The 243,793-nt window shown below is 40.0% G+C and overlaps 4 protein-coding genes across 13 annotated transcripts; all 4 read right to left on the bottom strand.

Moving 5' to 3' along the window:
* Window positions 1–353: 353 nt before the first annotated feature.
* Window positions 354–20,193, bottom strand: ARPP19 (cAMP regulated phosphoprotein 19). 3 transcript variants are annotated; one of them, XM_047766317.1, is made up of 4 exons: window positions 20,068–20,193; window positions 19,748–19,802; window positions 4,273–4,395; window positions 354–1,274 (listed from the first exon to the last, which is right to left on the bottom strand). In XM_047766317.1, exons 2-4 carry the CDS (start codon window positions 19,790–19,792, stop codon window positions 1,104–1,106), a joined length of 339 nt encoding a protein of 112 aa, XP_047622273.1. In that variant the 5' UTR covers window positions 19,793–19,802; window positions 20,068–20,193; the 3' UTR covers window positions 354–1,103. The 3 variants fall into 3 exon arrangements, with proteins under 3 accessions (XP_047622273.1, XP_047622271.1, XP_047622272.1); XM_047766315.1 differs by having other exon boundaries at window positions 20,063–20,142; XM_047766316.1 differs by lacking the exon at window positions 20,068–20,193 and having other exon boundaries at window positions 19,748–19,952.
* LOC125119403 (TP53-regulated inhibitor of apoptosis 1-like) lies at window positions 4,402–6,207 on the bottom strand. Its single transcript, XM_047766318.1, has one exon. It carries the CDS (start codon window positions 6,119–6,121, stop codon window positions 5,921–5,923), a length of 201 nt encoding a protein of 66 aa, XP_047622274.1. The 5' UTR covers window positions 6,122–6,207; the 3' UTR covers window positions 4,402–5,920.
* A 9,826-nt stretch (window positions 20,194–30,019) lies between the features above and the next one.
* Window positions 30,020–133,533, bottom strand: ATOSA (atos homolog A). Of its 8 annotated transcripts, none has more exons than XM_047766312.1 (13): window positions 133,347–133,533; window positions 131,895–132,010; window positions 73,257–73,441; window positions 72,017–72,219; window positions 71,614–71,739; window positions 69,011–70,844; window positions 66,160–66,279; window positions 62,743–62,822; window positions 61,618–61,726; window positions 50,234–50,392; window positions 34,786–34,854; window positions 32,352–32,551; window positions 30,020–30,603 (listed from the first exon to the last, which is right to left on the bottom strand). In XM_047766312.1, exons 2-13 carry the CDS (start codon window positions 131,908–131,910, stop codon window positions 30,450–30,452), a joined length of 3,255 nt encoding a protein of 1,084 aa, XP_047622268.1. In that variant the 5' UTR covers window positions 131,911–132,010; window positions 133,347–133,533; the 3' UTR covers window positions 30,020–30,449. The 8 variants fall into 8 exon arrangements, 5 of the variants coding, with proteins under 5 accessions (XP_047622268.1, XP_047622267.1, XP_047622266.1 ...); XM_047766311.1 differs by lacking the exon at window positions 133,347–133,533 and adding an exon at window positions 132,335–133,048; XM_047766310.1 differs by lacking the exons at window positions 131,895–132,010; window positions 133,347–133,533 and having other exon boundaries at window positions 66,160–66,276.
* A 70,545-nt stretch (window positions 133,534–204,078) lies between these two features.
* Window positions 204,079–240,791, bottom strand: ONECUT1 (one cut homeobox 1). The gene is made up of 2 exons (XM_047769441.1): window positions 239,425–240,791; window positions 204,079–204,414 (listed from the first exon to the last, which is right to left on the bottom strand). The coding sequence occupies exons 1-2, from the start codon at window positions 240,527–240,529 to the stop codon at window positions 204,122–204,124; spliced, it is 1,398 nt and encodes a 465-aa protein (XP_047625397.1). The 5' UTR covers window positions 240,530–240,791; the 3' UTR covers window positions 204,079–204,121.
* Between the last annotated feature and the right edge of the window lie 3,002 nt (window positions 240,792–243,793).

The raw sequence follows: 243,793 nt of genomic DNA, 5'->3' as shown, positions 1-243,793 counted from the left end.
ACAAGGCCACCGAATGTGATGGATATTAATAATGAATCAAAAAGCTAAAGTCTATGGCAGAATGAGCAAAGATTTCAGTTTGGTAGTCCATAGCCCAAAGATTGCAAACTATTCTTACTATACAAAAGCTCTAATGACATACAGTTTTGTGTAGGAACTCTTGTGCTTCTGGTTGGCACATCATCTACTTTTTTTTTTTTTTTTTTTTTTTGGCTGTGCCCATGGCAGCTGGAAATTCCAAGACCAGGAACTGAACCCGAGCCACTGCAGTGACAATGCCGGATCCTTAACCTGCTGCACCACAGAACTCCCTTCATCTACTTTTTAATATGTAAAATTAATACAGACATTTGTGAGAGGTTGTGCAAAATATTGTATTTACAAAAATGGCACACAAGTGAATTCAACAGTCGATGCACATGCACACTTCATTCACATCTTCAACAACAAAAGGTCTTCTAACACTACAGAACTGAGTAAGAATGCTCACTTCGACAGCAGCTGTTAAGCTTGAGAATCACGTAAGTTACACCAGAATGGGCAAATATTGCCCAAGTAAAATTCTATTGTTAAAGCTGTAACAGATTTAAGGCCATTCAAGTTCAAGCAAAGGATACAAAACTTTTGGAGCCCCATCTATTTGTGTTTGAAATATGTGACCTTCTTCTAACTTGTGGTCTTAAACGTCTGTTTTACAAAATCCAAAAGGAAAATACAGAAGAAATCATACTACAGAGGTTATATTAAATAGAGTAACATACAAAGCTATACTTCAGATGAATTAAAGCCAAAACACTAAAACTGTAAAACTTGCTTGTTACTTGTTGGAACCAGCCTTACACTAAGAGTTAAGTAATATATACAATTATTTTCAAGTAGATTACTTTATGTTGCTCTAACACGTTCTTCTCATCAGTGCACTGTTAAACTAATCAAAACTCTACACATGTATATTCCTTTACAATAGTAGCACACACTACCGCTACCTGCAAAGCCATCACTCTAAAATGACTTAGTGAATGAAAAGAAATGAAAAGCAGAGAAGTAACATATTAAGGAGAAGTAATGGGAATTAGAAGATTCATGCAGTTCAGCTCTTTTAATCAGCCAGCTAGCTTGCTAGCAACAAGAGATGGTTTCCGTTGAGGAAGGTCCTGTGGAGTGGGAATGTGGTCACCAGTGACCTCTGTCTTATCCGGGGCTGCAGTAGGAAGTTGCTTGTTCTTCATTTTTGCTTTAGCCATGTTATAATCCCCAGAATCAAAATATTTTTGCTACAGGAAAGGAAAAAAAAAAACAAAAACAACACACACAAGTTAGACTAGAGTTTAAAAGCTTTCATATGCAATTACACTCATTTAAGATGTAGATGTGGGAGTTCCCGTCGTGGCGCAGTGGTTAATGAATCTGACTAGGAACCTTGAGGTTTCGGGTTCGGTCCCTGCCCTTGCTCAGTGGGTTAACGATCCGGCGTTGCTGTGAGCTGTGGTGTAGGTTGCAGACGCGGCTCGGATCCCGGCTCGGATCCCACGTTGCTGTGGCTCTGGCATGGGCCAGTGGCTACAGCTCCGATTAGACCCCTAGCCTGGGAACCTCCATATGCTGTGGGAGCAGCCCAAGAAATAGCTAAAAAGGCCAAAAAAAAAAAAAAGATGTAGATGTGACCCTGTAATGTCAGTAAGTCTTTTATTAGAAATTAAATTACCACTAAAATACACATCCCTACCCTGCACCACCATTTTTCACCTAAGACACATTTTTAAGTACAATTGCTTTTTTAGTTGGAAAGATTAACAAGGTAACAACCACATACTTTATCACTAAAACAAATTGTGGAGCTAAAGATCAACCTTACATAGATATCTACACGAGCTAATCTGTTTCAGAGTAAAAACAGATGAATTTGCCTGAGTTCCACTTCCACCTCTCATGTCTAGTCTACCTTTACTGAGTTGCAGGCTCTACTACACATGAGGCACTGTGTTAATTATAGAGGTACAGATAGACAACATCCAAGTAAATCCATTATTATACTATTTTAAGTATACAAAATGCTATAGTTACTCAAAGAAGGGGAACCTAACCTCTGCCTATAGTGCAGGCCAAAGAGAACAATCCAGATATAAGATGAGAGGCTGGACAAAGGACGAAAGGGAAAAAAATGTATTTTCTTCAGGGATACTTCAAGTGGTTCAATCAAGTAGCCAGGAATTCACAACTTAGTTTAAGATTGTTGAGTGGCCTGGGAAAAGGTCTGATTGGCTGCCTCCCTTCAGGGACTATTCTTTGATAAGCATCTGGCCTAAAGCCAAAAGGTCTAGTTAGAAAGTGCTTTTAATGTGTCATTATACATGTAACACATTGAGTAGGAAACTTGGACCAGGACTTTCTCCCTGTTTTGTTTTGTTTTTTAGGAGCTCAGCTTTTCATTATTGAATGTGTTATAGAAGTTCCTTTCTCCACATTTTAAAATCAGTGTAGTGAAAAAAATCTCAGAACCTTCTGACGTACTGTATTATATTAGAGAGCTACTGCTGAAGCTTAGTAGCCTCTAAAAGAGAAAGCAGCCTGCCAAATTTTTTAGAGTCAAAAGCACTAAATGAGAAATTCAACACAGTGCAAATTTTAGGCAGATTTTGCCCAACGTAATAAAGTCAGTTTCTAATGATACCTATTTTATAGCAACCAAAGGTTCATCATAAGGGGATCTGACTTAACTACAGATTAGGCTACTCTAATTGCAGAAAGGAATTAAATTTAGTTAGTGGGACTAGAGAAAAACCAATGCTTAATAATTACAACTGCTCTAGGGAGAGGAATGAACTAGATTAATGTTTCTCGTATTAGAAAAGAAACAGTTCAAAAAGGCAATATTATGTGTCGTTTAATAACTCTTAAATTGTGGGGTTTTAAGCGAAAAAAATTTAAAAACTAACAAACACATTCTGCATCATCTAGATGACTCTCTTGTAAAGTGCTTCTCCCACCTCAATTTAAGGGCCACACTTACATCAGTATTCATAATTGCACTGACACTAATTGATCATCAAAGTGACAGTATTTAATTTTAAGGTCATGTTTCTTGAAACTGGGCCCTCAGTTTTCTTGGGACTTCACAAATATGAAAAAACATGGGCCAGACTGCAGCTTGATATCCCACCACATATTATATTGTTAAAAGCCTAAAAATAGGTATCCAAATAAATAACAAGTGCAACCAAACAGAAAGGGATCTAATATAAAAGGATATCTAACCAACCCTCCCAAATAAAGAAGAAACTGTTTAAAGATACTAACAAAATTTGCCAGTTTTTGGAAAACTAAACCCCGAGATGCAGAAATTTTTAAAAAATCAAACTCTTTCAACATTGTAAGAAATTATATAGCTGAATATAAGACTTCATTTCCCCAATATAGAAGTGCTTTATCATTGACATTTGGGTAGAACAGAGTTCTTCAAGAGTTCCTTTCTCAAATTCTATGTAATTATTTCTTGATTCGAGTGACAATTTTTTTAAATTTCTTTTTTTCTTCTCTTTTTTCAAGTGGTATTTTTCTTATTGACAGCTATTTACATCTATAAGACCAACTCTAAGATACAATGTATATAAATTCTAACTTGAAGATACTAAAAAGTCATAAATAGTTGAAGCTAAAGAAAAATGAGACAACAGCCCAAATATTGAATTAGCAAAGGAAAAAAATTTTCCTAAACACTAATAACCAGTCAAATCCCAAATCCAAGTAATTAAAGATTATGTAATTTATTTCATAGTAAAACCACTCCTGATGGGACCATTTAGAAATGAGATTTGGTACAACATGGTAATTACAGTTTAGAATACTGGATTGTATATTTGAAAACCGCTATGAGAATAGAGTCTTAAAGTACTCACCATAACAAGAAAATGGCAATCATGTAAGGTAAAAGATGTGCTAGCTAACCTTATTATGGTAAACATTTAGCAATGTGTACATGTAACAAATCATCACACCCAACACTCTTAAACTTACATAAAATGTCAATTTTAACTCAATAAAGCTAGAAAAAAAATCCTTTTGCAATTTGATTTGAGAAAATAATCTATGTAACTATAGCCAATATATACACATATAAATATGCACACATAAGCACACACACACACACACATACACATCTGGTGATAAGGCACAGAACTATATACAGAGACACTCATTCCATCCACTTCAACCTCTATAGGCACACTGAGTTCTTAGGGCTTAAGCATTTGAAGATTATACATAAGAACTTACCCCTTTCTGCAATCGTTTTCTTAAGAAATCTGAACCTCCAGGCTTTTGTCCCAGATGAGGATACCTCGCTTTTAATTTTGCTTCTTCAGCTTTCTCTGGACTAGTCACTTTATCTTCCATTTCCTAAAATAATTTTATATTAATCACTTTAAAATTATGATTCAGTTATTTTAGATAATTCCACCTTTTAAATATCTGGACTCTGACTTTAGTTGTCGAATGCCAAAAAATGCAGCATCTGACTAAGAAATCAAGCACAGAGGCTTTTAAGACATCTCTGCCTTGTTTTTCAAATGATCCATGTGATAGCTCTATTATAGCTATGATGCATGTGTAACACCCCACACACTGGATAAAAATATCAAGAGAGCTCAGCTCTGAAGTCTTGCTTGCCATTACTTTCCAGTCATGTATGATACATTTATAGTTAGTCACCTTCTATGGAACGCATCAGCTCTTTGCCTATATTTAGAGAACCATCATAAATTAATACTGTTAAAAATAAGAAAGATCTTTCTGACCTCCTGTTAACTTACCATCATATTTTCCTTGAATAACTAAATGAAGACCTTTTTATTTTTAAAGGAGAGGAATATTATCTTCATCCATCTTTACATCTGTATTTTACTGCCTAATTTCTCCCTATATTTAATAACGAACACTGTTCGTGCCAAAGATTCCATTCTTTAAAGTATCAAAAACATGCTTTCTGACCAAGGCCTGTCACTATCCTAAGCCCATTTACTTTTATTTTTTTATTTTGTTTTGTTTTGTTTTTGTTTTTTGGTAGAAATGAATATTACAATTTACTACATCTTCATGATTACAGGTATTACAGGGCAGGGTGGGTAAACAAGGCAAATAAAGCAAACTTTTCTTCCTCCATTTAACCAGAAGCAGCATTTTGGCATTTTTGATACACAGGTTGACTTAATACACAGATTTACAGATTTAAGTTGAAAGCTGTCAAGAGCAAAGCTTTGCAATTTAGATCTCCCTCCATAGCTTCTTCAAGCATCTTAATTCCTGAACCATACCTTGGGCTCTGAAATGGTGTTCACAGCAGCATTCTTGAAGCTTTCACATCTTAATAGATCTGACACCTCTTATTAAGGCAGGGAGCTGTTAAAAGCTGGCTTCTTTGATAACCCAGCCCACCAGCAATCTTCAGTTAAATTACTATACCAAAAATAAAACTGCTGAGAACCCTTTCCAGAGCATCAGCTCCCTGAGAGAAAGGAGATTATAACCAATTGCTTCCATGAAAAATTACCCCAGTACGGTGTACATATATAAAGTCCTTTACAGCCTAACTCAAGAGATAAGGCAACCATGATCGTCCAGACAATCTTAACTACATTTACATACAAGATATATTTAAAACTGATCCCAGACAGGTATCGCAACCATAATCCCAAATAATCCCATCATTTAGCACATGAGTTCCTGGTGAGATGCCAAAGCCAGAAATCTAAGCAAAGAGTAGATGGTTCATCATCTTTTACAAGTGAAAGAAAAATATCAGGAAGGAAACTCCTCCCTCCTAAACTCATCAAATAGATCCGCTATCTTCACCACTTTAATTGACACAATCCAGGGTCTTCAATTTCCTGATTTGAGGAGTCCATTTTCAAGGTGACTGTCAAGGTCAAGAAGAGCTTTCAGGCTTTTCTTTGCCATGGCCCATGAACTCCAGTCCTTCAATGGGAATTTCCTTCTCCTTTATTGCTTTCTGAACACATTGCTGGTAGCATTTGAAGAGGTCAGTGCATGGGTCCCTGGAGCCCTCCCCCTTGAGGAACTTCTCGGCAAACCAAGGACTGAAGCACTGGTCGTACTCGCACTTCATGTCAGTGCAACTCTCCCCTACGTTGTTCAGGGCGCCGGGCAACAGCGGCGATCTACTTTTAAAACCAGTCTTGATGGCGTCTACTTTCTTCCCAAGAGTGCTATTTTTATAAGGAAGCAGTGTTTATCACTTCATGCAAAGTAGTGCAGAATCAAGAAAAACAGAGCTGCCTAAAGAGGGGAGGCTTGGAAATGGCAAGGCATATTTTCTACCTAATGGACTCATTTCTGCACAGAGCTCAGCAAAAATCACATACCTCTGCATAACTAAATTCTTTCTGATTACTTATGATAGGCAAAAAGCAGAAATGTTATCTATAAATGCCAAGTCTACTGCTATTATACAGCACCAAGTAATAACTGGAACTGAAGACACAACTTCAAATAATTTTTGCGTATATCTTCTTCAAAAGTGTGTTCATATATGTTTTATAATTAACTTTATTTACCTTATGGATTGTTAACCTTTTATCTTGAACATCTTCCTTTTGTGTTATAATGTCTTCTCATTTTTTGCCTTGGAGGATTTTGAGAATAAAGCTGCTTCTGTCAAATACACTTTTCTATGGGGCTTCTTTTATGTGTATTCTCCCTTCTACTTCAGATGTCCTACTATCCTCTTTTTATGCTGCATTTTCATGTCTCTACATATTTCAATTTTCATCTTTTTTTTTTTTGGACTATTTTGGCATTTCTTGGGCCGCTCCTGCAGCATATGGAGGTTCCCAGGCTAGGGGTTGAATCGGAGCTGTAGCCACCGGCCTACACCACAGCCACAGCAATGCGGGATCCGAGCTGTGTCTACAACCTACACCACAGCTCACGGCAACGCCAGATCCTTAACCCACTGAGCAAGGCCAGGGATTGAACCCGCAACCTCATGGTTCTTAGTCACATTTCGTTAACCACTGCGCCACGATGGGAACTCCTCAATTTTCACCTTTTTTACAGTGGTCACATCATTTTCTCACTTGATGTATAAGAAATTCAACTATGTATGCTCAGCCAAAGAGAGATGCTAAATAGTATCAGTGATTCTGCCAGTCATTCCATTCAAAAAGTGTATGCCCTGAGGAGGGCTCAAATGTCAGGTGTGTGCTGCAAATTCATCACATGGTGGTCTCAATCCCTGACTGTGTACCTTTCAGAGTGTAAGTATAAACAGTATGATAAACATACTACTTATCATTCCAGTGTTTAAAAACTCAGCCCCGGGAGTTCTCGTCGTGGCGCAGTGGTTAACGAGTCCGACTAGGAACCATGAGGTTGCGGGTTCGATCCCTGCCCTTGCTCAGTGGGTTAACGATCCGGCGTTGCCGTGAGCTGTGGTGTAGGTCGCAGACGTGGCTCGGATCCCGCATTGCTGTGGCTGTGGTGTAGGCCGGTGGCTACAGCTCCGATTGGACCCCTAGCCTGGGAACCTCCATATGCCAAGGGTAGGAGCCCTAGAAAAGGCAAAAAGACAAAAAAGAAAAAAGAAAAAAAAATAACTCAGCCCCTACAACACAAGTCAACTATCTTAGCTGGTAATCAACTGCAGATTAGCCCAGCCATCTATTCTAACTAGACAAAAAAGTGACTACCACCTCACCTGCCAAGAATTGATAGAACAATCTCCATAGGAATCATGACTTCAGTGGGATTTTTCAAGTGTGATTTTAGTTATATGTGATTTTTGCCTTACTAATTTTAGAAGCTAACCACTTTATAAGATATGACTACAGTGTAGAAAAGCTAAAAAAATAATGTAAATTTTCCAGTTGTCTAAGTGGGCTGGGTCACCACAGCAGCTGTTCTTCCCTACCATACCCCCAGGGTATCTGTAATGCTATAAGTGAAAAGTGGAATTGGGAGGGGTCTACTCTTGGGTTCCCCTGTACAGCTATTTTTTAAATTTGCTGATGTTAAACTTGGACATTGGTTGAAAAGGAATCCAATCTGATTACAGCCTCTCAGCTCCAGTACCTTCAAATTAAAGGATCTTAACAGAGTCCTACATTTTTCCACTAAGACCATCCAGCTTTCTTGGGTCTGGGAAGAGAGTCCTCCATTTCTTTGTTTGACTTGAATGATCAGTTCTTTGTATATAAGATTCACTCCTTAAAATCTCTAGTATGGGTTAGTAACTTTCACTAGTTCTACTATTTCTGCAGGTTTCCCCTATTTTTATTATTTATCTATTTCTTTATTTAGGGCCACACCCACAGCATATGGAGGTTCCCAGGCCAGGGGGAAAATCAGAGCTGCAGCTGCCAGCCTACACCACAGCCATGGCAACTCGGGATCAGAGCTGCGTCTGCGACCTACACCACAGCTGACAGCAATGCCAGATCCTTAACCCACTGAGCAAGGCCAGGGATCAAACCCTCGTCTTCACAGGTGCTAGTTGGGTTCACTAACTGCTGAGCCAGGATAGGAACTCCATCCCCTATATTATGTATTTTATATATGAGGGGAAAAGTTGTACACAACACACCATCTTATCTTATTCCCTTATTTTCTTAATAAGGAATGTATTCATGCTTATATTTATATATAATATCCAATTAAATCAAACAGTTCATTTTTTTTTGGTCATACTTGTGGCATGCATAATTTCCAGGGCCAGGGATCAAGCCTGTGCTACAGTGGGAACAAGAACAACAAGCAGTGACACCAGAACCTTAACCTGTTAGGCCGTCAGGGAACTGTGAATTGAAACTCAATTAATTGAACTCAATTAAATTGAAACAGTTTACTATGGAAAAATATTTTAGGCAAAGAAGCACCTACAGCTGAAAATATCATTTAGATTTACAATAAATTTATAATGTGTCCTAGAAAGACAAATTAATTCTTTAACTTTCTTGCCAAATACATAGCACAATGGCAAGTTCCTGTTAGTTGCAACTTTTAACTGGATTTAGAATTTCAGCTGCATTTAACATCAAAAGGGGAAAAAATATAACTAAGGCTGCATTTTTAAAATGTAGTCAATACCATTAAGACATCTACTATACTTTTAATGGATCATAAAAAACATTCTTAGGGTGAATTAATCTTCAACAAAGGAAGCAAGAATATAAAATGTGAAAAAGACAGTCTCTTCAGCAAGTGGTGCTGGGAAAACTGGATAGCTGCATGTAGATCAATGAAACTAGAACACACCCTCATACTACATAAAAATAAACTCAAGATGGCTTAAAGACTTAAACTTATTAAGACAAACACCATCAAACTCCTAGAAGAGAACATAGGCAAAACATTCTCTGATATCAACCATACAAATGTTTTCTTAGGTCAGTCTTCCAAAGCAGAAGATAAAAACAAATCAATGGCACCTAATCAAACTAGCACAGCAAAGGAAACCATAAAAAAAAAAAAAAAGACAATTTAAGGAATGGGAGAAAAGAGTTGCAAATGATGCAACTGACAAGAGCTTAATCTCCAAAATACACAAACAACCCACACAACTCAACAGAAACACACACACTATTGAAAAAGAGGCAGAAGACTTAAATAGACATTTCTCCAAAGACATACAGATGACCAACAGGCACATGAAAAGATGCTCAATATCACTAATTATTAGAGAAATGCAAATCAAGGTACCACTCACACCAGTCAGACTGTCTACAAATAACAACGCTGGAGAGGGTGTGGAGAAAACGGAATCCTCCTACAATACTGTTGGTGGGAACGTAAATTGGTACAACCACTATGGAAAAAACAGTATGGAGGTACCTCAGAAAACTAAATATAGAACTAATATACAATCCAGCAATCCCACTCCTGGGCTTATATACAGACAAAGCATTCAATGAAAAAGATACATGCATCCCTCTGTTCATATTGCAGCACTGTTCACAATAGCCAAGACATGGAAACAACCTAAATGTCCAATGACAGATGAATGGATTAAGATATGGTACATATACACAATGGAATACTACTCAGCCAAAAAAAGAACAAAATAATGCCATCTGCAGCAACATGGATACGACGAGAGACTGTCATAGTAAGTGAAGTAACTCAGAAGGAGAAGCCAAATACCATATGATATCACTTATACCTAGAATCTAAAAATACACAACAGGAGTTCCTGTCGTGGCGCAGCAGAAACAAATCAGATAGGAACCATGAGGTTGCAGCTTCTATCCCTGGCCTCATTCAGTGGGTTAAGGATCCGGCATTGCTGTGAGCTGTGGTGCAGGTCGCAGACGAGGTTCAGATCCTGTGTTGCTTGTGGCTGTGGTGTCAGCCAGCAGCTGTAGCTCCAATTCAACCCCCAGCCTGGGAACCTCCAGATGCCTTGGGTGCAGCCCTAAAAAGCTAAATAAATAAATAAATACATAAAAATACAGTACAAATGAACCTATCTACAGAAAAGAAACAAATTCATGGACTCGGAGAACAGAACTGTGGTTGCCAAGAGGTGCTGGGAAGGACTGGGAGTTTAGAGTTAGTAGATGCAACTGCATTTGAGATTCTGCTGTATAGCACAGGGAACTATATCTGATCACTTGTGATGGACCATGATGTAGAGTAATGTGAAAAAAAAAAAGAGATTGTGTGTGTGTGTGTATATGTGGGTCACTTTGCTGTAGAGCAGAAATTGACATAACACTGTAAATAAACTATAATAAAAAAATTAAAAATAAGGGAGAGAGTGGGAGGGATCGGGAGCTTGGGGTTATCAGGTACATCTTAGAATAGATTTACAAGGAGATCCTGTGAGTAGCATTGAGAACTACGTCTAGATACTCATATTGCAACAGAACAAAGGGTGGGGGGAAAAAAGTATACATGTAAGGATAACTTGATCCCCATGCTGTACAGCAGAAAAAATAGATATAAAATTAAAAAATAAAAATAAAAAAATTAAAATAAAAAAAAAAATCACAAAAACATTCTTTTTCGTTTTGTTTTTTCTAGGGCCGCTCCCGCAGCATATGGAGGTTCCCAGGCTAGGGGTTTAATCAGAGCCGTAGCTACCAGCCTACGCCAGAGCCACAGCAACTCAGAATCCGAGCCGTGTCTGCAACCTACACCACAGCTCATGGCAACGCCAGATACTTAACCCACTGAGCAAGGGCAGGGATCGAACCCACAACCTCATGGTTCCTAGTTGGATTCGTTAACCACTGCGCCACGACGGGAACTCCTACAGTCAGATTCTTAACAGAATCTGATGACAATGCCAGAACTCCCACACAAAAACATTCTTAAACCTCCAACAGACGTAGACAGTTCTAGGATCTTACTGACGAGCAAGCTCAAAAGCCTGGATGTCCACCAACGTTTTAATACCAGTACAAATTTGCTTGTGGAGTATTAACAACGCATTGGGTGGTAGACTGTGTTCCATAGACATTCAGGTCACATTTATCCTTCTCTAAACATTTCTCGGAATCACTACAGTTAGAAGCCTAAAAGTACATTTCCCAGAGTGAATTCCTATAAGGTTCTGCCAATGGCGCTGACACCAGATTAAAAAATATGGAAGAAAGAATCCACTGTTTCTGGTGATGCCACCAATAATGTGCAGACAAAAGTAGCTCCTGTGAGCTCCTGCAGAAGGGTATTAAACACATGATCAAGGGTTACTGTAGCAGCTACATGAGAGGATGCTGGGCTCAGAATAGTGCTCATTCTTATAGGGGCAAAGGCCTTTTGCAATTTCTCACCTCTGGAAACAAAATTGCCCCCTTTTGCTATCTATCCTTTTTAATAATTTATAACCTAGTCCCCCAAATCCTACCCCTTTCTGTTTGAAATTATCCAAAGTGCTGATTCTCCAGAACAGGACGCTAACTAATAAAATCAGATAAAATAAGGAGTTCCCATGGTGGCGCAGTGGTTAACGAATCCGACTAGGAACCGTAAGGTTGCGGGTTCGGTCCCGGCCCTTGCTCAGTGGGTTAACGATCCGGCGTTGCTGTGAGCTGTGGTGTAGGTTGCAGACACGGCTCGGATCCTGCGTTGCTGTGGCTCTGGCATAGGCCAGTGGCTACAGCTCCGATTCCACCCCTAGCCTGGGAACCTCCATATGCCGTGGGTGCGGCCCAAAGAAATAGCAAAAAAAAAAAAAAAGACAAAAAAAAATCAGATAAAATAAGCAATTTACCCCTATAGTCAATTAAAAAATGCAAAGGAAGACACAAAATTTGGTGTGACTACACATTTCTGATCATCCTTCAAAGGACTTCTTTTTTTTTTTTTTGTCTTTTTGCCATTTCTTGGGCTGCTCCCATGGCATATGGAGGTTACCAGGCTAGGGGTCAAATCAGAGCTGCAGCCACCGGCCCACGCCAGAGCCACAGCAATGCAGGATCCAAGCCGCGTCTGCAACCTACACCACAGCTCACAACGCCGGATCCTTAACCCACTGAGCAAGGCCAGGGATCAAACCCGCAACCTCATGGTTCCTAGTCGGATTCGTTAACCACTGTGCCACGACGGGAACTCCTCAAAGGACTTCTTAAACATTTACTTCAGCTAGAATGAAAATACATCTCTCAAAAGATGGGAGTTTTTCTGGCACAATGGGTTAAGGATCTGGCATTGCCACTGCAGCAGCAGCTGAGGTCACTACCATGATGGAGTTTGGATACCTGGCCTGGAAACTTGCACATGTCAAAGATGCAGCCAAAAAAATAAGGAAAAACAAAAACAAAAACAAAACAACCAGAGTTCCCACTGTCACTCAGCAGAAACAAATCTGACTAGTATCCATGAGGACGGAGGTTCAATCCCTGGCCTCACTCAGTGGGCTAAGGATCCGTCGTTGCTGTGAGGTGTGGTGGAGGTCATAGACTCAGCTCAGATCCCATGTTGCTGTGGCTGTGGGACAGGCCAGCAGCTGTAGCTCCAAATCGACCCCTAGCCTGGGAAGCTCCATATGCTGCGGATGCAGCCCTGAAAAGATTAAAAAAAAAAAACCCTCAAATCTAGTTTCAAAACTTAACTCTCCAAGAAGCTTTTGTGTTATATAGAAATTTTATTTACTTTTTAGATATAGATGCTGGCTTCATTTAGCTAAATGGTTTCTAGGCTGATAATACCTTTGGGAAGAGGGGAGAAGTATCATTAGAATTTTGGACCTTTTACTCTAGGTTACCCATTAGGAAAGCAGAAACCCAGGATATCACAACAGAGACATATGCTTATGACGTACAACCCCCCGCCACGAAACCCAAAAACTTAAAAACAATATTTTAAATGATATTCTCTTGACAAGTAACATATGCCCCCAAATAATCTTTGTTGTATAATCTACAATCAGCAAATGGCCTAATATTTATTAATGTGAGGCACTTGCATTTTTGAGAACTATTCTATTTAAATATATTAGCTATCCTTACTGTAAGTAGGTGGGATATAAGGTATAAAAACATATATACACATACACACACACATAGATGATATGCAAATAATTAAGGATTATTTCATAGTCTGTCATAGACTTGATAGTAAGTCTGAATGATTGCTACCACTTTTTGGCCTTCAGTAGGGAAGTTACACAGCAATACCAGCAATACAAAAATCTGACTACTCTAAGAAACCTCCTCTATTTGCTTAGCAACACGTTCACTGATGCAATGATTGATGAATATATAGAAAAGAGTAACAAAAGCCAACAAATCCTTTGGGATATTGTCAGGAAGGTACTACTATCAACCTCTATGGAAAAATTCTATAGTACTATTAAGTCCTTGTTGTTTGCCCAGCATCTGGCATTTAATGTATATTCAATAAAAGTCTGCTGAATGAACAAATATATTCCAACTGTTTTTTAAAAAGTTCAGAAAAAACATTTGATAGCTTCACCATCAGCTGATCCTTGAAGTATTTTTTGTTACAGCAGACGCAAGTACAGGAATAGAAGTTGTTAAGTATTAGAGTATTGCTCAATGAGAGGCAACTCTAAAACACTATAGTACAGCAAACTGCTGAGACAGCAAAAAGAGACACTTTAAAACTTTTCTGAAGTTTATCTCTAGATTCCTAAGAATCAATAGCTGCACAGAAACTAGACTACTAAATTGTACTCCAAAATGAAAATATCATGAGCTTTTTGGTTACCAAAGGTACTGTTAAAACAATCCTAGGAAATGCCAATATTAACTGCAATTTTTTTAAAAACTGGGAAAATGGGAAACCATTTTTTATTCACTTTTTTTTCTTTTGTCTTTTTTAGGGCCACACCAGCAGCATATGGAGGTTCCCTGGCTATGGTCAAATCCCAAGCTGTAGGTGCTGGCCTACACCACAGCCATAATGCAGGATCCCAGTGGAGTCTTCAACCTACACCACAGCTTACTGGCAACGGGGGATCCTCAACCCGCTGAGGAAGGCCAGGGATAGAATCTGCATCCTCAAGGATACTAGTCAGATAGGTTTCCTCTGAGCCTTGATGAGAACTCCCCTACTCATTCTTTACTGATGACATAATGAAGTAATTTAAATAACAGTTCTCTTCCTCTTCTACTACTCACAAAAGCACCAAGCCTATCTTCTAAACTGACAAAAATATTTACATTGAGAGCTCTACTTGAGTTAGCCTCTCCCAAGACAACTTACTAACTTAATTTGATGAATCTTATAATAAAATCTCTAGAAAACCTTTTTCTGGCAGAGAAAAAATGCCTGTCCGCTTATGTCTCTCACTAGTGTCTTATCTTAATAAATCTATTTCTTGCCTATCACTTTATCTCTTGCTAAATTCCTTCTGTGTGGAGAAATGAAGAACCTGAACCTCAGTGAGTCCAGACACAAGATGAGCCTCTCTTTCCAGTACGGCGCCACGTTATGGAGGCCTGATGGAAACCAGGTCTGATGAATTTAGCAGGGTTGGCTGGTATCTTCAAGAAAGCTCTCAGGGAGTTCCCTCGTAGCTCCTGTTAAGAGTCTCTCCTTGTTAATGCTTTGGCTGAGAACTAGAAGCCTCAACAATTGGAAGGTGTTAAAGAAACATTCTTTATTCCAGAAAGAAGATCATTAGACCACTGAACACCAGCTTTGAAAACAATGCAAGCTTGCTTCTACCTTGATCCTTATCTTCAGCCCCATTTTTCACTCCCAAAAATATAAAACCACCTCCCAATCTCTCCTAAGGGGAGCAGTCTTTAAGAGGTTAGCCTGCTCTAACCCTCCTTTGCCTGGCAAAGCAATAAAGCTATTTTTTTCTCCTTCACGCCCCCCCAAAAGAAAACCTGTTTCTAAGATCTTTTTTAAAAAAAAAACTAAGACACTATACATACAAAACTAAATATATATAACTATATATGAGTGTGTGTTTATACACACACACACACAAACACACACACATATATAAACATCCCATACTTTTATTCAGACTTAATAAGGGTCTAAGCTAAGGTTTTTAAGTTATTATCATGGACCACCTTTCTCTTTTTAAAAAGTTCAGTACTAGGAGTTCCCATCGTGGCGCAGTGGTTAACAAATCCAACTAGGACTAGGAACCATGAGGTTTCGGGTTCAATCCCTGGCCTTGCTCAGTGCGTTGAGGATCCGGCGTTGCTGTGAGCTGTGGTGTAGGTTGCAGATGCGGCTCGGATCCCGCGTTGCTGTGGCTCTGGCGTCTACGTTTCCAATAAGACCCCTACCTGGGAACCTCCATGTGCCGCGGGAGCAGCCCTAGAAAAGGCAAAAAGACAAAAAATAAATAAAAACAAAAATAAAAAGTTCCGTACTAGCATTGCCATTTTTATCAAAATAGTGCTTTGGGAGTTCCCACTGTGGCTCAACAGTTAACGAACCCGACTAGCATCCACGAGGACACAGGTTCAATCCCTGGCCTTCTTCAGTGGGTTAAGCGTTGCCGTGAGCTGTGGTTTAGGTCACAGATGTTGCTCATATCTGGCATTGCTGTGGCTCTGGTGAAGGCTGGCAGCTGTAGCTCCGAATGGACCCCTAGCCTGGAAACCTCCATATGCTAAAAAAAATCAGTGCTTTGGCAATGGATTCAACCTACAAGTTTGGAGTAAAATTCACTCAACCAACATTTTCTGAATAATGCCACGTACTATGTTAGATGCCACGAGAGAAAACATAAACAAAGGAGGTTTGTTGCTTAAGATGCTCACAGTGAAAACAGAACTATGTGTTTTGAGTCTTCCCAGGATCAGAATGCATGCCTTTCTCAGCTTAGTGTTATTCAAAGTGGATGATGGATCCATGAGGTCTCTGTTAAAATGCTGTCTTTAATTCAGTGATAGTTTAAAAGAAAAACATAAGTATATTCTAGGGCATCTGAATTGCCATGTTATATCTAAACAGTGCTGTGGTACTTCTGCGTCTCTGAGCTTTCATTCATGACGACTAAGACAGGAGCACGACTCTGTTTATCCAGGATAAAAAGAAAAGAACAGAGCTGAATTTCAAATGTAAATGATGTACCTAAGACACTAGAGTTAAATGACCAGAGGGTTCACTCTTAAAATGGGAGAACCAGGAGTTCCCGTGGTGGCTCAGTGATAAAGAACCCAACCAAGATCCATAAGGACACAAGTTCAATCCCTGGCTTTGCTCAGTAGGTTAAGGATCCAGCACTGCTGTGAGCTGCGGTGAAGGTTGCAGGCACCGCTTAGACCTGGCGTTGCTGTGGCGTAGCCTGGAAGCCACAGCTCTGATTAAATCCATAGCCTGGAACTTCCACATGCCCTGGGTGTGGCCCTAAAAGGACAAAAAAAAGTAAAAATTAAAAAATTAAAAAATAAAAGGGAGAACTGAGTCATCATATGGCCTAGGGGAGTGTTAACTTGCTATACTCAAAAAGCTCTTGCACTTTAAAAGTTGCTACTGTATTCTCAATACATTGGAAATCTAGTTTCAGCAAAATACCATGCTATAGTTTGTTTTTTTGCTTTTTAGGGTGGCACTGCCGCACATGGAAGTTCCCAGGATAGGGATCGAGTCAGAGCCATAGCTGCTGGCCAATGTCACAGCCCAAGCCACAACAACTCCAGATCCAGGCGGTGTCTGCGACCTATACAGCAGCTCATGGATCCTGAACCCACTGAGCAAGGCTAGGGATCAAACCCACACCCTCATGGATAATAGTCAGATCTGCTGCACCACAATGGGAACTCCCAAATTAAAAATTTAGACTGTTTTTTGTTTCTATTTAGTTTGATTTAGTTTTATGAGTTTAGGGTTTTGTTTTGTTTTGTTTGGCCATGCCTGCAGGAAGTTCCCAGAAGGGATCAAACCAGTGCCACGGCACTGACAATGCCAGATCCTTAATCTACTAATCCACTAGGGAACTCCAGTTTGTTTTAATTTTAGAGTGGCCTAAGAGATAGGAGTTCATACTTATTTTTACATTGGCAATATCTAATAAAAAATTGTGGGCCTATACAGTTTTAAGGGTGCACACTAGGTAAATATAAACAGTGACTTAGCTCTTACTCCATTCTGGGCTCATCTCTTAACCTTACCTTTTCAGAGGCAATAGGCTAATGCACCATAAAACTATAAAAGTATTTTAGCTGAATATTATGGCTTTAACTGAAAGGTCAATTGGGTACAGAGACAATAATCTAATTTTTTTTAGGTCATCTAACTATTCTTCCAAACAGAAGAAAACAGGTGATTTGGCCCACAGGAACAGAGAAGTGACTGTGCACATTTTCCTCATGTTTAGGGATGGGTATCTATGCTACAGGCATTTAACACCTACAGCCAATCCTTAATTCAAGAAGGGACATAATATTACTAACTCACTTTGGTATTAATGACAGCAGCCTTAAAATCAAAGTACTTGAAATAAATTTTTAATGTAGACACTCAGAGAAAACACTCCAGATAGCCTTCATCTTGAGAAACAAAATATTAGGCTGTCCCTAAAAAAGTATTTACAATGCAGAAGTCAAGACTCTATGCTTTGGCAACATACTAACAAACCTTGTAAGAAAAAGTTACATAGCACATTATTGTACATCAGAAGTGAAAAATTGAGATCCATTTTAGTGTTTAGGACAAGACATCACAGACCTGGATTTGTTGTTTTTCCTGGGTTCCTAAATCCTAAGGTATAATGAACCCTATGATAAATACTTTATAATACATAATACTTATTAGTTATGCCTGTAATCCTTAAATTACACACACACACACACACACACACACACTGCCCCCAAAGTTCGCTTTTCAGCAAAGTGCAAAAGATATCCAACATAGCTTCTATGGAATATTTCCAAATAATGTAGTGACTTGGCCTACTATTTATGCTATTGCTTTTTTCTCCAGAAACTTTACAAGTAATATCCTAATAGAACCATCCAATTCAGGAAAAGTTAACATGGTAAAGAACACATGGAGTGGATTTAGACCACTAACCAAATTTCCAGCCTAGTTAAGAACATGGGTGTAACCTTAACCAGAAACCCTTACAAAATCCAAGTATCAGAACAAATCTTATTTATGATAATAATTCTGATTCTTTAAGAAAGTGGACTACTACATATAAAGTGAATAACAAGGACCTATTGTATAACACAGGTAACTCTACTCAATATTCTATAATAACCTATACGGGTAAAGAATCTGAAAAATAATGGACATATAGATATGTATAACCGATTCACTTTGCTGTACACCTGAAACACAACATTGTAAATCAACTACACCCCCAGTAAAATTTCATTAAAAATTTTTTTTAAAGTGTTGGTGGTGAGTTCACCATAAACAATTTAGGAGAGAAGACACAATGGACCTTTGGAGACCAGCCCCAAGTACCCAGGAGGGCAGGGCAGCAGAAATAATTACGGTGGAAGAGAACACTAGCCTAGACAATTATAAAGCCTTTATATTCGTAATATGACTCATGCTGATCCGTGGCCTATCTCCTTACATCAGCAAGTTGTTATAAGTGAGTTTACAGTATGTTCCTCTGTCTCCACGAAAGACATGAACAGTTAGTAAAAAAATTTTTAATTCCAACCTTTCGATTTTTTTTCCAAGTACCATAATGAGAACAGCTGTGGCTCACATTTCTGAGCACACGCTGCTCCAAAGCTCTAAGTTACTCACCTCATTCAAGCCTCAAAACGACCCTATCAAACAAGGGCTATTTTTCTTACTTTACAAACGAAAGGGCTGAGGCCAGAAGAGCTTAGCAGCTGACCAGGGCTACACCGCCAACAATGAAAGACTGGACCTGAAATTCCAACCCAGGTCTAACTCAGCGCCCAAACACGAGGTACCGCCTTAAGAGTTAAGAGCACGAAGACAATACAAGTAGTTGGAGAGTTAGTTCTTGGAGTAAAAAATAAGGTTCCTGACCCAAGTGCAGGCCGGAAAAACCTGGGCGCAGCGTTAAGGACCGAGTCCCGGGTGCTCACATACAGTGGAGGAATTAAGGAAAAATGGGACACACCCCAGGAGAAAGGCACATTTCAGCCAGGACAAGGAGAACATTCCAACTCGCACCACGCCGGCGCTAACTACCAAAGCTCCTGCGGGCGCCGGGGCCGGGCGTGTCTGACCTTCCCAGACACGGGGGGTGGGCACACCGGCCGCGCCCCTCCGCTCATGGTCGAAGCAGGCCGCCGCCAGACCCGCCCTGGACATCGACCGCCTTGGGCCTTCTGGGCCCCAGGGCCCGCTCCCCGCGCACACTCACCTTCTGCTCCTCCGCGGAGGCTGCCTCGGGGACTTCCGCGGACATACTGCTCCCTCTGCGGACGAGACACCGGGAAAAGAAGCGATTACCGGGTGGCCGAGGCCGCCCGACCGCTGCGCCGCCTCAGGCCGCCTCAGGCCCGCCGGCCCCGTTCCCCAAGCGCCCACCCGGGCAGCCTCCGCCCGCGAAAATGGCCGCCACCTTATGACGACACGCAGCCCCGCTGCGCCTGCCGGGCAGCCACTGCGGCCCGCCACCCCGCCGCCCCGCCGCCCCTCCGCCCCTCCGCCCCTCCCGCACCGCTCCGGTGCCTACCTTACCCTACTTCTCCGGCTCTGCGACTCCCAAGCACTTCCTTCTTTCCTTCAAAGGTCGCGGCTCGCGCCTCACCTCACTTCCGCCCGCCAACTGCTTCCTGGGAATTGTAGTTCTTAAGTGGAGCCGCAGCTCTGTCTTTGGACTCCAGTTTTCCCGGACTAGCCTAGTCCCGTTCTCCTCCTCGCTTTCCCGTTGCGACTACACAGACTTTCTTTTGGGCGGCCCAAAGCTTTGTGCTCCCCAAATCTCTCCCCACTCCGCTTCGCTTATTTAACCTTCTTTATCTTTCACATCCCCAGTCCTACGTCATCGTCTCAGGCGGTTCCTGAGCCCCTTTTCTAAGTAATACCCATATTTTAAGTGCTCTCACATCTCTGTATAGTTCCTCAACAATCCACAGTGTTATCTATCATTAGACAGTATTTGTTGTGCCTACTTTATTAATGTCACTTTTCCTGTCCGATAAGCCACCTTGGAGCAGGGACCTCGTCCATATTTACTTATATTTTGTTCCAAGAGCCCAGGAATTCCTAACCAGTCAATAAATATCTGATGAAGGAATTCAGCTTCCATTCATTTGTCAACTCTCCGGGGTCCACTCCCACAACGTTACTGAAATGGCTGGCACCAGACTCTTCCAATGACTTTCTCAATTGCCAAATCCGTTGGCTTCACATTTAATCGTTATTCTGTTTGTCCTATGAATAGCTACTGGCAATACATGGTGGTTCCAATTAAGTATATCTCAGAAACTTGGAGATAAGATTGCCCTCTAAGAGTTAAACTAGTAAAAAGCAACAGATAGTGTGGATGCAATTCTGGGGAAATTTGGAAACCATCAAAATTCAACCATGGTGTCCTGGGTAGAATCTCAGGCAGGAAGAATTGCAACTTAGAAAACAAAAAGTGCACTCCTTTTGGAGAAGGAAAAGAAGGCATTTGTCAGGCAACAAAATATTTAAAATACAAGGGTTCAAGAGACTGAGACTCTTTGGCCAGGATATCCTTTCAGAGTGACTTAGGCTGGGAAGCAGAGAAATTTTTATAAGACCAATTAAATACTTGTTCTCATTTCATACAAAGTAACCTACTGAAAATTTGCCTTTCCTTTATGCAAACCTGCAGGGAGAAAGGAGAATGCCCTAGATAGACTAACTGAAGCATCTAACACGTTTTTTTGGTTTTTTGTTTTGTCTTTTCTTGTCTTTTTTAGGGCCGCACCCAAAGCATATGGAGGTTCCCAGGCTGGGGTTGAATCGGAGCTGCAGCTGCTGGCCTATGCCACAGCAACATGGGATCCAGGCCTCATCTGCAACCTATATCACAGCTCACGGCAACTCCCAATCCATAACCCACTGAGCAAGGGCAGGGATCGATCCTGTGTCCTCATGGATGCTAGTCAGATTCGTTTCCGCTGTGCCACAACAGGAACGCCCTAACAGTTTTATTTTTATTAATGAACTGACGTTCTGGCTTAAATCCTGTATCATATATCTGTGAACTAAAATCTGATAGACACACATACAGTATATGTAACCTTAAAGAAGATCTATTCTTAAAAGATAGTCACACTCAGGAGTTCCCATTGTGGCTCAGTGGGTTAAGAACCTAACTAGTATCCACGAGGATTCGGGTTCGATCCCTGGCCTCGCTCAGTGGGTTAAGGATCTGGCTTTGCCATGAGCTGTGGTGTGGGTCACAGACACATCTTGGATATGACATTGCTGTAGCTGTGGCATAGGCCGGCAGCTACAGCTCTGATTCCACCCCAGCCTGGGAACCTCAATATGCCGCAGGTATGGCCCTAAAAAGCAAAATAAAATAAATAAATAATAAAAGATAGTCACTCAAATGAGGGCATGTTTGAATTTCTGGGAGAAAGATTTTGATCAGTGGAGAACTCATAAAGACCAATGCCCCATTCTGGGGACTGTCTGAGAAGCCTTCTTTCTCAAGTAACATCAACCATGTACCTTAATGCTTGAAATTACGCAGTGATCACAAATGCTCTATTTCTCAAAACTTTCTTCCTTTGATGTCTAGGATACTACTCTGTTACTCTCTCCTGCTTCTCTGATCATTCCTTCTTAGTCTCCTTTGAGTCTTTACTTGCCTCTTAATGGGAGGATTCTAACACTTCTTCAGATCCCCCTCCCCTCTGGTTTTATCCTCTCTTGAGAAATCATTTCTACTCTCATAGCTTCAGCTGCCATTTATGTATTCTAGAACAGTGCTGTCCAATAGAACTTTCTGTGAGGATGGAAATATTCTCTATCAGTGCTTTCCAATGCAGTAGCCACTAGCCATATACAAATAATGAGCAATTGAAATGTTACTAGCACAACTGAGGAAGTGAATTTTAAAATTTATTTAATTTTAATTAATTAAATTAGCTACAGGGATTAGAATCACTGAGAAGAAACTCTAATGACAGATTCTCATTAAGACTGGGGCAAATTCTAGGAACTGATGTTTAACCAAAGCTCCCCCTGGTGATTCTAATGCATGTATGCACAAAATAGTTTTCAGATTTGGAACTTGGTAGGTATATAAAAGTTTTTCAAATAGCAGTGGTCTTTCTGAGGTTTAGGTTCCCTAGCTCAAGAGATTGTAGGAGAGAATAAAGGAAATGAGATGTCACCCATTCCTCAAAGAGCTGAGAGGAAATCTGCTTCCATCCTTGCTTATACTGCAGGAAATACCAAGAACAGAATACATTCTGTTTTGTTTTATTTCAAGTATCATATTTTAGGTAGGTAAAAAGCTCTCATTTTAACAGATCATACAAATGGGAACACAAAACTTAAAATATCAGCTTGTAGAGGCACTTCCACTAACTACAAATATTATTTAGCACCAAGTTTTAGAACATAAATCACAACCAGACTGCAACATACACACCAAGTAAAACCGTGTGTTCCCATGCCTTTGCTAGTTTTTGCTTCATAGGTGGGATCATAAAGAAGTTTTCTTTGGAGTTCCCGTTGTGGCGCAGTGGTTAACAAATCTGACTAGGAACCATGAGGTTGCAGGTTCGATCCCTGGCCTTGCTCAGTGGGTTAGGGATCCAGAGTGGCCGTGAGCTGTGGTGTAGGTTGCAGACATGGCTCGGATCCTGCATTACTATGGCTCTGGCACAGGCCGGTGGCTACAGCTCTGATTAGACCCCTAGCCTGGGAAACTCCATTTGCGGCGGGAGCGGCCCAAGAAATGGCAAAAAGACACACACAAAAAAAGTTTTCTTGGACAAACACAGAAGAATTCAAAGATGAAAATGCACATTGTCCCTTCAAAGGCATCACCTCAGTTATCTTCTGTCAGATGTTCCTGCAGAATACACTTTTAAAAATTGAAATATAGTTGATTTACAATGTTATGTTAGTCTCAGGTGTAGAGCAAAGTGATTCAGATTCATAATATACATATATATATATTCTTTTTCAAATTCTTTTCCATTATAGGTTATTACGAGATAATGAATATAGTTCCCTGTGCCATTCAGTAGATCCTTGTTGTTTATTTTATATATGGTAGTGTGTGTGTTGTTGTTTTTCTTTTTCTTTTTTTTTTTTGGCTTTTTAGGGCCATACCCATGGCATATGAAGTTCCCAGGCTATGGGTCCAATTGGAGCTGCAGCTGCCGCTCGACACCACAGCCACAGCAGTGCCAGATCTGAGCCGCATTTGCGGCCTACACTGCAGCTCACGGCATGCTGAGTGACACCAAAGATCGAACCCGAATCCTTGCAGACACTATGTTGGGTTCTTAATACACTGAGCCACAATGGCAATTCCATTAGTGTGTATTTTCTATATTTTTTAAATTAATTTATTTTTTTCTGGGGCTATACCCGAGGCACATGGAGGTTCCCAGGCTAGTGGTGTAATCGGAGATGTAGCCGCCAGCTTACACCAGAGCCACAGCAAAGATGGATCTGAGCCGTGTCTGCAATGCACAGTACAGTTCACGGTAACGCCACCGTATCCCTAACCTACTAGGCAAGGCCAGGGATAGAACCTGCAACCTCATGGTTCCTAGTCAGATTCGTTAACCACCAAGCCATGACGGAAACTCCCAGGTAGTGTGTATCTTTTAACCCCAAGCTCCTAATTTATCCCTCCTCCCCTTCCCCTTTGGCAAACATAAATTTGTTTTCTATGTCTGTGATTCTGTTAGTTTTGTAAATAAGTTCATTTATTGTATCATTTTTTTTTAGATTCCACGTATTAGTGAAAGACATATTTGTCTTTCTGAGAAGAGAAAGCATTTTTAATGAAAAGCAGAAACTGGACGATCAACTCAGGGAAACCAAGTGAGATACAGTATGCCAAAAACTCTGAGTAAAAATGATGTCTGTGAACAAAATTCAGGGAATATTACCTGAATAAGGAGGTCAGATAACTGTAAAAAGTTTCAACAACTTGAGTGTTGGAAGTGGAACTTAGAAAGTGGAGGAATTCTCTAGGGATTAAGTGAGACAAGAGAATTTTTTATGAACTGGAAAGTTTTGAATAGAATTGTTTGTTTGTTTTTTGTTTTTTTGGGGGGGCCTCATGCGTGGCATATGGAGGTTCCCAGGTTAGGGGTCAAATCGGAGCTGTAGCCTCTGGCTTATGCCACAGCCTCAGCAATGTGAGATCCAAGCCGCATGTGTGACCTACACCACAGCTCACAGCAACGCTGGATCCTTAACCCAGGGAGCAAGGTCAGGGATCGAAACTGCATCCTCATGGATGCGAGTCAGATTCGTTTCTGCTGAGTCATGACCAGAACTCCTGAATAGGAAATTTTTGAATGAATTAAAAAGAATGATAAACAGTGGGGTCTGAAAGAGATTTTCAATCCTTGAAACATTTAATCTCATCAAATATTTGCCACAACATATTTCTAAAACTCACCATAACTGTATTTACATGCCTCCTGACAGTATTTTAAGTCAAATGGCCTCTGAGTTGCTTAAGCACATTCCTTCCTAAATGTTTTTATTTTAATCGAAATCTTCCCCTCCCCACCCCAATGATGAATAGACATTGTGCTTATATCTCATCACAAAACTTTTTTGCCAAGAATATTGATGAAAAGTATATTTTAATGCCAGACCACAATTACTAGTAGAAGAAAAAAATGAAAAAAAGGGGCAAAATGCCAGTGTAGTAGAGTGGAAAAGACAGAAATTTTGAGATTTGAATCTTTAATTCTAGCTCTTCAATTTACTGACCATGTGACCTTGGGCAAGTACTTCAAGCTTCCTTTTTCTTTCATTGTAGACTATACTTTGAGTTATGACTTTAGGTGTTAAATAACATAAATTGCTTCCAGTGCCTAGCACACCGTAGGCATTCACATGTTCCCTGCCTCCTCCTGGTGTTTAAGATGAAGATATACATCTCTTACAGACAATCCATGATGGAGTAGAATGGGCTAGTTCCAGTGCCACATAGAGATAGTCTTAGGGATTGAGAGTGATTTCCTACCATGATGAAAAACCTACTTCTTGGAGTTCCTGTCATGGCTCAGCAGAAACGAATCTGACTAGTATCCATAAGGACCCAGATTTGATCCCTGGCCTCGCTCAGTGGGTTGAGGATCTGGCATTGCCGTGAGCTGAGGTATAATTCACAGATGCAACTCAGATCTCACGTTGCTGTGGTGCAGGCCAGCAGCTACAGCTCTGATTTGACCCCTAGCCTGGGAACCACCATAAGCCATGGGTGCGGCCCTAAAAAGACAAAGCAAAACAAAAAACAACCTAACTCCCAACTAGACTGATGCTGTGTTCCTAGGTCTTAGAAACCATATGGGGTGTCACATACTAAAATTTTATCTAAAAAAAGGACACAATGAACTTCTTTGCAGAATAGATACTAACTCACAGACTTTGAAAAACTTATGGCTACCAAAGGAGATGGGTTGGGAGGTGGGGGGATGTACTAGGAGGGTTGGGGATAGAAATGCTATAAAATTTGGTTGTGATGATTGTTGTAAAACTATAAATGTAATAAAAGTCATTGAGTAATAAAAAAAAAATTGAAGGTAAACTGTAATCATCATTGTCCTAGATTTTGAAGTCTTTTCTTTCCCTACCCACATCCCTAAACAACAAACAGCAACAACATTAGTCTGTATTAATATTGGCTATTTTTGAATGGGATCTTGCTTTTTTGTTTTTTAAGGCCGCACCCTTGGCATATGGAGGTTCCCAGGCTAGGGGTCAAGTCGGAGCTGTAGCCGCCAGCCTATACCACAGCCACAGCAATGCAGGATCCCAGCCACATCTGTGACCTACAACACAGCTCACAGCAACGCCGGATCCTTAACCCACTGAGCTAGGCCAGGGATAGAACCTGCATCCTAGTCGGATTCGCTTCCACTGTGCCACAACAGGAACTCCCGGGATCTTGCTTTTATGCTGTGAAGTAAAATTGCTTCTGAAGAAAAAAAAATTTAAAAAATAAAAAAAAAATAGAATTTTAACAGTCACCACCCCTGTAAAGTGAAAGCTAGAAGGACAGACAGAGGAAGGGACTTTCACATTTACTTTATATTATTATGTAGTATAAAATTTTTTTATAGTAAACATGTAGTGCATAAATTAAAATTAAAAGCAAATCACTGCTGTAGTTGCAAAATTGACTAGAGAAAAGTGGAGATCACAAGGATGACATTTTTGAAGGAGAAAATGCTTCCTTTCTTGAACCTCTGGAAATGAGAGAGACCAGATGGGGTAAAATGTCAGAAGTAGGGAACTTTTTGTTGGGTGCCTTCCAGCCAGTCCCCACTGTTATCGCTTATAATATTTTTCATTCTCATCTGATAAGAAAATCTCCAAAGACTTTCTGCAGATTATTTGTGTCCTAGAGTTCTTTTTTAAAGGAAGTCATCACTCATTTTGCTAGTCTGCAAAATTGCCAAGTAAGCCTGCAGAACATGAGGAGATCTCTATTATCTACCACGGGGAGCAGTGTTGGTTGTCTGCTGGATCTTTACCTGTATGCCAACTCTCAAAGTAATGACATAATCTGTGAGTACAAAGAGAAGCCACAAAGGAAGTGGTAATGTCTCGACCTATGACAAAAGAAGGAAAAAGAACCATTATGATAGAGATAGTGCCAGGCCAAGTGAGAGCAGACAGGTGATGAGTGACCATACCTCACGGGGAAAAACAGCACCAACCAAAAAGGCCCTAAGAAGTAGAGGGACAAAATGTCAGCACTTGTTTCTCTTATACAAACTTGCTAAGAAGAGCACAAGATGCATCCAGATGCTTCAATCATTTTCTTGACATTTTCTTTAAAATGCCTAGAAAGGTAGGAAACCAGGTACTAGAAAAAAATCTGGAAAGACTGCAGTGTGGTATCCTTATAAAAAGACACCTGCGTACACGTACATCACTAATTTTGGGGTCACTAGAAAGGTTTAAACAGCAAAAACAATTTTTTTTTTCTTTTTAGGGCCACACTTGTGGCATATGGAAGTTCCTGGGCTAGGGGTTGAATAGGAGATATAGCTGCTGGCCTACACCACAGTCACAGTCATGAGCAAAGCCAGGAATTGAACCCGCATCCTCATGGATAATATCAGGTTCTTCACCTGCTGAGCCACAATGGGAACTCCCTATTTTTTTTTTAACTAAAAAAAAGTGTATTTTGCTGTTTTAACTACTTGGTATTTTCCAAGTTTTATATAAAATTATCAATGTTGGGAGTTCCCGTCGTGGCGCAGTGGTTAACGAATCCGACTAGAAACCATGAGGTTGCGGGTTCGGTCCCTGCCCTTGCTCAGTGGGTTAACGATCCGGCGTTGCCGTGAGCTGTGGTGTAGGTTGCAGACGCGGCTCGGATCCCACGTTGCTGTGGCTCTGGCGTAGGCCGGTGGCTACAGCTCCGATTCAACCCCTAGCCTGGGAACCTCCATATGCCGCGGGAGCGGCCCAAGAAATAGCAACAACAACAACAACAAAAAAAGACAAAAAAAAATCAATGTTGGGAGTTCCTGTCATGGCTCAGTGGTTAACGAACCCAACTGGCATCCATGAGGACACAGGTTTGATCCTTGGCCTCGATCAGTGGGTTAAGGATCTGGTGTCGTGAGCTGTGGTGTAGGTTGCAGACGTGGCTTGGATCGTATGTGGCTGTGGCATAGGCCAGTGGCTGCAGCTCTGATTCAACCCCTAGCCTGGGAACCTCCATTTGCTGCAGGTGGCCCTAAAGAGATAAAAAGAAAAAAAAAAAAAAATATATATATATCAATGTAGACATTTGTCAAATGTATAAAAAGTCTGGATACATGTATTGAAATACTTTTCCCAATAATTAGATGATAGCATTTAAGAAGGGAAGTCACATTAACGGTACACCCCATTTTCTCTTTTTTGGTCTTTTTTAGGGCCATACCTGTGGCACATGGAAGTTCCCAGGCTAGGGGTCGAATTGGAGCCATAGCTGCTGGCCTCTACCACAGTCACAGCAAAACAGGATCCGAGCTGCATCTGTGAGCTACACCACAGCTCACAGCAATGCCAGATCCTTAACCTACAGTGATGGATCCCGTGTCCTCATGGATACTAGTCAGATTCATTTCCGCTGAGCTATGATGGGAACTGCTCTCACCCCATTTTCTCAATCACACAGATGCAGAAAGGACTTCTAGAGTCAGTACCATCATATGTCATTAGATCTAGGACTATAATCCAAACCACTTGGGTCCTAATCCCATGTTGTTTCCACACACCTGAAGATTTAGAACAAACCTTTATAAATTTGTGCCACTGAAAATTTTTATATTTTTTAGTTTTATGGAGGATAAATAGCTCTTTAAGCTGATATTTTAAAATGAAATTTATAATAGGCTTCTTACTGATCATCCCACAGCCTACAGCCACATAGTCATGTCCAGTCCAGATTCTCGTGTATAGGCTTATTCATTAGCTGAGTCCCCACATAAAGACCTTCTTATCTCCCAAATTCCAGACTGCTCGGCTGCTTCTAAACTCACAGGTCTCTGGGTCTGGCCTACTTGAATGTACATATTTTCTAACCTCCATTCCCAGCTTTGTCTGTGAAAGTACTTGTGCCTTGTTATCTGATCTGCTTTTGCCTACTGTCCCTGTACAAAGATCTAAAACTACTCTTGGAGTTCCCTGGTGCCTCAGCAGGTTAAGGATCCAGTGCTGTAACTAGCTAATGTGGTGCAGGTTTGATCCTGGCCTGGGAACTTCTGCATGCCACAGGGGTGGCCAATAAAATACAATACAATAAAATAACAAAACAAAACAAAACACTCTTCTTTCTGAGAGGGATAGGTGGAAGACTTTTGATGCACACAAGTTCCCTTACTCGATGGTTTCCCCAGTTGCCAAATGCCTTCCATGTGACCTTGAATGAGAAAGGGATAAATTGGAACAAAGCTCAAGACATCTTCTCTTTCCTCTTGTCAGCTGTAAAGCCAGAACAGAAACTATCTGATGGGTACCAGATATTCACTCAATCACATATATATCTCATCTAAAAATAAAAGTCAAATACACATTTCTTTGTTTTTTTCATATATTTACAATATAAATACTAATTTGTTTTCAAATACATATTCTTTTAACAATTTGCAAAAATTATCTAGCATGAGACAGTAATTTAATGTAAAGCCTCTGTAGTAGTGACTAAGGAAAAAATAGAGCTGTTCTGGGGATAAGGGATTCTAGAAGGAATATGAATCACATGATGATCTGAACTTGCAAAGGGAGTGTGAAGCAGCCTCGTCCGCACTGCACTGCCAATACAGCATGTGAAAGGATTACTGTGTGAGACAGCAACCTAGATGGGGTATTGTAAAAACTAAACCTGGGAGATATAAAAAGTACACATGCTTGCATAGTGCGTTAATCTTAAAGAAGCTCAACATTTCATTCTCATTTTCAATAACTTAAATGAATAGCACTTAAAACCCATCACACAAAATTAAAAGACTTGTGCATATATTTCCAATTTCAACATTAATGTCAAAAATACATAGTATGATTTTACACAGGATTTGTGCTACATTAGAACACTAGAGACAAACATCACTTGAGTATTAAAGAAAACATTAAATATTAAATAACTGAGAAATAAAACGTGTAAACACTAACCTAACTGGTGGGGTAGGGGCTTTGCTATTGCAACATGTCCAATGAAGTGGTTTCAACAGTACAAAAAGGATTCGGACATGAGTGTTTCCAGTCTGCTTGGAATATGTGGATCTCATTCCAGAAATCCTTTAATAAAAACTGGTCCAGGATAACAGGAAAGGATCTACTCTCCTGCTCGTTAATTTGATACACTCCTTTCTAGGCTAATTTTTACTTTCAAATTTGGGTACTGAGCAAATACTTTAAATTGTCACGCCTTATTAACATCTTGGTGAAAACTGAGGGTTTGTTGGCGATTCAGTGTACGATTTGAGTTCATATGCAGCACCACTATCAACTTCCATTGACTTTCTAGAGAACAGGAGCCGTACATCTCTATGGAGGTAGATCTTTCCAGATTTAGAACTCTGGAACCTAAACAAAGAAACAACAAAAGAATCCATCATTTCAGAGAATTAGTGTTTAAATCAAACAAACCTAAGTAATTAAATACTGGAAGCAGAAAGAATTACTCTTGCTACAATATTAATAGTTCCTCTTTAAAGTCTTATAATTGCCAAAGCACATGCTGCTATTTAAGGACCTCTCCCCCACTATTCCCTAAACATTCCATACTCCTTCTCCTCCTACAATGACAGAAGTGCTTCTTTCCGTAAGTCTGGGTTTCACATACAATCTCACCCTACACCCCTCGCACCACAGCACATGCACCTTTCTCTACAGCATTCAGTTTTAGTTTACATCAGTCAATTATACCACTTTTGGGCACCTTTTAGCTAAACAGAATGACCAAATTCACACAACTTGCTCTCCTACAATTTTGAGTACATTAGAATGATTTCCACACTTGGAAAGTTAGCACAGAAAATTATCAAATTTTGAGGACAAGCATAGGATGAGAGAAGACTTGTTATCATCAGTAGTGGCTAGCTAACTAAAGCCTAATCATCATTAAAAATTAAAAATTAGCAGTGAAATGAAAATGGTTTTCAAAGCTGTATATGGAACCGTTTCTATCCTCTGCTAATATCTACAGCATAATAAGGGAGGGGTGGAAGCTTTATCATATACACTTATCTGGCAGATAGTCAAACATACCCTTTAGGGCTAATTTCTCTAGTTTTCCCCTTGTGTAGCAGAAACACTCTGGGCTTGTAGATTTTATTCCTAAATTTGCTGAAAAATCTGGTGGTCAGTTGTATATATTAAAGCCCTCCTCTGACATGTTCACTCATTCTCTCTGAAGTTTTTCTTTCTTTCTTTCTTCTTTTTTTCATTTTTCTTTTTTGCTTTTTAGGGCCACAATGGCAGCATATAGAAGTTCCCAGGCTAGGGGTCCAACTGGAGCTGCAGCTGCCAACCTACACCACAGCTATAGCAATGGCAGGATCCAAGCTGCATCTGCAGTCTATGCCACAGCTTGTGGTAATGCCAGATCCTTAACCTACTGAGTGAGGGCAGGGATCTAACCCACACCCTCATGGATACCAGTCAGGTACTTAACCCACTGAGCCACAACAGGAACTCCAATCCTTTGTTTCTTATTACTTTTTTTTAATGTGGCCACTAGAAAATACAGAACTACATATATGGCTCATATTACGATTTTACTGGACAACACTAGTTTAGAAAACTGTGTTTCACCGCCCCAAGATACATCATCTGTTTTGCTATAAAATATTTCACATTACACAGCTATAAATGAAAACTCCCCTAACTCAACAAATAATACTGACTGCAAAAAGATATGCCATGTATTTTCTGCATCTTGGCATTTCACAAACACTGTCCAAGGTAAGTAAATTCCAAGGAGCACTAGTTAGAGTGACAGGTTTTTTGTCTGTTTTTGTCTTTTGGAGCCAAACCCACGGCATATGGAGGTTCCCAGCCTAGAGGTATAATCTGAGCTACAGCTGCTGGCCTATGCCACCAAGGATCTGAGCCACATCCGCAACCTATACCACAGCTCACAGCAATGCCAGATCCTTAACCCACTTAGCAAGGCCAGGGATCAAACCCGCACCCTCATGATGAATACTAGTTGGATTCGTTAACCACTGAGCCTCGACGGGAACTCCTAGAGTGACAGTTATTAAAAACTAAAATAAAAATTTGAGTTTTCTTCTAAAGTAATATACTTTCACATTCATTTGAAACATTACCTCAGATGTATGAGGTAGCGTAATAACCGTTCTTCTGTATGCCGGATATTCTCGTTATTAACACTTCTCTTCATCTCTTGTTTAACAGGTACAGAAAAAGTTCTTTGTCGGAGGAATGTCTGATGATTGGCTGGCATATCTCGTAGGTCATATATCACAACAAACATCTTCACCACAGTCTTATTAGGATTAAATAAGGTCTGAAGAAACAATATAGAAATTATTCTTTAAAAACAGTGATTTATTGATTTGACTCAAAATGATTGTGTCAGTAATAAAATAGGCTTTTTAATAATAAATTAATCCTAGTGGATATAATTCAGTTTGGGGGAATAAAGTTGATAAAATTTAAAAGTTTATGAAATTATATTCAATATTTTTAAAAAGTTCCAATTTGTTATCCTGTAACAAATCAAAATCTTTAGTTACAAATCTCATATTAATAATTGAAAATATATAACTTTCAATCTTGTTCATATTTTAAGAAATAGTTCTACTAGATTAAGCAAAATGTACCTTCATTGGATTAAAACATTCCAGTTCAATTATTTTAAACACTAACTTCATTAAAATATATCCAATGTAAAATACTCAAAATAGAATTTTAGTTTTCCTCACATTTTAACAGTGAATAAATAGAAATTTTTTTAAAATAGAAGCTTGGTAAAATTAGACTTTGGTGTTTTGGGTACATAGGGTAATTATAAAATTTAAAACATGTTCTCGAAAAAGAGACATTTTCCTTTTTGGAAATTTTTCCAAATTTAGAAAATAAAGTTCATTGTTATTAGCTACAAAGTAGGCTAAGTAATAAACACTTCATGTTCTCACAGTTGGATTCATTCCAAAAACTGCAGTGACACTAGATTTTTTTTTTTATTATCATCAGTATCATAACAGACCAAAATTAAATTCAACTGATACTTGGCCATTAATAACTGAAGGAGTATTATTTTTTAAAGTACTAATTTTTAAACAAAATTCCAAGCTGGTGATTTGACTTTAACCAAATTACCAACACATCAATAGGTAACTTGGTGCCCATGCTTTCAGAAGCTCATCCGTGGCACTGGACATCACTCACTGAATCAAAATGAGAAATATATCAATATTATGATCCAATTTTTGAAATCTAGTGAGTCTTAAGATTAAGGCTAAAACATTTAACAACTACAACAATTAGCAAGAGAGGAGTTCAAGCCATGTTTATACATAATTAAACTTATATAAGGAATGAAAGACATACCCAAATTTCAGATTTAAAATAGCCAGTAGAGTTGGCAGTCTTCAAACAAGGGTAAATGTGCTGCCTCTGGGTTTATGCCTCATTATTATGACAAATGACAGCTAGCTTTCCAGTGACTCACACTTTCACAAGAGCTACATAGCCAGAGGCAAGAGATCAGAAGATGATCACTCTTTTAGTTTAAGAAATCCATTCAACATAAAATCTTACTCAAAATGCAGTGATTTTTCCTCAATAAAATTTATACATGTATTGCAATATATATATACACATAAATATTGCTCAGTACTACATTTCATTCCTGTGTGATATGAAATAAACAAATGTATAGACTCTTTGCTGTACTAGAACAATGGTGTTGAGAAGAAGTGCTCTCTTGAAGCACTTATCACATTGAAGCCAAAGGATGTAAAAAGGCTTGCTGAATTAGATCAGATCCTGAGTATGAGGCACTCAGTTACACTTAAAAAAAATTCTGCTTTATTGAGGTACTGTTGGCAAATATCAGCTAGACTCATTGCAAGGAGCCAACACTGTAACAGACTTCTGGGCTTACAGGATTATTGTGAGTCTGACTTGTAGATGAATTCAGTCACAAACTGGCCTTGATGTAAAATTACTCTTTTGAGAACCCTAGACCCAGGATGAAGAAAAATTATTGCTCTAGGCTAGTAAAGTTTACCTGAGCCAAAACTAGATCAACACCTAGACCAAAAGGAAAGGTACATTTTTCACCCTGACATCTGTCAGACTGGACTTCTGCTTTGTGTAACTGTCTCATTAAGTCAATTTTGGAAATGATTACACTAGGGATAATTGCTTCCCAAGTTTTCCTGCCAAAGCAATACTAATATTTGGGGGTCTCCTTTTATATAGGTCAATCTCAAGCTAGTTTATTAAATAGAAGGCATGAGTAATGCTAAATTATAATTATATTAAAAATAGTACTATTTAACTGTTATATACTACTTTTCTAAAGCATTCACCTTGATTAGCTTTATTAATGTTTTCCTTTTATGGAGGTCCCCAAATGGTCATTCCTGAGGCAGAGCAGGTAAACTCCAAACAAAGCTGCAGCCCCACTGTTACTTACCAAAGTTGTTGCAGCAGCAGTAGCAGGAGAAAGGGCTAAGTTCTATATGTATGTGAGAGAATGATTATTGCAATTGTAGGCTATAAAACACATACCACTTGTATTGTTCCTGAAGGAGGTACTCGATAACCCCTTTTACCAAGGGACTCTAAAGTAATCACACCCTTGAAATAAAAGAAGACAAATTGAGTACAAACTGATGCATATATTCATACACACAGACACACTAATAATTAAAACAAGAATAATAAATCATATAATTACTAATATTTCGGAATTGTATTTGTATGGAAAAACATTCACATTGACTCTAATAGAGGCACACTCTACAAATATGAAATAGTGAGGATCCCACCAGTAAGAAAAAAATTCACTGTTCTTCCTGGAGATGTTGCAATAAACAATACATAACATCAATGACCATACTTGTTGAAATTTCTATTAATACGTAAGATATAAAAGTGAGGAGTTCCTTAAAACTAAAAAGGAAATAAAGGAGATGACAGGATTATTCTCTTCTATCATGTAGGAGGAAAGAAATGAAAAAACAAAATAATTTATTATCTTTGGACATATAAAAAGTCAAGAATGAAGAATGATCCTGATTAGGTCTTGCTTAAAAATGAGGTCAGTTTTTCAGTAAGTTGAGTTGTTATATACATGTATGGATTTCTGACTAGACAACATTATCAGCATCACCTGTGAACTCGTTGGAAAGGCAGAATTCAAATCAAATCTACACTTTAACAAGATCCCCTAGATGTACCTTAAAGTTTGAGAGGTACTGTTGTATTATACAAAGTAGTTTTCTGAGACAGATGTACTAATCATTCCTGAGATTGAATGTGTGAGCATGACCAAATGACTACAAATGGTGACTGTGATACTTAATTCATAGATTAATTTTTTTTTTCTGTCTTTTGAGGGCCGCACCCATGGTATATGGAGGTTCCCAGGCTAGGGGTCTAATCAGAGCTGTTGCCGATGGCCTATGTCATGGCCACAGCAACGCCAGATCTGAGCCATGTGTGCGACCTACACCACAGCTCACGGCAACGCCATATCCTTAACCCACTGAGCAAGGCCAGGGATTGAACCCACAACCTCATGGTTCCTAGTCAGATTCATTTCCACTGCCACACGACGGGAACTCTGTTAATTTATAGATTAACTTTAAGAAACAAATGCTGATTCATTTGTTTTAACTGGGTGAATAGTTTTCTTTTGAGTAGTTAAAATAACTTGCAAGCTCTACAATTCTTTTTTTTTTTTTTCTTTTTAGGGCCACACCCACAACATATGGAGGTTTCCAGGCTAGTGGTCAAATTGAAGCTACAGCTGCTGGCCTATACCACAGCCACAGCAACAGCAATACGGGATCCAAGCCGCGTCTACAAACTATACCACAGCTCATGGATCCTTAACTCACTGAGTGAGGCCAGGGATGGAACCAGCATCCTTGTGGATTCTAGTTGGATTCGCTTCCACTGTGCTATGAAAGAAACTCCCCAAGCTCTACAATTCTTAGTCTGTCATTTTATTCCTTACCTGACAAAACTGTCAACCTTATGTAAAATTCAATATAAAACAGGACTATCTCATCAGGTAACATCTCTGTTGGGTTTGAAAGACAGACCAGGGGTAAGGGATGGGATGAGGGGTAAAGAGTAGCAGAAAAAAAGGTAAAATAGCGAGCCAGACTCCAATACATGAATACCTAATCTCGAAGTGAGCAGCACTTGAAAATCAGATTATTAAATTAACATATTAATAGGAAATGTTCATGGAAACAGGCACTGAAAAGACATATGGGGTTCTTAACAAATCTGATTTATAACATGGCATTTAAAGCATAAAAACAGCATATCAACAAACTGCATCCCTAATCAAAGTAGCAATGAACCTTTAACAATTTCTCTCTTACAATCTTCACTACATGAAAAAAATGCTATGGTATATAATGCTCCTTTTCTTCCTAGTTCCATAAAGAAAAAGCAAAATATATCTAAATAATAGCTACCTTTGAAAAAAATCTTATTGAACTATAGCTGATTTACAATGCTGCATTAGTTTCAGGTGTACAGCAAAGTGATTCAGAGATACATACACATATATGTGTGTGTATACACACACACACACACACACACTCACATATACACTCTTTTTCATATTCTTTTCCATTATGTTTATCACAGGATACTGAATATAGTTCCCTGTGTAACAGCTGTCCTTCTAATCACATTGCTACCGGCAATACATTACTGTTCTTCCTTGCCATCTTCCTTTAGATACATACAGGAAAACTGAAGAGGCAAAAATATACTAACAAGCCTATACTTATTTCCTTTAATACATAAAATTCTAATAGTTTTTAAAAAATGGCAAGAGTAACTAAATCAATTTATAAATAAAAAAATGTAGATTAAAAAAAAAAACCTCCAAGTTTAAGGCAACACTTTATTTTTGTCTTTTTAGGGCCACACCCATGGCATATGGAAGTTCCCAGGCTAGGGGTCCAACTGGAGCTGCAGCTGCCAACCTACACCACAGCCATAGCAACACCAGATCTGAGCCACAACTGCAACCTACACTGCAGCTCATGGCAATGCCAGATCCTTTAACCCACAGAGCAAGGCCAGTGATAAAACCTGCAACCTTATGGAAACTAGCCAGATTCTTAACCTGCTGAGCCACAAAGGGAACTCCCAGGGCAACACTTCACAACAATAATTTACATAAGACCAGTATTGCCAGTGTCAAATTACAAAATTTTTTTTTGTCTTTTATCTATTTAGGGCCACACCCACAGCATATGGGGATTCCCAGGCTAGGGGTCAAATCGGAGATGCAGCTGCTGGCCTACACCACAGCCACAGCAACATAGGATCTGAGTCCGTGTCTGCTACCTACACCACAGCTCACAGTAATGGCAGACCTTTAACCCACTGAATCAGGCCAGGGGTAGAACCCACAACCTCATGGTTCCTAGTTGGATTCAGTTCTGGTGTTCAGTTCCTGTAAAAATATTAGTTCTAGTTTATTAAAACATCCACTCCCTCTCCATCCCCCTTGGCAACCACAAGTCTGTTCTCCAAGTCCATGATTTTCTTTTCAGTGGAAAGGTTAATATGTGTCATATATAAGATTCCAGATAAAAGTGATATCATAATTGAAAACAAAACTGCTTACCTATCAAAGCAAATTATCCCGAAAACTGCTTACCTAACAATTCAAATTATCCCATTAATTTTTTTAAATTATTCAATGAATTTTATTACATTTATAGTTGTACAATAATCCTCACAAATCAATTATACATCATTTCTATCCCAAACCCCCATTGCATCCCCTGACTCCCAACCTATAACTCATTTGGAAAACTTAAGTTTTTCGAAGTCTATGAGTTAGTACCTATTCTGCAAAGAAGTTCATTTGTCCTTTCTTTAGATTCTACATGTAAGTGATAGCATATGATATTGGTGTCTCACTGTATGACTTACTTCACATAGCATAATAATTTCTAGTCCATCCATGTTGCTGCAAATGCCTTTATTTCTTCCCTTTTAATGACTGAGTAATATTCCATTGTGTATGTGTACCACATCTTCTTTATCCACTTCTCCGTCAATGGGCATTTAGGTTGTTTCCATGTCTTGGCTACTGTACACAATGCTGCAATGAACACTGGAGTACATGCATCTTTTTGAATCATGGTTTTCTCTGGGTAAGTGCCCAGGAGTGGGATGGTTGGATCAAATGGTAATTCTATTTTTATTTTTCTGAGGAATCTCCATGCTGTTTTCCACAGTGGTTGAACCAATTTACATTCCCACCAACAGTGTAATAGGGTTCCCTTTTCCCAACACCCTCTCCAGCACTTACTGCTTGTGGACTTTTTGATGATGGCCATTCTGGCCAGTGTAGGATGGTACCTCATAGTGGTTTTGATTTGCATTTCTCTAATAATGAGTGATACTGAACATCTTTTCGTGTGTTTTTTGGCCATTGGTATGTCTTCTTTGGAGAACGGTCTGTTTAGATCTTCTGCCCATTTATTGGTGAGGTTGTTTGTTTTTTTGGTATTGAGTTCCAGAAGGTGTTCATAAATTTTGGAGATTATGCCCTTGTTAGTCGTTTCATTTGCAAAGATTTTCTCCTATTCTGTGGGTTGTCTTTTCAGTTTGTTTAGAGTTTCCTTTGCTGTGCAGAAACTTTTAAGTTTGATTAGGTCACATTTGTTTATTTTTGTTTTTATTGTCATTACTTCGGGAAGTGAATCTGAGAAGATATTGCTGTAGTTAAGGTCAGAGAGTGTTTGACTATGTTTTCCTCTAAGAGTTTTATAGCATCTGGTCTGATATTTAGGTCTTTAATCCATTTTGAGTTTGTGTATAGTGTTAGGAAGTGTTCCAATTTCATTCTTTTTCATGTGACTGTCCAGCTTTTCCGGCACCACTTATTGAAGAGGCTGTCTTTTCTTTGTATATTCTTGCCTCTGTTGTCATAGCTTAGTTGGCTGTAGGTGCGTGGGTTCAATTCTGGGCTTTCTATCCTGTTCCACTGATCTCTATGTCTGTCTTTGTGCCAGTACCCCACAGTTTTGATGACTGTAGCTTAGTAGTATAGTCTGAAGCCAGGGAGCCTGATTCTTCCAGCTCCATTTTTCTTCCTCAGGATGGCTTTGGCTATTCTGGGTCTTTTATGCTTCCAAACAAACTTTAAAATATTTTGTTCGAGTTCTGTGAAAATGTCCTTGGTAATTTAACAGGGACTGCATGGAATCTGTAGATTGCCTTAGGTAGTATAGTCATTTTGATAATATTGACTCTTCCAGTCCAAGAGCATGGCATGTCTTCCCATCTGTTTGTGTCATCTTTCTTTCATCAGCATCTTATAGTTTCCAGAGTATAGGACTTTTGTCTCTTTAGGTAGGTTTATTCCTAGGGATTTTATTCTTTTGGATGTGATGGTAAATGGGATTGTTTCCCTAATTTGTCTTTCTGCTCTTTGTTAGTATATAGAAATGCTGTCAATTTCTGTGCATTAATTTTGTATCCTGTGACTTGGCCGAATTCATGGATGAACAGTTTTCTGGTAGTCTTTAGGATTCTCTAGGTAGAGTATCACATCATCTGCAAACAGTGATAGCTTTACTTCTTCCTTTCCAATTTGGATTCCTTTTATTTCTTTTTCGTCTCTGATTGGCATAGCTACCACTTCTAAAACTATGTTTAATAGTAGTGGCAAGAGCAGACATCCTTGTCTTGTTCCTGATCTCAGTGGGAATTCTTTCAGCTTTTCACCACTGAGAATGATGTTAGCTGTGGGTTTGTCATAGATGGCCTTTATTATGTTGAGGTAGGTTCCCTCTATGCCCAGTTTCTGAAGGGTTTTTATCAGAAATGGTGTTGGATTTTGTCAAAGGCTTTTTCTGCATCTATTGAGAGGATCATAGGGTTTTTGTTCTTCAGTTTGTTAATGTGGTGTATTACATTGATTGATTTGTGGATATTGAAGAATCCTTGCATCCCTGGGATAAATCCCACTTGATCATGATGTACAATCCTTTTAATGTATTGTTGGATTCGGTCTGCTAGTATTTTGTTGAGGATTTCTGCATCGATGTTCACCAGTGAAATTGGACTATAGTTTTCTTTCTTTTTTGTGGAGCCTTTGTCTGGTTTTGGTATGAGGGTGATGGTGGCCTCACAGAATGAGTTTGGGAGTGTTCTTTCCTCTGCAATTTTTTGGAATAGTTTCAGAAGGATAGGTATTAGCTCTTCTCTAAATGTGTGATAGAATTTGCCTGTGAAGCCATCTGGTCCTGGACTTTGGTTTGCTGGAAGTTTTTAAATCACAGTTTCAATTTCAGTACTTGTGACTGGTCTGTTGATCTTTTCTATTTTGTCTTGGTTTAATCTCATGAGTGTACTTTTCTAATAATTTGTCAATTTCTTCTAGTTTTTTCCATTTTATTGGCATACAGTTGCATGTAGTAATCTCTTATGATCCTTTGTATTTCTGTGATGTCCATTGTAACTTCTCCTTTTTCATTTCTAATTTTATTGATTTGAGCCCTCTCTCTTTTTTTTCTTGATAAGTCTGGCTAAGGGTTTATCAATTTTGTTGGTCTTTTCAAAGAACCAGTTTTTAGTTTCATTGATCTTTTCTACGGTTTTCTTCACTTGCATTTCATTTATTTCTGCTCTGATCTTCTTTTTTCTTTTTCCTTTTTAGGGCCACAACCAGGGCATATGGAGGTTCCCAGGATAGGGGTCAAATCGGAGCTACAGCTGCTGGCCTACACCAGAGCCACAGCAACGCTGGATCCGAGCCGCATCTGCAACCTACACCACAGCTCACGGCAACACCAGATCCTTAACCCACTGATCAAGGCCAGGGATCGAACCCACAACATCATGGTTTCTAGTTGGATTCATTTCCACTGTGCCACAACAGGAACTCCTCTGCTCTGATCTTTATGATTTCTTTCCTTCTGCTAACTTTGGTTCTTGTCTGTTCTTCACTTTCTAGGTGCTTTACATGTAAAGTTAGGTTGTTTATTTGAGCTTTTTCATTTTTCCTGAGGTAGGCTTGTATTGCTATAAACTTCCCTCTTAGAACTGCTTTTGCTGCATCCCATAGGTTTTGGAGTGTTGTATCTGTGTTGTTATTTGCTTCTAGGTATTTTTAAATTTCCTCTTTGATTTCTTCAGTGATCCATTGGTTGTTTAGTAGCATATTGTTTTTCTCCATGTGTTTGTACTTTTTTTGCCCTTTTTTTCTTGTAGTTGATTTCTTTCTTTTCTTTTTTTTTGTTTTTTTTGTCTTTTTGCCATTTCATGGGCCGCTCCCATGGCATATGGAGGTTCCCAGGCTAGGGGTCGAATCAGAGCTGTAGCTGCCAGCCTACGCCAGAGCCACAGCAATGCAGGATCCAAGCCGCGTCTGCAACCTATGCCACAGCTCATGGCAACGCCAGATCGTTAACCCACTGAGCAAGGCCAGGGATCGAATCTGCAACCTCATGGTTCCCAGTCAGATTCGTTAACCGCTGTGCCAAAATGGGAACTCCATCTTGTAGTATATTTCTAGTCTTATAGTATTGAGGTCGGAAAAGATGCTTGATATGATTTCAATCTTCTTAAAGTTACCAATGCTTGATTTGTGGCCCAGGATGTGATCTATCCTAGAGAATGTTCTATGTGCACTTGAGAAGAATGTGTATGTTGCTTTTGGATGGAATGTCCTATAAATATCTATTAAGTCCATCTGGTCTAGTGCATCATTTAGGGCCTATGTTTCCTTGCTAATTTTCTGTCTGGATGATCTGTCCACTGCTGTGAGTGGGGTGTTATTAAAGTCGATTTCTGTGTTTTTGTCTATTTCTCCTTTTAAGGTTGTTAGCATTTGCCTTATATATTGGGATGACCCTATGTTGGGTGCATATATATTTACAATTGTTCTATCTTCTTCTTGGATTGATCTTTTGATAATTATGTAATGTCCTTTCTTGTCTCTTAAAATATTCTTTATTTTGGGAGTTCCCATTGTGGCTCAGTGGTTAACGAATCCGACTAATAACCATGAGGTTGTGGTTCGATCCCTGGCCTTGCTCAGTGGGTTAAGGATCCAGCGTTGCTGTGAGCTGTGGTGTAGGTTGCAGATGCGGCTTGGATCCCGTGTTGCTGTGGCTCTGGTTTAGGCCGACAGCTATGGCTCCAATTTGACCCCTAGCCTGGGAACCTCCAATATGCCATGGGAGCAGCCCAAGAAATGGCAAAAAGACAAAAAAAAAAATTCTTTACTTTAAGGTCTATTTTGTGTGATATGTGTATTGCTTTTGATTCCTATTTGTTTTGATTCTTGTTTCCTGTTTTGATTCCTAATTTCTGTTTCTTTTGATTCCTGTTTGCATAGAATATTTTCTTCCATCCTCTCACTTTCGATTTGTGTGTGTCCCTATAAGTGAAGCAGGTCTCTTGAAGACAGCATATACATGGATCTTGTTTTTTGTTTCCATTCAGCCAGTCTGTGTCTTTTGGTTGGGGCATTTAATCCATTTACATTTATGGTAATTATTGACATGTATGTTCTTATTGCCATTTTATTAACTATTTTGGGTTTGTTTTTGTTGCTCTTTTTTCTTACCTTCTTCTCCTGTTCTCTCCTCTTCTGGTTTGATGACTATCTTTAGTGTTGTATTTCAGTTGATTTTTCCTATTTGTTTGTGTATCAGTCGCAGATTTTTAGTTTGCAGTTACTCTGAAGTTTTGATATAGGAGTCTATATATATGTATGAGATTGTTTTAAGTTGTTGGTCTCTTAATTGCAAGTGCATCTCCAGTGTCCTGCATTTGTACCTTCCTCTTCTCACGATTCCTGATTTTGGTGGCCTATTTGCGTGTGGATGATTTCCTACCTTTACTGTATATATACCTTTACTGGTGAGCCTTGTCATTTGTGGTATTCTTGTTTCCAGTTGCTGCCTTTTCTTTTCTGCCTACAGAAATTCTTTTAGTATTTGCTGTAGAGCTGGTTTAATGTTGCTGAATTCTCTTAGCTTTTGCTTATCTGTGAAGCTTTTGATTTCTCCTTCAAATCTGATTGAGAACCTTGCTGGGTAAAGGAATCTTGGTTGAAGGTTTTTTTCCTTTCATCATGTTAAGTATATAATGCCACTCCCTTCTGGCCTGCAGAGTTTCTGCTGAAAAATTTGCCAATAACCTTATCGGGGTTCCCTTGTATGTCATTTGTTTCTTTTCCCTAGCTGCTTTCAGTATTTTCCCTTTTTCTTTAACTTTGGTCAGTTTGATTAATACGTGTCTCAGGGTGTTCGTCCCTGGGTTTATTTTATATAGTACTCATTGTGCTTCCTGGATTTGAGTGAGTGGTTCCCTTCCCATGTTAGGGAAGTTTTTGGCTATTATCTCTTTGAATATTTTTTCTGTCCCCTTCTCTCTCTTTTCTCCTTCTGACACCCCTATAGTATGGATGTAGTTGCGTTTAACACTGTCTCAGAGTTCTCTGAGACTGTCTTCTTTCTTTTCAATTTTTTTTCTCTTTTCTGTTTCGCATCCATGATTTCACTAGTCTGTCCTCCACCTCGCTTATTTGTTCTTCTGCCTCCTGTATTCTGCTATTGGTTGCTTCTAATGAAGTTTTTATTTCAGTTATTGTACTTTGCATCTCTGCTTGCTTGAGTTTTAAATCTTGTATTTCTTTGCTCAATGTTTGCTGTAAATTATCTATCTTTGCCTCCAGTTTATTTTCAGTGTCTTGCATCATCTTCAGCATCATTAGTTTGAAGTCTTTTTCCTGGAGGCTGATAATCTCTAGATAACTTAGCTGTTTCTCTGTGGTTTTTCTTTCTCCCTTATCTGAGTTATAGTTCTCTGTCTTTTCATTTTTATAGGGTTTTGGTGTGGTATCCTTTTTGCAGACAATATAGCTGCACCCTCTCTTACCTCTGGTGTCTTGCCCCCTTGTGGCTGAGGTTGGTAGGAAAGCTTGCTATAAGCTTCCTGATGGGAGGGACTGGTGCCTGGTCACTGGTAAGTGGGGCTGATTCCTCTTCCTCTGGTGGATGGGGCTTTGGGTCTGGGTGAGATTAGAGGTGGCTGTGTGCCTGGGGGTTCTTTAGGTAGCCTGTTTACTGATAGGTGGGGCTGTGATCCCATCAGGTTTATTGTTTGGCCTGGGGCTTCTCAGTGCTGATGGGTGGGGCCAGGTTTTCCCACAATGGCCACCTCTAGAGGAACATACACTGATAAGTATTCCCAAGACCTTTGCCTACAATGTCTTTCCCCCACAATGAGTCACAGTCACCCAGTGTTTTCCTAGGAGATCATCCAAGAACTGCAGTCAGTTCCAATCCAAATTCCTATGGAAGGCCCCACTGGCCTTCAATGCCAGATGCTTCGGGGCCTCTTCCTCCCAATGGCAGATCCCTAGGCATGGGCACCCAATGTGGAGCTCAGGTCTCTCACTCCTATAGGTGAGTCCCTGTGACACAGTCACTTTTCAGTCTGTGGGCTGCCCACCCAGCAGGTATGGGGTTGCCTACATCGTGTAATTGCCCCTCCTACCTCTTGATGTGGCTTCCTCTATGTCTTCTGGAGCAGGATCTTTTTGAAAGTTTCCAGTCCATTTGGCTGAAGGCTGTTCAGCATTTGGTTGTAATTTTGTTTTTTTTTATGAGAGAAGGTGAGCTCCCTCCAGTTCTTCTATTCTTGGCCATCTTAATTCCATCTCCAGATGACTGGTTTATTATGGACAGATATTAAAAGGATTTGAACCAAGAGCCAGATGAAAAGATACACAAGGCAAGGTCCTGAACAAAGGAACTTCTGTCAGGGATTTGGAGTCTGGAACCCAGGACAGTGGCACATGGAGGCATTCTGCTTCACCCACCTGGAAGCTCTATAAAACCCTTTCCTTTGGAATTTTATGAAGGCTTCATGACACAGGTATAGTTGATTAAATCCTAGGCATTGGCAAGTCCTGAATTTTTTAATTAAAAAAATTTTTTGTTTTCGGCTATGTTTGTGGCATGTGGAAGTTCCTGGGCCAGTGACTGAACTCTCGCCAAAGCTGTAACCAGAGCCATAGCAATGACAATGCCAGATCCTTAACCCACTGAGCCACAAGGGAATGTTCAAGTTAGGAATTTTAAAAAGAGGTTGGGAATATATTTAGAGTTTTATTAGTATTAATGAACTTATTGTTATTTTAATAATTTCATCATTTTAATTGGTTGGCATATTAATATTTCTACTGAGAAAGTTATTATATTTAACATAAAGAAGAAAAACACATTTCCTTCTGGCATTTTAGGATGGAATAGGAGGATTAAGATGAACTAAATTTGGCCAAACTCTTATACAAAAACTTCTCAAATATGCATATAGCTAAGTAAAACTGAAGGAGGTATATCTTTTTTTTTTTGGCTGCACTTGTGACATGCCTAAGTTCTGGGGCCAGGGATTGAACCTCCACCATGGCTGTGATCCAAGCTACAGCAGCAACACCACCACCAGATTCTTTAACACATTGTACCACTAAGGGGATTCTGAAAGAGGTTTATCTTAATTTGATCAATTACACACAGGAGAAAATATACGGTGTTGTTAATATGATCATAACACAAGACATACCATGAATTTGCCACCAGCAAATTTGCTTTTGACCTTTTTGCCTGGTTCCACCATGCGACAGTTTCTAAACTGTGAAATGTTGTCATATATAACATTTGGACAACATTTTTACCTTTGACATCTGATTGGATAGAGCTATTATATGGCTTTGAGCTAATCTTAAAGGAATTATTTAATGAAAAGCCCTTTACTATCTCTGTACCATAAAAACAGAATTCTCTGTGCTAAAATTTTACATTTGTGTGTCATTTGTAAAATTTGTTTTGAGAGATCCCAAAGTTATTAGAGTAACATATGGGAGTTTGGTGTGTCTCAGCTCCAGTGGTCTGTATTATCAAAATATCAAGTCCTTTCTTTTTATCGGGGCGGGGGGGGGGGGTCACATGCCTATGGAAGTTCCCGGGCCAAGGATTGAACTCATGCCACAGCAGTGTCCTGGGCTGTTACAGTGACAATGCTGGATCCTTACCCCACTGCACCACACGGGAACTCCATTCAGTCCTTTGAAAATAGACAAAACTACCAAAATATAAGTAAGATTCCCTAAAAAACAAGATTAGTTTTATTAATTTACAGTAGGAAAGATATATGGTCTAAAATTTGTACTGGGTCATCTGCAAAGGGAATCCATTCCTAATGAGTAAAAATAAATTACATATTTTTTATGCATGGAAAATTTATTAAAGAATGTTAGAAAAAAGTAAGTAAGATATTCTTAAGGGGTTGATGACCTGATTTAAACTCCTCAGTTTTTATTCAAAATCTGTGACCATTTGTGTGTATATTCTGGAGACAGAGTGGTAAATCCTTTATTTCTTAATCCTTCATTTTTTAGATTCACCGAACCTTAAGGATTAATGTTATTTGCTATTTTAAATCATAGTTCAAATTACCTCTTGTGGAGTTCCTATGTGGCTTAGCAGAAACAAATCTGACTAGCATCCATGAGGATTCAGGTTTGATCCCTGGCCTCACTCAGTGGGTTAAGGATCCAGCATTGCCATGAGCTGTGGTGTAGGTCGCAGACATGGCTCTGACCTGGCACTGCTGTGGCTGTGGTGTAGGCCAGCAGCTACAGCTACTGATTCGACCCCTAGCCTGAGAAACTCCATATGCTGCGGGTATGGCCCTAAAAAGAAAAAAAAAAAGAAAAAAAAATTACCTCTTGCTCATGAATTTCATTCAAACATATTTTTTGAGCTGACTTTCAACCAATTCACTCTTTTATCTTATTTCTAACTTAAATTACTGGTCATCAGGGACTCTGGTATACCAATGACAGATTACATTATTTTAGACCTTATCTTCCCATTCCTGTGTCAACAGAATGTGTGAAACTGATGAGAATTCTTGATGTCCTAGTAAAGCAAAATGTGCATTTTCATAGCTATATTCTAATATTGTAAGCATTCTAGTATGACACACATTTTTTTTCTGACAATGAGCTTATCTCAATGATATTTTCCATTTTATTAATTATCCAAAATATCAGTTATTTTTTTCAAAATTATTCTGAATCAAAAAGTCTACAAATAATAACTCACACAACTCAACAGGAAAAAAACAAACAACCCAATTGGAAAATGGGCAAAAGACTTAAATATACATTTCTCCAAAGAAGTACAAATGGCCAATAGGCACAAGAAAAAATGTTTACCATCATTAATTATTAGAGAAATGCAAATCAGAAGTATAATTAGGTATCGTCTCACATCAGTCAGAATGGCCATTATTAAAAAGTCTACAAATAAAAAATGCCAGAGAGGATGTGGAGGAAAGGAAACCCTCCTACACTACTAGTGGGAATGTAACTTGGTGCAACAACTATGGAGAATAGTATGGATATTCCTTAAAAACTTAAATTTGGAACTGCCATATGATCTAGCAATCCCCCCCACTCTGGGCAATATATGTGGAGAAAACCATAATCTGAAAAGATACATGCATCCCAATATTCACTGTAGCACCATTTCCAATAGCCAAGACATGGAAGCGACCTAAATGTCCATCAACAGAGGAATGGACGAAGAAGATGTGGTACATGTATACAATGGTTATAACCATAAAAAAGGAAATAACCCCATTTGGAGCAACATGGATGGACCTAGAAATTATCATACTAAGTGAAGTAAGTCAGATAAAGAAAGACAAATATCATATAATATCACTTATATGTGGGATCTAACTTTTTAAAATGATACAAAAGAACTTATTTATAAAACAGAAACAAACTCACAGATTTCAAAATCAAACTTATGGTTACCAAAGGGGAGACTGTGGGGCAAGAGAGAGGGATAAATTGGGAGGATAGGATTAAAACATACAAACTACTATATATAAAATAGATAACTAAAAGGGACCTACTGTATAGCACAGGGAGGTTTAGTCAATGTTCTGTAACAACCTATATGTAAAAAAAGAATGAATATACGTATATGTGTAACTGATTCACTTTGCTGTATATCTGATACTAATACAATGCTGTACATCAACTATATTCCAGTAAAATTAAAAAGAAAGAAAGAAAGAAAGAAACTAGGGCAAAGTAACTTGTAGTTTTACCATCCAGAGAAAAATGATGTTAACAATCTTGTATATTTTTTCTCTCTCTCTTCCTTATAAATTCATATATATAGCCATACCTATATCTGTACACATATTACCACAATATGTCACATTTAGGTATAATTTCAATAAGTAAAAATATTTGTTGCTTTGTTCCCTTGGCAATAAATATTTTTCTATATTCTGGAGGCACTAAAAAATTTTTACTGGAAAGCGGTAAATGAATACCAAATGGTACATATGATAACTGGGCAGATTTATAAGAATTGGGTCTCTTTTTTATAATAACCATTGTTATGCATCTTATGATTATGACTCACAAATGTAAATATTATTGAGAAAACCGAATAAATGATTACACACTACTATACTTTTGCTTTCAAAGTATGAAACACTGATGCTTGACTAAAATTTTCACTTTTTTTTCCTGTTTAGGGTCGCACCCATGGCATACAGAGGTTCCCAGGCTAGGGGATGAATCAGAGCTACAGCTGCCAGCCTACACCAAAGCCACAGCAATGTGGGATCTGAGCCGCGTCTGCGACCTACACCACAGCTCATGGCAACACCGGATTCTTAACCCACTGAATGAGGCCAGGGATCAAACCCATATCCTCATGGATACTAGTTGGGTTTGTTAACCACTGATCCATGACAGGAACTCCAAATTTTCACTCTTAGAATAAAGTAAGTCTAAATAACCTTCCTTGAACAAATTAGGCCAATAATGAGTGGTCTATATTTAGGTCCCTAAAAAACTATAACTACTCTGTTGTTTCTCAGTTACACAGAATTCATGCAGCACTGGTGGTATAGTGGTGAGCATAGCTGCCTTCTAATTATGTAGAATTCCCTTTTCATAGCTATTATAAATAACCACAATAACAAAAAAATGTTACTAATGCCCTTGAAAACCTAGACAGTAGGAAAGGGATATCAGAAAAGGATTGGGCAGGTGATAAGCTAGGAAATTCAAGTAGCAAGACCACAGCTGTACATTTCTATGCTTACTGCAATTTGTATTTCTCAAAGTAAGAAGTAACATAAAAACCCAGATCTGACTCCATATCTGATAGCATCACTGCAAACTTCTTCCAGACTTGCACTGCTAGCCACTTGACTTTCAGAAAAGGGCTGATGGTAATCATATACCAGAACTTGGTGTCATTTTTGCAGCTGTAGGCTTAATTTACCCTCAAATCCACTGAGATAAAAAATGGAAAAGGTAAAATTATAGGATCTTAAGGCTCAAAACTGTGCTGTTATTCCCCTTTGCTATTTTACTCTCTACTAAAACATTAGCATGGAGTCAGAAATAGTGAGTATTCTAAAGAAACCAAGGATTGGAAAAAGAATGGTCCAAAGATAAGCCAAACAGGAGAAAGGGGGTGAAAGGGCCTCACAGATGCCTTAGATCACCATATCTTTACTTGAACTCTACTGAGAGGACGACCATAGTGAAGGCAACACAGGTACACTAGAGTATATACTAAGCACTTGAGAACTGTGTCAACTCAGCAAGATATGGAATTACAGTGTCACTAACCAAACTTTTATCGTTTTTTAAAATTACACAAAATAGGTAAATTCTCAAAATCATCTTCAAATGAGATAGGGGACGTGTGTCATTACAGCTTTCTCAGAAAAAGTTGTGAGGTGATCTTTTGCTATTTTAGTCTCTTAATCAGCCTTCAATTCTCTTAGGAAATGCTTTGTGTTTTCAATCATTGCACCAGAGCAGTACTAAATCTCTTTAAATGTGAAGGCATTTGTCATTTAGTTGGTTGATTTCAGCAGAAAAAGACAATTTAAAAATACTTGCCATATAAGGAGAGGGAGCATTATCATCAGAAACACTGTAGAATGACACTTCAACTGGAAGAGTCAAATGAGTGGGGCAGAAAACACCACTTGCCCCTACCTCGGCAGTAAAACCATCAACAATGCCGAGAGGATCTAAACGATAGTTCAAGACAGATTCCTGGAAGACAAAATAAAAGAATTTTTAAGAAATAAAATTTGAAAGAGAACATAATTCTTCCTATTTAAAGAAATATATTACTGTGCTTTCTGGACTAGAAAAGTGGTTGTGCCCTTGCCATGCTCTCACATTCTGAATGTTTATTTGACCTGAAATTAACCCCCTCCCACCTCAATCATTTATCACCCTAAAAAATTTGGCCTCCTCACTATAAACACTGACAGTAAACTATCCTTGAACTTCACCATTACTTAGGCCTAATTGTTTAATTTGTTTTTCTTTCTTTTTCTTTTCTTTTTTTTTTTAGGGCTGCACCTGTGGCAAATGGAAGTTCTCAGGCTAGGGATCAAATTGCAGCTACAGCCTTTGCCACAGCCACAGCAACATGGGATCCAAGCCATGTCTACAACCTACACCACAGGTCATGGCATGGTGGATCCTTAATCCACTGAGTAAGGCCAGGGATCAAACCTGAAACCTCTTGGATATTAGCTGGATTCATTAACCCCAAGCCACAACAGGAACTCTTAATTTGCCATTCTTATCTCTGTAAAGAAAAATATGCTTGACCAAAGCAATAATTTTCTTTTTTCTTACAGAGTATATTCCTGGTGCTAGCCACAGAGAAGCAGCTGAAAACTTGATAACATGGCATCTAAAGAAATTCCATCAAAAGAGAATGCCAAGTACTTACAAAGCAGAGGGCCCCAAATAAGTTGAAACCAAACAGGCCCACACCAAGACATATTATAATAAAAATGGTAAAAGTTAAAGAGAAGATTCTAAAGGCAGCAAGAGAAAGGCAAAGTGTTAATTATAAGGGAACCCCAATGAGGCTATCAGCTGATTTCTCTAAAATGACACTATAGGCCAGAAGGGAGTCGGCAAGATATATTTAAACCGCTGAAAAGAAAAAATCTGCAACCTAGAATATTCTATCCAGCAAGAATATCATTTAAAGTAGAAGGGGAAAGAAAGAATTTCTCTAACAAACAAAAGCTGAAAGAGTACAGCAATACAAAACCCATTCTAAAAGAAATACTGAAAAGGCTTCTCTAAGGTTAAAAAAAAAAAAAAAAAAAAAAAGGAAGAACTAGGATGGAGGAAATCACAGCTGGAAAGCAGTCATTTAAATAAGCCAGCATACAGATCCAAACATGAAGATGTTAATTAAAAAAAAAAAAGACATCAAAATCATACAATGTGGGTAAGGAAATAAGAAAAAATAGATGCTTTTTTTTATCTTAATGATGCGTTTGAGCCTATGTGATTATCAGGCTAAAGTAGGCAGATATAGGAAGGTATGAATATACTTAGAAAACAGGGCAACCACAAATAAAAACTGAACATTACATTCACAAAAACTGAAAGGAAAAATACTCAAGTATAAAATAAATGGAAACCATCCAACCAAAAAAAGAAAAGAGAAACATAAGTCAACTGGAAAACAAGGCTTAAAATGGCAATAAATAAATATCTATCAATAATCACCTTAAATGTCAGTGGACTGAATGCTCCAATCCAAAGACACAGAGTGGCAGATTGGATAAAAAAGCAAAAACCTTCAATCTGCTGCCTACAAGAAACTCAAGATCAAAGGATACATATAGATTGAAAGTGAGAGGATAGGAAAAGATATTTCCTGCCAATGGACCAGACAGGAAAGCAGGAGTAGCAATACTCATATCAGACAAAAAAGATGTTAAAATGAAGGCCATAAAGAAAGACAAAGAAGGACACTATTTCATGGTTAAAGGATCCATTCAAGAAGAGGATATTACAAAAGTCAATATCTATGCCCCTAATATAGGAGCACCCAGATACCTGCAACAAATACTAACAGACATAAAAGGAGAAATTGATGGGAACACAATCATAGTAGGAGACGACATCAACGGACAGATCCTCTAGACAGAAAATTAATAAAGCAACAGAGATCCTAAAGGAAACAACAGAAAAGTTGGACTTAATAGACATTTTCAGGACATTACAACCAAAAAAATCAGAATACACATTCTTCTCAAGTGCACATGGAACATTCTCAAGAATTGATTACATATTGGGGCACAAAGCTAACCTCAACAAATTTAAGTATAGAAATTATCTCAAGTGGAGTTCCCATCATGGCGCAGTGGTTAACGAATCCGACTAGGAACCACGAGGTTGCGGGTTCAATCCCTGGCCTTGCTCAGTGGGTTAAGGATCCGGCGTTGCCATGAGCTGTGGTGTAGGTTACAGAAGTGGCTCGGATCCCATGTTGCTGTGGCTCTGGTGCAGGCCAGTGGCTACATCTCCGATTCGACCCCTAGCCTGGAAACCTCCATATGCTGCGGGAGCAGCCAGCCCAAGAAATGGCAAAAAGACAAAAAAAAAACAAAAACAAAAAACAACAAAAAAAAACAAAGACGGAGTTCCCGTCATGGCGCAGTGGTTGACGAATCTGACTAGGAACCATGAGGTTGCGGGTTCCGTCCCTGCACTTGCTCAGTGGGTTAATGATCCGGCGTTGCCGTGAGCTGTGGTGTAAGTTGCAGACGCGGCTCGGATCCCACGTTGCTGTGGCTGTGGCTCTGGCGTAGGCCAGAGGCTACAGCTCCGATCTGACCCCTAGCCTGGGAACCTCCATATGCCGCAGGAGTGGCCCAAGAAATAGCAAAAAGACAAAAAATTAAAAAAAAAAAAACAAAGAAATTATCTCTAGTATCTTCTATGACCACAATGGCATAAAACTAGAAATCAACCACAGGAAAAGAAATGAGAAAAAACCTACTACATGGAGACTAAACAACATGCTACTAAAAAACCAATGGGTCAATGAGGAAATCAAAAGGGAAATTTAAAAATACCTGGAGACAAATGATAATGAAGACACAAAGACTCAAAATCCATGGGATGCCGCAAAAACAGTGCTCAGAAGGAAGTTCACAGCAATACAGGCCTTTCTCAAAAAAGAAGAAAAATCTAAAATCAACAACTTAACCCACCACCTAAATGAATTAGAAAAAGAAAAACAAAAAAACCCTAAAGTCAGCAGAAGGAAGGAAATCATAAAGGTCAAAGAGGAAATCAATGAAATAGAAAGTCAAAAAAGAAGAGAAAAAAAATCAATAAAACCAAGAGCTGGTTCTTTGAAAAGGTAAACAAAATTGACAAACGTCTGGCTAGATTCACCAAGTAGAGGAGAGAAAAAACCCAAATAAACAAAATAAGAAATGAAAAAGGAGAAATCACAATGGATACTACAGAAACACAAAAAACCATATGAGAATACTATAAACAATTATATGCCAATAAATTTGACAACCTAGAAGAAATGGACAAATAACTTTCTAGAGACTTACAGCCTGCCAAAACTGAATCAAGAACAAACAGATCAACTGAACAGACCCATCACTAGAAATGAAATTGAACATGTCATAAAAACACTCCCTACAAATAAAAGTCCAGGGCCAGCTGGCTTCACAGTGAATTCTACCAAACATACAAAGAGGAAATTATACCCGTCTTCCTTAAACTTTTCCAAAAGGTTGAAGGAGGAATACTCCCAAAAAACATTCTATGATGTCACCATCACCCTAATTCCAAAACCAGACAAAGATACCACCAAAAAAGAAAACTATAGGCCAATATCTTTGATGAATCTATATTCATCACAAAAATTCTCAGCAAAATTTTAGCCATCTGAATCCAACAACATATCAAAAAGATCACACACCACAATCAGGTGGGATTCATCCCAGGTGCACAAGGATGGTTCAACATACGCAAATCAATCAATGTCATACACCATTTACAAAAGTCAAAAACCACATGATCATGTCAAAAGATGCAGAAAAAGCATTTGACAAAGTCCAACATCCATTCATGATCAAAACACTTACCAAAGTGGGTATAGAAAGAACATTCCTTAACATAATTAAAGCCATTTATGACAAACTCACAGCAAATACAATATTCAATAGAGAAAAGCTGAAAGCCTTCCCACTAAAATCTGGAACAAGACAGGGATGCCCACTCTCACCACTGTTATTCAACGTAACAGTGTAGTCCTAGCCACAGCAATTAGATAAACAAAAGAAATAAAAGGCATCCAAATAGGAAGAGGTAAAACTGTCACTGTATGCAGATGACATGATACTATATATAGAAAACCCTAAAGACTCAACCCCAAAATTACTTCATCTGATCAACAAATTCAGCAAAGTAGCAGGATATAAGATTAACATTCAGAAATCAGTCACATTTCTGTATACTGACAATGAAATATTAGAAAACGAATAAAAAAATACAATACCTTTTAAAATTGCACCCCCAAAAATCAAATACCTGGGAATACATCTGACCAAGGAAGTAAAGGACTTATATGCTGAGAACTAATAAGGAAATTAAAGAAGATGTAAAGAAATGGAAAGATACTCCATGCTCCTGGGGTGGAAAAATTAATATTGTAAAAACGGCCATACTACCCAAAGCAATCTACACATTCAATGCAATCCCTATCAAATTACCCATAACATTTTTCACAGAACTAGAACAAACAATCCAAAAACTTATATGGAACTACAAAAGACCCAAAATTGCCAAAGCAATTCTGAGGAACAAAAACCAAGCAGGAGACATAATTCTCCCAGACTTCAGGCAATATTACAAAGCCACAGTCATCAAGACAGTGTGGTACTGGTACCAAAACAGACAGACAGACCAATGGAACAGAAGAGAGAACCCAGAAATAAACCCAGACACCTATGGTCAATTAATCTTGGACAAAGGAGGCAAGAACATAAAATGTGAAAAAGACAGTCTTTTCAGCAAATACCTCTAGGAAACCTGGACAGCTGCGTGTAAATCAATGAAACTAGAACACACCCTCACACCATGCACAAAAATAAACTCAAAATGGCTGAAAGACTTAAATATAAGACAAGACATCATCAAACTCCTGGAAGAGAACATAGGCAAATCATTCTATGACATCAACCTTATGAATATTTTCTCAGGTCAGTCTCCCAAAGCAATAGCAATAAAAGCCAAAATAAACCCATGGGACCTAATCAAACTGAAAAGATTTTGCACAACGAAGGAAACTAAAAAGAAAACAAAAAGACATCTTACAGAATTGGAAAATATAGTTTCAACTGACAAGGGCTTAATCTCTAGAATATGTAAGCAACTTAGACAACTCAACAGCAAAAAAGCCAACAACCCAATTGAAAAACAGGCAAAAGACCTGAACAGACATTTTTCCAAGGAAGATGTACAGATGGCTGTTTACAAGCACATGAAAAAATGCTCAACATTCCTGATTATTAGAGAAATGTAAATCAAAACTACCACAAGATACCACCTCACACCAGTCAGAATGGCCATTATTAGTAAGTCCACAAATAACAAATGCTGGAGGGGGTGTGGAGGAAAGGGAAGCCTCCTGCACTGTTGGTAGGCATGCAAGCTGGTGCAACCACTATGGAGAACAGTATGGTGATACCTTAGAAATCTATACATAGAACTACCATGTGACCCAGCAATCCCACTCTTGGGCATATATCCGGACAAAACTTTCCTTGAAAAAGACACATGCACCCGCATGTTCATTGCAGCACTCTTCACAATAGCCAAGACATGGAAACAACCCAAATGTCCATCAACAGATGACTGGATTCGGCAGATGTGGTATATATACACAATGGAATACTACTCAGCCATAAAAAATAATGCCATCTGCAGCAACATGGATGGAACTAGAGATTTTCATACTGAGTGAAGTAAGTCAGAAAGAGAAAGACAAATACCACATGATATCACTTATATCTGGAATCTAATATAGGGCACAAATGAACCTTTCCACAGAAAAGAAAATCATGGACTTGGAGAACAGACTTGTGGTTGCCAAGGGGGAAGGGGAGAGAGTGGGGTAGATTGGGAGCTTGGGGTTAATGGATGCAAACTATTGCCTTTGGAATGGATTAGCAATGAGATCCTGCTGTATAGCACTGGGAACTATGTCTAGTCACTTATGATGGAGCATGATAATGTGAGAAAATAGAATGTATACATATATGTGTAACTGGGTCACCATGCTGTACAGTCAAAAAAAATTGTATTGGGGAAATAATTTAAAAAATAATATTAAAAAAATGAAAAACAATTGCTTCTTAAAAATTGTTATGTGACATGTTTTGCTATTCAGTGTAATTTAAAAACAATACATACACATTGGGAAAAAGCTTAAAATACATAAATAGAAGCTGTTTATCCATCTCTCCCATGCTCACTTGCTGAGATGATCACGTTTAATAATTTAGTGTTTATCTGTTCAGGTATGAGAAATATGTTAAACCTTTCACAAGCTCTTTTTTATGTACATATATCAGCACATATATGCCTATATCATAAAATGTGAGTAGCATTCCTTTGATTCAGTAATTCTTTGAAAAGGAACACTCTAAGTCTTCATAAACCTAAATTTGAAAGTGACATAGGCAATTCTCAAACCCCATTGTCTAAAAGATAAGATCAAGAAACCTATGTCACAACCAACCTTCTGTATCTCTCTCCTACCCTGCAATCAATCCAGCCTATATCCTGCTGATGTGCCCCCTCTGTTTCACAGCCTCAGCTCTCTAGCCCAATACCACTATCCCGGTTCACATTCCTACAAGCTTTTCTCTGAACAAATGCAACACCTTCTAATTAGTTATTTCATCTCTAATGGTACTGAATAAATAAGAAAAATATCCTAAATATGTATGAAATTTTTATAGAAAGAGCACATACAAAAATGCTTATGGGGGGAGTTCCCGTCGTGGCGCAGTGGTTAACAAATCCGACCAGGAACCATGAGGTTGCGGGTTCGGTCCCTGCCCTTGCTCAGTGGGTTAGTGATCCGGCGTTGCCATGAGCTGTGGTGTAGGTTGCAGACGCGGCTTGGATCCTGCATTGCTGTGGCTCTGGCGTAGGCCGGTGGCTACAGCTCCGATTCAACCCCTAGCCTGGGAACCTCCATATGCCGCGGGAGTGGCCCGAGAAATAGCAACAACAACAATAACAACAACAACAACAAAAAGACCAAAAAAAAAATGCTTATGGGTAAGGCCAATGACCCATATTAGTGTCTGACATTATTCAGATTTTTATGACTTTAAAATAATATACTAGCATGCATGCTAGGCCTTATTCAGTGCAAAAATGATAAAGGAAATAAAAGGCATACAAATTACAAAGGAATAAAACTGTCCCAATTTGTAGATAATATGGCAATCTACGTACAAAATCCCCCCTGCCAAATCAATAAAATTAATAAGCAAGTTCAGCAAGGTCATAAGTGATTACATATGTTTATACACATATTTACACATGTACATATGTGTGTGTGTGTATATACACACATACACATTCATATAAAATCACTTATATTTTAATATGTACAAATGAAGAACTGGGAATTAAATTTTTTAAGTATAATTTATATTATCAGAAAACATGAAATAGTTAGATATAAATCTACATAAATACGCCCAATATCTGTATTCTAGAAAATATGAAACACTGATGAAAGAAATCAAAGAACAGCTAAATAAATAGCTAAATATGATGTTCATATATCAAAAGATTTAATATTCTTAGGATGTAATTTTTTGACAAATTGATCTATATCAGTGCAATCCAAACAAAATTTCAGCAGGCTGTTTTGTAGAAACAGACAAGCTAATTCTAAAATTTATATAAGGAAGAAAGGCACTAGAATAGTTAAAGCAATTCTGAGAAACAACAATATGTTAGAGGACTCACATTACCTGATGTTAAGACTAAAATAACTGGACATTCATATAAAAATGAACTTGACTGTACACTTCATATCATATATAAAAATTAACTCAAAATATATTATAGATCTAAATTTTAAAGCTAAAACAACAAAACTTCTAGAAGAAATACAGACAAAAATTTTTGCGACCTTAGGTTAGGCCACTGGTTCTCAACAATGGGAATATGTCAAAATTAAAGACATTTCTGGTTGCTACAACTTGGGGGGTTGCTACTAGAGTGGGTGGGGGCAAAGATTTTGTTAAACATATTTCAATTTACAAGACATATTCCATAACAAAGTATTATCCTTATCAAATGTCAAGAGTGCCAAGGTTGAGAAGCCTTGGGTTAGGCAAAGATTTTTTAGATATAACATCAAAATCAAGGTTAATAAAATAATTTGGATATCAACAAAGTTAAAATCTTTTGTTCTTCAAGGAGTACTGTAATAGGAGTTCTCATGTGGCTCAGTGGGTTAAGAATCTGAGTAGTATCCATGAGGATGCAACTTTGATCCCTGGCCTCACTCAGTGAGTAAAGGATCTGGTGTTGCCATAAGCTGTGGTGTAGGTCACAGATGTGGCTCAGATTCAGAGTTGCTGCGGCTGTGGTGAAGTATGGCAGCTGCAGCTCCAATTAGACCCGTAGCCTGGGAACTTCCATATGCCACAGGTGCAGCCCTAAAAAGAAAAAAAGAAAAGAAAAAGAAAAAAAAGTACTGTAATAAAATTGTAAATCTAAGTTCAGATTTGGAAAAAATATTTGGAAAATATATGTGCTTATTTGGGAATGCAAAGCTAAAAGAAAAAATACAGAAAAGAGGCTCTTGAGTATTAGTATTTTAGTATTAGTTATCTAGAAAAACTCAAATTAAAGCCACAATACGATAACACTGCAAACCAACTAGAACATCTGAAATTTAAAAGATGGATCATTGCAAACACTGGAAAAGATCTGGGGGGACTAGAACTCTCAAACCACTACTAATAGAAATTAAAAATAGCATAACTACTTTGGACAGCAGTTTAGCAGCTTCTTAAAAAAGTTAAACATACACCTACCATGCTACCCCAGCAAAATGAAAACTTATGTCCACACAAAAATTCATACAGAGATATTCATGGCAGCTTTATTTGTAATAGCCAAAACCTGGAAATGACCAAGTTTTCTAGAATCAGGTCAATGAGTAAACAAACTGAATAGCCATATAATGACAATAAAGAGAAATGAATTTTTGATGAACAGAACAACATGGATAATCTCGAAATAATGATGGTGATTGAATGAAATCCCAAACCCTAAAGAGTCAATACCAAGTGACTCTATCTATATAAAATTCTAGAAAGTTGGAGCTATTTTATTATAGTGATAGTAATCACTCGGATTCCCTCATGTGGTAAAAATAACCCATTTTGAATGGTTGTGAGTATTGTGCTGGACTGAACTGATAGAAGAAAAATCACAGGTCAGGTGAGATAAATGGATGAGGACAAGGTTTATGTAGTAGAAAACTCTAAATGGTAGCAAGAAAAGTTAATAACTAGCCACAGAAATCAGATAGACAGCCTTCTACTTGGGTGTTACTCAGGGTCAATGTGTTTTTATACTAAAGCCCCACCTGAAGCCCCACAAATAATGCCAAAACATTACAATTCTCATTAACAGCATTACATGATAAAGGCTTTGCCCTGTTTCATAAAACAAAACCAAAGGGTCAGTTTAGTAATTCAAGTCTATCATCTTTCCCTTTTTTTATTGCCATGGAGGGTCAAATTCACTTAGTAGAATAAATATATTTTGCCATTTACTGTTGAAAGATCAGATTTATTATAAATTAAAGAGGATCTGTGGGTTAAACAGTCTCAACTTTATTGAATTTTTCTACTTAAATCACCTAACAATGTATGCATATCTGCACAAACAGAATCCTGTGAAAAGAACAGTGTACTGATCTTTTAAGCGTCTTTCCTTTCTTGAAGTTTTCACATATCAGCCATTCAAACACCTCTTTTACTTGCTGTAAATTTTCTTGTAATACAAAAGCAGCAGAGCACCTGACCCTCATAATGGTCTTATGCAATTTTAAAATCAATGACAAAGAATAGAGTTCAACATCTCTAAACCTTGAAAGTGACCTGGAGAAGAGATCAAACTTACCATAAAATATTTTTATTTCCACTAAAACTTTGAAAGATAAGCCTCAAAATTAAAATACTGTTTTAAATAAAACATACTGTTAATATATCAAACCACCACAAGACCAGTAAAGCTATTTAAATTAAAAATACAAATTTTTAGGAGTTCCCATTGTGGCTCAGTGGAAATGATGAATAGCATCCATGAGGATACAGGTTCTATCCCTGGCCTCGATCAGTGGGTTAGGATCCAGTGTTGCCATGAGCTGTGGTATAGGTTGCAGACATGGCTCGAATCTTGCATTGCTACAGCTGTGGTGTAGGCCAGGGGTGACAGCTGATTTGACTCCTACCCTGGGAACCTCCATATGCTGCAAGTGCAACCCTAAAAAGACAAAAAACAAACAAAAAAACCCCACAGATTTTTAATTATTTTCCTTTAAAAAACTCACCCATTAGAATAACTTCTAAAATGTTATTTACAGGAGTTCCTATAGTGGTTCAGCAAGTTAAGAACACAAGTAGTATCCATGAGGGTGTGGGTTTGATCACTGGCCTCACTCAGTGGGTTAAGGATACAGCATTGCTGTGAGCTGTAGAGCAGGTTGAAAATGCAGCTGGGATCTAGTGTTATTATAGCTGTGGCATAGGCCAGTGGCTACGGCTCCTCCAATTCAACCCCTAGCTTGAGAACTTCCATATGCTGTGGGTGTGGCCCTAAAAAGACAAAACAAAACAAAGTCATTTACAGGCTCATGCTTAAAATGATTATTTTCTAATTAAAGACATCTAAACCCCCGATATACTTGATCCTAAGTAGAATATTCATATTAAATAAAGCAGAACATGTTTCAGAGACCTTTAATCACTTTATTTTTTACAAAATAATCTTATTAAATTTAGATTTACAGAGAAGTTGCAAATACAGCACTCCATCATCCTTCCTGGGCCCCAAAGTCAGTTTTACCAGTTAAGGAGGTATGGCCAAGTCTATCTTCCAGCTAGAGTAATGGATAGCTCCATTACCTGATTTCACCTAAGTCCTCCATCTTCTCCTCCAGCTACCCAATTCAAAGATGTCACTGCCAACAATACTCCCAATTTCACTTCTCATGAAAAGGAAAGGGAAAGGGAAAGGAAAGGAAAGGAAAGAAAAGAAGGTGATTTCAAGGCTTTAGAAAAATACAGTCCATTTATTTCCTTTTCACAAGCAAATGACATATATGACACCATGGGTCTGGGTTAAGAAACTTCAACTCTTAAAATAGTTTCAAAAAACATTACCTCAAAATTTCCTAAGAGACTAAGACTTGTTATAGGTGGAGCACTAGAACTCAGAAGTGGTTTTTCATGAATATCTGGATCATCTTCAATGTTTAAACATGGTCGAGAACTGTTTTTAAAAAAAGAACAAATCAGCAAATAGAAACATTAACTATAATATTTTTTAGTTTACTTTTGTACAAAATTAAATTAAGAGGATCTGATCAATTTAACTTAAACTACCATAATAAAAAATTAATGTAACCAAATTTCAAGACATGAAATATCTAGCTTTAAATTCCTGATTAGATTTTGTAAACTTTGTTATACTTAATAAAGAATATATCAGGGTTTCCTTTCACGGTGCAGTAGAAATGAATCCAACTAGGAACCATGAGGTTTCAGGTTCGATCCCTGGCTTTGCTCAGTGAGTTAAGGATTCGGTGTTGCCGTGAACTGTGGTGTAAATCGCAGATGCGGCTCGGATCTGGTGTGGCTGTGGCTGTGGCTGTGGCTGTGGCGTAGGCCAGAAGCTACAGCTCTGAATGGACCCCTAGCGTGGGAACCTCCATAGGCCACGAGTGCAGCCCTAGAAAGACAAAAAGACAAAAAAAAAATCTATGTATATATATAGATATATATACATATCTGTATATATATATCTATATCTCCTAGGTTTCAAGGTGGGATTTATAACATATTACATAGTGGCATCCACCGGAAATACATAATACTATAGCGCAGTCTTCTATATCAATCTTCGCTTTCAGTTAAAAATTACAATACAAAGGCAAAATTATGTGACTAAAGACCATAATGAGAGTATTATTTGTCAACCTGGAACAAATTGCCAAAGCCTTTTTGCAAAGGAGGAGGTGAATGACCAGAAATATACAAACCCACTTAAATATTAAAAACCATTGTAAATGTTTGCCTATCATCATGACCATTATATAGTAGCTACTCATCATTTTAATTTCTCATTACTCATCCTTAGTAACTATGCTTGTGAAATCACATTAAAATGATAAACTGAAAAATTAGATTCCTAAAAAATTTTAATTTTCAGAGTCAGTATCATTTATTGTGAAAGGCCAGAATTTGGTATAATACTTTCTTATACACAAATGAATTTTAAGAAAATACCTTTTAGATGATAAGCTTTTCAGATGTAGTAATGAAGAATCCAGATCAAAGCAACCTGACTGTGTCTTTCTTTGAGGAACCTAGGGTTAAAATAATTTTTTCTCTTGAAAAAAAATTTTAAAAACAATAAATTCTTTCTTGAATTGATAGAACAATTTTCAAATGAAAGCATATCTTAAAAAAATAAAATTTCTCCCCTAACAGCTGCTTAAAATCATGCTCTTTATTACATATTGTCCCATGTGCTCATTTTATTAACTGGTTTGGAAAAAAGAATGTTTAATTAAACCACCTTTACTTGGTTTATTTTTTAAGAACCAGAACCAGTTTTTTTCCTAAATCTTACATGGACTCATAATAAATAATATAAGACTTTTACTTTGTTACCTTAAGTACTTCTGTATGGGGGGTAGGAATGAATGATTTAGTTTTACAATAAAAAGGGGAAAAAAGAATTAAATGGTAATGGGAACATGGGGTCCTGACAATTCTGCTGTTCCTTTACCCATCCCTACCCCCAGTGCAGATTTTTAAGAACCCTGGCTGGGGCTTCATAGAGAACAGGCTTGAAAAATACCACTCTGGATTTTCAACCACTATTGTATATCAGATTACACTTAAAACAAACCACAAACTAGCTCAAAATATCCTAAAAATGAAAGACCTAAGTCTAAATTAAAGGTCAAATCATACAAAACACACAAGTGAGACAGATTTGTTTATAAAATTATCATTACATTTGGTCTAATTTGTGACTAAGAAACATATGATATTGAAAGTCTAAACAATCGCAATAATTTTTGAGAGTTGTACAAATACACCACACTATATTTTGTAGTCAGAATTTAGTATGAAATTTTCAATCCAATTTCTCATGTCTTCACTTCTACAAAGTTTTCCTTCCTTCCTTCCTCCCTCTCTTTCTTTGCCACAGAAAAGAAATATAGAACTTCTGGAATATAGAAGTTCTCAGGCCAGGGATCAGATCAGAGCTGGGGCTGCAAGCTAGACCTCAGGTGCAGCAACACTGGATCCCTTAAAATACTGCAGTGGGCTGAGGATTGAACTTGAGCCCCTACAGTGACCTGAGCCACTGCAGTTAATTCTTAACTCACTGTGCCAGCAGGAACTCCAACTTTCATTTCTTCTAGTATTACATTTTCCTTATTCTGTTCAGTCTTCCTTTTGGAATTTCTACAAAGCTTATATTGAACATCTTATTTTATCCTTCAGGGTTCTTTCATATTTTACCATCTATCTTCCCTTCTGTACTTTAGGTGCTTTCTTTTCCTTTTTTGTTTTTTTTTTTTTTTGTTGTTGTTTTCGTTTTAGGGCCACACCTGCAGCATATGGAAGTTCCCAGGCCAGGGGTCAAATTGGAGCTACAGCTACCAGCCTACACCACAGCCACAGCAATGCAGGCTCTGAGCTGCATCTGCGGCCTACACCAGAGTTCACTGGCAACGCTGGATTCTCCACCCACAGAGCGAGGCCAGGGATCAAACCCACATCCTCATGGATACTAGTCAGATTCGTTTCCAATGAGCCACAACAGGAACGGCTAGGTCCTTTCTTAGTATGTGGCTATCCATTGATTAGTTCTCTCTTCAGCTGACTCCAGCCCACCATTTAATCTATCTGTATGTGTATGTGCATGTGCATGTACACTTCATTACATTTTTTACAATTATAATTTCTACTTTTCCAATTCACGTAGTCTCTCATCTTAATTCCCTATCTTTATCTTCATTTATCTCTTGGAACATTTTAAACAGAATTATTTTTTATTTTTCTTTGAAATTGTTCTGATAACAGGATTCCTAAATATGAATTCTCCCACTTGCTCTTGCTGATTCTTTTAAGGTGCTTTGTAATTTTAATTCCTCTGAGATCATCTTTGGTAAGGGTTATCTTGCTTGAAAATAAATCCTTGGTGCCATGGGTTATAGAGTGGTATAGTTTTCATGTTTCCTTATCGACAGCACAAATGCAGAACCCCTACCCATGGGTGGCTTTGAGGTTTCTTTTCCCACCTACTCTGTACCTCCCAGTTGCACCCTTAAGTAAATAGGTGATTTTTTCCCCTCCTCTTTCATTTCTAGAATGGCAGTCCTCCCCTATTTCTGGCTTTATGGAGTTTGGTTTTAGGTCCCAGCTATGATCAGTGTAGCCCTGACTCCTGTTCCAGTGGGGGCATTAAACCCTAGCATTATATTAGGTTTAGATATCCTAGAAGGCTGTAATTTGCCCCAAGTTAGTATTTGGAGATTTATCTTTCTTGCTTTTACACTACATTATGTATTTAGAAGTTGTGTTATGTTTTATCCAAGACTCCCATTTTTGGGAAGGAAGAAGGGTCTTCTTGTATCAATTCAGTCCACCATACTGAACAGAAAAGTCTGTAGGGCTTTTTATATCAGCCTGATGCTGATTAGTTTTTTCCTGATCACTTGGGCATTTTGAAAGCACCTCATAGATAGGTCAAATATTGAGGGTTATTTTATTTTAGTTTATTTGATGGGGGGAGTAGTATTTTAAGCTGTTTAGAATTCAACTTTTCTAAAATAAACACTTAAGGTCCAAGTTACAAATTTAAATCTAGATCTCTTATTTAAGAATAATTTTTTGAACATATGCCAGATATTGTATGTTTCGAATTTACTTTAAAAACATATATAGAACAACAAAAATTATCTTATGTCAGTAACAAATGTGTTTTTAGTTTGCTGAGATATTGACTGCTTACCTTTGGTTTAACTGAAATGGTAGCTCTAGCGACTAACTACCAAATGCTTACCACATGTCAGGAATGATACTAATCATCCTCCCAACACTAGGGAGACATGACTACTCTCCTTTTATAGATGAGGAAACTGAGGCTCAGAGAGATAATATTACTCACCTAATGCCACACAGTGAGGGTGAAGACAATGTGACTCTAAAAACAAGGCTTTTAGCCATCACACTCAGATCTATAAATCTATTTGTAAATCTATTTGTAAATAAGACAATTTGTAAATAAGACAATTAACTACATGGATCCCAAGTCAAAGACAGCCACAAATTTGATTCCCAGATGATCCAGCTGATGGTGTCAACCAGCCCAGCACTATGATGCAATCTATTTATAGAAAATCCACTTGACACCAAGTATTTCCTTATATTTAGTGAGAATAAATATGCTAGACAAAAGAATTTCAGAGAAATTTTATAATCCTAACAAAATAAAGCTCATTTTTATTCATTTTTCTGCCTTTTTCCACATTAACACCTACCTAGTAAATGTATGAAAAAATAAAATGTTTTCCAATTAGAAATCTATTTTGAAGGTGTTAAAATATTTTTCAGTTAAAATTTGGACAAAATGATCTAAATCACTGAATGATCTTATTCTAAACATGAAATAAAAGTACTTACAGGACTTGAAAGAAGAGGCAATCCAGTTCGAGGATGAAAGGCTCTGGTTGAGGTTCCATCCAAAGAATGAAAATTATGTTTCTGCCAGACACTTGAATGTTTAAATGGTACCGTTCTCTGCTAGGAATATAATTAGATTTTAGTGGTAATATTTAACTTTTTTGTTTAAGATTTATTCTTAATATCTACTGAAGTACTATATCATTGGTGGTAAGGTTAATGACCTGTATATCTATCTATACAGACATAAATACACTTTAATCAGAAATCAGTGTTTTAAGAGTTTTTCTTAAGATGCTGAATAAATTCAAATATTCTAAATAAAGTATGTCCAAAAACAACTGCCTTATCAACATACAGTCATAGTTATAAATACTCAGCACCTAGTAAGCTAATACTCAATTCTTCTAATTTGTGGGGGAAAAAAACATATTGTAAAATAGAAAACTATGCCAACAGCAAGAGTCATTCTCAGAGGACATAATTTGGTAGAGAATGATACAAAAATGTAATAAATGTGAATTTAAAAATATACTTAACACAGTCATAATATCAAGCTTTTGAAGTGATATAGGACATAAACTAATTCTTAAGAATTTAGGCAAGCTTATACCCAGAAATCAGAAATTCACAAAAACACATGAATAAAAATCAGAAAAGACTAATTGGGGTCCTGGCTCTTCCATTTACTAGTTTTATGACCTTGGGCAAGTTACTTAACCTCTCCAGACCTGGAGTACTCATTTGTAAACTAGAGTTTGTAGCAGCACCTAACTTCATAGCGTAGTGAAAGGATTAAGTAAGCTAACATGTATAAAACATTCAGAAGAGTGCCAAGGCAGATAGTAAATGTTGCATAATTATATTTTAAATAAGTGCACCAGGGGTTTTCTTGTGGCTCAGTGGTTAAGAATGTGGCACTGTCACTGCTGTGGCTCTGGTTACAGCTGTGGCAGGAGTTCAACCCCTGGCCCAGGAACTTCTACATGCCATGGATGTAGCCAAAATAATAATAATAAAATAAGAACAAGAAAAAGTAAATCTTAGTGGCTTGAAAAATACCACGGTCAATATAGGCCTCCCAGTTAGGTGCCAGAAAGGAACATGAAAGGTTAATATTCTTAAGGTAAGGGGAGGTAGATTCTTGAGACAATTATAGTTTTAGGAAATTGGAAACTGCCATTTAATTAAACTCATGTGTTAGAAAGATGAGATCTTCTGTTGAAAAATATAAGTTGTTGGAAACATGGCATAATTTTAAGACTCTAAATGCCCAGCAAAACTAATTTGTATGATAAAGATGAATCGAGGTCATTCAGATTTGGATCAAGGCAGTTATATAGTTTTCTATTTAATGGAGATATGAGTTTATGATATTTCTTGGAGAAATAAAGGAAATTTAAGCCTAATAAAAATTTTCTAAAGTGGTCTGGTGGAAATAAATAAAAATAAATTAAATATCTTAGATATATATAGTGCATTAAAAGCTTACAAAATATTTTAAAATCTATTATTTGATTGTCACAACAGTAAGCAAATGAGATTCATCTTTCTTATTTTAAAATCAAGGCAAATGAGAACTTTAGAAGTTGTTATTTATTCAGCTTCACTCAAGGAAAAAATTGTCAGGACTAGAACCTAGGTATTTTGACAGCCCAGTGATTTCACCGTATATATTCCTAAAATCCATAGCTGAGCAGTAGCATAACACAGTGGGCACACTGCTTATACTAGGTCAAAGCTGCTAACAAACAATACATTAAACTAATGATACAGGAGTTCCCGTCGTGGCTCAGTGGTTAACGAGTCCGACTAGGAACCATGAGGTTGCGGGTTTGATCCCTGGCCTCTATCAGTGGGTTAAGGATCCAGTGTTGCCATGAGCTGTGGTGTAGTTCACAGACATGGCTCAGATCCTGCATTGTTGAGGGTCTGGCGAAGGCCCTCGGATACAGCTCCGACTAGACCCCTAGCCTGGAAACTTTCATATGCCGAGAGTGCGGCCCTAGAAAAGACAAAAAAATAAAAAATAAATTAATTATACAAGTTCCATTTCTGACTCTTATCTACTCTCCAGAAACTGTTCATTGCAATGAAATTTTAAAAGGGGGCAACAGGAAGAATTTACCTAGCATTTGCTCTTAAGTGGTGGGGTTATTTAAAAGAATTTTTTCCCCAGCCATATGGAAGTTCCCAGGCCAGGGACTGAATCTTAGCCACAGCTGTGCTGCATCAATCACAGCTTTAAGCAATGTTAATCCTTAACCCACTGAGGGAAGCCAGGGACCAAAGTTCCATCCTCATGGATAATAGCTGGGTTTGTTACCACTGAGTCACAATGGGAACTCCAAATTTACATACACACATACATACATACATATATATATACATACATTCATTCATTCATTCATTTATTGGCTGCTCCACAGCATATGGAGGTTCCGGGCCAGGAATGAGATCCAAGCTGCAGTTGCTACCTATGCTGCAGCTGTGGCAATGCCAGATCCTTCAACCCACTGTGCCAGGTGGGGGATTGAATCTACATCCCAGCTTTCCCAAGAGGCTGCCGATCCCATTATGCCACAGCAGGAACTCCATTTCTCTCTTTTTTAGATGCACTTGTGGTCTAGAGAAGTTCCCAGGCCAGAGATCAAACCTGTGCCAAAGCAGTAACCCAAGGTGCTGCAGTGACAATGCTGCATCCTTAGCCCAATACACCACAAGAGAACTCCCCAGATTGTGGGTTCTAAAGATAAAATGGGCACATTTGGCCTTTATAACTAGATCTCCTGAAAAGGAAATTGATAACAAATGTTTGAGAACTATATTTGAAATAATAGATACTACCTACCAACATCTCTGTATTTTTCAGTCGTTCACACGTAGACAAACAGTCTTTTATATTCTTTCTCTGACAGTTTTGAGATTTTTCATCAATTGGATCTTCTTTCTTATTCTGTTCATTTTTTAACTGGTCTGGCTTTTTGCATTTGAAACCTTCACTATCTTTATGGAGATAATTTTCTATACTATTGAGTTGTGTACTTTGTTCACATGGTTTAGGCTTTTTTGAGTCTTTATTTGAGCACTCTTTTTCATGTTTGTTCAAGTATCCAGACACAGTAACTTTTACTTTCGAGTCATTATTTTTTGAATTATCAAGTTGGTGATTATTAATAGACTCTGGATCACAATTTTCATTTGTTATTATTTTGTCCTCATACTTATTTGTGCAAATCTGTTTATCAACAGTGTTACAATTTGAATACTGTTTATCAATTTCACCATTAATTTCTTGCTCCTTAAATTGACAGTCAGAAAATGTGTTTTCCAATCTGATTGTCAAATCTAAATTATTTTCTTTGCAATGAGACATATCTGAGGGAGTTATTAAACAAGTGGCTTTGTTCTGTGTCTCTTGAAATGTACTTTGGATTTCCCTAGGATTTTCCTGACACAAATTTCTTCCTGTTTGAGGTTTCAAAGAAGTCTTGACCTTACTATTGCATTTTAAAAAGCTAAAATATTTATTAGGTATTAAGTTTTTCCCTTCACTGATGTCATCTAACAAAGAAAATTTTGTATTAGAAATGGAAATAGAGGCATCATCCTTGTTTTTCTTCAACAAATTTTTGTCTTCGTAAGAACTCCTAAACACTTTAGAAGGAAGCAAGCTAGAGTCCTGCGTATTGAATGACTGCCGGGGCACATGAGATGCCGTTGGATCAATATGCTCCAAGTGCTGAGCAATCCTTGCAATAACATCTTGCCGCTCCTGGAGTAAAGAGCTTATCAAAGGATTAGTCTCACCAACAGAGTGACGAGTATGAAGACCGTTAGAAATGCACCCATCACTTCGAGGAGTTTCTGGTTTTACTCGAATTTTCCCCTCATTGGTGTCTTCTGAGGAGGTAAGCTCTGGACTACCAAAAGAAATGGAGAAAGTATCTTTACATTTTCTCACATTTTCATTTTCTTGTGAAACCTGGAAAAGTTTTGAATTAAGTGAACTAGATTCTTGTGTATTAAGGGGATGTCCTGAAATATGTGAAGTGCTTGAGTCACAATGAATCAAATGCTGAGCTATTCTTGCAATAACTTCTTGTCGCTCCTGAATTAAAGAACCTATTAAGGGATTAGTTTCACCAACTGACTGCCAGGAACTCTGGTGGCTAGAGACACTGGAATCAATCACTGAAAATGATTTTAAAGTTCTCATTGATGTTTCATGTGACTTTTTATCTCCCATACCCCTGAAGCCCAGAATATTGCCTTGAGATGTTTCATAGTCAGATTTATTGCCAGTGCCTGGATATAACTTGACATTTTTGACAGCTGTAGTATATTCTGAAGTTGTCCCATTTTTTGCATGTAATAATACACTTTTAGGTGCCATGGTCCAAGTTTGTTTGCTACACAGATGATATGAACTGTTTATACTACATTGTTCTTCAGTAGAACTTCGGTGCTGATGGGTTTTAAGTTCATTTTCTTGAATTCTTTTCTCATAAAGGCCAATATTAGTGTGAATACTACAGGTCAAAACCGGATAATTAGATTGTCTGGGCAAGGACTGAACGCTGACTTTCAAGGCCACATTGTGAGAAACATTGGGAACAGGAAACACGTGTTCAATTGGAGTCTGTGAAAAATTCCACTGCAAGTCTACATCGGCAGCACTGATTCTAGAATCACACAGAAAAAAAAAAATGGCATCAATGAGTTATAAAACTTCTATCATTATTATATACTGTTTTCAAAAATTTTAAGTCACATACTTACTGTTTACATTAACTACTACTGAGATTCTACTTTTACCTACTTACCATGCATGTCATTCTGATAAAACCAACAAAAACTAAACAAAAGATTATGTTTAAAATAAAGATGATCTTTTTCAGAACAGTATTCTACTAAAGCACAAAGCTCAAGAATATTTTAACTTAAAATTAGTTGTCCAAATAGAAAAAAAAAGGATTTTGCATTTACTACTAAATAAATAGATTGTGCTAATTCTACTGTGCAAGGTGATTAAAATGTATTCTTTATCTCAGGGCCTCCTGCCTAAAAAGACAATTAAGCAGTTGTTCAGGAGCCTGTGTGTTTATAGATTTCAAGATCCAAAAATTAAGTAAGTCTATCATTATGGAAATTCAGCAGCCCAAAAAGTTTTTCTACTTTATTTATAATGGTGGAACTTATTCACTGTGGGTTCTCTATAGTAAGGTTAAAAGTTCTCTGTAAACTATTCTGTATCAAATTTAACCCAAGAAGCAAAATTCGTATTGATTCACACCTAAATGTCTCTAACTTGTTTTGAGGAAAAACTTCGGTAAATTTTGTTCACTTACATTTAGAAATGAAGGAAATAAACTGCTTAAATGGTAAAGTATCATTCAGTACCTAACCTCTGCAGCTAAATACACAGTGTCCTTTTTTATGCCCTAGACCTACCTGTAAAGAATATTTCGTGGAATAGCACCATGAGAAACACTCAGCCAAGCACTTAATTGAGAAAAAAACACAAATGAGCGGACAGCCAATAGAAGAGTCTTTTCTTCAATAAATCGATCACCACTCCTAAGGGAAGTAAAAAAGCATCATCTAAATATCAGCAAGTACAAAGTGACTGAATTTTAGAAAGACAGAAACTGAAATAAACATGTCACTCAGGATATGTGCTTTCAAGAGTACAGGAGTGCATTTACCAGTGTCACCTGAAGTCACATAAGTACTAAATATGCAAATTTTACTACATAGAGGGATTCAAAGATATCCTATACTCTTAAATAATTTATAGAAAGTAATGGAAAACTGGATTTACCAAGGACAACTTCAACTCAGTTTAACAACTTACTGTCGAGGAACTGGCTCCAATATCCATCTTTCTAATAATAATGCATCTTGCTTAATTGCCGGATCATTTAGGTCAATTCCTTCTGTAGTGGGTCCATCGTCACTGTAGCAGCAGTCTGGTAGTAGCATCACTTCCACCATGATTGGAAGGTTATTCTTCCACAACAATGCCACCTCAGACCTAGTTCGTCTGGCTTGACGACACTTAAAGAGAAGATGCAGATAAGAAAAATGGTTTAATAGACCATTCAATTTTGTGTTTAAATTTGAAAAGCATAATTGTAAAGCAGACATCAGTATGAAAATGAGTCACTTATTAAATCAACTGCACTTCAATAAAAAAAAAATTCTAAGTAAAAATGCTAAGTGGGGAGGGGAGAAAAATGAGCCACCTACTGCAGGGCTTTGCTCAGGTCTTTCTGTTTAGGTTTCCTCATTAAATAATGCATCAGCACCAGGAGCTCTAGAGTGCAGGGATTAGTGGTGAACAACAATTATGATGCAAATTTTCTTGGGGGCGGATTCCTTGCTCTCTTTTTTATGGAAAAAAAAAAAAACTGCCATGCACAATGTCTGACAGGCCTCAAGATGGTCCAGCCTTTCCTAGTTTGTTAATTACACCATCATTACTTACAGAAGAAAGATTCACTCTAAGAGCAAAATATTATAAATTCATCTTAATTAAACACTCAAAGAGACAAGATTTTAGAAGTTTAAAATTTTGGACTATATTTAAAAAACTAACTGGGAAAGAAATCCTTACAGTAAATTATATATACCAAAAAATATTTTTGTAAAGTATACAAAAACACTAATGACAGCAAAAAGAATCCTCCCATTAAAAAGGGGAGGGATATAAGAGGAAAGCTGATAAATGTGGCAAAAATAACTATGAACATCACTCTACCAAATAAACAAGAAGACAAAGTCAATGAACCAGAGCTGAGACTAAAAATAAAGAAAGCTAATTCACAATACCAAAGACAATCTTAAATCTGGTGTGTGTGGAGGCAGATATAAAACTGGCTGCCCACCTGCCTACTGATGGAAAAGCTACTTACTGTGTCTTTAAGAGCCTTGCTGACAACAAAGTTATTAGCTGTGGTTCAGGATTAGCAATGCTGTAACCAATTTTACACTTAAATGTGAACATTATAATTGTGATATAACAAAGGCAATGACAGAATTTAAACTAGTTTATATAAAAGATAGATAAAAAGCATTCAACACACACTACTCACCTGAGCCAGCTTGTCACTACATTCATGTTTAGCAGTTACTGGGTAACAGGACTGTGCTGGAGGGCAATGGAAACTTTCTGTCCGACCTTTAACGGAACATTCAGGTGTTCGTCCTTCTGTTATTAACAAGGCCAAAGAGACCAAGAACTCCTCTGCATCATATTCAAAATATTCATCTAGAGTATCTAGTATAAAAAAAAAAAGAAACATGGGTCTTTGCTTTAATGTACTCTTGATAATTCATTTTTTATGCCTAAAATAACTAATGTCATAGCCCATATTCAAGCATACTCACTAACCAAGAATGAAAAGAGTATAAAAATGAGGCAATTAAAATACAATAAACTCTTAATTCACAAGGTACACAGAAGTCAGGTAATGATAGATAATTCCAAATTTTTTTTTTTTTAATTTCTTGGGCCGCTCCCATGGAATATGGAGGTTCCCAGGCTAGGGGTTGAATCGGAGCTGTAGCCACCAGCCTACACCAGAGCCACAGCAACTCAGGATCCGAGCCGCGTCTGCAACCTACACCATAGCTCACGGCAACAAGGCCGGGGATTGAACCCGCAGCCTCATGGTTCCTAGTCGAATTCGTTAACCACTGAGCCATGACTGGAACTCCAGATAATTCCAAATTTTAATTAAGACAAAACTGATTAAAATTATGGCATAAAACTGTTTTTATACAAACTTTAAAATATTTAAGATTTAGGAATACATTTATAATGCTTCAGATAATTATATTTTTGGATATCAAATACAATAGTTTCCCCAAACAAAACTTCACCAATAGCCAAAATGTAAAAATGTCTCATTAGGTTGCATATTTTTAGGTAAGATGTTTTAATACTGTTATTAAAAATTAGAAAAAGTAGCAGATCCAAATGCATGTGTCTCCCTTTCTCGGACTTTCTCCCTTCTTTAATCAGTTCCTTATTCTTACAGCCCTAATTCTATGATGTGGACACTCACAGCCACAGATTCCTTCTCTGACTTTGCTACACAGCAGTAGTTGTTTGAGAGGAAGACATTTTATAATTATCCAGCAGGAGGTACAGGCCAGTATTGCAATGATTTCATTGCACTGATGTGATTCAGAGATGATTTTAAAAACAAATAGAACACTAAAGCATAAAATAATTTCCAAAGAAGTTCAGATAACTGTGGTAAAATTTTGCAAAAGTGGTAGGTGAGAGACAAAGTTCAACTTAAGTGGAGTATTCAATTGAAGAAAGTGTAGAAAAGGCAGGACTGGAGCCAAATTGTGAATAGCCCTGAAGGGGATGATGAGGAGTACCTATTTCTAGCCTCAGGAAGGCTTATCAGGAAAAGGAGCCTTGAGGGCCATCTTGATTGAGCTGGTATTTTAAGACCATTCAGAAAAACTTCCCTAAAATAACTATTTGCAACATATGAGGTAACAGCCAACACTTAGAAACACTGTCAGGCATTGCCACTTCTCACAGCTTCCCATACATTAACTCATTTAATCCTCAAAGCAGTTCTAGAAGGTGGAAACTATTATCACCATTCTTTTTGTATGGCTGTACCAGAGGCATATGGAAGTTCCTCAGCTATGACCTGACTGGCTGCTTTTTCAGTGGCACAATCTTCCGGCTCTGGAGTTCAGCCATCTTAATAAAGTTCTTCATCTGTTCTGTCCAACAGAAGAGGTAAATAATTTGGCTACTGGGAAAACTCTGAACAATCAGAATGACTTAGAGGTGAAATGGACCAACCTGGTTAAGTACATTCTTTATCACCAGGGATTCAGGGACAGACAGATAATTGTCAGGGATGTGGTTGAAGGGATTTAGCTGTCAAGTGGCAGCTGAATTAGACTTGCAGTGGTTCTTTCAACCTTGAGTATCTATGAATCTCTGCTCTTCAGAAGGAGTTCAGAGAAAACCTAGGGGAGACACCAGAACCACTATTTCCTTCTCCTAACCAGGAGCCCCTCTGAACTGGTACTCAACGTAAACATTTCATGATGGTGTCTCTGGATCCTTGATTTAAAACAAAAACCTAGGATACTTCAAAGTTCTGTCTAAAGGAAATGGAATAATGTCTTTCTAATCACTGTGCTACTGTATATGCTACTCAATTTACTTCTAAACTTGCCAAGGCAAATTTCATATCCCTCATATATGGAATGAAATGGGAAGAGAAGCATAAGAGTAATTTGGAGGATTGATAAAATTTCTCTAAAAATCATGTCTTTTCAACCTTATGGTTGATAATCTGGTAATATGATTTAAAATTCTCCTACTATGAATTTATCCCAACAAAATAGTAGAACAAGTACACAGAGCTGAATGTTGAAAGGTATTTATATAAATGTTTATACTAATCAAAAAATTGTAATCTAAATGCCCAACAAAGAGGGACTGGTTAAATATACTTTGGTACAGTTTTAACTAAAATAATGACATAGATCTACTTTTGACAAGGAAAGATTATTTACAACCTAAGTGAAAACACAACTTTGAAGAGAATGTTATAATCATTTGTTTGTGGAGTCACATGTGCACAGTGCACATATGCATAGAAATATATACATATGTGCAACGAAGTATTAAGTCCTATAAAGAAAACACATAAACTAAATTTTAAATAAATTACTGTTCTCTGACCGGCATTTGATAAACGATAAAGCCTACTAACTGAAAAATAACATGTAAACAAAAGCATTACATAGTGTCATATATTTTAGTTAATTAGAGTTATTGTTTTGTAAAACTCCTGCTACGTAGGTCATAGTCCAGTTACTTAGCAGAAAAATTTGTGAAGACATACATGGGTAACAGAATACTAGTTCTGATGTTGAAAAATTAGAAACACTTATCTGCTTTGCTTTGCTTTCTTTTTTCTCTTTAAAAATTAACTTTAAAAATAATTAGGCAAGGAATTCCTGTCATGGCTCAGTGGTTAACGAATCCGACTAGGAACCATGAGGTTGCTGGTTTGATCCCTGGTCTTGCTCAGCGGGTTAAGGACCTAGCGTTGCCGTGAGCTGTGGTGTAGGTCACAGGTGGCTCGGATCCTGTGTTTCTGTGGCTGTGGTGTAGGCCGCCACTACAGCTCCGATTAGACCCCTAGCCTGGGAACCTCCATATGCTGCATGTGCAGCCATAAAACAACAACAACAACAACAATAATAATAATAATAATAATAATTAGGTAAGAACTAGTATCTCAAACTGATAATATGAGAAATTAATGGATGAATCTGAAAAAATAGGTGTTAAGAACTAGTGCAAGAGACTATGCTCAGAGAAATGGACTCTCAGTTGATACAACCAGTATGGAGGTATTAAGATGGTGCTAAGTGCTATACCATATTTACGAAAAAACTTTATTTTTTGTTTTTTAGGGCCGCATCTGAGGCATATGGAAGTTCCCAGACTAGAAGTCAAATTGGAGCTGTAGCTGCTGGCCTATGCAACAGCCACAGCAACATGGGATCCTAGCCGTATCTGCAACCTACACCACAGCTCATGGCAACACCATATCCCTGACCCACTAAGCGAGGCTAAGGATCGATACCTCATCCTCATGGATACTAGTCAGATTTGTTTCTGCTGAACCACAACAGAACTTCCATAACTGCAAAAACTGAGAGTAACTACATGAATGCTTTATACTGACTGTTCACGGAAGGCTTTTCTGGACAGATGACATTGAACTTGAGATATGAACAAGGAACAAGCCATTCAAAAATTAGGGGGATGAGCGTTCTGAGCACAGGGTCTAAAGTAAGAATAGAGGGGTAATGTCACAGGAACTAAAAGAAGGTAAGTGATGCTGGAAAGGCAATAGCACAGAGGGAAAGTAGTAGGAAATAAAGTTTACTTATTTATTTAGATTTTTATTTTTTCTATTATAGTTGATTTGCAATGTTCTGTCAATTTCTGCTGTATAGCAAAGTGATCCAGTCATCACATGTGGAAGTTCCCAAGCCAGGGATCAAATAAGAGCTGCAGCTGTCAGCCTACACCATAGCCATGGCCACAGCAATGCCAGATCTGAGCAGTGTCTGTGACCTACAGCGCAGCTTGCAGCAACACTACATCCTTTAACCCACTGAGCAAGGCCAGCGGTTGAACCTGCAACCTCAAGGGTATTAGTTGGGTTCTTAACCCACTGAGCCACATTGGGAACTCCCCGATTTACATTTTTAAATGATTGCCCTGACTGCTATGTTGATAACAAAATAGAGGATAAAGAATCAGAGTAGGTATACTAGTGGTTAGCAGGTTGGGTTTTCCAAGGATGGGGGTATAGTCTAGGGAATCACTGGCATTTGGATAGTATTTAGAGGCAAGAATTACCTAGAAACATATAGAGGGTATTCAAGATAAGGGCTCTGGGGCATTCTAACAAGCAGAGATCTGGTAGAAGATAATGAACCAACAAAAGGAGCTGTCAAGTATGATATCATGGAAGCTGAGAGGAAAAAAAAATGTTTCATGGAGGGCGTGGACAATGGTCTGAAATACTAGTGAGGTTTAATAAAATATGAACAAAAAAATGACCATTGCATTTGACAATAAGGAAGTCTTCGGTGACTTTGACAAAAGCGGTCTCAGTAGATGGTGATGATGGAAGATTAGACAGATGTGACACACATTGTCAATTATTCTGAAGAGTACAGATAATAAATACAAAAGCCTACTTTCCAAGTCCTCTCTTAACACAATGGTAATTCATGTATCACAATATAAGTATTAAACACACAAGGTCATCACTCCCACAAGATTATCTCCAAGACCCAAGAGAAAATAAAAAAAGTTCCCTTCTAAGACTATGGTATAGGGGCAGGAGATTCTCCTGCTTTACAGTCCTAAAATCCAGTCACTGAATTTTACTAATTTGTTTTCAAATTTCTCTTGAAATTAAACCTTCCTTTTTAACCTCAAAACAGTTACCAAGTTAGGTTCTTACCACTTTACACGTAAATTATGACACCAGTCTCCTAGCTGTGGTCTAGAACTCAGGCCCTTTCTTATTCATCATGCACCCTGATGCAGATTAATCTTCCTAAAAAGTCATTCCATTACATTCCTTTCAGCTCAAAGTATTTTCTGTTTGTTTATTTTACCAGCTCACTAACCACCTACTGAACCCAGTGTAAATTCCTAAGCCTGACCTTAGGGCCAGGGCCACCATACAGAGCCAGCTACTCTGGCTGCGCATTGCCACATTCTGATGTGAACAACTACCTCTTGAAGTTACACACTGAGGTGCAACTTCACCACCTCTGGCTCCTATTCTCATTTTTCACTGCTCCCTACCTGGTCTCTCTGTTCTACCCAACTGATCTCTATAGTATGCTCTATCCATTTCCCGCCTAGTGCCACTATTCTTTTTTACCTATTAAGTTCTTCTCTCCTCTCTTGTCTACCAATCCCAAGCTTTCTGAAGAGATTTTCTGGCTCCATTTTTCCTACAAAAGAGTCCTTTCCTATCTCATTTCCACAATTACCTTTCACTTACTTTGTACTCTTCCCCAGAACTTACATAAGCCACATATGCTGTGAATGGTTACTTCAGGGTACTGGCACACAACGCTAAGGTCATAAATTTCATATCCAACTGGTTAAGTTTCACTCTGTTCCACGGACGGACTGTACCAGTAACTTTAGTCAACCTTCTCTCAAACCGAAGACACTTCCCATTACACCAACTCATCCATTTATTAAAAATACTCATAATATTTCATGGATATTTGTCTCCTAATGGGTTAAGTTCTACATACACTGAAATTTTTTGTTGGTGGTGGTTTTTTCAGGGCTGTACCTGCGGTACATATAAGTTCCAAGGCTATGGGGTTGAACTGGAGCTAGAGCCGCCGGCCTATGCCTCAGCCACAGCCATGTGGGATCCAAGCCATGTCTTCGACCTACACCACAGCTCATGGCAAGGCCGGATCCTTAACCCACTGAGCAAGGCCAGGGAGCAAACCCTCAACCTCATGGATACAAGTCAGGCTCATTACCACAGAACCACAACAGGAACTTTCTTCTTCTTCTTTTTTTTTTTTTTTTTTTAAACAATCCTCAGCACTCTACTATGAAAAAGGCAAGGTATCTGTAAACAAACTTACCATGGACTAACTTTTAAAAGCAACTTTCTGGACTTTTGTGTGGTTTGTTTAAATTCAACCACATATTTCTGCTGTACATCTACATTGTACAGTAACCATCAAAATTCAAAATTATGATTAAAGCAATGAATATTCTGAGGTTCCCTCTGAAAAACTAAGTCATGTGTTTTTATAATAAGCTAGCTCTTTGAAAATTGGCTATAAATTTTAATAGTCACATAATCCAAACATTCACTTCAACAAAGATGATCACTATCATCTTCAATTGTGGAGTGTTTTATCAAGTGCTTCCTCATTTTAATTCTCATGATGTAGCATAAAATAATAGTTAAGAATATGAAAACACTGAGGTCAGGCAACCAGCTCTGCTACTTGCTAGTTGTTCGGCTTCTTACAAGTGATACAAACTCTTTTTGCTATAGTTTGTGTGTTTTTTTAAATCTACTAAGTGGGGATAATAATAATATTGGCCTTCTATTAATAGTATTGACCTGAGTTGTTATTTGCAAAATTTTTAGAATACTGTCTGGCACATAGTGAGCACCATACTGTTTCTTAAATTTAAAATAAAAATAAATGCAGTGACATAGGTCTTTTTCTTATCTTACAAATGAAAAACTAAATTTGTAAAATCATTTGCCCAAGGTCACACACATTATCGATAAGCAGAGACACATCCTCCTTCCACTAGCAATAGTTCTTAGTAATTTTCAATTATGGAAGTTTATCCTTATTTTGCATTTCACACAAAAAATGACATTTTTAGGGTAGAGGCTACCCTTCCAACTCAGAGCATAGATTCTAGAAAGTTCCTCAGACAGACGTATCTTTAATGACTCCTGATATTAAAGGAATGTGGACACCTATTACTTTATTTCCTTATGTCTCCCTTGTTTAAAACTCTCTCAATGTAGATATCATGGAAAAAGCCTAGACTATGTGGTTCCAGAAAAAGCCAAGAGGATATCCCACTTAGAAATATTACCCTTATAATGCCTGGCAAAAGTGTTCATCTGTTTATCATCAAAGAAAAGTAAGTAGCTTTTGTGGGCAAAAGGGATAAGGGGATAAGTTACGGAGGGGCGGGGGGAGTACATCTTGGTTTCTGTATAGAAACTCAGGAATTAAACTCCTCAAAAGAACCATCAAGAACATGTATTTCATTAATCTATGAACGAAGAAACTGGGCTTGAGAGAAGTAAAGTGACAGCTCAGACACACAGAGCAACATAATGGTAAAGTGAGGCCTTAAACCAAGATCTCCTGTGTACGTAAAATGTTAAAAATTTGAGGACTTATGTCCATGTCTCATCCACTGTGCCTATCTAAACTCTAACCCCACTTAATTCAATTCCAATTCTGACACAAGGTAAATCATGGATGGAGACTCAGCCTCAGGTATTTGTTGGGTTTAGCATCAAGGTCATTCTTATCTTATTTATTTTTATTTTTTAATTTTTTTTTGTCTTTTCTGCCTTTTCTAGGGCCTCTCCCACGGCATATGGAGGTTTCCAGGCTAGGGGTCTAATGGGAGCTGTAGTCGCTGGCCTACGCCAGAGCCATAGCAACTCGGGATCCGAGCCACGTCTGTGACCTACACCACAGCTCATGCAACGCCAGGGATCGAACCCACAACCTCATGGTTCCTAGTCAGATTTGCTAATCACTGAGCTACAACAGGAACTCCACTGTAAAACATCTTGATGTCTAATTGCCAATCTCTGTCTTCCTGTGAATTCTAACTGGATTTACCAGTTTACATAGCTACTATTCTGCAATCTTGACAGAATTTTGTTTCTCTGCCCATGCAACCACTCTGAATCTATTTTTTGCCACTGAGACATGAGGTGCTTACCTACCTCAGGATTGTTTCCTCAATACCTATTACACCTGATAGAGACTGGTATGTGCCAACTAAACCTGACACTTTGAAAGCCGTAAAGTAAGAGGTGTGAAGGAGTTGGAAAATCAAACAGGGAAGGGAAGCAGGGGCTAAAAGGCTTAACTTAAGGAGTATACTGTTACAAAATGTATATTTTCCAGTGGAGAATTTGAAAACCTGCCAAATTTTTTCTAGCCCCCAACTTCAGTTAAATTTCAAGTCAGCTGGGAAGCAGATGCAGAGAGAAATCCTCTCATCAATTCCACATGTTAGTAGTAACTCTAATGTTAGTATCTAACCAGAATATAAACTCTAGGCATGCAGGAGTCAGGTCTAATACATCCATCATTCTATTACCAGTGCCTAGGATAGTGTCTGGCATATGGGAGAAGCTCAATGAATACATAAGCAAGAAGACAGAGTTGTTAAGTGTCATTATTTAACTAACTAACAAGCTGTGGCAGTTGTAGATCAACTTGAGATCTTTGTTGAAGTATGAACAATTGTAGGATTCAGGTATGATAGGAAAAGTGAGCTCAGATTATTAGCTCTATAACAAATGTCAGATTGAAGGCAGTCAGGACATCACGCAATGCAAAAGAAGCTCTTTAACTTTTATTTCAGGGAGTTTCCTTCATGGCTCAGTGGAAACGAATCTGACTAGTAACCATGAGGACACAGGTTTGATCCCTGGCCTTGCTCAGTGGGTTAAGGATCTGGTGTTGCCGTAAGCTATGGTATAGGTCGCAGATACAGCTGGGATCTGGCATTGCTGTGGTTGTGGTACACAACAGTGGCTACAGCTCTGATTCAACCCCAAGCCTGGGAATCTACATATGTTGCGGGTATAGCCCTAAAAAGACAAAAAACAAAAAAAACTTTTATTTTACTACGCTTTTTAAAAATAGAACTTAACTTATTCACACTGACATTCTAATAAAGAGTTTTTCACACACACCACTAAAATGATTATATTCATGTATGTTTCTGGGCCTCAATTGTCAGTATGTCACGAGAATTTATTTCCTAAATAGCAACTTGATAGCCAGTTAGTGTACTCTCTAAAATGCTAAAAGTAGGTAATTTTGAGGGTCAGGTGGTGCAAATATCTTCACACTAAATCTCAAAGAAACCAAAGGAAAAGCCTTGGCTAATTCTCTAATCACTAATTCCCTATCATTAATAATCAACACAACTAGTATAACCAATGGAAATGAACAAAAGAAAGGCAGGCTTAGTGATTTTGTAGGTGGGCATTAGGACTTTCAATTATTTTCAGTGCTCTAAAATGTTTCTTCAATTTTTCTAAAGCTGCTTATATTTGTAGAATTCTATAGAGCTCAGAACTAGTGTTTTTCAATTTTTATATACATACACAAAATTTAATGATTGTGAAAAAAGTCAATATGATATTCACTCAATCATCCTACACAAAATTTAATGATTGTGAAAAAATCAATATGATATTCATTCAATCATCCTTAGTATTTTAAGATCAACAATATTTTCTAAAGCCCTTTGAGCTTCTTGAAATAAGGATCTAAATAATGCTAAAAGCCAAAGAGGGAGTTCCGTGGTAGTCTAGTAGTTAGGACTTGGCATTTTCACCACTGTGGCCCAGGTTCAATCCCTGATCTAGCAACCAAGATCCCACATCAAGTTTCAGCTGTGGCAATGCCAGATTCTTGACCCACTATGGTGGGTGGGGATCAAACCTGCATCCCAGTGCTCCCAAGATGTCGCCAATCCCATTGTGCCACAGTGAGAACTCCGAAATAGTGCTGGTTCTAAGACAAAAAGGTACCTACAAGAATTCTGTAAGCACAGAAGGTGCTCCTTTGATATGAGCTATGACAAGGCTGTGTACCCAAAAATTCAGGAATGAATTCCTATGTTCTCCAAGTTACTTATAGTCAAGTAATAAAATGAGTACCCTTTCCCCACCTTTGCAAATATTCCATAATATAAAAGAGGAATTACCCACCAATTTGAATTTGTTTACCATAACTATTAAATGGCAGTAACAAAAAATACAATGCTATGTAATTTTTAAAAACACTGTTGTAGACTACAGTAAAATTTTTCATTTTTTTTCTTCTTTTGTTTTTGTTTTTATAGGGCCACATCTGCAGCATAAGGAGGTTTCCAGGCTAGGGGTCAAATCGCAGCTACAGCTGCTAGTCTACGCCACAGCAATGCCAGATCCAAGCTAGGTCTGTGACCTACCCCATAGCTCATGACAATGCCAGATCCCAGACCTACTGAGCAAGGCCAAGGATCAAACCCACATCCTCACGGATACTAGTTGGGTTCATTTCTGCTACGCCACAACAGGTACTCCAACAAAATTTTTTAAAAGGCAGGTATTTTATGTTATTTAAACTTGTCATATGATTATACTACAGAGTAAAGGCTTGACTAATGAAGCAATGTCATTTATGATTACTATTTACATATCTTCCATTAAAATAATTTTAACTAAAAGTGTTACAAACACATAACACAAAAGAAACAACTCTTTATAGTAATAAAACAATTTGTGAGTTCACTTAAAAAACCTCAATCTAATTTATGCAACTACTTATTATTGGGTTTTTCACCCAATTTTTAATAGATATTTTCTAGGTACAAAAAGTAAACAGCGTTCATCAGAAGCCAAGGAAGGTAAAACTTTACTTCATACAATTCTGCAAGGCAACTCTCTTCCCAGAGGACTATAATGGGCTGCCATAGCAAAACATCTCCTTTTCCTCAACAATTCGAATTTCCAATTACACAAAGCCACATTCCCCTCCTGGCTCCTTACCAATTCAAGGACAGTCATTTGTGTGGAGATAAGAATATTCTTTTTTTTGTTTTTTGTTTTTTTTTTTTTTTGGTCTATTTGCCTTTTCTAGGGCTGCACCCACGGCATATGGAGGTTCCCAGGCTAGGGGTCTAATCGAAGCTGTAGGTGCTGGCCTATGCTAGAGCCACAGCAACGTGGGATCTGAGTCGTGTCTGCAACCTATACCACAGCTCATGGCAATGCCAGATCCTTAACCCACTGAGCAAGGCCAGGGATCGAACCTGCAACCTCATGGTTCTTAACCTCATTCGTTAACCACTGAGCCACAACGGGAACTCCAAGAGTATTATTTAAAGAAAACAATCAGAAAAGAATAGAAGGATAAGTAACTAAGAACTGTGCTCAAAATAAAGGGAAAAAAAGGGAAGAAAAGGACAAGGGGAAACAAGATATAGGAGTAGGAAAGAACAAACAGGAAAATAATAAGGGGAAATATAAAAGGAAAAATAAACAAAATGAGAGTAGAATTAGAAAAAGCTGAACAGATGAGGAAGAAAAAACTTTTCAGGAAAGCCAGTACTTTCCTTTCTAACTTTTCCTTAAGCTCTTTTTCTAAACTCCCATCTTTTAGACATTGCAAAGTAGGCCTCCTTGTCTTCTCACATATGTTCTACTAGCACCCTCTTATAAAAGGCACACAAAAGAGTTAGTTAGCTGCATATCCACTGATTAAAAACATTTTAAAGTAGAAGAGGCTAATTCAATCTAGATCTTAGTTCATGATACTGTTCAAAAGAACAGCGCTAGTGAGGACAAAATATTGACTGTAACCTAACTAGATTTTAGTTCATAACAGTGTTCAAAAGGAACAGTGCTTCAATTTAGTGAGCATAAAATATTGATTGTGACCTAACAAGCTCTCTTAATTATTTCTCTGGTATCTAAGAGATGATTTATTATTTGATAACCGTATTACTTATAATAATTTTTGTTTGTTTTAAATAAATCAACTTAAAAAGGCCTAACTAGGAGAAAAAACTAGCTTTATGATCACGCAGATGTAAATTCAAATACTAAATGACTCTAAACAAATTGAAATAGTAATTCTCTGAGAAATTTCTGAGAAAAATAAAGTTTACCCTTGATTTCTGGCATACCTGCTATCATAGGAATTACCAGATTATATTTCAGTTATTATTTAACCTTAAAGAGCAAACTTCATATAATTGACAAGTATTTAAAAACCCACCATAGGAGTCCGTCGTGGCACAGTGGTTAACGAATCCGACTAGGAACCATGAGGTTGGGGGTTCGGTCCCTGCCCTTGCTCAGTGGGTTAACGATCTGGCGTTGCCGTGAGCTGTGGTGTAGGTTGCAGACGCGGCTCCGATCCTGCGTTGCTGTGGCTCTGGCGTAGGCCGGTGGCTACAGCTCCGATTCAACCCCTAGCCTGGGAACCTCCATATGCCGCGGGAGCGGCCCAAGAAATAGCAACAACAACAACAACAACAAAAAAGACAAAAGACAAAAAAAATAAAAAAAATAAAAACCCACCATAAATCTCCGCTCCTTGGAATTCCCATTATGACTCAGCACTAACAAACCCAACTAGTATCCATGAGGATGTGGGTTTAATCCCCGGCCTCGCTCAGAGGGTTAAGGATCTGGCAGGTTGCCATGAGCTGTGCATATACTATGGGTGCGACCCTAAAAACACCAAAAAAAAAATAAAAAAAAAATCACTGCTCTTTATGGTCATAAGACATTCTTTTTTTCTTTCTTTCTTTTTTTTTTTTTTGTATTTTTGCCATTTCTTGGGCCGCTCCCGCAGCATATGGGAGGTTCCCAGGCTAGGGGTCAAATCAGAACTGTAACCACCGGCCTACGCCGCAGCCACAGCAACGCGGGATCCGAGGCACGTCTGCGACCTACCCACAGCTCACGGCAACGCCGGATCCTTAACCCACTGAGCAAGGGCAGGGATCGAACCGGCAACCACATGGTTCCCAGTCGGATTCGTTAACCACTGCACCACGACGGGAACTCTCCATAAGACATTCTTAATAAAGTTTTCATGCAAAGGACCAGAAACTAAATTAAGAAATTATTGATTTCATGGTATATTTCCTTCATAATATATTTGATTCAAGGAATGTCATAAATCACAAAATCCTCCCATTTTCAGAAATGAAATGATGTTATATACACTATAACTGATGGCCGAAGAAAAAATTAAAATTCATGTAAAGATTTGAAAATAAAATTGACCTTTAATATCTATTTTGTAAAGCAATAAGTAAAATATTCACTGTAGAATCAGACTTTACTTCACAAAGTAAGACAGTAAGATCCAATGAGGACAATCCAGGGCAAGGTCAGACATGTCACTTAATTTCTTCATTTATACAATTGTAATGATAAACATTAAGGGAGGAAGAAATTTTTTTTTAATGCAATTTTTTTTTTTCTTTTCAGTCACACCCATGGCATATTGAGGTTCCTGGACCTGGCATTGAACCTGCACCCTCTTCAGAGACAATACCAGATCCTTAACCCACTGTGCCACAGCAGGAACTCTGGAACTTCTCTCCTTTACTTGGATTGGGTCTCTGCACACAGGGAGAGCAGGACTTTACCACAATCCTTATCTTCCTGCCAAAGGATATACTGGAGAGAAAAGACTAATTTTTTTATTCATCCATTTTATGAATTCTTCCAAAAGGCCAGTGGGAGGGCTAATATGACTGATTTGATTTTGGTAGTCACTGGAGTCTTTCCAGTGGAAATAGAATAGTAGGGACTTGATTTACCCACACATCTAAACCACCACAACAACTTTTTCCTGACACTGACAACAGATTGTGCAACACAGAGATCTCTGGGAGGGAAATAAACAGGTGAGAGCTACAACTGCACAACCTTAATGCCTGGAGTAATTTTCCAGGCTGAAGCAAGGGAAAGGAGAAGCCAGACAGAGCTCAGAAGTCTCTGAATCTAGGACAAAAGAACTAAGGGAAAGGGAGGTTAGGTAGCTAGAGTCACAGGGCCAAGTACCAGACAGGAGAGAGCAGCACACAGAAAGAGCTCAGGAGAAAGAGAGAAGTGAAAGAAAAAAATTGTTAACCTGGAATTCTTGGGAAAAAACTAAGGCAGAATGATTTTCTAAACACAGAAAAGCTGAAAAAAAGTTTATCATCAATAGACCTACCAAAAATATTAAAGGAAATCCATCTGTCAGAAAGAAAATGATACCATTTGGAAATCTGGATCTGCAGAAAGAGAACTAGAGACCATACATATATAGGTAAATGAAAAATAATTTATTCTTTGTTTTAATTTTTTAAATTATAGTTGACTTACAATGTTATGCCAATTTCTGCTGCACATCATTATTCTTCATTTTTAAATAACCTTTTTTTTTTTTGGTCTTTTTGTCTTTTTAGGGCCGCACCCACAGCATGTGAAGGTTCCCAGGCTAGGAGTCTAATCTGAGCTACAGCTGCCGGCCTACACCACAGCCACAGCAACACCAGATCCTGAGCTGCATCTGCAGCCTAACCACAGCTCATGGCAACGCCAGATCTTTAACCCACTGAGCGAAGCCAGGGATCAAACCTGCAACCTCATGGTTCCTTTGGTTGGATTCTTTTCAGATACGCCATGACAGGAACTCCATAAATCGCTTTTAAATAGAATTGATTATTAAAAGGAAAACTTGAAGTATCTGAAGGTAAACTTTGACAAGTTAAGGATCATAACTGCATATTTTAAAGAAACTAGTGAAAAAAACAAACAAAAAGCCCCCACAAACCTGATTATAATTAACAAGTTAACTGGAGTTCCCATCATGGCTCAGCAGTAATGAACCCAACTAGTATCCATAAGGATGCGGGTTCAATCCATGAGCTGTGGTGTAGGTTGCAGACGTGGCTCAGATTCCGTGTTGCTATGGCTGTGATGTAGGCCATCAGTTACAGCTCTAATTTGACTCCTAGCCTGGGAACTTGCATGTGCCACAGGTGCGGCCCTAAAAAGACAAAATAATAAGTTAACAAAGGAGATAAAATGGAATTATTAAAAAACCCTCAATCCAAAAGAATACAGAAAAAGGATAATAGAACAAATACCAGATGGGACAAATAGAAAGCAAACAGTAAGATGAAAGACTTAATCCCATCCATATCAACAAAAACCTAAAACGTGAATGGTGTAATTAAAAAGCAGAGATTTTAAGACTGGTATAAAAAGCAAGACACAATTGTATACTACCTATAAGAAGCCCATTTTTAACATAAAGACACAAATAAGCTAAAAATTAGTGCTAACGCTAGCCAAGAGAAAGCTGGAGTGGATACAGCAATCAGATGAAATAGATTCCAGAGCAAAAGATCTTGCAAGTGATAATGGTGGCCATTTCACAGTGATAATGAGGCCAATCCATCAAGACAGTATAATAGCCCTAAATGTTTATGCACCTAAGAAAACCACTTCAAATATTATAAAGTAAAAACTGATAGAACTATAAGGAGAAACAGATACATCCACAATTATTTTTGGAGATTTCAACATCCCCTTTTACAATAATCAATTAGAACAAGTAACAGAAAATCAGTAAGAATGTAAAAAACTTGAACAGTACCATCAATTTGACCTAAGTGGCATTTATAGAACATGCCACTCAACAAAAGCAGAATACACATCTTTACTAGGTATACATAAAGACTTTTTTGTATACTTAAGATAGACCCTATTCTGGGCCACAAAACAGGTCTTAAAAATTTTAGAGTATATTCTCCAACCATGATAGAATTAAATTATAAGTCAATAAAATAAAAATATCTTCAAAATCTCTAAATATTTGGAAAGTAAGGAACTACTGTGATTTTTTTTTTTTTTGTATTTTGCTTTTTTAGGGCCTTATCTGCAGTGTATGGAAGTTCCCAGGCTAGGGGTCAAATCAGAGCTGCAGCTGATGGCCTATAGCACAGCCATAGTAACATGGGATCTGAGCTGCATCTGTAACCTATACCACAGCTCATGGCAATGCCAGATCCTTAACCCACTGAGCAAGGCCAGGGATCAAACCTTCATCCTCATGGATACTAGTTGGGTTTGTTACCACTGAGTCACAATGGGACTTCCCTAACCGGCTTGATTTTAATAGTCATTGGACCACCTCTTTACTCTGAATTGAGGTTTCCAAGTTTAGAGACTGATTTGTATCTGCCAGCCTCATAAGTTGAAGCCCTAAGCTCCAATATGACTGCATTAAGAGAGATGGCTTTTAGAAGGCAATTAAGGTTAAATGAGGTCATCAAAGTGGGGTTCTAAACCAACAGGATTGGTGACCTTACAGAAAAGACAACTCTCTCCCTCTCTTCCTGTCCCCCTACCACCACCCCTGCACATGCACCAAAGAAAACCATATAAGCACAAGCCAAGAAGTGAAGCCTTACCAGAAACCAAATCAGCTCGCACCTTGACTGTAATACTTCCCAGCCTCACTGTGAGAAAATGAATTCTGTTGATTAAGCCACCTAGTCCACGGTATTTTGTTATGGCAGCCCAATTTGGCTAATACACCAAGGCTAAAAGCCAGGAATCTGGTTCCATATTTCCTGTTATTTCCTGAAACTCAAGAGGAAGTGGTCCTGTGCTTAGCTCCAGATTTCTAGATAAGGCATGCTGGAGCCTGTGCCTAGAGCCTAGACGTTTTCAATTAATAAAAGAGGGAGTGAAAATGCCAGGCATAAAGGGGTTTCTAGAATCCTTGCACTTGAAGAACAATAGGGTGCATGCCTGGTTTAATAAAGTGACACTTTATTTCTCACTCTACTATCAATCATGTGCAAATATGTACAACTTCAACTCAGAAGGAGAAATGGTGATTAGTACTGTGACTCTATATAACAATGATAACTATCCAACCATCTTACATAATGTTGTGATGATCAGAAGTGAGGAAAGAAAGGAAAAAAAAACTCTTCTGTTTATGGCATGGCATTTAATGAAGTCAAAGTGGGGGCAAGAGAAGAAAAATAAGAGTGAAAAGAATGAGGAATAAGGGGAAAGAAAAAAATGATAAATACATGTAGAATTCAATAAGTCCAACATTATATCCTAATCATCCATACTACCTATGCACCTCCAACTCTAAATTTGCTCTTTCTCTTGAGTTCCCTATGTAGTCTAACATTATCCATCCTCAACTGCCCAAGCCAAAAATATGGCACCTGAATCCCATAAACTACACCTCCTAAATAGTTCTGGCCACTTTCTTCCTCAGTCTATGGCCCCTACCTATACTACCAAGGCCATCATCTCTTGCATGGATAATTACAATAGCTCTGTGACTGGTCTCCCTGTATATAGTTTCCCACACTTCTCCTTTGTTAGAATTCTACCTAAAATATGGATGTGACTAAGATGGCTTAAAGCTCCATACTAGTTCCTATTTCTTACAATTTAAAGTCCAAACCCTTAATTTTTAATTTTTTAAATTTTTTAATTTTTGGCTGCACCCACAGCATGCAGAAGTTTCTGGGCTGGGGATCAAACCAGAGCCACAACATTAACCTGAACCACAGCAGTGACAACTCTTGAGTCTTTAACCACTAGGCTACCCAGGGAACTCCCAAACTCTTACTTTTTCAGAACCAGTTTATAAAATTCACTCAGCAGAGGCAGAGGTGAAACCTCCCTTACTCTCTCAGGCATGTATTTCTTCTGATACTATTGCTATTAAAGCTAATATACCTTTGAGTTCCTTGAAGACTAGAGGCTAGTTCATTCATTCCTATAGCTACATATCAGGATTTTCTAAATAATCATATCACTGTAAAGAGCTTTCATTTCTTTTGTTCCAATATTTTTGCTTTTATTTCTTTTTCTTACCTTATTGCAATGGCTAGGTATACAATGTGGTATACAAGTGTCTAGAGTGAGCACCTTCTTTCTAATCTTGCAAGAAAGTGTTCAATATTTCACCACTAAGTATATTAGGTGTAGATTTTTCACTGATATTCATTATCAGGTTGAGAAGGTTTATAAAGTCATTTCAATTTTATAAGCATGTAAAATAAATCCCTCAAGGAAATGTCACCTTTTACTTAATTTACGATGCCCCATGAATGCTGAAGAAATTTTTAAAAATAAACAAAAAAAACCTCTGGGTAATAACTGTTGAAGAACATCTCATTTTTTCACCTGTTATTTATTTTTAGTTAAAAATAGCCTTCCTGTTATGACTCAGCAGCTCATGAACCTGATTAGTCTCCATGAGGATACAGGTTCAATCCCTGGACTCACTCTGTGGGCTAAGGATCAGGTGCTGCCGTGAGCTATGGTGTAGGTGGCAGATGCAGCTCAGATCTGGCATTGCTATGGCTGTGGCACAGGCCAGCAGCTGTAGCTCCAATTGGACCCCTAGCCTGGGAGCCTCCATATGCTATGAGTGCAGCCCTAAAAAGCAAAAAAAAAAGTAAACTTAAAAAGAATTTTAAAAAATTATCTATGGAGGAGTTCCTGCTGTGGCGCAATGAGATCAGTGGCATATTACGAGTGCTAGGACACAGGTTCGATCCCCAGCTGGGCAAAGTGGGTTAAGAATCCGGTGTTGACAGAACTGTGGCTTAGGTTGCAATGGGCCTCGAATCTGATCCCTGGCTGGAAACTCCATATGCCGCAGTGCAGCCAAAAAAGAAAAAAAATTATCTATGGAAAATGGTTTGAGTGATATTATGTCAACATGATGGAATATCCCCATAGCCTTTAAAATAACTGTATTATTATTATTATTGTTACTATTGTTATTGTTATTATTATTATTATTTGGCCATGCCTCTGGCATGCAGAAGTTCCTGGGCCAGGGATCAAACCCAAGACACAGCAGTGGCAACACTGAAGCCTTTAACTGCTAGGCCACCAGAGAACTCCAAAATAATTGTATTATTAAGAAAAATAGGAGTTCCCGTCGTGGCTCAGTGGTTAACGAATCCTACTAGGAACCATGAGGTTTCGGGTTTGATCCCTGGCCTTGCTCAGTGGGTTAAGGATCCGGCATTGCGGTGAACAGTGGTGTAGGTCGCAGACACAGCTCGGGATCCCAAGTTGCTGTGGCTGTGGTATAGGCTGGCGGCTGCAGCTCTGATTTGACCCCTAGCCTAGGAACCTCCATATTCGGTGGGAGTGGCCCTAGAAATGGCAAAAAGACCAAAAAAAAAAAAAAAGATAAATCCATTAAGCTAAACAGCAACATATACAATCTTATATTTATGACTTTTTACTTTTTATTTATAATGTATAAACTTATATAAAGGTCTGATCTGCATCAATGACAATATAAAAAATTAAAATAAGCTTGCAAAAGTTTGCTAAAACAAGACCTCTATAGTGTTAAATATTTCCCTTCTTAAAGAAAGCATGGAAAAAAAGGAGAAAAGAAAGTACTACCTATCTTTTAATTTTAACATCATTTCATAAAAGAAAAAGCATTTAAAAGCAAAAAATTGACAGTCATAATCACAGAAAAGGAGTCTCTCTTAAGAAAGGCTGCCGTCTTTGCCACAGACAAATGAAAAATTGAAGTTAGACTCTCACAAGTCTAAGGAACAATCTTAGGGAACCACAACTACTACCCTGAAAACTATTTGACTTCAGGCCCTGTGTGAATAGCCCAGCTACATTCTCTGCGGGTTTTCCCCCCTCTTCCCACTGATCCCACTTCAATCAGCCTGAGAAGCTTATCTATCATTTGAAGGAACAATGATGGGGAGGGTAGAGACTATGTTCCACAAAAGTGGAAAACTGCCAATTCTAAAAAAGGGGGCAATGGACCAGAAGTCAATGAGAATGATAGCTTGCCAAAAAGAAAATGAGATGATGTAATAACCAGGAAAGAATACCCACTGGTTCCTTCAGTGATCCAACCAGTTAAAGTAGGCAGACAATGCTACCCTTGTAACCATTTACTTGTTCAAGCAGATTCATTCACTAATCTTTGCACAAATGTGGGGGGATCAATTATTTAGGATGGAAATTACAGTTAAATTGTAAATGGCTATTGTAAAGACATCACCTTGCCATATACATAAGTTTGGTAGGAACAGAAGCAGTACTTTTTTTCTAATTTTTTTCCTCAAAGACAGTTTCATACTGCTCTAGTTCCCCTTTAAAATGTGTAACTCTCCCAAAGACAGTATCCTTTGATAAAGATAATGATCAAGCAGTGGGATTTAATGCTAATGTAATGCTTTAATTAATGTTTTATTGGCTGACTCTGTGGTCATTATCATCAATGTCAATCAGCCAAATATAGAATATTTCCTTGAAACCAGATTAAACTGGTTTTAGTTCAGCCAATATATACACAATTAGAACAATCATCAATTGAGCATAGCTATTATGATCAAGCAATTATTTGTTATATTATTCCAAAATCATCTGATTAGAAAATAAACTTGCCAATCTACTTTAATTTCATATTTAACTCTTTTACCTAAATTTGGAAAACTAAAACAAATCTTAATGCCAACATTTATATTTGTAATAGACCTTGAAATTGAAAGCTCTCTCAATAAAACAGAAAACAAATGAAAAAAAATTATAGTAACTTGCAAAAAGTATGAAAAATGTTATACTAGAAGCCAAAAGGTCTGGATCCTAATTTCAACTTTGTCATGACTAGCTCCAAGACTTTGGGAAAAGTCAATTAAACTCTGTGATCCTCAGTAAACTCACTTGTAAAATGAGGGAAGGTGAAACTAGATGGCTCCTTCCAATTTAAATAATATCTGATTCTACATGTGCCAATTTTTGGAGTTATAAAATACTACCATCCCATTTATTGTCAGTACCACGTTGCCCACAAGCACAGACTGATCTTGGTACTTCTAGTCTACCACAAACTAAAAATAATCATGGGAGTGCTAGTCAGAGTACAAAATTTGTCCCAACTACAGCTGTTTTTGCTTTGTGACTTGAAATCTTAGAATTATCTATGCCTCCTCCCTTTCTCCCGTCTCCAATAAGCCATCAGTGGTAAAGTCTGACTGCTTCTATAAACAACGTCCCTTATCTGACCCCTCACCATTCCCACTTTGACCAGAGCATTGGATGCATAAAAGGGAGTAAGGAGAGATGAGGTGAAAAAGCACCCTACCTATCTCTTTTTAACCTCTTCTCTCATTACTGTCCTTTATGTATCCAATGGTCTGGTCCACCTGATGTACTTATTCTGTCCTAGAGCCACCTCAAGATACCCCAGCCCTCTCTGCATTCCACTAAATTACTAGGTTTCCTTTCCAGCACTCCCCCTCCTGGCAAACCTCACAGGGACATCTCAGTTGCTTTAATCCTCTCCAACTATGCCAATATCCTTAAAGCCACGCCATGGAAAAACTCTGTGGTAAGGTGATTCATCCTTTGTGTATTAGGAGAGCACTCCAACTCTCCTAACATTCTTACTGCTTTTTCAGTCTTGATACCTCACTAATTTATCAATGAGTCCCCCAAATTATAGTTAGTGACTCAAAACTCACTTCAACTTTTTAAAAACTGCATTTTAAAGGTTCAACTCTCACCATTTATATAAGCCTTCACAAATATTCTTTGGAAAAGTTTTAAAATTTTCTTCACCAAGAGCTTTCTATTAAATTCATTCAAAATTAATTGTTGCTCTTCTGCATGGGGTTTTTTAAAATTGCATTTTCTAACAATCTCTTTAAGAAGTTAAAAAATGTGATGTTACCACTTGATCAAAGTTCTACAGATTAAAAGAACAGAGTCTGAAATAATGTGATAATCTCTATCTCAGCTTAAACACAATTCGTCATTAGGTCTTACCCCAGTTCATCTGCTTCTACTACACTCTCCATGATGTTTTATTCTTTTTAGGAGAAGAGCTCATTGTACCTTATGCTTTTTTCCTTCCTGAAACATAGGACAAATAAAAATAAGCCACTATTTGCCTCTCTTCTCTAATCTCCATGAGAACAGGGACCAACTTTCCTACAGTAGCCCATCATAGCACTTGGCATGGACAAGCTCTCAAATGCTTGTGGAGATAATGAATAGTTAATGTTCTATCATAGTTTGTTTTCTTCCTATTTCAGCTTATTTCTGGTTAAAATGATAAAGGCTTACTGTGACTCTTTCCAGATAATTATTTTATTCTTCTCTTGGACTTGGCATTTTGCACTGAAATACGGGTTTTGTGAGGTTGTGTGTGTGTGTGTGTGTGTGTGTGTGTGTTTGTCTTTTTGCCTTTTCTAGGGCCACTCCTGCAGCATATGGAGGTTCCCAGGCTAGGGGTCCAGTCGGAGCTGTAGCCACTGGCCTACGCCATAGCCACAGCAACATGGGATCCGAGCCACATCTTCGACCTACACCACAGCTCACGGCAATGCTGGATCCTTAACCCACTGAGCGAAGCCAGGGATCAAACCCGCAACCTCATTGTTCCTAGTCCGATTCATTAACCACTGAGCCACGAAGGGAACTCCTTTGTAATTTTTTTTTTAGATGCCCTTATCAAATATAATTCTCTTAAATGGGACAAGGAAATACTTGTTTTTAAAATAACAAGATTATATGACTGGGTCACTTTTCTGTACAATAGGAATTGACAGAACACTGTAAATCAACTATAATGGAAAAAATAAAAGCCATATTAAAAAATAATGAAATTGCATTAGGTAATCAGCAAATCTCTAGCCCAGGGCAAATATTTACTTTTATTTATTTATTTTTTTTAAAAGAAAGCACTTGGAGTTCCCGTCGTGGCACAGTGGTTAACAAATCTGACTAGGAACCATGAGGTTGTGGGTTCAATCTCTGGTCTTGCTCAGTGGGTTAAGGATCCGGCGTTGCCATGAGCTGTGGTGTAGGTTGCAGACACGGCTCGGATCCCGCGTTGCTGTGGCTCTGGCGTAGGCCAGCGACTACAGCTCCGACTCGACCCCTAGCCTGGGAACCTCCATATGCGGCGGGAGCGGCTCAAGAAAAGGCAAAAAAATAATAATAATAATAATAATAAATTAAAAAGACAGCATTTTGTGAGTTCTAATTTCCATATTGGTTAATGGAATTTCTAGGTCATATAAGTCTTTTAGGGATAACAGAGAATTCATCATACCAATCCAGTAACTGCTGGGCTGGAAAGTACGAATGGAAAAAGTAGCTTGAATTTTATAAAAAATTTAAGTGAAATCCAGTTCTCCAGAAGGCATGAGAGAATGAGCTGGTTCTGCCTTCAAGGGGAGGACAGTATTATTGAGTACATTCACCTAAGTCTAATTCAGGGTGATATTTGATAACAGGGGTAGATTACGGTGCTGTGGGAATGCTTAGGTGGGAACTCAATATTAGATGTTAGAGAGCTTCTGGAAAACTTGATATTTAAAATGAAAAAACTAGAACTAGACAATGTTATTGAGGAAATTTACTGGTGTCCTTTTGTTCTGCCTCCTTAAGGTTGAAACTGCCAGAATTGTGCTTTTAGCCACGCACCATAGATGCATGGGCACAAAGTTAGAGCTCTACAGATTTTATTGATTTCCTTCTTATCTGAACTAACCTTATTTAACTTGTCTGTGCACTGTGTAAACCATTAAGCCTAATTCACCACTGTTTCAGGGCCTGAAAATCCTCAAGTAGAAAACACTGTCCTTTCCACTGTACTTTGTGGGAATATTTCTGATTATATGGGTGTTATTACTCCATACCACACGCAGAAAGAACCATGGGACAAAAAATTGAGAAGACACTGTCACAAAAGGAAACAAAGCCCATCTTTCAAAACCACAAGTTCTAGATTTAATTTATACACTCAAAAGATGACTCTGTGATAAAAAAGCAGCAATCCACTACTCTGGAGCTGTTTTGTTTCATTCCAGCTTTACTAATACCAGATAACTGGCACATAACTTTCCAAAATTATCCTCAAGCTTAACCTAATTTAGTCTTTCTTACATTTTAACCTCATGGGAATATGGTAACAACATAGGCTCGTCCCAAAAAATACACTCTGTCCTTTCAACCTCCTCCCCTCTACCACATGCATGACTCCTACTTCTAAGTATTCTCAATATTCATATTTTCCACTGAGTGTGTCTTGTATGTGTGAACCCTAAAACTCCAGCAGAAGTAGAAAATGGATAGAGAGTTGTTTTTAACTACGAGTTGAGATACTCTGAACATCTACAGTAAGATCAGTTCAGCTCACTTCTCTTGCACAAGATGGAACCAGTTAACTTCCACTGCAGTAGACCTGTCATCTCTAGTGCAGACTGATTTCTGGAAGAGAGTCCAGGTCAAAGTGTAAGACCAAAGAAGGTATCTTCTAGGTCTCCTCTAATCTCAGTTTACAATTTAGAGAGTACGTAGGTCCAGGACCTAGATACTGCATTCCAGGCCTGGTCCTCTTGTACTAGGTTCTGTATCAGAAACCCATCCAGAATATAGAAGTCAGCACAGGGATACGGGTATTCCCCAGGATGAATCCATTCGCAAGAGTACTAACATATGAAGCACAAGTTAGAACATTTTCCCTCTCCTCAGAAGCTATAAAATAATGCCCCATGCTCACTACTTAACATTTTGCTTGCATACATATCCTGAAGTCCTTATATGGTATTTTTTAAGCCTCAGTTCTCTAGAATTAATGCTTTTATTTTCAGACTAAAACCAAGTTATATTTAACAAGATTTCTTTAGAGAATTTATGAACTTCTGGATATTTTTCACAAAATTATATATATATACACAGATGCATTTTTTTTTTCCTAACAAGAGGGCTGATATTTTTCAGCAGATTCTCAAAAGGGTCAGTATCCCCAAATGAGAAACAGTGATACAGAACAATCTTTTTGTTCTTTTTCTGTGTGGATATTTTTCAGAAAAGTGATTTAAGGTAAGTACGCACTACCCAAAACAAATACACCAATGAAATGCAATCAGGTAAAACCAAGATACTTATTTTTAAAAAGGTTCTCATAACTACTCTTTTATCAGATGTAAAGACGTCGATGGACCTAACGCAAAAGCCACTTGGGCAGTATCACTGAATGCACTGACAGTGAAAAAATGGAGTATAATTGCAAGAGATTGTCTTTAATTTGTTTGTTCTCTAATTCTCAATAAGCTAAGCTTTATCTTCAGCAAATTGCAAGACTAAATATGTTTATGTGAGAATCACAAAATCTTGATGAAAAAATGAAAACCACGATGGAAACAAAGATTAAGTCTCCCCCAACACAGCATAAAATTATCACTGCCCAAAGCAATAAATACTGTGGTAAGCTGAAAAGAACCTGAAATTTTGTATACTTATTAAGATGACAGAAGAACATTTTCTAAACATTTTCACTTAGAAGTTTGAGTTTTCAAAATTTAGCCCTATACCACTAGATTTTTATTCTCTAAGTTCTTATATTTCAAAAGTTACAATCATCATGTATGTGATAATATTTAATTTCTGGCTCCCAGAAAGTTGTATTGTGCCTTGTCATTAATGAGTGTAAATATAAGGTCACCCTTAGCCCAATCCTAACTGAGGAATTCAAAAGTCAGAAACAAGTTACTTCCCAGTAAACAAATCTCTGAGGATTTAGCAACTCTAGCCAGTCAAACCAGCACTTGTGGGCACTTGTATGCACACATGATGTGTGTGTACACACACATACACCAAAATAACACTACCTCAAACAGAACCACTTTTTTCTACCTCTTCTTCTTCATCTTTCCATATTCTCATTATTTCCTTACCATTATTGACTATTATCTTTCTTCACAGGTTTAGTCATGTACTTCCCTATCAGCTCTGCCCTTTCTTCAGCCCAAATCCCCAGTTTCATGACTTTCTTTGTCATGAAGTATCTTAAAGAACTGAGATATCTGTAAATGTAAAACTTAGAGGAAAAGTCTAAAAAACTATACTTAAATAATACTAAAAAATTCTCAGAATTTAAAAATGTATGATAATTTAAAAGAGAATGGCCAATATTTAGCAATAAAATGTTATATAAATAACAGGGATTATAAATAACTGGCAGTTTCCCTTTCACACTCTGGATGACAAGAACCTTACAGCAAAATCTGAGACCCAACTATGTATGCCCACTAGGGCCCGATTATTTTTTCTACCATATCTTGACTTCTTCCTGTAATTTATAATTTTAATGCCCTGTGCTTATCATATAAACCTTATAATTCAAATCCTTTGATGTTCAGAAACCTCTGAATGAGTAAAATTGAGACCAACGAAGAAAGAACAAAGCAATATTTCTAGTTTCTCAAGTAACAGCCATCATGCTACTACTTATAACTCAGACTCACCACAAAAAAATTATATAATCAGAGTCAAGCAATACTGCAAATAACTATGCTTTTTAAAACAGGGGTCTTTGATTTTAGATACAAGGACATCTGAAGATTAAAAAAAAAAAGATTTACTGTACCTTGCAAAAGCAGTATAGATTATGCAACAACACCGTGGCTACATGAAAATGCCTGATAAAAAGTTGTCAAGACTAAACTCCTCTGCCCAGCTGCCAATAATAATCAAATCTTTTTTTTTGGATTCAGAATATGAACAAGTAGTGCAATTTCTCCAAAGAAGAGTCAAAGAAACATTGTGTCATATAGCACTTAGAGCATACATGTACGAATCAAACGTTTGGGATAATACTTGCCATAGGAATGATTAAAAAAAAAAGATTTCTCAAAGGACATAAAGAAAAAGAAATACTCAGATTGTTATCCTTTCCCAGCCTGAAATTTTAAATTACAGATTTTTTTAAAAGAACTGTAAATGAGATACTATTTACAGTTTATTGCCTGGTAATTTCAAAATAAACAAAACATTTATTTAAAATAGAATCAGTTACAGCAATCAGTGCATTGAAAAATATTAGAACTTCTATTTGCTATTCTTTATCAAGTTGCTAAGACAAAAAAATTATTTTTGAGAAGTGAAGTATTTTTCTACTCACAAGTACAAAAAGTATAGCCAATTTAAAGATGTGACACAGAATAAGACAACTAAAATTCTATTATCAAATTATAGATAAATTCTAAGAGTCATAATATGCTAGCAATGTCACTAGCCTTGACCAGATTTAAAAATTCAGTTATTACCCTGAGGCTCTGTATTGAACAGGAATTTTCAGATGTATAAGACATACAAGAACGATCTTTAGGTATTGCGCTCAGGAATAAAATCTGGAATTCCACCAAAACTATTCCTCCTGCAACACAATGGTAAAGCCTTGTGTGACAATCCAAATTTGCCAATATTGTGTTCCTTTATTTTTGAAGCATATGAATGAAATCATTCTGCTCTTGAAAAATCTGTTAAATAAACCAAGGAGAAAAGGGTTTGTAAACCAAGCAAAAATTTGGTTTTCATGGTTCTGCAATTAAAAAATAAAGTGAAATGAATAATTAGAGTAATAACTCAAAATGGAAATAACTAGGATTGACTTCCATGTGATCAAATCTGTTTGATGAACTTGGGTCCTTCTCAAAATACCTCTGCCTCCTATCCCTGCCCCCCTCCCAGCTCCTCTTCTGCAAATGAGTGTTTTATATTATGAAGGCCACCAAGTCCAAAGAATATAATAGCTTTCTTCATTTTGCTGTAATTTTTATAACTCCCATCAAGATCAAGTTTGGGGCTACAGCTAACAAAGTGAAAAAACTAAGAAATGCCCGAGTCTTTTAAAGTTCAGCAGCACAGAGGTTCACAGAAAATACTTTTCTAATGTTTAAAGACAATTTATTTTGTAAATTTGCATTTACTATTTGAAGTCTTTAATGTAATATAAATACATATGTATCATTTAAAATGGTCAGTAATGGGCACAAAAGCATGAAATATATTTTGAGTTTTTTTCAAGAAAAGAAATACTTCTCACTTATCAAATAATACTAACCTTTCCTAATGACAAGTACTTCTTGAAGAGAACAGCAACAACATCAAAACCAATCCTGTTCCAAAATATATCATTTGAAGAGATAAGAAATAAGGCTTGGAATTTATACTATACTAATTTTATTCAGACATAAATCACCTAGTGAATTAAAACGGAGCCACTTACATAACCAGGTGAAAATGGACAAGCAAAAGAAGATTGTTCATAGATGGGCAATATACTGATTAGTATTCTGTTCTGCTTTAATTAATTTAAAACAATCAACAAAGTAAAGCATAATTTCATAGTATTTGAAATTATGTAGAAACTTGTTTAGGATATTTTAAAACTTTCCTATAATCAGTTAAACTGTTTTTTTCTAGATTTTATAAAAACAAACTGTAACCATTATTCTGTTCAATTATTACAAATACTGAATTAGTGAGGTTTAATTTAATAAGGTTTTACTATATTTGCAGTATTAACTATGCCAGATCTGGAATTATTACATTTAAGAGGCTTACTTTAAAAATACTATCTTAAACATTTCTAGTTTGTCTTCAAAATCCTTTATTTTTTCAATTTTCTATATGGATATTTAATAGAACACGCCACTGTCTTTGAGGTTGGGTTATACTATTTATCCTTTATCTGAACTGAGAAGAACTAGTCAACGGATCAAATAATTAAGAGGTTACACAATCTGCAGTAGCATCTTCAGAAATTCCTCACAGAAAGATAGCATGTCAAAACTATGTCAAAATTCTCACTATGCTAAATTCTGACAATCTCTGTCAAATTCTGTCAAATCAGAAAAAATGAATTTCATTTTCATAAAAATATGTAACATATTAAATACATTCTCCTTCACATTTTTCTTTAAAAAAAAAAAAAAAAAACCTCCTGTCCACAAGTACAGTTAATACTTCTGTCTAACCTTCATCCTTTTCCCAGTTTCCTCGTTTTTATCATATTTTCCCCCATTAGGTTAAGCACATTGTATTTTGGTTTCTTTTCTCCCTACTCATTGTTCAGATCAGCATTTTAATAATCTTTTAAGCAATGCTGTTCAAAGAAAACGGGCAATATGAAGCTAAAGAAAATTCCCTAAGTTCAATGTTTTTCAAAGTGAGATCATTTTCCCAGACCTATTTATTAAAAATCCACGCAAAGCAAACCCTATAACTGGTAAACAGCTACAGAAAATTGGAAGCTTAAAAATAAAGCCGTTAAAAAACACTTCATTACACACCTTCTCTGTGAAGCCCTTTGTTTCCACTGAAAACCATATTGGAATCCTTGTATAAAAGAAGTTGCCTCCTGGCTGTCAGTAGCTATACAGTCAGTAACTGAGGGATCCAGATGTCTGCAGTGGTTAAAACAAATGTTGAGCAGTGGGTGCTGATTCCGCTTCCCTCTGTGTAAGGTTTTTCACAAAGGCAGCAGAGTAAGAGCGCACATAGCAACAGCACTCACAGCTGATTGGACGGAGGGTGTGCTCTGCCGCCCCTGCTCGCTAGGTCCACTACAGCTTCCTGTCTACTTGGCAGCACTGTCTTGTTGTCTTTGCTCCTCTTACCAACTCAGCTGTGTTTAGGCAACGTGAAAGGAAAGATCAATAGAACGATAATGACAAAGTACTCCAGCATAAGCCCCTAAAATGTACGTCTCTGGGTGCTTTTAAAAGAAAAAGTCATAGGGTAAACATTTACCTCAGTGTTTCACATAAAACTGAGGACAAAGAAGGGTGGTGGAGGGAATCATTTATTACTTCTGACTGCAAGTAAATCAGCCTCTACCAAGTGAAACCCTCTGAAAACAAACGATACAAAACTTTACAACAATTAGAATAAAACATCAACCTCCATCTACCTAGAACTATGTTACTTTACAGCAATCTTCACAAATTCCAAGAAAAGCACCACCAGTTAGATAGTGAGTATTAGACAGGGCCTAAAAATAGTGCCCCCCCCCCCCCCGTTTATGTAGTGCCTTTTAAGAGGTCAAGAAAAATTGAGTTTAACAGATTGCTTAGAAAAATATTTTAAAAGGAAAACTGCTTAATAAACTCTGACAATAAAAGATTTAACTAGGTTATCTCCATTAAAATGTCTCTTCTTACATAAAACAATAATGACATTGAACCTGAATTAATTTATTTCCTCTATCATAAAATTTTCTGAGATAGGAAGGCATAGGAGTTTCTTGTTTTGTTTTCTTTTCCACTAGGTTTCAAGTACTGGACTCCGATGTACCAGTCTACACTATTTCCAGAAGCTTTAAGAGCAAAACCAAAAATCCCTCCAAACTTACAAAGATGTTTGGAGGTGTCAGTGCAGGCAGAGGAGATAAACAAACAGATACTAAGGATCAGAAAAATTCCTCATTTAGGAAGGAGTTCCCTTGAATATCATATACTAGGATAGTGTTTTTCAAACTTTTAAAGCAATGGAACCTTTTTAACCCATTTCATTCTTCCAGTAAAATGCATTATTAGTGGTTGCATTGGGATTTCTATACAGGAGGGGTTTGTGGGAGTAGGCAGAGGCTATAGCAGAAGCATACTGTTTATAATTCAGATCTCTGTTTATCTGGAGTGTCCTGAGAGTAGGGAGCAAAGGCTGATGGAAATGTTGGCACTACTGAAGCACCCCATGAGCACCATGAGGCTATTTTTAAATGAGAGGCTACAAACAACACTGCAGTTTCTTATCAGCCCTGTAATCCACCAAATTCCTACCCCTGAAAAAGCTTTCAGGATCCCTAGAGTTCTACAGAATATAACCAAGAGATACACCCTGTATGAGTATCTCTTCTTATTAACCTGGTATAAAGGAAGAATCTGAACGATGGTTCCACAATTAGCCAAAGGGAGAGCTATTAAACCCTCTGAGAAATAACAAGAGATGTGTTTGGGAGCACAGTAACCTCTGAGGGAAAGCGGCTGAGAGAAAGAATGACATAGTAAGAGAAAATAAAGATTTTAGAGTCAGGCTGACCAACCTATGTTCAAAAGATGAATCTGCCCCTTACAAACAGTAAGACCCTATACAAATTATCTACTCTGAGCCTCAGTTTTCTTATCTATTAACTCACAGGACTATAGTGAAGGCTAAAAGGTGCTCTTTGCCAGCAGACTTGTTTTTGTTTATTTGTTTTTCGGTTTCTTCAAAACTTTGAGACTTTGCAATATTACTCCCTTTGCTAGAAGTGGTTTCCTACACCCCTTCAATTGATATCTCCTTTAAATTTCTCTTTTCCAGGGCAGCTTTACCTGAGCCAAGACTAGGCTCAGGATCCTTACTTTTTTCTTAGAATTTAAGCTCATAGAAGGTTAAATAGCTGTTGACAAAATGACTAGTGTGACATTCTCCTCCACTATACTAAAAGTGCTTTAAAAGGAGGTACTATGTCTGTCTACATTACTGCTTACCTAGCACCATGCTTGATTAATATTCCACATTCTATTTTATTTGATTTCACAACCACTGGATGTAAATAGAACAATTATCGTTATCTGCATTGTTCAATGAGAAAATCAGCTCTAAATGTTGATTTACTCAAGTCATACAACTTGAAGTAAAAGCAAATACATTTTTAATAAATTCAAAATTCTTCCATATCTTTTTTTTTTTTTGTCTTTTTGCCTTTTCTGGGACCGCTCCCTCGGCATATGGAGGTTCCCAGGCTAGGGGTCTAATCAGAGCTGTAGCTGCCGGCCTACACCACAGCCACAGCAACGCAGAAACCAAGTCTCATTTGCAACCTACACCACACCTCACTGCAACGCCGGATCGTTAACCCACTGAGCGAGGCCAGGGATCAAACCGGCAACCTCATTGTTCCTAGTCGGATTCATTAACCACTGAGCCACGACAGGAACTCCTCCAAAATTCTTCCATATCTTTGAAAAAAAATATAATCTCTAAACTGTTTTAGAATACTTCCTTTCAGTTATAATTCTTAAACTTTTTAGTAAGAGGCTAATGATAGCCTATATCTATAATCTAAAACAAATGATTAACATATACAAAAAGAACTTATCGAAAACATTACATTTAGTCAGAAACATACAATTATAAGTGAATAAAATGAACTCTAAGAGACATGCCACCTTAAAAAGTAAAATCAAGCCAAGAGATTTATTTAGCTAAATGATTCCTCTGTGCTACCACTTTTCTAATAAATTTCAAAATGGCCCTTTATGTAATTCTGAAGAATACTTGCTTTTTTCCCTGGTTTACCTCGGTACCCAAAACTATAAATGATTTCAACAGTCTACAAATTAAGAATCTGAACAGGAGCTCCCGTTGTGGCGCAGTGGTTAATGAATCCGACTAGGAACCATGAGGTTGTGGGTTCAATCCCTGCCCTTGCTCAGTGGGTTAATGATCCGGCGTTGCTGTGAACTGTGGTGTAGGTTGCAGACGCGGCTCGGATCCTGCGTTGCTGTGGCTCTGGCATAGGCCGGTGGCTACAGCTCCAATTTGACCCCTAGCCTGGGAACCTCCATATGCCGCGGGAGCGGCCCAAGAAATAGCAAAAAGACAAAAAAAAAAAAAGAATCTGAACAATATAAAATACTATACTAAGTGCTAGTCTCAGGTTCTCAATTCTCAACCCTCAACTGTGAAAAAACCTCTTTTCCCTAGCACCCCAACCTAACATGGTCATAACTGTGCTCTCCAAATGGACCAGTTCAAGAAATATAAATTACTTATATTATACTAATGTAAGGAAATAGATAGGAAAGCAGGTCTTCCATAAGAGTTTTTTATTTTTTTGTTTTTTTGGCACGTGGAAATTCCTGGACCAGGGATTAAACCCATGCCACAGCATTATCCCGAGCCAGAGTAACAATGCCAGATCCTTAACCCACTGTGCCACAGTGGGAACACCTCCATAAATTTTTTTAAAGCTACATATTCCAAATATAAAATGGAAAAATTTGAAATATCAACTGTTTCAGATCATCTGTGTCCTCTGTTAGTGGAAATAATTGGGAACCATCTACTTTCAAGATACCTTAGAGATAACCATGCTAGCTTGGACACTTTTTAAACAAAAAGAAATATTCCTAGAAGAAAAAAAGAGCCCTTCAAAAATAATTATTACATAGCTACTATGCACCTAGGCCCATGGGCCAGGCATGGTGCTCTTTTCTTTAAATGCCCATCTCCTCTGACTCTGTGGTAGTTACTATTCTCGCAGATGAGGAAACCAGCTTGTAACTTGTCCAAGTAACCAGAAGTAACTGGGCAAAGCCAGGACGTAGGTTTTCCTAAATCTAATATGCATGCTCTTAGCAATTCCTTTCATAATTACATTTCCATAAGATAAACATGGCATCACATGAAAATGAAATTTAAATACAGAAATCTCAAGTTAACATTTTCTATTATTATTCATTTAATAATCACCAATACAGCCCCATTGCACCTCAGAATTATCATTTATACACTACTTTTAATACAAGCTATAGCTATAATGTGATTACTACATGAGGACACAATAAAAGATTCAATCTGTAAAACTTCATTACTTCCTGATCTGATCCAGAGAAAGTAAAGGAAGTAGAAAAGAACACTGAATCAGGAACCACAGATCTGGGTTCCAGTCTAACCTCTCTATAATCAGTTTTGTGATCTTAAGCCTTTCTTTGAAATTGCTCATTTCTAAGTCATGAATCTTTTTTTTTTTTTTTTGGCCTGCCTACTGATATGCTGTAAGGATCAAAAAGGACAAGATTCAATTATTTTGAAAACAGCAATGTGCTACACTAATAGGATATTTTCATTCCTGGTGGCCAGTCTTCTAGGGGATTACAGTGTAAACACATTTGCATAAAATTCAACCTCATTACTGAAAAGATCCCTTAAAGCAGCAAGACATAGTGGAGAAAAGCCAGTCAGTCTAGGGTTCAAGTTCTTTCCATTTAACAAGCTGTGCTATCAAATTATTTGATCTATTACTTCATCTATAAAGTGGGAATAATAATTTCTTACACTTTAGAGTTAACCATCTAGCCCAGTTCTCGGCTCTCAAACAATTTAAGTTTCCTCTTTTCTTTTGTCAACATCAGGTCTTTAAGATGTTACTAAACGGCGAATACAAATGGATATATACACAAACATACCAACAAATAAAGGGCAATACATTAGTAACATCTCATATTAATAAACAATGGGGATAAAATTTAAATCTTGAATCCCAAAGAAAGATTTTTATAACAAAGATATTTTTTAAGTTTCTTAAATAATGTCACTTTAACAACACATTTCACAGCTCACTAACTCATCTGCAAGAATAACTAAACAAAACTAAATTTAACATTATTAACAGTTTTGGAAATTAGGGAAATTTATTGTTTTTCCCATTAAATCAGACTCTTTATTCAAAAATTATGATGTTAGGTCAGTACTGGGATAAATTAAGCCATAAAAATTACATTAATTTCCACTCGCATGGAAATTTCTAGTGATCATTATTGCTGAAATGATTATCCAGTGATTTGTATTCATTATGACATGGTACAAATAAGCCAAGTGGCTAAACAATCCAAACATACTGTGTTTTTAAGAGCTAAAACACTTCCTACGATTATAATATTTAAAAGTACCTAAGAGACTTAATGGTGATTTTCATCTTTCAAAAGATTTTGGGTTATGATGACCTAGATTAGTTCCAGGAGCAGAGCCTTGTTTACAAAATCTAAGAAGTTAGAGAGAAGAAAATGTTCTGGCCTTTTTTTTGGCATCATTCATACTACATTGTTTAAAATGAGCTAGAACAGGGGTTATTTATAATCTAAGCTACTGGACACTCCAATAATATCTTATACAATTAGATTTAATAAGTATCAAGATCAAGTATAAGAATTCTTTTTTATTTTATTTATTATTTGTCTTTTTGTCTTTTCTAGGGCCGCTTCCTGTGGCATATGGAGGTTCCCAGGCTAGGGGTCTAATCAGAGCTGTAGCCACCGGCCTACACCACAGCCACAACAACATGGGATCCGAGCCGCGTTTGCGACCTACACCACTGCTCTCGGCAACACCAGATCCTTAACCCACTCTGAGCGAGGCCAGGAATCAAACCCGCAACCTCATGGTTCCTAGTCGGACTCGTTAACCACTGCGCCACAACAGGAACTCCAAGAATTCATTTTTAATGTCCTATAGTACTTGCTTTATAAAGTAATATCATCATTATTACATAAAATATTTTCCAGGATGCATATGGGTTCTCCTTCACTTACACCCGTATTTAAAGACATAGTCTGAGATGCTGTTAATATCCTGCTATCATAAAGAATGGTATGTTTGATTCAGTCTTAAAAATCCAGAACCAGGAGTTCCTGTCATGGCTCAGTGGCTAACGAATTCGACTGGGAACCATGAGGTTGTGGGTTCAATCCCTGGCCTCACTCAGTGGGTTAAAGATCTGGTGTTGCCATGAACTGAGGTGTAGGTCACAGACACAGTTTGGATCCCACGTTGCTATGGCTGTGGTGTAGGCTGGTGGCTACAGCTCGGATTCCACCCCTAGCCTGGGAACCTCCATGTGCCACAGGTGCGGCCTTAGCAAAGACAAAAAGAACCCCCCCCAAAAAAAAAATCCAGAGCCAATCAAAATTTTTTTTGATTTTTTTAAATTTTTTTATTCCGATAAAATGTATTAGTAAAAGTATTTCCATGGAGATAATGTATCTTCCACTTAGTTTTCCCTTTGACAGTCACAACTTTGAGAAACAAGAATATTTTGTAGATTAAAAAAAACAGAATTACTGAGATTAAGGCAGCTGATAGATACCTGGTTGAATTACCTAACCCAGATTTAATCCCAAATCCTGGGTTGTTTTTTTCTCACAACTAGCTATCACTGATAGATGTCATAACCTCTGCGAATTATGCCAATAGTCATACAAATGACAGATTCTACATTTTAAATTTTGGAGGAAAATCTAATAAAGAAAGACAGTTATGTGGAATATTGAAAATTAAGACACATTTAAGTTCTCAAAGCTTTAATACTCTGCTTGCATTTTAAAAATTTGCTCATTTCAGGCTATTTCATATAGTCTTGTTTCCAAATGATATGACTAAACTCTTGCAGCTACCTGTAACACTGCAATCTAATATATCTAAAACTGAATTAATTTTCTTCTGAATAGTATTCTCCATTTTTACCACTCCCCATTTCTTAAGCTAACAAACTTTGGAGAGAATAAAAATAGCCACTGCTTATATGTTTTATGATTATATTGTGCCTCACACAACTATTTTACGTAGATTATATCATTACAACAAACCTATAAAATGAGTACTATTATTATCTCAGTTTTAACCAATGAGGAAACTGAAGCTCAGGGAGCAGGTGACAAAACCAGAACTTGAACTCAGATCTTTCTAGTTCTTCGAAATGCTAAAACAATCTGCAAGATTAAATGTGTTATGAAATTAGTTTAAGGGATTGAGACTATCATTTTCTCTTGAAAGCAGGAAAAAGAAAAGATCAACCATTACTGCTTAAGCAAGGTTGAGTGATGACTTTGGTTTGGGAGGAGGGAACGCTTTGTTCAACTGTCTTTGTAATTGTGAGTCACAAAATATTTTAACCTACTGCTCTATGTGATACTGCCTCTCAGTTACCACCACCTCCTTTAATTTTCTCAAATAGGTGTTTGGTTCTACTGTATCACATTCAACCAACACGGACTTTGGAAGCACATATTAACAGCTGATATAAAGTTTTACCTTGTTTGAGAATGAAGTAGTTCCTAGAGATTTACAACCAGAATACATGAATTCTGTAACTACTGACTGCCTTTTTGTGTAGCGGGAGACAGTTTGCTTTTTCCTCACACAAACGCTACAGTGAATCTATCAAAGCTCTCCATTTTCAACACAATTTCAGTTTACACAATTATTCCTCCCAGCAAGCCAGGGCTTGTACTTTGAATACCTCAATGGTTTCCAACCTTTTAGACAAGGAAGGTTTTAGCTGCACTGCCTTAGAGGAGAAATCAATAAGGCCTCAGGAACTGAGTGCCTCAGTTGAAACCTGCACTTCCTGAGTAAAATTTTCCATTCCTCATTCTCAAAAAAAAAAAAAAAAAAAAACTAGCACAACCAACACATACAAACACACCCTATACTCAAAGCCAAAATATTTGAGAACATCACAAATAGAAAAGGGTAGAACATCACAAGGTAACCTCCAGTCCTGAGCTGTCTGTTGACTCGGGAAAAAAAGTCAGGAAAGACTACATTTGCTGCAAGTTCCAGAGGGCAAAGGTCATGTTAGTTCTTGCTCATCATTGTATTTCCAGCACATATATGCCAGGCACATGACAGGTGTTCAATGAATATTTGTTTTAGGAGAAGAAAAGGAAAGGAATCCAACCGTCCAAGGTTATACTGTATGTAACAGTAAATTCTAAATATGCTAAGTCGCTTTACCCATATACTATGTAATCACTAATTGAATATTTACCATAAAAGGTGCTGTTTATAAGAATTCAGATGACCTTGAATAAAAGAAAATTTTGTTAAAATATGTGCATTTTGGTAGAAACATTTTAGAAATTAGGAATTTATGAAAGAGTCCAAGTGTTTAGAACTAAAGCAAAGCAAGCATTCCATGTCATCTATCTGATTTATGACAAGAGTCCACATAAATTATAAAATATCAGTTGCAGTATCCTACAGAACACATCTGGGGCAAACAGTCTACCTCAAGCTATACTGAAGCTATTTAAATAGGGAATATAATACAAGTTAATGGAAGACACAATTTGAGTTTACTAGCAGGAAAGCAAAATGGCTAATAATTAGGGTGAACATAAAATTCTCTGTCCAAACAATGACACATATAGAGTGAAATGAGACAACTGTAAAATAAGACTGGACACAGGGACAACAAGTCATAAACCACGACCATCTCAGGTAGCATTTAATCTGTCTCATCCCCCAAGAAAATCTGAACTTCATGGTTAAAAATAGATATATAAAATGATTAACTCAAATTACTTTAATTTTTAATGTAAATTTTTTATTCCATGAAATTCACTATTAGTCAAAATATAAAAATTATGATATTTTATGATATCTGAAATACTTTACAACTATGTGTCAGGTTTTTCAAACATCCTTTTTTTAAAACACATACCAAAGTTACCATATGCAACTCACTACATCCTCACTTTCTTGTCTGAAGGGAAGGGGAAAAAAGAGTCATTCTATACCATCAAAACACTTATAGTGATTAAGAATGCAAAAGGTACTTGAATGTTTTTTCAAGCATCTAATAAATGCTAGCTCCATGCCAAGCACCATAACAGGCGTGAGGGATAGTGCAGGGAAGAAGTCAGATGCTGTCTTGTCCTTGGAGAACAAATACCCTAGCGAAGGAGACAGTCTAAAATGAGCCAGTGAAGGAAGCCCAAACTGTGGTATGTACCCTAGTCTTCTTTCATTTCCAAGAGCATGCCAGGCTCTTTCTAAATTCAAGACCTTTGCACATACTACTCCCTTGGCCTGTAGTATTCTTCCCCTCACTCCTCACACAGCTGGCTCCTTCCTGTTCTTGCCTCACACCTTACTTTCTCAGAGGCACCTTAACTAACTATCCCAACCAAAGGGCTCTTTGATCTGCCCTAAGACGCCTGGCCTTAACCTTTGTATATTTCCTTCTGAGCACTTAAGACATGTATTTATCTCACTTGTTTAAAAAATGTTAATACATTAACAATAAGAAGTAACATTTATTGACTATTTCTTCAGGATCAAATACTATTCTAAGCACTTTACATGGAGTACCTCATTTAACCATTATGACAGTCCTTTATTTAGGTACTATCACAAGCCCTGTTTTTCACATGATAAAACTAAGGCCAGATTTCCCCTATATTTCTTAATAATAAGCTTACATTATTTCTTGACTTTCAAATTGTAGGCATTCTCTCTAATATCTTTATATTTCTTCTCTTTTTAGTATCCTAATTTCAAAGACGAATTTTTTTTTCACTTTGAGTCTATTATTATTTGACTTTCTTTTTAAAGTATGTATGTATACCTTACTAGAAGAAGAGTGTTAAATTATAATCACCTAGTCTTTGTTTCTGCTGTCAGAATTGTACTCTTGCTAGAGGTACTGTAATATAGAAAATACTCAACTGGCTAGCAGGTAATTTAAGTTTTACTTTTGTAGTTAGGTTACTCATTTTCTCTAGGCCTTATGTTTTTCCAAATATAAAAATGAGAGAGGACCTTTCCAAATCTAATTTCTATCAGTAGCATAACTTTTAGAGTAATTTCAGAAAAACAAGAGCATTTTCATGTCCTGAGCTCTTCATAAAGGAATTTAACCTATACCAGGATGTAACCCAATGATTTTTTTTCACTGTGAGTTATTCAGTCCCCTGGCACCTACCTGAACTCTGCAACAGAAGCTACAAGAAAAAGCACAGGCCAGGGTTGCTATACCCTGGACTACAGAAATATGTCTCCAGGACCAGCATTTAATCAATACAATAATTACCAAGATTTGAATATACTCCTCAAAGGCATAAGCATATTCCTTTTCCCAACTTCTGAAGAGCGCATATACTAACTTAAGAACACACAAGCCCAGAGAAACAATTTTTAAGAAGGGAGTTATGAATGATGTAATTTAAGATTTCCTGCTGTGTTCTTTCTACCACAATCCATTGCTAAACAAACCCTTCCTATAACCAAGATTTTTTTTCTTGAAGCGTTGGTGTGAAAAGTGTTTATTTGTTTGGATGGGGAGAAGATATATGTCCATTCTCTCCTTAACACAGCTAAAAAACCTTATCAGTACTGTGGGGATCTCCTCTTAGAGCTCACATGAAATTGGAAGGTACAAGGGCTTCTAATCCTATAGAGTTCATTAATTTTTTACCAGCAATTGTCTGGAATGAGAGAAGGAATCTCCAACTTCATTCGGTTTTTCTCCCCTTTTTTGTTCTAACACAGACCTACTTGAAAATAAATAGTGAAGTTCCCCTTGTGGCTTAATGAGTTAAGAATGTGATATAGTCTCCATGAGGATGTGGGTTCGATCCCTGGTCCCACCCAGTGGGTTAAGGATCTGGCACTGCCGCAAGCTGTAGTATAGGTTGCAGTGTAGGTTTGCTGTAGCTGTGGTGTAGGCCAGCAGCTGCAGCTCCTAGTTGACCCTAGCCCAGGAATTCCCATGTACTGCAGGTGCGGCTGTTAAAAAAATAAAATAAAAATAAAAATAACAGATTTTAACTGTCAGATATTTAATAATTTAATAATATCTCTATATTGGTTTATATAGTGAAATAATAGAAATGTACTGTAAATTATTCTTCCAAAAAGTTCTTTAATCATACCAAACTACTTAATAGTTTATAGTATAATAATAGTGAAATGGTTTATAGTGACATAATAGAAATGTACTGTCAAATTATTCTTCCAAAAAGTTCTTTAATCATATCAAACTACTTAATAGTGCCTAACTAACAAATAAATGAAGCTCAAAGTCCTTCACTTGACAGCCAAAACCCTATTCTTCCCCTATTCCTAAGTAACCCATCCAATTCACATAAGCCTATCTGCTATCCCTTGAACACCTTAATTGCTCATCATGTCCTATCTCCCAAACCTCCCCCTCTCAATCTCTGTAAATTTTCATCTGTCTAAATCATACCATTTTTAAGGGTCAATATAGTTGCTATCTCTCCAGAAGAGAGGCTAGGCCCTGAAATTAATAACCTCAGCAGAAATTAATGAAAACTTATGAACTCTGATAGTAGATATTACTTTTATCACATATTCAGTTATCAAATATCTTGTATTATGTGTGTGTAATCTCATTTGATCCTCCCAATGACCTTAAAGAAGCGGGAATATTCTCATTCAGAAATAAAAACTGACGGAGTTCCCATCGCGGCGCAGTGGTTAACGAATCCGACTAGGAACCATGAGGTTGCGGGTTCGGTCCCTGCCCTTGCTCAGTGGGTTAACGATCCGGCGTTGCCGTGAGCTGTGGTGTAGGTCGCAGATGCAGCTCGGATCCTGCATTGCTGTGGCCCTGGCATAGGCTGGTGGCTACAGCTCTGATTCGACCCCTAGCCTGGGAACCTCCATATGCCGTGGGAGTGGCCCAAAGAAATAGCAAAAAAAAAAGAAATAAAAACTGACACTATAGGGGTTAATTCTTACAGCTATAAAATTAACAAATCACAGAAAAATAATGCAAAAATTTTTATGCTACACCACAAAGATATTAAAATGCATGCAAGCATTCACTTAATGATAAATATTTATTGAACTGCTACTAAATGCCAGGCACCAGTTCACACATGGGGAAACATAGCAGTAAACAAACTGAGTCCCTGCCCTCATGAAGTTAACATTGCTATTGGGAGAAAAACAAAAAGCAAATAAATAAACATAGATCATCAGGTCAAGCATTAATAATGACTATGAAGAGTAACACAGTGTCGAGAGAAAAAAAGAGCTGTACTCTTTTGATAGGATGGTCAGGGAAGGCTTCTTTGAGGAGGTGACAACTGAACAGAAAGTCAAATGAAGTAAAACACAGAGTTATGAGAACTGTATTCCAAAAGGCAAGAGCAAATTCCAAGTCCCCATGGTGTCAATGTCCCCAAGTAAGATCGATGTGCCTGGAGTCCAGGAAACCGTAGAAGAGTACCAAGAAATGAGGTCAGAGAGGTAGCATGAGGCTTCAGGATTAAAAATGGAGTTCTTCCCAATTCAAAAATAATTCAAAATATAATTATTTTCAATAGAAAAAGTCTTGGAACTTCACTAATACTCATTTTCATCTTAAATCTACCTAGTCCAAGTAATGCTTTTTGAAAAGCTAAATAAAATAAGGAAAAGTCTGCTAAAATATGAATTAAATATCCTATTTACATGACCCAATTTTTTTTTTCAAAAAGCCAATCACTTTACTCACTTCTACCTTTACATATTTTTATGGGTGCTCTAAAATCCTTCTAAATGTTATCCAACATTAGGGTCTAATTCCTCTTCTGTAACAGGAAGCAACTTATTTCCTTAAAATGTAATATGACAAAAAACAATACTGGGACAACCAGAGAAATATTTATGGTATATTAGGTATTAGCATTGTGTTAATGTTAGATTTCTTGGGTATGATAATTGTATTGTAGATATTTAGGAAAATGTTCTTATTTTTAAGAGATACACACAGTGGTATGATGGTAAATGTTTAACAACTGGCTCTGCAGAGGAGAAAGAAACCTTGGTTTGTAGCATTGCCAGTTTCCATGTGTAAACATTGCTGCAATTGCTGACTTCAAGCACCAACTTGATGCAGAGATGGGAAGAACAACAGCTTTCACATGTGGTTACTAGCCAGTTCCAGGCAGAAGTACACAGGGTTGAAGAGTCATGTTGGCTGCAACTTACCCTTAAATTATAAACACAAAACAAAACAAAAAAGTTCCCATGTCTCTCTGCCTAATCTACCTACCTATCACTTAAGAGAGATGAAACAAAAGTGGTAAAATGTTCACAATCTATGAAAAGGTATTTGGTTGTTAATTGTATGATTTCAGCTTTCCCTGTGGGTTTGAAACTTTTAAAAATCAGATGTAAACTATAGAGCAAGCAATGTGGGAAAGATTAACAAAATCCTACAGCCAATTCTTTTGTATATTAAAAAATGTTTGTATATGGTGAGTTCCCATGGTAACACAGTAGTAATGAACCTGACTAGCACCCATGAGGACGCGGGTTCGATCCCTGGCCTTGCTCAGTGAGTTAAGGATCCGGCGTTGCTGTGTGCTGTGGTATGGGTCAGACACAGCTCAGATCTGGCATTGCTGTGGCTGTAGTGTAGGCCAGCAAGTGCAGCTCCAATTCAGCCCCTAGCCTGGGAACCTCCATATACCACAGATGTAGCCCTAAAAAGACAAAAAAAAAAAAAAGTTTCTGGGGAGTTCCTGTTGTGGCTCAAAGGGTTTCATACGCAACTAATATTCATGAGGATGCAGGTTCAATCCCTGGCCTCTCTCAGTGGGTTAAGGTTCCAGTCTTACCATGAGCTGTGATGTAGGTTGCAGATGTGGCTAGGATCCCACATTGCCATGGCTGTGGTGTAGGCCAGCAGCTGCAGCTCCAATTCAACCCCTAGCCTGGGAAATTCCATTTGCCATGGGTATGGCCCTAGAAAGAAAAAAAAAGTTTTTTGTATGTCAAAATATTGTGAAGTATACCAAACATAATATAGAGCTTTAACCTAAAGTTGTTTTTAAGATCAAAGCCTTAAAAGCAATTTACCAATATTTAGTGCTAAAGTTACATATTCTCTTACCATTATAAATCTAAGTAGAAAAGACTCACTAGATAATGCAACAAATCTTAGTATCTTTTTACAAAAAAATGGCTGATTTGGTTAAAAAATGTAAAAGAATTCTCTAGAGAGCAGGATAAAGTTTTATAAATGGCCTGATTTTACCTATTGTAAACAAATTTAATTCCATTCAAGAATACATAAGTTTAGGAGTTCCCGTCGTGGCTCAGTGGTTAACGAATCCAACTAGGAACCATGAGGTTGCGGGTTCGATCCCTGGCCTTGCTCAGTGGGTTAAGGATCCCGCGTTGCCGTGACCTACGGTGTAGACTGCCGATGCGGCTTGGATCCCGCGTTGCTATGGCTCTGGCATAGGCCGGTGGCTGCAGTTCCGATTCGACCCCTAGCCTGATAACCTCCATGTGCCACCGGTGCAGCCCTAGAAAAGGCAAAAAAAGAAAAAAAAAAAGAATGTATAAGTTTAGGGAGTTCCCATTGTGGTACAGCAGAAATGAATTCGACTAGTATGCATGAGGACTTGGGTTCCATCCCTGGCCTTGATCAGTGGGTCAGGAATCTGGCATTGCCGTGAGCTGTGGTGTAGGTCAAAGACATGGCTTGGATCCCATGTTGCTTTGGCTGTGGCTTAAGGTGGCAGCTGTAGCTCCAATTGGACCCCTAGCCTGAAAATTCCCATATGTCACAAGCACAGCCCTAAAAAGCAGAAAAAAAAAAAAAAAAGAATATGTAAGTTTAAAAGTGGGAAAATAAAAAATAAAAAATCATATTAATTTAAAATGTTAATTTCTAATTATAAACTACTTATACTCTCAAAAAGGTTAAGTTTTAAAGTCCAAATAATGGTCATACTTTGAATAAATATCATTATTTGTATATACAAAGATATAAACAAAAAATAATTATAAATAATAAGTTATGACTAGATACCCTGGCTAGCCTACCAAAGTTTTCTTGACCTATAATATTAGGCCCTTACTTGCAGCATCATGGAACAAATCTACATTCAGGGTCACAGAAGTAGAAGGACCATGCTTCAAGCACTGAATCAATCCTAGGTAATATTCTGAAATAAAGAAAAAAGCAATTTGGGGCACCATTTGACCATTCTAATAATTTCTATCAGCCTCCTTCTAGTGTTCACTCCCACCCCAACCTCTTTGCCCTAACACTGCTCTAAATGCTCCTAATGGTGTATGATCACCCAAAAATAGGTAGTGTGCTCCAATTACCTACTTTCCATCTCCCTTGCATGCACATTACAGGTGTGTACTTCAGTGCTGGTTTTCAATTCCTCTAATTGTATATTCCCGAATACAAAGATCAAAGCAACAAACAATAGGGGTCTATTGATCTTATGCCTTTTATAACTAGCTTTCACTATAGAGCACCCAAACACACATTTCCTATGCGCAGCTGATCTAAGTTGCATATCCTTGCAAGTAAAACACTTCACAATCCCTATCCTGTGCCAGGCACATACTAGGTACTAAGCCACAAATTCTCAGTTCATCTCTCCCACAATCCCTAAAGTTGATGGTATTAAAATAAAAAGAATTGAAGTTCTGATTGGTTATGTAATTTGCTCAAGGTCATTTTGCTGATAAGTGCTAAAGTTAGAATTATGATCTAGGTTTGACCTTAAAGCCTTAGGGTCTTAAATCTTCCTTTATGGCATATTGCTGAAAAGGATCTAGTTGAGCTAATTTTATAACAAAATATGACCATCATTTCAATACTCCTCAAAAATTTGTAATTAAATATACATTTATTAATCTAAGTGGTATCGCTAGTGAGCGTACTTTCAGTCAGGATAACAAGGAGACACTTTCAAAACAGCAAAAACCAGGCACTGTGTGAACAGATATTTTTAGACAGTGACCCCACCTAAGATTTGCTTGAGAGCACCTGGCCTTTCCTCATCTATACAGATGATCCTGTCCATTGGGAAAACCAGTCAACATATACAGGATTTCATACCTCATATAAAGTTTTTGGCACATTGTCTTACCTGAAACTCAGAAGAAACACTTTGAGCCCATGACATTTTTCAGATGAGAAAACAGGTTTGGAAGACCCAAGTCATAGAACCTATAAGTAACAGAATGTACCCCAAATCTAAACCCTAAATCCTTTGAGTGTTTATCCTACTTATACTCATAAATCTGAAGTTCACCAATCAATTTAATCTCTCTCTTTTTCAAAGAAAAAGCAACAGGAACAAATTCAGCATGGTGGATGGAGGGCAAAGCGCTACCAGCAAATGTTTGTGGGTGGATCATTTATTAAGTAGATGTATATAAACTGGTGGCCATTTATACAATCTTTTGCCTACTCCTTGGTTATTTTACAATATTTTATTTCAATTCAGTGAGATTTAATAAATTTAAAAACATAACTCTCAAATCCAACATCCATTTATGATAAAAAACTACCAAAGTGGGTGTAGAGGGAACATATCTCAACATAATCAAAGCCATTTATGACAACCCACAGCCAATATAATATTCAATGGAGAAAAGCTGAAAGCCTTCCCACTAAAACCTAGAACAAAAAAAGGATGCCCACTCTTACCACTTTTATTCAACATAGTATTGGAAGTCCTAGCCACAGAAGTCAGACCAAAAAAAAAAGAAAGAAAGAAAAAAGAAATCAAAGGTTTCCAAATTGGAAGAGGTAAAATTGTCACTATATGAAGATGACATGTTACCGTATATAGAAACCCTAAGGACTTCACACATTACTATTCAAACTGATCAATGAATTCAGAAAAGTAGCAGGATACAAGATTAACATGCAGAAATTGGTTTCATTTCTAACAATGAAATATTACAAAAGGCATATTAAAAAAATACCTTTTAAAATCACATCAAAAAAATTAAACACCTAGGAATAAACCTGACCAAACTGATGAAAGATCTATATACTGAGAACTATAAAATATTAATCAAGGAAATTAAAGAGGATTCAAAGAAATGGAAACATATCCCATGCTCATGGAAGAGTTAATATTGTTAAAATGGCTATACTACACAAAGCAAGATTTAATGTGATCTCTATTAAATTACCCATGACATTTTTCACAGAACTAAAACAAATAATCTAAAAATTTATATGGAACCATAAAAGACCCAGAATTACCAAAGCAATCTTGAGGAAAAAAAACCAAAGCAGGATGCATAACTCTCCCAGACTTCAGCCAATACTACAAAGCTACAATAATCAAAACAGTGTGGTATTGCTACAAAAACAAACATATGAATCTATGGAACAGAATAGAGAACCCAGAAATAAATCCAGACACCTACGGTCAATTAATCTTTAACAAAGGAAGCAAGAATATAAAATGGGGAAAAGTCTCTTCAGCAACTGGTTCTGGGAAAACTAGAATGGCACACATAAATCAATGAAACTAGAACACACCCTTACGCCATGCACAAAAATAAACTTAAAATGGCTTAAAGATAAGACATGGCTTAAACATAAGACATGATACCATAAAACTCCTAGAAGAGAACATAGGCAAAACATTATTGGACATAAACCATACAAATGTTTTCTTAGGGTAGTCTCCAAAGGTAACAGAAATAAAAACAAAAATAAACAAATGGGACCTAAGCAAATTTACAAGCTTTTACAAAGCAAAGGAAATCATTTAAAAAAAAAAAAGACAAAAAACAAAAAACAAAACAAAACAAAAAGACAACCTACAGAATGGGAGAAAATAGTTGTAAACAATGAAACCAGCAAGGGCTTAATCTCTACAATATACAAACAGCTCATACAACTCAACAACAACAAATGCCAAACAACCCAATTGAAACCAAAACAACCCAAACCCAGAAGACCTAGTCAGGAATTCCTGTCGTGGCGCAGTGGTTAACGAACCCAACTAGGAACCATGAGGTTGTAGGTTCGATCCCTGGCCTCACTCAGTGAGTTAAGGATCTGGCGTTGCTGAGAGCTGTGGTGTAGGTCACATACTTGGCTCGGATCCCACGTTGCTGTGGCTGTGACTGTGGCTGTGGCGTAGGCCGGCGGCTACAGCTCCGATTAGACCCCCTAGCCTGGGAACCTCCACATGCCGAGGGAGGGGACCTAGAAAAAACAAAACAAAACGGAAGACCTAGACAGACATTTCTCCAAAAAAGATATATAGATGGCCAGTAGGCACATGAAAAAAAATGTTCAACATCACTATTAGAGAAATGTAAATCAAAGCTACAATGAGGTACCACCTCACACTGGTCAAAATGGCCATCAGTAGAAAGTCTACAAATAACAAATACTGGAGAGGGTTTGAAGAAAAGGAACCCTCCTACACTGTTGGTGGGAATGTAAATTGGTACAACCACTGTGGAAAACAGTATGCAGTACCTCTCAGTACCTCAGAAAACTAAATATAAACTACCATATGATCCAGCAATCCCACTCCTGGGAATATATCTGGACAAAACTACAATTCGAAAAGATACATGCACCATTTGTTCATAGTAGCACTATTCACAACAGCCAAAACATGGAAGCAACTTAAATGTCCATCGACAGATAAATGGATTAAGAAGATGCGGTACATATATACAGCGGAACACTACTCAGCCATTACAACATGGATGCAATAGAGATTTTCATACTAAATAAAGTCAGAAAGAGAAGGGCAAATACTTTATGATATCACTCGTATGTAGAATCTAAAATATGGCACAAATGAACCTATGGCACAAAGAAGAAACAGACTCACAGACCTAGAGAAAACACTTGTGGTTGCCAAGGGGGAAAGAGTGGAATGGACTGGGACTATGGGGTTAGTAGATGCAAACTATTACACTTAAAGTGGATGAGCAATGAGGTCCTACCGTATAGCACAAGGAACTATGTCCAGTCTCTTGGGATGGACCATGATGGAAGATAATATAGGAGGGGGAATATATATGTATGTGTATGACTGGGTCACTTTGCTGTACAGCAGAAATTGGCACAATAGGGGTTCCCACTGTGGGCACAATGGGATAAGCAGCACCTTGGGAGCTCTGGGTCGCAGGTTCAATCCCCAGCCCATAGAGTGGGTTAAGGATCCAGAGTTGCTGTGGCTGTGGCTTAGATCCTAACTGTGGCTCGGATCTGATCCCTGGCCTGGGAACTCCACTTACCTTGGGGCAGCCAAAAGTAAAAAAGAAAAGAAAAAGAAATTGGCATAACTTTGTAAATCAACTATACTTTAATAAAATAAATAAAACACAACCTCCTTTAAGTTAAGTTATGGGCAAATACACACACGCACACACACATATTTTTTGGCCATGCCCAGGCCAGAGATTGAACGCGTGCCATAGCAGTGACAATAGCAGGTCCTTAGGTGCTAGGCCACCAGGGAACTCAGTAAATCTATTTTTTAAAAATTAGGTATAGAACTTCCTTGGTGGCTCAGCAGGTTAAGGATCTGGCAATGCCACTGCTATGGCACAGGTGTGATCCCTGGCCTGGGAACATCTACATACCATGGACGCAGCCAAAACAAAAGAAAATGAAACCCAAAAAAAACCAACAACAACAACAACAAAAAACTAGGTATAAAGTTGTAATAGCCCAACAGTCAATAAAGCAAACAAATCCCTAAAATAGGAGAATTTCAGTTGGTATCATTAAAAAATACATGCTAATCATCTGTTTCTATTCCTTTTTGCTCTATAAATATTGGGATATACAAGTGATTCATTCATTCTTTCAACAAGTATATATTAAGTACCTGATATATACCTAACATGTATGAGGTTTTGTGCCAGGTGATGGAAACACAGCTATGAACAAAAGACAAGGTTCCTGGCCTCAGGGAACTTAAAATCTAGTTGCAGAGACAGACAATAAACAAAGAAAAAAGTTACGAAATGTAGGTAAATGCTATAAAGGAGACAGACTGCTGAGGCACAAAACAACAGAGGATACTAATTTAATAAATAATAATAGCAGCTAAAATTAACTGAGCACTTAAGACAGAGAATGATCCTCTGAAAAGTGATACTTAAGCCAAGATCAGAAGAATGATCTACCCATGTGATGATTGGGGAGAAAGGTTTTTCAGGCAGAAGAAATAGTGCACACTAGGAGGTGAATGGTAATCAAAAAACTAAAAGTGGCCAAAAGGACTGGGCATGCTGAACAAAGGGAAAAAATACAATAGGGCTTATTATCATTTTACTGGATTAGTTTCTTTTACATAGAAATCTCAACTTAGGTTATTACTAGGTCTGTCTTTGTATTACACATGGATTAATGTCTAATATTTTCTCTAGCTACTGGCATTTTTACCAGTCCAACCTGTTTCAGTTTATTATGAAAGTCTTATACAATTCATGTCAGATCTTTACTCATTTGAGCAAAGACAGAATTAACTACTGACAAACTGACTTTGGTTTACCCAACTGAGAAAGAAGTACTGTTTCCCAGGACTTTTTGATTTTGCTTTCTCATTTAAAAAAAAAAAAAAGTCAGTGTTAAGTTAGAATTCTAAGTTTTACATTCCTTTAGTCTTTAAAACACTCAGCCTTAAATGGGGGGAAAACATTACCATAAATAGATGCAAAGTTAAGAAGGGCAAAAGAATAAATGAATATAAATATTCTACATTTAACATTTTTTTCCATGCCTATTCACAATGTAGACTACTCAGGCCCCATGAGTTTCTTCACTTTTTGAAAAGGAAATCAGCTTTTGAGTCATTCTCCCTATGTACACATTAGCCTCACAATTCTGCCTTCCAATTATCTTTTTTCTCATCCTTCAAAGAAACGACAATGTTCTGTCCACTGAATCATTTCCTTCTTACTGGATGACAGGCAAAAACATAGGGAACCTCTGTGTCAATCCCTTTAGTATCCAAATCTTAGAAGTTGTTATCAAGCCAGCAATTATTTGACAGCTACTGATGTGTCAAGATCCATCAATGTAAATGGGTGAAAGACCAACAGTAGTCATTTTTTGACTTGAGACCACAGTGAATAACAAAACATGTACAACTGAATTAGCCCCTTTCTTTTGTGCTCCCCAGCTTTCCCTAAATGACTGACTTCTTAATTAGAACACATCCAACAGTAACAAGAGCAGTTCACATTTGAATGCTTACTCTATGCCAGCCATATTTCTAAGCACATTACATACACTAACTTATGTAATCCTCAAAATAACCCTAAGGTAAGGTACTATTACTTCCACCATTAAAAAAATGGAGAAGGTGAGCCAAAAATAAGATACACAGTTTTCCAAGATCATAATACTCAGCCAATCTGTTTTCCATTTTCCTCAAGCTTATTTTTAAACCAGTTTGGTCCCACTATCTCATAAATTTTAATGTAACTTGCTCCTACCAGTCAGAGGGTCTAGAGCATGTACTCAAGCTTACTTCAAATACGGGATAGCCCTCTTATTAGCCGTGTACCTTGGGTAAGCTACCAAATCTCTCCCTGTGACTTGGTTTCACTTGTCTATAAAACGGAAATAACAACAGGATCTAATTCCTTAAACTACTGTGATGATTAAATGAGTCATATATATGCACGGTGTGTGCGTATACACACACAAACACAACTTGGAACAGTGCCTGGCACATAGTACGTAGAAGTTAGCTGTTATTAGTACCACCACCTCCACCAGGGGAGTTTAGCAGAAGGCTGCTCTATTTAATCCAGTCAACACTTCTTTTCCTCCAATATCTGTCATTTCTATTGTTTGATTTACATTAGCTAACAATAACTATTCTTAGCAAGCAAGCAATGCATCTAACTCTTATGCTATTTTTTCCAGTCTTTACTCTTTCCTCCTATTTCAGCTGTCCAGAAAGAATTATTTGAGATTAAAATGGTTTGCTTTATATTCTAGGTAAGTTCATAAGCTACTGCAATACTAAGGCTAAAGCCTAAATTTGTAATATAATCAAAAAGGGAACAGAGGAGGGAGATCTTAGTCCATTCAGTCTTTTGTAACAAAATGCCATAAACTAGGTGGCTTAATAACAACAGAAATTTATTTCTTGCAGTATGGAGACTGGAAAGTCCAAGATCAAGACACTAAAAGATTTGGGTATCTGCTAAGGACCAGCTTCCTCAATAGACAGCTGTCTTTTCATTACAACCTCAGATGGTGAAAGGGTAAGGGACCTTTCTTGGGTCTCTTTCATAAGGACACTAATGATATTCCTGAGGTCTTCGCCCTCATGACCTAATCACTTACTAAAGGCCCCCATCTCCTGCTACCATCATCTTGGTGCTTAAGGTTTCAACACGTAGATTTTGGGGGCACATAGATATTCAACCTATAGCAGAGGGAAAAAACTAAGACAACATTCTTCTCAGTTTTAATCTCAAAATATCAAATTGTTTGGTATTTTACTTGTGGAATAGATTTTACAATAATAGTTTTTAATTAAGAATAATAAATAACCTATGTGTTCAAGAGTGAATTGAAACACAGTCTTTTTAAATTATTAATGTATTGAAGTTCTCACTGTGGTGTAGTGCATTAAGAATCCAACCAGTAGCCCAGGCCTCTGCAGAGGAGGCGGTTTGATCCCCGGCCTTGCACACAGGATTAAACGATGTGGCCTCGCCACAGCTGTGGTGTAGGTTGCAGCAGCAGATCAGATTCAATTCCTGGCCCAGGAACTTCCATATACTGTGTATTGGGCCATTAAAAAAAAATTAAATTATTAATGTATTGATGATTTACTAGATGTTATAAGCCTTAACCTTTCATAACAGTTGATAAGCTCAGATAACATTCTTAGAAATGTCTGATGAGGAGTTCCCACTGTGGTTCAATGGGATCGGTGTCAACTCTGCAGTGCCAAGACACAAGGTGGATCCCAGGCCTGGCACAGCGGATTCAAGGATTCATTGCTGCCGCAATTGCAGCATAGGTCACAGCTGTGGCTCAGATGTGACCCCAGGCCTGGGAACTCCATATGCCATAGAGAAGCCAGAAGAGTGGAAAAAAAAAAAAAAGAAATTTCTGAGGAAAAAACTTTTCTAACCAAAGTATAAAGCATAGAAAATTGACATTTATCTTTTAAATTAAAAAGATTTTGATTGATTGATTTTAATTTATTATGCTTTAATTTTTGTACAATACCATGAAAACTTAGGACTTCTGAAATCTTTGGGACTTTTGAAATCAAAACATAAGTTTATATTCTATTATTTTTAATAAATTTTAAGCCAGGGCCCTGTCACCGGGAAATTCTACACAGACCCTCTGTGTAGTCCGTCTGCAGAGGCGTTTGTTGTCCAAAGCATTAGCCTGAAAACTCAGGTTTCTGGAGCACTGGTCTCTGCCGAGGAGCTGCATACACCTGAGGGCTGAGGCAGGACCATCCGCCAAGGTGGGGAGATATCCTTACAACTGCATGTAATTTTTCTTTATACTTGACTTTTTCTTGTTGCATGTTTTACAATGTATGCTAACCTATTGGTGGAATGGTATAGTGAAAGAATATGTAGATAAATACATTTGACACAACATTCTAAATCAACTATAATTTTAAAAATGAGAAAAAAATAAACAAATTTTAAGGAAAAAACACATCATGCATTCAAAAATATACAAAATTAGAAATACCATATATTTATAACAAAAATAATTATTAAATGTTTTAATTGCTTCTATGCAAAGCCCATACTTTACACCTCTCTTGAAACACTGGGCATTCAATACCAAACTAGGATTAGATCCAAACTTTACATCCTTGAGTACAAGGTGGGGGGCATAACATGGTTTAAATTCCCCAGCTGACCAGCTCAAGTCAGAATTAAACACCATTCAAAAACATATTCCCAGAGTGCAGCAAGTTAGGGACTGGTGTTACCACAGCTGTGGTGTAGGTTGCTGCTGCAGCTCAAATTTGATCTCTGGCCTAGGAACTTCCATATGCTGCAAATGCAACCAAAAAATAAAATAAAATAAAATCCCAGGAGGCTCAGTCAACCCATGCCACTCTCTACATATAGAAATTAAGATATAATTGTAATAACAAATGAATTAAATTACACCTATGTCAAGCATCTTTTTGTAGCTTTTATATTTTCTCAGATAACTAAATATTAAAAACCTATTAAATCTGCTTAAGCCTTAGTATGTTGCAGACTATAAATGCAGGAGTTCCCTTCGTGGCTCAGTGGTTAACGACCCCAACTAGGATCCATGAGGATGTGGGTTCAATCTCTGGCTCAGTGGGTTAAGGATCTGGCATTGCCGTGAGCTGTGATGTAGGTTGCAGATGCAGCTTGGATCCCCTGTTGCTGTGGTTGTGGCACAGGCCAGCAACTGCAGCTCCATTTAGACCCCCTAGCTTGGGAACTTCCATATGCCACCAGTATGGCCCTAAAAAAAAAAAGACAAAAAAACCAAGATACTATTAGGTTATGGCACATTTGATTATTTCCTTACCTCTGTTGAATATATTTTATAACTGACCAACATATAAGCATATGTAATGTCTTAACATGATAAATATTTATTAAAATCTAGTATGTGCCAACCAGTATGATATTTTATTCTAACAACTATGAGAAGTTGGAAATATTCTCCTTTTACAGATAAAGAACCTGAGACTCAGGGATTAAGTAATTTGATGAAGATTACATTGCTAGTAAGTAATGGAACAAGGATACAAATACAAATCTGATTCCAAAACCTGTGCTAATGATAACTTCAAAGACTCATCTTTGGCAGCATTGCCAAGTAATGTTATATAACTGCTTGAAAAAGGAAAAGAAAAAAGAAGAAAAAAATTACCTCACACTACTGTGGAATTCTATTGGCTGCCATGAAATGTAGCCATTGTGCTATATAGTAATATCTTATTTGAAAGTACAATAGGAACTCTCCTTTCACTTAACCAACTAGCAAGACTGTCCAATGTTTTCCATATCTTCCAAAACAGCAAACTGACAGACCCTAGCAACTAATAAGTTACTTTCCAGTTGCCTGCATATCTCTACCCCTACCAGTTAAGTTATACGCTTAAACTAGCATCTGGTGTTTATTCCTAAATCTGCTTCTGCCACTCTATAATAATGAACTTCTTTAAATACTATATAAATCAATAAAATGAATGCAAAAAAAAAAGGTTATTTCTGTGAAACCATGTTGAATGCTTTGGAAAGAGCTTATTTTAATGAATCTAACTATGATGAACACATATTCCCTCTCCCCCCAAAACAAAGTCCTATTTACTAAACAAATATTCTTATAATTCCTGGTGTACACAGCATCTACAAAATTGTGTGAAACATTAAAAAAGAATTTAATGTTTTTAAAATGTCAAATATTCCACCCTCAGATTTCTTTGCAAAGTCTTATTCCACTTTAAAGAAATCAAAACCATAAAACTTAGGTATACATTTTTGGTGTGGTTTACAAAAGAATGATCACATCTAACTCTGAAAAACAGACCCAATTTCACCCCCAAAAAGGGCCTAGAGCTTACGTCAAAAGACAGGTAATACAATTAAAGCTGATATTTTTTCTGATTCCTCACTTAAACTGACTTGTTCGACTAGCCAACCAACCACTACATGCAATCATGGAGGAATAAGAGGCTCCTATTTAGAAATGTTCAGAAGCACAATTGTATTCCACTAAGCTAATATCTCAGTTTCCACACCAGAATTCATATACTTTCTCAGATTCTGAATGAATATATGAAGGTTTTCCTATTTACTCTCATTTTCTAGAAAACTGAGTGTTAAGCATGGTTATCTAGCTCTTTAACCTAGAAACTAAAAGTAGTAAAATTAAAAGCAGGCAAGAATAAGCATACTAAAAACAAAGACTATTGACAGCCAAAGAATTCAAAAATCAGATCTTAGGAATTCCTGTCATGGCTCAGTGGTTAACAAAAACAACTAGCATCCATGAGGACACGGGTTCGGTCCCTGGCCTTCCTTAGTGGGTTAAGGATCTGGGATCTGGCCTTGCAGTGAGCTGTGGTGTAGGTCACAGATGTGGCTCAGGTCCCACATTGCTGTGGCATAGACTGGCAGCTGAAGCTCCAATTCAACCCCTAGCCTGGGAACCTCCATATGCAGTGGGTGTGGCCCTAAAAAAAATTAAAAAGACAAAAAAAATAATAATAAGATTTAAAAAAAATAAGCTGGGGAATTTCCTTCATGGCTCAGCGGTTAACGAACCTCTCTAGGATCCATGTGGATGCGGGTCTGATCCCTGGCCTCACTCAGTGGGTTAAGGATCCAGCGCTGCTATGAGCTGCGGTGTAGGTGGTGGATGTGGCGTGGATCCCCTGTTGCTATGGCTGTGGTGTAGGCTGGCAGCTGTAGCTTTGGTTCAAACCCTAGCCTGGGAACTTCCATATGTTGCAGGTGTGCCCCTAAAAAGAAAAAAAAAAAAAATAGGCTAACATGGTTTAAGCTAGAGGCAAAAAAAAAAAAAAAAGATCTCTCTTTTAGGGCATTTCTAGATTACTACAAAGTACAAAGTTGAAATTCATAGCAATACCCCTTAATCATAATCATCAAGTAAAGATTAAACTATGTATATTTTTTCAATTTTTTATATTATTTTTTAAGGGCAAGGAAGCATTACTATTTTAGAGATCTGCCCGCATATCAGAATTACAACTGAAAATATTTTTGGCATTTAAAGAGTAAAGTTTCAGTTATACAGAAAATTAACTCATACAGAATAGCTTCTTAGATACTAATGTAGAGAAAGTGAAGTATTACTGTTGTTTAGCTAGCTAAGCGTTGCCCATAATTGTGCCTTGCTAACCACAGGTCAAGAAATCAATTCAATGGGTTATATCAGTGATTTAAAAATAGAAATAGGAGTCCCCGTCATGGCGCAGTGGTTAACGAATCCGACTAGGAACCATGAGGTTGCAGGTTCGATCCCTAGCCTTGCTCAGTGGGTTAAGGATCTGGCGTTGCCGTGAACTGTGGTGTAGGTCGCAGACGTGGTTCAGATCCCGCGTTGCTGTGGCTCTGGTGTAGGCCGGTGGCTGCAGCTCCGATTCGACCCCTAGCCTGGGAACCTCCATATGCCGCAGGAGCGGCCCAAGAAATGGCAAAAAGACAAAAATAAATAAATAAATAAAAAATAGAAATATGAGTTGCCATTGTGGCTCGGGGAAACAAACCTGACCAATATCCAAGAGGTTGAGGGTTGGATCCCTGGCCCTGCTCAGTGGGTTAAGGATTCAGTGTTGCTTCAAGCTGCGGTGTAGGTCGCAGACACAGCTTGGATCTGGCATTGCTATGGCTGTGGTATAGGCCGGCAGCTGTAGCTCCAATTCAACTGATTGACCGCTAGCCTGAGAACTTCTATATGCAGCATTTGCGGTCCCCTTCCAAAAAAAGAAAAAGAATGGAAATAGAAGAGAAAATACAAGACCACATTGCACATAGTAAGGGTAAGTGTGCTTTGTGAAAACTTTATTTCAGTATTTCTATACTACTTTGCAAAGTAAAAGATATTACTTACTCTACTTCCTGGTCAAAGAAAGACATGGGCCTAAAGATTCATACATTATTACAAAATATAGTCACAGTACTAAATTTGTGATCCCCTCATTTTTACATCATACTTCTAAAGAAAAAGCTACAATTTTAACATTAAAGTCACTTCTTCAGGAGTCGATGCATAAATTTATTTACTTCTCCAAGTAACCTATATCAATATATAATATTTTATCTTGTTTAGTGCTAATTTTGGCTAAAGTAGAAATTGTGTGCAAATATTATTTTTTAAATTTAGGATCTTAAAGGACTTTAAAGTAACTTTTAACAATAACAACAACAATTAAAAAAAAAACAAAAAAAAAAACACAGGAGTTCCTGTTGTGGCATAGCAGAAACGAGTACAACTAGGAACCATGAGGTTTCAGGTTTGATCCCTGGCCTTGCTCAGTGGGTTAAGGATCCAGCATTGCTGTGAGCTGTGGTGTAGGTTGCAGACCCAGCTCGGATCCTGAGTTGCTGTGGCTCTGGCGTAGGCCAGCAGCAACAGCTCTTATTAGACCCCTAGCCTGGGAGCCTCCATATGCCGCGGGTGCGGCCCTAAAAAGGACAAAAGACAAAAGACAAAAAAAAAAAAACCCCACAAATAGTAACTTTGATTTTTTTTTGTTTGTTTCTTCTGAGATGTAATTACTGACTTTGATGCCATCTTTCCAAAGTCACTGATGTAATCTAAAAGTCTAAACTTGGACTTCTACACAAACAATCTGCTTATAGCTATATACTTGCTAATATGTAAAGCAACAAAGCTGATTTTAATTTTTAGTTTATTTATGTATTTATTGTTTAGGGTTGTACCCGCAGCATATGGAAGTTTCTAGGCTGGGGGTCTAATCAGAGCTATAGCTGACAGCCTAGGCCAGAGCCACAGCAATACTAAATCTGAGCCACGTCTGCAACCTACACCACAGCTCTGGGCAACGTGGGATCTTTAACCCACTGAGCAGGGCCAGGGATTGAACCAGCATCCTCATGGATATTAGTTGGGTTTGTTTCCCCTGAGCCAAAATTGAGCTCCCAAAGCTGATTATAAGAAACAACTAAACCCTTAAAACTAATTTAAGCCATTTAAACTAAGTATGGCTTTTTCCACTTCTTTCTAGTACATTTTAAGACAATACTACCAAAAGCATTTTAACTAGGAAAGAAAATGTATCCAATTCACTTGGAAAAAATAACCAGTTTAATACATATCTTTTTTAAAATAAGCATCTAATTCATAAGGATAAATTAACATTTCCAATCCAAAACCTCTCAGATTTGGAAGGACCGCTGTCATCTAGTCTAACTCCCTAACAAATACATTAATCCTCTTCCTACAATGTTCCTTGGAATCAAATTCCCATGTGACTAACAAGCCTTCACCCCTAACTACCCATATATGAAAATATAAAGTTAGTCCTTGCCATAATCAAAAATAGATTGATAAATGAGTTTTCAATTATTTTGAGGTCCTTGAAAAACACAGTGTATACATTATTCCCACATGTCCTGAAAATATAGGTTTAGAAAGGAAATGACATATTTACAGTACTTATTATATAGGGATTGCAGTAGCCCTATCCACACACTGATATACTAAATAAAGTCCTAGAGTACTTTGCAAGCTTTCAGTTTGCCTAAAGCACAAAAATCGCCAGTGACAAATATTTGCTACCTCAAACAAATTTCTTAAATTTCCTCAATTTATCAATTTCAAATTCTCAAGTTGAAAAGACTTGTAAATTTCTTTAAAATCGAAGTTAGATTACCTTTACCTAAAAATGAGTAATGTAACTCTAAAATGATAACAAGTATTGTGGCAACAGATACAAATGCTATTATTGACAATTTCATTTCATTCTGGATTGAATTCGCTCTTGAAACTAATACTTTGCAAGCACTTTTGAAGAATGCTGTCTCCCATCTAGTTCCTTACTCTCTCTTCCATGTGCCCTCCTCCAGACCTTACCAGCTGGAATCTGTAGCAGAAACAAGTAATCACAGGCAATTCAGAGTTGATCCTGCTGTAAAATTAGGTTAACGCTTCTAAAATGGGGCACATTTTTTTTTAAGCCTACTTAAATAATTTACCTCGGTCTGGCTTCATTTTCACACCAATTTCCACCCAGGTGCTGTGAAATAAGTGTGTGGGTTCTTTCAACAGGCTCGCCGTGGATTTTGTGGCTACTGCTCCGTTTTCAAAAATGCTAAAAAAGATCAAATTAAAATTAATCTGGTCCTGCCCTAACACTCGCTCTAGCAAGAAAACTACTGCTAACAGGCCTCTTCCTGGCACTAACTGTAGTGACAGCACCATCCGCAGGTCTGAAAAAAGCAAAACTCTCTCCGCACCGCCTCCCCCATCTCCTCCGGACCAAGCACCTCTCTCTTCCCCGCCCCTGTGCTCTCCAGGCCAAAGTGTCCTTCTTTGACACCGTGTTTCTGAACCAAAAGGAAGATCTATTTATAACCTGGAGGTACAGGCAAGGAAGAAAAAAAAAAAAAGATTCAAGCAACACAAGCTAACTAACCCCTTTGTAAAGAACGCCGCTGGGAACTGTGGCACCTCCGCAGTGGCTGGTGTAGAAATGATCCGAACCGATGACTGGGCGCAGAAAATTCTTCGAGACCCCTAGCGCTTCGCCCTGAGCTCTGCCCGTCCCGCGGGGCCTCACCTGTGTAATTACCCTCTGGCTAGTCTTCCTGCCGAAACCGCGGCCAAGTTTACACAATGAGAGGATCAGAAAGAAACGCGAGTCATCTCCTCGCGCCCAGCCCCTAGTCCCAAACGAACGCTACTGGGCAGTCCCAGGTGGCCCCTGCCACCCCCCGGCCCTCTGTGTCTCGGCTGAAGTCGTCCTGGGACGGTGTTTACAGCCGGGCACTCGCCGGGGCTCCGCACAGCCTGCTGGTGCCGGCCCCTTCCGTCCCGCCGCGGCCCGGGATTTCCTTCAGCCCCGCAGCCCCGAGCGCCGCGCCGGCCCCTCTCCCAGCCGGAGAGTTGTTTTCATGGCTCCCTCAGACGACCTCTGCTGACTAACTCGCTCTCCTCTCCCGTCCCAATCCCTCCTCTTGGCACTTCTTTTCCGCCGCTCGTCCAGGGGCTCACATCACATTCCCCACCTCAGACGCGAGGCTCCGAGAGGTGCAGGGCCGGCGAGAGCGGAGTGTGGCGCGCAGCGGCCCCCTGGGCTGCGTTAGGGGACCATGGGGGCCCGAGACGACAAGCCCGACGCGGCTCCCCGGCGCCCCTGTGGCCATCCACCCCTCCTCGGCCGCCGCCTCGCTCCGCTCTGGGCACTCAACCCCAAGCCCTGCCCGACTTGCACCCGAGCCCCGCGGCCTCCGGGCTTCGCCCGCCCGTCGCCCCGGCCGGCTCGCTCGGCCCGCTCAGCCCGCGCCTCTGCCAGCTCCTCGCCCGCCCGCTGTCTCTAGCTTTAGCGCCCCAGCTCCCAGTCCCCTCTCGCTCGCCCAGTTCTTTCTCCGCTGTTTTCCCTGTCAAAACACTGCCCGGATCACGTGTCCCAACAACAGCCAACCCACCGCTCGTCACTTCCTCCCCGGCGGCCTCCGTGTTGGGCGCCCAGTTGTTATGGCAACGCCCAGCGCGCCCAGGGGCTCTAACCCGCAGCCTGGGTTTCCACGCAGGTGCTGCGAGCTGCAAGGGGCCAGCGAGCCCAGGAGGCCGGAGAGGCGCAGGGCGGTTCGGCAGCTCTCGCCTCCCGCCTGAGCTCCGTGCCGGCTGCTGCGCATCTGGGACCAGGAATCTAAGCTGAGCTATTAGAGCACAGAGTAACTGGGGAGCTGTCATTCGAGGGCCTGCCCCAGACGTGGAGGATAATTATAGTCTCCTCCACCTCCTCCACATGGGATGCTGACTTAGAGTTGCGACCCAGCCCCGAGTGGCTTGCAGCACGCAGTGGAAGCCGGGTCTAATGTGGCCAGGACAGGAGAGTAGGCAGCCATATGCTTCAGGGGTTGGTGACTTTAAAAGAAAAAGAAGCCCCCTCCCCCCCTGGATTTTTTTTCAGATCACTAGGAGTTTTAGTAGGATTTGGAACCCAAGCTCCTGAGACATTCGCTGTGCTAAAAATAACTTTTATAACCTCTAAAACACTGACTCATGGCAGGAGGATACTTTTGACACTGTGTTATTGTCGGGGAGATGTAATTTTGTTGTTGTGCTATAACGATGTGATATGATGACATTTCGTGTTGGGATGTTGTGTCATCACTTCAACACAAACAGATGACAAGGATCTGCTGTAATTAGAAAAAGCAATCCCAACAAGGGCTGAAGCTATTAACTACTCAGTTTATAGACAAAGTACAGATGGAGTTGTGAGCTCAAAACAGAGAGAAGTACAAAATTTGCAATCCTCTTTGGTTTCATTAGAAAAAGCTTTTTTTTTTGGATGGAAATAACTTTGCATACAAGAATCACAACAGGAAAATACTAGGGTAGGTCTAAAGATGATTTAGTATTTGTACTCTTCTGAGGTTTCCAAAATTTTACAATGAGTATGTTTACTTCTACATCAGAAAAGGTTTTGTAAATTATAAGATTGAGATTGCATACTTTTAGGCCTCAAATTCATCAAACACATGAAGTTTCTATTATAATAATATTATCTGGATGTTTTCATGTGTACAGTAAAATACATGTGTAATTGTAATTAAAACCTTTAAGATTGTAACTAATAAAAACAGGACAGAACATTCAGGAGGATAACATTCATTTTCATGGGAAATGTTCTAGCATCATGAAGATAAAAATTCTGACAAATGGCAACAGTTCCTTTATCTATGGAATGGCTACAAAAGTTAACTCCCAGTGAATCTGACTCCTCGATACTACTGAATATTATATTATGTAGTTTCTTTTATTTGTTTCTTTTATTTGTTTCTTTTATTTGTTCTACAATTGCTTCTCAATTAACCTTGGTAATGGGATACAGAAAGAACAATTAAATGGAGTTCCCGTCGTGGCTCCGAATCCGATTAGGAACCATAGGGTTGCTAGTTTGATCCCTGGCCTTGCTCAGTGGGTTAAGGATCCAGCGCTGTCATAAGCTGTGGGGTAGGTCACAGAAGCGGCTCAGATCTGACATTGCTGAGGCTCTGGCTTAGGCCAGTAGCAATAGCTCTAGACTGGGAACCTCTCCATATGTCATGGATACAGTCCTAAAAAAGTTCAGAGTAGAAGCTGAGAATATTGGATAATCTGGAACACAGACTAAAGAATTCTCTTTTTAAACAAGTTTTAACAGCACATGGATATATGCTGATGTGTGAACATTCTTTAAACTAGCTTTTATTGAGCATCTTAAATCTGTTTAATAATTGGGGATTGTTATGGCAGTGGGAAAAGGATTTCAAAAGAGGTGTATTTTTGACTCATTCATTCATTTTTCAAATTATTGTTTCACTCAGCACACATTTATGGAGCACTCACTATCTGCTAAGCATATGCTAGTCTCTGAGAATACAAAAGTCACCAAAAACAGGGTCATTATCCTCATGAAGCTTACAGCACTGATTGCTACAATTGCATAGCCTAGGTTGTCACATTCTTATTTATTTATTTTTTGGATGCACCCTTGGCATGCGGAAGTTCCCAGCCAGGGACTGAACTTACCACAGCTATAACCATAGCCACAGCAATGATAACAATAGATCCTTAACCTGCTGAGCCACGAAGGCCCTGGTTGTCACATTTTATAGCCTTTTTAAACCTATAAAAATGAGGTGTTGGGACTCAGTAAATAATCTGTTTCCTTTCTAATTCTAAAAGTATCCTATAACTGTATAAAACATATCCAGAGCAGCTGGAAATAAGGACCTACCTACCATGGGAACTCTCAAGTGTTCGTGATAAGTCTGTTTGCACCTTAGAGCACCCAAGCAAAACAAACATCTCTGGTTCCTGCTTGACGAGGGGTGAAGGTGGGTGAAGCAAGCAAGTCAAAACAGCTCTCAGGAACCTTACCCCTTTTCCATCCAATTTGCTCTCCATTTTGCTTTCCCCAATGACTTATGAGTAATTAATCTCAAAAAAGTTAGCTTGTCTTAAGCAAGGAGGTAATCCCCTTACCCTTGATAGGCTTTGCTGAGATGGGCAGTGGATTACAAAACTATGTGTTTAATGGAAGTCTCTATAGTTCTTTTACTGATTAAGGTGATGAGGATAACTGCTTTGCTAACTTTATTAGTACAGGACTGTTACTGTTACCAAGGTCATGGAACCAGTCCAGGCTACCAGAAAGAGCTCCACTAAAGCAGGGAATGGTGCCTATTTCTTCTTCTATCCCTAACACCATGCATAGGACCTGGCACAGAGTAGCCACTCTAAACATGTCAACCTATGTATTCACCAATTAAATTTTCTTATATATGCCCACAAACTGTACCCTTAATACTAGTTGACATTTTCTCCCTAGTGGGGTAAAGCTAGAGAGTTAAGAAACCAATGGGTGGCACAAATTTCATACATGAAAGATAAGTTTTCATTAAATTTTGGTATTGTCTTCTAATAGTGGGAACTTATTGTGGATTGAATTGTACCTTACAAAATGATAGGTTGATGTGCTAACCATTATACCTGTGAATGTGGCCTTATTTGGAATTAGGGTCTTTGCAGGTGTAATCAAGTTAAGATGAAGTCATGTTGGATTGGGGTGGGCCCTAAATCCAATTATAAGTGTCCTTATAAAGTGAGAGAGATTTGAAGTCAGAGACACAGGGAAGATGGCCATGTGACCAGGCAACAGAGATTGGAATGATCCAGCTGCAAGCCAAAGAATGCAAAAGATTGCCTGGAGCCACAAAATCTAGTAAGAGGCAAGGAAGGAGTCTTCTCCAGAGACTTCGGAGGGAACATGGCCCTGCCAAAAACTTGATTTTGTCGTTTTCATCTTCAGAACTATGAGAGGATAAACCTCCTGTTTTAAGCCACACAAGCATGTTATATTCTGTTACTGCAGCCCTAGGAAACTAATAGAAAACTCTAGCAAAAAATATTAACATAATTTTTTCTTGGCATGAAAGTTGCATTGCTGATACTGCAAGTTTTCTAAAACTTCCAGGTTCTGAATGGTCACCAAATCATGATCTTTAATTCTGTAAAAATTACAGTAAATCAGTTGGAAATACGGAGAAAATCTCTCTAGTGTCATAAAAGAACAACTTTATGATCACAAATAAGTAGTTGAGAATCACCACATGAAAATACACTATTTTTAAATATAGTGATTGGTAGATCTGTTTCATCACTGTGGAAATAAATGAATAATAGAATTAATTATAATGTATAGATAAATCTTCTACATTAAGTTAAAAAAAATCAAACTGTACTTTCAGTTCTTGAAGCAACAAGATGAAAGTCAAGCTATCTTTCCTATATCTAAATTGTTTCTGATTGTTCGCTTATATTCATTACAGTTCATTTCTTCCCAAGGGAGAAAGATCATGGAGCCATTGCTAAGGTATTGGTTCATGTAAACAACCTCTACCTTCTTTTAAGTCGGTTGGCTGGTTTGTCTTTTTTTGAGACTCCTGTTTGTCTACCTTCTATAACCACAGGTATAAGGAAGTGAAAAATGATTCTTTCTTTGTTCCTTCCTGCAGAAGTGACTGTAGTAGTTAGAAAGACAAAAGCCTCTAAACTTCAAACCATGGAAACCTTTAATCTGAAGTTTTGCTGAGCTGCTGGTAGTCTTGAGTCATCAAGACTTAAGATCTTTTCAAAAGTTAAAAATAATTGCTCATTTTTGTGACTAATTATGTTCAGCACTTCTTATATATTATACATTTGATCCTAAGAGGGTGATATTGAGGCTCTGAGGTAAATTTCTCAAGGCTTAGTTAATAAGTAGAAGAAGCTGGCTTCCTAAATGGGCTCACTTAATTTCCACTGCAACATTACAAAGTAGGTTAAATTATTAAATAAATAAATTTTCAAATGGGGAAACTAAGACTCAGAAACATAGAAAATGTTGCACATTTGGAATGTAAATTGGTTTATATAAACTTAAGTTCAATGCTTTGAGATATATGTTCTAAATAAAATAGGTAAAGGAGCTTCCTGGTGATCTAGTGGTTAAATATCCCATATTATCACTGCTGTGGCTTGTGTTCAATCCCTGGATGGGTGCTGCCAAAAAATAAAAATAAATAAAAAATAATAAAAATAAATGTAAATAAAATGGCTATGTTTTGTTACATACTCTTTGTTACACTCAGTTAACAATAGCAGCTAACATTTCCTAAGCGCTTAAGTAGTAAACACTATCTGAGTGATTTATAAGTATTAGTTCATTTAATCCTCACAATATTCCCATGAAGTATTATTATCCTCATTTTATAACCCAATAGAGAGGAAAAGGGAATTAAATGATGTGCCAAAGGTCAAGCAATTAGGAAGTAGCAGAGCCAGGATTTAAACCCAAGGAGGTGACTGTGGCGCTTAGGTCTTAACCAACACCTAGTATTGGTCCCATACGGCTTGTTTTTCCACCTAAACTCTGTACCCTCCTGCTATGGGCTTTTGTCATTTCCCCCACATAATGTCCCTCCCCAATTCCTATCTAAGCCCTGTAGACTTTCAGGGCCAAAAATCATACCTTACAATGCCTACTAAAGCCCACACTCAGACACACCCATCTGTCTTTTCTCTGAATTTATGTTTAATTTATGATATTAAAATCATATATATATTTTATCTTTTTATGGGCAGAGATGAACTATGACCTCAGGTTCCTTTGTTTTGTGTTGACTAGCACCAGCCTGAGCAGAAAGCCTCAAGTAATTACTCAAGACCTGAGGCCAACACTATTCTCTGGCTCCAGCCAGTGGCTCCAGCTAATGCACTAGCCACTGGTCACATGTGACCATTAAGCACCTGTAATGTTACTAGTGAAACTGAGAAATTGAATCTCCCATTTTAATTAATTTAAACATAAACTTAATGACTGATTCCACTGTTAGAAAATTAAGCATGTTTGCATTTTAAATCCACTATAATAGAAAAAAATTAAAAATTTAATTAAAAAAGGAAAAAAAAGTAAAGCCATAAAAAAGACAGAAAATTAAGTATATTTGGAACCACCTGGATACGTGAATCTACTTTCTCCAGCGGCAAATTGTAGGAAACGTAAATATAAATCAATTATTTCTAATGAAAATTTAGCATCCAAGCTGAAACATGCTGAAAGTGTAAAATAGACACTAGATTTCAAAGACGTAGTATAAAAAAAGAATGTAAAATGTCTTATTAATACTTTTAAGATATTGATCATATTGGATAGATGAGCTTTCTTAAATTTTTTTAATGTGGCTACTGGAAAATGTAAAGTTTCATATGTAGCTCATACAATACTTCCATTAGGACTTAGTGGCTTAGCAGCAACAACACAAAAGACATTCGAAAATCTATGCTCCCCAACCAAATGATGCCTTCTAGCATTTCAAATGTAGGGCCAAGGGAAGTTACTGCTTGCCCTCATTCTATCAAAAGTTCTATGCATCCTAATGAGACTTGACTGCACCTCAAAAATTGTCAGAGTAAGTAGACACAGTAGTAAATGACCAGTACAAACACACATTAAATTTGGTAGAGTTTTCATAGACAGTATTTTTCCCTTCATGTCTGTGAAAGGATCACACACAGAACTAACTACCTTACCCCCAAACAGTCAGCTATTTTCAGAAGCAGTGATAAGTAGATCTGACTGAATACTTAAGCTCTCCATGAGTTGGTAGAGATATTAAGGCTATTATAAATCAAGTTACTGATCCTTTAAATCTTTCCATCAGAATATATCAGTTCATTGCATCCTAATGAGAATTCTACAACAGTGCTCTACGTAGTAAAAAAAAAAAGGAGTTCCCGTCGTGGCGCACTGGTTAACGAATCCGACTAGGAACCATGAGGTTGCGGGTTTGGTCCCTGCCCTTGCTCAGTGGGTTAACGATCCGGCGTTGCCATGAGCTGTGGTGTAGGTTGCAGACGAGGCTCGGATCCACCGTTGCTGTGGCTCTGGCGTAGGCTGGTGGCTACAGCTCCGATTGGACCCCTAGCCTGGGAACCTCCATATGCCGCGGGAGTGGCCCAAGAAATAGCAAAAAGACAAAAAAAAAAAAAGAATAGCAATGATCTCAGTTTCAAAACATATATGATAAAGTACATGATCAGCTATTTCAGAAAATAATTTTGAGCATAGTCTTATCCCTCAAAAAAGGTTTGAAAGAAACAATCTTTCTTTATGTTAAAATGCTATTAGATATTTAAGAAAGAAAAAAAAAGTTTTATAAGACTGTGCAAAAATAATGCAGAAAATCCCTAACTCCTTTTCACAAATGGGACAACTCATAATTGAAACTAATTTTTTCACCTGTAACAGAGCATGATAGAATAATCTGCAATTTATTTTTAATAAATCAAATTTCTACTGCTTCTATCAGAACCCAAAAGCTCAATGCAGCATAAAAAGAATTCTAGAAGTGATTCCTTTGTTTGCCTGCTGTGTATATCTCAATAATTTCATACAGCCATTCTTCAGAGAGAACAGAACATTAGCTGCCTTCTTATTCCAAATTGCACAGGCAAAATTTTGTACTTGCAACTCAGTGTAATTCATCTTTATCTCCAAAATGTCATTTCTGCCTAACATAAGTTTAATTCAATTCAGCTTTCATTGAACTTCACATGCCAAAAACTTTATTGGACCCTAGAGAGACAGAGGTCAGAAAAGCAAGTACTTACCCTCAAAAAGCTTTGTTAATCTAAAAGGAGGTAGCAATGTAAATAAACAACTGCAATTTGTTTGATACCAAAGAAATTATGCCTAAGGAAAACATGTGGCACAAAGAAGGAAAGTCCCTCCCCTCTAGGACAAAGGGTTGCTAAAAAAGAACATATTAGCTATGTTTTGGAGAATGAAGGGGTCATCATCAAACAGGCATAATGGAGTGGGATGGAGAAGGGGGAGTTGTTCCTAACATGCCACCCCAGCATGTTACCAAGGCATGACAGAACATATTTTATTTAGGGAGCCATATTAGAAGGAAGTTAAATGCAAGTGATAGGTACAATCTTAGGTTCTCCCCCTCCTTTTTGGTATTGGCCCCAGTTCTTCATCCCTCCCCAAATCCATGCTTTTCCCTTATAACCTGCAGTCTTTCCCAGTAATAGGTCAGAATATATTTCCCAGTTCCTGGTTCAGCCATGTGACTTGCTTCGATGAATAGAATGAGGCTAATGTTATAGTTTTGAGCTAGACCTTATCAGGCCTTGGCTGTTTGCTCTCTTGTATCTCTGCCATTACCATGAAAACTAGATACCAATGCTAACCTGCTGGTAGATGGAAGATCAGAGACAAGTGGAATGAACTTTAGCTGCCTCACATGACACATAGATCAATCCCAGCTTTGATTAGCAGAACTACCACAGTCAACCCGTATATCCATGAGTATACAAGTCGGTAAGGTTTGGAGTGGTTTATTACACAGCATTATTGAGGCATTAGCAAACCAATACAGCCATTGTAATGAACTTGGATTTTACCTTGTGGATGACAGAAAACTATAAAGGACTGTAATAAATAGGTAATCAGATTGTTTCAAAAAGATGGCTTCAGCAATACAGTGGAAGATGGAGATTGGAAAGAAGTGGTGACCAAAAAAGCTATTCCAATGATTCAACTCCCAGAGCATGCAGACCTAACTGAATGGCAGTGGATAAGGAGTAGAGAAGACAGACTAGAGAGAGGTTTAGGTACAGAATTTGGTGGTGATTGGTTGCAGGCAAAGAGAGAGGTCAGCATTCCTGCCCTCACCACTCTACCCTACCCTGGCTTGGAGTAGTTGGTGTACCACCACGTACTTCTTAGATAGGAAACACAGGAGAAAATCAGATTGGCCACTGAGGTGTGGGGTAGGAGTTGGGGAACAGGGTATAACATATTTGGTTTAGATACATTAAGTTTGAAAAACCTGTAATCATCTAGACAGACATTATGAAGGCAGAGAAAAATTCTATTCTGAAGCTTGGGGATGAGGTGTCCTACGGATGTATCTTACTCAGAAACCATCATCATCCAAATGGTGGCTACTCCCTAGAAGCAGCAGCAGCTATCATGGGTATAAGAAGGAAAGGTGCTCATAAATGTTGGCTGTTGTGGAGAAGTCAAATACGGTAAAGACAGAGAGTTCCCGTTGTGGCTCAGTGGGTTATGAACCAACTAGTATCCATGAGGATGTGGGTTTGATCCCTAGCCTCACTCAGTGAGTTAAGGATCCTGCATTGCCATGAGCTGTGGTGTAGGTTGCAGACGCGGCTCTGATCTGGCATTGCTGTGGCTGTGGCTGTGGCATAGGTCAGCAGCTGTAGCTTCGATTCAATTTCTAGCCCAGGAAGTTCCATGTGTTGCAGGTGCAGTCCATAAAAAGAAAAAAAGAAAAAAAAAAGGTAAGGACTGAGAAATATTCTTTTGACAATCATGTCACCCTTAAAAGAAGGAACAATTTTTACAAATGGACAGCAGTAGCCTGGGCCCAAATGAACCATTTATGTATTCAGAAAATAACCCATAACTGAGAAATTCAGCATGCCAGGGCAGATCACTACTTCACACCAGGTCTGTGTGGCATAATTCTGAGAATAGCTGATAGATTTACTATCAGCCTATATTTTGGGAATTCAACATCATTTGTGCTATATCCCAGAAAGACCGTTATCTATGATTTCATGAAGTGTACCAGCAAAATCCAACATGCAAGAGATTTCACAGAAATTGCTTTTGTGAGAGCAAGGTACTTCAGAAATGTTTTCTGATTTATAGGAATGTCACATATGAAAAACAAAAAAATAAAAACACCCTCCCCAGCTCTTATTCATAAGTGCCCACATTTTGAATGTCTCTTCAGTGTGCTATGTACTTGCTGTTTTTCTCTCAGGAAATCATGGCTCATTTCTTTCTCTTCATCAGAACACAACATAACTGGGTATTGACGGCTTGTCTAGTTAATGGAATCCACACAGCAAATACGTAGTAAAACAAATATAAAATAAGACCAATGTGGAGGTCCTATGTGGCTCAGTAGGTTAAGGATCTGGTGTTGTCATTGTAGCAGCTCTGGTCACAGCTGTGATGCAGGTTTAATCCCTGGCCTAGGAATTTCTACATGCTGCAGTCATGGTCAAAAAAATCAACAAAAACAAACCAGCAGGGCTGTTTGGAGAGTTAGATATTGGATAGACAGGCCCTAGTTACTGCTTTTAATAGTGAGATAATACTAGGCCATGCAAGTGCCTCAGGATACCTGCCTTATTTGTGACATCCTTTTTGCCATGTGACCCTATACCTTTTGACCACAGGTGACTGAACTAAGGATCAAATCTTACCTGAAGACAATCCTATATAAGTTGGCAAGTGGTCTGCAAAGTGGCTCAGTGTTAGATTCTAAGCCCAGCTGGAGAACCATTATATTGGCTAGTGACTGGCTAATCATAATCATTATGATGGTGGTGGTGGGAGGGTAGTGATGTTATTCCAAACATGTAAAATTAGTAGCAGCTGAGCAAACCCAGAGGCCACCTTCATGGTGAGCAATGGAAACGGCGGCAACAGACACACAATTCTAAAAGAGCATTAAGTATTCTTTTGTGTGTGTCTCTTTTTAGGGCCACACCTGCAGCATATGGAAGTTCAGAGGATAGGGGTCAAATCAGAGCTGTAGCCATGGACCTATGCCACAGCCACAGCAACACAGGATCTGAGCTTGTATGTGATCTACACCACAGATCATGGCAATGCCGGATCCTTAACCCATTGACAGATGTCAGGGATCAAACTGGCATCCTCATGGATACTTGGGATAGTTGGGTTTCTTACCGCTGAGCCATGGCAGGAACTCCTAAAAAAGCATTAAGTATTATTAAGCCAAGAGCTGCAATTAGGCTGCTAGAGGTGCTGCCAGTCCCAAAGGATGGAAATGATTAACCAGCTGAATATGTGTTGAGATTCTTTTGGGGGGAGTCCTCCTTTTACAGTTCCATGAATCTTTACAATAAACCTCTATAACAAAGGCAATGTGAAGATCTCTGATACTTGAAACTTGAAAACATCTAACATAGTTTTACATTGCTTTCAATCATGAGTGAAAATGTTAAGATAAATTATTGAATTAGGGAGTTCCCGTCGTGGCGCAGTGGTTAACGAATCCAACTAGGAACCACGAGGTTGCAGGTTCAATCCCTGGCCTTGCTTAGTGGCTTAAGGATCTGGCGTTGCCGTGAGCTGTGGGTAGGTCGCAGACGTGGCTCGGATCCCGCGTTGCTGTGGCTGCGGCGTAGGCCGGTGGCTAGAGCTCCCATTAGACCCCTAGCCTAGGAACCTCCATATGCCGTGGGAGTGGCTCAAGAAAACGCAAAAAGACTATATATATATATATATATATATATATATATATATATATATATAGAATTAGGGTCCCTACATATGTCAATTAAAACTACTCAATCAGCAATATGTACTGATTACTTACTATGTAACCAGTCGTGTACCAGCATTAAGAATTTGGTAGTAAACAAGACTGACATGACTCCTGCCTGTATGGTGCTATGATCTAGGCCGGAACACTTAGATTACTTGGGTCTTAATATATACATACTTTATGGACAAACTGAATTTAATATGTCTCAGAAGCTTGTAATCTACATTTGCTTTCTTTTGCTTTAAATTAATGGTCTTCTAAATATATTACATTGATAAGGGTATGGTGTTAATACTTGTGTTAATACTTTAGTCTAAGGATACCCACATTTATATCCAAATAACATTTAGTTTGGAGCTTTCTAAGATTAACCATATTTGAAACAAAGCAAACAACAGAAATCAGGGTTAACAAAACTATAAGCTATTAACTAGAATTTCACCTGGGGGGTAGAGCCAGAAGCAGAGTAGCAAGAAGAGGATTGTAAAAATCAACTGAAGAGAATAAAGTGATGATATTTATATGCCAACATTTTCCAGCAGTGGCAATGTGCCACCTCTAAATGAAAGTGAATCCTGAGGTAAAAAGGCTGAACATTTTTCTTCGTCCTAAGTAAAAGATAAACTGAAAATTAATGGCATGGATTGCCCAAGATAACAAGGCTGAAAATAAAGATATAGGTGATTCATTAAACTAGATTGAAGAAAAATGGAGAAGATGGAATCTGGCGCTTGGTGAAATTGAAATGTCAAGGAATTGACATTGATGCATCCTGCTGGTAACTCAATAGTCAAGCAAAAAATTTTAATGCTGTATTTCTTAGACTGACTAAAATTAAGAGTGAATGTCTTTCTCAGTGGAGATAAGATGGCCCAATGAGAGCAGAGAGGAGAAAACTGTTAAGGTCTTCATAGGTTCTCAGTCTCCATTATTTTACTTGGTGCATCAATGGATTGAAATGCTCTTAGTTATATTTTACCATTGAAACTTTTTCATGTTTACCTTCTAAGATACTCAAATCCCTAAACCCCTGAACTTCTAATTGCTATATAAGACTTAGTCTAGTCATTATGGTTCCTCTATGGAAATTACCTCTTTGTCTTCAATAGGCTGTGGTTTAAACAATCCGCAGCCCTCCAAACAGTGAACACAGACAATGTGAGAAATTCAAGAGATGATGTAATTACAGCTACAGAAGATAATTTAATTACCAAAAGTTTTATTTATACAATTTGATTTATTTTTTAATTAATTATTTTTTTTTGTAGGGCTGCACTTGCAGTACATGGAAGTTCCCAGGTTAGGGGTCCAATGGGAGCTGCAGTTGTCGGCCTACCTGCTTACCAGATCCAAGCCATGTCTGCAAACCGCAATGCCAGATCTTTAACCCACTAAGCAGGGCCAAGGATCAAACCTGCATCCTCATGGATAACAGTCAGATTCGTTACCACTGAGCCACAAAGGGAACTCTAATTTATATAATTTTATAATTTATATAATTAATTGTAAAGTTAATATGAAGTGGATAATTATATTTAAGCCATAATATGGAACCAAAAATTGGTAGAGGACTTGACTAGTCTAATCATCATCTAAGAAATAGAATAGTCAAAGATCTAGTTCTAAAAAAAGATAACAGGGAATTCCCGTTGTGGCGCATCGGAAACAAATCCAACTAGTATCCATGAGGAAGTGGGTTTGATCCCTGGCCTCGCTCAGTGGGTTAAGGCTCCTATGTGGTCCTGAGCTGTGGTGTTAGGTCACAGATGCAGCTCAAATCCGATGTTGTTGTGGCTGTGGTGTAGGCCAGCAGCTGTAGCTCCAATTTGACCCCTAGCCTGAGAACTTCCATATGCCACAATTGCAGCCCTAAACAGAACGAAAAAACAAACAAAAAAAGGCTTAAGTAGCTGGAAAGACAGACCATGTTCCTGGATAGGAAGACTCAGTGTTTAAAGATAAGATTACCCAATCTATCAATCTATATAGGTGATGTTTATCTTCTTTATGTTTATGGTATGTATTTTCTGGCTTTCCTATAATCACTACAAATTACCCATAAAATAAAAATGAAAATAGGAGTTCCCGTCGTGGCGCAGTGGTTAACGAATCTGACTAGGAACCATGAAGTTGTGGGTTCGATCCCTGCCCTTGCTCAGGGGGTTAAGGATCTGGCATTGCAGACCCTGCTCGGATCCCACGTTACTGTGGCTCTGGCGTAGGCCGTTGCCTACAGCTCCGACTGGACCCCTAGCTTGGGAATCTCCATATGCTGTGAGAGAGTGGCCCTAGAAAAAGGCAAAAAGATGAAAAAAAAAGAAAGAAAACAAATACAAAGATTTCTCAGTCTATAAATTAAACACAACCTCAATCAAAATCTCTAAAAGATTTTTAAATGGAATTTGGCAAACTGAGTACAAAGGTTTACATGAAACACTCGAATTACTCTTGACACAGTGAAATGCTTACACAAAGAGCTTGTGAAAACTAATACCAAGTAATGGAATTGTCGCTTCAAGCCTTGCTTCTCCGGCTCACATAGAAAATGATATTAATTGAGGGGAATGGCAGATAGGAGTGCCTGAACTAGTTAAATCATTTTCTTCTCTTTCTACCTAGCTCTCCTTTCTTTTGTTCAAAGACCCTAGGTGACTTCTCTAAATTATGTGTACTATATAATGTGACCACTTTGCACTTTGATACATTTTCTTCAAAAATATACCCGAGAATTTTGCAACTTTTCACGTCAGTCTCTTTGTATTTCACACTCAAACCTCCAACAGAGTACATTTTTTTTAACTTTTTTTTTTTTTTTGGTTAGGGCCATACCTGTGGCATATGGAAGTTCCCAGGCTAGGGGCCAGATCAGAGCTACAGCCACTGGGCTATACCACACTGGGTTGTGGTAAAGCAAAGTATGTTATACAAAGAGAAAGGGTGGCTCATGCTCAGAAATCCCAAACTCCCTGAAGGGTTTCAGCAAAGCATTTTTAAGGGCCATGTGAGGGAGGGGCGTCCTAGGCTCTGTGATCAGCTCCTATACAATTCTCTAATTGGTTGATGATGAGATAATAAGGTGGTGTCACAAGAGTTAACATTTATCAATCCTTAGGCACCAGTAGGTCTGGGAGCTAAGTGTTCAGGATAATCAAGCAGTTAATTCCTTCCATTTGGTGAGGGGTTTTAGCATCTGAAAAACTCAGGAAATATGCATTAAATACAACTATCTAGGTACTTCAGAGAGGAGCTAAAGAAGAGAATATGGGGGAGGGCTCTATCCCAGGAAGGCCCCATGGGGTCCTGCTCAGTAACAGGCAGGCTATTTCAAATAGAGTGAAATATCATCAGGGTAGGCTTCATTGCTGTGATTTGAAGGACGGTAAGGGAGGTTAGCAAACCTCCCTTGAAGAGGTTTGCCCTAAACTTGGAGTTAAGGGAGTTAGCATGTGGCTACCTAAAGGAAGACTGTTCCAGACTAAAGAAGAGTCAGTGCAAAGGCCCGAGGCAGAAACTTTCCCTTGTATGTTTGAAAGGAGCAACTGCAGCAGAAAACCAGTGAATGGGGGAGGGAGGGAGAGGGGTGGTGGAGACAGCGGAAGACAAGTTGGAGAGAGGACAGAGGTCCAGATCTTATGGGGCACTGAGGCTTGTTGTAGGGCTTTGAACAGAAACATTGTGTAATCTTATGTTTTAAAAGTCCACTTTGACTGCTCTGTTGAAATCAGACTATATACAGTGGTTAAGGACAGACACTGCGAGCCAGTTACTAGGTTATTACTGTAATCCAGGTAATGGCTAGTGTGGCTTGGGACTGGGACAACCCTCTTACCTAAGCTCAGAGCCTCAGTGAACTCTAGTCAGGACTTTCTCCTGTTTCACCAGGCATTTCCGCACCTACTCCCAACACAAACACATCAATTCTGTTTCTGAGTACCAGCCACTGCCCTCGACCCTACTACCACAGCCTTCATTCAAATGTGTCTGGACCATTGACATGGCCTTCCTGCCACCAGCTCATGCCTTCTTCTAATCTATCCTTTCACCTGGGGCATCCTCTGTCCACAGGCAATCTTCATCTGGGATACACACATAGAGTTTTCACATGTATAAGGCAAAGTTCCTGCTTTGGACCTTTGCCCTATGAACTTTGTGAGAAAAGAACATTTTAATTTTCACTAATATCTAGCTGAAATGTAGTATTTCTTTCAATTATAAATGTAAGCAACAAAGCATAATAGTGATAGAACCCAAGACTCTCATCAATAGAAATTAGATATTTTCACAGTACATTCAAGTCAAAACATCTATCTCAAGACATTATTTACAGTCATTTTTACTTTGAAATTATGATCATTATTAGATCTACTGCTAGGTCTTTTTTATGTACCAATCATGGAGCAAACATCATAAGCAAGAAACATTTTGCAGCAGGTTAAGTATCCAGTGTTGTCACTGCAGCAGTTGGATCACTACTGTGGCATGAATATGATCCCAAGTACAGGAACTTCCACATGCTACGGACACAGCCAAAAAAATATGTATTTAAATATTTTGTATTTCAACATTATTAGATTCCTTTAATTCTTTCTTTTTTTTTTTTTTTTTTTGGCTTTTCAGGGCCGCACCCATAGCCTATGGAGGCTCCCAAGCTAGGGGTTGAATTGGAGCTGTAGCTGCCAGCCTACACCACAGCCACAGCAATGTGGAACCCGAGCCACGGCTGCGACCCTACACCACAGCTCAGGGCAACACCGGATTCTTAACCCACTGATCGAGGCCAGGGATCAAACCTGCAACCTCATGGTTCCTAGTCGGATTTGTTTCCACTGTACCATGACAGGAACCCCGGATTCCTTTTAATTCTTAAGTATTTTAATTTATTCATTTAAAATTATTACTCTTAGGAGTTTATAGGCTTCTTAGGCACACTTGCAAACGGGTTCAAGGGCAAAAAAAGGTTAAAAGATTAAAACTACTATTCTAATCATATAATTCCACTTGCTTATAAATAAATTTGCTTGCAAGTCACAAGAGAAGATATTTGAAATGCATATATCTGACAAAGGATTCAGAACCACCTTAAAAAAAAAAAAAGATTCCTACAAAGCAATCAGAAAAAGATAACCAATTCAACCCACAAAGTGGGCACAAGACTTGAACAGGAACTTGGACAATGAGGATATCTAAATGGGCAATAAATGAGAAATAAATTTCAACAGGGATTTATATGACTCATCAGGAAATGCAAATTAAAAGCACAATTAGAGACCACTCTTTCCTCCCCAGAAAGGCTAAGAATTAGAAGACTGGCAATATCAAGTGTTTTCAAGGATATAAGTCCCATATATTGCTGGTGGCAGTTGCAAAATAGTACAATCTCTTTGGAAAACCATCAGTTAGTTTCTATTAGAATTAAATATGATACAGCAATTCTACTTTTTATCCCCACAAGAAAAAAATGCATATGCCCTCTCATTTGTACATTATATTCAGAGCAGCTTTATTCATAATATCCAAAAAATCAAACAACATATTCATCACAGATAAATTGTGATAATTTATGTAATGGAATACTACCCACAATTTAAAAAAAAATGGCTGCAACACAAGATAGAGAAATCTCACAGATACTATGTTGTGTGAAAGAAGCCAGACACAAGAGTTCTAGTATGTGACTCCATTTATATGCAGTTTAAGAACAAGCAAAACTAAAAGAAGTTTCCAGAAGTCAGAATAGTGATTAATCCTTCAGGGAAAAATGTGAAAAGTGTACAAGAGAATTTCATAAGGTGCAGGAAATAGTCTATAGTTTACTCAAGGGTGGTTCTTCAGATATACATATGTAAAAATTCAAACTATAAGCTTATGAGTGCACTTTATATATTTGCTATATGTATGTTATTACTCACTAAGTAAAATAAATAAAATTGGTCAAAACTGCAGAAGTGGTAGTCTTTTGGGAAACTTAAACCATGGCAAAAACCATTTGGAAAATGGTTTTAATATGGTCCAAAACAAACTGGCAGTTGACCCAGTGGAAAAAATAAGAAAGTTATTCTTGGATGAGTAAAAAAGAGAATGAAAACAGAAGTATTTTGAAAGCAAAAGCAAACTACCCAAATGCACTGTTAGCACAAACAGGCCCCAGCCTTGGATCAATGAGAATGTGGGTTAAGCCAATGGCTCAGAAATCACTGAATACAGTGACAATGCTGGCCTCCTAACCGTCAGAACATGTCATGTTTTAAGTTCTTATTGAGATATAGCTTACATATAACATTGTATGAATTTCAGGTATATAGTGTGTTGACTTGATATATTTTCATATTACAATATGACTACCACCTTGCCATTCGGGAACACCTGTAAGTCCCATTTTTTCTTTCTTGTCTGCGCCTTCATCCTGATGGCACTTGGGACTGAAGAACATTTTATTCCTTTTGCAGTCAGGCTTGAGATGGAAAAATGTCCCTGAGGGAGATGATTTGGCTAGGGAGAATGGAACTCACAGGGTGTGATCTCCGAGGTCCAACACCCCCAGCCATCCTAGGTAGAAATGTTACTGCAGCTGCCCAGCAGCCCCACAGCTGCAGTGTATCAGCTCTAGCGACCACCCTGTGGTTGTAGTGTACCAGCTCCAGCAGCTCTGTGGCTTTAGTGTATCAGCTCTTTTACCCGGCGAGAAACCAAGTGAGCACTGGAGAATTGGAGAACTCAGGTTTATTACGCCAGCAGGCTCAGAGGAGATCACTCTCTGGAGTCTGAGCCCCAAAGAAGGGTTTCACAAGGCTTTTATGGGCTAGTTCTTCTGGGTCCATGCTTGGCGGACTGGAATGAGGTCAGGCAAGGCAGTAGATGCGGAAGCAAGTTTACAGAGCAGATGTGTGGGGAAGGGGTGGTTGGGGCAGTTGGCTGGACTTTGCTTAGTCATCATGGCTGGGGTCTCTCCTTTCTACCTTTTTATCAGGACATTTTCTCCTACAGGTCCTCCTAGTGCAACCCCCAAATCCTTTCAGTCCTACCTCACACCTGCCACTGCCCTTTAAGGTCCTCGATGTTGCTATAATATAGCATCCAAATGAGTTTTCTTGCCTCAGAGGTCCTCTCCAGCCCCAGTTCCCCTCTAGAACAGCCAGAGTGATTCACCCCCCAAAGCAGGTCTGATCATGTCTTTCCATTTAAGTGGTTCCCTTTGACTCAGAATAAAATTAAAACTGCCTGGGGAATTCCCTTGTGGTACAGCAGGTTAAGGATCTGGCATTGTCAACACAGCAACTTGGGTTGCTGCTGTGGTGCATGTTCAGTCCCTGGCCCAGGAACTTCCATGTGCCTTGAGCGTGGCCAGAAAAAAAAAAAAATGAAATTGTCTGGTAATATATAAGGCCTTTTTGGAGTTCCCATGTGGCTCAATGGGTTAAGAACCTGACACAGTGTCCAAGAGGATATGGGTCTGATCCATGGCCTCACTCAGTGGGTTAAAGACCCAGCATTGCCATAAGCTAAGGCATAGGTCACAGGTGAGGCTCAAATCCAGTGCTGCTATGGCTGTGGTGTAGGCTGCAACTGCAGCTCCAATTCGATCCCTAGCCTGCAGGTGTGGGCATTAAAAAAAAAAGTTTAAAAGGAGTTTCCATCGTGGCATAGCAGAAGTGAATCCAACTAGGAACCATGAGATTTCAGGTTTGATCCCTGGCCTAGTTCAGTGGGTTAAAGATCCAGCGTTGCCTTGAGCTGTGGTGTAGGTCACAGATGCGGCTCAGATCTGGCATTGCTGTGGCTGTGGCGTAGGCCAGCAGCTGTAGCTCCAATTAGACTCCTAGTCTAGGAACCTCCATATGCAGCAGGTGCAGCCCTAAAAAGAAAAAAAAAAAAAGGCCTTTGCCCATCTGTCCCTGCCTATCTCCCTTTCCAGCTTCATCTCCCCATCAGGCATTCTGTCCAAGTCCTTAAAATGTGCTATCAAGTGGAAATGTCCCTAGGTTAGCCTCTAGAGGACCACCATGACCCAGATTCTACAGCTGTCTTACTCTTGCCTCTACTGTAGCATTTAGATTTAGTATCTGTGAGAATCTGAAGGATGCTAGTGACAGCAGCTATTCTGTTATTTGCCATCTCACCTGGGACTGCTAGAATAGTCCACTCTAGAGTGGGATTTCCAAACCTGAAAGAGATTAAACCTAGACAAGGGGCTCCCCAGATTTCACCCTCTCTTCCTTAATGCTCAGAATATGTATGGATGTGGCATCAAGTACTTTATTCTCACTGTATAAATCCTTTAGACTCTAAAGTTTAGATTCTTAGCATAGCTTAGATTAACAGCCAGTTAAGGAAGAAGGTAGGTACTTTCTATCTTACTACTTTCACAAGAACAGCATTGTGATCTTCTTGGGTTTTACATACCAAATTAAACTCTGCTCAGAACCAAATTATGTTGAACTACATATCCCTCAGGAGAAATGGGAGAGCATGAGTAATATGAATTAATGTCAATGACTGACGCTGAATACTGCCTACCAGCTTTAGGTGTAAGCTTATAACATATAATCCATAGTGCGAGCGTTCAAAACTAGCATCTAAGAATCAGCCTCACAGAATCTCTGTTCTCTCTTCCCATATTTAAAATGTTTGAGCTTATGTCTTTTGGGAGAAAGGGAGTCGATAGCGTTCAGATCCAAGATCCCTTTAAAAAGAAAAAAACAGTCTTAGAGTAATTAGACTTATTTAATTAGGTAATAAGTCTATTATTATTAGACTTACTACCTAGATATTTACCTAGATCATACCCAAGGAAATGGCACATAAGAAACTTGAATCCTGCAGACTAAGATGCCTACAGCTCCTGAACACAATTAAAGGTAATAGAGCAGCGTGTTTCTATTGTTTTGGGGCCTCAGGTATGAGGCTGGGGATCAAACCCTCATCCTCATGGATACTAATTGGATTTGTTTCTGCTGTGCCACAACAGGAACTCCTCTATCGTTTTTTTGTTTTTTTTTTTTGTTTTTTTTTTTTGTCTTTTGTCTTTTGTTGTTGTTGTTGCTATTTCTTGGGCCCCTCCCGCGGCATATGGAGGTTCCTAGGCTAGGGGTTGAATCGGAGCTGTAGCCACCAGCCTACCCAGAGCCACAGCAATGCGGGATCCGAGCCGCATCTGCAACTTACACCACAGCTCACGGCAACGCCGGATCGTCAACCCACTGAGCAAGGGCAGGGACCAAACCCGCAACCTCATGGTTCCTAGTCGGATTCATTAACCAGTGCGCCACGACGGGAACTCCCCTCTATCATTTTTAAATTGCCACGTACCTCTGTTGGAAAGAAAGCAAGATAGATTTCTTGTTTTTTAATCTGTCTGATGGAAGTGATTCTGATTCAGTTATGTTTGTTTGTTTGCTTGTTTTTAATGGCTGCACCCATGGCATGTGGAAGTTCCTAGGCCAGGGATTAAATGTGAGCTGCAGCTGTGACCTATGCCACAGCTATAGCAATGCTGGATCCTTTAACCCCTGTGCCTGGCCAGGGATTGAACCCCACACCTCTGCAGTAACCTAAGCCACTCTACCACATTGGGACTCCCAGATTTTCTTAAATATACTTACCTCAAACATATCTTGTTTAACAAAAGAAAACTTTATCAAAAGGAAATATTTCCTTTGCTCATGGTTAGAACATCTAATAGTCATCAAAATATATTTTTCCTAACTTATAAATTTAACATGATCCCAATAAAATTACTAACAAACTCCTCCACCCTCTACCCCACAAGCTAGACAGGTTGAAACTGAAGTTTAGGTAGAAAAGTAAATACACAACAATAGCTAGAAAAATCTGAAAAGGAGACTTATTGTGGGGGAAAAGGGAAGGGACTAGTCCTACCAGAAAAATAAAACATACAAAATAGCCCCTATTCTTAAAACAACATGGTGCTGGCACATGAATTAGAGTGACCAAAGGAATAAAAGGAAAAATCTAGAATAGTTCTAAGTCCATATGGAAATATAGTGAATGATAAAGATGACTTTTCAAATCACTGAAGGAAAAAAGAAGACTTTTTATATTTTAATGTAACTGGAAAGCCATTTAGAAAAATATGATAGATCCTTTCTTCACAACATATACAAGAATAAACTTTAAATGGATCAGGAATCTAAATGTACAAATGAAAACAGTAATACAAGAAGAAAATATGGGTGAATTTCACTGCAATATGGGCAAAGAGAAAGGACTTCTGTGATTCAAAACCCAGATTCAATTAAAGAAAAGACAAAATACATGGCTCAGTGCAAACGAATCTGACTAGCATCCAAGAGGACGCAGATTTGATTCCCGGCCTCACTTAGTGGGTTAAGGATCCAGCATTGCCAGTGAGCTGTAGAGTAAGTCGCAGATGTGGCTCAAATCCCAAGTTGCTGTGGCTGTGGAGCAGGCTGGCAGCTACCGCTCTGATTTGACGCCTAGCCTGGGAACCTCCATATGCCACAAGTGCGGCCCTAAAAAGACAAAGAAAGAAAGGAAGGAAGAATTTGTAGTCAAAGAAGATACTTTGCATGATATCTAAATTTTAAATTTATTGAGACATGAATTGCAGCCTTACATCTCATCTACTGTGAAAGATGTCCCCTGTGCACTTGACAAGGATGTGTGTTCTGCTGTTGTTGGATAGAGTGTTCCATGTAAGTCTGTTAGATCTTGTTGGTTCATTATGTTGTTTAAATCTTCCACTTAAGGAGGAGAGGAAAGAGTAATTGATGAAGAGCTAGAAATGGAGGAGAGATGGAAAGAATATGACTGGAGGGGGAGCATGAGTGGAGGGAGTATGACTGAAGGGGCAGAGGATTTAGAGAAAAGCAAATAATTTCATGGCTTGTCATGATTAAGTTTTTATTTGGTGTTGTTACTACTAATCACAACTATTAATAATAAAATGCAGTTATCCTAAGTCTGGTCCAATGTAGAAAGCTGATACACAACTTTTAGTATTTTCTTTTAAACTGACATGATGACGTCTCTACACAATGAATGTACTCTTCACAGGTTCATCTTTTTTTTTTTGGTCTTTTTTGTCTTTTAAAGGCCACACCCATGGCATATGGAGGTTGCCAGGCTAGGGGTCCAATCAGAGCTGTAGCCACTGGCCACAGCCACAGCCACGCAGGATCTGAGTCATCGGCGACCTACACCATAGCTCACGGCAACACTAGATCCTTAACCCACTGAGCGAAGCCAGGGATGGAACCCAAGTCCTCATGGATGCTAGTCAGGTTTGCTAACCACTGAGCCATGACAGGAACTCCCAGAGGTTCATCTATTTGACACACTGTGCTGGGTGATGATGAGGACAAGGTGGCAACAGAGAGCCCAGGCTGTTCCTTCACTTCAAAACCAAGTGGGGAGACAGACCTTGTCACCAAAGAGTGATGACCCAGAGTGGGCGAAGCAGGTCAGGAACCCAGAAGGGCAAAACAGGCAGAAAAAATTCTATATACATAGTGAGAATGGCACAATGTGCACTCATTAACTGTACCAATCAGATTCAGAACATATAAGATTTTGACACCAAAGACACAGGTTCCAAAAGAAAAAACAGAGAAACTGGACTTCATGAAAATTTTAAAAATTTCGTGTATCAAAAGATACTACCTAAAGAGTAAAAAGGCGACCCACAGAGTAGGAGAAAATATTTGTAAACTATATATCTGATAACAGATTAATACCCCAAATATATAGAAAATTCCTAAAACTCAACAAGAATAAAAAAATCAAACAACCCAGTTCAAAAACAGGCAAAGACCTTAATGGACATTTCTCCAAAGATATGCAAATGGCCTATAAGCACATGAAAAGATGCTCAATGTCAAAAATAATTAGGGAAATGCAAATCGAAACTACAAGATATCACCTCACACCCATTAGGATGACTGCTATCAAAAAAAGAGAAAGCAGGCATCCCCCTGTGGCACAGAGGGTTAAGAATCCAACTGCAGTGGCTCAGGTCACGGCAGAGACGTGGGTTTGATCCCTGGCCCAATACAGTGGGTTAAAGGATTTGGCATTGCTGCAGGTGGGGGGTAGGTTACAGCTGCAGCTCAGATTCCATCCCTAGCCCAGGAACTTCCAAATGCCACAGGTGCAGCCATAAAAAGAGAGAAAGAACAACAGGTTTTGGTGAAGATGTAGAAAAACTGGAAACTTGTGCACTGTTGGCGGGAAGGTAAAATGGCTTAGCCCCTGTGAAAAGCACTATCCCAGTTTCTCAAACAAATAAAAATAGAATTACCATATGATTTAGCAATTTCACTTTTTTTTTTTTTTTTGGTCTTTTTAGGGCCACACACAACCTAGGGAAGTTCCCAGACTAGGGGTCAAATCAGAGCTGCAGCTGCCAGCCTATGCCACAGCCACAGCAACAGAGGATCTGAGCTGTGTCTGCAACCTACACCACAGCTCATAGCAACGCTGGATCTTTAACCCACTGAGTGAGGCCAGGGATCAAACCTGTGTCCTCATGGATGCTAGTCAGATTCATTACCTCTGAGACACATGGGATCTCCTAGCAATTATACTCCTGAGTGTATACTCAAAAGAATTGAAACCAAAGTCTGGAAAATAACAGTATTATTCACAATAGCTAAAACTTGGAAGCAATGCAAGTATCCATCAATGGGTGAACAGATAAGCAAAATATGGTACACACATACACACAGTGGACTAGTACTCAGCTTTAAAAAGGAAAGAAATTCTGCAATATGAAACAACCTTGATGATATTATGCTAAGTTAAATAAGCTAGTCACAAAAAGTAAATACCATATGATTCCACTAAGAGGAACTACAGTAGACAAAAATCATAAAGACAGAGTATAGTGGTGGTTACCAGGGACTCAGGGGAGGAGAAAAGGGTGTTGTTATTTAATAGTTATTGGGTTTCAGTTTTATAAGATGAAAGACTTATGGAGATGGATGAGGGTGATGGTTGCACAACAATGTGAATGTATGTAACACTACTAAATTATATACTTAAAAATGGTTAAGATGGTAAATTGTATATTTTACCATAACTTTAAAAAGGAAGAAGAACTACTGTATTGTATACTTCAAAAGGGTGAATTATGTGGTATGTGAATTATATCACTAAAGCTATAAATTAAAAAATAACAGAGAAGGGAAAACTCTCACAAAAATGTCTCGATAAATATAGAGGCAGTGGTGGTATAATGGGGAAATTACCATTTTGCAACCATCATGGAAAAGAATGGATGCTAAATCTAGGGGAAAAGTTTGATGAAGAGCTGCATGGTCTCATTGTCTCCAAAGATTGTGTTTATTGGTTGCAAGTGTACAAATAATAACTATACAGAAAAGAAATAAACAATGAATTGGTGGTTGAAATTAACTTCACCCAATAGATGCTGACAAGTATCATGTGTCTCCAGATGTTAGTCTGGGGCGAACACAAAATCACTAAGTAGTGGTCTGGCCAGGATGCATAATTTGAATCTAATTCTAGTGAGGAAATACTAAATGAGGCAATTAAAGAACATATAAAATAAACTGCTCTACATTCTTCAAAAAGGTCAATGTCATGAAAGATAAAAATAGACTGAGGAACTATTCCAGATTAAAGGAGGCTAGAAACATGATATGATCTTATATGGTGGGAGAAATATTATTTGGACAATGGACAAGACTCGAATATAGACTGTATATTAAATAAAATTATTTTACCAATATTAAATTTCTGGAATGTGTCAACTATATTGTGGTTAAAAGAATACCCCTGTTCTTAGGAAATACACACTGAAGGAGCATGCTATTTGCCACCTGTTCTCAATGGCTCAAAAAAAGAAAAATAGTAAAGCAGTAGCAGGGCTGCGGGAAGGAGGGAAAGAAAAGAAAGAGAATGATACAACAAATGTGGCAAATGTTAAAAAACTGGTGAATCTGGGTATAGGGTGCACAGGAGTTCTCTGTACTATGCTTACAATGTTTCAGTAAATAAATGCTTAATACAAGTGTATTGGTTATTGTTAAATTCATTGCCTTTGGTACATGAGCCCCTCAGAGCAGTTGTGCTTTGGATAGCCAGGAAAGTCCTAGTCCCTTATCTACACTATCTCTTTGTCACAGAAACCTTGTCAGCACAGAGTGGAACCACATGAGACTTAAGGATGTTTTCTAGAACTTGAAGAAAGGAGTGTAGGAGTTCCTGTCGTGGCTCAGCGGTTAACGAACCCCACTAGCATCCATGAGGACTCAGGTTCAATCCCTGGCCTTGCTCAGTCGGTTAAGGATCCAGGTTTCTGTGAGCTGTTACGTAAATCGAAGACTCAGCTCAGATATTTTGCTGTGGCTGAGGAAGGAGGGAGGGAAAGAACGAAGAAAGAAAAAAAGAAAGAAGCATAATTACTCTGGGAAAATTCTAATGAATATTAATTTAAGACAGTAGTAAATAGGAGAAAGCGAAACATGAAAAAAAAAAAAAAAAAAGGCGGAAAGGTTAATCCCTCACAGTGAAGGTGGGGTCCTGTTCAGCAGCTTTGGGGGAACTATGACTCTCCAACCAGCACCTTTCATTCGCATGCCCCAACTCTTCTTTCTCAGAAAAGGGAGAGAAGGGAGGAAGGGGACTTTCATTCTGTTTCTGAAAGGAAAATCAGGTACAGTTTCAGAGACTTGAGAGTGAGAGTCCCTTCCTGATTCCCACCCTTCACCCAAAGTAAACATCTCACTGGAGTCTTAATCCTTTAAACTGAGAGCAATAAAGTCTTCAAATGCAAATAACTGGCCAGAGTAGCACAAACACGGAAATGCACTCACGTTACAATGTAATCAGTTTATGAATAGGTACAATCCACAATTTTAAAGGACTAAGAAAAAACTAGGAATAGATTTTCTTGTTTTGGAAAAGAGAAGTATTAAGAAAATGAAAAAGAAGTTTCTGGGATGTAAAGAGAAGGGGGAAAAGAGGAAAGGAGAGGTCTTGACTACCTTTATAATTTGCTGGAAAGCTTATCCTAGGAGTCCCAGGAACAAAAACACTTGATGGAGTCACTGCTATTAAACTGAAGGATGCTAAGTTTCCTGCTTTCATGATTTATGAAGCCTGCTTATCAGACGGACTTTATAACACATTGCCGGTTTTGGAGGATTTTGTGAATCAAGATATGGGTGTTAAATTAAAGCACTTTGCCTCCATTTTTAATCTGTAAAGTGGGAATAGTTTTATTTGTAAAATCTACCTCATAAAATTGTTGGAACTGAAGAGAGTTTCTGTTGAACTGCTCTAGGAAAAAAATAATACAGCACCGATCTACAATTGCAAAACTTCTTTTTTGCCTTTTTTTTTTTTTAGGGCCGAACCCACAGCATATGGAGGTTCCCAAGCTAGGGGTCGAATCAGAGCTGTAGCCTCCAGCCTTCAGCAAAGCCAGATCCGAACCGCACCTATGACCTACACCACAGCTCATGGCAACGCCAGATCCTTAACCCACTGAGCGAGGCCAGGGATAGAACCCAAAAACCTCATGGTTCCTAGTCAGATTCGTTTCTGCTGGGCCATGATGAGAACGCCAAAAATTATACAATTTTTTTTTTCTATTCTAACGGGCCTGAACAAATTCTCCTCGAGCCTCCTACCTTAACTCATTCACCCCCATATTATCCATTGTTCATGGGGAGTTAATTGTTTCACTCACAGGTTATGAGAGACTTCTCCCTTCCTGTCTGGTAAAATGAGGTTTCTTGGCTGACCAGTGGTCACAAACTCAAATCCTCCAGGGCCCTGACCAGGTACCACAGTTCCTCAAGCTGGCTGATCCAAGGCGAGCCTTAAGAGGTCGTGAAGACTGGGCCAATGGCCACAGCAGGCCCTGCCTGAACCCCTTCATATATAAAACATAGCCAGGGAAGTATGGTTGGTTTTGCCCGCTCTAGATTAGAGGGAGTCTAATTCCCTTTTAGCTCCCAAATCCTATGATTGACGATTTTGAAATTTCACATTTGGCACGGTAACTGTCCCAGAGCCCCTTTTCCCAGTGTATATTAACTTGCATGGCTCCTGCTGGTCATCTATCATTGCAAAATTATTGGCCTTTACGTAGTAGAGTGGTTACTATTGAATGAGAAGTTCACAAAATAGTTTCACGTATTTGTGGAACTTTGCCCCAAAGCTCAAATTCTGCTGTCTCCCCAAAAGGACGAAGCTACAAATTACAAAACGACGTTACAGATTATTTTTCCCTTTGCCCTTTTAACAAAAAATATATTCAGATCCTTTCTACCCTTCCAAAGATTTGCACCCAATTTCCACTTTATCTCCTTTGAATAGCTCAGATAACTCATCTCATTGATTACAAATCCCTTCATCTTGCCTAGTCTCTTCAACCGCTTCACCCCCACAGCTCCTCATCTCTAATCTGTTTACACCCATCCCCCTTCACACTCTGCACTTTCTCCAGACACATACCTACTAGGTCTTGTTCACAGAGGCCAGAGTGTTCCCTGCCACAGAAGATAAGATGAGGATCTGGGCATCTGGAGAGAGTAACAGCCGCCTAGGTGGCTGCTTCAGATGTAAATAGGCAGAGGGCGGAGTCTGTGGGAGGGGAAACCAGAGGGAAGTTCATCAGAGAAGCTGGGAGCTCTGGCTCTTAGATGGTCACAGCCTGCTAGCCCCACATAGTTTTGTTGTTAAGGCCTAATTCCCACTGTTGCAGTCTGATTCTTCCAACCTACAGGAAAGCAGCTCGGGATGTCTTATTGCTATAATGATAATGACAATTCTGTCATTGATATCTGCTCCACAAGAACTCAGAACTCCAAATTTCTAGTGTGAGGAAATTATATTGCTAACAGCTGATCTCAAAGATCGGCAGCATCGAGGTCAGGTGTCCTAAAGTTCAGAGGCCTGGTGTGAGAGTTAGCATCTGGGAGATTGCAGCTGTAACTAGCAAAGTTTCTGTTCCTGTTGTAAGTGTTTCTATACGTTATTTTAGGTCCATGAGGGACAGGCCTGGGCCCATAAGATCCTTTGACTTTAGTTAACAGCTTGCTATCCTGCAACTCCTAAAATCAATCATCTCTATTACGACCTACAAAAAGATTCTCCCTCCTCTGCCCCTGCCAGCATCTCAGCTTTATCCCCTACCCTGTGACCATCTTCCACTATGCTCCAGCTATACCGTGTTCTCAAGGTACCATACCCCTTAAACAAGCCAAACAAGTTCTGCCTCAGGACCTTTGCACTTTCTCCTTTAGGAGAAGTCACAACCAATAATTTTGTTGGAACCCTCTAGTCTCCCCCAGGCTCCCATATCTCCCCTTGCTCATTTCTTTTACCTGTCAGGCCCCTGAAGTTTTTTGATTTGTGAGCCCTGCTTCTAGACATTGACTGGGACATGCTAAGAGTTTTAGTATTCCCCCTGGAAGTCTTCTGTTAAATGAACTATGATTTGGGGAAATTCAAATGCTAAAATGCTGGTGATATGAGTACCAGTCCAAAAATCTTCAATACAAAGGGATCCAAGATGATAAGATTATAAATATCAAATGCTAAAGATTTATAAAGTAAGAGTTTTTTAGTATGTTCTCTTGAATTTCCTCAGCAGGAACAAATTTTATCCGTTGGGAATTATTTAGTTACTGATACTGCCTAACAAACCACCCTGAAACTTAGATACCTAAAATAGAGTTGTCCCTCATTATCCAAAGGGGTTGAATTGAGGATACCAAAATCCATGGATGCTCAAGTCTCATATAATGTGACACAGTACTTGCGTATAACCTACACACATCCTCTGTATACTTTAAATCATCTCTATATTACTTATAATACCTACAACAATGTAAATACCATGTAAATAGTTGCCACCATAGGGCAAATTCAAGTTTTGCTTTTTGGAATTCTATGGAATTTTTTTCTGCATATATTTGATCTGTGTTGGTTACATCTGAGATGCCAATTTTATTATACTTATGGATTCTGTAGGTTAGGGATTCTGACTGGGTAGACAGAGGACAGTTCGACTTTGTGATTCTGTGTCTTCAGCTGGGAAGAAGGCCTAGGTGATTCAATGGCTGAAGGTTGGAATCAAATGGAAACATTGTCACTCACATGTCTGGCAGTTGATGTGGGCCATTGGCTAGGCACGCCTCACGTGTCCTCTCGGTGTGGTCTCTGCAGGGGCATGTTTGTCCCTAGAGAGCAAGGCAGAAGTACACAGCATTTTTATGATCCAGCTCAAGGTCCCATGGCAAGAAAAGCATGTGGGATGGGATTATTGTAGGTGTCTTTGGAACATACAATCTGCCACAGTGGTGGATTTGACCTCAAAAATAGCTCGGAGTTCCTGTCATGGCTCAGTGGAAACATACCTAATATTCATAAGGACGCAGGTTCAATCCCTGGTCTTGCTCAGTGGGTTAAAGATCCAGCATTGCTGTGAGGTGTGGTGTAGGTCAAAGGTGCAGCTCAGATCTGGTATTGCTGTTGCTGTGGCATAGGCCAGCAGCTACAGCTCCGATTCAGCCCCTAGCCTGGGAACCTCCATAAGCCGTGCGTGCAGCGCTAAAAAGACAAACAAAGCAAAGATAGCTCAAAGTAATTAGGAGTTAGGTTTGACAAAAAATATTGAAGAATGAAACTTTTTAGATTCAAAAATGAATATGACCGTAAATAATAATAATTTCCTTCTGTGCATCACATTCTGTCCAGAATTCATGTTCAAAAGACCACTTTTGGGAGTTCCCCGTGTGGCTCAGTGGGTTAAGAATCTAACTAGTATCCAAGAGGATGTAGGTTTGATCCCTGGCCTCGTTCAGTGGGTTAAGGATCTGGCACTGTGGCATAGGTCACAGAGGCAGCTCAGATCCAGCATTGCTACGGCTGTGGCATAGGCCGGCAGCTGCAGCTCTAATTTAACCCCTAGCCTGGGAACTTCCATATGCCATAGGTACAGCCCTAAAAAGAAAAAGAAAAAGAAAAAAAAAAAAAAAAGGACCATTTCTTGAATTTTTAAAACAACCAGCAATTTTTAAAACAACCAGTGACCATGGTGGGTTTTGTTGGTTGTTGCATTAAGATATCGTATCCGAGGGAGTACTTAAAGAACTGCTGCATAGACAGGTGAATTCCTGCATTTAGTTTACTCAGAAAATAAATCACATTTAGTATGTACAGCTGTCAGCAAAAACTATACTTTGCTTTGGGGGTAAATTCTGAGGTGCTGGAAAAAAATCTGTAGATCCCAAGTGCTTGAGAGAGATATTTTCCAAAACTCTGTTCTGAGGACTAGTTCCCAGAGATGAGAATTCTTCTTCCTGGATATTAATAACTAACAATAACTAATAATCTAAGAAAGTATTAAAGGATCTCCACAAAAGAAACCTGTTTGACATTGTGTAACACAGTGAGCAAACACTCTTTTTTCAAGGAGATCCTATTAATATCCCTTGGAGCTAGTACACTGTGGAAATACGGCCCTGTGATCTTGTCCCTAAAAGTGCTTGGAAACAGCAACAAAAAAAGTACTGTTGGTTTGTCATTTTGTCCCCCATGTTCATTTTCAACTTCTGATTAAACTGGTGCCAGCTGATCTGATTAACCCGGGGGGCTGGAGGACACTTGAAGCCATTTGATACTCATTAATATAACACAACCATGTTGCCTCGGTTTCAGGGCTGCTTTCACAAATGTGAAAAGCAATCTGGGGTATAGATTGTAAAAGAACAACAGAGCAGGAAGAAACCTTAGCGATTATCTGCTTTAACTCCTTTATCTCAAAGATGGAAACTGAGGCCTACCCCTGTTGGCTGGCTTCCCCAAGAAACATCTGTTGGTGCCAAACTGAACTAGAAGCCAAATGTACCTTCCTAGGGACTTTTTCCAAATATAAAACGTGTATCTGTATGTCTTAGAATAAGTCTGGATCCTGTGCCCCTTACAAGCAAGAGTTTGAAATCAGGGCTTAGGAGACTCTGCCGTTTATTAGCTGTGTGATTTTGGCAATTTACTAACTCACCTTCTCCGAACCTGTTTTCTCATCTCCAAGTGGGTCAAATGAGGTAAGGTACTGCATAGAGGCTTATGCAAATACAGTGGGTGGACTGGTTTACTTGCCCTCTGCTCATGGGTAGCTTCCCAGGACTCCTTAGTAACTGGATTGGTTTGATATGTTTATGGACTCACCAATGCAGTTAATCATTTAAACTAACTGCTTTCTCTTTCTCTCTTTGTAAATGACACAAAATGAATAATTGATAGCAAAACCTCCAAGAACATTTCCAAAGATCCTGAGACATAAAATCTAACATGCCTGTTATGCCTCCCCATTATGCTCTGCAGCTGGAGGATACAATGTCTTAAAAAATTCTGGATATAGGGAGACCAGTTAGGCCAGCCTGTTATTAATGCTGATAAAGCTGAGTACAAACAGATCCATATACTTTATGTCAAAATATTTAAAAGTTGCAGATAAACTGACCAATTATTAAATAAATTATGTTTTATCCTCCTTGACAAATACACATTCATAACAATCTGAAGAGCCAGGTTTGAATTTTAAATTCTCAAAATGCGGCATCACAAAGAGAGCTGACCCTGGTTCCCAGCCCATGCCGAGCTCCCACTCCCTCCCCTTCCCCTGACCATCCAGCTCTTTGACAACCTCTCCCATGTCCAAACTATACATCCACACCTCTTTCAAGAGACCACCTTTTAGACCCAAACTGTGCACACTGATTGCAACATTTACAGCTGGGAGGATAGATGCCAGGAAAAAGCTTCCACAGGCTCTGGAAGCAAGCTTAGGACTATTTGGACAAGAAATTCCAGGATCCAAGTAATAGCATTCTGATAGTAACCTAAAGGTGGGGGCTTGGACTCTAAGTGGCATATCCCTCAGTTCTGAAGAAGGGCACAACCAGAGGAGGGCCAGGGCAAGGGCACCTCTTACCTGGGAATAAGAACAGCACTGCAGTTAGAAGACTCTTACAAAAGTCACAGTGAATGTAAAAAGGCTGTGACCAAAGGAATGAAAAGGAGAGTGCAGTTGGGAAGATTACACAGGTAAGATTTCCAAGTTCTTAGAAACTACCAAGATGTGGGAGAACAAGAAAGAAAGAAGGCAACAGATGTCAAATGTTCAATCCTGGGTTATTGGCAGGGCTGAGGGGTACCCTCTGATTTAGGAAATCTCAGATTTTTGTTAGCACATATGATTTGCTTTGTGACTGAGCAACACCCTTTCTCAAATATTTTCAACCAGAATTTCTACTCATTCATATGCATTCAAAATAGTGCAGAAATGTAAGCTCTTGCCCCAAGTATCAGGTGTAAGAATACTTTTATTTAGAAATGTTTATTAACAGCAGTATTTTAGAGCAACATACTTTAGGAAAATGTGTGATTTCTATTTATATATTATGCTACCTTAAATCATGCAAATAATCTTCATTCTATAGCCTTTATAGCTTAGAATTTGATCAGGTACAAGACAGGGCTATTGAAACTGCTTTATTACTAATTTTTAAAGTCCACTGCTGGTCATTCCCGCTGAACTATAGGCAGAAAATATGTAGATGGAATATAATTATTCTAATTGGAATATAGCCATGACAGCTAGCTAGCCAACATTCCAGTTGTAAAAACAATGGCCAGGGAGTTCCCGTCGTGGCGCTGTGGTTGACAAATCCGACTAGGAACCATGAGGTTGCGGGTTCAATCCCTGCCCTTGCTCAGTGGGTTAGGATCCGGCATTGCCATGAGCTGTGGTGTAGGTTGCAGACGCGGCTCGGATCCTGCGTTGCTGTGGCTCTGGCGTAGGCCAGTGGCTGCAGCTCCGATTCGACCCCTAGCCTGGGAACCTCCATATGCCGTGGGAGCGGCCCAAAGAAATAGCAAAAACAAACAAACAAACAAACAAACAGAAAAAAAAAACAATGGCCATTTTTTCCTTCCATCGCTTTTATGAGACATTGCAGTAATGGTTTGTGCCAGATAACTCTGACAATGTGATTGTATTCTAGAGTTATTGTTCTAAACCCACTTGTAGTATGAGAAACACAAAATGTGTCTTTCTTTGAAAGTAATCCATCAAAGGTTTGCTTGAAAGATAAAAATATTTAGTGTTATGAAAGGTCCCACTAGGAGTTTCCATCGTGGCTCTGTGGTTAACGAATCTGACTAGGAACCAAGAGGTTTCGGGTTCGATCCCTGGCCTTGCTCAGTGGGTTAAGGATCCGGCGTTGCTGTGAGCTGTGGTATAGGTCGCAGAGGCAGCTTGGATCCTGAGTTGCTGTGGCTGTGGTGTAGGCCGGTGGCTACAGCTCTGATTCGACCCCTAGCCTGGGAACCTCCATATGCCATGGGAGCGGCCCTAGAAAAGGCAAAAAGACCAAAAAAAAAAAAAAAAAAAGAAAGAAAAGAAAAGAAAAGAAATTTCACACTAATATTAAAAAAAAAAGGTATTCCCACAGTGGTTTTTCTCCTAGAGGATAATAAGGGTTTTTAAAATGGCCCACTCTTGGAGTTCCCATAATAGCTCAGCAGAAACAAATCCAGCTAGTAACCATGAAGACACAGGTTCAATCCCTGGCCTTGCTCAGTGGGTTAAGGATACGGCATGCCATGAGCTTCAGTGTAGGTCACAGATGTGGCTCAGATCTGGCATTGCTATGGCTGTGGCGTAGGCCTTTGGCTACAGCTCCGGTTGGACCCCTAACCTGGGAACTTCCATATGCTCCAGGTGACGCCCTAAAAAAGCAAAAAAAAAAAAAAAAGGCTCTTAGAGAATTCCGCACATCCTGATGATCCATGGTGTGTCCCAAATCAGAGTCTGTAGGACACTGGAAGGGAGTGGAACAGGAAATAACTTGTGAGTGACTAGGTCCTCATTTCCAACTTTAGGAGTTCTCCAGCAGCCCATTGGAACACATTTGACAAACGCCAGGTCTGAAAGGGGGTAGGGGAAGGTGAAGGCTGGGGGTGGAGGTGAGGGTGGGGGCAAGATTGGTAAGAAAATGCATCTGAGGAGTTCCCGTCGTGGCGCAGTGGTTAACGAATCCGACTAGGAACCATGAGGTTGCGGGTTCGGTCCCTGCCCTTGCTCAGTGGGTTAAGGATCCGGCATTGCCATGAGCTGTGGTGTAGGTTGCAGACGCGGCTGGGATCCCGCGTTGCTGTGGCTCTGGCGTAGGCCGGTGGCTACAGCTCCGATTCGACCCCTAGCCTGGGAACCTCCATATGCCGCGGGAGCGGCCCAAAGAAATAGCAAAAAGACAAAAAAAAAAAAAAAAAGAAAAGAAAATGCATCTGAATAGATGTTTGTTCTTCAGAGGGAACTGAGAAGAAAGGGAGCAGAATTCTTTGCTAAACACTTCTTCCTCAGGTGTCCTTGACATCTTAGGAATGCTGGTCAATCATATTCTTCCCCCTACAGGCTCTGAATCAGCAGAGAAATAGGCACACAAGTCTAGTGGGCATAAAGCCGCACATTTACCAATGCTGAAGCTGGATTGGAGACCACAGCTCGCACCTGTGGTAGAGGTAGGGCCTTCAGCTCTACCTGTGGGTGTCGAGAGCTGCTTCTGCAGAGCACACTTGACCTGCCAATGCTGGAAAGAGAGTTTCTGCCCTCACTCCCTATCAGACTCAGAGAGGAGGCCCCAGGAGACATTGGCCTCAGAGAACAGGCCCCAGTCTCCCACTCAACTCTTCCTGCCTTGTGAGAATAATGTCAGAGAGGAGAATGTACAGACAGGTCTCAGCCAGAGAGAGCAAGAAAGCAGTGTGATGTTTACCCTCATCTGCCCCATCACATCAGTCACTCCTCCCCAAAGGGCAGAGCTGGCAGCAGCTTTCTTACTCCCTGAGAGGACAAAGTGTGGACACAAGTTACTCTCTTAGGGTCAACAATGGAACATGGGAAGGAGAAACCTGTTTCCTTTGGTTATCAAGTGACTCTGTCTTATCCTTTCAAGAGAGTGTTCCAGAACAACTAGGTCCTGAAAGTCATATTTTTAAGTGAGCCCAAGTTTTAGTCAGGACAGAACTGGGTGACATTCACTCACTGTTGCTCATGGGTGGATGAGCAGGGTGGGGGTGGGAGGCAGATGTAATTTGCAGTTCAAGCATTTGCAACTGAAACGCTGAGATCAATCTTGAGAAGTAGCCAAGGATTTCCTCCTGAGAATCCCAGGGGACTGGTTCAAGGGAAGAAAGTCATTTACCTTTCTTTTTATTGGAAGCTGCCTCTCTCTTCTGAGACTGTCAGGAGAAATGCCTGGATTGGGGGTGGGGGAGGGGAACCTGGATGTATATGCACAGGCAAGATGGAGTTTTGAAAAAGTATGAAGTTTTAGGTTCCTCTGTGGTACCTACAATCTGCTCATCAGTTCTGCTCCCATATGATTCCCTGGTCTTCAAGATGACCTTTCCTCCCTTCCAAACTTGTCAAAACAAGCATTCCTTCATTCCTTCAAGTGCAGCTCATAGGTAGGCAGGAGGAGAAAAATGAATTAATTAAAACGATTAACGATGAGGTGTGAATCTTAGCCCTCCTTAGCCACCTTTGATGCATTTGTGTTTTAAAGGAAAACACCGGTTTATAGATATAGATATCTCAGTGGTTTAAATTTTAGGCAGAATTCTGAAGCTGTTTGCCTGGGAGTCAGGGATGGAATTGTTCCCAGTGCTGAGCAGACAATACAGCCTTCTGTGAACACGTGGGATGAGTAAGGACCAGGCACAGAGTCAGCAGAGGTCAAGAAGGATGAAGACAAAGAAATGACCATAGAATGAGGCTGGCATAGAATTGGCTGGCATAGAATGAGGTCATCAGTAACTTAAAGGAACTGGAGGGCAACAGGAATAGTGATGATGGAAGACCATACAAGTGGCATGGATTCAATTCAGCCAGTAGTTCTGAGGTACTTATCTGCTAAAGCCTGGGCTAGAAACAACCAAAGCTGCAGGAAAAGGATACACTCACTTGGGAGAACAGGACAGTGTTTGAGAAGGATAATAGAATGAAACATTTTAACTCTCTGGGCATTTGAACTGAAGAATGTACTCTGCTTTTTCTAAGCAAATTCCTAGTCTTAAACAAAGGAAATGCCAATGTCTCCCTTTGTTGCTGCAGGACTCACGCTCTACTGTGATGGTAAAGTCTGACCTGGGTCTGTCTCCTTATCCATCCAAATATGTGCTGTGTTTCTCCCCTCGGGAATCCCTCTGCTCAGTCAAATGGGTGCCTGATTAGACAGCTCATATACTTCACACTGTCTCCTTGTGTCTGCTCCAGCTTTTCTCCCCCCCCCACACACACCAGGTGTCCGTGCCTCTTCTGGATTCTGCACATCCTTCCACACTGGCTCAGGTTTTCAGATACTTCCTTCTCTGAGCAGATGTCCCTGAATACTAGGACCCTTCCTTTCTCTGAACTCCAACTATTATATTAATAATCACAATGATAAAGATCATAGCAATAATAATAAAGCCCTACATTGAAAGAGTCTGAAGAATTTTTCAAAGTGCTGACACATACTGTGTTATATTTGTGCATCCCAGGATCATTCAAAAGATAGGAAGGAGTTCTCGGGATGGAAATGCTATAAAATTTGGTTGTGATGACTGTCGTACAACTATAAATGTAATAAAATTCATTGAGTTATTAAAAAAAAGATAAGGGAGTTCCTGTCGTGGCACAGTGGTTAACGAATCCAAGAACCATGAGGTTGCAGGTTCAATCCCTGCCGTTGCTCAGCGGGTTAACGATACGGCGTTGCTGTGAGCTGTGGTGTAGGTTGCAGACACGGCTCGGATCCCGCGTTGCTGTGGCTCTGGTGTAGGCCGGTGGCTACAGCTCCAATTTGACCCCTAGCCTGGGAACGTCCACATGCCGCAGAAGCGGCCCAAGAAATGGCAAAAAAGACAAAAAAAAAAAAAAGATAGGAAGGAATTAGTATTATCCTTACCTAAAAACAAAACAAAACAATAATCAACAAGGAAACTGAGGCCCAGAAAGAGTAAACGCTTCTCCCCAGGCCACATACCCCAGGATGCACTGTAGTATCTACCATTTTCACCTCTCTGATTTAAGTTATGATTTCTCATTAAATGTTCTCTCTCATTATTTTCAAATTATTTCCTATTGCTAGTCTTGGTTCTCTACTAAGAGTATACTTTTCTTCAGGGCAGGAAAAAATCTCATGCATTATGGTATTTTCTCAACACCCAGAATCATATTGAGCACACAATTTTGCTGCACTGATGACATGGAGGGTCACATGTTTATTTGCCTGCACATTGTGTGAGTATGGACACTGGAGTTTGCTGGAAGGCATAATGGCCCTGTGATTCCATTTCACCCCATTTTGGGTGTTGAAGATCACGGGGCCACATAGACTGAGAAGCTGTGCTCTGAGATAGTTAGCTACCTTTAATAATCTAAAAGGCCTTCATTGTTGATATAAAGTTGGGAAGGAACAAAATAGCTGTTTAATGTGTCATGTCCATAGCTCCTACATTAAGTTTAATTTGGAAACTTGCATCCTGTCCCCCTCTGATTTGAAATTCTTTGCCCCCCTCTCTCCCTTCAATAGTGATATCTGATGAAAACTCTAATTTGAAAAGATACATGCATCCCAAAGTTCATTGCAGCGCTATTTACAATAGCCAAGACATGGAAGCAACCTAAATGTCCATTGACAGAGTAATGGATGAACAAGATGTGGTATAATATACACGATGGAATATTACTCAGCCATAAAAAATGAAATAATGCCATTCATAGCAACATTTGTGAACCTAGAGATTATCACACTAAGTGAAGTAAGTCAGAGAAATACAAATATCATGATAATCATTTATGTACCTAAAAAAAGATACCCAAATGAAGTTATTTACAAAACACACAGACATAGAAAACAAACTTAGGGCTACCTAAGGGGATAGTGGGGGTGGGAGGAGATAAATTGGGAATTTGGGATTAACAGAAACACTACTGTATATAAAATAAATAAACAACAAGGACCTACTATATAGCACAGGGAACTATATTCAGTATCTTGTAATAACCTGTGATGGAGAAGAATCTGAAAGAGAAGAGATATATACATGTATAACTGAATCACTTTACAGTACACCTGAAACTAACAACACCATAAATCAACTATACATTAATTAAAAAATAATACCTGGTTCAGTGGGGAGGACGGAAATTCCTGACTCCATGACTGACAGTGATAATGCTGGTAAGAAGAATGAGTGGGAAGGTTAGTGACTGCACCAATGGCTCTGGGTATCTGAGAGGGAAATTGGGGAGGCATGAGCTGTCTCTCTCTCTCCCAGGGCTTTGGGGAGAGGAAAGAGAGAAGATCTGCATAAGCTCCAAATGACAATCCTAGAAGGCAAAGCTGCTAAAGACAGTTGCGTGACAGGGTCAGGACAATCAATGGTTCAGTTCAAGGATTGGCCAACCCCATATCCCCGGAGTGATGGATCCACTGGTTGGTGTATCTACTGGCTTGTCACCATGTAGATTTATGTCCCCACTTATGGTGTGCCATCTCTAAATATAATGACAACGTGAAGACTTACTTAAATTTACATCTGTAAATATAATGGAACATTGCAGCTTCAATATTTGGAGCAAATCCTACCAACTATTGATCACTGTATAAAAGGTTAATTTAAAACAGCATTCAAATTCAACTATGGAAGCATGCCAGTAAGATTTTTGAGGCAAAATATATGAAAGTATGCCTCCTGGTTTCTGAATCACTTTTAATAAATACATAATACCTGCTTTATCTCTAAATAATGACATCAAACATTCCAGGGCATTTGACCTTATCCAGAGGGAAATCAATCAAACTATAATAATGTAACAAACACCCTGAAACAAACATAAGAGCAAATAAAAAAAAGGAATATTTATTATAAGACTCAATTTCTTTTCCAGAATTTTGACCCTCTAAGTTATCAGACTAGAAAGCCCTAGATTTGGGAGGAGTTCCCACCATGGCTCAGCAGTAAAAGAACCCGACTAGAATCCATGAAGACACAGGTTCAGTCCCTCAGTGGGTTAAGGATCTGGTGTTGCCGTGAACTGTGATGTAGGTCACAGACACGGCACAGATCTCATGTTGCTGTGGCTGTGGCGTAGGAGGGCAGCTACATACAGTTCCAATTTGACCTCTAGCCTGGGAACCTCTATATGCCGCAGGTGCAGCCCTAAAAAGGCCTCCCCCCAAAAAAAGCACCCTAGAATTGGCTGTGAAATAAAAGCAAAGAATAGTTTTTAAATTCTGAGTAAGGAAATATATGTTTTACTCATATTAAAGTATAAAATCTTAATAGATAGCCAAGACCAGCAACAGGAAATCATTTGAAAATAGGCAAGATAACATTTAATCAGAGACCAGACTTAGACCAGACTGGCAGATATAATGCATGGATGCTGGTACATAGTTGGAGTTTAATTCATAATTGAAAGTAAAATAGTAAGTATTCATGTAGTGTTAATTATATACCAGGCACTACTCTAAGTGATTTAAATATATTAATGAATTCAGTTCTCATAACAACCCAAGATAGGCTTTTTATACTCATTTTACAGTTGAGGAAACTGTGGCACAGACCAGTTAAGTATTTTGCCCAAGGTCACTCAAGCCAGTAAATGACAATGCTGAGGACCTTATCCCTTAGTTCCAAAGTCTGTGATATTAACCACATGGCATCTCACACTTTTTCTGCTATTAGCAGTAATAATAATGAGTTTTAAATTGTTATTTCCTGTGTTAATACCTGAAGTAAAGCTTCGGGTGTTAAGTGAAACACGCACATGCATGTCAGTCTCCTTCCAAATGCTGTCACCAACTCCTGCCACATTTGTCCTCAGATCCCTCTTTTCCACACCTTCCTATTGACTGGAGGTCCTTAATCCTATCCATATAGCTGCAGAGTCCTCCTGGCAGAGCTGGCTTAAAAAACTGTCCTGATGAAGATTTTCAACAGGGTTTGGACTCTTTTTAAAAAAACAAAATGAAACTATAAATCAGCCCCTTCTGATTAGTATGCTATTACCATTGATTGAAATCAGAGAACATGGAAATTTCCTAGTCGAATTTCAACAAAAATGCTTGCATCATGGCATCATGGGTAGATGGGACTGAAAAAAAAATTATGATTTATAAGCACTTGTCTTCCTTTGGGCCCACTTTAATTGCATAACGGGTCTTTTATCAGTCATGACAGCCACTAAAACCCAATGTCAAAATACACCCATCTTCCATATGTCACGATTTCCAAAATAATGAATCATAGCCCATCTTATTGCTTATTGTTTAGGAAAAGCAAATATTAAAGATTATTTTTAAAATGCTTATCTAACTAATCTACTTCATTAGGAAAATTTTGAGTATATGTTTTATAATGTTCATATTAGTAGAGAGTACAAACGTTATGTATAGGGGTACAAGCTTAAAACATTTTATTTTATTTTTTGGTCTTTTTTTGCCTTTTTCTAGGGCTGCTCCCTCAGCATATGGAGATTCCCAGCCTAGGGGTCTAATTGGAGCTGTGGCCACCGGCCTACACCACAGCCACAGCAACGCAGGATCCGAGCTGCATCTTCAACACCACAGCTCATGGCAACGCCGGATCCTTAACCCACTGAGCAAGGCCAGGGATCGAACCCACAACCTCATGGTTCCTAGTCGGATTCGTTAACCACTGAGCCATGACAGGAACTCCAAAACATTTTAATGTGATTAAAAAAAAAGTTATGCTGGCCTACAGGATAAAATGTTAGGTTTTGAAGACTTTTCTCCAGCTGTCCTCCCCTTGACCCACTTCTCCAGCCTTACCCCACCAGCATCCCTCCACTCCTGCCAAGCTTGCCATTTCTGGAAGCTTACGGTGCTTCTGGAAGCTTACGGTGCTTCAAGCTTCCCTTCAAGCTACTCTTCCATCAGGCAACCCCCTATGACATACCTTTATCCTCCTTATACCAATCTGATGGCCAAATTGCATTCTTTTAGGACCTAATGGAGCCTAGCTTTTAATTTGTTGCCCATAATGCAGACTCTAGTTTAAAAGATGCAAACACAACTTTACAAAGTCAATTTATTCCAATAAAATTTATTTTTAAAAAGATGCTAGTATCTAATATTGTAGTTATGCTCTGTTTCATTTTGTGTTGGACTACGAATTAGATCCTAATAATTATGTTATTCTAATAGTGTATGTTTGGATGTACCTACATGGCTGCCAGCTTATTGACTCGTCATTCCTTATAACACACCAGACATTCTCCATCCACAAACACTTTCCAGTTTTCCTGCAGTACATGGAGAGTGGGGCTTTGCAGGTGGCCCTTCATATCCCCTCAACACTTATCATTTCCAAGCTCTGCCAGGCCTATTTCCAACACTCAAGTGTGGCTTAAGGGCTCCGTCTGGCTGCTACAGCCCTGCTCCTCCTGCCAGCTTCAGGCAAGAGTGTGCAGGCAGCAACGCCTCTGAGGAGCAGCCTTCAAATGAAGTCTGAAGGAAGTTGGTGGATGGCCCAGCTCTCTTGCTCTTCGACAACTGGGACACTTCCTATGATGGCCCCAGGGACCCTCAGTGGGATGAAGTTCCTATCACCCATGGTGGTGACCTGCATGATGATGCACATTTTCTGGTTTCCTTTTCTTTCCTCTCTTACTTCCTCACTTGCCTACAAGTATTTCCTGGGATCCCTTCTCAAACTACTTGCACTCTAATCAGGGTATAATCTTGGGGGAACCCAAAGTAAAAATCCTTTAGAAATTCCCTTAATGCCTGTTTTTTGGTGGCAAATTCCAGTTGCATGGTTTTGGCTTTTTGTTTGTTTGTTTGTTTGTTTTCTTTTCCCTTTCTGGAGCTGCACCTGTGGCATATGGAAGTTCCTGGACTAAGGATTGAATCAGAGCTGCAGCTGCTGGCCTACACTGGATCCAAAAGCCACTGAGTGAGGCCAGTGATGGAACCCTCATCCTCATTGATACTAGTTAGGTTCTTAACCTACTGAACCACAATAAGAACTCCAAATTCCAGTTATGTTTATCAGAAAATACCTTCATTTCATTATTGTTCTTAGAAAATGGTTTTGCTGGATATAGGATCTTAGGTTGTCAGCTGTTTTTTTTCTCCAACTTTGAAAGTATTATTTCACTATCTACTCTCATTCCAATAACTGCATTTGTAGGTGATCTGCCTTTCTCTCTGAGAAAAGACATTTTCTTTGTTTTTGGTGTTCTGCACAATACAATTAGGTTTAGATTTTTAAGAAATTTACCTTCCTTGGCATAGACTGTTCTTTATCTGTGAATTCTTGTCTTTCATCATTCTGGAAAATACTCAGCAATGATCTCTTTAAATACTGCCTCTTTTGCCTTCTCTCTTTCTCCTTCTGAGACTGTTTAGACATTTGCTAAACATTGTCTTTTTCCTGTCTTTTCTCTCTGTGTACACTTTGGTTAATTTAAGATATTTATTTATTTATTTATTTATTTATCTTTTTAGGGCTGCATCTGAGGCATATGGAGGTTCCCAGGCTAGGGGTCTAATTGGAGCTGTAGCCACTGGCCCATACAACAGCCATAACAACACGGGATCCTTAACCCACTGAGCGAGGCCAGGGATCAAACCTGCAACCTCATGTTTCCTAGTTGTATTCATTTCCACTGCGCCACAATGAGAACTCCTGTAGTTTGTATTTTAAACAGATCTTTTTCCAATCAAACCCATCATTTTTACCATCTCTTTTTTCCATTTCTGTGATTCAAACTTTATTATTCATATATTATGATCATATAGTCTTTTTTTGATAATTCTAGTGATGAAATAAAATTTATATTTTAAGGCAGGTCAAGAAAAAAATTAAACATAAAATTTTCTTTGTGTTTGTTTGGACCTCCTCCCTCCCTCAGGTGCAGTGGGCACCTGCATTACACATTAACCAGAGCTCCTCAAAGATGGGAGTGCCTGCTGGACCGTAAAGATCAATTTTTTAGTCTTTCTTCTAAGGCTAGAAATGTCTTCTTAAAAGAATAGTGTGCTTTCCCAGCTCTGTAGGGGGTCATGGTGACTCAGTGCTTGCTTTGTGTGTGCTCACCAGCCCTACGTATCCTGGGGAAATTTATGTAAAATATCAGTATGTCATTTTAATGGATAATCATTTGTCTCAAAAAAGTATATGATTATACGTTCAACTTTTAACAGGTGGCACTGAGACTCTGTTTCCTGGGTTATAATCCTCAGGTTGACTCAAATAAAATTCTCTTCTTTTTTCCTTCTTAACTTGATAGTTCATTGAATCTTCAGTGACACTAATATTTAAAGTTTTGGGTGGCTATAATTTTGTTGCCTTTTCTGATCACTGATGGTGCCTTTTTTTCTTACTGAGCTTTGGTAATGAGTGCATATGTGTTTGCTATTAATCTACAAGGACCCTTAAGATCTAAGATTGGGTTACTTTCTTCAAAGGAAATTTTTGTGTAACCTGCATGCAGGGGTCACTACCTACTGAGACCTTTTGAACACTTCCAGGATTCTTGGCTTAGTCTGGAGTCATGACCAAAGGCTTAGACTCTGTTAAGGGCTGAAGTGTGCCTCCCTCCTCCTCCCCAATTCCTATGTTCTCAGTACCTAAGTCCCAATTCTCAGTACCTCGGTGTGTAACCATACTAGGAGATAAGGTCTTGAAAAAATTAAAATAGACAGTTAGGATGGAGCCCTAATCCAATACGACCAGTGTCATTACCAGAAGAGGCCCTAGAAAGACCTGAGCACAGGGATTGTGTGAAGAGGCAGCAAGAGGGCGACAATCTTCAGGCCAAGGAGAGAGACCTCTGGAGAACCCAACCCTGCCAGCACCTAGATGTTGGACTTCTAACTTCCAGGATTGTGAAACAGAAATTCCTGTTGTTTTAGTGCCCTCCTACCCCACCCACCCCCAATCTGTGGTCTTTTGTTATGGCAGCCTGAGCAAAAGACCAACACAGGCTTTGCAGTGTCTTCATGAGGATTTGCCCTTGGGGTAACTGCAGTTTTCCTCCCCGCTTTTTATTCACCACTCTGGTTTCAGCCAGCCTTTTAATCTCTGCTCCAGGGAAATTTCCCTTACTTCCTACAATCTCAGTGTATTTCTTTGCGGGCCTAGTTGTTTTGTTGGAGGATCTATTCAGAGTATCCAGTCTGCCCTGTGGCCAGCAGTGCCTCAAATGCTATTGTTTTCTTTCTTTCTTTTTTTTTTTTTTTTTGTCTTTTTGCCTTTTCTAGGGCCCCTCCTGCTGCATATGGTAGTTCCCAGGCTAGGGGTCGAATTGGAGCTGCAGCCGCCGGCCTACACCAGAGCCACAGCAACGCGGGATCCAAGCTGCATCTGCAACCTACACCACAGCTCACGGCAACACCGGATCGTTAACCCAATGAGCAAGGCCAGGGACTGAACCTGCAATCTCATGGTTCCTAGTCAGATTTGTTAACTACTGAGCCACACGGGAACTCCTCAAATGCTATTGTTTTCTTAAGTACCAACTTCACTGTTCTTTCTGCTACAGCTTTGAGAGTCATCTCCCATAGGAATCACCCCACCACAACCACCACCACCTTAAACTCTTAGCATTTATACACACATGATTTATTGCCATTTATGCTACCTTAGAATTAGCCACCAACTATTTCCTTGAAATCAGAGGCCAATTCTGTCCCACAGTTCGTAAGGCAATCCCAGACACTGAAGGGGCTGATTTCATGTTTATGAAATGAGTGAATAGAAAATGAGAAGCAAAGGGTCAAAAATCTGTGAGCTGGGAGTTCCCTCATGGCTCAGCAGATTAAGGATCTGGTGTTGACACTTCTGTGGCTCTGGTTACAGCTGTAGTGTTGGTTCTATCCCTGGCCCAGGAATTTCCACATGTCGTGGGTGAGGCCAAAAAAAAAAAAAAAACCCTGTGAATTATTATTTGAACAGACTACATTAACCATAGGAATGATTTTGGATATTAAATGATCCAAATATGTTTTAACCACATAAAGATCACATTTGAGGCCTGATTCACAGAGAGTCTTCGAGGAGTTAATGAAAAGACCTTCCGTTATTTTCTTAGAAACAACCCTGAAGGAAATGAACATTGAAGTGGATCAGATCAGTAACCCTAAATTGTTTCGCAAGTCCTGCTCTTCCTGAGAAACAACACAAATAATAGAAACTAAATTTATCTTGCACTGCCTCACACCAGAAAGGAAAATACAGTCACCTGTTGTGACTCATGCAGCTTATTTGGCAACAATTTCCAGATTCCTCTTCCAATTAAGAAGCGAGACAGAAGAACCAAGATTGTTTGGTTAAGTTTATGTAGCAATAGTTATTAGACTATAACCACATGAAGTCACTTACTATATGGGAACTTAGTATGTAAATTAATGCTGAGTTTTAAAGTTTCCAAGATTTTAGGTTTCTTCCATCGATTGTGTCATTTCATATTGCTGAAGAAATAAAAATGTTAAGTGGAATGTAAAATCTTAATAGTTATATAACTGTGTGGTCAATTTTATTTCATGGTTTTAGAGTTTGATTTTTAAAAAGCTAACAGATAAGACCAACATGAAGAAAAGAGGTGAACAGCTGGGAAGCAGCAAAGGAAGTCGGCGAGGGGCCACAGCTGAGAACAGTTGGGTACCAAGGCTACCTCTTTGAGGTGACTTCAAAATCTGGAACTGACCTTCCTCCCATGCAGCCCTGAGGGCTCCCTGAATGCTCCTTCCAAAGCATTTGGAATCTGGAATCTGGAACAAAACAGACAGTTAAACACTATATTACCCTGTACTGACCAGTAACTGGGAGCATTCTATGTCAGTGACATGAGAGCAGCCAATTCTTTGTTTACTGTGATCTGAGAGACTGCTGGGAGCAAGCTTATTCTTAGACCAGTGTAAACACAAAACCCCTGGACAGAGTGTGATTTAGATTCATCAATGTGCTCCATTTTTTGGAAAGCTATGGAATTAAAGGATCACGTAGCCTTGTAATCAGAATTTTGATAGGCTTGTAACTTCCCATTATTTCCCCCCCCCCCCCCCCCCCGCCCAGCCATTTTTAGGGCCATAACTAAGGAATGTGGAAGTTCCTGGGCCAGGGATCGAATCAGAGCTGCATCTGTGACCTACACCATAGCTTGCAACAACGCCAGATCCTTAACCCACTGAGGTAGGCTAGAGATCGAACCCACATCCTCATGGATACTGGTCAGTTTCTTAACTCACTGAGCCACAAAGCAAACTCCTTCCATTATTTCTTATTTGAAAGCAAACTCACTACCTGCTTAAGTTTACCTTCTTTTCTCCTAAGGGAAGGGGTGATTATCTCCAAATGGGACCAGACAAGTTACTTTCTAGCCCAGCACTTGCTTTGCCAGCGGGTTACAGGGATATATATTTACCTAAGTGATATGTCTGCATCCCTCTTTTGTTAATAAATCTGTAAGTCAGTATCCCTTCACTCTCTCATTTGGTAAGAAAAAAAATCCATGATCCCCCAATTTCCTAAGCATCAATCTTTCTGTGTAGCACACACACTTCAACTTTGTCTTCATCCCATAGACACCATGATCAATTTCCTGTTGACTTGATGTGTCTCAGGCATGTGCCATTAGAGCTTATGACTAATGCACACCACCTTCTGAAGAGGACCTACTGACATGGCCTACCTGTAATTCTTGTTCTTTGGTAATAGGCCCACATATGGTTTCTCTTCCTGGTATAGTTAAGGTAGGTGATGTGGAGGTAATTTTTCCATCTCCTTCCCCTTGGGGTAGGGAGTCTGGATAGCTGCCCATCCTGGCACTCCACTTCTGTGTCAGAAACAAAAGAAAGACAATATCCCACGGTTTTGGAGGAGGTGTAATAAATAGTTTTCACTTATTACAGCTTTTACAGTCCAATTCTCCAAGGTGCATAAAACCAGCACATTGAGGTAGGGCAAATGAATCTAAGTGTCAGATCTCAGCTTTCTTGTCTTGTCTCACAGTATGCCCTGGAGAATACCTGAACCTCTGTGTAAGCCAACACCAAGGTTAAAAATACCTCTCTCTGCTCTGGCTGGGGGAGAGAGATGGTAAAGACAGGTGATATAGGTGACTAACCAGGGCATTCTGTCTCTGCAAAGCATAACCCCACTACCCTTTCTCAGAAATGTGGTGGGGCCCATTCTGAGCTGTCATCATAATTTCAGAAGCCTTGGGAAAAACCTTCTTCTGGATAAAATGCCTTCCCTTCCCTGATAACAAGCCATCTGAAATGTTATCGTCAACAGATGTCTTTAGCTGAAGACATGTGAAAATGCAAATCCTGCTGAGAATGGTTCCCTTATGGATCGATGCATTAAACAAGCATCCAAAAAACTTGTGGTTGAAAAAGTCATACATGCACATGTTAAAAAAAAAAATTCAAATAATACAAAAGCTTATACAGTTAAATTAGCCTTCCTCCCACCCCATACCCTCAGTCTCCCTACAATTATACCCATCAGACTCTTACATAAACTTCCAGAAATAGCCTATATAGGAGTTCCCCTTGTAGCTCAGCAGGTTATGAACCCAACATAGTGTCCAAGAGGATGCGGATTTCATCCCTGCCCTCGCTCAGCAGGTTAAGGATACGGTCATACCACAAGCTGCAGCACAGGTTGGGCATAGCTCACAGATGCAGCTCAGATCTGGCATTGCTGTGGCTGTGGTGTAGGCCAGCAGCTGCTGCTCCAATTTGACTCCTAGCCTGGGAACGTCCATATGCTGCAGGTGTGGCCCTAAAAAGAAAAAAAAAGAAATAGCCCATATATATTTAGGGATATGTAAATAGATGTACCCTTATTGCCCCCTGCCTTGTTTTTTACCTGCATATGAGCACAGAATTCTGCCTCCTTGCCCCATCCTCCACCTTTTTTTGGCCCCTTACTTTTTTTTTAACAGCCTGATTTACTCTGAGGTAACTTAGCACTTGAGGAAGGAGCTTATCCTTGCCAGCAGCTGCCCAGTGTCCCATGATCACCATGACAGGGGGCAGAGCTGACTGTGTTAAGGATGTGCAAAGGCTCCACCTTTCCTAGAACAGAAGAAATGGTCAAGACCACTTTAAGGTGACTCCTTCCTGTAAGACACAAGCTCACAGAACAAATAATTTATTCTATAAAATGCAGGAAATTATTTAGCATTTGGAGTAAATTAGGAGCATTTGTCAACTGTGAGAAACAAAGTAGAACTTCAACCTGGATTGGTCATCACTGCTCTTGATTTGTCCCTTATGGGGTTAGGGCTGAGGTATGGACCAAGCAGAGCAGGTGTGAAGTAGATGGGGCTGGATGGGGACCAGAACCAGGAGTGGGGTCAGGGTAGGACTGTGAGTCAAAAACTGGAAACAGATTCATTTCTCAAGAGAAAGCAGGGGTGTTTCTTGAGTTCTTTTATGTCAATTTCTTCTATGCCATTTTAGACCACACATTTCTGACTTTCAAGATTTTAAAGATAGAATTATAAGGAGACTCCCATCCATAAAATTAACTGGTAAGTAAGTAGGTTTTGTGATTCATGAGATTAAGATAAATGTGCCTTAATTGAGCAGTACCAGCTGATATATGTATGATACATTATGAATATATGGTTGTCATTTTTTCCATTCAGCTTTTCTATGCACATTATAAAAATACATATGGACTCAGGTTTAACCTGAATCTCTAACTTTTAGATATAACTTCCAGGTTACAGGAAAGTCAAGGGATGAACAAACAAGCCAAACTACAACCAGAGGAAGTCATCAGACACATCAAGGAGGCAGGCTTTCTTCAGGTCACCTGACCCCAGGTTCCAGTCAGTCAGTAGCAGAGAAAATGGAACGCTGTAGATCAAAAGACAATAGGCATATATCCAGACAAAACTCTACTTAAAAAACACATACACCCGCATGTTCATTGCAGCACTATTCACAATAACCAAGACATGGAATCAACCTAAATGTCTACAGATAGATGATTGGATAAGGAAGATGTGGTATATATACACAATGGAATACTACTCAGCCATAAAAAAGAATGACATAATGCCATTTGCAGCAACATGGATGGAACTAGAGACTCTCATACTGAGTGAAGTAATTCAGAAAGAGAAAGACAAATACCATATGATATCACTTATATCTGGAATCTAATATAGGGCACAAATGAACCTTTCCACAGAAAAGAAAATCATGGACTTGGAGAACAGACTTGTGGTTGCCAAGGGGGAAAGGGAGGGAGTGGGAGGGACTGGGAACTTGGGGTAAATAGATGCAGAATGTTGCCTTCGGGATGGATTAGCAATGGGATCCTGGTGTGTAGCACTGGGAACTCTGTCTAGTCAATTATGATGGAACACATAATGTGAGAAAAAAGAATGTATGCATGTACGTGTAACTGAGTCACCATGCTGTACAATAGAAAATATATATATATAAATAAATGATAAAAAAGGTCAATTAAAAAAAGATAATAGGGACACAAAAGCAAGTGCAATGTGGGATCTTATTACTGGATCCTAATTTAGACAATCCACTATAAAGGACATTTAATTTTTTTAATTTTATCATTTTATTTGAAGTATAGTTGCTTTACAATGTTGTGTTAGCACGTGGTGATTTATTTTTATGTATATATTACTTTTCAGATTCCTGAGAAATTGAATTTTAACTGGGAATTATCTATTAAGGAAAATAATTACATAATTTAATTTTTTTGGTTAAATGTGAAACTGTTCTTCTGATTATATAAAAGTTGTGGGTTTTTTTTTTTTTTTTTTTGCTTCTTGGGGCCACACACTAGGCTTATGGAAGTTCCCAGCCTAGGGGTTGAATCTGAGCACATAGCCATAGCCACAGCAATGCCAGATCCAAGCCATGTCTGCAACCTACACCACAGCTCATGCCAACGCCAGATCCTTAACCCACTGAGTGAGGCCAGAGATTGAACCTACATCCTCGTGGATACTAGTCAGATTTGTTTCCACTGTGCCACAACAGGAACTTCCTAAAAAGTTATTTTTAAAAGATGTCTATGGGAGTTCCAGTCCTGGCTCAGTGGTTAACAAACCCGACTAGCATCCATGAGGACGCATGTTGGATCCCTTGCCTCTCAATGGGTTAAGGATCCGGCATTGCCATGAGCTGGGGTGTGGGTCGAAGACACAGCTGGGATCTCTCGTAGTTGGCTGTGGCTGTGGTGTAGGCCAGTGACTACAGCTCCGATTGGACCCCTACCTTGGGAACCTACATATGCCCCGGGTGTGGCGCTAAAAAGACAAAAAGATTTAAAAAAAAAAAAAAAAGTCTGTGGTGCAGTGGGTTAATGATTCTGCTTTCTCTCTGTGGAGGCACCAGTTCAATCCTGGCCCAGGGCAGTGAGTTAAGGATCCGGCATTGCCATAGCTGTGGTGTAGGTTGCAGCTCTGGCTTGGATATTACCCCTGGTCCAGGATCTGTCATATGCCATAGGGCAGCAAAAAAAAAAAAAAAAAAAAGATGTCTCGGGATAGCCCTTAATGGAAGGTAATATAAGAAAAGTAATGCATATATATGTATAACTGGGTCACTTTGCTGTATAGCAGAAATTGGCACAACATTATAAACCAACTCTATGTTTAAAAAATTTTTTTTTAATGTCAACTGAAGTTAAAAAACAAACTGTGTTTTCTGTTTGTTTCTCCCAGAACTTGGAGTTCTTAAAGTGAAGGTTACCAGATGAGGGTAGGGTAACAGGGCTGGGCTATATTTTCATTTTCATTCTGGTTAAAACAAGTGTTTTGGCAACTGAGAGTGGGGTGTGTTTGCAGCCATGCATGGCTTTTTCCTGAGTTGCCTCTTTGTGGGGGTTGAGTCCTTGTATTAAGTTTTGCATGGTCAGCAGAGCACCATGTGTTATGTAAAGCCAGGGATTCTTGCATCACAGTCGTCAGGCCCTCTTACCCACATCCTGTCACATTCAGCTGCAGATGTGGCAAGAGGCTCCAAGGCAGCACAAAAGGTCTGGGACTGTAACCTGTGCTTTGGGCCTCAGTGTGTTCTGGGTCAAAGTGAACTTCGGGGACTCAGTGTTGGAGGGAAGGCAAGTTGTGTGGGACTTCAGTGTACCCAAAGCAGACAGACCTTGGGATCATGTCTGACCTTTCTCAGGAGGAGCCGAGGAGAAGAGCCGCCTGTGTACTGGGCCCTCCAGCTCCCTCAAGGCTGATTTGGACTAGACCTTGAGATGTCCGCAGAGATAGCAGCCCTCAGTGGCCCCCACAGGGGCTGGACCAGAAACTCAAGAACAGCTCCTATTGGAAATGATTCTTTTTATTTTAATTTTATTAAAGTATAGTTGATTTATAATGTGTTAATTTCTGCCTTACAGAGAAGTGATTCAGTTACACACCTACATATAGCCATTTTCATATAGGTTATTCCAGAATATTGAGTAAAGTTCACTGTGCTATACAGTGGGTCTCCAATGACCATCCATTCAATACACAATAGTGTGCATATGCGAATCCCAAACCCCCAACCCATCTTTCAACCCACTGTCCCCTTCAGTAACCACAAGTTTTGTTTTTGTTTTTCTTTTTGTTTTTAGCTTATGCCTGGGGCATTGTGGATGTCTGGCCAGGGACTGAACCGGCACTACAGCAGCAACCCAAACCGCTGCAGTGACAATGCACCATAAGGGAACTCCAGAATATAACATTATTAAAATACACATATTATGTCTTAACCACTATGGGGAGGGTTCACCTTAACTGGCACAACTCAGCTTCACTGTGGAATCCTTGGTGCCCAGGGCCAGAAATCATCCCCTCCCTGTCACTGGAGTCAACTCCTTCACAAAAGGCAGGGGCTTAGGACAGGTTTCTGCCCTGTGGAGGGAGGACTTGGTCTCCTCAAAGTCTTGGCCTGAAGTTCTGATGCTTGCTGGCTGTGGTTTTTTCTTTTTTCTTTTTATTTTTTTTTGTCTTATATGCCATATATTCCATATGCTGCATCCGAGGCATATGGAAGTTCTCAGGCTAGGGGTTGAATCAAAGCTACAGCTGCCAGCCTATGCCACAGCTACAGCAACATCAGGTCCAAGCTGCGTCTGTGACCCACACCACAGCTCATGGCAACGCTGGATCCTTAACCCACTGAGCAAGGCCAGGGATCAAACCTGCATTCTCATGGATACTAGTCAGGTTCATTACTGCTGAGCCATGACAGGAACTTCCTGGCTCTGGTCTTTTAAATAAGTCTCCTGACGGACTGGGTTTCAGCAACTACCAAAGATGGCTGAGATACTGAGGTCAGGTATTAGACTTACATGGGAGAAATTCTTGGGTTTGGGAGAGAAGACAGCAGAAAAAAAGAGAAATGAGTGTTCTTTCCAGGCTCCCCATTCTCAGAAAAACCAATAAGAAATTAGATAACAGTCTTATTTTATTAAACTTTTATACTATTAATGATTTATAGCTTCTTTGTATCATTCTTTAAAAGTCTCACAAAAGTCACCCATTGTTATCCTTTCAAGAGTGTGGCATTGGCACCTGGTGGAAACAGTGCTCCTTCCTGAGGCCCTAGGCTGTGGTGGGAGAAGGGTGGGGATAGGGTGGGGTAGGTTATTTTGCCTCCAAGCCTTACATCACTGTTTACAAGTTCTTTCCTCCATGCCTCATCACTTAAGTGCCCATAAAAATGGCATCACCCTATAGTGACTGTACATTAAATAATGACAATGTCACCTTTATCCCCATGTGCAGAACTTATTGTTTCACCTCCCTCTTCTCAATCTCCTCTTTCTTCCTGGGTTTTGCTGATGAGAAACTGGTCAAGTGCTGCCACCCACTGGAAGAACTGTGGCATGGAAAATGTTAAAACCTAGGATTTCCAAGACAAGGTGCTTTGTTGTAAATCACTGGGCTGCTTGCTGCCTTTCACATTATTCCTTTCGCAACCTATAAAGCAAAGGGGCCCACAATTTACTTTCAAAGAAAATTGAATCTGGATATAGTTTTTTAAATCAAATATTTAAAAGTTTTTATGTTGAAATAATTTTAGACTCAGAGAAACTTTGCACAAATAGTACAGGGGGTTCTGTTTACCCTTTACCTATCTACCCCTAATTTCAACATTTTACATAACCATAGTGCAATTATTGAAAGCAGGAAATCAACATTCATACAATACTTTAAGCTACTCTACAGACCTCAATTGAATTTTGACTATTTTCCGACTAATATTTTTCTTGTCCAGAATCCAGCTCACATTGTCATGCCTCCTGAGTATCCTCCAATAGTGAAAATTCTTCAGTCTTTCTTGACCTTAACTCTCTTGAAGATACTGCTCAATTAATTTTTTTTAACTTTGGTTTCATGTTAGCATATGGTGAGTTTGTTATCCTTACTTTATTTACTTGTTTATTTATTTTTTCCTTATATGGCCGCATCTGCAGCATATGGAAGCTCCTATGCTAGGGGTTGAATCAGAGCTGCAGCTGCCGGTCTACACCACAGCCAAAGCAACACCAGATGTGAGCAGCATTTGTAGCCTACACCGTAGCTTTCAGCAATGCCAGATCCTTAACCCCACTAAGAGAAGCCAGGGATTGAACCTGCATCCTCATGGAGACTATGTCATGTTCTTAACTTGCTGAGCCATAACAGGAACTCCAGGACACCCTCCTTAGAGAACAATTTGGCACTTCCTCAAACTCTAAGTCATAGAGTTACCATTTGATCCAGCAATTCTATTAGTAGGTATATATTCAGAAGAACTGAAGACGTATGTTCACACGAAAGCCTTTACACAAGTGCTCATAGTAGCATTAATCATAGCAGCCAAAAAGTGGGAAGAACCCAAATATTCAGTAACTGAATAAATGGATAAACAACCTGTGGTATGTCCATATATTGAACTGTTATTCAGCATGCAGATATAAAAAGAATTGATACATGCTATGACATGGACAGACTTAAAAAATGTTATACTAAGTGGTAAAACCAGACACAAAAGGCCAAATATTGTATAATTCTACTTATATGAAATGTCCAGAACAGGTAAGTCTACAGAAAGAGAAAGTGGGTTAGTGGTTGCCAGGGCCCAGGGGAAAGGGGAAATGGCAGTGACTACTAATGGATATGGGATTTCTTTGGGAGGGGGGTGATAAAAATGTTCTAAAATTAGACACTGGTGGTGGTTGTACAACCCTGTGAATATGCAAAAAAAAAAAACCCCACTGAATTATATTATATAAAAGGATAAATTTTATGTGACTTATATCTTAATAATTGTTTATTTTTTAAATAATGAAGCGTGTCGAAGGGCACAAGAACAGACTTAATGAAAGCTCCCAAAGGCCTCAAGTGGGACAATGGAAACTATAAAATAAATAATGAGAGTATTGGATTATAATCCATATAATAAAATAAATATCCATGAGTTCATAGTAATATAAAGGCAAAAATGAATAAATAAATAAATGGGAGGAAAGGACAACCCTTCCCTATAGTAGAATTCCAATTAAAATATATGGAAGGGGAGATGGAAATAGATAATTTCCTTTAAGCAAATGCCTCAGTAATAAGTGCTGTAGGCAACAACTGGTGAAGGCTAAAATCAGTAGGTAAAAGAATGAGGAGAAATAGGACGTGTGCAAAAATCTCAAAGTATCTCCCCAAAGGGGAAAATAGTAACTTTATAGCAGAGAAACCTGACAACTACGAGATCAACATTAGCATCACTATAAGTAAAACATATAACATCAAATACCCCACCCAAAATATATTTCTTCAATCTAATCATGAGAAAGTATTAGACAAACTGAAGAACACTATACAAAACTAACCAAGCAGGGAGCTCCCTTAACCCGCTCAGGCATGAAGGAACTCTGTGTTATTGTCTTTTTTTATTATAGCCATCCTAGTGGGCATGAAATAACAGTTCTTTGTAGGTGAGATTTGCCTTTCCCTAATGACTAAATGATGCTGAGAATATTTTCATGTGCTTATCTGCTCTGCCATTTGTAGATCATATTTTAATTAGATCATATTTAATTTCTTTCAATGAGTTGCAGTTTTCAATGTACAAGTCTCGCACTTTTGTTAAATTTATTCCTAAATATTTTATTCTTTTTGATGTTAATATAAATGGAACTCTTTTCTTAATTTCATTTTTAGACTATTCATTGCTAGTGCATAGAAATACAATTGATTTTTGTATAATGACCTTGTACCCTGCAAACTTGCTGAATTTGCTTATTAGTTCTACTAATTTTTTGTAGATCCTTTAGGATTTTCTAAATACAAATCATGTCATCAGTGAATATAGTTTTACTTCTTCCTTTCCAGTCTGGATGCCTCTTTATTTATTTTTCTTCCTTAATTGCTCTAGCTAGAACCTCTAGTACAATTTTGAATAGAAGTGATGATAGTGTATGTCCTTGTCTTGTCCCTGATCTTAGGAGGAGGAAAACATTCAGTCTTTTGCTATCAAGTATGTTAGCTATGAGTTTTTCACAGATGCATTTTGTTAGGTTGAGGAAGTTCCCTTCTATTTCTACTTTCTTGAGAGTTTTTATCATGAGAAAGTGTTGGATTTTATCAAATGCTTTTGCATGACCATTGAGATGCTCGTGTGGATTTTGTTCCTTATTGTGTGAATATGGTATATTACATTAATTGATATTCAGATGTTAAATCAACCTTGCATGCTCAGGATAAACCCCACTCAATCATGGCATATCATCCTTTTTATAGGTTGCTGAATTTGGTTTGCTGGTTTGCCACGGTGTGCAAAATCATCCCTGGTTAAAAATCACTGCTGAGGGAAAAACTAAACTATCTTTCTTTCTTTTATCTTTTTTTTTGTGTGTGTGTGTGTCTTTTTAGGGCTGGACCTGTGGCCTATGGAGGTTCCCAGGCAAGTGGAGCTACAGCTGCTGGCCTACACCACAGCCACAGCAACGCCAGATCCAAGCCACCTCTGCGAACTGCACCACAGCTCATTCCAACACTGGATCCTTAACCTTTTGAGAGAGGTCAGGAATCAAACTTGCATCCTCATGGATGCTAGTCAGATTCGTTATCACCCAGCCACGATGGGAACACCCTCTTTTCGCTTTATAGTGAATGCCTATGTAAGGAGGAAATCTAAGAGGATGTAGCCGATGCCTTGGCCTGATGGAAGTAGGCTTCATATGAAGAAAAAGTCTTTCCAGCCTCTCCTGGTGGGCACGGCTATATGTGGCAGCCCTATGCACTATGGAAACTGAGGCAATCCTTGAGGCAGGCAGCATCTTAGGAGGCAATCAAATGTTTGTATCACCTGGGAGCTGGAAATGTTAAATCTCGGGACCCACCTCAGACACTGAATTGAAATATTCATTTTAACAAGAATCCCAGGTGATTTTATATACATTGGTCTGCAAAGCACTGGATTGAGAACCTTGTTGAAGCTCATAGAGACAAAAAAGCCAAAAGTGGGACCTGTAGATCCTGACTCCTATCTACTATGTATTTATGTGAGTGTATTTGTCTGTGTGTGTTGTTTGTGGGTAGCAATTGTGGATTTAATTAAACCCTCAAAAGTGTACTAAAAGCCTCCTAGGTATACAGTGTGCTAGTGCTAATGGAAAAGCAAGAGGCTCACAGGTTTGCAGGAGAAACAGATGTAGCCAACAAAAAATTAAAATACAATATCATTTATGCAATAAGGAAAGAGAATAGCACAGTGTGACATACATGTGTGTAGAGGTATAGTTACTAAGGTACATGCATATATATGTTCAAATCCATTTATCTATATTGTTGAATATCTGTATTTATGTTTGCATATCTGTGTGTAGGTCAGTAGGAAGATGTTTCAATAGGCCAGTTTTTATCATTATTTTTTGTGGAGATATAATTTATACATAGTAAAATTCACCAATTTTAAGTATATAGCTTAATTAGTTTTGACAAATGCATACACTCTTGTAACCCACACTCCTAGCAAGAAACTGGATATTTCTATCCCTCTAGAAAACTCTCTTGTGCCCTTCCCTAATCAACACCCCAGGAATGAACCACTGATAAGACTTCTATCAGCAAGGACTAGTTTTATCTATTTTAGAACGTCACATAAATAGAATCATGCAGTCTGTTCTTTTTTAGGTGTGTGACTTACTTTACTCAACAAAATATTCTATCACTATTTTGCCTTTTTTAGTGATGAGTACTGGTCCATTGTGCAGCTATAGCATGGTTTGTCAGCCATTTTCCTATTGATAAATACGTGAGAGATTTCCAGTTTTTGGCTATTTTTAATAAAGGTGATATGAATGTTTGTGTACAAAGGGTATCCTGTAAAGTTATCTGAAAATGTTTTATTCTTTGGATTGTTTTTGTTTCTGTTTTTGCTTTTTAGGGCCATACCTATGACATATGGAGGTTCCTAGGCTAGGGTTTAAATTGGAGCTACAGCTGCTGGCCTATGCCACAGCTGCAGCAACATCAGATTCCAGCCATGTCTGTGAACTACACCACAGCTCATGGCAATGCCGGATCCTTAACCCACTGAGCGAAGCCAGGGATCAAACCCGCAACCTCACAGTTTCTAATCAGATTCGTTTCTGCTGCACCATGATAGGAACTCCTGTTTTATTTGGAAATAATCTCAAATTTAAAGAAGAGTTATAAAGGATTGTATAAAGAATTGCTGTATACTTATTAGCCAGACTCCCCAATGTTTAACACTTTGTTACATCTGCTTTATCATTTTTTTTTTTCCTGGCTGCACCCACGGCATGTGGAAGTTCCCAGGTCAGGGATTGAATCCAAGGCTAAGCTGTGACCTAATGCCACAGTTGCCACAACACCAGGTCCTTAACCCCCTGCACCACAGTGGGAACTCTGTCTCATCATTTCTTAGGTATATGCTTATATTATTTTATCCCCTGAACTTTTGAAGAACAGATTACATACATCCGACCCACTTTTCTCTTAGTATTTCCACATGTTGTAGTCATAAGCAGACTTTGGATCTACCAGTGGAACCCCATCTGGAGGTGTGCTGAACTCTGCATCCAGGATGATTAATACCAACTTTATTTCAATAGTGTATAAAAACTTTGCTCCTCAGTAGCTTTATTCTCTCCTATGATGATCAGTTTTATGTTTCTGGTCTCCGGTCTCCAGTAAGTCAATCAAACACTAATCTACGTGTTGCCCTGAAGGTATTTTGTGAATGTGATTATTGCTCTACCCATCCTGTTTCATTACTGTTCATAATTTGACTCTAGGAGATTATCCCACATTGATATGAATAGATGTCCAGATTCCCAGCAATACTTAAGAGCTTTTCAAAACCCTTTATGGATATAGTCATTCCCCAGCTTTTCCTTGTAAGTTTTTTGGTCAGCTTCTTATTTGCCCCCAGCTATTTTCACACCCCATCTTTTACATTTCTGATATCACAATCTATCTCTTTTTATATTGTCTATTCATTAACAAATTATTATAGCTAAAGTTATTTCTAATAACTTTGTCTTTTAACCTTTATACTAGAGGTAATTGGTTAGTCTAGAGGTAAACTACCACCATATTAAATATTATAGTATTCTGATTTTGAGAGTATAATTAGCTTTTCTACTGTGTTGTGTATTTTCATGTTACCACTTAGCATCCTTTCATTTTAGCTTGAAGAATGTTATGGGTACCCACAGCCATTTTGGGGCATCTGTGGGAAAGGCATCCTGAGGAGATCATGGTTGAGCTTCTTGATGGAGTCTGACATAGTTTGTAGGACTTTAATTTTTTTTTATTTTTTATTTTTATTTTTTGCCTTTTCTAGGGCTGCTCCTGCGGCATGTGGAGGTTCCCAGGCTAGGGGTCTAATCGGAGCTGCAGCTGCTGGCCTACACCACAGCCACAGCAACGTGGGATCTGAGCCTCGTCTGCAACCTACACCACAGCTCACGGCAACGCCAGATCCTTAACCCACTGAGGAGGGCCAGGGACCGAACCTGCAACCTCATGGTTCCTAGTCAGATTCGTTAACCACTGTGCCACGATGGGAACTCCAGGACTTTCATAGTTTCAATGCCCTCTGAGAGTCCTGTTTGCCACTCCCCCAGCCTCTTCGTACCCCAGGTGTGAGCTCACAATTCTGTACTCTGGTTGGGGTAAGAGAGAAATGGACCTCTTTGGAAGCATCCTACACAGCTGGGGAAGATGCGTTCTCACTCATACACTTTGATTTTCCCTTTTGACAGAAATCATGGACCAAGAAGATCTCTCTTGGCCCTAAGCTGTGCCACCTTGAGGTAATACAGTTTAAGTCAAACTGTTCTTCTTACCTTTCCTAGTGCATTCAATCTCAATTATTTTTGCTCTAATGTTGTGTTGGAACTTCTCTGCTGGACCCTTGGATTTCCACAAAAGCTCTCCTGTCCATGGGTAATTATCTAAGACTGTATCCTTCAGGGGCTCCTCGACCATAGCCAAAAGTGGGTGGAATCAGTGCATAGTCTGCTGCAGGGTCCACAGCTGCAATCAAGATCTATATGCCTATTACCCAATGCACAAGTGGGAGAGATTCTTCTAGGTTCCTTGGTGTGTGGTGCTGGACCCCAGAGCTCCTACAAATGCACTTTTCCCCATGGATGGATGCCAAACTGTAATTGCTGAAGAGGATATATGAGTGAGGAACTTATTTGGCCATCTTGCTGATGTCACTCCCCAGATATTGGTTTCACTAGCTGTTTTCTTAGGTTGCTGCTTGAAAAAGGATGCCATCTCCTGTGACCAAAATTCTTGTTGTCTTAGAGACATGGCTTTTGAGACCTAATCCTGTCTCTCCCACTCCAAATAAAAAACAAACAAACAAACCCAAAAAACCCTTAAACAGAAGCTAAAGGCAAAACTACTCCTGCTTAATGTTTTCTAAGAAACTGGCTGATGTAATAAACACTTTGTCCTGACCATAGCAACTTAACTAAAATTCAAGTGGAGGAACGTGAACTACCTGGTCATGAAGACTTCTTTCGGTCATGGTATGGAGCCAAGTTCATTCTGCTTGAGGCGCCGAGTTGCCAGAATTTGCAGCAAGAAGAGAGTTTATTCATAGGACTGCCAAGCTAGGAGACTGGAAAACAAACTCCAGACCTACTTCCCTAAAAGCAAGGGGCTCAGGGTACTGAAAGGATAAAGAATCAAGAAGCAGGGCAGTCTGAGGTGTAGGGAGTGTAGGAAGCATGGGGAAAAGTGAGAAAAGCTGGCGGAATTGTGGTTCTGTGCAGGCGTAACTAAGCTACAGGTCTCAGCACCTTTGCAAATGAAGGTCCTTGACACAATTGAAGGTGGAGTTTTTGGTCTTCTGATGTCAAAGGTCACTGAATGGACACTCACATACTCAGTTAGAGGGTCAGTGGTCCTATCCAGTCTTAACCAGCTCAGCTTGAACTAGACATAGCTAGAAAACAACTCCCACAAACATCTTATTGTTTAGGGTATGTACCCTTGGAGGATATGCAAATCTTTTGTAGCAACAATTAAAATGCCCTTGATTAGTGAAGGCAGATGAAATGGATTTGACTAATGATTACCCACTGCTTCAGTAACACATCAGAGGGGTGGAGGTGGGGGTAAAATTTAAACAACTGACAAAGAGCAAGTCATATTCTCTCCAATCACTGCTTCATGCCCATGAACCCATATATTGAGTGTACCATACTCTTCACATATGTTATCACCGGAAGTGAAGACACTGCCCAAGAGAGGAGAAATAGGAAAAACTGCTTTGGAAGGAACTGAAACCAATTACATTTTATAATTATGTGTTTGCCATCTGCAGGCAGTAGGTATATATGCTATTTTCAGCACTTTAATGAAATGGAAGAGAAATACTGACCCCATCTGGAGGATTTCATGTTTCTTTTGGCTCCCGTCTCCTGGGCTTTCTTTTTTTTTTTTTTTTTTGTCTTTTTGCCATTTCTTGGGTCACTCCCCTGGCATATGGAGGTTCCCAGGCTAGGGGTCTAATTGGAGCTGCCAGCCTACGCCAGAGCCACAGCAATGCAGGATCCAAGCCGCGTCTGCAACCTACACCACAGCTCACGGCAACACCAGATCCTTAACCCACTGAGCAAGGCCAGGGATCGAACCTGCAACCTCATGGTTCCCAGTAGGATTCATTAACCATTGCACCACGACAGGAACTCCTGGGGTTTCTTTTTTTTTGCTTTTCTTCTTTTTTTTTCTTTTTAGGGCTGCAGTTGCAGTGTATGGAAGTTCTCAGGCTAGCCAGCCACAGCCACAGCAATGCCGGATCCAAGCCACACCTGTGAGATACACCACAGCTCTTAACCCACTGAGTGGGTCCAGGGATGGAACCTGCATCCTCATGGATATTAACTGTTGTTACCACTGAGGCACAACAGGCACTTGTTTATATCTCTTTCCTTAGTGATTCCTAGTCCCTCTAGGCCTTCCCTGTGGAGCTTTCCAAATCTACCAAAGCAGCACCACTCTCATGGACTCCCCAGTTGAAGCCTTTAGGGGGAGGGGTTTGAGACACCCCTAGGAGTGCCCCCTCCTTTGTAAGGTTCAAAAGCAACTTGCCCTTTTCAACAAATTATACCCAACAGATAATTGTTTTTTCCTTTCTGGTATCCTAGTACTTAGGCATTAAAATGGAGACCCCGGAGTTCCTGTTGTGGCTCAGGAGTTAGCAAACACGAGCAGTATCCATGAGGACGCGGGTTCGACCCCTGGCTTCACTCACTAGGTTAAGGATCTGGCATTGCTGTGAGCTGTGGTATAGGCTGGAGGCTACAGCTCAGATTCGACCCCTAGCCTGAGAAACTCCATATGCCACGGGTGCAGCCCTAAAAAATAAAAATAAAAATAAATAAAATGAGAGTTCCCATCGTGGCGAGTGGAAACGAATCCGACTAGGAACCATGAGGTTTCAGGTTTGATCCCTGGCCTCACTCAGTGAGTTAAGGATCTGGCATTGCCGTGAGCTGTAGTGTAGGTTGCAGATTCGACTCTCATCTGGCATTGCTGTAGCTCTGGCGTAGGCCAGTGGCAAAAGCTCCAATTTGAGTCCTAGCCTGGGAACCTCCCTAAGCTGCAGGTTCAGCATGAAAAGGCAAAATAAATACATTAATTAATTAATAATTAATTAAATTAAATGGAGATCCTCTTCAGGGTCAACCCTCTGGACCACTAGAGAGGGTCCCATTCACATTTTATTCTACAGCTTTTTTCCTCCCTTCTTTTGGAGGATATAATGTAATTACTAGAATTATGTCAAGAAAATAGCCCTGCTCTTACATTTAAAACATCAAAAGCCTGATTTAGAAATTACCATTTTTCTTAAATTGTAAAATATCTGCCTTTTAAGATATTTACCAATCATTGTAAAATAGCTAAGATTTATTAAAGATTTGTCATATTCCAGACACTGTGCTAAGCTTTCCTTTTAATTTCTAATGCTTACAGCAACCCTGTAATATAGATATTTATCTCCATTTTACAGATGAGGAAACTGAGATTTAGGGACATTAAATAATTAAATTATTTGTCCAAAGTCACATAGCTAGTAATCAGCACAGCAGGACGTCCAAATCCAGTTTCCATTTTCCCTGAGCCAGGCGTCTTAATTGATCAGTCTAGAGGATCCTAATTTCTCAGCCTATTAGCAATTTCCTAGCTCCACACACATACAACACACACACACACACACACACACACACACACACACACGCACGCACGCAAGCACGCACAAGTTATTTTATTGCAGAGAACTTTTAAAGGCCATCCTCTCTAAAAATAATTTTAATTTCTTCTGAGAGTCAATCAGGTTAATATAAATAGCTAACATCTACAAATAGAATGTCCCACTTCCATTTAGAAACATCCTCCTGCTCCACTAGAGAACATCTCTTTCTCTTGTTCCAACTTAATTAATTTTGCTTTAAACCATGGCACTGGCCTGAGTTCTCAAACCTGTTGTCTTAACTTCATCCTTCATCCAAAGAAAATCACACTCACTGAGGATTGTAGAGAGAATAAAAACAAAAGGAGGCAAGAATTGTCTAAATTTAAAGTGCTGGAAAATCCAACATTTTATTTACTACATTTTGGTGACTACATAAATGCTGAAACATTTTAACACTGAAAAGCATGATGGCATCATCACTTGCTTTTTTTCTTTTTTTCTTTTTTCTTTTTTGCTTAGCAAACACAGCAGATGATATTGCACGGCATAAAGTGAGAACAGTAGCGAAGCTTTGAAAAAAAAGAAAGAAACCTTAATGCAGTACAGGAGATACTCATAAACAAACCAGAATAATGCCTAATGCATTACACTTTTTGTTGCTACACACAAAAATACAGAAGAAGCATTGGACAGAGAGAAAGAGAGACAAAATATTAGCAAACAACCATAACTGGGTACAATAATCATTTAGTCTGAAATGTAGATGCAACATAGAAACTACCACTGCTTTCTAATTGACAAAGAAAATGACAGCAACATTTGTCTTTTATCAAAAATCTTCTAAGCCCCTCATGGTTAGGTTTTAAAATTAATTATTTAATTATGTATTTACCTTTTTTTTTTTTTTTTTTTCATTGCTAAGGAAGAACTCCCTCTGCTCTTGGAAGATTTTCTACTCTACTGATTTTTTTTTTAATTTATTTTTTTTTAACCTGATGATTGTCTTAGGCACCCTCCTTACATAATAAACCATCAAGCTAACTTGAACAGGGAAACTGAGTCACACTCAAACTACAGCTAAGGTCAAAGGTGTACTGAAAATAGAAGATGGGGAAGGGACAGGTCTCAGTGAGTGACAGATGGGCTGACTTCAGAAGGGACAAGAAACACAGGGAGATATGAAGACAACTACCGAAGCAAGTGGAAGACAATGTTTTAAGTTTATTTTTTTTAAAAAATACTTGTCACTTGGTTCAGACGGCAAATGTAAAATGAGCCCACAATGATTATGTAATAAATGCAGAACATACCACAAAAAAATCGAGACTGACACGAAAACAGAAAACACAACATTGTGAATACAACTCTGTTCAGCGTTTCATTGCTGATGGTAAATGTCCTCCCTCAACCGTTTTCCTGGGCCTTCTAGAACTCACTGCACAGCATTTGTATTAAAAACAAAGAATTAATCAATGCTTTTCCACAGAGCACTGAATGGTCCTGCAACTCAGACCAGATTTATTGCCCTATTTAAAATACATAGCGAGTATAAAAATGTCTCTAAGAAAATGCAACATTTGACCCAAAAGACTAAGCCCTCCCTTTCCTTGCCCACCCCAAACACCCCTGCAAAAGAAAATAAGGTAAAATTCTTGTACTGGGAGAAAAGATATTTACATCTATGGATTTATGCCATGTAATTGAAGCAACTTATTTTAGCAAAATAAAACAAAAGAGTGGGCACCGGGTCTTCTGAGGATGGCCTAGTCAGCTGAGAATTCTACATGTGTGCTGATGTGAAACAGGGCCAAGTCTCTGAACAGCCTTGATTACCAGCCTGGGGCAGGGACCATCTTTAGTGTGGACAAGAAAACTCGTGGGAAGAAAAAGAGTGAGAAGAGACACACTAAAATAGGTCTGAATTTCATTCACCCCTGGAACTCTGAAATTTGAGAATTCTTCCAACTCTGGTTGGGAAGTGGGTAGAAGGTAGGGTGTTTGGGGTAGGGGAGGGGGTAATTGTGCGTAGTAGGTTACAAGAAAAAAGTGGGGAAGAATATATAGTCTTGCAATATTTTCTTAAATTTGATTGCGAATCAGGGCTCAGCATTGTGTTTTGCGTCTTCCATGGGTAGGCTAGAGAGGCAGGGGCTGGGTCAGCCCCTTCAGCTGGCCCTGAGCCTTGACTTCCTCTGTAAAGGTCATGATACCCTCTTAGTTCTGCCAGAGGAACTGTGTCTCCACGCCCTGTGCCCTGCCTTGAAGCAGTTCAGAAACTTGGTGAAACTTAAGAGGATTTCCAAATTCAAGTTAGCTTGTCTCATTGAGTTTTTGTATTTTTCACTTCTCATGCCCGGGCCAATGGTTTAAAAAAAAAAGTAGCAAAGTATCTCACAAATGCCGGTGCTTTGAAACATGAAACAAGACAAATTCTTTGGAATTTCAGGTCTAACCTGCAAAATAATCTTAAAAAAAAAAAAACAACTTAATAAATTAAAGGAAGAACACGGATAATACCTTTCTTTTAAGTGATAAAAAAGACTACCTTGAAACACCCATTTTGGCATGTACAGATTTTTTGAGGGGGGGAACCTGGCAGTGTTTACAACACACACTGAAGTGCCTGCTAAGAAAAGCTAAAGATACACCCTGCAGTTAAGAGAAGTTCTTGCTTTCAGCTTATCTTAGCATCAAACAAAAAAGATTGTAACATAAAGCTTTGGCCATTTCCATTCTACTATATACATTTTAAAAACTACACAGTCATAAATTAACACAGTGATTAAATAAGCTCATATAAAATGTAATTTAAATTAAGAAAAAATCACAGCACATTATAGAGAAAAATAGGAACCAGTTTCACAAAAAAGAGATTATATATACTTTTTTTACCCTGTGGAAACAAATTTACTATGAAACACAAAAACTTCATAAGCAACCACCAAAACGAAAATCATTTCTTATTTCATTCTTGCAATTTTTACACAACTCTTAACCCACCTGGGGAACATTTCCAGAAATGAAGTCTTCCTTGAGCAACAGAGCAGTTCTGCCAAGAAAATAAACCCCAAACTGAAGTGGGGGTGGGGGTGGGGACATCCCAAACATACAAACTACAAAATAAATAAGAATTATAAAGTTTTTTTTTCAAAAGTAACCTTAACAATTATCAAACTAGTAAGTTCTGCCTTATCACATAGACTCTCTATACAACATAACCCTAAAACTTTATTACTATGAGGTATTTGGAGGAATTGGTAAAAGTGATGCACGGCCTGCCTGGTGAAGGGACTCGGTGAAGTGGGGGGGAATTTGAGAGGGAACAGGAAAAGGAGCTTTGGTTTATCAGCAAGAAATTGGGAAAAAGAAGTCATCCTTTGGTATCAAAGAAAGTTTCATTGCATGGTTGCACGGAAAAAGCACCACGGTGAATAATTATTCCTTTTTTTTTTTTTTCATTAGTGGCCTTTCTAAGAGGCTGAGGTATTCAAAGAGTATAAGGTGAGAGAGGTCAACAGCGGTTTAACACTTTGGTTCAAGCAAGGCACTCGTCCTAGGAGTTTACAAAGTTTGCAACATGTTTGCCTAGAGATTTACAAGTAGAACTAGCAGTAATAAGAGTAGTATTTCCTAATGTTGTTATCATTATCGTATCATTATTATTAAGAATGAAGACAAGTTTATACACTGAGTGAAGAGTGAGGAGGAGAAAGGAGGTGGGAGAGGGGATGGGGTAGAGTTCCCTCTGCAGACCAAGGCCGTGCATGAAAATATCTTTGGTATTCTTTGGTATCATCAATGTGATTAAAATCACCAATGGAAATCGAGTGAGGTAGCGTCTTTGGTTCACACTATAAATAGTAGATCTTTACACTTTTTTTTTTTTTTTTTTTTTTTTACACTTGGAAGTAGCTATTTCTTACCTTCTGCTCCTTTGTCCTTACTATTTAGGAAATAGTTACCGAATGTACTGTAAATTCTAACCACACCACAAGAGTAATCCAGAAGGCCAATCGCATCTCAAAAGAGCCTCTGGTGTTTGAATGCACCCTAAACAACTAGATAGGAAAGGGAGAAGTGCTTTCTCTTTGTTTGCTAAATGCATAGTTTTCATCCTTTATGTACAAAGAAGGGAGGACCTTTCTTAGGGAAAATACCTTTATAGCTTGTGTGAAAATGTCCTAGGACTCTTTGGTATAGCAAAGTTTGCATTTAACCTGCAAAGACCGGTTGTTCGCCTGGGGTAGCAATGGGAGTGGCATGAGTCCAAAAGTAGCATAGGACTTTGACTTATTTTCTTGGAAAATTAAGTATGCTTTTGGGGGGCAGAGTGAATGACATATTCAGTCAGAATTTCTAAATTTCCCCACACATTTTCTTTGGTTCGGGGGCATCTATTCCAGCTGCATCCAGGAACTGCAATACTCAGGTCCTGACATGCAGAATTCTTTTACCTGAACAATTAATGATGTCTGGGCTTTGGGGGTGTCCAGACATCACACTTCCCAGTCTTTCTCTTGGCCCCCTTTCAGGGAAGCTTCCAGTCACGAGAGGACCTGAATGACTTATGACCCCAAACAATCTAACTTCCATTCTATCAAAAAAAACAAACAAAGGAAAAAGAAAAACAAAACACATTATTTGAAGTTTGGGAATAAACAAGCATACAAGGAGAAGAGTGAGATATCTTTTCAGGTGATTTTGCTAAAGAATTGAGAAATGATGGATGGACAAATGGCACGGGTCTGCTCTGTTGAGTGTGGTAGGTTAAGAAACCTGAGCCATAAATTAATGCTAAACTACACAAAAATGGAAGCATTTTATGTGTCAAAGCAGAAGCAATAAAAAAATCAGTCCTACATTATGTAATAACACGTATTGCTTGTGAGAAGCTGAGTTTGTCCATTAGGATTTCTAAAAAGCAAAGGTTGTGAGTTAAACAGTCAAGTAAAAAAATTGCTTTTCAGGCTCTGATTTGTGCATCTGTTAATGAGAAAATATATCTCTAGGCCCTGAAATTGCATAATGGGTGCAAATTCAATGCTGGTATGAAACTCATCTTTGGTGTTAGCAAATAGGATCACTGGTTATTTTTCCAAAAAATCATTATGGTAGGAATATTAAATCGTAGTAATAGTTTTTGAGACTGTGTCTACACAGTACCAAAATAATTGGTTGAAGATATAAGTCACAGTTGGATCACTCTGCTGGGGCTATACAGGAAATACAAAGCAAAAGATATGGTTGTCTAGATTCAACTTTTGTTTTTCCTGGGGTATTGAATTTGGTAAGATTGTGTGTAGACACAGATGAATTTCCCTGCATTTAAAATTCTCATGTTTCAAATAAATAAGGCTTTCCTCCCTCCTAAATTATCAATACATTATATAGTTGTACTTCAGCCCCCTCCTTTCCTGGAGAGAGAGAGAAAAAGTTCATCAGTTTTTTCCTTCTCGTTTATGTCATTGACAAGATTATATTTTTAGCAAATCTCGAAGGGTGGCCATTTAAATGGTCTCTTTTAATAGCTGAACTATAATTGTGCCATATTTAGAAGGGAAAATTTAAAGCTGGAATTTGGGGTGAGATGAAAAGAAATACTAAGACAAAATGTATCAAGGCAAATGCCCATTTCATCAAACGAGGAGTAGGTCTTTGTTTCCTTTTCTCATTCCACAGCAGACATGAAGGAGACGGGTGGTTTGCCAGGTTAGCCTGATCTTCCCAGATGCCTGCCTCTTTGAGTCCTGGACAGGATGCTGAGATTTGATCCTAAGGAGTTAGGTCTTGTGTCAAAATAGTTTAATTTTTTCTCTAGCATTTTAAGGAATCTCAACAAACAACTTATTGTTGAGATACCATTGAATTTTAGATTTCTAGTTAGGTGTGGTGATGAAGTGTACCCAGTTCTTTACCTACTAGTACAAAAGGCATCCACTTACATGAATTACAGTTCAATTGAATCCAGAGAGAATTTTTCTGGGAATCAAGTGATTCACTTGGGTACTATCAGTATAACCATATTATTTTATTTTATTTTATTTTTTGCCTTGATTTCTAGAGCCCTGGTTAAATGATTTGGAAAAGTAGAAATTTAAAATTTTCATTTGGAAGTTCAGGTCTAGTTTTTATCTGTCCCTTTCAGTGAGTGGAATTATAGAATTTCCAGCTTAATGTAGTAGCAAGAAAGAATGTAGTATGCTTTGGAGGCTATGCTTAGTGAAATAAATAGCTTAATACCTATGGAACCCAAGGCTGGTCTGTCTTTCTGTCTGTCTGTCTTTCTTTCTTTCCTTTTTTTGCTTTTTAGGGCCCCACCCACAGCATAAGAAGGTTCCCAGGGTAGGGGTCGAATTGGAGCTGTAGCCACCAGCCTACACCACAGCCACAGCAACGTTGGGATCTGAGCCGCATCTGCAATCTACACCACAGCTCACGGCAATGCCAGATCCTTAACCCACTGAGTGAAGCCAGGGATCAAACCCATAACCTCTTGGTTCCTAGTTGGATTTGTTTCCGCTGAACCATGACAGGAAGTCCCCAAGGTCTTGTTTTCCACTAGAACTCTTGCTTTTTCTAAGCAGTTCTACAATTTCTCGGTTACACCTGCTATTTTTATTCATGTCCATGTTACAAAATGTCTGGGATTGGCAATTAAATCAGTTTGATTGTATTTTCAAGATGATTATAAATATTGGATAGTTCATTTTAATAATAATGTTGGTCTGCTTATTTTGTGTATTTATATTTTAAAGAGGTATTTGGTGTCAAATGCTTAAAGTAAATATAAGTCAAATTAACCTCAGTAGGAGGTCCTTTATTCAGTGGCCTTTAACTCAAAATCATGACTTTGAACACATTTTCTAATTTGGTTAACTGTCCTGTTAAATTTAATTTTCTAAGTTTACAAATGAGTCCTGCTTTGGGAGAATCCCCAGGTTTTCTCAGCTATGAACAGATTATGAAATTATGTCTACATGTCTACTTAAGTGACATTTATGTGTCCCAAAAGGGAGTGTGCCATCTGGATGAACATGTATCCTGCATGGACCTCTCCGTTGTGATATTAATTGCTTCCCTGAAGCTACATTCTTTCTTGCCAGTTCTGAAAACTAATATTTCAAATGCTTCAAGAGTCATAAATAATAGTTGTGATTCTACGTGGCATGTGGATTACAGCTAGATCAGTTCATACGTATAACTTTACATAGTATCTTGTGTAAAAATAGCTTTGGTTATTAAAATCATTGCAATAAAATACCTGCACTATAATATTAAGTGTGTTCTTTGGTACCTAGATGATTTTCTTTTTTCATGGATGGACTCTTGTTTCATTTCTTACAAAATATCTGAACATTCCTTAACAAACAAAGAGAATGCACTGGTTTAGGTGTCATTCAAATTTCTTTGCTGGGTTTGAATCTGCATTTAGGTTGCAGGCCTGGCAGGTTCAAACGCTAGGCTAGACAAGCAAAATCACACTCCTAATCCAATGAACTCAGACAACCCCACACTATGCTGGTTGCACTCCTACAGCACAACCCTTCCTGAAGACCAGCCCTGCCTAAGTTCCTAACCACTGGTGGTGGTGGTGGTGGTGGTGGTGGTGGTGGTGGTGGTGGTGGTGGTGTGTGTGTGGGTGGGTGTATATGTATATTCACGCACAGACCCATACACAGTACAGAGACACCATAACACCTTCATGGCGCGGTGGAACAGATGAGAACGTCTGATCTTAAAGATGTCCACTCAATGGCTCAAAATCACTATGCTCCAAACCACGAAACAGCCAAGCACAGCGAGGATGATCATGGACTGAAGGTGTACGATCCAGTGGTGTTTTCCCGCTCATAATTTTTCTTGCCAAGTCATCGCCTGGCCGAAGTGTGTGTCTCCGAACAAAGTCAGAATGCAGTGAGCTAAGTCTTTGGTTTCTTTGGACTATAAATAACACTTTTTTTTTTTCTTCAAATATTTCTAAGTATAAACCTGCTATCTTGAGGTCCTGGTCTTTAAAAATTTTTTTCTTTATTTAAAGCTTTTCCACCGAGGTTTCAGTTTGTGGTTATTCCTTCATGCTTTGGTACAAGTGCTTGATGAAGAAGATGAGTTGCCTGAATTGGAGCTGCCCTCGTCCTGCCACTTGTCCAGACTCCTCCTCCTCGCATTCATGAAGAAGTTGCTGACGGTGCTCAGCTCCAACCCCAGCTGCTGGGAAATGGTGATTTGCAATTCTTTGGATGGACGTTTATTTTCCTTGAATATTGCATGTAGAGTTCGACGCTGGACATCTGTGAAGACCAACCTGGGCTTTTTGGGGGTGTTGCCTCTATCCTTCCCATGTTCTTGCTCTTTCCTTTTGCATGCTGTAAAGAAACACAGAGGGTGTTAGAACAGGATGCCTGGTAGAATTGAGAATAGAAAGGCACAGCCCATAAAACTGACAGGCCTTCCCCATGGCCACTTTCTATTTGCTGACCTCTGTTTTTAGCACCATCATGGGCTGGGAAGGAAGCCTAACAAAAGCCTGGAGAATGAGGAGGAGGTGGGGTTCTGAGTCCTGGCTTGAGTCCTCTCCTTGACAAATATGGGAATTTTGCTTTGGTAAATCAATTAACCTACCACCTGGGTTTCAGATTCCTCATCTTCAGAATGCTAGGCTCTAGCTAAATGACCTTATTGGTTTTGTTGTTGTTGTTTGTCATCTTTTTAGGGCCACACTGTGGCATATGGAGGTTCTCAGGCTAGCGGTCCAATCAGAGCTGTAGCTGCCCTCCTATGCCACTGACACAGCAACGCCAGATCCGAGCCACGTCTGCGACCTACACCACAGCTCATGGCAATGCCAGCGAGGTCAGGGATCGAACCTACATCCTCATTGTTACTAGTCAGATTCGTTTCCAGTGAGCCATGCCAGGAACTTCTAAATGAACTTATTGTTTGAATTTTTGTATCACTATCTACAAAGTGGAAATAAGAGTAGCTACCTTGCTGGGTTATGGTAAGTCTGTATGAAATAGTACATGTAAACATTGATATTAACTGGAATGCTTTACAAATGAAAAGTCAGAGTTCCTGTAGTGGCTCAGTGGTTAACGAGTCCGACTAGGAACCATGAGGTTGAGGGTTTGATCCCTGGCCTCGCTCAGTGGGTTAAGGATCCGGCATTGCTGTGAGCTGTGGTGTAGGTTGCAGATGCAGCTCAGATCCAGCTGTGGCTCTGGTGTAGTCTGGCAGCTACAGCTCCAAGTAGACCCCTAGCCTGGGAACTTACATATGCTGCAGGTGTGGCCCCAGCAAAGAAAAAAAAAAATTGCAAATGAAAAGTTCTATCACCTAGAAGAGGTTGTAGTGCTCCAAGAATTTATGGTCTGCTGCTGGTAGAATACTAAGAGCCCAACTGAGTGTCTGGAAACCAAATAAAAAGGAATTGTATTTTCCCCCTAATGATCTTTTTTTGTCTCCTGGGGAACTCTGGCTATAATATAACTCTGTATGGAGTGTCCTGCTATGCACTTCAAAAGGCCTTCCGCTGGTTCTTTGGAGGAACCAGGACTTGTGGAGCTGTGGTGAAACCTGCTTCCTCCCACTTGGACTAAACCTGTCACGTTAGCCGTGTTCACGTTTGGAGTCTCCCTCTGCCTCCTTTTTCTTCTTCATGAAAGTCTTGCTCTTGAAGTCCCCCTCTTCCCTTTCATCTCCCACTGAGAGGGTGCATTCCCTGCACATGGTTTTTGGTCTGAATCATGATGCTGCCTCCTGGCTGCTAGAGCTCTTCCCAGCCTGGCCCTCCCGTCTCCAGGGTTTGCTGCAGGATCAGGGCCTCCTCATCTCAGATGCTGGACTCCTCTTTCTAGCCTAATGTGTCTCACTGGCTTCCATCTGCCAAAGGAGGGCTGAATTGCTAACTTCTCCCTCCTCTATCCTTCACTGTCCCCTCCATTGGTGAATCCCTGCAGCCATCCCCAAATAACCAGGCAACTCAAGTAAAAACAGTGCTCTGGTTATACTAATTCAATGGTAAGACAAGGCTCCTGGGCCCTAATTCCAGTCAGACTTCTGCCCTCCGCCACCTTGGGTAGTTGTTCTGGAGCTGCCATTGCTATCTTCCCATCTGGCTGGATTTGCTCTGACAGGTACACCAGCTCCAGTGAAAGGCAGACAGGACATCTTTCTGGTGAAGGTAGGGACTGCTGCTCTTTCATATGGCCTCCAGCTGGCTGCCCTGCCTGTTGCTATCTCCTGCTCCCCCTCCTGTCTTTTGGTATTCCAGCTTCTCAATTCCTTTCCAGATGGTTCACCAGCTCTGGCTAGAAGCAGCCTCTATGCTCTCCCTAGGTAGCACTGCTCTTCTGCCTGCCACTGCCTTTCATTCCTAGTTGCTCCACAACTTGGATTCCTGAGTTCCCCTAAGAATTTTGGTGCCCATTAGCACAAATTAACTCAGCAATCAGAGCAGCTAAAGAGCCAATGGGTAAAGGCTGAAGAAACCTCCAGCTTTCAGAATCCAATCTAGGGGTCTCCAAATTTGTTGTTGTTGTTGTTGTTGCTACTTCTTGGGCCGCTCCCGCGGCATATGGAGGTTCCCAGGCTAGGGGTTGAATCGGAGCTGTAGCCACCGGCCTACTCCAGAGCCACAGCAACGCAGGATCCGAGCCGCGTCTGCAACCTACACCACAGCTCATGGCCACGCCGGATCGTTAACCCACTGAGCAAGGGCAGGGACCGAACCCGCAACCTCATGGTTCCTAGTCGGATTCGTTAACCACTGCGCCACGACGGGGACTCCTCCAAATTTTTTAAAACATGTGCTACTTAGTAAAACATGTTTTGAGTATTACACCCCTTTATATTATTTCTTTATAAATGATATGGATGTGTTATCATACTACTATATTACAAATGTTATAAAGCATAGGCAAAATATAGAAATTGTTAAAGGGGTAAAATACAATAAATAGACATAGAAATTCTCTTCTACAGGTGCATTAGCTTGCCCAAGCCCCAGCGTGCATTTACCTCACTCCAGGGACCACAGGTCCAAAATATTAGGAAATATAAGAATAGGAATTTAAGAATGGACACAAGGGGAGACTTCTGTCATAAGAGAGATTTTTAAGCCAGTCAGCTCTTCTGGTACATTTTATAACATCTTGTAGATCACTAGCTATGTCCTTTGCCCACCATGATTGATGGCGTCAACATAATGGGTAAGATTTATTAAACACCCAGGTCCCTCAGAGCACCGAGCTATACATACTGAACTAGATGAGAGTCCCTAAGTAGAGTCCCTCCCCCAGGGACTCATGGCCCTCACAGGGCGGCTAGATCAAATTTAAAAAAAATTCCGCTAGACTAAAGTCTAGTTAGTTTGCGTCAGTCCATGTAGACACAGCTTTACATAATATTGATGCCCATGGCTGACTGATTCATTCAGTTACATTCAAAAATAAATATAACACGCTTTTTTCTTAAAGAGGTCAGTCTTAGGAGGTTACATAAGCAAATAAATGCAAAAATATAAAAAGAGCATACAGGATACTGGCTCTGCTTGAGGATGTTAAGAAAGGCGTCACAGAGGAGGGGCGCTTCTGCCAGGAGCAAAGTGTTGAGCAGGAGTTTGCTAGTGAGAGAAGTGGAAAAACTCGCTCCAGCAGGGGGAGCAGCATTCATGAAGGACTGATAAGTATGAGGAGATTGGGGGTGGGGCAAGAGTGCATGCAAGGAGGAAATCTGTGGGGGACAAGCCTTCACAGGTACAGATGAGATTTGTAGTTACAGTTTTGAGTAAGGGTGTTGTGTGATTAAATTTGGGATTAGAAAAAACCTTTTGGTGGTGGTGTAGGGGATGAATTGGAAAGCCCTAACCCTAACCCTAACCCTAACCCAGGGTTAGGGACAAGGATGCTGTGGTATTTCACCCTGACCTTCCACCCATCACCTGCCCTCAGGACTAAGGCACTCATTCTTGCACCCACCAGAGGAGGCTAGTGACTCTCAGCTGAGGTCCCTGGGAACTACCCTTGGTTTAAAGGGTATGCCACCCTGGGGTGGGGTGGAGGACTGGCTACATCTAGGGGCAGTGGATGGAGTAGAGGATGGGGGCATGGAGGGTAGAGGCTAAAGACAGTGGGAATATATTAGTTTAAGACTCCCCTGTCCCAACACTTTGCATCAAGTTGGAATAACTCTGAAGGGTTATCCAGTTCCAGAGCACCCTATAGGATTGGTTGAGGCTGTTTTTGCAACTATATCGAAGTTCATCGTCTCTATCTACCTGGTCTTACTTCCTCCATGTCCCCCAACAGGGGTTAATCCCCATAGTTCTCCAGGATAACCTTCCTGCATGCCAGTCTCAGAAACTCAGAGTCTGTTTCTCAGAAAAATCTAAGCTAAGACAGAAAGCAGTTAGAAAACCAGCGTAATGAGGACCCTAAACTAGAAAATAGCAGTTGAAGATGGAAAATAGGGAGCAAATTTAAGAGCTTCTTGGAAGGGAGGATCAAGAGGAATTAATAACCACCACCTGGCTGGGAGGATAGAGTTCAAATCCTCTCTCAGGTTTCTGATTGGATAATAGTAATGGGGCCATTAGGGAATGCAGATGGAGAAGAGAGTTTTATGAGAGCAGTAATCACTTCTATGTGGGACAAACTGCATTTGAAGTGCTTGTTGGACATTCTGTTAAAGATCTCCAATAGGTGGTTGTCCAGGAGACAGCAGGATATATGCGGCCTGGAGCTCAGGGGAGAAGTCTGGGTTGGGAATATAGACTGGGAAGCCATTAGGACTCTAGATGGTAAATTACAAAGAATGCATACCTATGGAAAAATAAATAGCTGAGCATCAGGTGCAGACTTAACTTATTTATCATTCCAAAGGCAGAACTAAGGGAAATTACAAAGAGATACCCATTTTCTACCTAATCAGGATATTTAAATAACTTTATTGTGGTCCTTAGTATTTGGCAGGACTGGGTGAGCTGAAGCTACTCCAGAGCCAGCATTTCCCAAACCAGAGACATGATATTGTCTCAAACAGGAGTTACTTGAAAAGATGATTTACAGGGTAAGTACATTTAGAAAAACCTACTCTGGAGTTCCACAGCGGAAACAAATCTGACTAGGGACTATGAGGTTTCTGGTTCGATCCCTGGCCTTGCTCAGTGGATTAAGGATCCAGCATTGCCGTGAGCTGTGGTTTAGGTCGCAGACACGGCTCAGATCTGGTGTTGCTGTGGCTCTGGTGTAGGCTGGCAGCACCAGCTCCAACTAGACCCCTAGCCTGGAAACCTCCATATGCCACGGGTGCAGCCCTAGAAGGACAAAAGACAAAAAAGAAAAAAAAGAGAAAAACCTACTCTATATAGCCTTCTCCTCAAAATGCATAATATGTGTTAGCACATAAATTTATGCTTCCCAAATTTATTTAATTCCAAAACCCATATGGTAGAGACTGTCTATTAATGTCTTGTATAATACTTATGCTGGGGAAATGCAGTTTAGAAGTTCCTGCCCTGAACTCTCAAGCATTGCAGACATCAAATGTTGAAACCTGGAAAGTGGGATTTTCCTGGAGCAAGGAGACTAGCCGACTCATCTGTCTCTTCAGGACATGCTTGGCATAGTGCCTGGCCATATGGGGAGCTCAGTACTTACATATTTACTAGATGGGGTGTCTATGACTAGATGTATCACTAGATGTGATCACTGGGTAACCTCAGCAAGGCAGCTAGCTGAAGCAACCCACACAAACAAAATTCCATGCTTCTGGAAGCTTGTACAGAATTATCATTGTGAGACCTGTTAAGAGAACATGAATGAGAGCGATGCTGTGGCATTTTCATGGAATCTATTTCAGGGTAGAGATTACTCATTATAAGGTTAGGAAACCACCAATTGGGTGTTGTAAGAATCCACACAAGTGTGCAAGATCGAGAGAGAGTGAGTATGTAAGGGAGTAGGAGTGGAGACTGACAATAGGAACTGCTACATAGGAAACAGCATTGCATGTATTTTATGCAAAAGTTATACTTTTTGTGTGGATTTACGGTTTTTTGTTGTTTTTTTTTTTTTCTTTTTACAGCCGCACTTGCAGCATATGGAAGTTCCTGGGCTAGGGGCTGCAGCTGCCAACCTATACTACAATCAGGGCAACACCAGTTCTGAGCCATGTCTGCGATGTACACTGCAGTTTTTGGCAACATTGGATCCTTAACCCATGGAGGGAGGCCAGGGATCAAACCTGCAACCTCATGGACACTATGTCAAGTTCTTAACTCACTGAGCCACAACAGGAACTCCAAGGTGTACAGTTTTCATAAAAAATATAGAGGTAGTTGGAGTTCCCGCCGTGGCTCAGTGGTTAACGAATCTGACTAGGAACCATGAGGTTGCGGGTTCAATCCCTGGCCTTGCTCAGTGGGTTGAGGATCTGGCCTTGCCTTGGGCTATGGTGTAGGTCGCAGACGTGGCTTGGATCCTGAGTTGCTGTGGCTCTGGTGTAGGCCAGATTGGACCCCTAGCCTGGAACCTCCATATGCTGTGGGTGCGGCCCCAGAAAGGACAAAAAAAAAAACAAAAACAAAACAAAACAGAGGTAGTTATCATAGAGCTGGATTAAAAGGAAGAAGACTCAACTTGCATGTGAAGGGTAGTACTAAAGAGGAAGAAGACTTGTCATGAGTCACCCCCATGAAGGTGTGACGATACATTTGCAGGATGCAGTGGCAAAGTGTAGTGGGGCTGTCTCAAGTGATTTCGATCTTCTCTGGGAGTGAGGTCACCTATAGTCAGTACTACATGGGAAATGGAAGCAGGTATGGAAGACGGTAAAAGGCAAAGCACGATTTTGCTCACCACAAGAATGAAAGATTATAAAGAATTTTTTTTTAAAGGCAATGCATGAGGATGTGGGTAAAAGGACAAGCTCTCATTTCGGGCAGGACTGGGGCCTTTGCTTTGTCCTCTATACTTGGCAATATAGAGCCAAGAGTATTAGAAGAAATATGAATTCTGCAGAATGTTGAAAGGCATTCCATGAACAATGAGTTGTGAGGTCAGGCAGTTTGGGACATGTTAACTAATGATTAAAGAAACTTCTTTAATGCAGGACTTCTCAGAGCCTTTAATATGCTAATGTGCACTGATACTTTCTAGCTTATAGGATCTCCCAAACTTATTTAATTAAGCAACTCTTTATTCAGGGGATTTTCTCTCAGAAATGGCATCGCTTAGAAAAGCATCTCTCAAAATGAGGTTGCCAGAGCCATCCTGGTCTATAAATTGGTATTGACCTGAAGCAAGTTCAGAAAATTGAGAATAAGCAACTAGAAAATATTATTGCAAGTTTATATTGCTGCAACATTCTGCGAGTATTGTTCTAGTAATATATTTTTATTGTATTATCAAAACTATTGGTCCAGGACACATGGAAATTAGAAACAAAAAACTAGTCCTTTACCACATAGAATTCAAGAAGGCTTATTTTAGAAAACATTTTAGGAGTTCCCATTGTGTCCCAGCAGAAATGAATCCAACTAGGAACCATGAGGTTGCGGGTTCAATCCCCCAGTGGGTTAAGGATCTGGCTTTGCTGTGGACTGTGGTGTAGGTTGCAGATGTGGCTCGGATCCTGCATTGCTGTGGCTGTGGCGTAGGCTGGTAGCTGTAGTAGCACTGATTGGACCCCTAGCCTGGGGACCTCCTTGTGCTGCTGGTGTGGCCCTAAAAAGGAAAAAAAAAGAAGAAAAAAGAAAACATTTTATAAAATATGGATACAGCAACATCCTAGAATTAGCAGTCAGCTAAGCACTGGTCTATCAACTTATATCCACTCTCCTGATTTAATGACACAAAGGGCTGCCTATCGACCATGCAAAAGTCTGCCAAGAATTAGTCTACAAATAAACAGGCACAGACATGTGGGCCTGGGAGACATTTATAAGGCCAAATGGATGTATAATACAACTTCTTAGATGAAATTGGGCTCGCAGGACACAAGCTCAAGTCCCAGCTCTGTGGTCACTGACAGATGTGTGATCTTGGGCAAGTTCCTCACCTTCTGGAGCTTTAGTTTACTCATCTGAGAAAACAGAGAATAATAGCTTTCTCTCCTCACAGGATTATAATAAGTATTAAATAATAGAAGATATGTTGAAGTGATTGTTAAAACTATAAACACTTAAGAAATGATCCAGATGTTTGAAAATTAATTTTCTGATCCTTTCTTTCTTTTTTGGTCAAGGTGCAAGTATAAACATTGAATTTACACTACAAGCTCAAGGCTTTGCTCTATCTCTAGCTTGTGGTATAAAATTGGACACATCACTTGATCTCTTTGTCTGCATTCTTTCAACAAGCAGGCTGTGTTCTAAGGCCCCTGGGGGCTTGAAAGCCCCATGAGTCAATGAATACTCCCCTGCAGTGCCTCTTCTGGTTTCCAAAGTCTAATATTATCTCAGTTTAAAAATTTCCAGGAGTTCCCGTCGTGGTGCAGTGGTTAACGAACCCGACTAGGAACCATGAGGTTGCGGGTTCGGTCCCTGCCCTTGCTCAGTGGGTTAACGATCCGGCGTGGCCATGAGCTGTGGTGTAGGTTGCAGACGCGGCTCGGATCCCGAGTTGCTGTGGCTCTGGCGTAGGCCGGTGGCTACAGCTCCGATTCGACCCCTAGCCTGGGAACCTCCATATGCCGCAGAAGCGGCCCAAAGAAATAGCAAAAAAAAAAAGACAAAAAAAAAATTTCCAGGGTATCCTTACTCTGTATTTTAGAATATATAGCCACTATGTTGACTTGTTCATAGCATCTTCTGCATCCTTACAGCTTCTCAAAAAAATCAGGTAATGGCTCTGCAGGGACACCAGCCAGATCTGCAAATAGTCCAGATCCATGTTTATCTGAATGAAGTGGATCAAATATAAATTCGCATTCCTCACAATTGCTCCAATCTTGTGAGTGTTAGAGATTAAAACAATAACAATAGCAACAGCCGAAGACCCGCCTAGGTCTTTGCATCATTAAAGAATAGGTACTTTATATTTTTACTAGTTTCTACTTTTTCATTAAAATTGTAGGAAAATTTCCTTAACTTGCTTCCTGAGGTTCTTGAAGCAATATTTGCCCCAGAGTGGGTTGCTTCACATAGAACAGATCGTGGATTAGAGGAGGGTGTCTTGTTGCGGGGCAGTAGTATTTGTTTTGGCCTGTCCTTATGGAAAGTACACCAGGGGGATAGGTACAATGAAGGTGTACTAGATATTCCCAGTCTATGTGGAAGGAAGTTTCTGTAAAAAGCATTGCTCTAGTTGTCAGAAATTTGGGGGTTTGGATCTAGCTCTGTCATTATCTAGGTGAACGGCTGGGTTAAATCCCTTAACCAATCCTAGGTCCAGGTTCCTTAATTATATAATGAAGGGATTTGACTAAATAACTTATTGTCCCTTTTAGGCATTGCCCTATGACTTAATGTGTATAAAGAGCTTTCAACCTCACTCCAGGGGGAGAAGGTACAGGTCAGGCAGCACTATTGGTTTCTACATCATAAAGGGGCACCTGAAGAAGTGTGAGGGCTGAACTGTTCATTCTAGGCAGAGCTGGGCCCCCCCTCCAGGCCACACTCCCTCTTTTGTCAGAGTATTCCTGTGCCATCACCTCCATCTCGCTTCTGGCAGGTGCTGGGGAGAGAAGACCTTTGGAGCAGAGCACCTGCAGAGGAGTTGGGAAAGGGGTGAGCTTAGTAAACAATATTCCCAGGTAAGTTCAGATTTGTAAAGGTCCTTTAGAAAATTCTAGCTTATTTTAGTTCCTCTAAAGAGGAATGTGGAGAAGTGTGTGTGTTTTGGGGAGGTGGCTGGCAGCAGAGACAGAGAAGTGAAAATCAGGGACTGGCACACTTCCAGGGAACCCACAGTATCTGCTAGAATAAGATAGGGATGGAGCCAGATGGATGGTAAGCCATGGGTCTGTCACTTTAGAAACCTTATTTAATTTTAGCAACAGCTCAGTGAGGTATCACATTTAGTAGGAAATTTGGGAATTTAACCTGAGGAGAGGACAGTTTTGGTCTCAAAGTCAGAATAAAGTAGGTGGATGAGGAGTTCTCTGGTGGTTCAGCAGGTTAAGGATCCAGCATTGTCACCCCTGTGGCATGCGTTTAACTTTTGGCTTGGGAACTTCTGCATGCTGCAAGTGTGGCCAAAAAAACAAAAACAAACAAACAAAAAAAGGAAGCAGGATGAAAGGAATGCAGTCCTCCGAGGAAGGACCAGGTGTGGGTGATTCAAATTAGATTTATTTGGTGGTCTGACTCTAACAGAATGAGGAAGGAGACTGTATGCCTCACAGATTCAACAATCACATGTGGCTTTCACCCTGAGAGTCCTTACACTGAGGCCAAATTCTTACTCCCTCCACACAACTGCCGGAGGGTCTGCTGTTCTGACGAGATTGCCCGGGAGGGGGGCCAGGAAGCAGTAAGGGGAAGGCTGGGATTCCAGGGCACGGTGAAACTGCCTTGTCATCTAAAGACTGTTGCATTTTAACGGGCGCCTGATAGAGACCCAGTGTCTCCCGGTAAAGTCAGAGGCCAGTGTTGAGAACTGCAACCTGTAGGGCCCAGTGCCTGTGATGTCCCAAGTCATGCAGGGGAGGTCCAGCCTGGGTTTGAGAGAGGAAGGTCCAGGCAAATGCTGGGACCCTCAGCTCCTCTGCTGCTCCAGTGCCTCAGGGGCCGGTAGGGTGCACTGAGAAGGCAAAAGCACACCCTGAGATTCTAGCCTGACTCTTGACCAACTTGGCAGGGACATCCCTGCATATTCTGCTCAGGAGAGCCTAGGGCTTTAGGGGTAGAGGAAAAGGATGAAAAAACAGCTGGGCCAGGAGAGGCAAAACCATAGGGATGGAAAGTAGTTGGTGGTTGCCCATGACTGAGTAGGTAGTGGGGGAAATGGGGGTGACTGCTAATGGGTTTAGGGTTCCTTTTTAGGGGAGGAGATAAAAAGTTCTAAAATTGATTGTGGTGATGGCTACACAGCTCTGTGAGTATACTAAAAACCACTTATACACTTTTTTCTTTTTACAGCTGCACCTGCAGCATACGGAAGTGCCCAGGCTACGGGTCGAATCAGAGCTGCAGCTGCTGGCCTACACCACAGCCAAAGCAACACTAGATCTGAGCTGCAATTCCTGATCCTTAACCCACTGAGCAAAGCCAGGAGCTGAACCTTCATCCTCACGGACGCTATGTTGGGTTCTTAACCTGCTGAGCCACAATGGGAACTCCTACTTATACATTTTAAATAATAAAATATATATATATGTAAATTGTATGTTAATAAACATGTTCAAGAACAAAATTGTGGGGCACACTTCCAGGGTAAGCCTCTACTCTCACTCCCCACTTGCCACTGGGAAGAAACCACCTCTGGACTGTGGACAGGAGAGGGTTGCTGTTCATGTCTGCTGAGCCCCCTCCTGAGAGCTGGGGCTAGTTTTCAAAGTGGAGGAGAAAGCATGTGAATAAAACAGATTTCACTAAGACAAGAATAGGGGAACCATGGAAGTGAACACAGCAGGTTCCTGAGCCCATTTTACAGCCCAGGACCCACCCTGTGGTGATCAAAGAGCTGGTAGGTGGGCCTCCACAGCTTTAGGATTTCTCTTTTTTTTTGGCTGTGCCCACAGCATGAGGAAGTTCCTGGGCCAGGGATCGAGTCCACGCCACAGCAGTGACAATGCCAGATCCTTAACCCATTGAGACATCAGGGAATTCCCACGGCTTCAGGATTAGAGCTCAAACTCCCAGAGTGCTGGGTCATAATGTTACCTGCTTTGCCTTGAGTAATTTTGCTGTCCTATGCATATTTTTATAAGCCAGGCCTCCAGTTGTTGGGGGGATAAGGCAGCTCTCAAGTGACAAATTTAGAGGACATAGTACAAAGTATAATTTGAAAAGCAACTCCAGTGAGTTCTCACTGAGATAACCAAGGGTAGCCTTTACACAGGGAGGGTGCTCTGGCACTGATTGGGAACTATGATGCCCAGGAGAAGGGGGTGGGGCCGATACAAACTGCTGGGCACAACCTAGCTGTGTGATGTTTGTGGGTAGCTCAAGCACCTATGGAAAGTCTTCTGGGCACAGGCATGGAACATCTAGTAAAAATACAAAAACAGCAGACATTCTAAGTCAAGAATGATGACTATAACCCATTCCTTTATCTTGCTTTAAGGTGGTTAAACACCTCCATTAAAACATCCCATGTGATCCCCACAGAACTCAGGTGGGGTAGAAATGGTTTTATGTCTTTTTCTATAGATAAAGGAATGTCAGAGAGGTTAGGTGACTTGCCTCAGGGCACACAGCTGGTTAATTGGGGGACCTGCAACTTCACTATGTTTTGGAGGCAGCATGGTGGACACATCATGATTAAATAGGGGCATCTGGTGAGGGGAGCCTGGGGGAACCCACAGGCAGCATGGTGGACACATCATGATTAAATAGGGGCATCTGGTGAGGGGAGCCTGGGGGAACCCACAGCCACGGTAAGTGGAACAGTTGGCCAGCCTGGCTATGGGCGAAAAGACCAAAGTTGGCCCACACAGGAAAGTGGGCTGCCATGAAGTTGAGATGTAGGGAGTTAAGGCAGTGAAGGGGAGGGAAGACCCAGGCATCCCTGGGAGACAGACCAGAGTGAGTCTCATTTCAGTAGGGCTGCAGAGGAGCACTGGACTCTGTCTCCATGTGGATGTTGGCTTTGAGAGGAAACTGAAGGAAACTGAGCCAACCCAAAGGAAAAGAAAGATGAGAAGCAGCTAAAGCAAGAGAGGTCTGCTCAATTAACCTCAGGCTGGAAAATTCACTCAAACCCCTCAGCTTTCACCCCATTTACTTCTATAACTGAGCTGTCCAGAGCAGAGACATGCCTTCTCATACTCTGCTGCCTGGAGGCCTTCTAGAAACAGTGAATAAAATATTTACATCAACTTCTCTTCCCTAGGGAAAGCTCCATAGCTGTAGCCAAAGAGGTAGGGCTATTGGACTTTATGATCAAAGGAAGGATGGGCCTGGGAGGGATGGAGCCCCACACCTGTATCACCTAACAATGTCTTTCAACAACAATGGGAAGCAGGTGCTATTATATCTCTAGTTTATCAAAACTTTGAGGCTCAAAGGGATTGGCCCAAGGTCACCCGGACTGTAAATGATGGAGCTGGGATCAGAGCCAGGGCAGGGCCTGGTGGTGGTGTGCTGCAGGTGACAGTGTAGGGGCGGTGATGGTGTGGAAGAGGTGATGGTGTGGAGGGGGTGGTGGTGTGGAGAAGGTGGTTCTTGGAGATTCTTCAGGCACAGACTGGAAGGACATCAGAGAAATCACACCAGCTTTCATGGTCCATGGCCCCTGAAACAGCTGTTTTCATGTGATTCTAGATTTAGTTCTTCTCCCCATAAGCTATGTTCTCTCTCATTTCTTCTGTGTTCCCTCTGGCACATGCTGAACCTGAGATGGAAAGGTGATCTGAGAATACTGTTGAATAAATGCATTTTCATACCCCTGTGATACTTGTATTATCTTCTCACTGGCTATTTATGCTCACATATACACATTTTCCTGGGTACAAGCCCAAGCTTTTTGAGACTCACCACAAGAAACACAACCACCTATCCCTTCCCTCCTCCAAGCACTTCCCCTGCATTGCAGCTTCAAAAGAATCCATGGAAAGAAAAGTTCAGCCTTGTGCTGGCTCCATCAGTAGGTAATGAAAGGTAACATGGCTCCTTTTTTTTTTTTTTGGCTGCACCCACGGCATGAGGAAGTTGCTGGGCTGGGGATGAAATCCACTCCACAGCAGTGACAATGCCAGATCTTTAACCCACCAAGCCACCAGGGAGTTCTGGTCATGTGGCTCTTTAATGAAAGACTGGCTCAGGAATTCTGATTTTTAAATTCTTAAACTTCTGTTAATGCCTGATCTGTTGGGGTTTTATTACATCAGTCTCCCTCATCTTAAAGAGCCCCTCAATAGTTTGGGCCCCAATAACTGGAAATATGTGATATCGATGCCCTAGTTATGATGGTGATTCTGCAAAACAGTCAAAACAAATGGCAGCCCTGATGAATTACATGCTTATTATGCATTATTATCTCATGCAGGCCTATTGTGAATTGTAAGTCTTAGTTTATTGATCCTATTTCTGTAATTAATAGCCATATATAACACTTTATAATAGTCACAGTAATTGAAAGTTATAAAATTGAATTCCTTCAAATATAACCTATAATTTTGACTTTCTGCTAAGTCATCAGACACTTTTCACAGTTAATTTCAAATGAATGGTTTTCTTCGTTTGCATTTCTGGAGGGTTGTCTGTAGAGTCAATTATAAAATGCTATTCTCCCAACAACACATATGATAGGGATGGAGTAAGATAGTTACACAGGTAGTGGTAGAAGTCCCAATAAGGGAAGATAGATAGAGGGGGAAACCTAGGGAGCTTTGAGAGATCACTGTGGGTTGGGGGGGCCATCAGAACAAGGCAGCCTTGCTTGACTAGTGGAGGTATGAGACATGTCTCAGGTCATTGGATAGGGGATGGGGTGAGGCCTGCATTCAGGTTTAGATTAAGGGCAGGAGTTTCAGTACCACCCTTCTGTTGATTTGAATAAGCACCATGACAGTCCTAATTTGACCTTACAGGGTCAACTACTGGATACAAAGGAGGAGCTACTACTCAAAAAAGAGGAAGAAGTGGTCTTTTCCCACTTCCCACTTCCCTTAGATGATAAAAATGTAGCCCACCTAATCCTCAGGGCAGGGCCTCTTTGCCTGCCTGCTTGCATCTCTCACAAGTGTCTTATCTAAATAAATCTATTTCTTGCCTATCACTTTGTCCCTCACTGAATTAATTCTGCACTGAGACACAAAGAGCCTGAACCTCAGTAAGTCCAGGCACTGGGTGAGTGATTCTAATTTAAAAACTATGGGTTCAAGTCCCAATCTGGGTTCTGGCTAGGTTCAAGTCATAGTGTTGTCAGTTTCACATGCATTATAGAATTGGCCTCACCAGCATCTTCAGAAAGCCTGAGAGGAAAGCCCTTGGTGGCTGCTCCATCATGACATTCAAGGACCTCAGCCCTCTGACCCCAACCACTGTTCCCATCTCGCTTTCACAGATACCCACCCACCATCCACACTGAGCTACACTGCTCAGAAGTCAGTCCTAAATGCACTATAAACATTCACACCTCTATTCCTTTGCTCCAGCTGTTCCCTCACCCAAAATATACTTTCTTCTCTTTCTTTTCCCTATGCAATCAAGGCCTAGTTCAAACATCTCATTTTCTTTTTGTTGTCTTTTTAGGGCTGCACCCTCGGCATAAGGAAGTTCCCAGGCTAGGGGTCCAATCGGAGCTGTAGCTGCCCACCTATACCACAGGAACAGCAACATCAGATCTGAGCCTCGTCTGTGACCTACATCACAGCTCACCACAACGCCAGATCCTTAACCCACTGAGCTAGGCCAGGGATCGAACCCGTGTCCTCATGGAAGCTAGTGGGGTTTGCTAATCACTGAGCCACGATGGGAACTCCAAGCATCTCATTTTCTTTTCTTTTTCTTTCTTTCTTTCCTTTTTTTTTTTTTTGGTCTTTTTGCCTTTTCTAGGGCCGCTCTCGTGGCATATGGAGGTTTCCAGGCTAGGGGTCTAATCGGAGCTGTAGCTGCCAGCTTACACCAGAGCCACAGCAATGAGGGATTTGAGCCTCATCTGGAACCTACACCACAGCTTACGGCAATGCCAGATCCTTAACCCACTAAGCAAGGCCAGGGATCGAACCCACAACCATGTAGTTCCTAGTCGGATTCGTTAACTGCTGCACCACTACAGGAACTCCGCATCTCATTTTCTATTAAGGTTTCTCCACCCCCCTCTCATCCAGGGAAAAATGTTGTCTCCTATGTCCACAGAGTTCCCCAGACAATGAGCTATTACCTACTCATCTTTCTCACTAGCCCATGAGTTCTGAAAGAATAGACCACGCAGTATTTCTTTAGTACACTCTGCATCCTTGTGGAATAAATAAGTTGGATGTGACCCCTTAGAAAATGGGGAGACATCCAAGACACAAGTCCTTTTAAAGTCCCCAGGTGACTCTAACACCATGGTTCTCAAAACTGAGAAACAGTATTGAGTGTACAAGCTTGAGTCATTTGAACACCTTGTTAAGATGAAGATCCTGATCCAGCAGGTCTGGGCAGAGCCTGAGATTCTACACATTGAACAAGCTTTCTGAGGTGATGCTTGGTTGCTGGTCCAGGATGGCACTCTGAGTAACCAGGGTCTAGAGTCCAGAGTAGGAATTCTAAGGTGTGGATCAAATACATCAACATCATCTGGGAGCATGAAGGAGAGGCTTATTCAAGATGTACATTCCAAGGAGTTCCTGCTGTGACTCAGCAGGTTAAGACCCCGACACTGTCTCTCTGAGGATCTGGGTTCAATCCCTGGCCTCGAGCAGAGAGCTAAGGACCTGGCATTGCCACAAGCCACGGCATAGGATATGATGTTGCAGGGGCTGCTGCAGCTCTGATTCATTCCTAGCCTGGACACTACATGTGCTGCTGGTATGGCCATAAAAAGAAAAAAAAAGTACATTCCAGAACTCTATCCTTTCCCTATTGAATTAGATTCTCTGAGAAAGTGGGATTCATAAGCACATATTTTAATGAAGCTTCTCAGGTAATCTAGGATAAAGTTGGAGGAAGTTCTGTCATTAACTGATAGAACCTCCTAATCCCAAGGGGCAGAGGGGCAGAGGGACAGAGGGGCAGCAGCTGTGGAGCTGGAGAGCACCCCCTCTGGCAAATGAGGGTCCTTCACACCATGCCTCCCTTTTCCTCCTGGTTATCCACCAGGCTGACACAGGGACAGAAACTGGGGGCTTAGCTTCTTTTACATCCATCCTCCCTACCCATGCTGACAAAAGGACCCTGATTAGTCTGCACTGGACCTGTTTAATGGCTAATTACATTTAAGATGTTTTTTAAGTATTATTTTATTTTATTTATTTATTTATTTATTTATTTTTGTCTTTTTGCCTTTTCTAGGGCCGCTCCCGTGGCATATGGAGGTTTCCAGGCTAGGGGTCCAATCGGAGCTGCAGCCGCCAGCCTACACCAGAGCCACAGCAACGCAGGATCTGAGCTGAGTCTGCAACCTACACCACAGCTCACAGCCACGCCGGATCCTTAACCCACTGAGCAAGGCCAGGGACCGAACCCGCCACCTCATGGTTCCTAGTCGGATTCGTTAACCACTGTGCCACGATGGGAACTCCTTTAAAGTATTATTTTACATAACAACATGTGGGCACAGAGGCACACAACCATCCACATATCACAAGCCTGTGCTGCATATTTCAGGCTGTGCTTCTCAAATTTTACCATGCCTTTAGAATCACTTGAGAGCCTATAAGAACACAGATGACTGGGCTCTTCTCCAGAGTTTCTGAATTGGTAGGATTTCTAAAAAGTTTTCAATTATTTTTTCTTTTCTTTTTTTTTCTTTTTAGGGCCGCATCCCAGGCATTTGGAAATTCTCAGGCTAGTGGTTGAATCAGCTGCCAGCCTGTACAGAACCATGCCTTGTCTGCAACCTACACTACAGCTCATGGAAGCACCGGATCCTTAACCCACTGAACAAGGTCAGGGATTGAACCCTCATCTTCTTGGATACTAGTCAGTTTCTTAATCCACTGAGCCACAATGGGAGCTCCACAAGTTCTCAAGTGATGTTAGGGCATATGGAGAGGAAAAGAATTGCAAATGGAAACTACAGAAAAAAATTTTAGCATGTTTGTTTATTTTATGGTATGAGTGAAGCAATTTTAGAATTATTTTGGATATATTACACGATTGAGCAAATGGGTAAGTGTGTGTGTGTGTCTGTATATTTGGGGTAGATATGTTATTGGGTGCTGGGTTTTCACTGTAGAGGAAGGGTCATAAAATTACAGAATGAGATGTGGAGGTACTTGAGTAAACTCATGATTTTAAAAATAAGTATGTAAGCATGCTTATGTGCACATGTATATTATGTATGTATGAGTACTTATGTATATTTCTGTTTGCATGTGTAAATATATGTATGTTTTTCCTGTTTTTTTCTTAGGGGTCCAAAAAAAAAGTCACCTTAGTAGCCAGGACCACATCTAGTGCCCAGGCCTTCTTAATCTCTAATTCCATTCCCCGCCAGAATGAATCAGGGCTTGTCACAGAAGGGGCAGATTCTAGGCCTGGGAAAGGGTAGGTAACAGATGATCTTAGAACATCTTATGACAGCAAGTAAAAAAGAAGAAGAAGAAGGGAAGAAGAGGAGGAGGATGGGGAGAGGTGGAGGAGGAAAGGGGGGAGGGGAAGGGGAGGGGTGAAGGAGGGGGAGGAGGAGGAGAAGGGGAAGTGGAAGCAGATGCAGAAGAAGTCGAAGAGAAAAAGGAGAAGAAAGATGGAAACTGGTCATGAGAACACGGAGCCAGATTAAAGTGGTTCCCACTGGTCAAATCTGACACCGTTAAAGCACCAAAATAGGTAAGTAGAGGACGGAGTTAGAAACCACGGGAAAAAAGGAATGCATGAATCTCCACCAATAACAAATGAATAAGTAAATGAGAGAGGAGGGGACTCTTGCTCACAGAAGGTAGCTGAGAGCTGACTGTCAAACAAGGAGGAGTACTGGAGATGGAAAATCATTTTGAAGCCGTCATGATAAAGAGTAGGTCAGGAAAGAATCAATAGATGCTAAATCCATGGGGAATTTTGATGAGGCGTAGAATGTTTGCATGATCTTAAAGTATCTCCCCACAGATTGCTTATTAGTTGTGAGAGAGAGAGAGAAAGTGATTATACAGTAGCGAAATTAGGCAGCCCCTCAACCGGGTGATCAAAATTAACTCAGCAGTTAAGTGAGAGACAGAAGGACTTCTGGACCTCCAGACGTACTCCCCTGAGGACATATCTCACCCATCAGCTTTCTGTGCAAGAAAGCACCACCTCAATCTCATCACAGGGAAACATCAGATAAAGTGAGAAACATCTTTTTTCAAAAGTGGGGACTGTATTCTTCAAACATGTCAATGTTATAAAAGGTAAAAAAAAAAAAAGGGTGGAAAGATTAAAGAAAAAAAGAGATACGACATCTTAAACCCAGGTCGGATCCTGTACTGAAGAACAATGCTGTGAAGAGCATTACTGGGTCTATGGACAAAAGTGAGCTATTTGGCTACAGAAGGGGCTATCTCTCCTCTTGGAAATACATTCTAAAGGGAGAAGGGTGAGGAGCCATGGTGTATGTAAAGTAATCTGAAATGGTGCATGAAAAAAATTCTGTGCATATGAGAGGGTTTGCATGGTGCACAAATGATAAAGCAAATAGGACAAAATGTTAACAATTGGTCAACTGGTGGGTAAATGGTATATGGATGTTCTTTGTACTATTTTATTTTTGTATCTTTTGAAAAAGTTGAAAAAATCTCTAAATACAATTTTAATCATGCTTTTGAATAAAATTTAATGACAAATACATTTGATAGTAAATTATGAGTTCAATTTTGTGGAAAATAAAAATTTTAAATATATCTTAAAGGAAGCAAATTGACAATATAAATAGGTATCATTTCTGGGTTCTGGGTTTATGGATGATTTGATTCCATAGTACTGTTTATAGTGTTTCATATATTTCAAGGTTTCTACATTAAGCATGTATTGCTTTAATAATTAGAGAAAAATTATTTTCAAGAGGAAAATAAATATTCAGTAAATTTATGTATAGTGTTGCCAACTGCCATGTCATTGATTAATACTAGCAAAAACAAAACTAAACAAAAAACCTGAAACCATTGAAATGTCCAATGACAAGAAAGGTTATCGGGAAGGTTATGTAAACTATGATACTTCTAAAATATTATATAGTCATAAAAATTTACATCTACCCAATGAATTTATGGACCAACCTAGTGTCCATAAATAGAGCATTGGTTGAATTATAACATAGCTGCAAAACATAAAATGCACAGAATGTTTTCTGACACAGATTGCTCCAGGAGCAAAGGGCAGGCTTTTACCTCTTTGCTGTCTGGTACACTGTAAACACCCTACCTATACATATCTGCTGAATGAATAAATGCTATTCCCGAGGTGTTGGAAGAGGGCAGGGATGATGGAATTACCAGGGGGTTTTATAGTCCCCATTATTTTTTTATGTATTTTCAAATATTCTATCAAATTTAATAACATGAGATTTTTAATTTAAAAGGTTTTAACATAGTATGTATGTATCAACTAACAGAAAATATTGGAAAAATATTCACAAAAGGAAGGTTATCTCTGCCAGGGGCAGGGGTGTTACAGGTGACTCTTGCTATTTTTTTTCTTGCTTACTAGTAATAGTTTTACAAAAAAAGTTATTTTTGAAAAGCACTGGAATTATAAAGTAAATTATAAAAATAAGATAAAAAGTGCTTGTACATGATAAGTATGCAACAAATGGTAAGAAAAAAAAAAAGCTATATGACGACAAAAGCCTGATCCAAAATTATATATACACAGTACAATAGTTAACTAGTTGGGAAAAATGTCTGTCTTTGGGTTGAAGGCAGTGCTCTAAAGTAATATAGCAATTGTGTCTGGATGTTGTATTACTTTAAAATAGGGAGGCTGGGTGGGAGATAAAATATATTTCTATAAGCTTAAATTTTGAACTACATTCATTCATTGAGTTTTCCTTCATTGAGTTGGATTAAGGGGACCGCCAATGAAGCACATAAGACCGTTTTCAATATACCCAGAAGGGTGGTCACCCTTCATTGCTCAGATAATTGCACCAGACAGCACCTTGCTAGGCATGAAAATATATTTCTAGGAAGGAGTCGTCAGTCAAAGAGCAGAATTAAAGGAAGCAAGAGGTATTCACTGTTTTCCCTAGAAAGTTATTGTCTGGGAAATGAAAGGGGCCCTTGACAATTTACACACACACACACAGGGGAAAAGCCATAGGCTATTTCTGCAGCATACATGAGAAACTGGTAACAGGGGTTGCTTCTAGGGGCTGGGTGACTATGGGATAGGTTAGGAACAAAACTTGGTTTTCTCTGTATACATTTTTATGTCCAACTTTTAAAAATTATGTGCACACAGTAAATTTTCAAAGATAAACATTTATTAAAAACAATGCTTTAAAAAAAAATCGGGGGGTGCTGTTTCCTGCTGTGGCTCAGCAGGTTAAGAACCTGACATTGTCTCCGTGAGGATGTGGGTTCCTTCCCTGGCCTTGCTCAGTGGGTTAAGGATCTGATGTTGCTGCAAGCTGTGGGAAAAATCACAGATCTGGTTTGGATCTGATGTTGCTGTGGCTGTGGCGTAGGCCTCAGCTGCAGCCTCAGTTCAACCCCTAGTCTGGGAACTTTCAAATGCCACAGGTGCAGCCGTATAAAAAAAAAAAAAAAAAAAAAAAAGGGGGGGGGTCTCATGGGGCATTGAAACTATGAAAACTAAATTAGAGAAAAGCAAAACTTGTTTTCTTATGTAAATATTCTTGACCTTAGAATGGCTAGTTTCCATCCCCAAATGACTTGAAAGTGATTAACAAGACTTGCCAACACCTGTCTGTCCCTCCAAAAGATCTATGCTTACCCTCCTCTCCTATTGTCCTTGGTTATAGACAGAAGGTGCCTGACTCACCGCCACTGGGGATTACTTTTGTTTCTCAGCTGGCAGGAAGAGATCTGGGCTAGCCCTTTGCACTGGTTCTTCATGGCTCCTCTGTGCCCAGTCCCAGGCAGTAGGCTGGAATGAGGGGGCCCATTACCGCCCATGAACACTGGAAAGTAAAAGCCAAACTCAAGGGGCTGAACCCACAATCTTCACCTCAGGAGCATCATGCTAACATCATGTTACCCCATAAAGTGACGTGTTCTTAGGAGGCAGAGACAATCTACCTGATTTCACATCTCAAACCCATGCAGTGGCTTGAGAGCCCACCTCTCTTCAGCACATGCTTGAGAGTATGGGCTCTTCTGAAATGTTATAGCTTTATATTTACATCCACATGGCTCTCTATGGCTAAAGGTGTATCCAAGCACCCAGCTTCCCAAGTCAGAACCACAGGGGCCAGGTCTGCTTTCCTTTTCGCCTTCTACTGACTTCTCAATTTTACTTTAGAAATATCTCTCCAATTTGCCCGCTCATTTTCTCCACCTCTGCTGACAATGGCATACAGTCAGACCCACATCATCTATTGCCACCCCTCCAAGCTAGTCTCCTGCTGCTGCTACTTCTATTGTCTCACACTAGGCCTGCCTTCAAATGCATAAGTCTGACAATTTCAGTCCGCTAGACATCACCACTTCTTTCAGCTCCTGCTTCCACAGACCCCAGCTCCTTGTGTGGCACAGATATACAAGGTCCTATGTACTCTCTTTTCAGTCTTCTTTCGGTTTCCTTCCTGCCACCACATAATGGTATTCCTACCTATCTGAGTCCTCATCGACACTGTAAGTGTTTATTTACCTGCACACACCCTCCCATGAGCTCCTGCAAGATACCACACAGGGACACATCATGCCTCTTTTGAGCCCCAGCACTTAGCCCTGTAGGAGGCGCCCCACCTGCATGTGGGAGAAGGAAGGAAAACGGACCTTCTGAATGATGTAATAGGAGCCTCGGTGATTTGAATGTGCACAAGAACTTCCTGGGGATCTTGTCAAGATTCAGATTCAGTAGGTCTGAGAGTCTGCATTTCTTACCAGTTCTGCTGCTGGCCTGGGGACCACACTGAATAGAAAGGACCTAGAGAACAGTGATAATTTTTCAGATGGAAGAGAGTATGGACACAATTATTCCTACAGGAATCTTGAATTTTTGAGTGGACTTTTGATTTCAAAAGAGATAAAAAGTAAAATATTGTATCATGATATAATCTTTATATATGTTATATAAAGATATATATCAATAATAAAGGGGCAAAATATAAGTAATTTGCTCTTAAATTCTCAATATCAATATTCCTTTTTTTTATTAGAGTTGATTTACAATGTTGTGTTAGTTTCAGGTGTACAGCAAAGTGATTCAGTAATACATACATATATCTATACTTTTTCATATTCTTTTCCATTATAGGTTATTACAAGATATTGAATATAGTTCCCTGTGCTACATGGAAGGTGTTGTCTATATATTTTATATATAATACTTCTCAATATCAATATTCTAATTGTCAGCATGGAGTTAGATAGATTACAATCACCTGGTAGGCTTTTTTTTTTTTATAGAAGTTCCCAGGCTAGGGGTCAAATCAGAGCTGTAGCTGTCAGCCTACACCACAGCCACAGCCACGCCAGATCTCAACCAGATCTGTGACCTACATAACAGCTTGCAGCAATGCCAGATCCTTATCCCATTGAGTGAGGCCAGGGATCAAACCTGAATTCTCATGGTTACTAGTTGGGTTCTTAACCCACTGAGCCACAACAGGAACTCCTACCTGGGAGACTTTTTAACCAGCATACATTTTCTCCCCACCTCTCCACCACCTGATTTGCTCCCTTAGAGGAATATGAAACCCTCTGTCAATCCTGTCCCACTACAAAAACTAGAGCCTTGGAGAACGCTTTTATTATTGATGAGAAGATGTTGTAGAGTTCCTGTCATAGCACAGCAGAAACAAATCATCTAGTAACCATGGGGTTTTGGGTTCTATCCCTGACCTCGTTCAGTGGGTTAAGGATCTGGTGTTGCCATGAACTGTGGTAGAGGCTGCAGGCACAGCTCAGATCCCATAATGGCTGTGGCATAGGCAGGCAGCTGTAGCTCCGATTAGACCCCTAGCCTGGGAATCTCCATATGCCAATGGTACAACACTAAAAAGTAAAAAAAAAAAAAAAAAAAAAAAATATATATATATATATATATATATATATAGTGTCACTCAGCTGTGCTGCAGAAGAAAAAATCTTCCAGCTATATAATAATGCAGATCCAAGAAATCTTTTGCCAAGAGGTTTCAGCCCACATGTTCTATTGTTTGTTCCCTCTGCCTGAAAACCTCTTCCTTCATTTCTGAACAAGTCCTGTTCTTTTTCTAGATCTTCAAAAGTGTCCCTTTATCACACCCCAAACTGTTCTTTCTTGGCACAAAAAAGCAAGCAAGAAACAGCTATTTGTTCTTCTCTCCCCCTTGACTATGAGTTCCAAAAGGCAAGTCTGTTGTACCTGCCATCCCCAGTACTGAGCACAACCTGCTGAGGCTGGTACTCAAATGAATAAAGAGGGAACTATTCTTTCCCCATCTGATGAATCTTCCTCCTTCACATCTTATGCCCTGTCCACAATTAGTCAAATATAATTCCTAAGAGGGCTGACATTTAGCACAGGGCTAGGCTACTGGGTAAATGACAACTCATATGTCCTGGGGTTTGTTTGGTCCAACCTTATTTCTCCCCAGTGTTAAAATTAAACAATATTTACCTCTTATAAAATGTGTCTAGGAAGCACAGTAACAAAATGAGCACTGGTGAAGGTAGCACCTGACTAGAACCAACAAGAATTAGAGCTTCAGCTGACTATAGAGCTATGAGGGTACTCTCTCTTTTTCTTTCCGGCCTCCCCCCAGCAGAGGTAACCATTCTTAGGAACTTGAGTTTGTTATACCTTTGTTTCTAACAGCCTACTTATGTCTCTCTAAACAGTAAGTTGTTTAGCATTGCTTACTTTTGAGCCTTGTAAAAATGATGTTGTTCTGGTGTGATCTTCTATAGCTTGCTCTCTCTTTTTAAAATTCAACATTGTTCCTAAGAATCAACTATGTTGTTGTGTGTAGCTGTGCCTCATTACTTTTCATCACAATATACTACAGCATTATATGACTACATCACAATTTATTTTTGCAGTCCTTGTCAGTGGACCTTGGGGATGTTTCTGGTTTTTTGCTCTTAGAAGAAGTGCTGCCCCAAACATCCCTGTACTTGTCTATAGGAGCACCTGTGAATATTTAGGCTCCATAACAAGGAATAGACTTGGTTCAGGTGTAGTTTCAGGTTTATAAGATAATATAAAATTATCTTTTAAAGCAATGGTGCTAATTTAAATTCCCAGAAACAGTGCCTGAATCCTTGATTATCCATATCCTCACCAACAACTTGTATTATTAGGATTCAGGAATTGCAACCTCAAGCTGCAGCATTTTTGGCTAGATTTCAGCACTCCTAACTGGACAGGCCGTTTCCTCCTGGCCATCTGACAGGAGAGTTTGATCCGAGACTGTGCCCAAGAGATGGGCCCCTGGGCCTTACACCTTGTTGAATCCTGACTTTGGGACAGAACACCAGATCGAGATAAGAGACCCTGTCATGGATACACAGTCATCACAGAAGGCAATCAATCACAGAATGTGGGATCCAGAAGGACCCTAAGGTCAAACCCTTCACTCTACATTCAAGGAGACCAAGGCTCAGAAAGGTTAAATGACTTGACAAGTTCTCAGAGCTAATTAGTGCAAGAACCTGTCTCTGGGGCTCTCAATTCTTAGACTAGGGTTCTTTTTTAAAAAAAATGTGTATGTTTAGGAGTTCCCATCGTGGCGCAGTGGTTAACGATCCGACTAGGAACCATGAGGTTGTGGGTTCAGTCCCTGCCCTTGCTCAGTGGGTTAACGATCCGGCGTTGCCGTGAGCTGTGGTGTAGGTTGCAGATGCGGCTCGGATCCCGCGTTGCTGTGGCTCTGGCGTAGGCCGGTGGCTACAGCTCCGATTCGACACCTAGCCTGGGAACCTCCATATGCCGCAGGGGCGGCCCAAGAAATAGCAAAAAGACAAAAAAAAAAATCTTGTTCAAGGTTTATAGTAGTTATATGTTGGGGAGTTAGTGTGATATAAGCTCCTCTGCCATTAGTGGAACTAAAAAAAAAAAAAAAGTGTATGTTTGGTTTAGTAATTTAAAATGCTATAACACAATCTACTAAATTAAAAATGACTGTAAATATTCAAATAACCACCAATTTATTTTTAAAAGGTAGTTGTTTAAATGACTGATGAATCTGATAACTTCAGCTTCTTTCCTAATGAACAGAGGTAATATGGAATGTCAATAGGATAACTAGGAGAAAGGTGCAATTTCCACAATTATGGTTTTCAACAGGCAAATTTAACAGTATCAAAAGACACCAATCTCCTGGAGAAAATAATCTCCCATTTTCTGACTGATCATCTTCATCCTTGGAATATCCCCCTGGGCAAATAATAGTCATGGCCTTATATAAGAAAGATATGTTGGAAGGAAGGCAAAGTTCAAATGCAATAAAATTTCAATTCATCCTTCTCTTCTGAGTACTCAAAATTAAGCTATCATAAGAGGCTGGGAACTGTTTGTGGACATTATGACAACATAGCCTCAGTAATCTGATGGTGTATAATCTCAGAAGCCTTTACATGTGAGTGTAGAAAAACTCTAAAGTGAGACCGATTTGCACCTGAGGTACTTAGCGCTCTTGAGAGTGTTCACAACAAGCATAACTCTGTCCCCAGGCATCAACGGCAGTAAAATTGCAACTGGGAAGGGGAGAAGGACAGCTTAATAGGAAAGGTGTTTGTGTGAAGGACAGTGGCTTCCAAAGACTGCAGGAGAAATTTTCATTCTGGAGCTGTTTACTTCAGGGACTCTCTCTTCTCCCCTCCCTTGCCCAAGTGCCTGCTCCTCTCTACCCTGAGAATCCCTTTGCTATTTGAAAATATCTTTTGTTTTAACAATGTCTTCAGGCTGGCAATAAAAGCTTTCCAAGAGGCATCCTCTTTTAATGTCAGGATAAAACTCAGGAGCTGTTTATTACTTTGGGGTGGGGGCGGGCTTGGAGGGAAAGAAAGGACATCTAGTAATTTTGCTAGGAATGCTGACTACACGGTATGGAGGTACTCCTGGTTCAGGTTTTCCTCCCAGCAGTCATTTTAATCAGCACTTCCCCTATTTAATGAGCTTGTAGTGCCATTACATAATCACCCAGCTCACTGGATTAATGATGAAAAGAGGAACTGATTTTTCCAGTTGCATCATTTGAAGTAAATGTTAACTTTCTTTCTGAGTCCTTAGTTAACCGCATTAGTGTGACAAATATGTCTTTGTCTAGCATAAGTAATTAGAATTTAATCACTTTAACTGCATCTTAATTACCCCAAATGAATTGAAAGGACATTTAATAGCAAAGATTAAATTGCCTTAATGAACGATTTTTGTGACTCCATCAATACTTGAATCGCGTTAGCCACTCCTCTCACGCACTTCACCTGCAGTGAGCACGGGGGTCACTAGGTGGCGCGCTTCGCTTGTTTATTTATTTAATTTCCTCCATTGATTTGTTTTAGAAGACATCAGGAAAGAAAGCGAAAAGCACATAGTTTATTATGTTCCTTTGATAACCTCTCTTTGGGACTATGAGATCATCACCAGATGCGAACGAAAGCAGCGATTTCAGAAAGTGTCGATTCTGAGTACCCTGCGGCATTTGCAAAGGGAGATGAGAAACATGGATAACTGGAAGCCTCCCGTGCTTTGAGGGAAATTGTAAGTTGCCCTCTGGATGATTGCCAACATACATACAGAGTTTAAGTCAATTTATTATTTTTTAGTGCAGAGTCCTAAAACATGAGTAACAGGCAAGCTTGGAATAGCAAGACAGACACTGATATGAAGCCAAGAAATGTAATTGCTGTGCAAGTGCAGATCAGAACACCAATGCCTGAAAGTATGGGAGGTTTGGGCCTTTGGGCCCTCCTCCAGGCGTGGGTCCCAATGGACCAGTCCTACCCACAGAACACATTTAATGAGATGGGTCTTGCCTGTCAATAATTGTTTAAGTGAACAAATGGATAGAGAGACTTTGTTCCACATCTAGCTCTGTTACTGCTTCACATTCCCTCTGGCTGCTTCTTCAAAAGAGCAATAAAGAGTCTCTCTTATAAGTCTTGAGTAAAAAAGAAATAAGTTTCCACAAGCAACTCTCTTTGAGAATCCCAGAGGGAATTCTCCAATCTTAAGAACTTTACTATGCAGAAACTTTCTAGACTGATGTTTATGACAGTGTATCAGACATTTCTACATTCTGGGTCCACTGACTTGGTGGACTTGAGCCTGTAATCGAGGCACAGGGTGAAGGGTAAGGGGATTCTGGGCTTTGAGGTGAGAAAGCTGAGATCAGGGCCTCAGTGATTTCCAGCTGTGTTACCACAGTAAGTTCTTAAACCTCAGTGAACAGAGAAAGAAGGAAAATAATGGTAAGTACCTTATAAATTAAGGGCTCCCAAACTTTGCTGCACATTAAAATCACCTAAGAGCTTTTAAAAAAATTCCAATGCCCAGGTCATGCCCTATATCACTTACACCAGAAATTTTGAGGTTTTAGCCAGGAATACTTTTTTTAAAGGATCCCTAAATGATTCCAGTGCATAGCAAAATTTAAGAGCCACTGGCACAGTATTAAATGAGAACATCTATGTGCCTAGCATAGGACCCAATAAAATGTACACAATGGATACAAGCTCCTTCTTTATCAGTTGACTTTCTTATCACTTGCCAAGACAAATCTATGGGTTGTACTTTTGGGTCTGCTTCTGCTCAGCTATTATCAACTTGTTTCACATAAAGGAGAAGAAAATTTCTAGAAGCTAATTTGTTCCAACTTTATGATCATGTAACATCTTTTGAAAGGAACATAATGTGGGCGATTCTATATCAAGACCCTGTGATAAAACATAAAGTCATCTGATTGTATCAAAACAATCAGATTGTCCTGTATTTAGTCATTTAAGGCAATCCTAGCATTTCAGAAGAAGATTAAGCTTCATAGATATTCACACACGTGTTAAAATAAAAATCTGGGAAAATCAATTGACAGAAGACAGGAATTGTGCACTAAATTCATTCACATTAGAAATCAGTTTTTCTCCTTTTACTGAGCTCTATGAGGCTGACATTTTCCATGTAGAAATAATGCAGCTTTCTTCTCCCCAAAGTGCTTATCCCTCTTATGTAAATAGAGGCATAATGAAAATAGCATTTAATGCATACGTGTTGAATTGTTTTATCCAGAATTATAGGAAATCTACCTCTAACTACCAGGACTTCAGTAAGACTCTTCTTCTCTTGCTACCCTAGCTTGGGGACCATTCAATTTTACCGAGAATGTGGAAACTCTTTTTTCACAGGGACTGAAATGAAACTAGTCGTTTCTCATCCAATCCTTCCAAGTTCCTTGGTTGACTTAAAATATTAAATTGGTGTTCATTCCAAAATATGGGGTTGACAAAGAGCACTGAGCACTGCTACTTGAAGGGCAAGGCTCCTAGCCACAAATTTTGAGGAGCAAGATACCTGAGAACCTCCTTTTTAATTACCCACCCTCATTAGACTCGAGGATTTTCTTTCATACAAGGAAATCAAGAATAAAATTTACCTATATACTCTGTGAGAAATTTTTCTTCTGAGAACTTTGGGTAACAGCATCTGTTTGATTAGCTGAATCTGCCAGGAATGTGGAAATGATGACATCAAAACAGCTCATGTAACAACCTCCTTAAAGACCTCGTAGATTAGAGATGACTATAGATTTTCCCCAGCACGGATCAAAGGGACTGAATTGAACGTTTTAGCTTAATGATCCAACCCCTGTCACACCCATAGGGACTTGAATTCCGATTGTATAAGCAGGTGTGCACGTGCACTCAGACGCACACAGAAAGCTGCTGAGGAGGGAGGAAAAAATCAACCACCTGATCAAGGAGGGTAGGTTTGACCTTTTCTACTACTTGATTGTGCGGTGTCTCACAGTTTCTCACAAACCTCTCCTTTCCTCACTACAGCTCTTCAAAGCTGTCCTAGCCAGCTTCCAGGGGCAGAAGAAAAACCTAGGCAACACGCTGGCTGGGCCCTGTCCAGGGTCCTGACAGTGCTCCGGGCCTCCAGGCCTCTAGGCCTAAGAGTGCCGTTTCACCCACCCCACTAGAGAGCAAACAAAGACCTTCAAGCTCAAAGCCTCAGGGCAGCCTTCTAACTCCCATCAGTTAGCTGGAGGGGGAAACAGCAAAACAAAGGAACGCTAATCCACCCTCCCATCACTATACCTCCAGCTCCAACCTCTGATTTCAGACTTCTCTACCTGATATTCTCAAAAAATGACCCTGATATTCTCAAAAAAAAAAATACCAGCAAAAGTATAATTTGGATACATATTCCAAACATGCCTCATGTTTGGAGAGGTTACAGTTGAAGTTTACTTTTTGTCTCATTAGCAGGGCAATACCCAGTCACTGTTTAGGGCCAAGATCGATCCACTAGGTATCTTTTTTTTCTCCCTCTACACTTTCTTCCTATCAAAACAGTTATAGTTTTGAAAATCACTAGGACATCTTTGTTTTAAAAACAAAGCCTCTCCTTTCCGCAGCGGGTTGAATCACCTACGCTTGCTTGAGTGCTTGGCCCCGTGGCCCGCAGGGGGCGCACGCAGCTGCTGCAGCACCACTCAACGCGCTACCGGGGGAAGGTGAGTCCGAAAGGAGAGCATCAGAGAGGTCAGGAGTTTAGCTCCACGCGGCGCGCTGAGCGCCCAAAGCTTAAAGAAAGACGCAGCCTTGGCTTTGAGTCCCTTTGCTGCTACAACACAATCGTGCTATTGTTGACATAGACCGTCCCCAGCCCCAGTTGCAAAACAGTATGGCAGGGCTGGGTCTCTAGGGACTGCTGCAGCCCAGGGACAGCAGAGTTGCTCCGCGCAGACCCGTTTGCCTTTCAGGCGCTTCTAAAGGTCTCAGGGCTACACCGGCTGACAGGAGAGCCAGCCGTCCTTGGAACAGGGAGTAGAGTTTATTGTCTCAGGCAGCCAAGCTCGAGGCACTGACACCACGTCACCATACAATAACCGTCAGGCCTCCTCAAGCCCCAGCAGCAGGTCTCCTCCACTCCAAACGATCAGCTTCAGTCTGCACCACATGCATACTTAACCCCACAGGCTCTTTCTTCTCCTCCCTGTAGTTTGTGCTCCCCAGTGGGGACTGCAAGAAAGAACTATTGTCCCACAACCTCAAGGGGTCAGGGATGGGCTGAGAAAGCCCACACAGAGCCTTCTGGGAATTGTCCCTCAAAGAGAGACCAGTGCAGCTGGTGTGTGAGGGGTCCCTAGCCAACTCCTTGGGAACATGGTCACCATTAAGCCTGAGGTGGTGGTGGCGGCGGGGGGGGGGGTGCTCTAGACTCCTAGGCCTCTGCCTGAAAACTGCTTAGCCTCCAGGTCTTGTTGGGAGAATACCACAAAGCTTTGGAGGTGGTGCTCTTCCTGGGCAGACAGACCCCCTCGCCCTGGGGCTGTGAGGGCATCAAGTTAGGCCTCGCCCCACTGGCTCTTTGTCTGGGCTGCAGATGGCTGGGAGCAGCTGCACTGTCCAAGGCCTGCAGGGCCAAATCTTGGGGGCATGGGGCAGGGAAACCAGTCAGCTTGGCACCTTCTCCTCCTACTCTGGCCCAGGAACCCTTCAAGTTCCTATATCCCACATGCCCAGGCCTGGTTTTTCTCCTGGCCTTGTCCAGAGTCTTCAATGATTGGGGGAGTGGGGTTCCCAGGTCTCAGCATCGCACTCCTTCTGGTGGCCCAGGAAAGCAAGGGGATAGTTGAAATGTCAGCCACTGGGATAAATATTAACAAAAAGCAAATGGACTTGTGCGGGGGCCAGTTATCAATCAACCAGGCTGCAAGGCCACTTATGGCAAACATGGCCCAGGTTGGCCCAGGCGAGACTTTCTCATGGTCACCTCCTGGACAGACTGTCACCCCCCCCCTTTCACTCTGGCCCTTTCCTTCCAGGCCCAGGCTCTTCTCCAGCTAGCTCTGGAGCCAAGTCCTAGACATGAAAGAGGCGCAGTCCCAGGTGCTAGAGACCTGCCTGGCTCCCCAGCGCTGCCATCTGGAGGTTCTTTGCTTCCAGGTAGCACAGGTAGGAGTGGCTCAGCATCACCCCTGCCAGACGCCGCAGCCTGTTCAGTCTTCTGGGTCTTTGGTTCAGCACCAGCTGGTGGGCGTGCATAGCAGCCTCTTCCTGCACTGGCAGCTCCCTTGGTGTGGCTAGAGCCTCCTGGAATCTTTAATTGGAAACTAATCTCCTTGCATCTAAATAGACACCTACATCAGAGGCGGGGCACCATGCACCCACCTACCCACACAGCGGCAGCCGGCCCTCCTCACCTGGGATGAGAACGTGGCGCAAGCCTGGTTGCTCTGCACTTTAATGGGGCAGCAGCAAGTATTACATTGAGGGAACGTATATTGATTTTTTTAAAGGTAGTTAATTTGGTGAGAATTTCCTTCTGTCTCCCGTCTTCCACCAGTCAATGTAATTTCGTAAAGAGAAAACACCTCTCCAAACATGCTGCCATATGAGGAAGGTTTTGACCCTCTACAACAGCCTGCTAGAACCTGGAGTACTGGGAGGGGCTGGAAGAAGCCATTCTCCCGCCACCCAGAGAAGGAACCGATGTCAAAGGTTCTGCCTCGCATGGGGTAGAAACTAGTTTGAGGGGTCTCTGAGCGCCACAGCGAGCAAAGCTGTAAATGGCACCTCGGTGAACGGGAGCTGGCGATGGGGAGGCGGCGGCAACGTTCCATAGCCGCAGCCAGCATGCCCTGCAATCCATTTTAAGTCACCTGCAGTCAGGGCTTACCCGAGATCATTCTAATGGTTCAGGAAACGGCCTCACTTTTTTTTTTTTTCTAAATGAAAATGTTAATGGGGCTGCTCATTGTTGTTCAGAGACTTAAAAATAAGTCGCGATCCTTACTGCCTAACGGAATTGATCCAAACTGGCTCCGCACGCGCCCGCATCCCAGCCTGCCCCACCCCTTTAATGAAGTTAAAGAAAGGAAGATGGAAGAGGCGACGCTCCATCCGGGTTTTAGGCTTTAGCGCCAAACGCATATCCCGGCATAGTCTCCAATTTTTCTTTTTTCTTTTTCTTTTTCTGATGAAAAGCCCACGTGCCTCCGTCCAAAGGCTGGGCATGATTCGCCACTGGCTGCTGGGTGCCAGGCAGCGGCCCCTTCAATAACCTCCGGATCGCTTAAGCCCAGGCTCGCATGCCGCCGAGTGCAGGTTGCAGTATTAGGGCTGCCCTCACGAGGAGGTCAGAGGGCGCTTGTATAGGGCAGGGCGCTAAGCAGGTTTCTAGGGCTCTGGGAGTCTTCTCTGAACCTAATTTGTCAGTCTGTCTTTCCAGGGGGTGATAGGCCTTGGGGAAGGAGCGTCATTGGAGCCCTGGGCCAGTGCCTTCATGGAGGGGGAGAGGGACTTCCTTGGGGTAAGCCTTTCCATTTACACCGCTTCCTTGCATCCCCCTAGCCCTACTAACCCGCCTGTGTGAGCACTGCCTGGTAAAAAGTGTCCTGCAGCAGGGCTCGAGGCTGGTGTGGGTTTGTGAAAAGGTGTCGACTACCTTGGGTGCTGGTAGAGGCGGAGCAGCCAGGGAGAGGTATATTCTTTTCACCCATCCCTTCTAGAGCTTCAGCTGTTCTCGGGTCTTAGTCAACCCTTAGGGTAGGGCACGATCTGGTGGCCGTGCACAGAGCTAGAGTGGAATTGCGGGAGCCCCAGAGGGTACACCGTTAACCTCTTCCTTTCCCCTGCTGTCCCCTTATCCCTGCTTCTCCTGGCTTCTAGGCGCAGGCTGCAAGAGTCCGCGTGGAGACTTCGCTTGGAGCCATCAAGCTCGGGGCTGGGCTAGAAAACCTGGCGAGGCAGAGGTTCAGCGAGCGCGGCGCTTGGGCAGGGAGGCCACAGGAACCCAGACCCCAGGAGTGGTTTGGGTCTTAGCGGGCTTGGAGTCGCAGGCTCGCAGGCACGCCAGCACCTGCCTCCCTCTAGTTTCTCATTGGCCAGCACGAGGTGGGGGAGGGGACCCTGGACTCTCGCTTTGATTTTAGACTGTGAAACGGCTCAGTGCCCCCGGCTCTGAGCGGATTGACTGTCTCTCGTTCTCTAGGGACGAATTAATGGAGAACGATCAGTTAATTAACAAACCCTCATTCCGGCTTTTACCTTTCTCTTTGCCAGGACTCAGTCTAGGGCGCCGAGATGAGATTGGGTTGGGGCTGGGGCGGGGGTGGGGGGTGGACGACAGTGGCGGGAAGGCGGCTGCCTGTATTCAGGAGTCAATCAACTCAGCTCGGATATCATCAAACCGAGTACACCCTGGGTTGCCCTTGGCTCTACCTTTCCGCTTGTCCTCCACTCTAGGGGGTCGCCGAATCTGCTTAAAATTCCCAGTGTGATTCAGGCTGGGCTCATTTTTCCCCTCCGTCAGTCGGCGGGCCAGAACCTTTCCAGTACCTTAGTCTGGGAGCTTCCCAGTACCAGAGAGGCTGGGGGAGCTGAGCGCTGTGTCTATGCAGCGCCGCCGTTACCTTCCCGCCCAACTCGGAAATGTCAGGGCCTCGGAGTTTGGGGCACTGGAGACTTCGGTTCGCAGACTTTTTTCTTTCCCTACACTCTACCCCCTGCATGGGGATTCAGACAAGAATTCATGCAGAGAAATAAAACAAGATGCGACGTGCTAGGCGAGTCGGTAGCGAAGGCGGTCCCTGGGCTCAGCTGGAAGTTCCCTTGTTGCTTCGCCGCCCTCACCTGGACCTTGACACGGTCCGCCTCGCTCTCTACAGCGGGTCACAAACGCAGAGTGTGTTCTAACCCTTACAAAGCGTCCGCTCCATACACCCACCGCCGCGCGGCTTTGGAATATTTTGCTGGAACTCCCAGAGTACCCACCGCCAGCTCCTCCAACCCTAACCCGGCGCCACTAAAGTGAGCCCGGGAGGGGGTGGCGGTCACTGCAGCGAGTTCAGCCAAATATTTGCGGGCAGCTCCTGCACGCTTCAACCCAGCGCCTGGTTATTTGCCAGGGATACTGAATAGTAGCACCTATGCACATTTCCACGCAAGCATCGCCTCCCTCTCCCCAAACCTGGAGTACTCAACCCAGAAGGGATACACAGACCATGACTAGCCAGGTGCGGGGATTTCTCGCCTGTCGTGAGAGAGCTTCCTGCGCTATCTCCAGCACAAATGCGCCCCCAGAATCAGACACGTAGCGCCGCTCAGCTCCTGGACCTTTCTACACCCCAATGCACTGAAATCTGGAAGAAGATGTCTGCTCCCAGAAGCCATGCTCTGGCTCTTCCAGCCCCAGGGACCCCCTCTCGGGGAGTGAAGCATGCACAGATCTCTCTCTTTCCCTGCCTCCTTAGGTGCCTTCAGCTTCCCCAGTACCTTATCCCCCCATGTGCCCAGCTCCTTGGCCAGCTCACCTGCTAAGCGGAGCGCAGACATGCGCTGGAACTCCGGCTCCTGCAGCCACTTCCACATTCTCCGAAAGGTCTCACGGCCAGACTTGAGTTTGCTCCAGGGTTTGGGGTTGCGCAGCAGGTCTGAGAGGGTCCCTTGGGAGCGGCAGAGCACCCTCTGCGCGAAGATGGCCTGTGGGATGCTGTAGCGCTTGAGCTCGGTGGTGATACGCTGCGCCACCTCTTTGGTATTGATCTCTTCCATTTGCCCTGAATTACTTCCATTGCTGACCTGCGCACCGGTTACCGAAGGGTTGGGCTCCCGGGCGGTGCCCAAGAGTTGCCCGTGGCCCTGGGCGTTCAGGTGGGCGTGGGGGTGGTGTGGAGGAAGGCCGTTGATGGGAACCATGCCGGCCGAGGTGGGCGTGAGGTGCTGCTCCCCGTGACGGCCGAGCATGGCCGGATGGTGGGCTTCGAAGCCGTTGGGGGTGAGCATCTTGTCGGTGGGCATGGCGGCGCCTGGGTGGGCATAGTGCGGGAGCCCTTGCTGGGAGTTGTGGATGCCACCCAGACCAGACCCAGAGAGGGGCGAGAGGCTCTGACCCATGCCGGCCACGTCCTTGTGGTAGGGGGTATAGAGGTTATTCATGGAGGCCAGCCCGCGCTCGTCCCGCATGAGCGTGAAGCTACCGCTCACGTTGCCTGCCAGGCGCTGGTGGTGGTGCGGGTGGTGGTGATGATGGTGATGGTGGTGATGGTGGGGGAACTTGTCCGAGACGGTGGAGATGGGCGGCAGCGGCTGCAGAGGGGTTAAGGTGGTGTAGGTGGTGGGCATGCTCATACCTGGGGGAGTCTCGCAGGCCATGGTCATGGTGGGGTGCAGGGGGCCGGCCAGGCTGTGCTCGGGGGCCCGATGGTGGTGGTGGTAATCGCCGCTGCCGCCGCCGCCGTCCAGCAAGGACGCCATGCCCATGGAGCGTGGGTGCGCGGGGGGCAGGTGGCTGCCACGGTGCGCCACAGAGCTTCGCGCGTGGGGGCTACCGCCCAGCAAGTCGGCTGGGGCAGGCACCGGCTCATGGCTCACCCCGTGCAGCTCCCCGATCGCCTCCATGGTCAGCTGCGCGTTCATCGTGATCCCGGCGAGCGGGCTGCGGACACAACATCGATGAGGCCGGGCAGAGGCGGCGAAGGGGCACGCAGTCCGGTCTTCACATCGGCTGCTAGCGACTGTTGCCTTCCTTCTTTCCTCTCACTGTGGGGCTGTTTCCCTCTCAGTGAGTCTCGCCGTCCCTCTTGCCCCCACCTTCCCCTCTGCGTCCTCCGCGGTTTTTTAAATTTTTTTAAAAAAATATTAATTTCCAAAAAGGATCCGCGCAGTTGGGCGAGCGCAGTGCCCCCAGCCCACCCGCCCCGGCCCCCTCTCACCCCTCTCCTTCTTAGAATTGTGAAGCCCCCGGCTCCCCTGACGCAGCCCGCGCGCTTTCCGCGGCTGCTGCCTGCCCGCACCGCTGGCCAGCTCCAGCCATGGCTCGGTTACTGTTGCAGATTCTGTGGCCGCTGTTCCGCCGCCGCCGCCGCCGCCGCCGCCACAGCCGCCGCGGCCTGCCCTCCCGCCAGCTGGGCGCAGCGCGCAGGCGCACGGATCGGCCCCGCCCCCTCAGTCCCAGAGCCAAAGACCGGTGACGTCCCCTAACAAATGAAGTTGGGGGGGGGGGGGGCGCCTTACCAGAGGTGCCCAGCCGGGGGCGGGGGGAGCGACGCGCACGTGCGAGTGCCTAACGTAGAGCGCGACCTGGGACTGCCACTGCAACCCCGGGAAACTTGGATTACTCTAGGATCCCTCGCATGTGTGGGCTCTCCTCCCAGCCCCCGCCCGCACTTGCTGGGCTAGCATCCCTGGTGGCGCACTATGCCTAGAGAGCCATCGCCCCTCTTACCAGTCGCTGTCTCCCGGTGGGGGGTGCCTGGGGAGCCTCAGCTTGTGTCATCACTCTTTGCACCCTGGCCTATTTCATGGGAGGGCTTCTAGGAGTCCACGCTCTCCGCATATTCAGATGTTTGGCCTTTTGCGGGGGGAAGGGAGCAAATATCTTAAAGGCCTTGGTCAATCTCGCCACTGTTGACCGGACAACCTCTGTCATCCATCCCTAGTAATTCTCTGCCTACCCTTCCAAGCTCCGCGAAGAGGAGCACTTAGTGCCAAGAGTCCCGGCCCCGGCCATACCTCGCAGTCCTCCACCGCCTGGATCCTTCCCGGGCTTAGCTAATAATTAAAGTGGCGCGCCGCTTCATGCATGAGTGTGTGTGCGTGTGTGTTTTATGAGTGCCCTGGTGGGTTCCCATATTAACTAGTGGTATCTGATGGTGCTGCCGAGACTCGAGCTGTTCCTACGGTTTCTTCATGGCCCTACTGCTAAAGCACCCAGAGGCCGCTGCTTGTGGGAAGAACTGACGCCGGCAGGGTGGACTAGGCGCTCCGGTCTCTGCTTGGCCCGTAGGGACGCCCTCTTCCCGGCGTCCCTGTGAGAAGCCTCCAGATTTGAAAATCAATTCAGCTTTGGGCGTAATTGTTCGCTTCCCACAATCACGCACCAATCCGGAATCGAACCTGGTCCTTAGGCCTGTTGGGTACGCGTGGGGAGGCCCCCAGCGTGGGACGTACACCCGGTGGCCACATGCCGCCGGCTTTCTTTCATTTACAAAAGAAAGAAAAAAAAAATCCGTAACAAAAGGCAGAGCGTGTCCGCTTAGGTGCTTTCATCCCTCAGAGAAAGGACAGATGTGCCCATTGTCCGGCCCTTGGCAGTTACAACCGGGTCAGCGCCAAGCCTCAGCCCCAGGCGAGCGGTGGTCACAATGGGGGACAGCTTCTCAGAGCCTGGGTATCTGGGCTCAGATATGGAGCAAAGTATGTGTGGCCTACACTGCACCAAACTCAGACCTTAGGTTCTTTTCCTGGGGCACAGGGTTGGAGCCCACCAGGGTGTTTCTGCTGGAAATGTTCCCAGATCCTAGGAGAGGTCAGGGTGGTGGGATGGTAGTGATAGTGGTAGCTGAGTCCATTAAACAAAAGCTTGGGCCAGCCAACCCTTGGGGGAACTTCCCACCAGCTAAGTCATGAGCAGGCCAATCTCTTTGCCCATGTCCCTGCCACAACCCCAGCAACACCATGATCAAAGTAGGTCAAGGCTGGTGGGTTCACTCTACCCAAATTCTTTGAAAGTAGTCATGATCTGAGAGTGGTTAACCAGGTTAATTTCATCACCACAGACACCCTATTTTGTCCAAACAATGCCCTGGAAATGTGGGGTGGGGGGGGCTCCACCTCAATGGACTTAGCATCAACTTGCATAGTGAATATTTAGGAATTTAAAACCTTCTGAGAATAAAAAGTCTTTGGGAAAAATACACTGACATAAAGGAACTCAGAAAACAAAATTATTCTATTTAAACTTGTATTTACATCTATCTCTTCATACACACACACACATAAGCATAAAACATATATTCTGCCTAGTGGATCAAAATATGTTGGTGAGAAGCTGAATCCTTGGTTCCTTATTGTTTTCATTCTCTTTTCTTATAACACAGAGCATGTAGATTTCATGAGACCAAACAATGGGTTAAAGCAGAAGGAAGTCTTTGAGCTAAACTGTTACCCCCCTACATTTAATTCCCCCCAAAAGATTGATTTGCCCTTATGACAACTCTTTTCCCAAAAGGGAGTTTGTTAAAAGAAAAAAAGAAGTAAATACCACCAAGTGCACAAATTGTTCATGGTTTTCTCTTTGTGTAACTAATTAGGGACTTGATCCTGGAAACCCTCCTTCATGTGAGGCTCCCAGCTGAGCCCCTGGAGTCTACCTGAAGAGAGCTGGGATCAAGTGAGCTCAGCTGCCTCCTCCTCATGAAAATGGGAGTTTAGGAGTTTGCAAATCTCCCTAATCTTTCTTGGCTCTTCATGCCTTTTATTTAACCTTTGTTTTCCTGTAGTTGACTGAATTGCAGTGATTTCTCAGAAACATTTTATTCTTACTCAATGTCTTAGAAAACATTCCTATCATTAACAAGGTGTGATGGGTGGGGTGAATGCTCCTCTTAGGTCTAGTTAGTGAATGTGCATGTATGCAGGTGTAGGGGACAAGAGGGATGGAATAACTTTTTATTATTTTGTCCTTCTTTTCCCTTCCCTCTTCCACTGCCTAGCAGAATGCCTTGCACCTATCAAGTGCACTATGGAAGATTAAAGAGTCCAAGGAGGGGTCCTTTGAAATTACTTGATGAATCTAGTGTACGCAATTACAGGATGCTGTACAGTTTCTTATAATAGCCAAGAAGTTTGAGGGGAGGACTTCTTGTCAGCTGGTTAGATTTGAGAAGCTGCAGGGAACAT

This window comes from Phacochoerus africanus, chromosome 2, assembly GCF_016906955.1.
Source record: "Phacochoerus africanus isolate WHEZ1 chromosome 2, ROS_Pafr_v1, whole genome shotgun sequence".
In the NCBI taxonomy this organism is placed as follows: Eukaryota; Metazoa; Chordata; class Mammalia; order Artiodactyla; family Suidae; genus Phacochoerus; species Phacochoerus africanus.
This window is presented reverse-complemented; position numbering and strand designations above follow the sequence as displayed.

What these genes read in the sequence shown, in the direction of transcription:
- LOC125119403 (XM_047766318.1), bottom strand. Translation starts at nt 6,121, where the DNA reads ATGAAGTGCGAGTACGACCAGTGCTTCAGTCCTTGGTTTGCCGAGAAG.
- ARPP19 (XM_047766317.1), bottom strand. Translation starts at nt 19,792, where the DNA reads ATGTCCGCGGAAGTCCCCGAGGCAGCCTCCGCGGAGGAGCAGAAG. An exon ending in CCTCCGCGGAGGAGCAGAAG is followed by an intron (nt 4,396 to 19,747) that starts GTGAGTGTGCGC and finishes AAATTATTTTAG; the next exon opens with GAAATGGAAGATAAAGTGAC. An exon ending in GAAAACGATTGCAGAAAGGG is followed by an intron (nt 1,275 to 4,272) that starts GTAAGTTCTTAT and finishes CCTTTCCTGTAG; the next exon opens with CAAAAATATTTTGATTCTGG.
- ATOSA (XM_047766312.1), bottom strand. An exon ending in TTGGAGCCAGTTCCTCGACA is followed by an intron (nt 71,740 to 72,016) that starts GTAAGTTGTTAA and finishes TACTTCCCTTAG; the next exon opens with GAGTGGTGATCGATTTATTG. An exon ending in TGCCTCTTCTTTCAAGTCCT is followed by an intron (nt 62,823 to 66,159) that starts GTAAGTACTTTT and finishes TTTTAACCCTAG; the next exon opens with GTTCCTCAAAGAAAGACACA.
- ONECUT1 (XM_047769441.1), bottom strand. Translation starts at nt 240,529, where the DNA reads ATGAACGCGCAGCTGACCATGGAGGCGATCGGGGAGCTGCACGGGGTG. An exon ending in GTCTGCGCTCCGCTTAGCAG is followed by an intron (nt 204,415 to 239,424) that starts GTGAGCTGGCCA and finishes GTTTCTTTACAG; the next exon opens with CATGCAAAAGGAAAGAGCAA.